Genomic DNA, 288,358 nt, shown 5'->3' with positions numbered 1-288,358 from the left:
ACACTGGCAGTGTGAGCAATGGACTGAAAAGGGATTTATTCAAAAGGAGACATCTAACATTCCAAAGGAGGGTGATTCCTGGGCATACTTGGACTGATGCAAGGCCCAGCTCTGCAGCCCTGCTGCTGGCAATGACTCAGGTGAAGTGATTTGAGTGACTTCTCTGGTGCTGGCTGCTGCTTGGTGTCTGAAAGAGCTGCTGAACCAGGCTGCATGTGCCACTAACTGTCTGTGGTGAGATTTTCTGAGTTCAAGTCATCTCAGAGCTGGAAAATGAAACAGAAGTGTGAGCAGGAGACTTCTCAACCCCCGAGGAGATCACGCAGGTGGTGCTGTCTCCATGCTGCCCCAGTAATCTGGATATGCCTATGAAGTATCTGCTTCAGCTGGTTGGACAGAGGATGTCCACCCCATGCCTACTCCAAATAATAGGATCCCAATGCCTACTCTAAATACTCACCTTTCCCAAGTGGGAAAGGTGTTTGGTGGGGAGCTTTGGGTTGAACTCCCATGTCACACATCCTGTGAAAGATGTGAGCAATGAGCAGTCCAAGTAGCAAAAGCAAAGGGCAAAATTGGGAAATTATTTTTTTCTGGGTGATGTTTACACTCAGAAACAGCATTTATTTTCCATGGCATATGCAATGTTCTTTCCCAAAACACTCTGCTCATTGCTTTAAATTTGAAGCAATTGTAGAAAAGATGTGAGTGCAGTTCAGTATCTCTTTGCATTGCTTTGCTTTTGCAATTAACTTATTGGCGTAAAAGTCATTATCTGATGACATCCAGAAACAAGAACAACAAAAAAGGTTATCTGGGGTAAAGGAATTCTGCTCATCTTTGAAACAGCCATGAAGAAAAACCCTTAACTGGCTTCATGCAAAGAGCCTGATCACTTGTTTGGCAATTTAAATCAGCTGGCATCATCCCACTGCTTCAGACTCCATCCCAGCACTAAAGGTTGATATGTAATAAATGTTCAAGTCAAACCTGACCTAATGCAGCCTCCCAGAGCTTAGAAAAATCTCACAATATTTCAACCACAGCAGGTGCATTCTGTAATCCTTTATTAAAAACTCCTGCCACACACCCCCCCAACATGTGGTGGGGTATTATGCAGATTAAATCTGACATGCTATGAAGTCACTACAACCTTTTCCTTACTCCTAATTAAATGAAAGAAAGCCAAAAAAGAGATGAAGGATGTCTACACTGAAATGTGAGGCAGGTGGACAGAAATTATTTTGTTGTGTTTGGCAATCACTGGGCCTGAAGTTCACAAGATGGGGAAGGTGCTTGACCTCCTGTTCTTCCTGTGTGTGTGCTTAAATTAAATCGTAGGCTTTCTGTGAAAGATAACTGACATTGTTTAATTAAAAAGCCTCTCTTCTGTTCTACCTGGACTTCTAATTCCAGTGCAATGTGTGGGCACACGGTGCTCTGTCTTCTCAGGGTATAATTAGACTTAGTAAGGCAGCTGTCCTGTTTACAGTGTAAATCCCCCTCATGATAAATGGAGTAGATTTATAGAGAAACCCTGACGGTACTTCAGACAGGAAGAGTGGATGGGATCTTTGCAAATAGCTGGTGGGTAGAAAGTAAATCAGCCTCTGTTAATAAGCCTCTGATTGCTGGGTGTTTTATACTAGGGAGGATTAGAAAACTGGATTTTACTTTATATCAGTCCTGGCTGCAGAGCTGGAGCACGAACAGGGAGTAACTGGTTTGTTTATGGACAAGATTCTGACCTTGCTTCTTGAGAATCTCTTTGAGAGTTCAGGCTGGTTTTGTTTGTTTGTTTGTTTGTTTGTTTGTTTTTTTGTTTGGTTTTTTTGTTTTTTTGTTTTTGTTTTTTTTTTGGTGGTGCTGGTGATAAAAAGGCTTTAGAAATGACTTGCCAGCAGCAAGATGGGGAGCAGTTTCAGACATCTGTGTCATGAAAGCACCCAATGAACCTCAGTCAGATGCAAGGCAAGACCTAAGAGCTCTGTAGCCAAATAACTAGGAGACCTCTGTGTCCCAAAAATGCCCATAGAATCAGAAAGTGGAGTAGAATCAAGGTTGCAAATGAGGATGTGCTTCTACTCTCATTCTTGGGTGTGGGTCTGGTTCTGGAGGAGAGCAGAGCATCCCAACTGCAGCCACTGACTTCTGCTGAGACGGATCTGGGGAGCAAGGAGAAGGGGGGTCATCATTTCAGCTGTCAAATTTCAGAGACAAGAGGCTGCTCAGCAGGGAAGAGATAAGGAACATATGGTGTGGTGAGAGGAGGTGACAGTGGCACTGAAGAGCAAGAAATTTAACGAGAAGCAAAATTTTGGTAGGGTATTGGCTTGGGGAAATGCTGGGGCAGAGGGCTGGAGCTGGTGAAGGGATGGCTGGGATTGCAGAGGAGAATCAGAGCCTGTGAGCATGGGGACTCTTGGGAGGGGTCAAATTAGTTTCCACCATGCATAGCCTTCTCCTGGCAGATGTCAGGATGTCAACTAGAGGAATATTTTGAAGGACAGGAGATCTCTGCCCATATGTTGCTCTCTAGAGGAATAAAGCTGGGGGTCTCTGCTGGCTGCTCTCTAGCTCTGATTTTGATTCAGGAGGGGAAAGGAGGTATTTGTCTGGAATGCTTGATTGTGGAAATACAGTCCTGGAAGGAGGGAAAGGCCATGGGAGATGTGCCACCAGCCTTTCCTTTCCCCATCTTGCTTGGGGTGGCTCACAGGGGCCATGGAAGGGAGACAGAAGTGGCTCCAGGAGAAGCCTATAAAAGAATTACTTGCTGAAATTATAAATTTCAGAGGAAGAAAGCAGTTCTCTATTAAATACAGTCTGTTTCAAGTAAAAAGACATATAAAAAACCAAGTAGTTTAGATTACATTTTTTTTTTCCTACTGACAGATTTTTGAACCATCCTTTATTTACAAAATGCTTTGATTTAGGTAAAATGGCATTTTCTGATATGTTTCCTCAAAAAATTCCCATCCTGTTCTCCCAAGGATCTAGCCAACAGCCCTGTTTGCTGACTTTCTGCCAATGTGTTTTTTTAATGTATAGTTACACTGGAATGATGCTAAAAGTTTTTTTCATAGTGAAAACAACCTCAAGAGGGATGAATATAAATATAATGTAATCATTGAAATGCTCTGCAAAAAGTGAAAGTAGCTCTGCAAGTAAATCCTTGCTCCACTTTCTGGTCTGAGAAGGTAATAAATTGAACACAGAGCATTACACAGACAGTGTCAGATATAAAATATATTAATCTTGTCAGTGAGTGTACTAACTCTCCCAGATTTATGATCAGGTGAATTTAAGTGCTGTTGTTCTCATTAATCTTGATTTACAAACAGTAGCCTTCAGAACAAGGGGTCAGAAGAGACAAGGGAATCATAGATGTGTCACTTGGATAACTTACCTTCCCCAGCTCCCCCATACTTTTCCATGACATCTTTCCATCTTTAATTACTGAAAGGTCTTTAGTCTTGTCTGTGTAAGGGCAGAACATGATGAATAGGAGGGGTTTGCCTGTCCAACTCCAGGTGTTTTATAACAACTGATGCTCTGGAAGTTGGTGGGAAGAAGAAGACAACCACATCTACCATGAGCAAGGCTTGATGCTGGGGAAGTTCAGCAGGAGAGGGGTGTTCTGAGATTAGGAGAGGGAATCCAGAGGGGAAAAGTTGAGGCTCATGAAAGCAGCCCTGTGAAAAAACCATGATTCCTGAAAAAACTGCAGTTTGAAGCTGGCTTAACATACATACTGTGTATAAGGTCATTTCTGTCTGCAAAACTGTGCTCCTTTTTAACTCTTGAAAATATTGGGAAATGGGAAATTGTGATGGAAAATTGATCTTCTTTCAATGCAGATAAACCTGGTACTTTCACTGGTCAATACTGGAGACAAATCAGTCTTCCTGCATCCTGCTTCACTAGGTAGGATAACATCAGACTTGACACTTGTCAAGGTGGTTGAGATGGAGGAGGACCAAATAACAAACTTCTCAGATCTCCCTAAAATTCATAAGAGGCATGAACAAAAAAAATTCACGTGAAGAATCTGCAGAACCTCCAGGTGTCAGAGGGTGTGCAACAAATGAAAAGTTTTAAACTTCCTCTCTTAGTAAGAGTGTCATTGAAAAAAAAATTCAAGGATGGATTGAAGCACAGACTAAGTTGTGTTCAGCACACTCTCCTTGCTTTTGCTTTTATGTACATTTCTAGGGATGTTAGACTGCTGCAGCATCTCTATTTTGTGGGTAAATTCAGTGTTGTGTCTAATGGACTTTGCAGAGGCCCTTCCAGCTCTTTACAAAGGGAGTAGAAACCCATGATGCTTTTTATGAGGAGAGTTTTGAGAAGAATTTTGGAATGAAAGAGTTATCTGAGTTGTGCATTCAAGGTAAGCAGTAAATCTACCTTAAAGACATTATGCCTGAAGTGTACCAAGATCTGGCCTTGCCTGATCTCCCACTAGTAAAATATTCCATATCTAGTGATAAAAAGGGTCTGTTTTACTTGCAGCTCTCCTAGATACTTTGTTCTGAGCTCTTCGACCTCTCAAAGGAGAACAGTTGCCGTGGGGGTTTATAGATGAAAATTCAGACTTTGATGTGGTTGGGTCTTGAGACACTAATTGCTTTGAAAAATGGGACTGTGGCCTTCAGTTGGCATCAGATGCTGACTGGGAGCTATGGGAAAGGCTTGAGCACAACCCAGATCTGCCCTTGGCAACATAAACCATAGAAAAAGCAGTTGTTGCCCATTCCCAACCAGCTGGAGCTGGTGTACAGCTCCCTCTTGAGCATCAAAACATCTTGAGTTATTATAATCCAGCCCAGAGGTGACAAATTACTGGATTACTGATGCCACCTAAGCAGTCAGACTTTGCAAGGTGTCAGACCCAAGGCACAACTTTGACAAATGTGGGCAGCATGCTTTTCCACAGAGGGGGAGATGATGCTTCCACGAGCTGCTTGAAGAAATCCTTCTTCTCATCCTGCATTTTGGCTTTGCTGGGATTCATTCACTTCAGCCTTGTTTGGATTCAGTTCAAGCCATCTGCTCCTCTCCAAGAGCTGTTTTCCTGGAGGTGTTCTGGCATGCTGGTAGTGTCAATGGTTGTATCCGTGGAGAATGAGGACTCTGACTGTCATCTGCAGATTGTTGGTAACCAAACTTGCAGCACCTCTTCCTCTCCAGTTCTCCCACTCCTCTGGCTCATCCTGAGGATGAGCTGTCAGCTCCCCTGGTACACATTGTAATTAATAATTTCCTCAGCCTCGGTATCAAGGGCTGCAGAATGATTCAGGAGGGTAAGAATGGTGATGCCCACAAGGACATCTTTGGGTGTCAGCAGAGCTGTCTTTATTTTTTCATGGGCTGTATCCCCCTGAGTGACCCACAGGATGTGGGCCAGTGTGATACTGGTGCAGGGAGGGAGTAAAAAAAGAAAACTTGTAAGAAGCTTCAAGGTCAAGGGAGTGCTTTGACAACTTAAAAAATATTTTTTAGTATTTTAATTATTTAATATTTTTAATTGTCAATATTTATTTTTCATTATTAGATTTTTTTAAAGGTATTGTTTACTTCTGTTTATAATGGGACATTTTTATTCCTCACTGAATCTTACCAGGCAGGAAAATCATCAATCTCTTTCACATACCATGACTAATTTTTATTTTTTTTTTCCAGAACTTGTAATGATCTGGTATGTGTGATGGGCTGAACTTAGCTTAAGCAGAGAACCATCAACATCAGTTTGCTTGTAGGTGAAAGTTTCTCTTCCAGGAAGAACCATATGTACATGATTAATAAGCTGACACTTCTCCCCAGCTATCTTTTTGCTGGCTTACAGATTCACAGAGTGACCTTCTTGGGAGGTATAAAGGGAATAGATGAGGTGAGGCTACTTGAACAGTAGCAGTAATTATGTAATGAATTTCCCTCTGGTTGGTTTCCTTGCCTAGAAAAAGCTGAGGCTTTGCAAGACAATCCAGTTTCAGCTGTTTTCAGCAATGCTGGTGTCTAGTTTAACCTCTGATCTCTGTCTGCATTAGTTGGCAATTATTCCAGTGCTGTGCTGGGTTTGTAGTGCTTCCAGAATACAAGAGTTCTGATTTGGTGTTGAAAATATACCCCAAAACATAAGGAAAAACATAACTGCCTCATAAGGAAATTCAGATAACAGTTTTCAATATAGGAATGTGTTTATGCATTTTCTTACAGCCAAATGTCTCTATATGAAGTTTCCACATGGTAGTAGGCAATTGATCTGTAATTTCTTTGAGAAAGTCAGAATAGTTTCTAATTAGAGGAGAATAGGCTGTTGATATTCTTTTACTAAGATTGCATCTTACTTTTCAGTTCATTTTCTGTTAAGGGCTATTTTGGATTTTTTTTCCCTGTTTTCTCAATATTGAAATACTTTCTGCATCTGAAACCAAAGCCAGCTAACCTCTCCTCTTCGTTTGTCTGGCACATGCTAAAATATATTGCAGAGTGTAAATTAAGCCTTTTTTGATGAGAAGCATCAGAGATGAAAGAGCTTTCTTGTCAAGAGTCAAACCCATCATTGAATCATGTCTCAATGATGCAATCCTTACTAAATACAACAACCAAACAGAAATCCTGGCAAGTCTGACAGGTTCTTTTGGCATCTGATCTTGCAGTCAGCACAAGACTTCTCTTCCCCCCACCCTTTGGTTTGTTTTTGGTTGTTTAATGGCACTGGAGAATGAACAACTGGCTTCAGAGCTGGTTCGACATATGGCATAGTTGGAAGAAATACTTCTTGGGGATTGAGAAGGTTTAGGGCAATGGGGTTTCAGAAACTTCATCCTGATGCTTTCCAGTTCCTGAGCCCTGGAGGGGCTGGCTTGTCTCTTCTCTACTGGACTCCATATGAGGAAATTGGCATTTGTTCCTTACTTGAGTGCAACTGGTTTAATGAATTAAAGTGTACTTCAAAGGATTGGATGTTCTTGGAAGGGGGAAAGAGCTAAATGCCCAAAGACCTTCCCCCCACTGATGCCACTGAGGCCAGAGCCATGGTTGGGAAGGAGATGGCCACCTGTCATAAGGAAATATTCAGCAAAGCCATCCCCTACTCTAAACTAGCAAGTGATGATAGTAATTGCAGATTCATCATGCCTGGTGCTTAGTTCTACAACTGTTTGTCTGTGTAAGGCACGAGTAGGACACGAGTGTAGGACACTAATAGGGAGGTGTTATATCAAGTCCCCAAGTCACAAATTTACTGTCTTTTAAAATATGTAAAGCATAAATTAACACATCTAATGAAAAGCTGGATGATTTGTATCTCAAAGAACCACTGCTCAGAATGTTACTTCATTTTGTCACATTGGAAAGGCATCAAATTGTTTTATTCATTGTCTCTCCCCAGAGGATGTTTTCCAACCTTATGTATGTTGTTTAGTGTATGGTTTGGAATCTTTTCAAACTGGGAAGTGCAAACAAAGAGAGTCCCAATTTCTTTTGATGGTGTCTTATGTATTTTACATACTTCCTTAATCAAACACTACTACCCCCAACACCCTTCAATAATAATACTCTGATTTGATTCACTCCATGGATCTAGAATTTCTACAAAAACCTGTGCAAGGACCAAGCCATGCAGATTATAAAAAAAATCCTGTCTATATACAAGTGCAGCAGGATTCACTCCTGAAAATTCTCAGAATAGTTTAAATAAGGTTTTTCATGAATAATTAGGGATTGGGGTAACAGGCAGGATAAAATTTTCATCATCCTGTGGGTCTGTCCTCTGCAAATCTGTTATTCATTGCTTTAATTTGTTTTCCAAATCTGGAAGGGTTCTTTTTATAAGAAATGCTTTGTAACACTACAGCTTACTTGGTCAGAGAAGCATGAAGAGAGGATAAAAAGAAATATGTCTAGGGCCAGGGGTTTCCCACGAGTTTCAGCAGGATCTGGGTCAGGCTCAATCTGGAGAAGGATCAATGGGACACGAAGACTGAGCTGGATTTATGGGTGCAGTTATCTAACAGCAGCTTCTGTCTCTCAAGGTCAGTCCCCATGAAGTGTGTGCATATTGTGATGCTACAGAGGAATGAGCTATAAAACCATCAAGTGTACAGCAGAGTGAGGAGATGTCAGGTGGATTATTACTTGGACAGGCACATGAGAGCAAAGAACAGGTGCAGCCTAACAGCAGCCCATAAAATCACTGCTGACTGCTAACAAGGGCCCCAAAATGCAGAACTGCTAACACTGCAAGGAGAACATTCCTTGGGTAAGAGCTTCTTGCTACCTTCCAAGGCTGAGGATAGTCTAAGGCACTCCTAAAATGGTGGATAACCCTGCTAATCCAAAAGCTGCCTGTCCTCTCTATCCTTGTTCTTCTCTAATCCTTGCAGGATTTCCCTTGGAGCCACATAATCCCTGGTGTGAGTGAGTATATAATCTGGAATGTTGGAAAGGCTAACATCCCATAGGAGAGCAATCTTGGTGATCTGTGATATCAGTGCTGGAAAAGCCTGGCAGAAAGCAGAGCATGGAGAGGAAAAGGTGCAGTGGGCTCTTGGGTTTTTTTTTTCTGGCTATCAGTAGGGAAAAATGAACGGGTGTGCTGGATGCTCAGCTCCATCCTTTGCATCTGAAGGTGGATGGGGGGAAGTCAAGTGTTGCTCCTGATTTCTGTGCCACTCAGTGTACCCTGAGTGTTACTGGTTGTTCCTCCCACCTTGGAGGAAATGGTTGAGTTTGTCAAAAAGAAAAGGCTTTGCTGTCTGTGGTAGTTCCTAAGCATAGGCTTTACCAGTGGTGAAAGCACTGTCAGCGTCTCTTACTTGATGGAATGAGCTTTGCAAAACCAGATTAGACTATTTTCTCTTTACCTAAGGAAGGGATAATTAGCTGGGAGCAGAACAGACACGAACAAGTCAAAAATACTGTGCTATCAAATGCTGCTTTTGATCCTGTTACTCCAAGGTCTGCAGTCACAAATTAGGATGCTCTGTTTGCAGTGAATGGGACTTTGTGCACCTCCTGTCCAAGTTGTGTTTTTCCTTGGTTTCCCCCTCAAATACCTTTTCTGGTGCAGAGGTTTCCAGGCTACTCTGGTCTCAGAGAAAGGATGCTGTCTCCAAAGAGAGTTCCTAGAGGAAAAGGCAGATTTCCCCACCTCCAGGAATACAAGATTTGCCTTCGTGGAGTTAGAAATAAAAAGCAGTTTCTCTGTTGTGCCTCATGGAACTGCTTACTCAGAGTGAAAATTAATTATTTTATTCTGTTTCTTGTCCTTTTTTCTGTTCTACATATGAGGTGTCCTTTCTCTGTGGCTATGACAAGCCCCATGGCTAGCAAATATCCAAGTAGAAAATGTAATCACACCTAGCAAATACACCCCATTAACATAGCTGTGAATAGTAGGCTACAGCCGGGAGTCCTGGTGGACCTCTGAACCAGATTAATGACCAGTCTTGTGTGGTTTGATCTGTCCTTTTCAATCAGAGAGGTTAGAAAAACCTCCTCTCCTGTCCTGTCCCCTCTTCCTGGAGTGTCTGCAGTAGCCTCTGCTCTTCATGGTGGGGCTGATCTCCAAAGGCTGTTGCTGAAGTGTTTTGGGTTTGTACCCAGAAGGGTTGGATGGTGCCTCCCTCCTGTTACTTGGTAAATAGCAGGGTTTGCTTTTTAGATTTGCTGTGTCTGGTGATGGGGAATTGTTCTCAGAAAAAAAGATGGGTCTGTAGAAATGTCCTCAGAGAAAGTTGCTGATGGCATTGAGTGACAAATACTCAAATTCTTTTTATATGATGAGAGATGGAAAGGAGAAAAGTGAAGGGGAGACTCTGGGGCTGCTTTATCCTATTGTTTTTTGAGCTGAAGGAAATCCCTTTACATGCCAGGATGGAGGAACAACTCCTCTGTTAAGTCTGAGTCTGCCAGGTCTGGGAGACAGTTCCTCTGTTATCAAATCTCTTGCAACTAAATCTGATGTTTTGGCTCTCTGGTGAAGGCCCTGAAGGGAAATGAAGCAGCTGGAAACTCTTTGCAAAATCTTGAAGAAAACATGCTAAGGCTGTCACAGGATGGAAGTCCCCACAGCCCTTGAAAGAATGCTTGAATAAATGATTCAAAAGGAAATTTCAAAGGAACCCGAGGTGGGAGATCGTCAAGTATCAGGAGATGGAGAATGTTTGCAATGCTTCATCAGTGTAGCTTGTGGAAAATTTCCCTCTAGGAGCAGTGTTGAAGCACATCCATCTATAGGACTCAACTCAAACTGTGGGCATTTCTCCTTCAGTGCTGAATGTCCTGTACCAGTGGCAGCCAAGTCAGCCAGGTTGATGCTCATCATGTGTCCTCCAGGAAAACATAAAACCAGTTCACACCTTAGGTATGAAGACTCCCCAAAATGTTTATTTCTTTTGGAATAGGGGATCCTTTCTCTTCCAAAACCTGGGCTCTGCTTTTCTAGAAGCTAAATCCAGGCATTCAGACCTCACCAACATAAAAATATCCTCTCTAGGTAGAAGCGTCATAGAGTTCTTCATGGAATTTGTCATTTCAAATTATTTATAGAAAACAAAGAGACAGATTGCATTGAAACCATGCGGAGATTCTGGCAAAAGCAGTTTGGGCTGCAGAAAAGTGGGCTACATCTGATGGCAACGAGACAGGTAGGTTGGAGCAGCAGGTGTAGGAGGTTTTCTCTTCAGCAGCTGCAGATTTTTTCTTGACTCATCTTACCCGCGAGTTGCTGGAAGGAGCAATGGGGCAGCTGTTGGTTTCTGTTGTCTTTGAGTATCAAACCCAACCCTCAGTGTCTTGGCTCTTTGGCAGATAACACAGAAAGCCTCAGGTAGTCTCTGTGTCCAGGATATTTCCCTTCCCTTGCCTGTCTGTCCTTCCTGAAGACAGCACTTCTATGGGTGGCCAAACCCCTGAAGAGGACTGGGACCTATGGCATCAGGATGACTTTGGATCATTTTCCATTCTTTTTGCCTCATTACAATGACAAAGATTGTATTAGAAGCTGAGCAGCTCATAAATTCTTGGAGTTATAGCTGTAGGCAGTTCACAAAGGGGAAATTGGGTGTTGGAGGGTTTGAAATTTGCATAGATACCACACCCACTGCTATTTAATTTGCATTTGATTTGCATACATCATGGTTAAATGATACCCGTGCAGGACTTTTAAGGGGTAAGGATTGTATCAGTTTGTCTATGATTTATATCATTTTTGCTTTAAGTGAAATTTTACTGAGTATTTTGGAGAGCATGCAGTCTGAGCTTCTATTTAATTTTGTGGAAATGATCAAATAACACTTATCAGCCATAAATATCCAGTTCTCTTTGAAAATAAATGTTGTTTTCATAAAGATGCTAGATTAACAGCACCACAGCCTGAAGTCTGCTGTTTATCACCCAAAAGATCATGGTACAATACAATTACAAACATCCCCACATATTGCAATTGTAATGGCATCTGCCCTGAGCTGAGTGGGTATTCAGGGCACGTGTCTGTACAATAATATGACTTCTACTGCTTTAGGGCCTCCTTTCAATAGTGGTTTAAAGTATGTTCCTTCTTGGCTTACTTTATATTAATAATCTGTCCAGGCTGAAGCAAGAGCAGTGACCATGTCTGTCCATCCTGGGGTGGCAAAGGACTATAAAGTAATGAGTAGATAATTGTGGTTAGTGTCCCATGGGGGAAGAGTGAGGCCAAAGTTATTTCAGGATGATTTTCACATTGCTTGGTCTTTTGAAAAATTTTGTTCAGTGTGAACTCGTCACAAATCCAAATGTAGAAAACAAACCCACCTGTTAATGTTGGGTTTGTGCCTGCCCTGATGGCTCTGAAATTGCAAAGTCCTATTTAATTTTTTTTTGCCCTTTTACTTCCATTCTATGTAACCATTCTTTAGTACAAAGAGCAGTTCTGCAGAGGCATCTGTGCACCTTTATTATGCAGAGAGCACTGAAGCAGAGAGCTGCCATGCTTCTGTTGTTGCATTTCCCTTGGCTGGGAGGGCTTGGAAACCCCACTAAGCCTTACCTAGGCAAAATTTCTTCCTCATGCATCTTGGCCCATTTGCTTCTCTGCATTTTGAGGCACCTAAACATCTTTTAGCTCTGAGAGCATCTTTGGCCATGCATTAAAACCCCTGGGGTACCATGAGGTTCCATCTCCTCTGCAAACACTCAGAAATCTCCCACTGCAACCACCCTCTTCCTAGTGAAAGGGAGCAGAGGCAACTCCTCCCTGGCATCCCAGCAATATATCTGCTTTGAGGTGGTAAAACAGAGATTTTTGTGCTCTTTTGGAGGCAATGACCTACAACTGTGCAGCTCTTTCCTTCCTCGTGCTTGTGTGCAGGAGCTACCCTGCTGCCCACGAGCTGTCTGCAAGCTTGAAGCTGGCCCTGAATGATCTCTCAGCTAACAAATAACAAGGTGTCACTCTGGAATCCTGAGTTGAAATTAGTTTGAGTCAGGAAGAAATGGTCTTGGCTTCTCTCTGACTTCTCTGCCTCAACAATAATTCAGTCCTGAACGTGCAGTCAGTTATTACTGCAAGCCCTTGACACGTGGATGTGAAACCTCCTCTTAACCTGGCTGAGCCTTTGCCAGTGTGATGGGCACTGAGATCTGCTCTGTTTTGATCAGCATCAGGGTTTTTGGGAGCATAGGCATAAGCAGTGTCTTTGTCAGTGTTTGAGTGCTTCAGCAGGATTTCGGGAGCTGGTGCAGGATGTCTCACATGCCCTCTTCTTTGCTCTCCGAACCCTGACACTTGTACAGATGTTATCTGGAGGGGAGACTGGAGATATCTCACAGGCTGCAGATACTGAAAGTAGACAAAGGGGACAGATGTGTGTTTGTCCACTTGTGATCCAAGAACTTTTCTTAGAAGTTTGTTTTTTGTTTTGGTTTGGTTTTTTTGTAGCATTCAAAAGGAATTTGTTCTAAAGTCCTGAGTGTTAGTTTGTCCTGGTGGTGTATTGATGGGAGTCTTCCATCTTTGTTGGTTTCTTTCTGTGTTCATGTGTAACATGAAAACCACCATATTTGCTGCTTTACTGTGTCCAAGTTCCTCAGGTGGCCTCCAGCTCCTCTTTGCAAATTAAAAATGGGTGTCAGTCTTCTCAGCTTGCTTTTTATTGATGGGGAAACAGATACGTCCATGCAAGCCCAGAACAAACCCTTTATATCCTAGTGACCTGGCTTTGCACTTGAATGGCTTTTATATTAAATTCAAGACAAGAATTATCACAAATGTAGAAGAATACAAGTGTGGATGGATTACTGAGCAGTTTTTCTGAATAAAACCATATAGAATTAGGAGCCCAAGAGCATGTTTGGAGGCCTCAGAAACACATATGGAATGGACTAAAAACAAGGGCACATGGCTGCCTGCATCCATCCTGTGCCTTCCAATCCTGCTGTGGATGGTGGTGTTGAGGTGCTGTGCTATGGGAGGGCTGAACTAGGGGGATGAGCTGGTTTGGCATTTCTCATAGCTCTGGTTCAGCAGCCCCACAAAGTATAAAGTATCACTTGCTGGCTTTGGCATTTCTGAGCTTGTTGCTCCAACCTTTAAATCCCCTTGTTTACCTGCAAGTGTTCTTGGTGTCATCAGCTGCTGTCTAGTGCCCTGATGTGCTCAGGAGCCCACAGTGATGGGGTTAAGTTGCTTTCTGCCTCCATCTGTCTTTTCTCCTGGCTCAGGAGGTGGCTGCATATGCATAGGAACATGTGTGAGACCTAGAAAGCAATCTGAAAGCAAGCCTTGAAAGTCACTTGGTGTTTGCAAAGCAACAGAACCGTGCCATAAACATGTGCACGTCCAGAGTCTGAATAAGACAGAGCAAGACACCAGGTCAAGCAGGAGACATGTGCAGCAGAAGGGGAAGTGAGAAAGAAATCTATAAATATTCAGTGATGGAAGTGGGAAAAACACATTGTGATTGCAACTCTGGGTCTAATGTATGCAAATGGAATAGTTTCCTCCCCTACTAAGGAGTCATGTATTACATACATTACATGATGTACTACTGTGTAGCAACATAGTTTATGACTCCTTGGAGAAGAAAATCATAATTCACAGCCATTAACAAAAATAATAGTGCTTTCACCCAGAGGAGCTTTCCTTAGAAAGCCTGTACAGATTCTATCTAACCTAATTTAAGCAATGTCATGAGTTGGAACCGATCGCTATCAAGTCTGTCATGCTTGTCATAACATGGCACTTGAATAGAAGACATCCCTTCCCAGGAGAAATCCTTGTGAAGGAACTGTATTATTTAATGGAGTTTAAGATTCCTTTTAAGTTTCAGAGCTTGTTTATTTGAAAACTATTCCAGTGAAAAGCCACCCTTAGCCAGGTTTCATTTAAAGAGAAATGAGTTTCCATGTATGTGATTACAGGCTGCTCTTCTTCCAAGTTATAATTAACCAGGGGCTGCAAAGGGGAAGCTGCTGCAGAGGAGAGGGAGCACCTATCATGTGTCTTGCATCTGGTATATATTTTCTCAGGGACAAGGTTTTTTGGAGCCCAGGAAAGGATACAGCATTTATGCGAGATGCTCCTCCTTGACAGCCACCTGGCTCTGTCACACCTTCCCTCCTCCTTCCTCTCTTTTGTGCAAGCAGCTAATTAACTTCCAGCTTTTAAAGCCTAACGAGGCAGAAAGCATGAGAAGGAAATGAGAGGCTATGGTTTCAACCCCCCCAAAAAATATGTGGTGTCAAATGGCATCTTAGTGAGTGTGGTTGTTTAAACCCTTCACTGGTCAGAGGTTCAGGCCCGCAACTGCCCATTTAATTGCTGATTTAAAGCAACGTCACTGTTGGGAGATACAGAAACTCAGGTTAACTCTTATTGGAGAAGATGGGGAGCTGCTCCCATTGCCAAGCATTTCCAAGTGCTGTTTGCTCATGGATCCCTGGATATCCTGGCAGGGGTGAGAAGGGAGGCAGATTGTGGGTGCCCTGGGCGGCACCGCGCTCCCTTTGTTAGGAGTATGTGGGGGTTTTCTCCTTTATTGTGCTGCACAGGAACCTCTTGTTGGCAGAAACTTTGGCAGCTTGTCACAGCATGTCAAGATCTGCTCTTCTCCCCCGACAGCAGAATTTATGCATAATGCAATAAATAGAGACAGGGAGAATGGCATTAACTTCGTTCCGCTGATTTCAGGCTACGTGGAAGAGAAGTTAAACCAATATCTTCCTGTCAACAGCCCCAAACATTTAGTCATCTTTTTGCATTTACTTTCTTCACTCCTCTCTTTTTTATTTCTTTATTTGGGCAAGATCTTTTGCTTTTACATCTTTCCAGTAAAAATGAGTTGATACCTCCTTGAGGAGCTGTTAAGGAGGACTTGAAAATGAAATACAATGGATGGGGCAATGAGAAAGGTGTTTGTGGGAGTCTGTGTGTGTGTGTGGGAAATAATGTCTTTCTTTCTATGCCCCTACGTTTTTGCAGACAGATGAAATGGTTGCCTTTGAAAACTTCAGTGTCTGAATCTGAAAACGTGTTCAAAGCCAAGCCTGCCCTGTCCCATGGCAATGTGTAGGGCTGATCAAACCCCACTGAAGGCAACAGAAAGGTTTTAGGAACAGCAGTGGGCTTTGGCTCAGATGCTGAAAGCATTACCACCACTCTCTGGCTGATCCTCCTGATACCAGTTCTCTCTCATCAAACCCTTGACAGAGAAAGAGAGAAAATCCAGTCCCTGCTGGTTAAAACAGCAGCTGAACATGGAGTTTTGACAGATCTAAACCTCTGCTGTGGAGAAATCAGAGTTTTGCAGTGCAGTGGTACGGAACTGCAACTGCTCAAAACTCACCTGATCTGCAAAGTCTCCTGAATTTCCCCAAGTGCAGCTGTTTCATGACCAGGAGAGGTGGTAAAAGATGAAGGGGGTTGCCTTGCCTCTTGGCCAGCCCGTGGCAGAAGCTCTGCCCAGGGGGATGGGGGATGTGAGGATGTGTCAGTCAGGAGCAGAGCTTGAGCTAAGGGGGGGAGGTTGAAAAATGAGGCAATGAAGAGAGGTGCTGGGGTAGCAGCCTGAGTCTTGATGATGGGAGAGGGTAAGAACAAGCCAAGGGTAATCATCTTGCAGTCCATAACCAGAAAAGAGGCAGAGAAACTGAGTAACTCAGTGAGTTGGTCTTATTTCTAGTCCTGACATCTTGAGGAAAATGTAGCAGAGAGAATGTGAATCCCAACTTTTATTCCTATTTTTACTGTGAAGTCTCAATTCACAGGTTCAGTCCCAGGTGATGGAAGGGCAGCAGCTGGGTTCTGGGTGCTGGGTGCATGGCCAGGAACCCCAGCTACAAATTTTACACAGCTTCTAACTTAAACAAGAAGAGAGAACTAAGCAAATCCCTCTTGATTCCATCAAATACCTCCTTCCAGCCAGCAGGAGTAACAAGCTTTGGGTGTTAGATGGCTGGCCTGAGTGGATTAATAACTTGCTTTATATTATCAGCAGAGTTTCATCTAGGAATAAATCCTGTCTGATCTCTGGGAACATGACATGAGATTATTCCAGCAAGTGTGGAGGTTTTGCATTGCAGCCAGGCAGTGAGCAGGGCCCTGGAGGATGGGAGAGGGGCTGTGGTGGGGAAATCCAGGCTGGTTCAGGACTCTGGGGACAGGGAGAGGGCTACAAAGATGCTCCTTGCCCCTGTCCTGAGCTGGAGAAGCCAAGTGCATGATAGACCCCTGGGACAAATTGCCCTGTGGCCTGCTGTCACTCAGTTGTCACCCAAACTGAGCCTTGGTAAAAACAAATTTACTGTGGTGAGGAGTGAATCACATGCAGTTGTCCCATTCTGTGTCCCTAGGTTGCCTTGTCCTGATTTAAGTGCCCTTCACATCCTTACAGCCCAGCTTGGTGAAAATTGGGGTTATGGGGAGGTTTTTCCTTGAATTGTTTGGTTTTTGGCTCTGGGATGGGCAGCAGGGGGATGGGAGGGTGCAGCAAAGCTGAGCCAGGACAGGGGAAAGAAGTGAGTGAGATAATTACATTCCACCCCTCTCTCAGCTTATGCCACAAGGCTCAATTTCCATGATTCCTCTCATGGGAAATTCTGCAGTGTTTTAATTAGCTACAGAAAGACACTTAAAGAAGCTGGAGGTTTCTTACTCCTTACCCAAGCTTTACTCATCCACTACACGCGGCTCGTGCAGCCTTTGTTCTGGGTCTACATTTCCAGTTTCTGTTGTTGGTATTTTTTTCACCCCTCCTACTTCGAAACAAAGACATTTTGAGGGAAAAAAGAAAGTGATTTGGTTAAGGAAACGCATTTGGATTTTCAGCTAATTTTTCATTAACTTTTCCCATGTTTGTCTGGCAGCAGCACCCAGTTCTGTTATGCCCTGAGTGGTCCCCATGCAGAGCTCGTTCAGAGCCTGCAGTGACACCAGGTGAGTCCCTGCTGATGCTGTGACTTTCCCTGAGATTTTGGAGGGCAGGTTTGGGCATTGCTGAGTGCTGGCAGCTCCAGGTGCTGTGTCTGTATGGGACTGAGCTGGATGCAAAGCTTTCCAGGTAGTAACATAACTTGAGGTGAGTGACATCCCTTAGCCTGCAAAAGAGGCTTTTTATTTATTTTTTAATTCTTCATCTCCAAGTCAAATAGAGGCAAAAGCACATTAAATCTGTGTTTCTTTTTGCTGAATCAAAAAAATATGGATTTTTCCTCACTGAAGCATTTTTTCCTCCCACAGCAGCAGGTTCTCTCTCATATGAAAGTGCTTTTGCAGACACTGGTTAAGTTAAAATATCAAAAACTTGGGATCTCATCTGTGTCTTCTGAAGGAAACCTGTGTTTATTTTAACCTATCTCTCACCTCCTTTCCTTTTGCCTTCTTAGAGCTGTCTTTGGAGTTCTGCAGCAGAAACAGGTTGAATAACTCTGTCTTTTGGCCTCTTTCCTGATCTTGCTTGATGGTCTTTTTCACTGTCCTCACCTCTGAACCCACCTGCTCAAAGCTGTCAGTGATTCTGGAGATGCTCTGATCCAGTACCAGCCCTTAGCCCCTTGCAGGAAAAGCCAGGAGGAGGAATATTGCTTAACACAAGGTGGAAGTGGAGGTGGCTATGGAAATGAGAGACTGTGAGGAAGGAGCTGGGAAGGGAGCAAAGATGAGCAAGATAAAAATGGGAATGAAAAATAGGTGGCTGACCCAGCCCAGCATCAGTGGCTTTGGGAGTGGTGAGGATGCAGGTGGACCCGTGCAGGTCACTATAAACACCCAACTGGCCCTGTCCAGGATAAATTTCTACACCAAGTAGGAAAAACAGTGCAATAGTTCAAGAAATAAACCCAGACTGGCAAAATAAATAAACCCAGGTTGGCAAAATGCCAAGCTTTCCTTGATTTGTCCAGCAAACCAGATCAGGATTACACAGCAGGATTTTTTTTTTTTTTTTACTTTCCAGTTGGAAAAAATATCATTTTCTCTCTGTCCAAATAGAAGGGGAGATTTTCTTGTCAGTCTTTAAATTGGCCTCCTTGGGAATGTGCCCTCAGACTCTGATGTCTACATTATATAACAGAGACAACTCTTCACCTTGCCAAAAAGGAGGAGAAAAGAAAAAAATGTTGGTTAATGGAATAAAAAGTCTTTTCAAAAGACATTATAACAAAATCCTACAGACAGGGAGCTTTCAGGTTGTGCCTTTCTTTAGGCTGTTAGCTATGAATTCTTCAGGGACTCTCTAGCCAAATTAAGTCCCTAGGGAGATTTATACACATATTTGTGTGTATATATAAAACACATGAACCTATAAAAAAATCCATAAGAATCTCTCTATTGACTTCAAAAACATTTAAATCCATGGCAGTAATGCAACTTTCTATTTGTGGCTGATGTGAGGATTTAGGGAATCTCTCTTTGAACATCTCATGAAGGCTGCTTGAGATGATAGCACAACTCCAGGTGCCTCTATTAAATGACAAACCCTGCTCTGATTGCACTCCTGTGCTGCAGCCTTTTTTATTTCCATCATGGACTGGAAGTCCTGAGACACAGAGATGCAGGATAAATAATGGATCACTCTGCTCCTGGAGCAAGCCTTGGGTGCTGCCCAGAGGAAGCAGGGGGCTGGGAAGTGACAGGTCATTTAGAGGGGAAGGAGCCAAAAGGTCATGCAGAGTGGTTTGTCACTCACCCAAGGGAGCTGGAAGAGTCTTGAGGAACATTTGGGACAGCAGAGAAATAATGAGAGAGAATGGGGTGGGGGGGGAAGAGCCACGAGATTCAACAGGGATGGGTTTGTAACAGTTCAGCAAAATGAAGGGATTTGCAGTGCTTGTTGCTGTCTTTTAGAGAGTTTATGGTAAATTCACATGTGCCAGGATAGGCAAAAGGCCTTTTTCCTTTTCCTTTTCCTTTTTTCTTTTCTTTCCCTTTTTTTATTCCTTTTCCCTTTTCCATTTCCTTTTCTATTTCTTTTTAGTTTCCTTTTCCTATTCTTTTTCCTTTTCCTTTTTTCTTTTTTTTCCCCCTTTTCTTGTTTTTCTCTTTCTCTTTCCCTCTTCCTATTTCTTTTCATATTTTTTCCTTTTCCTTTTTTCTTTTCTTTTTGTTTCCCTTTTACTTTTTATTTTTCTTTTCCTATTCCTATTCCTTTTCCTTTTCTTTTTTTCTTTTCCTTTTCTTTTTTTTCCCTTTTTCTTGTTTTTCTCTCTTTTCCTTTTCCTTTTCCTTTTCCTTTTCCTTTTCCTTTTCCTTTTCCTTTTCCTTTTTCTTTTCCTTTTCCTATTCTATTCCTTTTCTTTTTGCTTTTCCCTTTCTTTTTCTGTAAATACACCTGAGACTGAGCTTCTGTAAGAAAACAACCATCTTCCCAATATTTGCATTTTCTGTAGTTTCAGTTCAACAAACATAAGTACATTTATGAATAACAGGAAATAAGGCACTAATTGGGCTCTTCTCTTGTGTTATTCAGGCCAAGGTGACTTTTGCCACCACTGTCCCTAGGCAGGGGCAGCAAAACTCTATTGCAGATGTGTCAGGCTTCTGCTTTATGACTGTGCCTTATTTGAAATGAAATGCAGCTTATGAAGCTGAAGCATCCCATATGCATCTGACCCCCAGCACACTGCCTGGAATACATAATAAATTTTCAAGCTGGGGAGAAGGTAATGAAAAAAAAAAAAGATGCATTAACTCCTGTTTTGAGTCTGCTCTGAGTTACACTGTACAGGGGAGAAAGAATTAAGGGGATTAGTGGAACTGCTGTACTTGATGGTACATGTGGGCGAAGATGTGGATGAAGGCTCAGTTCCTGACTCATGAATATTTAATAATTACTTTACTGAGTGCAGGATGGGTGTTATTATTATTATTAGTGGGTAGGAAGGTGCAATGGAAGGAGAGAGAGGATGAATTGTGTATAATGTCTTATGATGCAGTGGAACTTTTGGGTTGTATGACAGTGCTTGTGAAAGCAGCAATGAGGCACTTCCCAGAGAAGGAAAAAAGGCTCTGAGTCTCACAAAGAGCATCTTTGGAGCAGCTGTTATTGGGCACTAACATCACCTTGGGGATTTGAGTCAGAACAGGTAACAGATACAAATCCTGCCTGGCCAAAAGCAAGCCTGAAGGCAAAGTGTGCATTTATAGTGTTATACTAATGTTGTGGTGTAACACTGGTAGAGTTCTTTGCTGTTCAAGGAACACTAAAATGTGATGGTTCAGAAACCAGGAGTTTGAATGGAATGGTCACTCCTACTCAGTATTTTTTTTTTTTTAACTTTTTCCTCACTTATTTCCCCTATGTTTATTTAAAGCTTAGGGATGTTTAGATGTTACTGTGGTGGAGATAACAGGGAACTGAACTGCATCTGAAAAGATGGAGCCAATCTGGTGCTGCCACAAGTCCAGGAAAGGAGGTGCCATCTCACACAGTCCCATTGCTTGGCTGGAGTAGATCCTGATGCTGCAGCACAGAGCTGAACCCTAAGACCTTGCTTGTGTTCTTCTGCTGCAGAACATCAATTATTTTTCAACCCATGAACACATTCATAAGAGGTCTCCAGCACCAATGGTTTCTCCTGAGCCTCTGTAAAATCAGCTCCATGGGATTAAAACCTTGGGGGTCAACCCAGGGGATCACCAGGTTCATAGGGCTTGCACCATCACTGCCCTGCTGTGTGGTTTGGCACAAAGAGGGTTTCCTTGTCTGCCTTTCTCAGGTTAGTTTTAAATGGATTTTCTAAAATAGAGCAAGCTCCTGAGCTTTTTGTAATCTCATCATATTAGATATTGAAGTATTGCTGAATTCTGTTATGCAATTGTGGGTAAAATCCAACAAAACAAAAAAACCCAACCTAAACCAGAAAGAAGAATAAATCCTTTTAGGGATTTCCCCTGTTTCTTCTGCTTATAGTGTGGTACTATGAGACAGAGCTGGTTTTCTGGGGTGCAGTCTTGTGTCTGAATTTCTAGAATATGTGCTAATCATTAACATACAGGTTACAAATTACACCCAGATCACTCCATTGGCTCTTGTTTCCTGTGAGGGATTTTTCAATGCTACTGAGCTCTTAATTTTTTTTTCTCTGTCAGCTGATTTATGCCTTTCAACCTGAGCTATATCGAAGTCAGCATTTAGCATTCTATATTTACTTTGCATGCAATTTTCAAATGATATCCTATATAGATAATTTGTTCATTCCAGTGTATAATGCACCCATGAACTTTCTGAATTTGGAGCTGGACATGTGATAAGTGGGTTATATTATGCAGTGAAGGAGTTGTTATATGAAAACACTTCCATATCATCAATTATGTACTAGCTTAATACAAAATGATATTAATACATGAATCAATGAAGTTGTATAATGAGATTCTCATGAGAACACGAGGCTGGTGTTTATTAAAGATGTAAGTTCCATGTTAAGAAGAAATACTTTGTTTTATTCACTTATTTGATAAGCAGTCCAGCTGCCTTGAATGGAACAACTTCATTGGTATTCACAAGAAGCTCTCACATGTGTTTCTCATGTTTTTCATAGAGTTTGAAATTTGATAAGCAATAGAGACATCATCAAAACCAACTACTGGTTTGTGGTCTATGATGCTGCTTCCTTTGACAGAAAAGAAACTCAGCAGCTTAGGAAATGCCTCCTTGAACTGCTGCACAACTGTGAGTAAACTGGGCTGCCCCAGCGGTGCAAACTGGTAGAACTGGATGGGATCATAGAATCATAGAATTGGCTGGGTTGGAAGGGACCTCAGAGATCATCAAGTCCAACCCTTGATCCACTACCACTGCAGTTACCAGACCATGGCACTGAGTGCCACATCCAGTCTCTTTTTAAATATCTCCAGGGATGGAGAATCCACCCCCTCACTGGGCAGCCCATTACAATGTCTGATCACCCTCTCCATAAAGAAATTCTTCCTAATATCCAACCTAAACTTCCCCTGGCACAACTTGAGACCCTGCCCTCTTGTCTTGTTGAAAGTCATCTGGGAAAAGAGCCCAACCCCCCCCTGGCTACAACCTCAGTTCAGGGAGTTGTAGAGAGTGATGAGGTCTCCCCTGAGCCTCCTCTTCTCCAGCCTGAATACCCCCAGCTCCCTCAGCCTCTCCTCATAGGATCTGTGCTCGAGTCCCTTCACCAGCCCAGTTGCCTCCTTTGGACCTCCTCCAGCACCTCAATCTCCTTCCTGAACTGAGGGGCCCAGAACTGGACACAGGACTCAAGCTGTGGCCTCACCAGGGCTGAGTACAGAGGCAGAATCACTTCCCTGGACCTGCTGGCCACATTGTTCCTGAGCCAGCCCGGGATGCCATTGGCCTTCTTGGCTACCTGGGCACACTGCTGGCTCATGTTCAGCTTCCTGTCAATCCAGACTCCCAGGTCACTTTCTGTCTGGCTGCTCACAGCCACTCTGTCCCCAGCCTGGAGCTCCCCATGGGGTTTTTGTGGCCAAAGTGCAGGACCCGGCACTTGGCTGTGTTGAACCTCATCCCGTTGGAATCAGCCCAACTCTCCAGTCTGTCCAGGTCCCTCTGCAGAGCCCTCCTGCCTTCCAGCTGATCCACACTCCCCCCCCAGCTTAGTGTCATCTGCAAATCTGCTGATGATGGACTCAATCCCCTCATCTAAATCATCAATGAAGATATTAAACAGAACTGGGCCCAACACTGATCCCTGGGGGACACCACTAGTGACCGGCCGCCATTTTGATGCAGCCCCGTTCAGCACCACTCTCTGGGCCCGGCCCTCCAGCCAGTTCCTAACCCAGCACAGGGTGCTCCTGTCCAAGCTGTGGGCTGACAGCTTTTCAGGAGGATGCTGTGGGAGACGGTGTCAAACGCTTTGCTGAAGTCCAGGTAGACAATGCAGGGTGGGATCCCACCCCTCTTGTGCTTCTGCACTGCATGGTCCAAGCAGCCTCAGCATTATTTTGGCCAGGTTGGTCTTCATCTTATTTCACTTGAATCCCAAATTGTAAATGTCCCACCAGCCCTACACCTCTAAAGTGTTATTTCAGGGCAGGCAGCAGACCCAAAGCTGCTATGGATGAAATCTGTAGAGGATGGGAACTGGAGGTAAGGGTTTCCTTGAGGGTGTGTGACATATCTGGGTGTCTGGGGTCAGCTGCAATGTATTTTCTTGAGGTGGATGTATATCCTTGTCTGTTAGCATAGCATAGCATTAGTTCAGTTCAAAAGAACCTACAATGGTCATCTTAGCTGAACTGAAAAACAAAAAAACAAAAAAAACCCCAAACTAAAACAAACCAAAACAACCAACCAAAAAGAAAACAACCCTAAAAAAAAAGAATCAGCACACCTGGAGAGCAAGGGATGAGCCTTGACCTCGGAAAATCTCTTGACCGATGATGATGCTTCCTTAATAGGAAAGTATTATGACATATTGGACAAAAGCACAAATGAGAACAGTATTAAGATTGGAGGAAAATGGAGGTTAAATTCTACATTTTTACACTAAGTTAGTGCCTCTGCTGCACAGGTTCTCCTTTGCAAACACTTGGTGGGTGGGCATTAGAGTAGAAACATCTCTAAAAATGATCAGTAATCAAGAGGTAAGTGTGCCAGTAGTGCCTGTAGTTCCTCTTCATCTGGATTTTAACTTTAGGAACCACAATTTACCTTCCTTGAGATGAATGGGAGCCACTGGGTGCTGCATTTGTTCACATTTGATTCAAATGCAACAGGTTTTTTAGTACTGCCTTTGATGGCAGTGTTACTGTTTTTAACAAATTTTCAGATGTTGTGGTGTTTTACAGCCTGGCAGAACTGCCTTGTCCCTTTCTGGGTCCTGTCCTGGGTCCCTCTCTGCAGCTGACAATGATATTTTTTCCCTCATCATTGCAAGATGCTCTGGGCACCTGAATCCCAAGAAGAACCATGAATATTTCAGGAGGAAACCAACACTGCTGCAGGAGGTAAGAAAAGAAATCCTGTAATGCTGCAGAGCCAGCCAGAGCAAGGAAGCAGAGCTTTGGAAAACACAGCTTTGGAAAAATTAGAGGGAGCTTCAGGTGAGGAGAATGTTGCAAAGATTTTATAGCACAAATTCAATTGAGAAGAATCATTCCAGTGGGAACCAGAACTACCCTTTTCCTGAAGAAACAGAGGCATACATTAAATCTTAATTTGGAACAGTCTCCTCAAGGATTTTCCCTCTGAGGAAAAAGCTTTTTGCAGATATAATTGTTTTGGAGGGAGTAATTATTCCGTGGATATGTCCTAAGGTGAATGATGGCTCTTTTTGTTATTTTTCCCCCCAAAAGTGGAGGAGCCTTAACAGTCTTTTCAAGGAGCAGTGGCATTTCCAGGCTGCTGTTTTACCATCTATACACAGCAGTAGGAAGAATTTTTGTACAGTTTGTACAGTTTTTCTCTATTATCCTTTACCCTGCAGCACAACACAGTCTGCAGCAACTGATTGACTTAGCTGGGCAGTGAGATAAAAAATTACAAATAAGACCAGTTGGAAACTGTTCTTCTGCTGTGATTAGATGTAAAGCAGCCACAGCTAGAACCATGTTTTGCCTGAGGTTGGATCAACAGACCACAGATTCTGAGGTTTTTACATGTTCATTTTTACTCAGTTTCAGGAGGGCTGGAAATCATCCTGAAAAAAACCAAAAACCTTCCAGTGATGGAGTGTGGGTGTCAGTGTGAGCGTCAGTGAGAGCTCCAGAACCATCACTTTTTCCTCCTGATGGGGAAGATGTTGCAGGGAGACGATATGCAAGGGGGAGAGACTGACTAAGATAGAAAAAAAAAAAAAAAAAAAAAAGGGACATAAATCTGCGATGGGACAGAAAGAATGAGGTGAAACAGAGCAGGGAGGAAGATAGATCCCTAAAAAGAAAGCTATCATCTGCAAATTGCTCAGTGGCCAGGTCCTGCCTACTGTTCCAAGCAGCATGTGTGAAATCCTAAAGACCCTTCCCCATCTCTCACTGGGAAAAGCTGCCATGGAGAGATTGCTGGAATTAGGAAGGAGCTGAGGCTGATCAGTCCTTAGCATAACCCAACCTCCTGCAGAAAAGTACCAGAGGTGAAGGACACCTGAAAAGAGACAAAACCATTTTGTAACTCACCTGCAGCAAAGTTTTCTTTCATAATTTGTCTTTTCTCCACCCTGGTCTATTTGTCTTCGAAAATCTTGGCAGAGGTATCTGTGTTGAGCAGGGAGGTGCTGCTGAGAAACTCTGCTTTCAGTGCTGCAATGAATTTTAAGGAGCAGTTTGGCTGCCTTGAGAAATGCTGATTTATGCCTTGAATGCTTCATGGTTTGTTTTTTTTTTTTTTTTTTTTTTTTTTCTTTCGATTAACAAGACACTGTCTTGAAGTTACAGAGGCAGAAACAGACAACTGTCCTATTTTTGCATTATTTTTAGACAATTTTTCCTTTCATTCATCCAGCAAGTTAAATACTCTCCATTAATAAAACAGCTTCTGCTTTCAGGCTAGGAAAATCTTACTAGATTTTTTTTTTTTCCAGAGTTAACATTATTATCAAATATTGCTCCTTGCAGGAAGATAAACTCAGGGGTTGGTTGGTTGATTTGTTTGTATGATCTGTACTACCCCACCAGGCAAATCCATAAGCCTCATCCTGGGATGCAGAGAAATTCAGCTGCATTATTTGCTAATGTAGCAATTGCAAAACCAGGGGTGTCAAATGTGATGTTGCTGTAGCTGTGAGTACCTCTAGAACACAGGGTTGTTTGATAACAGACAAGGAGATGGGCTTGGTTGCCACACAATTCATTACACAAAAATAATTTATATCTCAAGGCATTCCAACCTGTCACATTTCTCAGAATGAAACCCTCATTTTTTAAAATAAAAATGCTTAGCAAAAATAGAATTTCAATAATGGATCTGATAATGTATTCAAGTAGATATCAATTAAAATTTTCATTATAAGGAGCAATTTTTCTTGAATATTACACAAGAGCATCAATTTTTAATCAGCTCTTTCTCTGGAAAAAAAATTGGGGTTTTTTTGGAAAAAAACTTGAAGGTTTAGACAGCAGTTGTGTATAAAAACTGAATCATGATTAAGAAAAAATGATCATGAGATCTTTAGGATCTAAAGGACATTCATAAGGTTACATGTCTGTTAGCATTCTTCAGAGTGGGAAGAACATTTCTTAGTCCCTTTTTTTTTCTTTTTTTTCCTTTTCTTTTTTTCTTTTCTTTTTTTTTTCTTTTTTTTTTTTCTTTTTTTTTTTTTTTCCTTTTTTTCTTTTTTTCTTTTTTTTCCTTTTTTTAAGAGTTGATGGCTTAGAATAAACTGCCAACCTAATGTTTTGCAGCCTATTTTAGCTTAAAGTGGTTTCCAAACACAGGTGAACTGTTTAGAGAACTCCAGATGAAAGAACTGCTTTGGAGGCAGATCACAGGCCTGGAGAACCTTTTTTTCTTTGGGAAAACCCAAAAATACTATCTCACAAAACTCTGGAGCCTGTGTGTCAGGAGAGCCACGTGTCCTCTGGGCAACATGGACATAAATGGCATCCTGGGCTTTGCAGGAGACCTGGAATTCACCACCCATGAGGCAGTGAGGACAGCAGTTGAAACATTAGTGTTTCTTTCTTGAAAAGCAGTTGAAACTTTATGCTAAAAAATTCAGGTTTTCAAGAGGTCTTCCATCCCTTTTGGGGATGGGCAAGAGTGAAAAAGTTTGGTATTTTCCTCAGGAAAAAAAAAATTCTAAATTAAAACCCCATTCCATTGAATGTTATAAAGAGAGAAAATCAAGGCCCCAGCAGCCATGCAATAAATTGAGAGTAAGCTGCACATTTATCACAGATCCATCAGCATCAGCCAGCTTTGAATAAAGCTCTGCTTTTCTTACAGGCAACTCTTCCTGAATTTGCTATGAAAACCCTTTCATTAATATTTGGTGCTTGCATGACCAGGAGACACCACTGGAAGTGGAGAAAGGCAGCGAGAAATAAGCAGTGCAGAGGATGTTTGGCTGAAAATGCAACTTGTGGAAAATGAGGAATATGGGGGGAGCAGGTCAGCTCCACCACAAGCACTGAACTATTTACTGTGCTCCATCCCAGTGTCTATTGTTGCATGTAAATGAAAAAAAACCCTCTTTATGGAGCCTTAAATCTATAGAATGGAAATATTTGCCCATTTGGGCTTTTGAAGTAAACACATTATCCTTTGCTTTCCTATATGGAAATATATAGAAATATATATGAAATAATATATATTAAATATAGGCATTAAATATATATATTATATATTTATATTATATATGAAATATATACTTCTATATACTAAGTATATATAGAAATAAATATCTATTTCTATATATTAAATATATAGAAATATCCATATAATAAGTGGCCATTTATAATAGGAATCATTCATCATTATTACAATAGCATTTCTGCCTTCCACATCCTGGGTGGTTAAGATACCTCTTGGTTTACGGTTCATGCACATTGCCTCAGTGAATAACTTCATAAAACAGGAATAACTGAGAGTTCAGTGTTAAAGCAGGAACCACCTTCAAAAGGATTTGGTTTGTCAGACTCCTGCAGTGTCTGTTTTGTGCAGATTTTGCTGTAGACAAGTGTAGTCATGTAAAATATGGAATGTGCAAGACTTAATGATGGCTCAGGCTCAGTATTTACAGCAGAAAAAAAAAAAAAAAAAAACCCAACCATTTTTGAAAGCAAAATATGACCTCAGGAAAATATAAGGTTTATATTCCTGCCAATTCCTATGGCACTCACCCAGGGAGGTGTTAAACCCATTATCAGTCATCATGGACAAAATCAGCACTTCCACCTTTCAATGCTGTTTGATTGAATGGATGTGGTGAATGACAGGTTTGGAGGAAAAAAATAGGTACTTTGCACTTCTGTCCACATGTACATGGAGCCTGTTGGGATGAAAGGCTCAGCCTAAGCTCCACATATTATTAATCATGCAGGATTGCTCCAGAAAGCTGATTTTCCTTTGCTTCTTTGAAAGCCTCCTGTAATTGCAGCTTCTACTCTTTTCTTCCTAGGTCTGTGGTGCATGTAGGAAAAGACAAATTGTGTTTTGAAAAATGATGACTTTCTAAATTTCCCAACAATTTTGTGTTGGAAATAAAGCATGGAAATGTTAGAATAATTTATGGTGAAATCAGTGAGATATGGAGTGGAATCTTCCAGCATTTCTTGTATATGCAGATTTTATAATTCAGTCATTTTATAATTGCACTGGTTGGAAAACTTGTTTCAGACTACACCATGTTCCTGGTTTTATGCACAGAAGTAGGAGATCATTCAGCAAGCAATGGTCTGCTCACCTCTGTTTTACCTCTAAACTCTCAGATCAGAGATTTATTTGAACTAATCCATTGGAGAGTTTTGATTTGCCACCAGAGGCTACATTTCAAACCTAGGCACCCAGATATAACAGCAGTTTGTTTACCTGAGGAAATAGCCTGAAATATCTCTTTGGGAACCAGTTCCCACTGTTCAAATAATATTTTCTAAAGCAGTGCTTGGCTGCCATGCTCAGTGTTACTCCCACCCACTAGTAAGTTATTCACACATCTGTACCAATCATTAATGGTGGGTGAGCAAAACACCAGCTGAGCTAATAAAATGTTAGAGCTCTAGTGATGTTGGGTGGCCTGCAGCCCCAGACTGCATCTTTGGGACAGGGAAATATGTTTTGGGACTGAAGAAGTAGCTGTCCTACCAGGGATGCTCATGCGTGGGATCTGAGCAGACTTCAAGCAGAGTGTCAATGTTAAAGTTCTGTTTTTGAGAGAGAAACCAAAGCCCAGTGGAAGTGCTGGTTGATAACACCACTCCATTGCTCTTTAAGGTAGGCAAGAAACATCCTGTTACCATCTGACATGTGGGGACATGGAAGTGCACTTACATTTTGTACTTTAAAGCCTGGGAGCCAGAGAGATACAAAGAAGTCCCAGCATCAGAGAATGAAGCCCTGAGGCACAAAGGCCACATCTGTACTTGAAAAGTCTCCTTTGTGTTGCTGTGCTGGCAAAGCCTTCTAGAAGAAATGAAGCTGAGTCATGCCACAAAGAGTAAGGACAGAGTTTTTATCTAGGGATACTCAGCTTCATAGGGCTTCACAAAAGATGTTCAGGTCCCTGAATAACCTCCCTGGGCAGGCAGATGTTTGTGAGAGGCTCAGCAGAGGTGGGTAGGAGCAAAATGAACTCCTGGCAGCTGGGCTGAGACCTCGTTGCTTTTCCTGGAGTTGAACCAAAGTTCAACCTGTGCCACAACACCCTCTGCTCTGCTGAGCCACTTGTTCTCATCCCTCCATCACTTTTTATACCCTCCTCAGGGGTTGTAAATCATCTGTATCCTTTGTCAGAGCAAACATTTGACCTCTGCATCTTCCTCCTCTTGGTTCTTTTGTGTCTCTGGTCCAAATGGCTTCAATCCTTTCCTGCTGGGTAAGATTCAAAGTAATTTTGCTGACTAAGCAGCAGCAATCTTGCTGGGCATCAGCTGGGCATCATCCCACCTGCTGGTGCCTCCTATTTCTCTTTACCCAGCTGTGGTGCCAGACAGCCCTTGAGAGCAGAAGCTGTCTGGAAGGGTGGAGTTCCTAAGGAAGAGGAGGTGAGTAAGGATATTTCCTTTTGAGGAGCTGTGCAAGTTCCTGTCTGCTTTGCAGAACCACAATTCAGCAGAAGCAAAAGAGGAACCAAAGTGGTGATGAGCAAACCAGAGTGTAGGGCTGCTCATATTAAGCAGAGCTTTCTGGGTTCCTGCCTGCAGAGTCACTGTATTTTTAAAATGGTAATTTCTGAGCCCATTCTAAGAAGGCTAATTGTTGCTGTTACTGATCTGCTTTAAAAGGCATGATTAAAACCAAAGAGAACAGGCACAATTCCTGCCAGCTGCAGGAAGCTTTGCAACTGCCTTGTCCCAATTACAGGGTTTTTTGTGGGGAGCACACTGCATTAGCATAGCTGCAGCTCCTTTCTAACAACAAGTCATCACCAGAAACAATTAATGGCAGGCTTTGTACCTTGTCTTTCTTTCTTTCTCTGTACAATGAGGGTTTCTAGTGCCCCTACAACATGTTTTTCCCCCCTAAGTTTAATAATAGGTCTGGAAAAGGAGAGTGAAGGTTCAGGTTTATATATTCATGATATTTATTCCTTCTTCCAAAAACAAGTAGCTGTCCCAGGGTTTAGGTGACCATTTGAGCATCCTAAGTGGCATCACACTCTGCTTTTACAGGGAGGGCTGAGAGGAGACCTTGTTTAGGAAGTGCTCAGAAAACTTTTCAGCTCTCCACTGTCTTGAGGCCCCAGACAGAGACCTTAAGGAAGGGGAAACAACAGTGAGTAAATGTGGTTAGTGACACCCAGGGCTGACTATCTCCCAGCAAAAAGAAGACTGGACTAGACCAGCCTGCCTTGAAAACTCAGCCAACCATTCCCTGAGTTTGCCCAGGCTCTCCATCAGCAAACTGTTCACTTACAACACTGTTGTCATGGGCAAAGGAGTCTTCCAGGAATCTGTTGTAGTGACACGATGTAGTTCAGGCAGGAATTCATCCAAATCCCACTGAGGTCAATCAGAACCTCCCACTGACTTTGTAATGGCTTAAGCTCTCTTTAGTTGGAGCACTAATCCCATTTCCACAGCCAGCATTACTGCCTGGGAAGTCCCAGTGCTGATGCATAAAATCTACCTTGCTGCCAGGGGGGAAACACTGAGGGTTCCTGCTGGTCCTGGGCTCTCTCTGAAGCAAATATCCTCCCCTGTCTCCAGCCACAGAAACTGGGACAGCTGTCTTGCAAGGTAAGCTAATTTGAGCCTTGTCCACGGTAAGTGGAAGACCTCCAAGAGCAGCCTGGGATATGGGTTAAAATCGACTATAATAACTGAATAAAATGGCATTTTTCTGCTCAGTGCAGGTCCAGTGCCTCAGGGCAAGTTCCTCTGCATTGAAGAATACAAATATTGAGGATATATGAAAATAAGTAAGTAGAGACCACTGAACACCTTTTCCAAGGCAGGGGCTATTCAGTTCTTTGAGCAGCAAAAATCTGAAAGGTCTTGTAGTAGTTCAGACTTGACAGTGGATTATTTAGCAGGCTGGGAGAGATGTTGTCCCAACCCCCAGGCAGATGCAGCCTTTTCCCCAGGATCTTACATGACAACCCTTACCTGTGCTGGAGGCCAGGGGTGTATGAAACACTGATGAGTTTTTCAAATTAGCTCCTGGTTTAGACATAATTTTCCTTCTGGTCTGACCGAACGCATTTAAAATTTACTTTCCTTTCTCTTGACCACAATTTCCCTCAGGAAGTGTTCTGCCACATCAGCTGGATACACAGCCCTATGGCTCAATAACTGGTGCTTTCTCACTTCCTTGACAGCTTTTAAGGTGTGAGCTTCATCCTTTCAGTGTTCGTGGAGAGTGAAAACACAGGGGCTCAACAAAACAGCAAATAAATCTAATTAGAGACTCAGGCTAATACTGAAGAAGTGTTTGATTCAGCTAGATGTCCAGCTAGATGGAGTCCATCAGTGTTTATTTCTTGCTCTTCAGAGCCCCTCTGCAGAACCATAGTGATGGGGTTTCTGTAGTAAGCACTTAACATGCTTTAGGGATACTTGGCAGTGAAAAGGGCTTTATGACTGGAAATCAATAGCATTCACAAGAAAAGGCTATCACTTCCACAGCAAAATGGCCATCAAGCTGTGTAGTGTCCTTTAGGTTATTATTGAAGTTACTTGTGTTTCAAGATCTCCTAAGTTCCTTTTTATTTTCCAAGAAACTGGAGATGGTACAGCCACTATAAATCCTGTAAATCCAAAAGTGCCAGGTGTCTAACAGCAAGTAGTTTATCAACTTCTACTTATCTGGAATTTCTTAAAACTTGTCAGATACAATGATGATCAGCACTGACTTCCTACCAAACAGGTCAATAGAGGTTTCAGTCTCTGATTTAGATGCCAGACGAGCTGTCCATGAAACATCCACCAGGACACAGACCTCAGGTGCAGAAAAAGACAACAAACAATTACACAAGATTTTCTGGAGTAAAAGTCATTTAAGCCACCATCACCTGCTTGCTCAGAAGTAACTGGTAAAATCAGTGACATGTTTTCTTGGTTTGTGTCAGGAAGATGCAGCCTTGCAATGGCTGATTAAATGTTTTTAACCCTGTAGCACTGTACTAAGAGAGAAGTGGTTTAGGAAAAGGGTTGAGCCATTCAGGGGAGGAGTGAAATGCTGACCCTGAATGGTGTTGGGGGGCATTTCATTCATGGAAAGGGAATTTCTCTCCAGAGGGGATTTTTCTCCAGGTCACCCAGAGGGCAATGGGTGGACATCAGGAGTAGTTTCATAGAATCATAGAATCATAGAATTGGCTGGGTTGGAAGGCACCTCAGAGATCATCGAGTCCAACCCTTGAACCACCGTTGCGGTTGCTAGACCATGGCACTGAGTGCCACATCCAGTCTCTTTTTAAATATCTCCAGGGATGGAGAATCCACTACTTCCCTGGGCAGCCCATTCCAATGCCTGATCACTCTCTCCGTAAAGAAATTCTTTCTAATATCTAACCTAAATTTCCCCTGGCACAATTTAAGACCATGCCCTCTTGTCTTGTTGAAAGTCGTCTGGCAAAAGAGACCAACATCCACCCGGATGTTGTTCCTATGTGCTGCAGCTCCAGAAGGTTCAGAATAGCAGTGGGATAAGCTATTATCATAGTCTAAACCCAAATTTGTCTGTTTTTTCACCTATTGTGTTGTTAGAAGCCATGCATTACTAAGGGAAAAAGGCAATAATTAAAGTCCAGAAAAAAAGGGGAGGTAATTCTCCCAAACCATTTTGTGCAGAGGTATTTGAGGGTTTCAGCAAAGAAACTCTTTCTGTTTCCTTATGAAAACCTCTGCTCTGCAATGCATCTTTCAAACTCTCTGGAAAATAATCTAATTATAGTTAACACTATTATGTTCTGTGGTGCTTTGAATAGAGCTGTGGGTAATATTAGGATTACTCCAAAGCAAATAGCTATGTGGTTCAATCTGACATTTCATATTGATAAAAACCACAAGCATTTCATTAAAAACAATGGATAAGGGAAATTATTCATTTTCTAGGTAATGTAACAAAAGAGGGAAAAGCACCATTGTTTTCTCAACAACAGGAGAAAAGTGTTTTGCCAGACTGTTCCATAAATACATTTAATTAAAACATTTTATTCCTCTTCTGGTGCAGTCTAGAAGCAAGCAGGTGAAACCTAGCTTTCCCTTTCCTGAAATCTTCCCATATACCTTCCAAAATAAAAGAGTATCTTAAAGAGTAAGGCATTCTGATCACTTGAAGGCTTATAATCACACCCAAAACAGAAATAAAAAAATGTTATAAAATCTGAAAATGGGCTTTTAAATCTTCAAGTTCAATCCCAAACAGACAGACCTTGTTTAAATATTTTTTTGGTCGTTGTTTTGTTTAATAAACCCCAACTTTAAGCCAATTCAGTTGGAAAGGTATTGACACTTGTTTCATTTCTGGTAGAATTACATACTGTTGACTACTGTCATAGATGGCACAGTACCCACCATCAGCTCTCCACAGAAATGAAAATGCAATTGTAATTTGGTTTGGTTGAATTTGCTTTATTTTCCCAGGGATCCTGTTGCTAAAGGATGGCAGCATAACCCATCCTCACAAAGGGTTTTCCTGGCCACAAACCAACATCTTCGGGTAGCTATGGTATGAGGTATGTGTCAAGAGGGTGTTTCAAGGCTGCTGATACAGAAAGCTCTTAGCAATCCCTGTTCTTCCCTGCAGGACAGCGTGGAGATGGCATCAAGGTGGAAAAGAAAACCCTTCAAGGGGCTCCATCCACTGCTGGTCCACAGCTCCACAGTCCCAGCCCAGCAGCCTCAGGTGTGGTTGATGACTGCCCCATCACAGATGTCCCTTTCCCCGGCCACCTCTGCCACCACAGCCCCTTTTCTAATTGCAAATTAAAATCTCTGCTCCCCTGGCTGACCCATCCCACTGGCACCAGGAGGGGATGCAAAAGGCTTTCTTGGAGGCGTTTGCACAGAGTGTGTGCTCACAGACTGTGAATTCAGTAACTGAGTAAATCCAGACTTTGCCCAAACCACACCTGAGTGGAAGCAAGCCTGCCTGCTGTTTGCCTGCCTGACTGACATGTTATCTCTCCCCCCGAGAAAGCAAATATTTTTTGCTGTCAAAATGTCTGTATTACAACCCATTCTCGCTCCTTCCTTGGTGTAGAAGCAAAAGCTTCTATGATTTTAATCAGTGCTGGATTCTGTGCTCCCACTAGTATTAGAAATCCAAGAACACACAAGGCTGCACTCTGGAGACAGCCAGAGATATTCTTTTTTTTTTAAGGTCACAGCAAATGTAATAATGCCAGCAACTCCTAACACTCTTCATTAGGCTGTGTAACTCCGAACACATCACTCACTCTGTGGAGGGTATTTACTTTCTGTCTTTAACAAGGGTGACTTTTTTATTATTATTATTTTTTAAATTGGTGACCTAATTTAAATTCTCTATTAGGGGACACCGTGGTGCTGCTGGGAATTGGGGGATGCAGAGCACAGGAGCAGCACTGGGATTTCACTGCTCTTAGAAGGTAAAGCCAACCAGTTACCCAAAGCATCATGTATCCCCTCTTGTCCCTCCCTTCCACCCCAGGGCTTGGCATCAGGGTGGGTGACAGCCTTATACTGGACCTCAGCTGCACCCCAGGAGCCTCTGAAACTTTGGAAAGAAGGTTTTAGTCTGTTGCAAGCTCTGCTGTGGGGTTGAAGTTACGTAGATATTTGCTGTTGTAACCCTGGAGTAGATAAAGCAGACTGGGTTCAAGTAATGAGCCTGAGTTGCTACTCACAACAGAAAAATCTCTGGAACTGAAAGTGCCAGGCTGCATCTGCTGTTGGCTCTGAGGGATGCAGGTCAGGTCCCAGTTTCGATGGTTTAGAGGTTTAGATGCCCCCAGGTGCCTTACACTCAGTGAACAGAGACTCAGGCTCACCCCATGGACTGGGTAAAACTTCTTGGTGGGGACAATTTGCAGAAAGTCAGTCAAATAGATGAGAAGCAGCCCATTAGCTGCAGGTGAGGATGAGCTTTGGGTATTGCTGCTCCGAGCTCTCTGTCCTTCTGAGTTGTTCCCTGTTTGATTGCCTTCTCTGGCCCCAAACAGCCATTCCTGGGGGACCTCCTGTCCATGTCTCCTGGCTGGAGAGCAGAAGATGCTCTTGCAGCCACACTCCCAGCACAACCCCTCTGCCCCCCTTCCAGCTGCCTTTCCATGCAGCAGTTTACATCAGGCACATTAGCAATTTATTTAATCAGGAATTTGGGCTCAGGGGGTTGTTTTGGGTTGCTTTGCTCTTGTTTTCTTAGTATTAGTAGCTTGCTCCTGGGAGCTGACTGCAGACAGCCACACTGACAGCCCTGGGCTTTGGAGTGGTGCTGGCTGGGGCTCCCTTTCCAGCTCCCTCCTTCCTTCATTGAAGGTTGGGTGAGGATAAAACTTGGTTCACAGCCCTCGTGGGACCTCACGTGCACAGAGCTGTGCATGTTAAGAAGGTAAAAAGAGCAGCCCCTTGCCTGAGGTTTGGCTTTTCACTCCTTGGGAAGCAGGGAAAAGAACTCCACGAGCAGTGGGAGGGGAGACCCAGCTGCTTCCCAGTCTGGGGATTAGATATTAATACATCAGGCTTCAACAGCTTCTGCTTACACAGAAACACACCCAGAACAACAACAAGGCTGGGAAAAACATCAGATCTCGCCAGCTCTGGGGGACTTTTCCAGCACACACACACATATCCCTGCTTGCACGTCCACTTGGAGAAGCAGCTGTGAGGCTGGGGAGAAAAAAGAACACAAACCCCTCACTCAGCTGCCTGTCATGATGGCAAGAGCCACCATATTATGGTGGTGTCATGTTGGCAAGAGCCACCACATCACCACAGCCCATCAAGGAACATCTCTGATGTCACAGATGTGAAAGACAGGGAGGAGCAAAGCAAGTGGAATGGGCTGGAGGAACATGGTGGGAGATGGTCCGGAGCAGACCTATCCCACCAGTTTGTATGGTTAAATAGTTCAAGTTGTACTGTGTGTCTGAGAAATTGCACAAAGCCTGAAAGCTTTCTAACCTCCTCTGTAACCATTCACAAGCTGTTCTCCTCTGCTATCAAATGTGTAAAGTCTCAGCAGATGTGTTAAACTGATTTAGTGCCCAGTGTGAATGCTCTCAGGATACAGAATGATTTAATTTGGTTTGGTTTGGTCACACTGGAAGTGAGACAAGTCATTGCAGGCTAACAGATAGCTGGCAAGTATATGAATGCTCTCAAGCAGAGGAAAAAAAAATTCTTCAGCTTCCACTGGACAGGCTGAGTTTATTTACAGGCTAAAAACAAGCACACAAAGGCTCACACTCTAGGGCCAATTTTAGTGCTTGCTAAGTGTGCTCACACAGAGATTTTAATGTACCTTCACTAGCCCATTTTTCTCCTAACCTCTTATTTTGGGAAGAGTTTCTTGTAGTGGACATTGTGGCTCTAGCACTGGGCCCACATCAACCCCATCCTCCTGATAGCCCCTGGAAGCAGCAGCAGCTCCAGGGAGCCCCAGCCTCCCCCCTAGCTGAGAGGGAGCACCCAAAGGCAGGTGGGAAATGCTTCCATATGGATCAGGGGGAAAGAAGAGACCAAAACCAATGTTAAAAAGAAGTTGAGTGATGTGCTGGGGAAAATCTTGAGTCATGGGTGGAAATTCATCCCTTCTCCTCACAGACCATCTCTTCTGTTTCAGAGGCCCCTTGTGATGCTCACATGCCTGCCCAGAAAACTGTCCATGGAAAAGGTGACCCTGCCTTGTCTGTCTTGTTTGCTACTCCAGGTTATTACCAGTTCTCACCTGGGACATAAAGTTGGTGAAGTTTTCAAAAACCCAAGCATCAGAACTTGGCCACCAACACTTTCATGGGTGAGTAAGCATCCTGCTGATGTATAGAACATATCTGAGCTGGTGCACATGAGAGGACAGCAGGAACTTCTTGTAGTAGATGGATTGCCCTCTGGGTAGACCCTGCAGGTGAAAACTACCAAAAGTTTGGCTCTCTTTGGTCATGCTGGTGTTTTTTTCAAGTTGCCACTTTCCTATTCTGGGATTTGTTTCTCTATTCCAGTATCAGTTCTCTGGTCTTTGAGTTCTGCAATTGCTGATGAGGCTGATAGGCTTTCCAGTTTAAGGAATAAACCAGCTGTAACTCTCTTTCCCTTCCCTTTCAATTTTACCTGTAGGAAAGGTTGTAACAAATGCAGAAGGAGGAAGCAGAAGATGGGGCTGGGGCTGCAAAGGGCTGAGAGGCATCAATTGACCCTGAGAAAGGCTCAATCACAGCAGGCAGTGGGCTCCTATGGCTGAGCACATTCCTCCAGAAATCAGTGAAGGGAATAAAGACGTAGATGTTTAGTTTTATTTAGTTTTATTTTAACAAAGTTGGGCTCAGAATGCATCAAATTATCTGAACTGGAGGGAGAACAGAACAAAGGAGAGAGGTAAAGCAGCTGGACAATGAGATGGTTGTCATGCTTCAAAGAGCATGGTCTTTGGTCATGCTGTGTGCCAGGGGTGCTCTTATCTTGCTGGCAGGAGAGTAATGTGTCCTTCTGGGTCAAGAAAGAGATGGGAAAGGCTTCTCAAGGAGCACAGGCCGGGGTTTTCTTGGGACAGAATAAGATGCTCCTTCATGTGGGCTGCTAACAGAAGGGGCTGCAGGTGTGTGGGGATGGGACTGGGGTGGTGAACTGCTCCAGAACCATTTCTATTGCTCTACAAAGGTGGGAGGCATCTGTGCAGCAGATGGGCAAGCACAGAGAAGAACAATTTTCTGGATGCTTTTCATTGAGTGGATGCAGGGCTACAACACAGCACAAGCACTCCATCTACCTGAAGTGTAGACCCACTGCTGCCAATAGATTAGCTTTAATGCCCTTGGAAGTTTGATTTAGGTAAGTAACCACAGTTTTGGCTGTATGTCTGTGGATGCCAGCAAGGTACTTGGCAATAGGTGGCTTCTGCTTTTGGCTTCCTGCATGGTGTCCCTAAGCCACTCACAGGCTGGAGATAGTCTTTGGTGGCAAAATTCAGATCCCCATCTTAAAACACTTTGCTCTCAATTCCAGAAGTTTAGATTTATCTGCTCAATATCTCTTCACTTTGGGGGTTTGGTTTGGGAATAGCTGTTAATAAATTAAATAGCTTAGCACATTTTTTTTTTCCTTCTTTTTAATGCTTTTGCAGCAAAGGCCCATCAGGGAATATGGAGATAATCAGCTTGAAGAAAATCCCAAGAAACCTGTCTGCACCTCTCCAAATAGGTCACCCACCAGGCAGCATCCCTGAAAATTGTATAGGGTGCCTCTGAGATACCCTCCTGATTATTTATGGTATTATAATTCAATTAAATGGTGGCAGGGGATCAGTGAGGGTGGCTGTGAGATCCTCATGTGCTGGATATTTCTGGAACCTAGAGAGGAAGAAATGAGAGTGTTCAGGACTGAGTAATTACAAGGGTTAGGATTTAATAGAGAATTTGCACTGCAATCTGTGAGTATTAGTCTAGCCCAGTAACCTCATACAGAGGTGTAGTAATGAAAGTGCTCATCAGACAGGTAGCTAGGATGCTGCCCATAAATAATCAGTGAATGATCTATGAGGAAAGAGAGCAGATATGCTTGGACAGAGTCTTTTGGCCATCCCTAAATTATGGAGATAGATGCTCTAAGGTGTGAGTTTGCCTTACAGGCTTGGAGGTCAGTAGAGTCCAAAAAGGTTATGGGTTAAAACCAGGTGGATCCCATTCTGCAACAAACTGAGAGCAGATTTTCCTTGAGTCATTTAAAGGAAATGAGGGAAAAAAAGGAAGTGTAGCTGAGAGAATGAGTGCTTTAATGTAAGGGACTGAAATGCTAGCAAAGCACTTTCCTAGGGTAAAAGCATTTACTCTGGGGATGAGAACTGTCCTGTGGAGGTGCAGATGAAACATGACTGAGCTGAAAAAGTGAGCACTACATTGCTTCAGTTCAGCTACAACAGCAAAACAGGGAAACACATGTAGGATTTGTCCTCTGACATGGTAGCCAAGCTTTAGACACCTTTTTCAGAGGCATTACTAGTCTTTCAAACTTCCAGCTCACTGCAAGGTGCCTTAGGGTAATAGTAACAACTCTTCATTTGCTAAACTCTGGAGTTTCCCTAATCAGGGCTTTCTTGCTGCTTTGTGAGACTGTTGCCTGCATTTCCTCCTAAACAAGCCAAAAATAACAGCTCAAGGAAGAGTTACTGTCTTATCCTCACCTCTACCTGTTCCAAACAAATAGAAACCTTTTCCATCTGTTAATCTGCTTGGTGAGGAGGGAAGGGATAGCACGGATGGCACTTCTGTGCATGGCTGGGACAGGCATTCTCTGTGTGGCAGCAGAGGACACTGTGCCTGACCTTGTCAGATGCTTCCCAATTCAGTCACCACTCGCCACAGACCCTCAGGTAGCTTGCCCAGTTGTACAGAAGAGGGGTTGGTGTTTTTATTCTGAATTATGGATGTACTGGTGAGCAGAGCCCTGTTCCCAGTGCTGCTCAGGAATCCCTGCAGCCTGCTCAGCAGCCAAGGTGTGCAGATCCTCTTTCAGCTAAGCAGTGCCTTCTTTTCCCTTCCCTGGGAAGGTCCTTGCAACATCCATTTCCTACTTAAATTCAAGGGTATTACTTTGGTAAATGGTCAAATGCAATCCTGCAGGTGGGAGAATGTCTCACTGTCCTACCAGGATTCTGCAGTCCTGGTATCTGTTATTGTCTGTGTGAGAAATCCACATTTCTAAGCCCTGTCAGCCATCATGAGTGAACAGCAAAGTTGATTTATCTCTTGGGAAGCTGTGAACAGACAGGCTTGGGATTGGAAAGTAGGATTTAGCAGGTGAGGTGCTGCTCTTGACATGCAGTTAATCTGGGTTCAGTTCCTGCCTCTATCACAGGTGTCCTGCAGCCAGGTCAAGGGGATCCAACCCCCTCCAAAAGGATGGAACTGCAGAAGTATTTAGGACACTTCACCCCACTGCCCCACTCCTTTTGGGGCCATCTTGCTGAAAAGCCCAAGGCTCAGGATGTCTGGTTGCAGAAAAGGGGATGAGAGACAACTACACACTCCCCTGCTGGGACACTGAGGAATTAAACAGCAGAAAAAATAAAAATGAATGGAGTCAGGAAAAGGGAGTAAGCAAAGTGAAGTCTGACTCTCCAGCCTGGAGATAAAGGGAATTTCAAGCTCTTTTCTGAACTACTGGAAAATTTGTATGTTTTTCCTGAAAATATACAGGGAAATGTCAAGGCTTTCTGTTAAAGGCACTGCAGCTCACAAAGTCAGCATCCTGCACACACGTTCTCTGGTCCTTGTTGCATCCCAGCTCATCTTCAGTGGAAGGATGGAAGCCAACAGCAGCACCCTGACCTTCAACCTCTCATGGTGGGACAAGCTCAAGACATGTTTCTAGGGGACACATGACAATGTCAGAGCTTCAATACAAAGCAGGTCCATCTCCTGCTCCTCAAACAGGGCAGGTAAGTACCAGCAGCTCACCCCAAACCACTCCTGATGTGCTGAATCTTGGGCATGGTGCTGCCAACTGGACACTCAGGTTGGGCACTGGCTTGCATTAGACATATTCCAGAAAGGGAAAGGCCCCAAATCTCTGAAAATAACCCTTTTTTTTTTTTTTGATAGAAGCTGTTGTCTCATCAAACAGACTCCTGGAAACCAGAAGGCTGACAGACAGTGACAGAACTGACTGGCAATTTATGAAGAGACCTTGTGAGATAGTGAGGCTCCCTGAAATGGAGAGTTGTGCTGTGCTAGTGGTATAATAAAGCAGCTTTATTAGAAGCTATCCATGAACTAGCTGTTCTCTGGACAATCAAATCATCCCACTGTCTACTCACACTGTGGTTTTCAGGCTGGAATACTTCAGCACACAAGTAAATAAATACAATGAAAAAATAACCCTGACATGCTCATTTGTCTGTCCTGTCACCACTGATCTATATTTCTGAGGATATCCTGAGATGAATGGCTGCAAGAAGGCCCTGATTGTGTAATGAAAAGCACAGGCTGTCCTTTTAAACAAGATGATAGATTTATCTGAAGGCCAAGTGTCCCTCAAGTATTAATTCCTGTCGGGTTTTAGGGCCATAAAGAGCTATTACTGGCATCTTCATAGTGCTTCTGTGATGAAGAAAATATATTCAGATTTAAGATTATGCAGTACAATTATGTATATATATATGTATATATGTATAATGCTGTATATACTGTATTGCAGCCCCTGGTTCACTGCCACAATACAGGCAGCCTGTGACCACCTGTAGGTTGCCTGTAGACCAGCACATTGTATCTCTTCTGCTTTTGAGGACCTGATCTACTCACCATGTGTTGCTCCAAGCCTGCTGTCACTTCAGGCAGGCAGTGCCTGCTTTTTTACAGCCCTGTATTAAAAAGGCAGTGGGCCTAGAGGAGAACTGGGAAGGGGAAAATCTGACTTTATATCATCACAAAGAGAAAGAAAAAACCAAAGGTGTATCAGGACCCAAATCTCCAAAGATCAATCCCCACTTCTGGTTTTCTCCTGATAACTTCAATGGAAGAAACTAGAAGAAAACCAGCAGTTTCCTGCTATAAAATATAAAATTCTGGTTGGTTAATCCTTGCTTTGGCAGGGGCATTTAGCTCTGCAATGCTTAGAATACCACTGAGGAAAGTCACTCCTGTTCCTCATTTCCTCCCTCTGACTGTCTCTGGTCACTATTAATCACGAGGCAATTACATTCGTTTAGATAAATCACCAAAGGTTTCTCTTCTGTAAACAGACAAACAGCTTTTATTTGTAAAGATTGATTTACTTGCCCTGCAATTTCCTGTTTAATTAAACAGGATCAGTCTGACAAATGCAGGTTTTTAAGCACTTTGTTTCTAGCTTTATTTCCTTCTCCTAGGAACATACAAAGAATGTACTTATTTTTTCATGACATTGGGAAGCTGGGTAGGTTAATACCAGTCCCTTTGCCCTTGGGCATTGATTAATATCAGTGATGTGAAATAATCTCATCTAAAGGAACTGCTAGAGTGATTCTTCACCATCCTTTGTAGCCCTCAGCTTACACAAGATCGGTGCTAGAACTTCCCGAGCCAGAAGATGTGTTTTATCCAGATATGGAGCATCTTTACTTTCTTTTCTTCACTAGTGCATTGAGGATGCATCAAGGGATGGAAACTTTGTTGATCTGTGTCACAGACCTGCACGATGGGTAGGTGAAAAAAAAATCTCCTGGGTTCCATATTATTCAGGTAAAAGGTGTCTTGAGATGGGTCAGGAGCTCAGAAATCTGCAGACACAAAGGTGAATATTATTTTAAGATGGATTTGGGGCTAGTGGTTTAAAATAAATATATCTTCAGACACAGAAGCTGATGGAGGATCTGGGCTGGGAGCCTTCAATTTGGAGGGAAAAAAATTACTGGGCCATGGCCATGAGCTACCAAATCCTGAAAGTGGGAGATGCAGCCAATGGGGAGTTGTTCCCCATGTCCTTCAAAATTAGGGCTTGGGGGAACCTATGAATGTGCAGGAGACTGATTTTTAAAGGGAATTTATTTGCAGAGTGGGCAGTGGGGTGCTGAGATGTAGTGAAATGAGGCAATCAGGTGTTGCTAATTACAAGGTGGGAGGCGTGAGCTTGTGTTAAGCCCACCTGTGCCCAATTAGGGTTTGCCTCAGCTGCGCATGAGCAGGATTGGGGGAGCCAATAAAAGGGGAGCTTCCCAACACACCCTCAGCTCACTCTGGAGCAGCCATAGGAGGAGGTTACCTGAGTCTGGAGCAGAAGCACCCAACAAGGCTAAGCCAAGGCTGAAAGCAGCAAAATGGGAGCACTGACTGTGTACCTGGGTGAGAACACCTCTCTGACTTTGGAGCGCCGTACCCCAAGAAAGGTTTGTCGGTTACACCTCTGAGCTGTTGTGACCTGAGATAACCTTACCTTGTGGTGAAAGCTGTTTGTCTTTTGTTATTAGCTCCTCTCCAGAGTAAACAGATTGAAATGTCCTACTGGCTCATATTAATCCTATTTGACATTTGGGCTGTGGTTGTACTTTGGACCAACATTTTTCCATGGAATAGAAGGTGTTTTGGAGGCTTGGCAGCAAACAGGGGTAGAATTCTTGGAAAGGTGTAGGCTACACATTCCCCACTGCCTTTTTCTCCTTTTCTAGGCAAAGACAAAGCCCAAAATGTGTGTGGACATTCTGAAAATGGTCTCCTGTGTACAGCAACAGGATGGGCGTCAGTGCTGAGTGCACATCTATGGCATCACTGCCTTCCAGATGCAGCTCTGATGTTAGAAGAGTCCCCCCAGCCTATAGTGCCCTCTTCTCACTTTTTGTGAGGGCCTGAGCACTCCTTAATCTGTGTCAGACCAATTGTGCCAGAGGAAGAGCAGCACACCAGGAGGGCTGATCAGCTTCAGCAGGGAGGTGGTGGTACCCTCCAGGTCCAGCATCACCATCTCTGAGCACAGCAGGATGGAGAGGATGGCTGACCAGAGAGTAACACTGACAAAAGGGACTTTTATCTTCCCAAGAGTTCAATCTCCCTGCATGAAAGCAAAGGTGAAGAGGTGACACAGCAGGAGCTGTTGGGCCAGGCAGGAATTCAGGAGGCTGTGGAGAGTTGGCCTTCAACTCTGCAGCAGCTGGAGCTGAAAGGGAGCATCACCCGTCTCGTTGAGGCTTTTCTTGCTGCTTACCCTGCTGAAACATCTTCTCCCTCAGGCTAAGTGGTTCATGGCTCTTGGCTCATTGCTATTACAAGACATTTATGTTTCATGGCAGATGGCCTACTGCACAATTTGTTCTTTTCTTTTTTTTTTTTTTTTTTTTTTAACTAAGGTAGATCAGCAGGCAGTGGTTCAGTCTCGGGCAGCTCCAGGTTGAGATTTCAGTATTATCTCACATTTCTTTAAATAAAATGGAAGGAAAAAGTTAAAAAAAAAAAAGCCAGGGTTGTGGGAGGGATATTTTCCTACAAGATTTGTTAGTTTTTATAATGTGTTTGGCACGTATTTTGAGGAGGCCAAAATATCATGTTGCAAGCACCTTTAGAAAGCCAATAAAACAGAAAATAATGAGTGAATACTCTAATGCTTTGTGACTGAATGCATGAGAAATGCACTGACTTGAAGCTTAACTGCATGGAATTTGACCTTGGCACAAATGATGGCATTTCCCCACCTGCACCTTTTCAGATGATTCTTGGATTTAATTTACAATGCATTTCCATATACAAGAGGAAAAGTGCTACAACTTTATCTGTCCATGGAGTCCCAGCAGTCTCAGCTTACCAGATGTTCCTTACTCATTTAAACAGTACATGGAGCTTTGTTCAGGATGATAATATTGAAATGCAAAGAGCATGGGGACACATAATGAAGAGTCAGAGGTAGTGGCTGGAAGGGTAAAATGTTTCAAGGAAAAGATCTATTGCCATGTGTCCAGCTGCATTGCCATAACTGTGGGTATTAATTGCTGTGCAAACACCTACAGGTCACTCTGAGCATAAATTATGTTTGGATTTCTTTTCTTAAGGCCAGAAGCCTGATCAATAACCTTCATTTGTAAAACAGGGCCTCACTGCAGGCAAAGTTTTGATTTTGGCTCAAACCCTTGCTATCAAAGAGTTTTGCTGCAGCAGTGACTTGAGCCATGGTGAGGTTTGCCACAAACTGCTCCAATCTGTGACCTGGCCTGGTGGGAATCACTGCTCTGACCTCTGGGCACAAACCTGCCAGGCTCCTTGGGAACAGGAGCTCCGTAAGGGGCTCTGCTGAGTGCCAACATGTGGAGCGGGGATTCAGGGACCTGTACTACCTCCAGGTTGAGGAGCAATCACTGCTGAGGGCTCACTCACCTCCTTTTCCCATCAGGGTGAAGGTTTTCACAGTTACCCTGCAGAGACCTCCTCCCCTTGGAGGCTTCACCATCAGCTTCTACTCCAAGCCCAAGAAATAAGATGGAGTTTTCCCTCTAGGGGAATAGCTCAAAGTGCACCAGGACCCTTCAAGGGACATGGGGAGTTTGAGGGACATCAGCAAAGGCTGCTGAAGGGTGACACTAACAGGAGACAGGCACAGTGATATTCTACCAAGACTCTATGGGCACAGCCTACAGTGGAGCCACAAATGGAAGGAGAGTTTTAAAAGGTAAGAGCACTGGCAACCCCTTTTTAAAAAGGAACAAGCTCAGTTAATGAAAGACCTTTCATTTCCACCCAGTTCCCAGAAAAAAAAAAATCTTAAAAATCAGGTTTTTTTTTTCCACCAGTTGAAAGGCAAATTCAGGGTCATGACATTGAAATCTAAGACTTCCCATAGCTACATGAGTATTTTCCCCTTAAGGAACGTTGGATAGATCTATCTGGATTCAGATTTCTCTAAGTTTCAGCTGTGTTTGCCTCCCAGTAACTTGCTGAAATAGGAGACATTTCTGAATCTTTCTCAAGTTTACACAAAGTATTTTTGGTTTATATTTACAGCAAGGTCAATTTTTTCTCCCTGAATTTTCCTGCATATAATTCATTTGAAAGGGGTGGCTCCTGTGTAATCTTTCATCTTCTAAATGTGTCTTATATCCAGATTATAAATTATGGAATGCAGTGGCCTATAATGTATTCTAACCACAACTTTATGGCAGAACAAATACACTTCTCTAATATGCAAACTGTTAAATGTTTCCTTATCATCCTAAAAATGTGAATTAAATTACAATATGATGAAAAAGTAGCTGTTTGCAGTAATTCCAAATGTGGCAAATCTTCAGTAGTGCATAAAATTATTCAGTGAACTGTGGAAAACATCAGAGCAATTTTAGCCTTAAAGCTTTTCTTCCAACAACCAAAAAAGTGCCAAAAACAAGCAAGCATAGCTAAGCATTTCATCTTGGAAGCAGCTTATTGAATTAATAAGACAAGTCAATTAATGTAATGCTCTGTTGCTTCAGGATAAAACATGAAAAGGAAAAATATGGAGCTGTTTACTGTAGTGAGATCAAGTAACCATGAAGTCTGTAAAGCTTAATTTGCTCATTTCTCTAAATCCTAGGAAAATGATCAGCACAGCCATTGTACACCCTCTCTTTATATGTAAGGCATCTGTGAGGTGTAGATCTTCTGTGGTCTGGTTTTAATATCAATTTGCCTCTGAACTGCATGAACTGGACACTGAATCTCTGATACCCCTCACACTGGTAGCTGCTGGTTTGGGTTTGAAGGGTTCACCTGTGTCTCAGGGATGCTTCTCAGCTTCCACTGAGGTGTGCAGGGCACAGCTTCTGTTTTCCACCCAGTTCAGCCTCTTTATTGCAGAGCAGTGAGAAAAGTGGAGAGCTGCAGGTAGATACTGTCTCTATCTCAGCAGAGCAACCTGTGTTTAAATCGTGGCAAGGTTCTAATAAATTGCAAGTTAATGGTAATCTCTGCTTTCAGGCCAGTTCTTCAGTTTTCATTTAACTTAGTGTTAGGCTTGTATGTGCTCAGAAATCCTGATCCTGGGTGTCTATGGAAAAAAAAACATCTTTCTGAGAAGGATGGAGTCAATTAGTGATGAGCAACTGCTTTTCCCATGTAATAGACCATAGCTTACCAGAAATCCTCATTATACAAACTTTGGGTTTGTCTGGGGAAAAAAATAATCTTGATCAAGAACTTCACCTGTTGTGAACTCCCATTTTTCAGTCCTTCTACCCCAAACACTACCTTTGATTGCAAGAGAATAATTATCTCAGTTTCAATAGGGCTGCTCTGGGTTAATGAGGGACTACAGAAAGAACCAGACTGTTGGTAGGGATGAGAACCTCAAATATTCAGGCACAAAATAGCCTTCCTGTCTCACATCAGCTGGTGAACAACTTTTCCATCCATTCCATTCTCAGAACCCAGCCACTCTGGTCAAATTCTGTTGGGAATGTAAAGGCAGCAGTGGAAAGGGAAACTGAAGACAGCAACACACTGGCCAGGTCTCCACACACTTCATGGGGCATGGGTGGCTTTTGGGGATGCTTTGCAAGCATCAAGGCTTTAAATAGTATTGCTATAGGAGGTGCTTCAAGGTGGGCTGAGAGTAGAATCCCCCAGGTAGGTGTTTTGGAGGATTAAAGGAGGGACATATGGATTGGAAATCAACACCACCGATGTGCTAAACAGTTCTTAAAGTTTTTGGCTGCTCTTTATTTCTCCCCCAGCTTGTGAACAGCACTGGCTGTAAGGAAGCAGAACATCCTGATGTTCCTGGGCAGGGCTCTGAGCAACCTGATCTAGTTGATGTCCCTGCTCATTGCAGAGGGGCTGAAATAGATGACCTTTAAAGGCTCCTTTCAACACCAACCATTCTATAGTTCTATGATTTTTTTTTTTTTTGAAAGAAGGCACAGAAATCATTGTCTTCAGCCTGTAACATTTCCTGATTTTTTTCTCTGTGAGATACTAGAAAGGTATTGGGCACTTGGTCCCATATTTGAAAAACATCTGGACCACTTTATGCAAGACACCCTGTAGGCTTTACAGGTCTTTCAGATTCTAGAAGATTCTTTCAGAAAGAAAACAGAACTGAAAGAGCATTAGGAAAAACAGAGTCCAGAAAAACCCTGACATTCTCTTCTTGGAACCTATATTGTGCATTTAGCAGCAGCTTGGCCTGTTCTTCAATCTCTGTCTCAAGTCCAAGGAAAATCTGATCAAATCCATAGTGATCAATTTTCCTCTTGCAGAGGAATAAATTAATGGCAAGACCTCAAATGTCAGTCTTCTGAGTTCTCTGTTCTGGTCAAGGAATCTGAGACTGTAGGAGAAGCAGAAGAGGCATCTGCTTTATTCATCAGGACACACCTGAAATGGGCCATGAGGTCCATGAGGGCTGGGGATTGCTGGTGTGGGCAGTGCAAATCTGGACCTGCAGCTGCAGTGAAGGTGGGATCTTACCTTCCAAAATCCACAGGAGAAAGAGAGAAGGTCACATAAATGATTGCTGCTGGGGGGAGCAGCTCCCTGAATTGGGTCTTGCCAGCACAGCTGACTTCCTTTAGTCTGTGGAGCAGTGGTGGTGATGAAGGATTAATAGGGATGGATGGAAATAATGAAGTGATGTGAAAGAGAGAGGATGAGATGAAATGAAATAGGAAATAAAGAGGAATGGCAGATGGGAGAAAGAAATTACATAGTCTCCTGAGCAATATTTTAAGTTATGGCTAGTTTGCTTTAAATCTTTGTCTCTAGCTGAATCAAGGACAGTTGTCTGACAAAGAGGGCAGATGAGAAATAATGGGGAGCAGGTCAGGAACCTCATGCTCAACCATGCATATTTTTTCTGGACATACAAATTTGACTGGGTTGCCTCATGGTGAGTCTTGCATGAAAAGATGTTGAGCCCAAGCCTGTCATGTGGGACAGACCTCTGTCCATGTCTGAGCTGCACTCACAGCTTAGGAGTGCTTGTCAGGGAAGAGCAAAAGGTTTTATCAAAACTCTGAAAAGTGCATCCACAGTTGCATGTTTGTCTAAAAATAGACACCCCAGAGCTCAGTTATTCCTCTGGCAGTGGTGCTCACATTTTTCTATTAAAAACAGGTTATTTGTACTTCTTGTTGGGAGGTTCAGGCACTGACCTGTTGGCTACATTTGTTTCTCAGCCCATCAGGGTTCAGCTCAGCCACTTCTGTACCTTTTCTTATCTCTGCACTGATCTGAAAGGCTTGAGGGAGCTTCTGGTCAGGAACCATGAAAACAAACTAGGGGATGACCTAAAATTCAGGTGTCCTCAGTACTATTACTGTGTCTGCTGAAGTTTTTTTTAACATAACTTTGGACAGGTCCCAAACCTTACAAGTCTTGGTTTCCTCCCTGCCAAGCAGAGGATTCAGTTTCTTTTCCTGGGAGCAGCACAGTTTTATAAAGTATAAATAAAAGCTGAGTGTTTTGACTGTGGGAGCATTTCAGAGAAGGAACCAGAAAGATGTGTCAGGCCTCTGATCTGAATTCAAACTGGTGAAGTAGAAAAACCATTGACAGCCTTAAACCAACTGCCCTGCACACACATCTCTTCTGTCTACCTGAAAGATTATTTGTGGAATGTGTTCCTATTCTTCTCTGACAAAAAAATAGAATACCAAGCAAAGCAGCATGACCCATTTCTTTGTCAGGCAAGCTCTGAACCTTGCTTACTGGGATGTGACTGAGGTATTGATAAAAAAGAAGCTTGTTGTAAGCTACAATATTCATCCTGCCAATGAAGAAGAAACAAAAGCTGCTTCACCACTCTGAATGAAGTGGGTGTGCTGTCCAAGCCAAGGTATGTTTATCCCTACAACTTCTTTATCATCTGTAATTATATTTGGACTAAGCAGGGAGACAGAGAAGTGGCAAGTGAAGAGAAAAATAGAAAAATTCAGAAGCAAAACACCACTGGCAATGTCTGCAAACACTTAATGGTCGACCAAAAGGGATGATAAGATCACCCATCAAACTGTGTCCCCTTCAGTCATTTGTTAGGGGCCTTTTCCTGTGAAATTCCAGCTTTGGGTGCATGTCAGACTCTTCATAATTGGTGGTCATGGACTCTCTCCATAGCTCTGTCTTCTCCAACTATAGCATGTAGCATATTCAAAGCAATATCAAGTTATACCACACTGAGCTTTTTATTACCAGAGATTTTTGGACAGAAGCACATAGTCTAGATTTTCTGAATCAATAGGCAGATGGTAGATAGGTTTTTTTCCCATATTTTTTTTCCCCAACATTTTAGATTTACATAACTTGGTTTCACACATCTGAAGAAGAAACACTGACATAAATCTAAGTTTATCTTCGATGCATTTACAAATATTTTTTCTTTTTCCCTGGCATGGCTCTGTCTAGGTCTGGCAGAAAGCAGGAACTTTAGCCTTTTCTTAGTGTAAATACCTTCTAACATTGTGCAGAGAATACCAGGACTTTCACTCTCTCATGAGGATGTGGCACCCATTCACACCACCACCAAACTTTTCTGGGTTTCCAAGATGAAAAAGCAGCTCTGGCACCTTCCTGCTATGCCCCTAAAATCCAGGATCCTTGTGACATCAGGCAGGTTGAATTCTTTTATTATTGTTTTCAGTTGGGTTCACTGAAACAATGAAGGTTGGCTGCATCTGTCTCTTAATTTAACTTCATTTTTTTTTTAATCATTATTTTTTTTGCAAGGGCCTTAATTCCCCTGTAAAACATTTTAATTAAAACAGCAATTTCTCAGCCCTGCACTTCATGAGCAGATTTTGCAGCAGCTTCAAAGAGACGCAGCTGTTTACTGAATTTGGTGTGGTGATATTTGAGGCTGCCTACTGGCAAAGAAAAAAAAAAACCATAAACATCTCTTCGAAACATTCCTGTGGTAATGACAACATTTCCTTCTCATATTTTAGCAAGTCTACTATTTCCCAAACTCAACAGGCATATTTCATAGACACAGGCATGAGCAATGTTACCTGAGCTCTCTCTGGTACCCAGGTGTGGGGTAAAACCCTTCCAGTGGTGACATCTTGGGCTTTGGCAAAGGGTACAAGAAGCCATGGGTTAGGTTACTGTGTGGGGGTCATCTTACAGAATATCAGTAGACTGGGAATAAGGAAACAGAAATTCATTTATTTGGCTTTTGATCAAGTATCTCCTGGTGGCATTTCTGTCTCTTAGTGCATCAAGAGATTGCTCTCGAGGGTCCTGATGTTTTTGAGGTGCTGTTCTAGAAGCCCAAGAAATCTTAAGGATTTTACAGGATTTTCTCCTTGTGATAGATGATCCTGGAGCTGGTCTGATGATCTCATGTTGGAACCACAGCTGTCTGGGTACCCAGGCAGGCAGTGATTCTCTCTGAATTAAGAGGATGGGACCAGGGACATATGGCCATGGCAGATCCCCTTTAAAATACAGACTAGGGTCCAGGTTTCATCTGTGGTTTAGGCAGGGAGCTATGGCCAGAAAATACAGGACCTTTCCAGCTGGGCCACCAATGAGGCTGCTTTCTGGGTGCTAAAACCCACAAGTGGCAGTGAGGTTCATGCTCCTGTTTAGTCTGCCTGTGCACAGAAGAAAACCAAGCTTAAAAGCTTAAAAAAAGCCTTGATGTTTTTCACTTTCCTGTCTTTTAGAAGGGGAAATAATAGAAGTTCTTGGAAACACCATGACCACCTCCACTGTGAGAAGCAGGCAGGTATCATCACTGAAAGCCTCTGTGGAGGATGGTGACATCTCCTGTGGCTGCTTTAACACCCAGTGACAAATTTCTGCCTCTTGGAGCATCAGGGATTGAAGTGGGTGCCCTGAAGGAGAGAAAAACTTAGGGGGGTTTTGACCCACTCTAAGGCAGCATTTCTTCTGCATGGGATTTGATGTGATCAGCCTGATCAGAGGGGTCTTGTGAGGGGCAGGTGAGCAGCCTGGACAGAAAATGGAAATATTCTAGAAATTAATCTGGATGGGATGAAACAAAAACAAATTTGACAGTTCCCTCTTTGATTTGGCAGCATTGGTTGCAGTGAAAGGTGGATTGTGCAGATTTATACATGGCAGCAAGATCATTTCCACACAAATTAACCCCTTGAAATTAACTGGGCTGCTCCCCAAAGTGCCTGGGAATGTGATCCCAGCTTGGACATTTCAGCCCTCAGATCTGATCTCTCTTCAGCAAAGGAAGGGCAAGGCTGCATGGTGACCAGCAGCAGCTACAGAGAGAGATTTCCAACTGCTGGCAGTGAGCACAGCATCTGGGTGGACACATCCCTGCTGGAAAGCATCTCATCTCAGCTAAATCACTTTAATTAGAAACAAATCAAAACTAAACTGGAAAAAAAAAACCCCAAACCTATTCCTGAAATGAAAGCAGACACAATTTGCTAACCAGAAACTCTTGTGCCTTTGCTGTGCCAGGGGATTGCCCATATGGATGCTTTTAGCTGGTGGCCAATGCTCTCTGTGGGACTTAAGGTGGTCTGCAACCAGGGGAGCTTAAATTTGGGGTCTTCTCCCATGTGTCAGCCCAAAGCCAGGCAGTCCCTTGGGTGCAGGTGTGCCTGAGCATTCTGGCTGTCCACAGAGGTGTTCCTTTAACTGGAATGCTTGGTCACCAATTGCAAACCCTGAAAAAACAAACCAAAAAACCAAAACCAACTGTAGGTAAAAGCCCTCGGCATGTTGGTCTGGAAGGAAACAGCTTTGTCACTGTTGCCAAAAGAACCAGTGAGCCACCAACACAAAGCTTGGGAGTTGGTTACTGGGGTTTTACTGGAGTCTCTATGAGCTATACAAAGTCTGAAGACATTGTATGTACAGTACATCTTTAATAAGAAGGGAGCTCACAGTCTACCAAACTCTGCCAAATAAACTTTTAATACATACTGAACTTTACTCAGAAGTTGTCCATCTCTTCTTCACGGAATATCTAAGAGCTCTAAAAATATTTTCTCGGAAGAGGATTAGAATTATCATTGTTACATATCAATCAAGTATGGTTAATGAAGCAAAGCCAGCATGCTAGTATTGCACAAGGGGAAAAGCCTCCAGAACAAAAAAAGTAGAACAACAAACACCCTCAAAATTCCTCCAGAGGGAACAGGAAGCTCTGGACACCATATCCGTAGGATTCCTGAAGCTCTTAGAGACGTCCTTGGAATGCAGCAGGTTTGCTTGGCCTCTTCACTGCCACATTTCTTTCTGAAACAGGTAGGGATCTTCCAGATCATTAAAAATAAACAAACAAAGAAATAATTACACCAGCTGCAGCAAAGTGTGGTACTATTCAATTTCTTGAAGAGTGAGGCTTTTATTTCAAAATATCATATATTTATATATATATTTATATATATATATATATATACTTTAACTGGTATAAAGTAAATTGTAGATCCAAACTTATACTGCTGTTTGTACTTTGCAATTTCAGAAACATTACCAAAGGAACCATTTTCTTCATTTTGATTTTCGGCTGCCAAAAAAAGCAGGGGCATTATTTCCACTGAATTCTTTTTTTCTTTCCCACAGTAAAGCCACTGTTGTTATCTGGTAAACAGTCAAAGTGCAAATAAGAAATCCATTTGGCTTGTAAATGCTGAGATGGTTTTAAACTTTCAATACTTTGTCCTCATAAATCAGCAGGGCTGTCAGTACCTCCATGCAGATGATGCTCTGTTAGGTCCTTGGGTGGATCTGCAGTAAGAAAGTGGTAAATAATCAGTTATATAAAGTAAGTTTTGAGAGGACAAACCCAGGCTGTGTGGCACCTCACTCTGCTCATGCTATAGCTCAGTTTAAATCACAGTATTTGGGGAGAGTTTTGTTTTTTTTTTTCTTTTGGGGCTGCAGGGATTTAAGTGTGGATGAGGCAGACTCTGAGTGTGTGTCCATCACCTGGGCACAGGTCCATCTCCTGCACCACCAGGATATGTGGGGCATGGGCCATGTTCCCCCCATCTTTCCACCCTCCCCTTTTCAGACTGATGCTGACAGCTTCTGCTAGACAAAGGCATGAAGATGAATCCATCTTTAAGGTTCATTTGGACGCCCACCAACTCACCCACCCAAAGCTGGGCAGGATGGGTGTGAGTGGGGATAGAATTGGCTGCATCCACTCACCTGGAGTGAGATAACAGCCTACAACAGACTGTACAGCTGTACACCCATCACTCCTTACAGCTACCACCACCACCACTGTGGGACCACTAATGGCTTGAAGAGGAACCTGCATCACCCAGAAGGTTTTTTTAGGATGCTGAAATAAGACTGACTGCCCAGGAGCAAACCCAACCCTTTTTGAGCTGAAGCTTTTGTTTCTATCTCACTCCCATACACAGAGGAATGGCAGAAGGGGTCCAACCCTTTCCTAGATGACCAGGTAAGCAGTGAAACTCAAATGGACTTGAATATGAGCAGGCTCAGGTATTAAATCAGGGCTACAAAGTGTTAGCTGAGCACTGGGGGATATGATGGATTGCAGCAGTAAGTCTTGTAGCAAGAGATATTTACTATCTTGTGCTCCATTGCTTTGATCTGACCTCTTAATTACAGAGTCTGTTATCACAGAAACAGAGGGGTTTCTTCACTGCTCCAAAGCAAAAAAAGTGATCTAGGAATCATCTGATATATTAAACTAGTTGGACAGCTTTAAAAAAAGACAGAAAGAAAAGCTCTGGTAAATGGTTTCCTTCCCCCACTTAGCATTTTCCACTCTCCTGCTTTGCCACTGACAAGTGACTCTGTTGGGTTTTCTCTCTTGGGGGTGAATCCATCACTTTCTCACTTGTACACTGCCTCCAGAATTTGTGTTGTTGGTGTAGGAGCAGGGAATGACAAGGGACCACAGTGCCCCAGAGCCATGGGCTCCTCAGGTGCTGTTTGCTGCAGCATGAGATGAGCAGTGGCAGCTGAGAAATGTGACACTCAGGTCCCCTGGGGCCCCCTAAAATGACATTTCTCTGATGGCAAAATATATAGAGAACCAAGTGTTACGCTGGAAAACAGGGGTGAGTGGTAAATGATGCAGGGGGAAGGCTGGGAAGCTGGGGAGATGCTCCCTCCTGAACTGCTCTCCCAGTCCCCAAGTGCTCAGTTTCTGTCTTCCACAATATCAATAGAAAATCAACTTTCAGAAGTATTCAGAGGGTGAGTAGGTGCAGGGCAGGTGGTGTTAGTGTGGATTATACAGTGTGGATGTGAGCTCAGGCAAGAGTCCATGGGAAGAGCTCAGTTCTCCCCAGAGTCCCTGCAAAGCTCTGCACAGGGACATGTGTAGGCACCAACTCAAGAAGCTGAACATGAGCCAGCAGTGTGCCCAGGTGGCCAAGAAGGCCAATGGCATCCTGGCCTGGATCAGGAACAGTGTGGCCAGCAGGTCCAGGGAAGTGATTCTGCCCCTGTACTCAGCCCTGGTGAGGCCACAGCTTGAGTCCTGTGTCCAGTTCTGGGCCCCTCAGTTTAGGAAGGAGATTGAGGTCCTGGAGCAGGTCCAAAGGAGGGCAACCAGGCTGGTGAAGGGACTCGAGCACAGATCCTGTGAGGAGAGGCTGAGGGAGCTGGGGGTGTTCAGCCTGGAGAAGAGGAGGCTCAGGGGAGACCTCATCACTCTCTCCAACTCCCTGAAAGGAGGCTGGAGCCACGGGGGGGGGTTGGGCTCTTTTGCCAGACGACTTTCAACAAGAGGGCACGGTCTTAAGTTGTGCCAGGAGAGGTTTAGGTTGGACATTAGAAAGAATTTCTTTACAGAGAGGGTGATCAGGCATTGGAATGGGCTGCCCAGGGAAGTAGTGGATTCTTCGTGTCTGGAGATATTTAAAAAGAGACTGGATGTGGCACTCAGTGCCATGGGCTGGGAACCACAACAGTGGTTCAAGGGTTGGACTTGATGATCTCTGAGGTCCCTTCCAACCCAGCCAATTCTATGATTCTATGACTCCCTGGTTCAGATGGGAAGTAAAAAAAAAAACCCAGCATGGATGAAGAGCCACTTTTTCCTGGTTTTTGCAGGCATTTATGTGCCCTTGCAGGCACCACCTCCCAGCATCCAGACAGATCCTGTGCTCTTGCATTTCTCCTGATGCCAGCTGCTCGGCTGAAATGTAGTGATGTGATCTCCAGCCAAGTCCTAGAACAGCTCCAAGAGCCTCATGTTTGTAAGGAAATCACTGAAATTTAGGTGCTTTTAGAAGAAAAAGAAAAAAAGGAGTGAAGAAGCAGCTTAAAGAAGCTTTGAAACTGCTCCAAAAATGGAATTAGGAAAATATTTCTTTCCATTGCTTCCATTTCTTTCCATTCTTTCCATTGTCACCTGCTCTGACCATCAGGAGAAAACAAATTGATTTACAGAGGCTGTGAGCTTTTTATCTTTGGCTTTAACAACTCAATTAGTGAGGTGTGCTGAAGGACTGAGCATGGGAGTAAATGCAGAGAAAGGAAGGAATGAAAGATGTGCTGGCAAAACCTGCACTGGGGCTGTTGTGCACCTCCTTCTGACACCAAAAAGTATTCATCACATCTGAGAACCAACCACGAATTACAAATATTGTGTATATACATGAAATCATATATAGATAGATAGATAGATAGATACACATGCACATGTGCTTAGCTGTGATTTACTGCGAGCCTTGAAGAATGAACTTAAAGGTATTTTGACCCCACACATAAGTTATAAATGCAAATTTTTCCTTGTCAGGACAGCAGCTGCCTGACATAAATATATTTAGTGTAAGGAAAAGCCTTCATTAAAACAGTTTGCAGCCTATGGTGACTTGCTGTGGCTTTTTTTGGCTAATCACCACAGATCTATCTAGGACGTTGGCTGATTTGTCTTGTTTCTTCTGCTTTCTGAGCTTCCTTAACTACATAAATTAGACACACATGGCCCAATCTTGCAGCCTGGGCTGGGGTCAGTACAGATTACAGTGTAATCTCTTTCTCTGATGCCATCTGAAATGACAAAACAAACAAAAAAAAATGCCCATTTCAGGATCTGATTGCTTCTATTGTTTTCTATTTCTTTTGCTAGGCTTGGCACAGCAGTAGGGATTCAAGCAAAGTTTCAGGGATTCTGAAGTAGAATTTTTTTGCTCCAAAACTGCAAGAGACAGTTGCTAAGCACATCATGTCACATTGCCTTTGTCAATTGGGTTCTGTAATGGTATTTTTAAAGCAACAAAGTAAAATTCTCCTGGAAGCAGCACCACAAGGTAGTCCCCTCACAAGCTAATTAAAATAACTCCTGTGGGTAAATGAAGAAATTTATTTTTTTTTTTTTATTTTCAGCTATGAGCACTCACTCTGTAAGTATTTAATTTAAGTGAAATACAATAATGCATACCAAATAGATTGGCCCATACATCTGCATATTAATGAAGCTAACTTTCTAGCAGTCACTTCTAGATGTAAGCTATTGCCTGAAAGTAGTTTATATGCTGAGGGTTTGGGGGAGTTAAGAGCAGAACAATTTGACAGGAAAAGGCAAATGCAGTGCCTAAATTATATAATTTGCAGGCAGGCTGCAGAAGTACTAAATCCTTGTAAATTAGCAAAAGTATAGCATTCTTTTTTTTTTTTTTTTTTGGGTTGCTTATTACTTTAACATTTCTTGCTTTCATTGTAAAATGGAAAAACTTTGCTTCACTCAGAAGGACAAGTAGCAGCTTTAATTTGATTTACACTCCAAGAAAAATTTGTGCCAAGGAATCACTGTTCATTCCATGCTTTCTCCTTTGCACTGGGAGATGGCAAAGGGATAAAGTGCATTCTGTTTTTAGGGGCATCTTACTGCTTTCTGTAAAGAAATCCTCCTGTGTGTACATTATGTACCCTGGAAATTTAATGTGGATTATTGGCCATGCCAGAAGGCAGCATTCAAGAAAGTGGAGTTGCAATGCATATCATCATCCTGGGGTCAGTCATATGGAGGGAAAAAAACCATAAATTCAGAAGGCATGGGGATCAGTTGGGGTAAAATCCTTCAACAAAAGGCCTAGAAGATATGAACAATTACTATAGATGAGTAGTGGAAAAAGGAAGAAGGAAGTCATAGCTCAAAGCTTCACATTCATGTGAATTAGTAGCTGGAAAAGTATATGTAGAACTTCTTAATAAACAGGGGAAAATGTCTTAAAAATTTGACTTTTCTTTTTTTTTATTTTTTTTTTTTTAGCAGGTTTCAAAAGTTATTTTCCACTTCACTGAAAAACAAAATGTATCCATTTATAAAAATATTTTGACTTGACAACCATGTAATTTTCTTGGGAAAAAATTCAGTAATTCAGTCAGGGTATGAAAATAATTTAATTAAAATTGTTAAGTACAGGTGTAGATGACAGTTTTAAAGAAAGTGGTAGTGAAACAATTGCACAAAGCAAAAAAGAAAAATGAGAATCTATTTTTAGTAAAATAAATTAAAAAAATCATTGTTCTCTTTGCAGCTGTATCTCTGCATTTTCCTAGCAAGAAATGGTGAAAGCTGTCACCTGTTTTCCTGTGTTACCTAAAGCTTCAGCATCTCAAGAGCAGGACTCTAAAGGTCCCTTCCATCCAATGTTCTTCCCTTCAGCTGTCAGAAGGGGACTCAGTGATTGAAATTGCTTTTTTTTTTAATTGTTTTTTTTCTGAGGTGACAATATCAGTGAGAAAGTGACCTGGTGATGCAGCTGCTCCTGGTTCTGAAGCCTGGACCCAGCCAGAATCCATGCAAATTGTCACTGAATTCTGGCCAGAAGCTCTGGGGCACTGAGAAGGTGAGCAGTGATCTTTAAGACTTTTGCAGCAATTATGGTGATGGAAAAGATTTTTTTTTTTATCAATTCTTAGTGATTCTGTTTCCAATTAAATCCTCCTAGGTATAGACAGAAAGAGGACTTACTCTGGTGGTCTTGATTTTATTGCCAGTTGCACACATCCATCCAGAATTATCAGGCAAAGTCTTACATTCCTCTCCTTCTAGGCAGGGCTCCATCTCACACCACCATTTCCCAATCACTATTGAAGCTAAAAGAGAAAAGATGATTTTCACAACCATGTTACAGTGAAAAAAATAATCCAATCATATCTCAAGGCTCCGAAGCTGCATTTAAGAGGATGAGAGGCCCTTCTAAACCTTTCAATTGAAATTTAGTTGCAAGGATTTTATACTTCATGGCTTGTTTTTCATCCTCTAGGACTTGGCACTGCTTGTCATGGCCACCTTATACACAAGATGGGGTCACCTGTCACGCTGGGGCTGTAGGGACCATGGTGAAGGCATCGATGCTTCTTCAGACCCTCCACCACAGGACCATCCATCAGATTTATGCCAGGTCTTTAGGACTTGTACTCCAGAATAAATGATGCCTGCTTTGCTCTGCAATACCCACAGCTGGCTTTTTCTTCCACAAAGCTATGGAGAATTCTTTGAGCCCACGTAACCTTTAATTTTCACAGTATCCCATGGCAAGGAGCATCCCAACTTGAAATAGAAGGTAAGATAACATGATTATGAATTTTATAGAAACCACGTTATCTCTAGCAGTAACTTCTACTTTCCAAATATTTAACCACATAAATAATGGTGGTGTTTGGATCTTGTTATTTGAATTTAATTGGCATGGATGTTTACAGTCTTGACTGTACCTTAATGAAGTTACTTGCTTGGGAATTGATATCTGTCTATAACCTTAACTGTATCTTAATGACATTTTTTGTCTGGGGATTTTGATAAACTTTAACTAACCTTGCAAACTGTCACTAGTTAGTACATGAGTAGCTCTGTCTGTGATTTGTTTTTCCTGGGCAAGAATTAAATTCATGGCTGCCCTCCTGAAGCCTGACTGGCCAAGCTTCTCACACACATGGCTCCAAGAGAGATGCTTAACCCTTTTTTTATTTCCCCATGGACCTGCTTCAAGCCCACAAAATACCTTTGAAGCACCAGACTACTTTGTATGAAACCATCCAGCTCTGAAAAACTGCATTGAATTAAGGACATTTCAGAGTTAATAATTAAATTCTTGATTTTTTAAAAAATTCTGCTAAAAAAATACTAAGGAAATATTGAAAGATCTATTTGCAGCTGCTACTAATGTCCATCCTCTTAATCCAGATACACAGATGAAGCTACAAGTCCCTTTTTCTCTCTCATTTTTAACATACACCAAACCCACAGATACTCCTAGACCAAAGAGTGTGTATCCCTGCTCTCATTCTTCAGAAGGAGGTTCTGCCTGGCACCCAGAACAAGAGCCTGGAGAAGAAAAAGACTCAAGAAGGCACAAAAGAGGGACCCCAGCCCTTTCATGAGAGATCCTGGGGTGAGTGGAGGTTCCTTGTTTTGGGATGGGTGGGGTCAGCACCCCCTAACCATGGCTTCAAAGTTCTGCATCAATCATCAGCATTATCTCCACAGAGCTGTACCCTTCATTTTATCTTCCCAGAGCTGCTGTTACCCCCCTGAGCAGCTGACTTTATTGCTCCAGTCCTAATTTACTAGGAATGCTTTCCCTTTTGATCTCGTTTCAGAAAGAAAAACTAACTTTTCCTAGGACTGTTCCAATTCAGTGTTTTGTTTTCCCTCGTGGGCCATGAGAAATGAACCAGTTCTAGCAGGGCCCAGACTCAGACACCTCATTCCCTCTCCTTAGTGCTCCCCTGCTTTGCTACTCAAGATTTTTTGGCTGCAGAGTAACACAGAGCACAGGGAAGGATGCAGGTATGGAGGTGTGTTAGACTTGAAATGCAAATTTACAAATGGGAGACTTATGTACTCATGCACTAAGCCAAATATCATTTGGTTTAGGGATGAATTTGACAGAGCAAAATTATTTAGATCAGTTAAATGATCACAAAAAATATGTCATGGGCCCAGAAAGAAAGCTGGGTTTTATGTAAAGCTGGTAGTAAACTCTGAGAAATAAAAATGGTAAATATAGAGTAGGAAATTCTGTAATGAAGGTCAAGTATACATTGATTACATTTCACTTATATTTCCTTTAAAGGACACTTAAGACATCCTTTGGAAAGGTGAGAACCTTGTTTCTAGGATGAGGGGACAAATCAGGCCCATATGGCCAAAGTATCTGGTGTGCATCCAAATATAGCCCATCTTAGTGTAAATAAACAAGAATGAGAAGTAACATTTTGGGGCCAACTAATTAAGTCTAAAGGGAAGCTACTGCAATTCAAGACTCCAGGTGAGCATCTCTGAAGCAGGACTTCACCCAGGATGTGGTTATGCCTGCATCCTTGCTGAATTACTGGACCAACAGGGATATGGTTTTTAACTTCTGAGTTTGAAAAGCAACTTTGGTCTGGAAGAAGAGTTAAGTTACAACAAGGAAGCTAAGCTTAGAAAATGGGACTGTTCAGTTAGAAGGCACCTGTGTTGGTTTTCCCATTTCTTCTCATAGCTACACCTCATTTTTATCATGTAATATATAATTTCTCCAGATGTACAAGACAAAAAAAAACCTCTTTACACCTGCACTTGCAAGGCAGCTCGGTGATGCCATTCACACATGATTTTCAGGAGGATATCATTAATGGTGCTAACAGTGGGAAAAAAGAAATCTCTCTCTTTACCATGCATGAAAAGGCACATGAGGGCTGAATCTGTGCTTTAATAATAGATTGGACAGTGGAAAAACTGACACCCCCCCCCTATATCCTGCTAAATACTGGCTTTCACAGAAATCACTAGAAGAGGGCATCCTTAGAACATGTGAGGAGAATCCTGTGCTATGGAATCAAAAGTGATATTCACAATTATTTACTCGTAGCAGTGCCATAGCATTAAATAGCTGTGGAGAAGGACCCTGTGGTGCTTAGTACAAAAAAGACCCCACAAAACTGAATGCCCTGCCCTAGGGAATTTATAGTGTAAAATAGAGACATGAAATGAATGCAGGCTGAGAGGCAGCGTGGAGATGCAGTGCTGTTCATAGAAATTAAAATGATCTAAATACTTCTTGATGCTGTTAAATACAGCCTAAGTATTCAGTTATTGACCTTGAAAAACAATCAAATGCAAAGTCAGAGCTGAAACCCAGGATCAACTGATTAATGTAACAGTGTGCAGGTTTTAGTATAAATACTAAATACATATAGATGTAATATTATATATTATACAGTGTTCAGTGTTATTTATATAACAGTGTGCAGGTTTTAGTATAAATACTAAATATATATATATTATACATACACTAAATACATAAATAATACACTATATTGTACACTTAATACATATATAATACATACCATTACATACTATATACATTATATATTATAGCTATATTTGTTTGGTGTATATCTGCATCTATATATGTAAATATATATATAAATGTATATATATATATATAAATTTGTGATCAAAGCAAAGGTACAATCACAAGGTAGCCCACCAAAGGGTCCATCACTGAGAACCCTCTCCTGTCCCTACTCAGCAGAGCTGGTCTGGAGACCAGGCTCTTTTTTATAAAGGGGAAACTAAAGGCAATTTTAGATGAAAAGCTCCTCTCTCTCATAGATAAGTAGGCAGAATCCTTTGTAAGTCTGAAGCTCTACAGAGCTCCCTGGGGTCCAGTCCTCAGCACCACGCTGTGGCAGAGGCAACCAGGGCCCAATGAAAATTATTTCCTTTGAGTCTTGTGTTTATAGGTCTTCTCCTCTATTAAGAGCCTTTTAATGTTTAGGACCAGGTGTCCTTCTTGGGCATTTCTGATCCTTTGAGGTCTGCTTGATTTGAAAGTTTTACACCTCCAGCTCTCCTTCAAAGGGGCAGGAAAAAGTCTTGAAATGAATCACGGTTTGTGGCGTTTGAGATTTGGCACACCTGGATAAGGAGGGGGGGGAACAAAGCTTCCCTGAGGAATGCAATTCAGCTTCTCTGGATTTAGGCTGAGCTGCTCTGAGATGTGCTGGAATGATTGGGTGAGAGAGAGAACTCTCCAAGTTAAGATGCTTTCCCTTGGGGTGCTTTGCATTCAAGATCTCCCAGTGTCCTGGTTTGGGCCAGGATAAAGGTGATTTTCTGTCTTGTACTTTTGCTTTTAGCTGAGTCTCTTGTAAGTAGTTGCACTTGCTGAAATTAACAGCAAGTTTCTCAGACAGTGTCTGTTTCTAGGATTGATAACACTCGATGTTTATAGTTACTGCTGGAGACTGGTGTGCAGAGCCAAGGACACTGCTCAGCTCTGAGGAAAAACTTTTACCCTCCAGAAGGAATAAAGAGGTCACACCTGCAGCCCTCCTTTGGGGAGGAACAGACAAGATAGATGCCAGAATTGACCAAACAGAGGATTCCATCCCATACACCTCATACTCAGTATAAATTTGAGGCATCACGAGGGCCAAGCCATGATTTCCTGCTTCCCTTCCTTCCCCCAGCATCCTGGAAGGATTCCTCTGCCTGTGCTCCTGATCCGTGCCAGCCCATATCTGTGTGTTCCTGCCTCCAGCTCCCAACTGCTGCCAACTCCAGGATTCCAGCCTGGACTTTCCCAGGGCTGCCCTGCAGCCTCGGTGGTGACATGAGAGTTATTGGGGGGAAGGGGGGAGGAATGTGGTTTCCATTTTCCTGTATATTTGTATATATTTAGTAATTTTTCCTATTTATCATTACTGTTTCATTAAAGTTGTGTAGTTTAGTTTCCAACCCATAAGTCTCTCTCTCCCATATTCTCTCTCCTTTCTTTATCAAGGAGGAGAGAGAGATTAACAGAGAGTGTCTGTTATTCGGTTTAATTGCCAGGCCAGTGTTAAACCGTGACACCCAGTTCCTGGGGAACCCAAACTTCTCAGTGACCCAAACTATTAATTCTGGCTGAGAATTCCAGGCTCCTGGTAGTCACCAGGCATCACAGGCTGTGGGTGCTCCCATCATGCTGAATCAGATGCCTGGAATGGTTTGGAGGGGTTTTGATTGTGTTCATGAAGCTTGGAGTTTTTTCATGCAATGCAAGGTTGATCTGACTGAGCCAGAAACCTCAGCCATGGGGAAAGAAAAAGGAGATGAGAGAAAAGAAGCTCGACTGCTCCTGCTTTGTTTGTGTTTGGAGTTTTTTGTTCCCCAAGCTCCTGAAAATGTAAATACTGGATTGCTTATATACAAGTTCTTTTCAAGAAAATGCCTCTTTTATAAGGATATTAAACTCTAAGCATGTAGCTAACAGAGCTGGAGAGAAGGTAACTTCCTTCAAAAAATTACTGAGATATTTTTGGAGTCCAGTTCACACTGGAATTTTATATTTTTTACCTTTTGTAGAAGGCTATAGAAAATTTTAGATCAAAATATTTAACTTTTGATGTATTTAGTCTGCAGGAGTTAACAGACAAAAAGGAATTTGGTTGAAATGGCATTTTCTAATCATGTGTACCAAACAGAGAAATAAACTGCAGAGAAGAGATCAGATTGAAGACAGGGAAAGAGAATGGCTTATGCTTGTTACTGTTTACACAATTCTATAGCATTAAAATTAATTTGTTCCCAACCATAATGCCCTAGGTGGCTGCAGGGAATGAGCAGCTTAGACTGGATTCAGTGGCTTTCACATTTAAAGTTCATGAGCACCTTTGTAGGTTGCACAGGGGTAGTGATTGGGGTTTTTTGAATCATTTCTGTGCATCATCTGCAGCACAAAGTTTTGCTGCAGAAAAAGAGCTGGCTGGGGACATTTTCCCCTTGAATTTTGGGAACAAATTACTCTATTACAAGATGGCAGTAAAAATGCACCGAAGCTCTTTAAATATTTACCAAAACTGAGATCAAACCAACTAAACACTAACCACTGCATTGCCTTCCTCTTGAAACAAATAGTATTAGAAAATAAAATGAACACCCAATCCATTTGATGACAACTTCTTCACTTTCTGAAACTCCAAAACTTGTTGAATTTCACATTTCTCAAAGGCATTAAAGGCATTAAACCACTAACAAACCAACTAAACACTAACTACTGCATCGCCTTCCTCTTGAAACAAATAGTATTAGAAAATAAAATGAATACCCAATCCATTTGATGACAACTTCTTTACTTTCTGAAACTCCAAAACTTGTTGAATTTCACATTTCTCAAAGGCATTAAACTGCAGCTACTCAGTCATTCAAACTCACTGCCCCCTAAGGAACAGGACCCAGGCAGAAGGTGGTCTGGGAGAAAACGTCCACACAAAACCTGTAGGCCCTTGTTTGTGTCATGTTTGCTACTCCAATGTGTGTAAAAAAACATGGAAAGACTTTTTTTTGTTGTTGTTGTAGATAGAATGCCCTTTAAACTTTTCTGCATTTGTATTTAGGAAACCACTTTAGCAATATGACAAGCTATATATGACAGTAAATATAAAGACATTTTATTTAGTGATGTAAAAATATGACAATCCTCCCAGAGTCATATATAACTTTAATTCATGTTTATGGAAGACCCTGAAATATGAAAACAGAGCAAAGTACCATCATGCATTTTGCAACAGTTTAGAGGGAACGTGCTGTGTATTAAAATGTTCCAAGATTGCTGCTTCATTTGCCATTACAAAGCCACAGCAGCTCTCTTTTTGCCTGTGATAAAGTGTACATGTTTTGTTCATATAGAAATAGAATACAAAGGAGCAGAGATAGGAGATTTTGCTTCCTCCTGATCATATGGTATCATCTCACACCAAGGAATAAGAAGCAGAGCTCACTTTCAAAATCAGTAGGACACTGGCTGCAGGATGGGAAGGTTTGCACTGTAGGTATAGAGCATTCCATTTCGAGGTAGTTCTCACCAGAGAAGATTGATATAAATAAAATTTAAATAGAGAGCACATTTTACACACACCAGCAGTCTTTGTCAGCTTAATGAAAAGATATCAATTTTATTTTATTCAATAAATTGTGAGTCATTTTTTAAATGGATTAAAGTTCAAACTCATCAGTCTCCACTTGAACTGATGGAGACTTTGGCAGTGGGCAGAGTACAGACGTAGGTAAAATCTTTCAGGTTGTTTTGTTATTTATTTTTTTTTTTAAAGAACCCTGATATAAACTAGAATAGGGAAATATGTAACCCTGTCCTCACCTATTCCTGTAAAATAAAATCTCAGAGAATTGAATGTGATGTGTAGTTTCTTTCACTTTATTGGGATGTCATGAGGTGAGGAATGAATTATGGGGGTTGGAGCAGTTTCTGGAATGATGAGAAAACCAGAATGAAAGAACATGTCATTTGAAGGGTTCTGTTTTTCCTAAACAGGCTGAGATCCCATTTTCTCTGGGAGTTGTAAAGTTGTTTGATAAGTTAAAGAATACAAATCCAAACCAAAAGATTTCAGGCTGAATAATGCTGTCTAGGAGAAATCCTAGATTCTTCCCACAGGGAGCCTATCAAACTGGATGCTTTAATTCAATCTTACTCAATTTTAGAAGTATCAGTCTAGTGCTCACACAGTGTAATACTTTGCAGACTTTGATAACAGAGCTCTCATAACTCTGGGAAAACTGACATCTCTCCAGTCTAAAATACAAGCAGAGAGCAATCAGGCTGACAAGTAATGTCTCATATCTCCTAATTGCCTCAGACCCAGTCTTGCTGAGTTAATTTAATGTTTTTTAATTGCAATAAACATTAAAAAGAGATCATATTTTTTTTTCTTTTTTTTTTTCTTTCTTTTTTTTTTTTTTACAACTTTCTGATCTTTGCAACATTCTCCAGGTTTTTGAACAACTTTGCATTAATCACTGGCAGAAACTGTAGAAAGAACTGCAAGTTTTTATGGGGTTTTTTTGCACCCAGAATTTTTGACTTTTAATTGCAATCCATTCAGCAGCCAGAGTAGGGTATTTTAAAGAGTGCAATATGTCTGAGCAACCTTGTGGGCAGCACGAAGATGTACCCATAAAATATGAAAGGGCAGATTAGAAACAAAAAGAACCCACAAGGAATTTCCATTTTAAGATCTGCATAAACCAGCAAAAAGGGTGCTAATTCAACAGCAGGAGAATACTCACTATTGAAAACTCATTTTTTAACACCTGACATAGTTAGGTAAATGGGAATAAATGACATACCCATGTTGTCTACTTCCCTATCAGAGGTGGTGCTGGGAATCAGAAACTCCTGAAGCTTGTTAAATCCCAGCTCTGCTTCTTCCTCTATTGCTTTGGGTAAATCATCTTCTTGCCACACCTGTTTTCCATTTATAATTTTATTTACTGTGAAGGGTGAGTTATTTTTGCCTTCTTTCCTCATATGTTCCCCCCTGACCTGCTAAGCTTCAACTCAGTATTTCACCAATTTGGGACTGGTCTTTTTTCTGTGTTTTTACAACTCAAAGAATAGAGTCCTGGCCTGAGAGAGGATTTCTTAGCTCCTACAGTAATACAGAATTATATGAAGTCTGTCAGCTGGCAGGACTTTCACCTGAATAGAAGTGGTCTCTTAAAGATCAAATTTCACCCAAAATAGCTTAGATATTTGCAAAGGAGTTGCTGGCCCTCAATGCAGCTCAGCCCAGGACATTCATGCAGTGCAGCTTTGATATTTGATCATGTTCCCTCTCACAGGAAATAAATGTTGCTTAATCTGGCTGAGAGGCATCCAAAACTACAGTTGGAGCCCAGTTTCTCATGGCTGGCACCTTCATGGCCATGAATGTGAATCTTCATTTCCATGAGCACATTAAAAATGACAGTACCCAAGTCCTCTGAGTACTTATAAAGTATGTACAGCTGTTCAGAGCCAAAAAAAAAAAAATCTGTTTTGTGAGCTAAAAACACAGAAAAAAATCCACACTTTAAGGAGAACACCGGAATTTGCATAAGGATCTTCAGAGTCAGGCAGATCACAGAATCACAGAATCCTAGGGGTTGGAAGGGACCTCGAAAGATCATCTAGTCCAACCCCCCCTGCCAGAGCAGGGCCACCTAGAGTACATCACATAGGAACGTGTCCAGATGGGATCTCTGTGATCTCAGCAGTATTGAGTATAGGCTGATGAAAAGCAATCAAAATTTTCCTTGGGCCTTCTAGTTCAACCTGTGAGATCTTTTCAAGGTGTTAGATTTGAAGGTAAACCCAAGATGGAGCTGCCAGGGCTGTAGAACTCCTTCCCAGAGCTGCCAGCAGGTCCAAGGACAAGTTGTTCTCTCAACACCCGTTCAGCTCCCATTTGCTAATACTCGACTCAAAAGGCATTTTGGTTTTTATAAATATTCCACATTTCACTGAGCTCAGACAGAACCAATGCTGGAAATTTTTTCTCTGACAGTTATGGATCATAGTTGATTTTATAACTCAACCTTCACTGCATTATCTATCTGGAAATCTGATTTTTTACCATGAAAGACAGAGCAAGCCTCAACCAAAGAGGTTTGTGCTGATCTCTGTGGCAGAGAGAAGGAACACAGAATGATAAAATAAACCATGGATGATAAACTTATCCCCCCAGAAGTGCATAGTGTATTCTGTGACTGTTCAGAGTGCCAGGGCATGACCTTAGAGTTTTTTCCCTGGAAATTCTCCAATTTATGCCCAGCAACATGCATCTATGGTGAATGCTGAGCCACACATCTTTATTTATAATTTTATTTAATTAGATATATATTTAATTAGATATATATATTTAATTATATATAATTTTATATGCTATAAAATATATATATTATATATTAATATAATGAATACTAATGACACCAATGAAAACATGGAATGTTCCCATGCAGGGAGCTGAAATGAATGCAGGGGACTGAAGATCCCTTCCCAAACTGTATGGGGAAAATCCATCTCTGGTAGGTTAGGGAGCCTCATTGCTGCTCTTTATTATTGAAGTTTGGAACTGAAGCCATCCCTTACTGCAGAACAAAGCTGAGAGCAGGTTGATAAAATATTTGTGCAGTGTAGCAGTGGTAGCTACACCCTATTTGAACTGCCTCGAGATAGCCTGGTGAAAGCTTAATCTTATTGTTATATATTTAATGAAATGCCAATGAACTGTGGCATAATTAAACATTTTTGGAAAGGCAACAGGAAGCTGCTTATAAATATTCACACACATTCTTCAGACCAGGGGTGAGGATGGGTGCACCAACAAAGCAGAAAAATACTTCTGTGCAACGTTATTTTTTCATTAATAATAATAATTCATGAATAAATTCAATGAATGAGTTGAAAGGCAGAGAGAGAAGAGTCAGGTTGTGAGGTGAGGATGAGGGAGGTGTCCAGAGGGTTGTGGGTGGACTTGAAATGTTTTTATATGGTGGCTAAAGAGACCCTAAGTAATATATATATATAAATACATATATATATATATATTTGTGTATATGATGAGCTGCTCTGGTCCTGATGTTGCTGTGGAGATGTTTGCTCACACAACCAGTATTTCTAGGAAGTGACTGTGTTGAACCAAAGATCTAAGTGCTATGACTTGCCCCTTCTGATGCTGGAACTGAGCACCCAAAGAAACCCCTTATTGCCTGCTCCTACATTAGAAACCAATGATCCCTGTTGAGGATCTCATCCAGCTGCTACTGAAAAAACAGAGATAAAAAAAAAAAATCTTAGTTTTTGCAGCCATTGGACCAGATCTGGTGTCTGGAAAAGTTGCTTTTTGCTCCAAATGTGAATCCCCCAGCTGCAGGATGCTGGGCTTAGCCAGGTGGAAGGGAAAAGCTGCGAGATGGGCTCTGAAGGGTGAAAGTTGATTAGGAAATTTTGACTGAATGAGTTGCCAGAAACACAGCTTAGCAGCAGAGCACTCTGTGAAAGAACACCAAAAATGAATAAATTATGGAAGTGTAATGCAGTTATAAGGCATAACAAAGCATGCATAAAATATTGGGGAGTTATCAGTTATGAAATTAAGATCTGGTGTGTTGCTTGGGTATAAACTGTGCAGTATTTGTCTCTTGTTGCCAGTCCACAGACAAGATTCCTGTAAACAAATAAATTAGGAAAATTCTTCCATTGAATGTTTATGAATTAAGCCCCATAAAATGATTATGTGTTGCTGGTTAATGAAATCACCTTCTTTTAAGCTCTGTATCTATTTTTCTGGGGAAAATTATTATTTTTCTCTAAGGTGAAAGCTATAACATTATCACTGTTTTTATTTCTGTGGAAAATAAAGTTTTCTGTGCTTTAAAGGCCTAAAGCTGAATGTCTAAGTTTAGACAGTACATAAATATGTGGCTGGGGTTCCAAGTGTCTCTGTAATAGTGAGGTGGGCACCTCCTGCTGAACAAAGTGTGAGGGGACAGGAGAAGTGGCAAAAGAACTGAGACCACAAAGGTCAGTCAGAGGGGGATGTTTCTCCTAAAATCTGGATAACCAGGAATTTTTGGAAAAAGAGACTGCTAAGAGGTGTAAAGCACATGAAGATGCTGCAAAGTAGGGTCATGTGCCTTAAGGTAAAGATGATTGAATTTGAAATGATAAATTAAGGGAGGTCTTAGTGCCCTAATGATGGTACCATGAGCTCCCCTATTTATCTGCAATTTACACATGGTGGTCCCAAAAGGCAGAGCTTGCAGATTTCTTTAAGAGGTTTATTTTGGTTAACTCACAGTTCTCTCTGCAGTGAAGAGACAAAAAGGTCTCCAAATTCTCTTCCACGAAGTGGGGATTGCTGTGGTATAAACAATACACTTATGGCCCACTTCCATTTCCACAGCTCAGCTCTCAGAATTGATTTTGGGAAGGCAGAGTTTAAAAATCTGTGTGGAGGAAGAAATTCTTTTTCAGAGGTTATGTTAAATGAGCCAACTGCCACTCCTCAAGGTAATTGCTGATTTATTAAACGTGTTGTATTCATTCAAATCTCTTTGTTCTGTGATGTAAGACGAGTCTAATTTTGTTTTAAAGATTAAAGGAATGTTTGTGGGTTTGGGGTTTTTTTTTTTGTAAACGAATCCCTAGCTGCTATCACAAATTACATCATGCATAATCTTGACAGGATAGGTTTGGAGATATTTCAGCACAACAATGCCAGCACAATCGGACCCAAAACTGCAAGACTCAACAAAAATGTATGAATTGAACACATGATGCTTTGTATCTTGCATTGTAGCTTAATTACTGCTTCAATATACATGGAAAAAGAGAAGTAACTCAATTATAAAAGCTTACAAGGCAAGACTTAAAATCCCTGAAATTCATGAGTGGATATTAAAATGACCTTAAGTGACAAGCTTTTCTTTGAAATTGTTTTCCTTCAGTGCTCATTATACTTATTTACTCTGAAACAATTTACAGAGCTGAGAAGTCTGTTAATGGGCACTTGAAATTTCATGGCCATGAATTTCATGGCTATTGGCACAGCTCATGTCTTTTTGCCTCCATTCAATTTAACTCTGGGTTGTATTATTTCAAAAGATGAAAATTTGCTACCATTAGCAGTGGGGGTTTTTTGGTTTTTCTGTTTCTTTTTGGTTTTTGGGGGGGGCAGTTGAGGGTTTTGGGTTTTTTGGTTTGTTTTGTTTTGTTTTTATCTTGCAAGAATCCCTGCATTGCATTTCTAGGTAAGTCCTTGTTACCAATAATTTCTGTGATGACCTTACTCTGTTGTCCTTAGAGTGACTAATCCTGAATTTACACAAGGATCATTATTTCCTATGTTTGTAATGCACAATATCAGCTCTTGAAAAGATAACCAGATGAAAGGAGCTGTGAGTCTTGGATTCCAGATACTCTAGGAGCCCCATGTAAACTCTGGTCAGATGATTCTTATCTATCAAACTGTAAGCTCTGTTCTCATCACTACAAAGAGGAGTTTAACATTTTATTTTTCACAAACATCTGTCCTTGTTCTACTTGATCTCATTAGTGCTCATACAAAATGAATGCAAATGGAGCCTGAGCATGCCCAGCACACATTTTTTTTTTTACAAATCTGAGCATAAATCAAAGTAAAAGGCTTTGTAGAAGATGTTCAGCTCTGCCAGATGCAAAACGTATGCAAGTCCTTCGAAGATGAAGAGCTAAACAAAGATCCTGAGAATTGCTACAGGTACTGGCAAACTGGACAAGAAGATGGTTCAGGTGAAAATTTATAATCCTCTTTGCTCAGCTTTTTAAAGCACTTCACGACAGAACAAGGTTGAGAAATCTGGGGTTTCTTTCTGAACACACAAGTAGATCAAACAGGCAAGAGAATTTCCCAGTGGATCCCCTAAGTGTAGATGTTGCACTCTGATTTTCTGCTTCAGCCCTGGTTACCAACGGAAGAGAAGATGGATGGAGAAGGGAAGCAGGTGAGTGGATAGATGTTGGGAAAACTGTAAAGGCTGGATATGTGGAGATACTGTGAGCTGGCATTCCTCATAGATACGAGTCCATCTTTACAAGTGCTCATTTTATCAACCATCAGGACCCTACAGGCTGAGGCTTTACTGCAGGAGCATCTCCTTGTTTATCAAGCATGACTACTAACTGACTTGACCAAGTTCTCAAGAAATCCTCATGTTCACCTCAAGAGAACCCTTGAACACAGGACTGTTCAGTTCCATTACCCAAATTCTGCAGCAATATTTCTGCCCTGATTGCACCTGCCATTTGTAATGAGTAATCTCCTTGACAGCCAGACATGACCATGTACATGGAGATGGACTCCAAAGATGGGAATATCTAGTAAGTGAGTCTTAACTAAGGACTCTGAAGCTTCCTCCCATCTGGAAAAGAATTTCAACAGTTTATCTGGAGAAGTTCTTGCTATCCTCCTGCTGCCATTTAAAATTAAATTTAATATTTTACCCATCCTGTCAGATAAGAATTTCCCATTGCACTGTGTAGGTTTACCTGCCATACAGTTGTAGGATTGATATTCTGCTCACAATGTCTGACTTCCCATTCAATCAATTGATCTGTGTGAGTTATTGTTTCACTCACTCCAGGCTTCTCCTCAGTACTTTTAATTCCTCTTCTCTTTTTAATTCAGTCTCCACATCTATGATCTCAAAGCCTGAAACCTTGATATCTCCTAAGCCATTGAGATGGGTAATTGAACAGTCACCCACTTGATTGTCTCTCACATTCAGCACAACCACTCAGAGACCCAAAGGTTTAAAGGGAAATAAAAATATTAGGTGCTGATTCTTATTTTTTGTTGTTACCTTGAGATAATGCTCTTGGCCTGGACCTCATGATGACAAGCAGCAGCAATTACAGAAGGCAGTCTCTAGAGTTTTGTAATTTAACTTTCACTGAAGGTATAATGTGATAATTCATTATGAGTGCCTCTTTCATGGGCTTCCTCAAATATTTATAAAGTCATTTAAATAATTAATATAGGAGATTTAATAAACTGTTTATATTCACAAAAAGAATGTAATTTGCAATAAGGATGGTTCAGGTGCTAGGAAACATGGATAGGCCACATGGATTAGAAATAATGGCTTGCATCCAAAGTTTACCTGACCTTTTTACAAGTCATCTAAGGTTGATTTCTCAGGGTGTAAAACTCCCTCTGTTGAGCTGGTTAAGTTACACACTGCACAGATTATTTTAGGAAGAAAAAAGAACATCATTCTATTAGCATGGGGGTTGTCAAGATCAAGGTTTCTCTAAAGAAATAAAATAGGTTTCATTAATTAATTATGTCTATGTAAGGCTAGGGTTTTTAAGCTTTGTGGCTGCATCCTATACTCAGGGAAAAGCATTTTCATTGATTGGGATGAGTTTGCATTTATCACTCCAGCAGCTGATTATTTAATCAAACAGAAGCTATCTAAACCAGCCTATGACCATCCTAATATGGTTAATGACAATAAAATCCTATTAACAGAAGCAATTACTTCACAGGAATCCAGCCAGCTGGGGCTTTCCCAGCCTGCTGGGGCAGCAGTGATTTCCTCCCTCTGCTTTTAGAGCCAAGTTGAGCACATGGCTCTTGTAGGACACCTGCAAAAATGTCAAATGAATGCTACCCTGGCTCCAAGGGGAGTAGCTCCCTCAGTTTTTTCTTGCATGTCCATTTCCATCCTCTCGGGGGGAGATTTGGCTTGTGCCAACACCCTGCCTGGCTGAGCTGAGCACATCCTCTGCCACAGCAGAGCAGGACAGGCTGCAGGGCAAAACTTCCCTGGATAGGATGGCTCTGGGCCTCAGAAACCAGCCTGGACATGATGCTTATCTTATCTTCTGCCCTACATCCACATAGCACTGAAAACATTGTTCCTGCCATCCTTTGGTTAACAAGACATTGCTACCAGCAGCTCAAGGCACGTCTCTTAATACATGTGTGGGAAATGTTGTGTTTTGCCCTGGTATCATTTGTCCTCTTCAAGGCTGACTTTAAAATTGCTATGAACCACTAAGCTCAAGCAGGCACAGAAGGCTTCTTTGGAAAGAGAAGCTATTGCAGGTCCATGAGCTCCTGCAGGAGGACTGGGTCTCCCTGATGCTGCATGCCAGCCCTCTGAGATGTCAGCTCCTTTCCCTGCTCCAGGCAGTGTCACCTCAAAGTCATTTCAAGAAGCCAAACTTCGCACACAGAAATAGCAGATAGAGAGGAGACATTATTTTTTTTTTCTTTTTTTTTCCTCCCCCCTTTTCTCATGTATATAAACACCTCCCCTCATTTAGAAAGGCCAGAACAGATATTTCCAATACCAAACAAACCCAGGCTTATCTTGTAACTTCTGCTGCTGCCTTAACACTCAGGGGCACTGTGTTCTGCAAACACCTCCTCTTGGCTGTGCCTGTGTAAACCACAAGCAATCTCCTGCTCCAAGCCTGGAGAGAGCTTTAGGAGGTAAAGCAAGGTGGATAGCAGGGAGGGAGAGGAAAGTATGCAAATTTCACCAGGCATGCTATAATTACTAATTCATAGCAGAACGGATCACAGTATTTCACGCTTATCCCGTGTAATTCAGTCACAGCAGTATTCATTTTACTATTCATTTTAATGAATAATTACCTTGAGAAAGAAAAAAGAAACTACCATTAGAGGGCCAGATCCTCAGGTGGGGAAGATATGGTGATTTATCCTAGTGTGATGGATTTTGTAATCATTCTTTTGCCTTCCTTTGCAAAGGAAGTCAGTAATTGACTAAGTGCCAGGCTTGCAGAGATGATCTGTGCTCAATGAAGCAAAAGAAGAAATGGGGAAGAAATGCAAACACTCAATGGTAAAATTTACATATCTAAATTTCAGTGTTCATATATGTGTGGAGCTGGCAGACACACGTGCTCAACACCTTGTCCCAGGTCATTCCCAATGCTCTCTGGCAGGAGAAGCAGATCCCACAGTGCTGAATTTCTAATGTTATGTGTCCAGATTCAGCTCTGTGAAAGAAGTTTGGGATTCCAATAAAGTCCTTTTGGAGCATTAGTAGAGACAGGGGTTTAGAATTTGAGTTGTATAAATGACCTATAAAATAAAGAACAGACAGCTATACTCTCATCTCAAGAACCCAGAGATATGCAAAGCATTTTAAGGTTTTTTTTTCTCGGCCACCAGAAACTTCTGATAGAGATACTTCAGAACCTACAGCTGTCACAGCTCATGTATTTTTGAGAACAAGCTTAGACCTTGCCCCCTTCCATCTGCTGCTCTCACATCCATTCTGCCTTTTTTTTTTTTTTTTCCCCTCCTCTTTTCCCTGACATTTTCCTCTCCTTGTCCTTCTTCCTCATTTTCCTGCCTGGGCTCAGAGGAACAGCTCCAGATCTGCCTTTTGCCCAAGCTAGTGTGACAGGGAAGAGGTGGAGGGAGGTCAGAGCTGAGCAGCTTCTAGATCTGTCTCTCATCTTTAACCAGCTTCAGCTGCTGTAATTTTGACTCTTCAAGGAGCTGCATTATATTAAAATGAATTGCACTGAGAATTAATACTGATATTAATTGAATTTAGGGCCCCCTGCAGGAGTATGTGCCCTCTTGTTGTGATTAAGAAAATCCATTGCTTGAAACAGAAGGTAAAATACATGTCAGGTTTGTCAGTCAGCCATCCTGTCATTGAAGTTTTTTACCTCCTCCTAAAAAAAGGATTTCAAGATAATTGTTTCCTTTCTCTCTGCTAAGGTTTCCTATTCAACTATTTTATTTCAGGGTTCTGTTCAATTGAAACTACTACAGCATTATATGCAAAGAGAAATCAATCTCAGAGAGGGGAAAAAAGAAGAACCAAATATAGATTAAAAAGCTGCCTCTCCACAGATTTTGAAATATGAGAAGCCTGGCTCTGCATGTAAGATTAATGACAGCTACATGTCTGATGAATAGTTCAGCTCAAATCAGGAGAAAGTTTTATCCTAAGTATTTGCTGTTCCAAATGTTGAAACCCAACATCACCCAACCCTACAGCAGGGGCACGGGGCCTCTCCTGGACTGCACAAAGAACTGAACAACAAAGAGAAATAACACATATGCTTATAATCCATCCCCATCCCTTTGTGACAAAATGGTAATTTCTTTCTCTGGATAACTGTTTTTTTTTTTCTTCTTCTTCTTCATGATTTTTATACATTGGCTTTGTTCACTTCTTATTAAGAAATGTAGATACAGCACTGGTGGCAGAGGCTTTTCTCACACTGAGCTTATGAATGGAGCTATTCTTGGTCTTTAAGTTGTAAGTAATTTTTTTTTCCTAAGAATGGACAAAATGAATATTCAGGCACTGCACATTCAAGGGCTTAATTCATGGCCAGGGAGTATTCAAGACTTCAATTCTCCTTTGGGAACTCATTCCAGCTCTGCTTCACAGGGACCACCAAAGCTGGCCGGGGAAATGGAGATTGTCTTCTGCAAAGAAGGGTTTCAGTGGCTGCTGTACTTCAAGATTTCATTAATATGAATGGATTATTCAAAGTGTCAGCATTTCTTCATTAAAAAGCAGGTAGAAATAGTCCAACTAGGACAGCTTTTGAGCCCAAAAGGATTTTATAGTAATGGAAAGGCTCGTGATGCATCACACCAAAGCAGCTTCCCAGGGCTTTTTAGCACCTCCATTGCAAGGGATCCCAAAGAATTTTCCAGTTTTCCTGCCTTGACATAGTAAAGCCCTGCCAGGGTGGAAGTGTGCATATATTCCTGTCCTGGGATAGCTGTGGGTTATAGAACCTGCTCTGAAGGACCTGGGTAGAAAGGGCTAAAATATCCACAGTCCTTCGGGGGAAATACTGGAAAAGCCAGTTGCTGGAGAGGGAGGATAGAGGCAACTTCCCTTCCCCTTTCTGTGGATAGTGGGGAAAAAAATGCCCTCGTGAATTCTTCAGGAATGGCTATAGGAAATGTACACTTATAGATCTATATAGGTATAAAAATAAGTTTTTTCTCATATAAAAACAACCCAAAAAAACAACTGACCCAAGAGAGACCTCTTGATGTACACATGCACACCTGTTATTACATTATTGGAAAAAAATTCTTCAAAATCTAACAATATATGTAAACTCTTTTGTTTAGGTCATTGTATTTGCTCTGACTTTCAAATGGAACAAGGATGTGAAAACAAATCATGCAGTTGTTAGTGCTTTTTGTTTGAAACTGTGATTTTTAACTTACAAAAATCACTGAGTGCAACTATCTAGGTGCCTAAACATGGGGTTTAGATGACTCAGTCTTTGAAAGCAAGGTCTTAAATACTAGTTTGTGCTAAAGAGAGGGAGAGGAGCAAGCTGTGTCTGCAGCTTCCTTCATCTAGCATAGGGTGCTCTGTGTTCTGGGTCTTTCTTCAGCAGCTTGCAACATCCCTCCAACTCATCACTCAGCATGATTGCAAACAGCTTCCCTCAATATATACCAAAGGAAACTTTACAGCATGAAAGAAAAAAAAAACTTCTAGACAACCAGGTAGCTGTGAAGTGGATTACATGTGTATAAACAGACACATTTCTGCGCCTTCTTTTCTCTTTTTCAGGGCACTAAGGACACAGCTTTGCAGCATCATCACCCCATGCAGAGGTGCCTGGTTATGTCCCAGGGAAGATAAATCTCAGCAGCTAAACTCCAGTGAAGTGAAGGGGAGCCAGATCAGCTCCACAAAACAAATAAAAGTATCTGTTTAATGTCCCCAAGGGACTGTCTGTGACTGATCTTCCAGCACAGTGCACTGCATTACGTTTTTGTTCTGCAAGGGTAGAGTAGTGAACGGGACTACAAGAAAGAGCCACAAATGCATCTGCTGTCATTTTTAAGAAAACTGGATTTGTAAGAAATCAGCCCCACTGTATGCAAAAGAGGCTCTAAACGTACAGGAATAAGATTGAAGTCTTGAGATATAAATCACAAGGCTGAAATTCTAATGCATTTTTACATGCGTGCTGTTCCGTGGGCAGATGAAGGATGGAAGGAGGAAGTAAAGAAGAATCCACCTGAAGATGGCTTGCAAAGGCAGAGGAATGGTTATTTATAGGAATGTTCAGCTTAGCTTTATAAAATGCATTCGCTTATCATTCAGGACAAAAGTCTCCTGACTTTGCAGAAACTCTGGGAAGGTGTGTGCATGGAAGTGAGGTGGTTTCACACCTGGATTTCCACTCATGCAGAATAAAGAACTGCATCATGCACTTGAGACAGTTTTCCTGATGCCACAGTTTGTTACTTTGGCTGCCCATGCAATTAAAAGCAAAAAGTTTCCCCCAGAAGCTGAAGCTTCCCTCCAGCTGCAGAAGGGCATCTTACATCTGCCAGTAGCAATGACGTGAGACACTCCACCAAGGTGTCACTGGAACTCTTCAGACTGAATGACAAGAAAGAATTGAAAACAACTTCTGTGGAGAGTTGACACATTCAATTTGAACACCTATGTAAAGAATACATATTCTTTACCTGAAACTCCCAGAACCACCTTGTCAGGCTCCCAGTGAGCTGGTTTTCTTTTTCTTTCTCTCTCTTTTTTTTTTTTATTTTTTTTTTCTAATTTTATTTATTTATTTCCCCTTTGTTGCTGCCATGTGGTGGGGTTTTTAGGGTCACAACTAGGGTTAACTCTATTATAATTTCTTACAGACTAGCAGACACCAAATAAACCTGCTTTCTCCTAAGTCTTGTCTGACCATTTCTCAGGAAAGTGAGTTGTAAGCAGTAAATGACTTTCTAGGGATAAAAATGGTGCAAATACGTTTTATGGATCATGAGAAAAACCTCACAGCTCCAAACCTGATCCTTTCCCAAACACAGCCAAGACAGAACAGCAACAATTGCAGTCCCCAGCCTAACAATGTGAATCACATATTACCACAGATGGACTTCTGCCAAGACTCTAAGCTATAAAACATAAAGTACTCTAAGAAAAAAAATAAAACTCTCTGCCCTGATTCAACTAGGAGGTGATGACTGCAAATATGCTTTACAATGTGCATGACAAATAAGGGTAGAATTGGACATTAAATCCACCAGCATTTCATAACACAGGACTTCTTCCTAACCAGAAATGCAATCTGTTATCTCACTAATTTTGATCCTGTCTCTTTCTATCTTCTTTGTTTTAGCAGTGACTAGAGCTGATTGAGAATTAGTTTGCTCCATTTAATCCCAATTCATGTGTGTCTCTGAGACTTCCTACCTTGTTTGCCTTTCCTGGTGTGAATACCTAAACATAATAATCTATAGTTCACAAGGTTATCAGGATGACAGCAAGCCAGAGAAGGAGCTTCAACAGAGCCAAACCATATCCATCATCAGCCTAACATAAATAGTGCCTTATTATCCACATCTCATTCCAGAATAGCTGAGGATTGTTGCAAATGTCTGTCTCATGTATAGGTCTGGACTGGACCCTGCTTGGTGCTGGCAGCTGCTTCCCTTTCATAGAATCATAGAATCATAGAATTAGCCGGGTTGGAAGGGACCTCAGAGATCATCTAGTCCAACCCTTGACCCACCGGAGCAGTTGCTAGACCATGGCACTGAGTGCCACATCCAGTCTTTTTTTAAATGTCTCCAGGGATGGAGAATCTACCACCTCACCGGGCAGTCCATTCCATAGCCTAATCACCCTCTCCGTGAAGAAATTCTTTCTAATATCTAACCTAAACCTCCCCTGGCACAACTTAAGACTGTGTCCTCTTGTCTTGTTGAAGGTCGTAGAAGCAGCCAGGAGAAATTCAAGAGGGGATCAGGCACAGCACCAAAACATCATCTCAGCTGCCTCTTTGCTGCTCCTGCAGGGAGCTGTGTCAGATGCTTAAAGCATCTCTTTCCAGGGCTTCTCAGGAGACAATTTGAGGGTGAAATGTTACCCCAAGGTATTGGTACCTCTCTTCTCCAGCAGAGCTGAATTGATCCCGTTGAGTTTTTCATGGCAGAGCTGCCATGTGAGTTATCTTGTGTTTGTGCCAGTGGCTCAGGAAAGAGGAAAGAGGGAGATGTGCTAGTCTGGAAACAATACCCCAGGGACATCACAGACAGATTAATCTGGTGCCTGGGAGACAGCATAATTCATTTGGATGAAAAGGGGATTCTCCTTAGTGACACAGAGAAAAAGAAAAAATTAAAAATCTCCTTTTATCCTCTTCTTGGCAGAAGTGTGTAACACAAGGAGTAGCTCTTCTCCATGGGAAATGGGCAATGCTGCTGTAATTGTTGACACCACTCTGGCCAGAGTTCCTCAATTAGTCCCATGTCCAATTCCCTTCTGGGCTTCCACAGGCACCTGGGCTTCCAGTTCCCTAAATATACCATAGGCACACACTATATAGGGACCAGAGATGCTGTGGGCTCCAGTGGATAACCAAACCAGGAGAAGTTCAGAAGCAGGGACTGAGAATCCTGCACAATTCATGCTCATCTGGAACACAGACCAGCAAGACTTCCCTCTGCAAAGGTAAAGTTTGATGGTCCCAGTGTACATCACTGTACAAGGCACAGCTTCAGCACTGCCAAACTCTACCCTCCAGCCTTCCCTTGGAAAATATATTCCCCTGAGCACAGCAATATGCTTTTTCTGCTCCCTGGTGATGAATTCCCTATAAACCAAAATAATGTGACAAGGAATAATTGCCAAAGACGTAAATATGTACTCAGCTCTTTTGATGATTTGGTTTTGAATCTACATATAGAGCAAGCTATGTTTTTTTAAAATATACTGGACTTGAATAAAATCAAGTGTGCTCACACTGCAATATCTGTTGTCTGCAATTCATAACTGGGAGAACTGTGAGCAGATGTAGGTCAAGATTTCAGAGCAAGGCTCTCTCCACACGTTTACTCTATTTTGAGGTGAGTAACTTGCTCCTCCCTGCAGATATTTGGTTTTCAGGGAGAGTACAGGCCAGGTCTCTTAGAAAATGAGACTACTATGGAGGTTTTTCCATTTGGTACACCATTATGCACCACTTTGTAAAATCTCAAGTAGACTCTTCCCTCCTCTAACTGCTATTTCTGCTATAAAGATGTGCAAAAGGGGCTATACCCATTTCTCATCAAGAATCTGAACCAACACTCCTGGAAAACTCCCATTAGCTTGAATGTGAATTGCCTTATGCCAGTATAAAGTTATAAATATGGAACAGCATCACTGGCACAGAGCTGACACTACTGTAAAATATGAGCTATGATTACCTTGACCCCTTTTATTCTGTGTGCTGCTCCAGTACTACAGCTTCCAAAACCCACCAAAGTTTCCAATAATCCCCTAATTTACATCAGATGTCCCATCCTCCACTCTTTTTAGTGTCCCTGTGATTCCACAGGGCAGTGACACTGGGCACAGAGTTTTGGCAGGAGGCCACCTGAGAGATGGTGATTTCTTTGCACCATTTTGGGAGCAAGAGTCTGGGTAATGGAAAGAGTGCTCAAAGAGCTGTAAGAATAATAGCACTGAGGTATTGATTTATAAGGAGCTGGTTGTAGATTACAGGGGGATAAAAAATATTTAAATTCAATATTAAATAAAAAAAAATTCAAAATATTACTATAGATGGAAATGTGAGATACAAGGAGTATCAGCCTGAGAAGTTGGCTGGATAACAGCACAAGGTGTATCAGCAGCACAGGGAGTCCTAGAAGTTGAGTACAAACACAACTTGTCTAACTTGACACCAGATCTTGGAGAAGGCAATTGATGATGTTAAGAGTTTTGCAGGCAGGGGAAGGAAGAGAAATGAGCAACTTGCACAAGTAGAAGAACCAAGAAGAAAAGTCAAGAGCAAAGTCTTGATTTCCACTGGCTGTAGCATTACAATTCCTTGGGAAAGGAAATTATATTAAAAGACAGTGGCCTGAGAACATCTCCCTGGAGACACTCTGTGGGCATGATAGAGACAGGAATATTGGGGGGAGAGATCCTGGAGGAAAACAGGGTTGCTGCAAGACCAGAGTACAAAGACCAAAGGAGCAGCTGAATCAAAACAGGCTGTGTCCCTAAATCAGATTTCTTTTTTGGAAGGGATGAAGATTAATCAAGACAGAATTAAAGTGAGTCTTTGATAAAATGCTTAAGTGGCCACACTTGAGGTGCAAATTATTTGATTATTTGCATCACCTAGAGGATGAAACAGTAGTTTCCTATTATGCTGCAGGAAATATCAGCTTGCTAAATAACTCCTTTAACTTTCCTCTGGCCCCTGTTGATTATATCCAATAGAAATTAAGAGTAGAAGGCAATTAAGTTCAAAATTTAATAGTGTTCTGCTCCTGTTAATTTACTGCCTGGCCTGATCAATACATCACACTGGATAACAATCTATTCCAGCAAGGATTGGATTCTTCAGTGCCCCTTCCACTATATTGATAATGATGAAAACCTGAATGTTAAGTAAAAAATAATAAAATAGCATAACAAATAATCAAAAATCAGATTATTCACTGAAGTGGTGAAAAAACCAGATCAAAACCAAGTTGACTTTTACAACCCAGAGCTTGGACCTTGTCAAACTGTTAGGTAAGCTACAACCTCAGCCTCACAGAACCCTCTGGAAATCAAAATCTCAAGCAAGTTTTAAACATCTCACATATGCAGCAATACAAAAACCCCACCCTTAGTCCAGAGGGCAAAACTGAAGTGTGAAACTGAGTATCAATGACAGTGAAAGAAACAATACTGTGTTGTAGTTCTTTTTTATACATAATACTTAAGGTCTCTAGGTGAATAAATCCAGCATAGAATTTATGCATAATAAGCTCTCAAAAACTGGAAGAAGTTTTAGGCTGATTTGCATACAGATGCCTGGTTTAATTGGACATCTCTCCAAAAACTTCTAAGCACTTTTTGAATCATAGAGTTATGTTGGTTGGAAGGGACCCTGAAGATCATCAGGTCCCAAACCCCCTGCCATGTCAAGGACACCTTCCACTACACCAGGTTGCTCAAAGCCCCATCCAGGCACCCACAATCTTCCCAAGCAACTTGGGGAATGTCTCACCATCCTCACACTAAAGAATTTCTTCTTAATATCAAATATCTTCCATCTTAAACCCATTGCCCACTTCCAATCTTTTTTATTTTTTTTCTTTTTTCTTTTTCTTTTTTTCCCCTCTACATAAATCCTATATTCTTCCCCTTGCTCAGTGCCTGCATAGTTCTGCAGCAGAAACCAAGCAGATTGGGGGGCCTTGCCAGAGTGCAAGTCCAGCCCTCTTGGACTCTGCACAAACCCCTGGCAAGAACCTCTCAATACCTACAATGTGGTTTCCTTAGTGGAAAATACAACCCCCCAAATAATACTGCAGTAATTCCAGACACCTGTCAGTGTTAGCTGGAAAATGGAGTAGGAAGCAGCAGCCTGCATATTCTTTGACAAATCATAGTATGAAGTAAGCAAATACAAAAGTATACGTAACCAAAACAGGTTGCAGAAGCCAGACACCATGCTAAGGTTGCTGATTTATATTTTACAGAAAGCTACATTTAGAAAGACCCAATATTTCAGAAAAAGCCAGCAAAACAAGCACAGGAGTCCTACCCCAGGTGCAGGGGTATTGCACTAAAGTCTTGCCCTAAATTCTGCTCAATTCTGCTCAAAATCTGGGGACTGAGGAAAGCCAGGAAGGGCTTTGGTTGACCCTTTTGCTTCTGAGATTTGCCAGCACTGCCAATATCCTAAGCAACACATTTTCTCCAGGTCCCTGACTATTAGTCATATTTAGGAAGGGAATATAAAAAAGCACAATCAGAATTTAAAAAAACCAAAACAAACCATAGTGAAATCCAGCAAAATGCAATTATTTCTTCCAAAATGGCCTCAGTGTCCACCAAAAACCAGAGCTGGGCCCCTCAGCAGTGGGGAAGCTGCAGTGTAAAAGGTCATTAAGGTCCAGTTGCTCCTCATAGGATTTCTGCTAATGATACATTGTGGCAATTAAAAGAGTTTTTTATTTACCTTGCATTTTTAGTAGCAGTCAGTAATAAAGATCAGAGTGTTCTGTTTGCTCCTTATCTCACACAGGGTAAAGCAGAGCCTAGTAAATGCTGCACAGTTAACAATGTATTTGATCTACAAATGTATTTTGTGTCCATGTGTCTGCTCACTGTGGGTGTTGATTACACTCTGGTTATTTTAGAACTATTTGGTGTAAAAAAAAAAATTAAAAGGGGTCAGTTTGTTCACCAGCTACTGTGGTAACACTTCAGGCACACACTGCTGGGGCTTTATTAGCTAGGCTGAAATTCTCCAGACTAAACCACAGCCAATTTATTCCTGTAACACTGCTTCCTCATGGGTCATCATCTGTATGGATTAGACCTGAGAACTGGAGGTTGTTTTAAAAAAGTGAATTTCTATTGCTCTTTCTACTGGTTGAATAGTAAACGAAGAAGAAAATAATCTGTCCCTCTTTTCCTTTTCTAATGCCAGAGTGGTTTTCTTTACAAGCATAGACAAGAAAGGGGGAAAAAAAAAAGGGAAAGGGAAAGGGAAAAAGGGAAGAAAGGGAAAAGGGAGAAAGGGAGAAAGGGAAAGGGAAAGGGAGAAAGGGAGAAAGGGAGAAAGGGAGAAAGGAGAAAGGGAGAAAGGGAGAAAGGGAGAAAGGGAGAAAGGGAGAAAGGGAGAAAGGGAGAAAGGGAGAAAGGGAGAAAGGGAGAAAGGGAGAAAGGGAGAAAGGGAGAAAGGGAGAAAGGGAGAAAGGGAGAAAGGGAGAAAGGGAGAAAGGGAGAAAGGGAAAGGGAGAAGGAGAAAGGGAGAAAGGAGAAAGGAAAAGGAGAAAGGAAAAAGGAGAAAGGAAAAAGGAGAAAGGAGAAAGGAGAAAGGAGAAAGGAAAAAGGAGAAAGGAGAAAGGAAAAAGGAGAAAGGAAAAGGAGAAAGGAAAAAGGAGAAAGGAAAAAGGAGAAAGGAGAAAGGAAAAAGAGAAAGGAAAAGAGAAAGGAAAAAAGGAAAAGGAAAGGGAAAGGGAAAGGGAAAGAGGAAAGGGAAAAGGAAAAGGGAAAAGGAAAAGGGAAAAGGAAAAGGAAAGGAAAAGGAAAAGGAAAGGGAAAGGAAAGGAAAAGGAAAAGGAAAAGGAAGGAAAAGGAAAAGGGAAAAGGGAAAAGGGAAAAGGAAAAAGGGAAAAGGAAAAGGAAAAGGAAAAGGGAAAAGGAAAAGGAAAAGGAAAAGGAAAAGGAAAGGAAAAGGAAAAGGAAAAGGAAAAAGGAAAAGGAAAAGGAAAAAGGAAAAGGAAAAGGAAAAGGAAAAGGAAAAGGGAAAAGGAAAAGGAAAAAGGAAAAGGAAAAGGAAAGGAAAAGGAAAAGGAAAAAGGAAAAGGAAAAAGGAAAAGGAAAAAAGGAAAAGGAAAAAGGGAAAAGGAAAAAGGAAAAAGGAAAAAGGAAAAGGAAAAAGGAAAAGGAAAAGGAAAAAGAAAAGGAAAAAGGAAAAAGGGAAAAAGGAAAAAGGAAAAAGGAAAAAGGAAAAGGAAAAAGGAAAAAGAAAAAGGAAAAAGAAAAAGGAAAAGGAAAAGGAAAAGGAAAAAGGAAAAGGAAAAAGGAAAAGGAAAAGGAAAAGGAAAAAGGAAAAGGAAAAGGAAGGAAAGGAAAGGAAAAGGAAAAGGAAAAAGGAAAAGGAAAAAGGAAAAGGAAAAAGGAAAAGGAAAAAGGAAAAGGAAAAAGGAAAAGGAAAAAGGAAAAAGGAAAAGGAAAAAGGAAGCCATAATTAAAGCAGGTTAAACCATCAGAGCAGAAATCCCATATGGGGTTTAATACATAAAAATATTTTCACCCTGCCTCTACTGACCTTGCTGGGATTGGCTTCTTTCTGAAGATCAGGAAAAGAAATCCCACATCTAGTTCAGGCTTGTCCTTGTAGAAGTGACAGAGCAGCCTCACAATTTGCTTTTTTGTCTCCCCAGGATCTGCTCTGCCAAATGAGCCTGAAAGTGAGAACTGCCCCCAGCTGCTCCCCACCAGCAGCCTCATGGAGATGGTCTCATCCAACCCAAGCTGGAGGTTCCCATTCAGGTCTCATCACAGCCACTGAGTTTGGAAGCAAGTAGAGAGCACCAGGATGCTGCCAACACCAACTTCCTAAAGGTTAATAGTTACAACAGCGTTTTGGCTGATATTTTCAAAGCTGCCTAGAGGGAATTTATGCCCAGTCCCCATTAATTTTAACAGGAGTGGGGCAGGCACAGTCCTTCTGAGACTCTATTTCAGCCTCTTGGTGACATAAGGTTTGATGTTGCAGGAGGCTGAATACCTGCTGGGGGCACTGAAGCTGATGCAGCTCCTGGATTTTGGCTTGAAAATGGAATATGCAAAACGCATGAAAAGTCTGGCAGTGTTTACCATAAATAATGAGTTTCAAATTAAAATAGCTCACATGGAAAAGGTCGAACCCAAAGCTTGTTACAAATGAGTGTTCTTGACTATTTCAGAAATGCACTGAGGCATCACAGTGCTCACTTGCAGGGGTTTTCACTAAAGGCCTTTGCATAAGCTTCTAAGCAGGTTTGTCAATTTATTCCTTTTACTAGGAAACTGCATCAGCTTTGACAAGGTTTTCAGTGTTAGGAAACAGCAAACGTTAAAACACGTTTTTTTGGGTGGCATGGAATGCAATTATTTGAATTTTAGGAATTTCCAAACATCCCCCAATTATTTTATTTATCAAATCTGACTCCACACACCCACGTTCCCTGCAATCACAGAACATCTTTCTGTTCCCTGCCCTGTCCTAATGAGCAAATTCAGCTGGGAATTTTGCGAAGTTGAACTGATACATTTTGCTATAATCCTTCACTTGTGGGCACCAGGGGTCATTTGAAGACTGCAAGCTAAGCAGCAAGGCCATAATTTACTTAATTTGTGTTTGCAGATGATGATTTTTTTTTTTTTTTTTGCAATGACCACACAGAATTTAAAACCACTGTTTCAGGGGGCTGGAAGGAATTTATTCAGCAATATTCCCTCATTACTGTTCATCCAGGGTAGTCCAGCATTGCCATCACTAACAAATGGAATAGACTAAGCAAATCTAAGTCAATTACACAAGAAAATTTATTATATATTTCCATTGATCTGGTTGGTAGTTTTCCCTCTTATTTTATTAATAAATTCACAAGACTGATAATTTTTTTTCTTCAAAAACTGCATTGCAAATACATCATCCACCCCCAGACTTTACCCTTTAGTTGATATGAAATGCAGCTGCCTGAAAACTACCATGATTTGTTTGTTGGTTTTTTGTTGTTTTTTTTTGCCAGATTGAACCAATTCTTGTCTATATTAAAGAAAAGCATATTTGCTGTTGGCTGTGTCTGTCCAACACAAGAACCAATTCTTATGAGTCTTTTTCTTGACTTACATCATCTATGGTGCCTCCCATTGTTCACCAGTATGTTGTGGTATTATTTCATCAAATAATACTCATTTCTTTGTCCTTGTACTTATAAAGGACACTGGAAGTCTGCAAATTTAGCTGGCATCCTTACTGGGAAACTGCTGCCAACCTGCTCTAAGAGTAAGAACTGCTCTTCTAATTTCTAACCTACAATCTAATGATGGGGAGTTTATAGCTCTTAAATCCTCTGCTGTTTTCTTGGTCTTTTTCCATTCCTCCTCCTTACACACTGCTCTGACAGCAGATTCCTACTTCTTCATCCTTCACTTTGCTGCTCCATTCTCCTCTCTGACTAGAGGTTGCCCATTCTCCTGGTCAGCCAAAGTTTCCCTCCCCTCTTGGTTCCCTGCTTTTTAGAAGCTGAGTTGCCAAAAACTGTGCACTCATTCCAGGAATCCTTGGCTACTGAGCTGAATCCCAGAGGAAACACAATCTATCAAAAAGCTACCATTGATTTTTTAGTGTTTCATTCCTGTGCTCTGTGGTTCAAAGCAGTGGTCACCATCCCTTCACCTGTCCTGCTCAGACCAAAAAGTTATTTTGTGTCCCCAGAAATGTCTCACCATAGTCCATTTGGAGTTACAAGAGTTCATTACACTAATGGCTTTTATTATTATTTAATAGGAATTATAGTGTTCTTTTTTAAAAGTGCTGTTCAAATCCTAGTAAGCTATTTTCAAGAGAAGAAATGAAGATCCAAAGGAATGAGTTCATTTGATATTTGCATAACTGTATTACATACAACCAACCATTCTGATGTATTTTTTGGATGGGTCTGCAGAAAAGGAGAGGGCATTTGTAATAATAATAAAACCAGTGCAGAGAACATGTTTTCTGCTCTCATTTGAATTAATGGTAAGATTGCCATTGTCCTCAGTTAGGACAGTGTCATTTGCTTCTCAGTTTCATTCTGAGTGATGGTTTGTGCTGATGTTTCCCTGCTGTTCGTGAGTTCTGGGTGCATTAGGAAAGATAAAAAAAAAAAAATAAATTGACTGACCACTCACATGCATCTTGAAGTCTGCTGTATGCTTGCTGCTAGAATTGTAATCAAAGGAAATGATTACACAGACCCACATATTAAAACAATCCATCTGCCTGCAGAATAGGCTTTTTATACTAATGACATGGGCAGAATGCTTAAATTGTACAGCCCAGCTCCACTCTGCACTGCTGTCTTTGCATGGTAATTTTAAAAGGGAGAGGCAGCTCTTTTAAAAATATTGTATTTTGCCATACTACATTCAGCACTGGTGCTTGCTTAACCTTGAGCAGTTATTGTAGTAAAAACAGAATGGTCCATGGAAACTTTCTAATTCCCAAAGAGGAATAATGCTTTCTTTGAGATACTGGATTAAGTGAATTGCTTTCTGACACCTACATACAGAGACCTGTTCCCAAAATCTGCAGGCTATGCATGTGCTGAATAGCACACTTCCTTGGCACAAAGTCTAAGATTTGAAGTAAATCCCTCCTTGCAATGTACTTACTTGCTTCCTAAATGTAAGGCAATTCTGCACTGTTAATGCATGAAAATCACCCCAGAACTGACAACGGGCTGAGAAACTGCTGAGGGGTTGGGTCCTGCAGCTACCTGGCTGTCTGCTGAAGAGGAGGAACTGGAAACGTGTCTGGGATCAATTTTATGGATAATCAGTTCTCTGAAATCAATTAAACACTTGTTGACTTGTCCGCCCTCTGGTTGCAGCAGCCAGATTAAATCTGTATCATTCAACACAGCAGACATCCCAGTGCAAAATTAGTGACTCTTATTTGAACTCACTGTATCAGTAAAGGATTAAGGAAGTTATTCTTCTTACAAAGCTCTGGTTGTTGTCTCTTTAAAATTTCAGCGTGTGATAAACTCCTTCTCTCATAATTTAAAGAGATTGTGCTACATTGCTGCATTTTCCATTTTGACATTATCCCCCATTTGTGTTTAGATCCTCATCCTACAAACCCCATTCAAGCCTTTGTGAACCAGCTCCATGCTCATAGACACAAGGTGGCTTTGAAAAGAAAAGAAAAAAACTAACTTAAAGCACTGCAACACTCCCATCACGTATTTTTCATTCTGCATCAGAGACACCTGTAGAGAAGCAACCATTTCACTGCCCTGAAAAACCCAGCATCCGATGCAGGAAAGATGTATGATGTGAGCTTATGCTGAATTACTCTTTTCCTGGCAGAAATAGATTGTTATCATCAATTACTGCAAAGATGTGGGTGTAAGGGGACACAGCACAGATCCTAACCTGACCTCAACGTTGCTCTAAGCTCCTCTTGGCCACCGCCATGGTCCCACATATTCCCTACAGACCCCAAGCAAAGATTAATAGCTGGTGGCCATTCTGTTCATTTTCCTAAGAGTCAAACAAACCATGACCTCATTTGGGCAGCAGCTAGCCAAATGAGGTGGATCCAAACCTCTCTGGATTTTCAAAAGCCAGTTTACACCCAGCTGAAAAAAAAAAAATAAATCTGTCTGGGGGTGTCAAACACTTTCTGAATGCTCTTGGAATTCGGCGCTTGGCCCCACGCGTCTGTGCCTGGTTGTACAAGACACAGATAAACCCAGTGTTAGCTTAAAGGCACGGTGTAAAGGTTAAATCTTTTACTCCTGGGACACCACACATCCTGTACCAGCTTGGCAAACATCACTCCCACTCAGATGTAGTAACTTGTAAGGAAGCATTTTTTACCTCTGACTTGCTGGGGGCCACACAGGCAGCTACAAACTGGACTCCAAACCTTGTGGTGGCTGTGATGGACATGAGTTCATCAAACTTCTTACATTTTGCTCAATATCAGGTTTACCTTTCTGATTTTACTTTTGTGCTACCCCCCCCCACAAAGCTTCTTGGCTCTGACACACAGCTGCTCATCCCAGCCCTGTGAACTCTTTTTGGACAGGCTTTTTCCATTCTAGTTCCTGACATTTGGAAATCTCTCCAGCTTGCTGGATGGCTGCTTGTGTTGTGAGGAGCCTCCCTCAGCATCACTGGAAGCTTTTCTCCCTACATCTGCCATCTATAGATTTTCAGATAGATGGCAGAGAGCTGCTGCCCCTCTTTTTGGCTAAACCAGGCTTGATTGGTGAATGGAAAAGCTGAAAAAAACCCTTGTCTTGGTTGTTCTCTGTGCTTGGACAAGCAGCATGCCCTGTCCTTATCTTACCTGAACTCAAGGGGTTTGCCTTGCATGGTCCTACCTGTGGCTTCACCCCTGTGAAAGAATTTTCTATAATTTGGGCTCCCTTTTCCCAAATACCTCATGTCTGGTTTTCCCTGCTGTGCCTGCCACACTGATGTGGCTGCACACCCTCCGTGCCTGCATTCCCTGCATCCAATCCCCCCCACCCCTTCCCAAGCTCTTTCCAGTGCTGTGATTAACACTTAATGCTACCTATAAGAGGAGAAAACTCCTACTGTTTTTCCATTTAGCCTCTAGCAGGCTTATTGCAAGTATTTTAGAGAAAGGTTACTTTCCTCTGTATGGAGGTGAAGCAATTATAGGTTCCTGTGTATCTCCCTGCTGCTCTGTGCCCATGCTGGTCTCTCATTTCACCTTTGGGCTGCTGCTTGTGCTCTGTGCTTGGCTGAGAGGGCTCAGCTCCCTCTGTGTCAGCATTGAAACCCATCAGCTGGAGCCTGGAAAAAATGACCACCCCTCACTAGAGACAGTGCCACGACTTAGTGCTTTTTTTTTGCCCTTCCTTAAGAAAAGTAGATGTAAAAAAGAATGTAGACCCAAGAAAACGTTTTTTTCCAGGAACTGGGATTGAAGTGAGGTCTCTGCACTTCATCAAGAGGGTGGATTAGTACAGATTTTTCCTGAGCTTGATATTAAAAAGGGTGGTTGCTTTGCTAGGCCAGGAAACCACAATGTCAACTGGGGAAAGTAAACAACACAAGACCTGGGCAAGGAGATAAATTATGGCTGGGATGAAGACGTGCACACATAAACCACAGTCAGATGATCTCATTAGCTGCACATCTTCACACCAGAAAAGACATCATCATCTGTCTCTTCTCCCTAATGCCTGGTGGATGTTTGCATGCAGCACAAACAACGCAGCCCTCACGAAGAGCTGGTAATGAGGCCAGGCTTGGCAGCCTCACCCCAGCCTTTGGCTTCAGGTTGCTGTGTTCACCCTTGAAAATCCTCCTTAATCCTGAAAGATGAGTACACACTCTGAACAGCCCTCTTGGATAACTTCAGGAGGCAATCTGGGGAGCAGAGCTGCTGGGTCATTGGGTAAATGAATTACTGGCTCTTCCTCCTCACTGCCACCTTTGCTTTTGCTCCTCCTGAAATCAGGAGCTCTTAGGATCTACCTGCAATTACAAGGTGGCTGCAAGGGCATTTAAAGAAGTCACATTTCTGGACAAAATGGAAGTCTTAAAATATTTCACTACGCAGTTAGGTTTCTCTTCCTCTCTTATTTTTAATAGGGGCAGCTGATATCCTGTGAAATTTTTTTTCGAGCTTCCTAAAATGGGTGTCAGTGGGGAACTGATATATTTTTTTCCTCCTTACAAACAAAGCCATCTGAAATTCACCAAATCAAAGGTACAAGTCTCCTCCTCAGTTCCAGTGGAGCTGCAGAAGGACAGGGCTATAGATTTTCCCAGGAGTGTGGAATAATTCACCAAGCTTGCTCGTTATTCATATAGACAGTGCATTAATAACATGGGACTCTGAGATCTCTTCTTATCTAGGCCGAAGCACAGCTAGAGGGATGAGGAGCTGACTCCTTGGATTTCAAAAAGCATTTTCCCCCTTTTCTTAGGAAGAAATAAGAATTGATTGAAGTATTTTCACAGTGGAAAAAAGAAGGCTTTTTGGTGATACCCACCTAAGAGTACACATTAGATAAATGAAAACTATTGGCTTTGTGATTCGTTGAACTGTTTCACTTGATGTAAGTGCTGATAGATACAGGATTATATCTAACAAAGCATTTACTAAGGACCTGACCCAAAGTCAATAGGAGTCCTTCATTTGATTCTACTGCACTCCATCCAGAGAGAGCCAGGGTTTTCCCCCTGTTCATCCCTTAGTGGGTGTGAGCCCGGGCAACATGGGTGCTGTGGGAGGATCCAGGGGCTGAGCACCAGCTCAGGGACCCACAAGGGCGATAAGAATGCAACCCTCTTGAGTTATGGAAAGCTTGGCTCTACAATAGGTAACCTTAGCTGTACTTTAAAAAAAAATAAAAATTAGCTCATGTCAAAAGTGTGGCTGCACTCCTTGTCTGCCAAGGAGGGATGTACCAGGTGGGACCTTTGCATTTGTAGGTCCAGGGTGAGAGAAAGGAAGGCAAATGCCAGCAAAGGGAACATGAATGCTGTCCTCTGGTCGTGCTCCCACTGTTGCATGTGGAAAATAAGGATGTGAAGCACCAGATCCAGTAGCATGACTGAGGAGTCGTGACATGCTGGCCCAGAGAGGCATTAAAAGTCACAGGGGCTCCAATGGTCATTAAGCTGTGTTTTAATTTGCTAATGCTGTCCTGACAAAGTCTGATGTAGCTCACAGGGCTGCATGGTGGCTCGTGACAAATAATCCTCAGATGAAAAAAAGCTGAAGTACATACATGAACATTAGTATTTCATATGTTACAGAACAATTTTAAACTGGAGGGGGTCCAAAGCCAGTCTGGGAGAAAGGGAAATACTGGTATTAATTTAATTTTTATTGTTCTGTATGGGTGGAGTGATTCCCTTTCCTCTGACACATGACTGGTATAAACACAACAGCAGACCATGGAGAATGAAAACACCAGTCCTGCTGCCTAAGACCTAATGCTTCAAATCCTGTGATGCTTACAGGAATAATTCCAAGGGAGAGATACAGCACAGCATTTTAGCAGCACCTTCCATTTTCCTCATTGGTTTTGACCAATGCTAAAACCACCTCATTTCCTAAAAGCACTGGCTACATGTACAAGCTGCATTACAGTCTGCTAATGACTTATTTCATAAGCCAGTGCAGGTGCTTTTCTGTTAGTCTCTACTCTGTGGTCCAACAGCTTTCACAGGTAATTGTACAAGAAATATTGAGGTTGTTTGTGAAAGAGTTTTAAAAAGACTTGAAGATGATTGAAGAAGAGAGAAGTGAAAAATTCAAGCATTAAGAAAATGTGTCTGAGAGCATTGACTGCAACACAGTGAAATTCAGAATAGGTGAACAAATTATTATTAAAAGGCCTTGAATAACCCATGGACATCATCACCTACTGACTGTACAGAATGGTTCAATACCACTGTAAATGATATGGTACAAAGCACATTATTCACAATATAAAAGTGACAGCAAGAAAATAATAAATATCTTGTATTCCTATTACATTTTTATAGCAAACGTATGAAGTGTTAGGACTGAGAGAGCATATCAGATATTTTCTCTTAGTATTTACTCAGTCACCCCATGGGCTCCTTTGGCCTCTGTTCTCACTTCCTTTACACCAAGTATTTGTAACCAGTCCTGTTTGGCTCTACCCTGGGAGGAGACTGGGAAAGTAGAGTGCAAAGTAAAAGTGTGATTCTTACAGGGAATGAGAAACTTACAAATAGGAGACAGAGGGCTGGGGACCCCCTGAGCATGCTGGACACTGATTTCCTCATCAAAAGGGACCCTCTCAAGCTGCTGGAACATGAATGAAGTAAATCCATTTGGGATTTGCTCTGGAGAAGGAGTTGGGCAAATGGAGAAAATAATAACAGCTGTGACAGAGAGCTGAACAGAGTGATGCCCATGGTGTGAGCTACTGCCAAGGGGCAGGCAGGATAAATTGCAGGGGGGAAGGGAGCATGGAAAGGAAAGGAAAGGAAAGGAAAGGAAAGGAAAGGAAAGGAAAGGAAAGGAAAGGAAAGGAAAGGAAAGGAAAGGAAAGGAAAGGAAAGGAAAGGAAAGGAAAGGAAAGGAAAGGAGAAAGGAAAGGAAAGGAAAGGAAAGGAAAGGAAAGGAAAGGAAAGGAAAGGAAAGGAAAGGAAAGGAAAGGAAAGGAAAGGAAAGGAAAGGAAAGGAAAGGAAAGGAAAGGGAAACAGAGAGGGAAAGGGAAACAGAGAGGGAAAGGGAAACAGAGAGGGAAAGGGAAACAGAGAGGGAAAGGGAAACAGAGAGGGAAATGAAAAGGGGAAAGGAAAGAGAAGGGAAGGGAAAAGGAAAAGGAAAAGGAAAAGGAAAAGGAAAAGGAAAAGGAAAAGGAAAAGGAAAAGGAAAAGGAAAAGGGGGAAGGGGAAAGGAAAAGAAAAGACCTTGAAGTAGTGAAGGGAATCATGAAAGTAAATTGAGACAGAAGCAGCAAAGAAACAGAAACTGGCATTTCTGTTTCATGGCAAGATTTGGCTTTTGTTTTGCTCTCCCTGTTGCTACTAGAGAATTCACTGGTGATTGAGTTGGGTTTCAGAACAGAATGAATGGCAAGGGATAATTTATAACTTCTGAGGCTGTCACAGTATGGCCTCTCCATACTTCAATAAGTTTGCTGGACTTGGCAGGAAGTGATGCTTGGGACTACATGGCAAATTCCCACCTTCATAGCACAAACACCACACACACAGCCTCAACTTCAGCTCATTCGGGAAGAGGAGGAGGAGGATTGCATCCAGAAGTCCTACATATTATGATGCTGTTCTACCCATAATGAAATTTTGCAACAAGAAGACAAAAGGACCATTTATCATCCATGAAACTTATTAAAAAGGTTAAACTGACCCCTAAGTTTAATTGCATTCCCTCTAAAACAGAAAACAAAGGCATCTCTCCACACTGCCTCATCTCCACAGCCCAGTTGCATCTTGGAGCAATGGTTGGTAGGAGTGGAAATCAATACATTCTTTCCTCTGTAACATATGAACTCAAAGTATCAAAGCATCATCCTTAAAGAGGGGTTTTCTGATGAAATTGGAGTAAGAAATACCAAAAGCTTGATTCTGATCCCGTTAAGACATGGGCTGGAATAAACAGGGCAAGACTGAGGCTCAGCTTGTTTTATAAACTCTAAGAAATAGCCATCAGTTGGACATGGCTTGAGGCAATAATCAACCACAGATGGGGTCAAACTGCTGACATGGGATCTCCCAGTCCTCTGAAAGGTGATCAGGCTGTTCAAGTGTGAGTTCACCCATGGATTTTTTTAAGGGATCCAAGCAAGCTTTCTTAGTGACAGATTATGTCTTGAAATCATACATGGAATAAAATCCAGTGTGACATTAAATGATCTTAATCCTCTCTAAGGGTAAGGAAGGTAAAAAGTTGGACATGACCTTTTGAAATGCCTTAGTGTACAAAAGAAACAGCAAATCCCAAATCTTAGGCTGAGCTCCAGCACTGACGTCAATGGGGCTCCCATGGGAAGTTCTAGGAGTTTGCCTGAGCAAGAACACAACCACTAAATAGGCCAAAGTTTGGACTTAAAACAGGTCAGTATGGCAAAAGACACAAAGCAAAGGCTGGGATGAAACAGAGGCCAAAGAAAACGCTCCTTCTATTAATTTTTACGAGCAGCATATTGGGCTTTTGAGCCTTTTACCAACCATCTACAAAAGAACTTATGGGCTGAGTACAACAACTGAACTTGAAAGGGGAAGACATTCCTTTGTAGTTCACATTTGCTGGCTTTGAAGTCACTCTGAGTCTTACCAGTGACTTCAATGGGAGTAGATTTGCACTTTTATATTAGCCATTGTTTTATCCTTCCTCTTTTCAAAATTCCAGGCAATAACATTTCTTTTTATTGTAATCCTGACAGAGCAATTAGGCTCCAGTCCACACCTGCACCCAACTCTTTTTCTGAACAGACCACGCTTTGAGCTCCTTTCCTCTGAACAGAACTTTGAGATCTGAATTAATGGGGTCTCTCTGCTCTACCTGTTGCTTTTGTTCTTCATGACCTGCTGAAGACCATGAAATTCTTCAAGATTGCTACAGCTGATTTTTGGTTAAAACCAGCTGTAGTTTTCACCTAGGGTTTTATGAGTGTGCTTAAAAGAAAGAGAAAAGTTTCTTTTTATCAGTATAATTAATCAAGAATAGAATGTGGATTAGAGTATATTTATTCACAAGTGCCTTCATAGTGTGTTTTTAGTCAGGAGTGCAGAATTCCAGTGTAACAAGCTCTGAAATACTGCCTCACCATTTCAAAATTTGAAAGAATTTCTGAATTAATAAAACATTTTATATCTTTAATATTTGAATTGGACACGTACACACCACAAATACAGGCTGAGAAAAAATAAGGTTCACACCTCTTCAAGGCAACTTATCCTCCCTTTTTTTAATGAGGAATGTGCAAGCCTCAGAACTTTGTCTGCACAATTCCCCAGCCCCCAATCCCAACAATGCTCCTCTCTAACCTTGGGCTACAACTGGACCAGCTCCTTCTCCCTTCCTCGTGCCTTTGCAGCAGCTGATTGAGGAAAAGTACCCAGAAAAAGTCTTTTTCCCAATGCTTGCTTGTACATCTCCCTCCTCTCACCCATTTGGGGGAAACTGAGTCCCAAAGAGGAAACATTGGGTGCTTCCCAAACCTGCAGCCATGCCTCCAGCCATGGGAAGGATGAGAAGAACCCAGGGCAGAACCCACGTGGACTTTAGCCAAAGTGATCCCTGGCTCTTCAGAGCACCTTTGGGCTGGAGGAGAGGGAGGGGGTATAAAACAATGGTACCAGACATTTATCATAAAGAATAGGAAGGAATTTTATACAAGATACTCTGTTTTACAACCTGTTGCACTGAGGGATTCTGTAACACAGAGCAGCTGGCTGGGAAGGGTAACTAATGGGATTAGTAGCACTTACTCCCCAGGTTTTTATGCACTTGATACTTTGCTAAGCACTTCCAAGCCATGGCCTCTCCCTGACTGGGAGAGAGTGACAGAGAGGAATACAGGCTGTGGAAATAGACCTGATGTGAAACTCAGACACAAATAACATGGTGCTTTTCCTTCAGTAAAAAAATCCCCACGAGAAGCAACAGCACCAGTGATTTCAAAAGACAGGGGTTTTTTTCCTAGCTTTCTGTAATGCTTGATACAAGCCAAGACCACAGGATTATTTTATTTCCTTTTTTTTTTGGCATTTTCATATGGCTAATTAAATCAGAGTGAATGGCTGGTTTTGAGACACTTATGAATCAAAACTAACGTGGCACCAGGGGGTCCTGTGATCTGACTCAAGGGAGAACTTTGTCCACTTATTTCTTACAGAATCTGTTATACATCTCTTAAGTGTCTGTAATGAATGCAGTGCTCTCATTTTGGGGAGTAAACATTAATGTGACATGCACAGACCCATGCAATAAAGCAGCAGGCAAAGGGGTCCAAATGTCTCCTTATGCTTATAGATTTTTCTGCTTTGATAAATCAAAACCACAACAAAGTTCCTATGCATCATCTATAGATTTAAAGCTATTTACTGGATGGTACACAAACAGAGACAGATATACAGGAGGAGCTACTTGCCATCAACACAGGAAGGTCTGTTTCTTGTAGTCCCAGCCACTTTCCCAGGTAGACAGGAGCATTTTACTGTTTGTGATCTTTCCTCAATACGATTCTTATTACAACATCTGTGTGCTGCTATAACTTCACACGTTCCTCCTTCTGGCAGGAAAAAAAAAAAAAAAAAAAAAAAAAAAAAGGAAAAGAAAGAAAAAAAAAAAAAGAAAAAGAGAATATTGACACTCTGATTAGGAAGAGCAGCAGTGGCTAATCAAAACACCCAGGAGTGCTCCTGCCTATGTCTCTGCACAGCTTCTCTACAGCTGGGATTACACTGTTATTTTTCCCATTATCCGTGCTCCTGAATAAGCCAGGTGCTGCTGTACTTCAGTTTTAATAGGAAAATGCAGATAAATCTCCTTCCACGCTAGATATAGCTTGCCTGTCTTATATTAGAAGCTTCTCTGCTACCAGCAGAATTTTGCGCCTGAAAATGACTGCATCAAGGGCTGTGCCTGAAGAAACATCAGTAACACACCACAGTAAATGTGCAACCACTGTGTTGCCTGATTTGATGCTTGCAATATCACAGGTGTCTTCCCCCAGATATTCTCTTGTACAAGGATATAGGTTAAGGGAATACGTCTAGAAACAAGCTTTTCCTCCAATATTTGATTTTATGCCAGTCCTCAGCCCTTAGGGAATGCCAATCACAGCCTTTCTAAATTACAGGATGGTCCAACAGCACTTCCCTTTGCTACCCCACTCACTAAATTGGCAGTTTTAAGGCAGAATACATTTCCATTGTGTGCAAGATCAGCAGGCTGAATTTGTCTTCCCCCTAATTGATCTTTATGAATGTTTGCAATGGGTTTATTTGGGGGGAGAACACCATGGAGTGATGGACAGGGGAATGGTGGCTTAGAGTTCATGAATAATTGGTGTTTGAGGAGTATGGGGTGCACAGAAAGGAAGCATAAACTCTTATTTTCCCATTCACCTTAGCAGTGCAGGGCAAGGAGATGAGGCACCACAGTGGGCTAATGCACTGCCCAGGTCATTTCTTGATTCTTCATTTAAGATTGCACTGAGGTTGTTATAATCACCAAGTATTGCATAGTGCCAGTCTGCTCCCCACAGATATTTGGCTGCTTTATGAAACTGCAGCATAAATTTGGCAGGGTTTGCTTAAACATAGTGCAAAACATCACCCACAGCCTGCTAAGGAGTCTTTATAGAAAAAACATTGTAACTTTATGCCACTGAGATACTAACTGTACATTGCTTTTACTGTAGGTTAAAAAAAAATAAATTATTCCTGTCTTTGGATTTCACTCTTCTTGAAACAACTTTGAAAGCTTTCTAACACTACAGTAACCCTCTAGAGTAACCCTGCAGCCAGGTAGCAGAAAAATCAGGCTGGAAATGTTGATCCATGTCTGGCTTTGAACAAAGAAGAGGTCTGGGAGCCCAGTAGCATCTCCCTGCTCAGGACTGAGTCCTGTTGATTCCAAAAATGTGACATTTTTGCAGTGAAGCACGGGGGCAGTTGAGCAGGGAGGGATTTCCCTTGACCAGAAGTTGTTAAAGTCTTACAGTGATGTGTACCTGGTCTACCTGGATGTTGTTTTAAGTGGTACAACAACTGCCAAGTGAACAGGAGCTCCACAAAGTATGGAAATTCCATTTTCAAGCCACTGACCTTCCAGGCTGAGCCTGTGGATATCCTTGAGGATCCATGAGCTGAGGCTGTGTGGTCAGGGGGTTAAGCACCAGTGAATTTGCAAACATGAGCCAAGAGCAGCCTTGCAGTAAATATTTAACTCATCTGCAGAGAAATGCTGCTCCATGTATTAGTTATCAAGTGCATTTGGCCTGCTGACACAAGCTTTTTACAAGCCAATAGGTGCCCCAGAAGAGAGATCCTGACAGTCTGACAGTCCTGTCAGTGGCTCTTAGGTGTAAGAGGAACTGTGACAACCAGCTCAGCCCCAAATGCCTGGGCTGTTCTGTGAAGCATTTTTTCCTACAAACTCCCTGCTTCCCCATCCCAATCACATTGAAAGCAGTGAAAAGGTTCTCATTGGTTTCATTCATCTTGTGGTTATGCCCTAAGAGAAGAAAGATTTGTGATTGTATTGATTGCAACCTTAACAATAAAGATAATGTACAGAGTAATAAGCATTTCTAGTTTTAGATTGTGGAGACTGTGTGGTAAATATCTGTGAATAAGCTAACTGCTTTCTTTTCCTCATTAATTTGCTGTATGAGTACTAATAACCACATGAGCTGGTTTTGCTTATTTGTTTTATCTATTCAAAATAATGGGCTGTGGTGGATGAGCTTTATAGCACTTTTAATTGTTCTATGAAAACCCAACTTACTGCAGCAATAAGGAATTTAACTCAAAGTTGTTTAGGAGTGGAAAACATAATGGAAATGTAAAGGCAAGGAAAAACCAGTTTTTTTAACCACCAGACAGTTAAGTACATTAATTGGAGCTTTTCTCTGCACAGACTATAATGCAAATCATAATAAAAATAACAATAATAAAAAGACCCTTCCCAGTGCTGACACAGAAGAATAACTCTTTTTCACATGGAGAAAGTTCTGCATGTTACACACCTTGTTTCATGGCAAATTTGTTGTGTAGGATCAGATTTTTCTATTAAAGCATGTTTAGGCTATCAATGATTACTGGCCCCATGTACAAAATGGGGATAGAGGTACCCAGACAAATCCAAATGGAGACAGTGAGACTATGAAAGAAAAACTCATTGAAAAATCTTTTTTCTGATTAAGCTATTCACAGATAGAGATAGATATAGATATTGATATAGATATAGATATAGATGTATATATACTGGTGGGGAGAAGTCCAACTTTAATCTCTGTTTCAGCTGTTTGAATGAGAAAGCAAGTCAGAGCAAGGAGAGGAACATGTCTCAGTATTCAATTTCTGCTGAAAATTTTTTTCCTATGTTCATATGTATATGCAAAGTACCTTTTGATCTTGTGATTTTAATTTTTTATTTCCAACTTTTCTTTTTCTTTTTTTTTTTTTTTTTTTTTTTTTTTGAGAGGGTGGGGCACAAAGAAACACTGCTATACCACGACCTTAGGACTTCTGCTTCTGAGCCAGTGATTGTTTTTTTTCTAGGTACTTCTTCTAGATTATGGAAAAACCTGGTGAGACATTACAGTGCTGGGAGTCCTGAAAAAAACTGAATTAAAGTGAATTACTGACCTGATAGTCTGTGAGTGCAGCAGAAGTTTGAATCATTCTCCTAAAGAATAGAAATACCTTCTTTTGGAAGTTCATGGTCTGTTGAGCTAAGGTAGCTTCTGGCTTTGTTTCCACAATAACAGCCTCATCCAACTCATCCAAGTGAACAGAGGATTTGCCATTGATCTTAAAAGGAGAGGAAAGGGCCCTAAAACCCTCTAAGTGAGTATCTTCTGACTTTTTCATTGAGGGTTACATTTCATGAAGTGGCTGCTTTCTCCAACTTTCAAGAAGAAAAGCTTGGGTTTTTTTTTTTAATGCCCTTCTGCCCCAAGAAAATCAGGAAAAGATTAGGAAGGGAAAAGGGTCCTACAAACCAGGAATAGCTTCACTCTTCAAGAAGCTTCAGAGTGGAATGAACATGACCTAACATGGATCTTCTCCACACCAGCAGGACTTGATAGCAAGAAGAGCTGACCCTTCCTGAGGGCTTTTGTGGAGGAAATGTGATGAGTACCAAAGGAAGAGGGGCAGAATTAGCAGCTGGGAAGGATTCTGGGCTGTTGAAAAGAGCAACTATCTGTGGGATTAAAGCTCTTTTCCCAAGCCTTTCAGAAGGCTTTGTTCTGCACAGGCTTAAAATAAGAAACTGTTGAAATTACCTGTCACTGGTACTATAAAACATGGACAACTTTGATATTCCTGCAAATGGCTTAAGTCTAATTGGAGGACACTAAATTCCTGAAAACCTGTTCATTTTTTATTTCTATTACAAAGCCACCTTGAGTTTACACACTACAGAGTGAAATATTTTATCCTAAGAACCTCCTGTAGGTGGCTGTGATTTAGAATATCTAATCATCTATAGGGTCTGAGTGCACGTCTGGCAGAAGCCAAAAAGCCATTTTCTAGTCATCTCTGTTGTTTATATCCCTAGCTGGGAGGTAATAATAAGAGCATATTTTGCACTTCAAAATTATAACTCGTCTCTGTATTCTATCCAAGCCTAAATTTATCAGTAAACAACCATAAAAAAGGCAAACAGCACTACTGATTTGTGTTATACATTGTGGAAGTCATTAACTATGACTCAGGTAGCAAAACTTATACATTCTCCCTTTGACAGTGATGACAATTTAATAGTATTTGACTCCGCTGAGTTACATGGAGCATCCTGCAGCAATGAGAGAGGCTGTTTATCAAAATGATAAATATGTTTTCATTTCCTCCTTGGCTCCATGGATGTGATCAGAAGTCTAAGGCCATCAAGAATTTACTTATTCTGGCCACCAGGCAGACATTAAGCTATTCAGGACCATCTGTGCTTGAAATGAGTTCCACTTAATGGACCTTCCTAGGGCAGGTCAGCCCTAATGAATGCATGTGTGCATGATTGCATGAGCAGAGCACTGCTTAGCTGAGGCTTCTTGGGTTGTTTGGCAGAGGCACAGACTGCTGAGAGATAAGAGATGCCTTGCTTTTTGGGGTCATACATCCAGTGATTTTGGAATTCAGTTCCTCCCTTGCATTGGCTTCTATCTCATCACCAATGCACTACACAACCTGATACAGTTGAAGGTTGTTGTAAGAACTTTTTCATGTTACTGACACAGAAAAAAAATGATACCCAAGGAACTTTATAGGCCTTGCTGGTCAGCTTTTTGCCCTCTGTTACAACCTAAGCAACCTGCCAAGAGAATACGAGCAAAGGAAATCATATGGACCAATTCTATCACCACTTCCAGACAGTTCATCACAACTCTTGCTGGTTTTCCTAGCTCTGTTTATTTACACAGCCTCAGTGTTCCTCTGTTGCCCTCCTGGGTTTGGGGTCCTATACCCCAAGATGTTGTTCTCCCAAATGCTCAGGTCTATTCAGATGTTTACAAGACCTAAGAGATCAGAGAAAACTTTAAGCAGAATTGAAGTTCTTTAGACTTCAAGCAAATATTTAACAACGTGACATGACAAGACAAAATTCTTCAGTCAGCACTTGAAGACTGTCTGGAAAAGTGAAACTAATGGGTAAAAAAATATTGCACTCTTGCCACCTCATGCCTTTGCACAAACAACCTAGAGAAGGCAAAGGCAGCTCTGTGATAGCCATTTTTCCATTTGCTAAAAAGGATTCAGATTTGGAGGCTCCAGTTCGAAGAGTCTGCAGAGTGAATAAGCTTTGGAAACTTCCCAGGTGTAATTAATATATTCAGGAGCTTTAATCAAAATGTTTATGCCAGCTAATGTGCCAGAACTACAGATTATGCTGTGCTTAGGGGAAAATACTATACTTTACTTTAGGAAATAATAAGCCACTACTATGTTACTTACAAAATAACGTTTTGGTATCTGACAGGAATATGTAACAGATGGAAAAACAAAGTCCCATGCTACTCCATGAGTTGCTTCACAAGTGAACAAATAAAAGACTCCTCACAGCCACAGTGCAATTACACTCCAATTTTTGTTTTACACATCATCCACTGACTCTCTGTAGCTGCTCCAGCAGGAAAAGGCTCAAGCTTACAGGATGAATTTCTGCTCTTGGAGGCTGACAAAGGCTGCAGAGTAATCAGACAAAGCTTGGGGCTTCACTTATTTTTATAAGGTCAGGGCTAACTGCATCTCAGCTGCCAGAGAGCCATCAGCTCCAGTGAAGTCACTGAACAGTTAGATTTGGAGCTTTAAGTAGCACAAAGACACCACCAAAAAATGGATCCAAGCATTAAGTCATACCTAATTCTTTCCCTTTACAAAAGCTGATGCAAACAGATTCACAGGCTACTCATAAATGGAATTACAGCAACCATGGGAATTCCTAACTCATTGCACATGCTCCCTGAGCCATCTGGTTATATACTGGATTTTTTTAATTTTTTTTTTTTTTTTTTTTTGCCCAGTGAATCAAAATAAACTGCACTGGTCTGCTCCCTAAATTTATATTTTCATTAATATTCAGTATTTTCATTGTTCATTATGTGGGATATATATTATTTTCAGTTTGGGAAGGCTCCATGCAACTGCAGCAACAGAAGTGATTCCCGCTGCGGGTCATTAAATTTGAGGCTGAGATGTTATTTCCTCAAATGTTATTGCTATGTAAAAGTTCTGAAGACACAAGGTACCTCCTCTAAAGAAAACTCTACTTGTTTATTAAAGACTACAAAAAGTAATTCCATAAGCATGGTGGGAGAAATTTGGTTTCTTGGGGATTTATCCCTTGTAGTTCATTTCAAACTCCTATTGAGCATCTTCTGATGCCTAAGTGACTTTTAGAGTCCTACTGGAGGCCACAGCTCAGCCCATGGGCTAATCTCCTGGTGATGATGCAGTGTTCCCTGATTTCTGCATCACTGATCCAATGACCCCATTTCCAGCAAGACCAGAAATGTATTGTCTTGGTTTGTGTTGACCCATTGCACACATGGTCAGAGTCTGGAGAAGGCCTCCTGGACCAAGCAGGTGACCTAGAGATGGAAATTAATGTCAAAATTCAAAAACCAGCTTTGTTTATTTAGGGTGCTAGGAGCTCATTTTCTAAGTGTAGTTTTGATAGAAAAAGCCATTTCCATGAAACCAAACTTTTCCCCCCAGAAATCCATAACAAATATTTTTTAGAAGAAAATAACACCTTGAAAATATTTTCTTCAGCAGAGTGTTAATATTTCATTTGAATATTAATATTTTTTTTTCTCTCATTTTCATTATATTTCCCATTCAGGATAATAGGGGAAGCAGGGATATGCAAAGCTCTAATTAGCACATGGATTAGTAGTCTTTTACAATTTTCTACTAATGCTTTCTGCCATCAGCCACAGGAGGCTTTTTATCTGAGAGATTTACAGATTCTTATACTTACACCCAGGACAGACTCTGATCCTCAAGAACTGGTTTATTCACAGAAATTAAAAATAAGTATTTTTTTGCAAAGGAGAAATGGCAGGGATTCTACTCTTGAATTCACAAAGAAAACCCAGAGCACACCAGTGTATGAGATGTGGGTGGATCTAGGGCAGGCTTATGGATTTCCATATCAAACCAATATACACACCAGAGAATAGGTCTTTCTACTAAAGAGCCTTGCAAATTGATCTCCTGAGAAATTTGTGCAGGACCTTATTCTTATGCATGTTTTAAAAAGAAAAAAAAATAATGAAAAAAAAAAAATCTCTTAAAGATGAATCAAAGGAAAAATGGTCTCAGGAAAAACAAGAGAGTCTTCTAGCAGCTTCTGCCTCTGGCAAAGTGCAGCTCAGTTGGCAATGCAACAACCACCTTCAGCTGAAGTATTGGAGAAAATTTAGAAAGAAAAAAAATGTAATTTTTGAGAAAAACCTAAGTTCCATCTCAAAAAGTAATGCTGACTTTCAATGAGAGATCACACTCCTAGAGGTCTCTACCACTTACAAATAGGATTTCTTGGCCTACCTGATATAGACCTAGTAAGGCTGAGCATCAAATCTGGAAAGATCTTTTTAAAAGATGTATCTAGTTACTTGGCTGCTTTGGAAAATTTAGTATTTGATTTGCCAAAGAGGATTAAAACCAAGAAAACCAACCAAACAAAAAAAATCTGGCAAAAATATGTCTGCATTGAAGCAGTGCTCCTCCTATGAGTTAAACTGCAGGCAGCAGTATGAAAGTAGAGATTAAAAAGACCTACTATGCTATTCTGCTCATTGCTTTGCAGCTGCACAGTTCTTCCCCAGAATGAGTTTTCTAGGTAACAAAGCTGTGGGGAAATGAACATTTCTTCTGTGGAACAGAAATAAACATTCCCAATGTTGGCATCTCTAGCTCCTTGCCAGAGCACACTGAAAATCTACCATAGAATTAGGCCTGAAAATAAGTTAGCAATAAAATTTGAGTGAACCACAGAATATTGTTTATGGAGCCTCAGAATATTGCTCTTTTGAATATTGCCAGCAAAAGGCAATCCAAAGTATGGCTGCTAAATGAGTCTTAGAAAAAACCAATGAAAGAAAGGCAGGATAACTCTCTTATCAGATGGAATAACTAGGCTGGTAAGAAATATGTGATTTAGGCACAGCTGCTGGTGAGAAATGAATATTAAAATGTGCATGGGAAGTAGTTACTATGAAAAGATTTAGAAATTATTCTATGTCAACCATGCAAGCAGTGCTTGGTCCTGCACCTTGATGTCTCCAGATCTCTAAAAGTCCCTAATCCTTTTATTAAATTCTTTTACTGTTCCTTAAACTGGGAAACTAGATTTCTAGTCCCAACCTCAAAAGAGACCCAAAATTTCTTACTAAACTCATAACACATCCTTATGTGAAAATATGTGCAAATCTGTAGTGGAACAAAGCAATCAGACGCCTCTGATTACCGAGAAGTGGGTGTGAGCCGGTATCAAATCCACCTGTGCCCAATCAGGGCAGGCCCCCTATTGAGCATGTGCAAGACCAGGGGGCCAATAAAAGGTGAAACTCACGCCCACAGACTAGCTCACTCTTGGGTTAGACGAGAGAGACTGGTAGCTCTCAGAGCACTGTATTACCTTCATTGCACCACTAGCGCTCATCACCTCCAAGGTGAGACTCTCGTGGCGCAGCTGGTTAAGACCCAGTACTGCAATGCCAAAGAGCCCCGGGTTTGAGACTCCACAGAGAGCCTCACCTTGGAGGCAATGACCGCTTTTATTGGCCCCCTGGTCTTGCACATGCTCAATAGGGGGCCTGCCCTGATTGGGCACAGGTGGATTTGATACCGGCTCACACCCACTTCTCGGTAATCAGAGGCAGCTGATTGCTTTGTTCCACTACAAAAATCTACTGCTTCTAGGACTTCCATTAAATATTCATAAATAAATCTACTGATTACAAAGAAGACCTGAAATAACCAACTTTAAAATCCAGGCTTTCAGGCAAGACAAATTGATGGCAGGATCTTAAAACTCTTGTGGAAAAGCAGAACAATGCTGCTCTATCCAGTTTGTCTTTTGATATGATTGCTGCAGATAAATTCATCCCCAGATAATTTCATCCAAAAGGTGATTAGCCTATGGAGAGCCCATGATGTGTTTACTGAGGAGAGTAACATAGTTTATGGTAATGCCCTTGTCATGTTTTATAAATGTGGGAGGTGGATTTTATGAAGTAGTTAGATAAGGGGTGGTGAAAGTAATGTGATCCATAAAGAATGCACAGTGATGAAGAGCTAGAACTGCAGAGATGCTACAGACAGCCTGATACAGAGAATTATACCCAGTGCAGAAGCTGCATTAATCTCCCAAAGAATGGCAATAAATAAAATAACAAGGAGGAGCAGGACCAAAAGAACTTGGCCAGTCTATAAAACTGAGATGTGAGGGTGGGATCAAAGTGAAGATGTTCTGAATGGGATCTCTTCCAGAGATGAATTGCCTTGTTATAGTGACAGTAACATTTTTTTTGTCAATGGGGTGGCCCACGTGTTACAAAATTCATGAAAAGGAAAACAAAGAGCAGGAGTTACAGCACATGTAATGGAAATGTCAGTGCAGAGGTACTGGGTACCACAAGCAGCAGCACTAAATTCTCCCTCTGCTGCAGCTAAGCAACGTCTGGCAAGCATCTCTCAGCCATTTCTCTGTGGACAAGTGTCCCCATCATCCCACCCCATGTATTCCTGGAGTCATTCACACCATGACCATCAGCAGCTGGTCCTACATTTGAGCAGAAAACTATTCCTTTGCCAGGAACTGAGTGGGAGAATGGGAGAGAAGGACAGAGGATGGGACCAAAGACACAGCAGCAATCAGGTTTTTTTTGCATGGTGAGCTTTTTACACTGCATACATTACCATAGCAGAAGATCCTAGTAGTTTCCAGCCTAAGGAATTTATAGCACACTTGTTACTGAACCTGATTTAGCTTCAAGCACAGCCAAACACTTCAGTAAATGTTACAGCCTGGATACATGAATTTTCAGACAACTGCACTGTGGTTTTAAATTAACGAGCTAAAAGGAATTCTCTCTTAAAACAATCTATTTCACCCACCCCTAACCATGATTAAACTGGTTTACTACTGGTCAAGACCAAGCTACATCTGAGGAAGAGGGAGGGAAGGAGGGGATAACAAGAGATTCAGACTTTGTTGTTATCCAAATTCATCTCTTCACTACGGCCACCTCTAGGGAAGTCCTTATGGAAGGGTGGTTGCCTCCTCCTCACCAAGTTTTCATCTTTATTTTGCCACAGTGACTTTCATCTTAAACAAAACAAATCTGAATCTGAATTTCTCTTTTTTGCAAACTACTTTAAACATTCCCCAAGTCTCCTTTCCTTTACATTTTTCCCCCCAGTCACTATCCCGAGCTTTTTTTTTATTTTTTGCAGGAGTCTCTATAGTTTGATTCCTCTCTCATCACTTTGATCTGCTCTGTCTTTCCACTCCAGCTCTCAGCACACAATTCCAATGATTTATTCTCATTCCCCTCATTCTCTACACTATTTTTTTTTTTTTTTTTTTTTTTTGGTAACTGCATTGAGCATTTCTTTCTTTGATAATTCCTTTCTCTTGAAGCAACACAACACAGTACTTACTACCTCCTAATAATTGATCATCTGGCTCCTGTTCAGACTGGTGCTGCTTCTTTGAATACCTCTGCAATTCACCTTACAATGTGAATAAAAAGGGCTGCACACTTGAGTGGAAATACATGAAGTCTAGTGAGCGAATAATTTCCTACTTTGAAAGCACCGTGTGATATATTACAGCACTGGCTTGAAAATTAATATTAATTTATTTTTTATTAGTTAAGCAGTAGCAATGTGCAGAGAGCTCTGCAGTTAGCAGAACAAAAGAGGGCAGGCTGAAAATGCATTTATTTTTCTCTCTGCTGTTTACCCTTGGTAACGATCAGTATTCATCCAGAAACTATTTCTGAGAATATGGAGTAGGCTTTTTTAAATTAAAAGTTGCTCTCTAAAAGATGTTTGGTTTGGGGGTTGATTTCTTTTTCCTAACTAAAACCTTTTTGGTGAAAAAAATTAACACTTCATTGGAAACATCCATAAGTTTCAATTTAAGATAAAATACTAATCTCTTGGGGGGGTTATAATTTATATAAATCAGGTACTTCCAGCTAATTAGTTCCAGTTTCTTTTTTACATAATACTGGAGCCAAGAAACCTTATGATGTGCTATTATCCTCAGCAAAACTGGGAAATCAGCTTGGAAGCTGAAGCCTTCTCTGAAGACAAAGATTGAAATCAGAAACTACCTGAACTGTGTCTTTTATGACCGTGAAGAAACCACTCTAGAAATTTCAACTTTTATTCCCAAATAAACCAAACAACATTTCAAGGCAATCAACCCACAGAACAAAAAAAAGAAAAAAAAATAGGTGTTCAGCTGTAGGGGACCCCCACCAAAGAACCTACCCCAGTGCTCCGAACCCCCAGCTTTTCCAGTCTCCAAAGATTTGGATCATGCTTAATATAAACTGGCATCTCATTATATATTAAAAGCTAAATCAATAAAAAAAAAAGGGGGGAAATGCCTGCAACTAGAAATAGGGCACCTCTGCCAACTCTTACTAATGAAGTGTTGGAAATTAGAAGCAGAAGAGGTCATCTTGCCCACTCCTTTCCTGATATCAAAATGGTTCCCCCTGCACACTCCTGAGCATCTTTCTCAATTTAATTTCACATTATTTAAGCAATTGGGTTTCTGCTGGTGCAACAGAGGATCTTCTGAAGGCACCATTCTAGCATTTAATGTGATCAACCATTGGGCTGAACAGCAAAAAAAAATGTTCTGTGTTTCCTTTTGTTCAGTTTTCTCATTAACCCTAATTGTAATGCTGTGACCAACTGCACACAGCTATTCCCTATTCTATGTTTACAGATGTCAGATACATTTTAGATGGTCATCACATCTCCCATCATCATTATCACCACTTAAGCCAAGCTGTGCATTTGCTCCTTCTCTTCATCTTTCTTCACAAGTCTGCCTTCACCACCTTAATTATGTCTGCAACTCCTCTCAGCATCACTGACATCACTCTGATGTTTCTGAGATTCTGCTATATAACAATGAAATTATTATTAACAGTGATAAAAGTTCTATGCTCTTAACTTGATAAGTATTATTATCTCCAGCTAAGAGAGGAAATCTGCCCTATTTTCCCAACCCAGCATTTATCTCTGCTCTCCTTTTCAGTACTGTTAACTAAAACATAGAGAATCAATGGGAGTTAATCAAGTTCCAAAAATATTTGAGCATCAGTGTATAAATTATTAGATACACAGATATCTAATACTCCTTAGCCACAGAGGCACTATGGAGATTGACAACAAATGAAAAACAAAAGCTAGAACCAGAGACAGATGCAATGTAATAGAAAATCTAGCCAGCAGTCTGAGTGGAAGAGGAATGCCAGATCTAATTGAAATGGCACCCTGTGCTTTCCAGCAGTGTTCTCAACAAGGAAAGAGACTATTACCTCCTGTTCTTTGAGAAAATGCCATCACTTTCCTATTTTTTTCAGCCCCACTGCAGCAGCTAATACTTTCCCAGCATTAATACTTGAATACTCCTTTTCCCCAGCTGTACTAGTTCACATTTTCCTCGTTCCACTCACATTATTTCCTGGGCCTTCCAATTTTTCTGAGCCTTTTTATTATGAGTCCTGGCCTTCAGTGACATCCATCATAATACATATTTTAATATCACTGATAAATGGGCAGAGGCTCTATTTTCTATAAGCCACAACCTGGATAGAGCAGCCCCAAATATTTCCTGGAAAACTTGAAAGATGAAAAGGATTTTTTTTGCTTGGGAGAAAATAGAACAAACACTTGCCTTACCTCTATGGCCCAAAATGGAGTAAGAGAAACAGAGTTTTAAGCCCAACTTGCTGAGATATTTCACTCTTTTTCTAGAAGGAGTCTTCTCCTTACTGCTATCAAACTGCACACTAACAGAGAGGAAATTTAAACCTGCAGCCAGGGAAACTACTGGCTTTGCACTGAACAAACAAAAATGTAATATCAGAAATACCTTTAAGGCAGGCTTGGTTGACAAACAGGTGTTCTCTCTGTAAGACAGTTTTCTTATTGATCTGTGCTAACATCTTGCAGAAGTGAACAATCTCATTGCCATGTCAAAGGCTAACCATCTGTGAACAAGTAATGCAGCCAGAAAATCCATGTTGCTACAATAATAGCTTCAGGACGTGGGTCTTATTTCAATCACCACAAAAAGAAATCCACAGCCAATGTCTAAAAAAAAATAAAAATAAAAAATAAATCTTGTTCTGGTATATTAGTGTATCTAGGGAAATAATTCTGCTTACACAAATTTATCAAAATAAATTACAATAATCCACACAGTCTTTGAAGCTGGTAAGCTACTGAAATAATTGGAAAATTCATTTATTCTGTTTCCTCCTTTGATACTGCAGTCACCTTCTCATAGTCTCATGGATCATAGCCCATCCCTTATTTAAGGAAACATAATTCTCTCTGTGGGACAGATCCCCTCTTCAATAGCTGAATATATATGCTAATACTTTCAGGATCAGATACTCTTTTCACATCAATAAACAATATTCATCCATACTGGAACCAGATTTTTAGACTTAAAGACCATTCTGAGGGATTGATATGCCAGCACAGGGACATACTGAGAGGCAGACTAGGAAATTAATGGTGCTGGAGTAGAAATTCAATGGCAGGACTTTCTCAGACCAGGAGATGGTCTTGTGAGAAATTTTCCAGCTCAGTGAGATAGCACCAGACCCTAAATAACTCTCACGTCAGAAGATGTTGAGGATGCTGGGCAGAGGCTTTGAGTGAGGAGTTTAATAATCTGATTGCTGCTTCAAAAACATTAATGAGGATCTTCTTTATATCAAGGTCATGAATTATTATCTGCCTTTGTCAAGTTAGTGGACATTGCCCAGTCTACAACTGTTACATGTATAGTTTTGTCACTGAAAAAAAATCTAAGGTTCTGGCAGGCTGAAACTTTGTCCTTCTCACTGGTTGTGCTCAGGGAACAGCCTCCCAGAGCACCACCAGTGGGACTTCTAGAAACAGCTCTGGTTCCTATCCTCCTGCTGATGACCTGCAAGGAAAAAAATGAGCTTATGGTCTCCTCCAGCCAGGCAAGACTGGAGAGACCACCTGGGAGCTGCTGTTTCACTGACACAGTTGAATACTGAGATGTTTGGCATAACTAGCAACTACTGAACTGAAATTGTCTGTATTTTTCACATTTCTGAAACTTTCCTTTTGCATCTAAGATATCAGTGTCAATGCAGAGGACATAGAGAAGAATACACATTGGCTTCTAACATTTGAGCTCTTGCTCCTGAGCAGGGAGAGAGCCAAGGTGGGAATCCTTTACCCTAAGATTTTTCAGCTCAGGGAACAGCCCAAGAGAAATCTGTGCTGGGAAGAGGGACAACAGGACACAGATGCCCCATATTTCCCATTCTCCCTCCCTGCTTTGTTTGTGTTACAGCAATCAAAAGCCTATCATGTCCAGCCAAGCTGTCTGTGAGGTCTATTCAGTTTGTGTATAAATGTTCCACTGCTGCTTTCCAAACAGCTCAGCTCTCCTGGACATCTGTGTTCTCCTCTCCACTATCACTATTCCCTGGTGACTTGTTTCAGATGAAAGTTTACACCATCTTGAAGCACTGATTCCAATTCTTTTTGAACTAGGATGGATAAAGAAAGTTCTGTAGAGACTGACAACAGAAAAAACTCCAAACTACTACAGAGAGCTACAAGAGAAAATAGAAAATACAGCACTGTCAATAATTCCCCAAACTCATGGTTCTTTCTTCTTAGTCTCTTTCAACCCAAAACCTCAAAACCAACCAATTGGCACTTCTGCTGCAGATTTGCATACTTGTTTACTTTTCAAAGTCATTAGCTGCTAAAGTATTACCAGGGAGCTGAACAAATGTACCATATAGCTCCAAAAACAATACATGAGAAACAGTTCGCATTTGAATGAATTTACTTTGCTGGTCCCATGCATGTATCAGCCAAATGAACACTTAATGTTGAACATTAATTATACAAACAAAAGAAATGGCACAAAGCTGTTGTCTCTGTTAGTTTTCTTCCAAGATTAATCCTTGTTTGTGTTAGGGGGGGGTTGTGTCCTAAATAAATTACTAACCGTGACTGCCTCAAAATGAATGATATTTAAGATGACTAAAAATATGCACTGATTAATGCCCTAAACAAACAAGCTCTTTGCTGTTGATGCTTACTCATTGACCCTCAGCAAGAAATTTTTTTTATTATGCTGTGTATTCCATCAGATGGTCAGCTCTGCTCCCTTCTGGCCAGCTACCTAATGGATGGGCTTTCCAGTCAGCTGCTCTTAAGTTTTATGGCTTTGTTTCTGATCCTCAGGAGGAAAAGAGGGTAAACACTTGGGCATAAAAACAAAACCAAAAAAAGCAAAAAAATAGCACTAAAATTTCTTGAAGAAATACAGATCTAGTTAAAGAGAACGTTTAAGCTAAAATACTCTGATACTTTCAGTTGTTATTTTTGCAAAAGGTGATGGAAACATCTTTGCAAAAGAGAGAAGATTGCAAAAGTCCATGGCAAGAGATGAAACCAAATCAAATCTTTTTCAGTCAAATCCCCCAGGGGGAGAAACAGTGTCCTAAGAAAACTACAGGCACTTTATGAAGTAGCAGACAGCACTTCACCATGATTATTTCCTGAGCAGTGTAATCCACTTCTCTTAGTAGCAGTCCCATACAATAGCACTGGCTTGTTCCTGGCTGTCACCCTGTGGATATCAGAAAGCTCTCCACAGAAACAGGTTTCACTAACCTGGTTGTCAAGCCATGACATCCATCACAGCCAAACTCTTTCTTTATACCAGCTTCTTTGGTGTGGGTGCAACAGGTAATACCAACTCTGCAGAGCTTAATCAGATTTTAAAATTCTTTATCAGATGATTTAGGGACATTTGCAGCCACGAGAGTCAATTTCTCTGACCAGTTTCCCTCCATAAAGCCAAAGCAGATACCATTTGCACTCTTCTGTATACTGTAAGAATTGAAATGAAGAAAAAAAAATATTGGAAAGCAAGTAGTAGTGCTAATGTTCCTTTTGGAACATCATGGAGTGTTTCCTCAGGGAAATATCTCAAATACTACGATGGTGAATGCTAATAAAAGCCATCAGAAAAGGGACAGGTTTCTGACAATCTACAGGTAAGTACATTGCACTTAATTTCATGCTGGAGATGAATATCCTCACCTCTTCACTCCTGGAACTGCACACACATTGTCACCTTCCCCCCCCCCCCCCAGAGATTCTATGTGTTATGTCCCATCCACTGAAGCCCAATTCCCAACACTTTTAAGTGTTTCTTCTTTGTCTGAGGTAGAACACATTTCATGGAGCTTTCCTGGTAAATGGACCTGCTACATCCTGGTGTGATTTCTCTTAAATTAATGCTGATATATAAAGAAAACCTCTCTTTTTCTTAAAGGTCTAAGATTTTAGTCTGAAAAGCTGCCACTGAAGAAGTCAAAATAAAAGCTTACAATTAATTCAAAAGTCACAATACAAAAACCATAAGCTGCAAGAGAGTACATCCAGATCTTCAAGGGAAGGGTCACAATTCTGTGTTTAAAAAGATTTGAACACACTTCTGGTGTCTCAGGAACAGTAAATGACAATTAGAAGGGCAGCTGCCACACATGACAGTTCTCTGAGCAGCTGCCCTGACATAACCACAGCATTTCTGAAGCTCTCAGCCTGCTTGTGATGTTAGCACTTCACTCCTGGGAACAAGAGAGTTCTCCAGTGACCCTGCAAGCTAAAAGAATAACTAATCCACTTTTTCCATAGGAGCTGCTGATTTGGAATGTCTACTTGGAGATGTGCTAATAGTCCCAAGGGCTAGAAAAGGTTAAGACAAATATGCTGAGAACCAGGCATCTTCAGAAACGTTGATTTTGGCCCCAAAATAGAGTCCTCCTAAGTCACTTGCTATTCTGGAAGCTTTAGGCCTTAGGTTGGACTTGCATTTCTATTATTTCAGTTTGTATCCATCATCAATCTCCTTTACATCTCCATCTGATGCATTCTCTTTGTACACAAACTGCCTCAGCTTTGACGTGCTCTCTCTCAAAAAGAATAAAAAAAATTGAGCTATGAAAAGCCATCAGAAGTACACACTCAAAGTTTTATTTATTTCATTCATCATCTGACAGCCTGTCTTGCAGAGCCTTGTCCAGAGTCAGTGCTACAAGACAGAACAAAGAAGGAAATGTCAAAGTTATCATGCACATTGCCCACTTCTTTGATTTCAGCTCCTCTCCCAAACTTCTTTGTGCTGAGGCTTGGAGCTACAGATGAACCCCCCCTGCACCTCAGCTCAGAGCATCCCAAGCTCACTGCTAAATGGCCTTTAAATATATAAAAACCTGGAACTTAATTACTGCCAAACTCTATCAGAGCAATTGTCCATCATCTGCTCTGCACTCGTCCTGACAGATGAAACACAAAGGGCTTCAAAGGAGCATTAGAGCAGCCCATAATGGGACACTCACAACATAGCCTGCTTACACATTTGTATTCTGGGGAATAAAAGCTCCTGTTCCTTTGGAAGCATTTTTAATCCTAGGTAAATTCATGATGTTCAATGACTCAGCAAATATTCATAATTCCTTTATGGATATCCATAATTCCAAAAATATCCATATTCCCTTATGTCCTGACATCAGTTTCATACATTTCTTGAGTGTCTGTACTTATTCATTAAAAGAGCTACAAATATATCTATTATTCTCCTTTTAATTTCATGCCTCTAAATGAGTTTTTCTCTATTGCACGTGGTCATCTACACATCAGTGTCTGCTCATATAAAATTATTTCCTTGTCTCTCAAACCTCCTACTGTTGGTTCCACTTTTAGTTTTCACTGGTGCAATGGATCTGGTGATAGAAGGGGGATGGGAATCCATCAGGAGACACATCTGAAATTCTCAGGATATTCAAGAATTCACCATTCAATCCAGTATTTCCCACTCCATTTTTATTCTAGCAAGCATTTTAGTAGCCACCAGTCTAGGAACACCCTTTCCACTTTGCCACTGGTTGTTTTGGGGTTTTTTTCTCCCAATAACAAATACTTTAGTAATAAATCATCCTTTGCAGGTTCACCAAATGGGTGATTTCAGAGCACAATGGTGCTGACCAGATCACACACTGGATCATCTTACTTATAGTGCACAGTGAACAGATGTTCTGCTCAGGAGATGAATCTGGTCTTTGAACAGAATAGTCAGGATTTAATCAGAGGCCAGTGAGAGATATCCACAGGGAGTACCATGAGCTCAGAGGTGATCATTTAAGGGGCATTTTAAATGCCCATCTCCTTCCAATGAATATAAAGGCAGAATAATGCCATGAGGTTAAAATTAGCTTTTATGCTTTTCCTTCTGTGTACACATTTCTTTATTTTTCCTGCTTTTATCAACACTGAAGATCATCTGCCCTTACACTATTCCCATTCATCTAGCTTTCTTAGTCTCTGTCAAAATCTGTCATGTTTTTCATCACCCAAACCTGTCAACTGTATCAATCTTTTCAAGTCAAGTCTTTCCACGTGCTTCATTAAATATTTTTTTTATGCCATACTTCTCCAGACTTCCTTGATCATAGCTCAAACCTTCCGTAAATCTGATTTATGCTAAATCTCTTAGTGCTGATGAAGTAACATTAAAAAACAAGATTTAACTCTACCAAATATTTCAGTGTACCTCTGGAAATACTTGAAAGTAACTGCATGTCCATACACTGGCATATGAGCATTATTTCACTTTACTTTGTCTTGGCTACCCAAAGATAAGGGAGTCTGCATGTTAAGGCTGGTCTGAATGGAGTGTGGAATAATTCCATATTAGAGCAGAGAACACAATGTGCACACACTTTTTAGCAGTGGTTCTGCACATCAACCTGTGAAACTCTGGATGCTCCAGCATAGAGTGGGTGTTTGTGCACATCAGCATCCACCCAGGTCTGCAAGCATCAGTGCTGAGCATGTCTGACTGTGGGCTCTGTGCAGATATAAAGAATTTTCAGTGTTGTACTCACAGGGCCTATTACAGGAAATCTGCATTCATTAGGGAGGAGCAGTGCATTTTTCTATATCTTTTCAGAGCATTCAAATCCGTTCCATAATATATTTTTAGCTCAGTTCATTAAATACGTGCACAAACATGCTCACATATCTGTAATTCCACTGAGCTACTCTTCCACTATTGCTCAGCAATATTAAACACCCTGTACTGCATATTTTGGGTTTTGCTCTTGCTGCCTTGAGCTTCCCCAACCTGCTTGCCAGAGTGACAATATTTCAGACACAGCTGTGAACTGAGGCCACTGTTGGAAGGCCATGTATTACACCTCAAGTGATGGGGGGCAGGTATTTGACATCAGGAGGGCTGTGTGGAAGTGTTGTTAGCATTTCAGTCCTGGAAAAGCAATTCTGCTGAATACCATCCATGCTGACAAGGTATGGGATGTCACTAAGGGGTATGTCAAGGTCTTTCTAACACACTGCTTGATTCTCCATGTCAATCATCAAAAAGCAATTGGAGAACAGGGAAAACACTCTCACCCTTGTATATGGGTTTTAAAACATGCTTTAGACTGTGGAAAAAAAAAGGTGTTGATTCCTTTTCCCAAACCCTGTAACAGGTTAATGCCCTCATGCTTGGGCCTTTTCACAAAGTAGCTCCTGTCCACTTTGATTTTTCCTTTGGTTGCAGCAGGTCAGACACACATCAGTTTAACTGCAAAGCAACATCAATAAATATTTGTAGCATTCAACTCAGCTTCAACGTCTCAGTCTCAAGCCAGGTGGTGCATATGGAGTGAGGAGTTATTTCTTTCTTCCTGTACCAATTATCAAAATGATTATTAGGTGTCTAAACATAATTCAGTGGGAAACCAGGAGGGAAAAGCTGTCACTTTGATACTACAGTAGAATCAATAGCACTAATTAACTAATCAGATGGTAATAACAAACAGAAAAAGTGTGATGGAGAAAGGAAAAAGCTGAAATTCAGATTGGGCAGCATTTGAAGAAAATAGACATTTCCCTCTCTGGCTTAGCTCTTACACACTTTGAATTTCCCAAGCTCTTCCAAGCATATGCAGCAAAATCCACTAAAATACCTTTCTAAGATGCTTTCAGGAATTAATGTAGCTGAAAAGAAACTTGACTCATCAAGAGAGCTCATAGTGATGGAGGTGACAGGAGATTTGGTCCCTGTTTGCCACACAAAGTCTCAAGATGAAATCCTAGTCCCACTGAAGAAACTGGTAAATGTGGACAGGATTTCACTCTATCTGCTTAATTATTTAAACTGAAAACTGCCTTCTTTATGTAATGTGGGCTCCATGAAATAAATCTCTCTTCTTTTTACCCATGCAGCTTTTTACCAGCCTCTGGTGAAGGATTCCAACCTCTAAATGCAAAAGGGTAAATGGAATTTGAAAGTTCATTTTGTGGAATTGTTCTTTTCTTCCCTGCCTCTGAAGTTTATCCACCACACTCCCAGGAATCCAGGTGTTTCCTTAGTTAATTTTTTGCTGTACAGAAGTATCTTTCCCTATGCTCAGCTCCAAGCTTTATTGTTTTAATTTTCTAGCAAAACAGTTCAAGGAAGAGAAAGGAAGGATGAAATAAAAAATTCAAAGGAACATGCAACACCAGATCAATGTGTCTGGCTCTTGAAACCAAAGGGATGCAGCTCAAACCCCTGCACTAATAAAAGCTGCACTGAATCCCTTTGCTGCTTCTAACCCAACCCCCAAAATGCTGGGAAACGGGGTTTCCAGGAAACTACAAGAAACCCACAGTATTCTTGTGACCTTTGCAGAAGTTTCCTTTTTAATACCAAATGTTAACTGCAATATAAAGTATCAATTGAATGATGCCTTGATGGGGTTTTTTTGAGTAAAATAGGCAATGAGGCCTTAGAATTTATTACATTAATATTTAATCTGGAGTAAATATGATGCCTACTCTAACTGTAAGCAAGGGGAAAAGGAATAAATCATTGCTCTGTTGCCATTAAGGGATGCCTGCCCCTACAACCTGGGGATTCCTTTTACATGATGAATCTCTTCTCTCTATCAGTAAAACATTGCACAGGAACACCAGCACCGTGGTTGATTTATGAACCTCTAATAGTTTGATTTCAAAATTAGAAGGCACTGTCCAAACCTAAGGAACTGGTTACAGAAGTAAATACTTTCTTGCATTCATTGAAGTCTGACACAACTTTTTTCTCTTTAATTATATTGTCAACAGGTAGCTCAGCAGTTTCTTGCTCATAAAAAACTAGGATATCACAGAATTGTCAGATCTGGAAGGCACCTCTAGAGATCATCCAAAGATTTCCACATAAATCAGTCTTTGAAACATCTTTGTGTGATGCCAAACTTTGGATTTAAACAGTTGCATATATTATATTTATTTGTACAGGATGTATTTCATGTGGCTAACTAGAAGAATATAAGTACTACAAATTTAGCAAGTTCTCAAGCCACCAAGTTAACCTTTTTATCACAGGTCAAATCTACCCTGTAACTGATGAAGTTTGCCCTACTTCTTCCATCTGCAGCCCAAGGTACTTATCAGGTGACAATGCAAGTTGGCATCTTGTTATTGAAGGGAGCTTGGAATTAGCCATGACAATAAACCCCCTGAGATCCAATAACTAATGAGTTGTGTCACTTACAGCTGGAACAAAGTGAAAATCAGAAGTTAACCAGGCAGCAATCAGCACAGTCCCTGATGAAGCAAATGTTCCTAGAAAAAGCATTTCACTTCTTCAGGTGACTGCTTAATAAGCTTTGCTGTTTGCTTTCCAGTCCTCCAGCCCCACTATGGAACAGCTTAAACACTACAGACAATTAGGTACAAAATATGGCCAAAGAGGGTCCCAGTTGTGTCCATACAGCATTCAAACTCCCCCCCAGTTTCATTCAGCAGCCCTTACAAAGCTACTCAAAAGCATGGGAGAAAATAAAGAACACCATCCACACATCCTAACTTTGTTTTTTTCAGCTCTGCTGAAAATATTGAAGAAAACTGAAACGCTTCCAAAGAGCACATGGTTTTCCTAAGAAAATTCATAGGCATCGAGTACAAAATGTTGAAACCATTTGGTTGGGTGTGATGTATTTGCATATTTGAACAAAATCACCATAATTCCCAAAGCTTTTTGAGAAACATGTCATGAGATAACAGGAAACTTTCTCATTAGGCCATTAACATCTAATTTTCATTAAAAATAATATTATGCAATCACCCAGCTTTGACACTGTAGACTCATCCTCATCCCTACATGAAGAGCTCCATCACATTTCTGTGATGCTGCCAGGGAAGAGCATTTTTAGGGGTGTGTATCCCACACCAACCCCTTTATGAACAACTGCATCACCTTTTTCTAGTGCTTTACTGTGGCCATCACAGCACTGAGTAACTCCCTGATATATGCTTAAATTTATTGTATTTTTCTTAAAGGAGTGGTAGTTTGGCTGACTGGAGATGGCTTTCTACCTGGATGAGTTAATTAAGTAAGAGAGCATCGATTTGTCTAAGATGGGGTTATTGCCACAGTAAGAATGACTGGAAGTTACTTGGCAGCTTGTTTTAGTTTGGAAAGAAAAAAGAGTTTCAGAAAGGATTTGAATCTTGGATTCTTAGCTTGGATGCCTGAGCTTTTTCCATTTTGTTACAAGAGTTGGGAGGTAATGCAAAATGCTTAAGAAGTGAATGTTCTTTTCAGTTGGCTCCACTGTTTTCCATCTCAAGGAAATTACCATTAAAGCTCATTTAGAACATGCCCAAAAATAGTCTTTATTGTAATAAAGTAAGAGTTATATATTAACTAAAACAAAACAAACAAAACCAAAACCCCAACAACATAAAACTCAATAATGGCTTCTATTGGGCTTGCTTCATTTATGATTTTAACTCCAGCTACAAAAATCCCTGTCTCATTAAAGGTAACTGATGCTCTGCATCTCCTGGAAGCTTTCCTATAAACTTCAAACTTCCCTGCAGGACTTTCTGCTGTCTGGGCCAGGACCCTCTGTAGTTCTCAATTAATTCCCAGCATAGGAGAGGTGATTCCCTGCTGAATGTGTCCACTGCTCTCCTGACCTCATAATTTCTCTATGAAAGTATCTTCTGAAATGGTCCATGAGGGCAAGAACGTTCCCTCTTTCCCAAAATATAAAGGCTTTTAATGGCAACATGAACACTACTAATAAGAGCCCACGCCCAGGGAATTAATGAGATTATTCTGTCATTTCAGTAATCAGATATTTTAGATTCATCAACATAATTTGCATGGTGGCAGTAACTCTAGAGGCCACATAAAACCAGAATGACCCCTTTTGCTCATGGGTTTCTTTTTGCAGATGGACATTTGCTCAGCATTCTGCCCATCACAGGTGGCAATCCTATTTTCTTAGTGACTCTGCCTCTTATTTATCTGCTTCTTTCTTGCTGTTCCTCTAATGCTTTTTTAATCTTTGCTCTGTCCTACAATTGTTCCTGAATACTGATGTCTCCTAGAGTCTTTTTCCCTGGAAAGCCAGATAATGCAGCAAGGAGCTGCTATAAATGCAAAATAAAACACTTAACCACTTCACCATTTGAGAACCATCAGCTCTGCAAAAGCTGAGGAAACCCATTTCAAGTTACCAAACAATAATTATTATTTTGACTTTCATACAACACTGGGCTGCATTATGTTTGTTGAAAAGACCAAGCAACAGAAGCTAAAAGGGGAACTAATTAGTGCTAAATGCCACTATCTGCTTCCACCTATAAAATCAGGGACTGAGTATAACTTCCACAATTTTCTTTTAACAAAGGAAAATGAGAGAAATGTTATGTATTGACTGAAGCAAGGCACAGACTTAAGTGGTGATTATAATGCCATTTATGGATGTATTTGCACCTACTGGGAGTGAATATTTCTAAAATTTCTACACATGTGTATAAAGACACAGTCATTTTTAACCATGGATGTGCACAAAGTTCAGCTTGCTTAAAATTTACAGTTCAAGTGTATTTTCCTCAGGAATCCCTGACTGTCTTGAAAGATACATGCAGTTAGCAGATAGCTCCAGGTACATTTGAACAACTGTTCTGTGTCTACCTGCTCCTGTTATCAGAGAACAAGAGCAAACTGAGTGATGTCTCCTACCCGCTGCCTAAAAACCACCTCAGGAATTAGTGGTTTAAACCCTTTCTGCTTGCACAGCTTTCTTAATGTCATCTGGCATATCCTGACATTTCCTAGCTATTTGCAACTTAGGTAAAAAATTGAATATACAGATCATTTTCTACAAGAAAATGTCACATTTTGGTGGTAATCCTAATTCACTCAATGAATACTAACTTCATATACTTCCAAATAGAAGAAATGATGATTGGTATGTTAATGAACTTAATCAGAGTTAATAACTCATTGTATTATTTTTCAGTTCTCTGCTGTTTGAAAAATGCCACAGTCAGAATCCTGAAATAGGTCCATGATTAATGTGGCTTATCACAGCTGTTATTGCCTGATATGTCTACTTGATACAGCTTCAGTGATTTAAAGTCTGATCCCCAAAACTAACATTCCCATGAACTGGATGCAACATCTCCTGAAAAATTATTCCCTTTTCTACCACAATTTAGTGTTTCTCTTCTGTGTCAGTGTCTTCCAGGTCTTTTTAAAAACTACTTTTAGCGTGTCAATATTTAAAACTTATGCCATTTATTTGGTTCATTTTGTTATTATTTTATTATTCATTTTATTATTACATTATTATTACATTTTATTTATTATTCATTTTATTATCCACATTATTATCAACACTGTCAAGCCCCTGCTGCCTGGCAGCAGCATCCTGCACATCAGATCACACAAAGCTTTTCACTCCAAGGGGATCTTTGAGTTCAGGGGTTACATTTGTATTGTAACCATTAAAACCACCACAAAATGAATCCCCTCTTTCTGTGTCATAACCGAGAGAACTTTTTCTGGCTGTGCAACTGTTTAGCATCTATCCTGAGTGCTTCTCATTTTCCTGGTTTGTACTGCTGTGGAAAAATCAGACTAATCATCAATACACATTAATGCTCTCATTCTTTGGCACAGGTTGTGATTTCTGTGATTTCTCTTCTTTCATTCTGTAGCACTGAGCCACAGTTACTTATTCCTGTTCTTCAGTTCCTTTGTTTCTTTGTTTGATCAAAGCCCAACTGTGTCACCTACAAATTAATTGTGACAGCTCTAAGCAGCAAATAATGCTTTTCAAAGATATTTTGGATACAGAAAGCAACAAGTTTTAGTCATTCAAAGACTTTGCCTACTTCAACGTTTCAGCCTAATCCTTGATCTTGCTGCTCCATGTATTATACAATTATCACCCAAGTGCCTCTAAATTCTCATGTATTTATTCCAGCCCTCACTCTTTCAGTCATGCAAACATTTATTTCCACAAGTTCTTTCTGCAGGTGCAGTAACTGCTTTGTGCAATCTACCCTAATGTCTCATTTAATGTTTAGTAATGATCAATAGTAAAGCAGTTTATCCATCTCCTGCCTGGGTGTCTGGGGTTAATGCACAGGCACACACACACCTCACAGACCTCATTAAACATAATTACAAAGGATATTCCCTTGTTTTACAGCAAATACAGAAAGCAATCCATATTCCCATTGTTGGGATGCCAGGCAGGATGGATAAAATCATGCAGCCCCACTGAGGTAGTAAAGTTGGTGGGATTTCTGCTCAGTAAGAACTGATAGAAATACATCAGGAATTTGTCTGGTATTATTAAGAGATCCTTTCTGTATTACAGGTAAGATGCATTGTATTCAGTCACAGAATATTTTAGTTTGTCCCATTCCCCTGCATGTAGTTCAAAAGTCCTTATTCAGCAGCTCCTACCACTTGCAATTGGACTCAGATTATATGAATACCTTTGAGGTGTTCTTAAGGAGATAAGGACGTTGGAAAAAATGAATTTGATGTCTTCGCTTACCACACTGACAAATGCTTACTTTTATTCCTACTTCCAGAAGCAGAACTTCAAAAATGTATGAACTACTTAGGAGTAAGCTATGACTTATCACAGCCTTTGCATAGATTAGAACAGCAAAATCAGAGCAGAGCCAGAGAACGTCCTTGCACACCCGAGTAGGGAGGTAGAGATGCACATACCCAGAGGCATCCTACTACTTAAACCCTTCAGTTAGCTGAAAAATTCATCCTTCAGCCCCTAAATCACCCCTGAAATCTGGATACATCAGATTTCAGATTAATATTTTATATTACATCTTAAAGGCTCTTCACTACAAGAAGTGAAATAATTGTTATTTAATTCTCAGCAGATTACAAGGCATCACCAGCACAGAGTGTAAAGGAGAGATTGGGTCTTTGTGGTGCACAACTTCTTGAGTGCTGGGGAAGTGGATTTGGCTTCTTGAAGGATATTTGCCTGCAGCATAATACCAATAATGGAAATAATATCAGATCGTATAAAGCTGAAGCTTTTATTCTCTACAGAACTTGGGAACGATGAGAGAAGCACACTGGGAAATTTTTACCCTTTAGATTAAATATTTGAGTCATGAGTGTCTGAGACAATCAGTTTCAATTCTGAAATTACCTTGCTATCTCAAGCAGAGGAAGAATAAAAGACACTTTCTGTATTACAATTAAGACACGGAAAAATCTGATTTTCAACAAGATTTTATGCTTCACATGAGAGAATAATTTTTTAAAATTTTTTTTTTTTAATAGTTTTTAGCCTTGACACCAACTTTTCCAACACCACCTAAACTTCATCCTTCCTGGAGAACGACCTGGTCCCCCCATCACTCTCTGCAGGAAGTTTGATAGAGAACAGCACCATTTTTGTTGGAAGCCATTTGGGAGTCCTGCTCCTGCCTGTGCTGGATCACAAAACCCCATCAGCCTTGGTAATGCAGCTTCAGCTCCTCAGCACAAGCATCACTCCTTGAACTGACCCCACACCTGCTCCCCGTGGCAACCATCCCTGTTTCCAAGATTTGCCATCACAGCAGACAGGTGTTTACAACCTTTGGGATGCATGGCAGGGACAAAACTCTTGCCAAATATGCCCAAAGTGCCACAGTGTAGTGTGGTGTAATAATGTGCCTAGGGTACCTATTTATTTATGGACAAAATAACTTACAGCTTTCAAGGTTTGCAGGCACCTGAGCCTGTAGTGAAATGTTCTTGAGATATTTGATTTATTGAAAATGAAAGTTTTATCAGCAATTTCTACAGAGGTAGGTTCAGGGCCTTAGTTTCCCCCCATGTTTCCTAAGATTCTCCATGCACCACTGATAAATTTTGCATTGTAGCTGATAACTTAAAAAAAAAAAAATAAATCACAATGTATCAATCATTCTGTCTGCATCAGAACTAAATCTCCTTTGCATGCTTTTCTGTAGCATGGTACTGGCCACTGGATGGTCCTGTCTGAGTTTCTACTCTCTTTGTTCACATAAAAAGCATCACACCTAACATCATCCAAACCCCTAATGAAATTCCAGCCACCTCCCTACCAGGGTGGGCTGGGTAGGACCCTACCTGGGGCTCAAAGGATTTCTTTTTCTCTTGGAAAGCATCCATGTGGCCACAAGCCACCTGGGGGGCTCTAGGAGCCAGCAGGCACAAGGTGTGTCCAACCCTGGTACCTGGGGAACCATGGTGGGACTTGAGTTAGCAGCTCTCAGGTCACAGGCTTAGTGATAAGCAGAGCACCTTTGATAAGGGACACTTTTTTTTTTTTCATTTTAATCATATATAATTAGCAACTCATTTCTTTCTCCTTGCATTTTATTGCAATGTTTCAGGGTAGTGGAGAGATGAGGTGCAGATGAACACCTTAGCAAAGCTCTGTTCCAAGAAAATTAAACAAAGCAGCAGATACAGAAGTAATTCTGTTGGAAAAAAGGAAAAAGTGTAAGTTTGAATTTTCTTCACCTTGTAAATTTGATCTCTAAAGCTTTTCATAGAATCATAGAATCATTGAATTGGCTGGGTTGGAAGGGGCCTCAGAGATCATCAAGTCCAACCCTTTTACCACCGTTGCGGTTGCTAGACCATGGCACTCAGTGCCACATCCAGGCTCTTTTTAAATATCTCCAAACAAAGAGAATCCACTACTTCCCTGGGCAGCCCATTCCAATGGCTGATCACTCTCTCCGTAAAGAAATTCTTTCTAATATCCAACCTAAACTTCCCCTGGCACAACTTAAGACCGTGCCCTCTTGTCTTGTTGAAAGTCGTCTGGCAAAAGAGACCAACGTCCACCCGGTTACAACCTCCTTTCAGGGAGTTGTAGAGAGTGATGAGGTCTCCCCTGAGCCGCCTCTTCTCCAGGCTGAACACCCCCAGCTCCCTCAGCCTCTCCTCACAGGGTCTGTGCTCGAGTCCCTTCACCAGCCTGGTTGCCCTCCTTTGGACCTGCTCCAGGACCTCGATATCCTTCCTGAACTGGGGGGCCCTGAACTGGACACAGTACTTGAGGTGTGGCCTCACCTTGAGGCTCACCTTTTATTAATTTTCTAAAGAGTTTCCTGTCTCAAACAAATAGATTACAGATGTAGAGGTGGTCATGACAGAGGGATTCCAAATGTTTGCAGAACTAATGCTATTTATTCTCAGGGACACTTCACCAAGTGAAGGGAGTAGGGTGAGACTGCTGTGTGTCTGCATCTATGTTCAGGAGCATATCAGAGATTTTCTTTACTACTAGGAACACATTAGATGCTAGTTCTATATTATTATCTTCATGTATTTAAATAATAGGGTTTTTTTAACAGAAACATTGGCATTTTGAGTAAAAATAGAATAAGACAGAGGGGATTTGCCAGGTTGAGAGAGAACTCAGTTCATTTCTCCAGTTCATTGACTTCTGCCTCAGTAAATATGCTTATTCAACAGAGTTTACAAGGCTCAGGACTGAAACAGCTGGATGAAATCCTGTGACCTATATTACACAAGAGAACAGAAAACATAATTCTGGTGACTCTTTCTGACCTTAAAAATCTTTGAGTCAGTGGAATAACTGAGAAAAAGAGAAGTTTCATAGATCTTTGAAATGCTGAGGCCATGAAACTTGAAAGGATTAATTCCATGTATTTTCTATCTTAGCTTATCTCATTTCCCCTATTGTTCAGATGTTAAAGATCTTCATGTATATAAGGAGACAGTCTAGAATTTGATGTTATTGTATCTCCATCTAGTTCACTGGGGTTAATACAATGAAAAACTTCAAAATACAGATTACACTATTTAAAATGATAAAGCAGAGGCCATCGATTTTGAGAAAGAGAAAAATGTTATCATATTTTTTGGGACTGATTTGGAAAAACTTCTTTTTCATAGATATGCCTGACTTGAACTTAGGAAATGTTGGTGTTGGTACATTTTGGTACCAAAGGGAGATGGGTTCACAGCTCTTCTCCCAGTAAAATGGGCAGAGCTTCTGAGTTTCTCTTGGCCTAAAACTGGCCAACAAAGATATTCCAGAGGCTTCCAGAGCTAAAAGGGGATGACATGGGTCTGGGGAGGTAGAGGACACACCATACATGTAGCTACCCAAGTTACTTTCTGCAGTCTCACAAGAAAAATTGAAGACTAAGAAGAAACTACAGAAAAATGAACAAGAATGTTATTTGTATAAATTATCCTTCTTCAAAGGAATCATTTGCCTCACACACCAGAGGCATGGGTGGACTTGATGATGAAAGAGAAAATGTTGAAGAATAGCAACAGCAGAGAATTACAGTCAAAGAAGCAAGAAAATATGGATCACTTGGGAATGACTGGGCTACTTCATGCCAAGGCTGAGGATGTGGAACTTTCTCCTAAGGCTGAAAAAGGAGAAAAAAATTCTACCCACACAATGAAGCCAACTCCAAGAAAGAAGACTTCAAATCTAATGGAACCTGAACAAACACTACTGTAGCTTGATAGAAAACTTCTAAGTGATTAGAGGACTAACCAAGTGCTTTTTAGAGGCATAATGACCTCTGCTAGGAAGGCCAGAGACCCTCATGCAGAACTTCTCTTCTACTCCTTCTTTTGGTACTATGTAAATAGAATAATTTGTAAACTTGATTTACATATAAATATCCAATCCCGAATAATTAAACTGTACCAATCCTAGTACAGCTATTGGGAAGAAAAGATTTCTGGATATAAGATGAGCAATTTTAAATAAATGTGTATATATATATACTTATATATATTTAAATAATAATAATAATAATTAAAAAAAAAAACAAGCTGCAGGTAACAATGGTTACAGTATTTTCCAGAACTGGAGTGCAATCTCAAGTTGGATTTTACCAAGGGAGTGTTTGTAACATTTGACCCAGATCTGTACAGTTAGGTGTAGCAGAATGTGTAGAGGGATGGCCTGAGCATGGGTACACAGCCCCATGTTTGGGGCACTCAGGTGCTAATGAGGAGCTGGGAGCTTGTGTTAGGCCCACCTGTGTTAAGCCCCCACCCAATTAGGGTTTGCCTCAAGCTGGGTTGTGCTGAACTGGCTCCCTTCTTCCTGATTCACCTCATCAGGGGCTAGACCAAGATCTATGCCGTATTCTCCACCAGACATGGAGAACCTTTCTTGGGGTATGGTGCTCCAAAGTCAAAGAGGTGTTCTCCACAAAGAGGTGTTCTCACCCAGGCGCACAGCCAGTGCTCCCATTTTGCTGTCTTCAGCCTCAGCTTAGCCTCGTTGGGTGCTTCTGCTCCAGACTCAGGTAACCTCCTCCTATGGCTGCTCCAGAGTGAGCTGAGGGTGTGTTGGGAAGCTCCCCTTTTATTGGCCCCCCCAGTCCTGCTCATGCGCAGCTGAGGCAAACCCTAATTGGGGGTGGGGGCTTAACACAGGTGGGCCTGACACACTTCATAATTAGCACCTGAGTGCCTCAAACTCTAATTGGGGGTGGGGGCTTTAACACAGGTATCCCTGACACACTTCGTAATTAGCACCTGAGTGCCTCAAACATGGGGCTGTGTACGCACCCTCAGGCCATTCCTCTACGCATCCTGCTACAGTTGGGTGCTGCCAGGGCTTTCAAGACATCTTTGATTTGGAGCTCTGCCATTTTGCAGAATTCCCAAGAACTACACAGCGTTGGCTGCCAGCAAGAAAGTCACACACACACACATCAAAAATATCCTAGGAGCAGTAACACCTTTTCTAGAACAGGACAAGTGCTGGTGAGGTGAAGAGGAAATACCCCCCCAAACCAGTTCAGCTTCTTCCTCATTCCTTCTGAGTTTGCTTTCCATGTACATTTATTTCTTATGGATTTATTTGCACAGCTTTGAATGGAAAGCTCTTGGTACATTACAAACCTATCCCCTGTTACCTTGTGTTTTCCTGATTCTTTTAGAGGTGCTGGATGACAGGGGAGGTGTTCAGGACAGTACAAGCTCAGTTTTTTTCTGGATAACTCTCCCCCTATTCACTGCCACGTATGTGCTTCTATAGATGCAATTAAAAGAAAAAGGAGACAAGAATCCTTCCAGACAAGTACAAGTTCATCAAAATTGGAGAGTCAGAACTTTGTTCAAAGGTTTGGGTATCCACATAGCCTCACAGGAGGAAATTCTTGCTTATGAGGGACTAAACATCTATTAGTTCCTTGACAGTGAGAAGTGCTGCATTTAGCAGGGTAATGGAGTATATATGCATAATATATGAAGAGAGTGGAAATTCCACCTCTCATTTTGCACATGGATGGTTTAACTGAAATCTTCAGTATAAATGCCAGAAAAAAAAAAAAGAAAAAAAAAAAAGACAAAAAACCCCATCCCAACCAAACAAAAAAACCCCAAAAATCATAAGCAATGCCTGTCAGATCTGCTCTCCCACCTCCCAGACAAAGTAGACCCCATGGGCAAGCACTGTATAAAGTAGGTTAGTGACAGGTCCTTGTAAAGCCTAAGAAAGGCATCAGCTCTCCATGCACAGGACCTCTGCAACTCTGCTGTAAAGATCCACTTCCTTACAAAAAAACTATGAAGTTTTGGAAGCACAGATCAAACAACCCAAAGACAAGCTTCATAAAATTATGCCAACTCTGTTAGCAGCCCTTGATTTATCTAAATGGGAAAGCTCTGTAAAATGAAGATATACTGTATGTGAAAACATCATGACATATGAGTCTGATAGAGGTCTGATGGCTGTGTGAACAGCTATCTTTTTGTCTGGCTAGAGATAATTGTAGCTTAATGCTCAGCCAATTACTCACAAAGACACCAGGGAACTCACATTAACAGCTAGACTCCAAGTTTCCAAGGAAAAGTGAAAGATGCATTTCAAATGTTTGTCTACAAATATTCAGCAATTATACAGATATGAAGACATTCAATAACACTCAGTAGTCATGGCAACCTGCTTTCCCTTTATTTCAAACTGAAATTTGAAGAGCTATTTGACTGGAGTAAAGTATGATTTTTTTTATTCTTTATTGATTTAGGAAGAAGATTTTAAACTTTTGTCCTATGTTGTGAACACATCATTATGAATATTATATCCCAGCTGTACTGTTCCCTACTTTTCTAGTTCTAATTTTCTATTTATATGTCATTTACATTTTTACTCACTGCCTCAGTTTTACTTCCCATCTGATTGAAATGTACCAATGAACTGGGCCCTTCCACCTCTTAGTCCTTAGCTTTCCCTCCATGTACCCACACTTTTTCTCTCCTTTTTTTTTACATCCACATTCAATGAGTCACATTAAACTTTTAGATGGAAAGCACATAGAGACTGACAGCTCTGTGCTGTTCATTCGAAATTATGTTCTTGTTTTCAGCCACAACAAAATGCAGCTGATTTCAAGCTGCTTTATACTGCTTTTCATTTCAGAGTCACAGAAAAAATGTGGACACAGCTTCCTGGTGCAGATAATGCCTCTTTGCATCAGGGGATGCCAGCAGCCAGGTATGGGGAGATGGGTAAGGTCCCAGCTGCTGCTATCTTGCACACTACACCACAACAGAAATAGTTTAAACCATATAGGTTAACACCTTAAACTCTGGTTAAAAATCTGCACTAACCCACAAAACCTTTCATGTACCCATTTTATACCTTAAGATTTCATCCATATATTTTGGGAATAGGAACCAACCTTTGGGGACAAATGGTTAAGCACACATGAATCTGACAGCAGTCACTAATGATGTGTTATAAGAACAGAGCTTAGTGAAAAACACAACTTACTTTAAACTTGGCTGGAGCAAACATCAGTTCAGATTCATCCTGAACCACGAGAATCCTTGGTCAATATTGCATCAGTATTTCCAGCTTTGAAACCACTTGCCTCAGATAAACCTGGGCATATTTATTTTGCCTTCTTTCTATAAAGCAAACAACTGCTCAGATAAAACTCCTGAGTGGTTTCTTCTCTGTAGCTTGGAAAGGTCAGGGATGGGCCACAGCTGCTGGAGAGGGGCTGCTGAGGACTAATGAAAGAGGTGGCACAGAGCACAAGCACTCAGAGACTCTGCCTGTTGAGCTTTTCTCACCAGGCTGGGAGATGGGAACAGTTTCTTTTTTATTTTCTGTGTCTGCAGGGCTTGCAGGGTGATTGTGCCTTTCTCTTTCCTGAGGTTTTCTTCCTGGGCTCATTCCAATTTTGGGAGGTATCTGGACTCCCATCTCTCCCCTCCACACACCATTGGTGTCCTGGCTTGCCATCTCAGCACAAGATGCTTGGACAAAACTAAAAGCAGAACATTTACGAACAATTAAAGCAGGGCAAAGAGCCACCTTTTGTACCCTGACATTCCCTTGATGTTACCAAGGATAGAGGCCAATAGTGACTTTTCTGCACATGAGAAGAATTGAAACGACTATGAACAAGTAATTGCCTAAACTTGCAAGGCAATAAGCTGAGTAGTTTTGCTAAAATCATTTCCAGGCAATGTTCTGTTCCCAGTGGAGGTTTCTATTGATCAGAAGTTATTTTTGCTTGCAATCAGCTATAGACTTGGAAAAAAAAACCAAACCCATCTCTCTTAACAGAGCATCACCATACAGTGTATTAAAACTAGAGAGGAGCTTTTGATTACAGTGTAGCACTCACTGGTTATTTTATTTTCTCTATTGGCCTTCTGTTTGTTTTGTATTATTTCCTCTTTCTATCACTTAGAATCAATAACAGCTCTGTCATGGTCAGTCCCCTGATTTTTGATGTTTCTGCAGGAGTTGCCACAGGTTTCAGAGCATCGGTCCTGGACCACTGGAGATGAGGGCTTAGAGAACTGGATTTTCACCTGACTTTGTACTGAAACAACACAACCAGAGTCACCCTGTCTTCTACCACACCTGGAGTCTGCTTGTTGTCAGCAAAAACAGAGTTTATTTTGTAGGAAACCCCACTCCTAACTCACATTTCCTCACACAAATCCCTTTTTGCTATTCTATTAGAGCAGTTACTGTCTATATGAAACAAAGTATGTATTTGGATTTAACCACTATTAAATGTAGATCTTTATGAATGCAGGTTACTATAGTTACCCTGGCCTTGTGGGTAATTCTTTCATTATAACTGCTGCATGTTTATATACAAAGAGCTGAGCTGCATTTTTTCACTTTAATCCAAGAAGCCACAGGAAAAGCTTTGATTTAAAATTTGCTGATCAAACCTGAAACATTAAAAATGTGAGATCAGGGTGAAATCAGCATAATTCAGTGCTTTCTTATTTTAAAACCTAAGGAAAAATGGGTTTCAGAAAGCTGAAAAAAACCATTAGAATGACATACATGAATGGGTCCACAATCCATTATGATTAAACATGTGCTTAACCATTTCACAGATTTGGATTTTAATACCAAATGATAGGCTTCTGTTAAGCAGAGCATGAATATAAAGGCTTGCTGGATGATAGTGCTTCTGTCATACACCCAGATCTATTAAAAAGGAAATTTTCACACTGAAACCTCAGGAGGCTGGGGGGGAGGGGGGGGGGGAGTTGGTTTGGGGTTTTTTTAGGTTTTGTTTTGTTTTTATAGTGTGACTGATTACCTAGGTAAAATGCTTCCTATTTTAATACTTTTTTAAAAGAGTCAGTAGCAAATTAGTATTTTTATATTCATTTCAAAGAGAAATGGAAGAGCCAACATAATTCTTCAACTAATTAGAGTCCCTAAATCACTATGCAAATTTGCTACCAGAAATCACCCTGATTTCTTAATGAAGCAGTCCAAGCATTTGAAAAGAAGAAAAACCAAGATAACATCCTGCATTTCTTGCAAATTACTTGGAAACATCTGCTTTATTTGACCACAAACAGGGGTGGAACAGCTTCGAGCTTCCAGGAAAAGTGCAGAGAAAAAGAGATAATAAAGAGCATCACTACCTCCAGCAAGATGCACAGGAGAAGAGGGAGGAAGCAGAGAGGAAACCCCAGCCTGGAAAGGAGATGGTTCCAGGATCAGCTGAGGAAAAGTGTGGGATTGCTGAGCTCCTTTTGGTGCTATTATCTCGAGAATTCCTAACAAACCAGAATGAAGCACTAATAGAAATACCAAGTCATTGACTTTGCCCACCTCCCCCTACACTTGTTCAACCAGCAGAGAAAGGCAATATGGAGCTGCTTATGAAAACCAAGACCAATCCAAGACTTTCCATCTCAGAAAAACATGATTTTATAGCCTTCCCCTTCCAAAATCAGTATGAAGTGCACTAGAGAGCAAAGAAAGTTGAAACCAGCTTTCCCCAGAGATCAAGGTGAGTGTTTCAGGACCCAGCCAGCCCAGCCCAACCACTGCAAATGTGGTTTACAAAGCTCCAGTATTAAAAGCAAGGGAGGATAAGGAGGGTTGTAATCCCTCCTGTAGCATTAGTTATAAATGGAACATACTGAGTCCTGCCAAAGTGAAGGTCATGGGGGGGGACATGGCTCATTCTCCTCATGTTCTTCCTTTTTGGCTTAATTAAAGAATTGAAACACTGGGTTTAGATCTGATTCCAGCACCTCAGGAATTAATATTAAGGAATAAACAGAAAATAAGAGCAATCTGAAGGTCCATCTCCATGCAATCCAGAACAGCTCCTCCTTACCTGCTCTAAGATTTTAATAAAGGAGCAGATCTGCTAATGCCAAGATCCAGAAATAGTTTAAGATACTTTTTGAACTGCAACAGCCAAAGGAAGAGGAGGGACCACATTGTTTATAACCCATGCTTTCTTGTGCTGATTGCATATGAACTAACTTACACTCTCAAAGTTTTTCAAGATTTTTTTTTAAATCAATCAAGTCATCCACTCAAGACCTGAACAGAACCCACGTTGCTTCTCACAGAGCCACAGAACTCAGTGCCAGCAAGTGTGCAAAATCTTACCTGGGCATCCTCAAACAAAGGGCAGGGATAAAAAGCAGAGAAGAACTGGGGAGGGTTTCACCCCTCTCTTCAGCAGCATCTGTTCCTACTCATTCTGTTCCTTACATCCCAAAAGCTCCTTTGTTTTTCTTTTACTTTGGCTGTTTTGCTTGCAGTTCTGTCTTTTGCATTTAATTCCTCTGACTTTATTCTTGCCAGGTAGGATTGCTTATTTAACATAACCCATTTTTAATATATGCATTAGTGCTGTTTTAGGAGCAGAATCTTCTCTACTTGGTCAGATTAGTGTATCTCTCATTTAATTACAACTCCAAAGGTTAGAAAGTTTTATCATGCACACATATTCTCTGGGAATTATCTGACTCTAAAATATAATTAATCATCCTCTGTCATGCTTTTATTATACCCACTGCTCTCTGGAGTCATTCCTTTATTCCTTCTTCATTCATATTCCTCTGACCTTCCTCCTCACTCTGTTACCACAGACCTCAGGTGAATTTTAGCCAACTGCTCAGAAATGAGTGGATATTGTTAAACCCATTTGTCAACCATATTATCAACTCACAAACATGAGATCTCTGCATATGTTTAGCATTTTCCATGTATAGCAGCCCAAGTATCAACATGGATGGCATCTGTCAATGTTGACTAAAATTAAATTTTGGAACTACTGTAAATAATAAAACAGCCATATAAAGATTATTTCTCTGGAGCATAAGCTACCAGTAAACATGATTTGCATATTGTGCTTACAGCTGTTTCAACATGAACTGTTTGCTGTTGTTCATTAAAATAATTTGATTTGTCAGATTCCAGGATACTTGCAAGTCCACATCACCAACCTCGATGGATGTGGTGACAGTTCTGCTTTTCAGAACTATGCACATGTGTACTGGGTGAGGGAGCTGAACTGAACAATAAAGCTTAAAAAGAGATCATTAATCACACGTTTCTGACGAATCAAACAAAAGAGGAGGTACCTCTGAGAGACATTCCTACAAAACAAAGAGCACAAATAGCAAGACAATGTCCCATGTGGAAAGCAAACCTCTTTTATAGGCTGACATCTCACTTGCATCCAGCACATTGCAATCTTCTCTATTGACTCAGTGGAAGTTAAACTGGGAGTTGGGCACAAAATTTAAATGATATTTCCATGTAATACTCTTGAACTAGATAATAACCTTCATACATCTAGGAAATGTTTTACTCTAACTTAGAGTAAATCAGCACAAATCATTTTTCTATCTCATTAACATTTCCTTTATTTCTTTCCCCCATAACACCACAAGAGTATAGATTTTCTCTCCTCTCTTTTCCTCCCTATCCACATAACCACAGCAGAGCAGCAAGGAGCTGGCAGAAATTTGATTCCAGCTGTACAGCCATCTCTTTCCAATCAGAAAAATGCTAAGATGGAGCAAAGGCTGAATCCAAAGGATTCCTGGGCTGTGAAGGCTCATCCAAGAGCCACAGCACTCATCATTATGATCAGGGCTGTATTTGGGAGTTCAGCTATGCTAAAGAAAAGCAACAGAATGAGCAGCATTGACATCACTTGAAAGTCCTAGGGGCTAATTCATCTTTGTGCCAGACCCTCTGGGTGTGAGCCTGAGCCTGGGGGGGCTGGATGGGAGCTCAGGTGACTTCAGCTTCGCTCCATCAGAGGGCACTCAGACCCCAGGTCTCTGGGGAATTTAAAAGGCAAACACCATGAGTAACAAGGACAGCAGAGCTGCCCTCTGTTTGGTTGCCTACCCTTCCTTTCCACCACTTAAGAGGGCTCCTAGATGGGAAATCCTTCCTCCATTTGCAGGGTGTGCAAGTAAGAGAGCAGCAGAGAGGATGGGCACTGCCTGGCATCTTGCTCTCTTGCAGACAAAGCAAAAGTTGGAACAATCACTGTTCACAGGAACAACAACCATTCCATTTTCACCCCCCCGTGCAACTCCTTGCTCTTCAGATTCCTGAAGTATTCTCAATACTATTGAAACAGATAAGAGACTGAGAGATACAGATGCTACCCTGTGGCACTAAACTTTACAGCATCTGGACATCACTGAAAGTGTCAATGTAGCTTTCAGAGCTCTATTTTCCAGCCAGGAATCAGCTTCCAGGAACCAGGTAAATAAAAGGATGGTTTAAAGGGGTTCTGCAGTCATCCTCATCAGCCAGTGCAAACCTGGAAGCTTTGGGAGCTAGCAAAGGCACAATGTTTGACTCCAAAGCTGAAATCCCAATCATGGAATATTACAGGAATTTAACTCCTACCTTTGCCATAATAATAAAAGCTTTAGCAAAAGTATACATGGGATAACAGCTCACTGAGTGGATGTCCACTTGATGGATACTCTCCATGTATTTTGTATTTTAGGGTCTGTCTCAGAAAGAACACACATGCAAAACCTTTCAGCAGGAGAAATCTCTTGCTAGTCACAGACAGAGAGATTTGCTTCCCAGATAGCCTGTCCACTCCTGAAAAGTCTGCTAAGTAAATGTGTGGAAATGTAAAGAATGCTGGAACAAAGAAGAGAAAGATAACAAACTTCAGCTCTGAGACTGAGGAGGATATTGGTTTATGTAAAAATATATATGCTTTTTCAACAACAACAAAACCTCTGCCTCCAGCAGTGGCACGATCTGAAATGCTTCATTTAACCTAAAATAAAATAATTTATTATGAGTTCGGTATCTTTAACTCCTGAACAAAGGTTTGTTCCATTTTTTAGTATGCAGAGTTTTTATTAAACAAAAAAAATGCTGATTTGAAGCGAAAAGCTAAGAAGTTGGATCATTAAAGTGCTGAAATGAAACATTTGGCATTTCCAATGAAATGGTTTTGAATTCTCACTTGTTCCTATATTTTTTTTCAGCAGGAGTTATTTATAGAATTTGACCCAAATTCTTTTCTCCCCAGCTAGCTCCCATTTTTCAACTAATAAATTAGTTGTCCAGTAAAGCAGTGCCCAAGATCTAAAGGTAGCATCAGTTCAGCTACCTAAAGTAAGCAGCAAAAAACCCTCTGAACACCTCAAGAAAGGAGAGCAAAGGGAAGGGAAGCCTTTCCTTCCTGCACTTCTGTTTTTCAAAAGCTTTCCTAGGAAGGGGCCCTCACAATAGACAAACTCTCTCCCAAATACAAGATTTCTTTTTTGACAACATACTCCTCAACCACTGTCAAGCAGGAGAGACAGTTTTTATGCTTTGTGTATAAGCTGAAGTCCAAGTATTTTTTCTGAAGTCTCTTTAATGTTCCTGCTCTGCCACTCTCCAGGCTCTGATGCCAGGATTTGGGGGTTCTCCTTTGCACTGCATCCATTCCCAGGTATTTCTCTGCATTTAAAGGACAACTTGTGCAAGACTTTGATGGAAATGACCTTATTTCTATGGCCAATAAGACAAGGTTTTGGGGTATGAGAGCCACCAAGTTTTCTCCTGGCAGATATGTTCAATGAGCCCAATATTCCAGGTGTAATCTGGATTTTCCTCACTAAGTTTTTTTACTATTTTCTATCCCTGCCATTTTCCATTTATATGCTGTGTTCTGCTTTTCAATTTGAAGCAAATTATTGGAGCCAAATTCTTGCTTCCCAGATGCTGACACCAAACAGAAGTTGCCACAAAGAGGGCACAAAGTGGGTAACTGCTAAACTGGCAGAAACAGAGTCTTTATTTTAGCAAGGTTTTCATGTAGCTCAAATTATACAACCACATTTTCTGCCAAAAGAAGAAAGACCTTTTTGAAGTCAAAAGCAAAACTACTTATAAGGGCCAAAAAGTTTAAAATCAACTTCTCTATCTCAAAAAGGAGAATCATAAGAGAGCCACTTGCCCCATTCATTTTCTGGATCTCTCTGACTAGTCTGCTCTGCAGAGCTTTTAACCCCCAATTTTTATTTTTTTTTAAAGTTTGAAGATAAGAAATTACCTACAAAAAGGAAAAGCAAGTGGATGACTTTTTAAATTCTGTGGTAAAACAAAAACCAAGACAAAAAGCCCCACCCAGACTCACCAAACCTCACACTAAGATTATTTTTAATCAGATGACAGCTATTACCTTGCACCACAGCTGCAGATCTGGTTAAATAAAATCAGCTGCCTCCAGAGCAAAGAGGTCTAGGGAGCATTTGTTTATATACTGAAGTCCTCAGTGATATAGAAAACAGCAACAACTTATAAAATAAAATGAAATAAAATAAGCACTTTCAAATCCATAAACAGACATTTACACTATCAGTCAATACAATTGAGGTGAGTAGATAGAATAAGGAACTCTATAGTACCCTGTTGCAGGACAATATGCATAGGACCTTGATAGAACATTAAAGGCTGTAAATGCACAGGAACAAACCTTAGGTATCTGAAACTCTATCAGAAATCAGGTTGGTAAGAGCAGAGGAGCAGGCTTGGGGTGACCTCAGCACCATCACACACTCTTATCTGCTAAATTGCTTTGCAGTAACCTCAACCCATGTCCTTGACCACACTTTTAAAACTATTTGTCTCTTGCTATCTCAAAAGCTGACAGTCCTTCTCTGGGAAGCTGAATAGCAAAGGGATGTGTTTTTTTAAAAAATATATCCACTCTCCTTCCTGCAGAGGGATTCCATTCTTCCTTCTTACTACCTGTAACACAACTGAAAAGGAAAATAAACTTTAGAATACCCTAATCATTTCTCACATGAACAGCTACAGATTTAATTAGCTACCAGGTAGCTGGCAAACAAAAGAATTACCTATGGCAGTGCATGAAATGGGGAGGCTTCAAAGCATGCCCTAAGAATGCATCCTTTTGAAAAAGAAACAAACAGGTTTTTCAGAAAGGAAGGATTTAAAAAATACAGAAGAAAACCTCAACAGAAATGAGTCTGCTGTGTGTAGGTACTCTCCAGTAGCTGAAGGACAGATGTTGATTTCTTTCTTTTTCTTAAATATACACTAAATATCCCTGCATGACACCACTAGGTCATCCCAGTGAGTTAACTGGGGGACCTAAGGCTGCATCATTTCACCTCCTGGGTTTGGTACCATGGTGGTTGTTATTTGTTAACCTCCTGAATACCTTTTTTTTGCAGCTGGAAGGAAAATGGGCAGATCAGTGTGGCCAGAGTCCCAGTCCAGAGCTTGTTGTGGGGAATCACACTCTCCTGGGGCTCTGGTGTTCCCCTAAAGGATGCTGGGGCTGGTGGGGAGTAACTCATGTTAGAGTCCCAACTGCTCAGCAAAAGGGGAAAGGGAACCTACCAGCTAACTAAAGCTGGTGAAGCATTACTCATGGGATAAATAAGCTTTCCTAAATCTTCTTTAAGGAACATCTTCAAGATTTTCTTAGAAAACCCTGGAGAAATGCACTTCCACATGCATAATATGACTCTGGTTGTCTCCTTTCTACTGCAAGTCTCTTTCCCAACCTCTACAGTTTTCTAGGATGAAAGTAATTGTCTGTTATATTTGTCCCCATTTAGGCTTCTCCCCCTTCTCTTCTTTGCATATTCTACCCCCTCCTGCCTCTTTTATTTATACAACAAACTTTTTGAAGCAGTGACTTTCTCCTGTTCTGTCTGTACTGTGTCTCAAACCACAGTGTCCCAGCAGTGCTTGGTCTGTGGGCACCACAATAATAGACTTGATAATTATTATTGGCCCATGCTATTAAAGTTACATCAGTGAAAAGGATGTGCACAACCATCAAGCTGCTGGGAAGAATATCTGTAAATACATTAGCAGGCATCATGTTTGTGTGAGAAGCTGAGGTAAGGAGGTAAACAAGTTCAAATTTGTTTAAAAATGATGAAAATGCTCCAAAAGGGAAGAATTAGTTGGCCCAAAACACAAAATGGAGGTGTCGTGGTGTTAGATACTTATTTCACCTATCCTTGTTTTACATCAGGGGTCATACTCCATTACCTTTTGCTCCAAGCTCCAAGTCAAATTTGATTAGGGACTAATCTGATTCCACATAATGAGAATACTATTTAGGACGCATGCTTCAAATGTGGCTTTTAGTCCACAGTTTGTTAGGTTAATGAATTTAACAATTGAGATGACTTGTATGTTCCATGGGTGATTTGGCATGCAAAGCGTTTATAAAACGTGCAAAACAGGCCAAAAATGGCATTTCAAGCAAAGCAGGGAAATAATTAGGCTGATGCTACAGCTTGCATTTGTCCTTCACTGATTATATATACCTAATATTTTTTCAGGTGTTTTTAAAAGTAAGAAAGCATGAAATAAGGAAGAATTTCTTGGACAGATAATATGCAGGACTATTTTAATTTTCTGATCTGGTAAAGGACCTTAGTGCCACAACTACACTTACACAGTGCCTCCAAATGAGTATGAAATATCCCATGCTTGGAGCACACAGCATCTGAACCAAGCACTCATGCAGATCTGGGTCAGAAATGGGATTTAACAACCAATCACCAAATGCCCTGCTCATTTCTCTGGTAAGATCTCCCCCAGAACCCTCTCTGGACTCATGCATCATCCACAGCTTTTCTTTCATAACATGGGCTCTGATCAGTCCTTTAGCTTTGAAAATGTAGTTGATGGTGCTGGAGCTTTCCTTCATATTGGACAGAAGTTTTGTAGCTAAAGTATTCAAGCAGTAAAGCAAAGACATAGATGTCCTCATCATCCACCTCTGCTGAGCACCCTGGTCCCTAACTGATGGACGGAGTAACCCCATGCTGCTGGGTAGTGGTGATAACAAGAAAGCTGATAACCACCTCTGGAAAGGCAGAATCCTTAGGGGTTTGGCCCCTGCTTCCAGCACTCAAGACATGCTGTAAAACCAAATCATTCAGGTCCCTCCAGAAGTGGGGAGCTGGATGAGCTTTCAGGTTTGCAATTTCAGACACAGGAACTTGACTTTGGCCTGAGCCTTACAGTGTCACCCAAATCCTTTATTGGATTTGTCTTGCTTTTTGGTACGCAGGGACCTGAGAGCCAATTGTTCATCAGAGCAAAGTGGTAGAAGAGCAAAGAAACTAATAGCACTAAAAATCAATAAGAACTTTTTTTTTATATATTACAAGTTTGTGGCAGCACAAAGCTCTGCAAGCAGATGCTGCACACATCTTTCTTCTATCTTAAAATTTGGAGGTATGGGGACTCCACTGAGTGAACAGAACACTGGGAGATTTGGTGCTAAATCAGCTGTTCTAGAGGAAAATGTTGAATTTCCCAGAAAATTCAACTTGAAAATTCAACTTTCCTTGAAAGCAGCTGCAACAAGACCACCTGAATGATCTCCTAGCCAAGAAAAAAAATAAAAAGAGTTTTTATTTAGTTAAATAAAACTATTTTTATTATAGTTTTTGCCATAGTTATATTGCAATAGTTATATTGCATCCCAGTGCTCACTCTGCTGTGTTTCCTTAGAGCTCTACTACAAAAATCATCTTGTTACTGGCATGTCACAAATTACCATGCTCCCTACAGTAGCTTCAGGGAATAATGAAGCTGACATTCCCTCTCTCACTGAGCTGAAAAAAAAAAAAAACCTACAGGGAAAAGTTCAAAAAACCTGGAGGATGGGGAACTTCTTGGGGAAAAGATGCCAAATGATGCCTGGAAGAACCTTCCAAAGGTGAGGAGACATTTCTCCCTGGTTCTCACTCTAGATGCTCGAGACATGGTGTATGTGGCAACTTGCCTTCAGTGAAACACATTTGTTTTTCCATAGTTTAAATATAAGTTACACTTATGCAAGATGTCAGGTCAGATCTTTGTGGGTTTCTGTGCTGCTCTAAGTGGAAGTTGGTCCCACTTTGCAAAGTGAGGAGGAGCCCATGGCCACCCCTTTCTGGGTGCACCAGGGACATGTTGGATCCATGAGGAAACACAGGTATATGAATTCAAAGGATTTTCTGTTCTGTAACACAAAACCAACAAAAAAAGTCCAAAATTATACTCTTCTGAACCACTGATGTCACCCTCTTTAGGAGGGAAGGATTGTCTCTCCCCTTACTCTCCTGATGAAGAAATAGCTCTGCTAACTGTGCAGGGTGTATCCCAGGATTCACCTTAGGGCAGAGACTTGAGAGAATACACGTCCTGGCTACTGAGCATCTGTGAAAAGGTTGTACAAGGAAGAGAAAAAGAAGTGGCAGCAATGCTTTTAGTTAAATATCAGCCATTTGATCAAGCTTGTGCCAGCTTGATGTGAACAAAAAGCATGAAGGTCCATGCTTCTTGGTCTATGAGTAGCAGACATGGTCTGGAGTGGGTCATGGCTCTCCCACTGAGAGCCCAGGATCAGTGGCTTCTGAACATCCAGCTCAAGCAGCTGACATTTTATAAAAGCAACTTGATAGACATTTTAAAAAGCACATTATTACAGAGTACCTCCTAACTGACAACACATTTACTCAGCTGGTCTTTGGCAGCTGAGGATCTTGCCTTGAAAGGATGAGAGCAGGCCAGGCTGGAAGAACAGAATGAGAAATGAGCAGTTGTTGTAAGTTCTGCTGTTGGCTTGAGGTGTCTCAGTTGAGTTTAATGATGATTCTTTACAGCTTAAAGTGCAAAACCAGCCACTTTATAGTGAGAGAGAAAGAGAGCAGATGAAGGAGCAAGAAAGGGATGTGCATTTCCCTTTCCCCTACAGAAACTACAATATTAATTCTCTGAACTTCTTTCCTTTGAGCTACCTGCTTATGTTGATCTGAAGATACAAGGATACCATATAGTCCAGCATTTATAGGAATAAGACTAATATTAGCATTTAGGAATTCATCTGGCTGAGTTAGCTTTACACACATGTGTATTCTGTTGAAAAAGCACACGAGGGGACCTTCCACAAGAAATCAGTACTACAGGGAACACAGTTTGGAAAGCAAGCCCTGTTGATTGCTGGATGCTGACCAATGCATTAGAGCCCCCAGCTTTGTGTGGATATTAAACTTCTCTATTTCTTAGATCCTCTGCATGGTTTGCTTAACACTGCCCTTCTGATTGCAGCTGCTCATCAGAACCAGAAGTGATTTGCCAAAGGTAGCAATGGTAACAACTGCACTTAGGCTGAGCTCCCATATTGCCACAATGACATAACCACATCAGGATCTGATGGCAGGGAAGATTTCAAGTCCCAGCACAGCCAGATAAATGTTACTAAATGTTAGACTACTGTGAAAGATTCAACAAAACATAATTACGATAATGATAGGCTATAAAAAGTAACATTGCAAAAGAGCTCACTTAATATAAAGAAAAAGAGAAACAAAAAAATAGATTTCTCTCTAGAGGTCCCTTTTACACAATTATAGCACGTTCCAGCAGTTGATACAAATAGCCAGCTTGTTGTAGCCAGAAAAGGAGAGAGAGAATTGGGATTTTTATTAAACCAGTGGTATCTCGCCACTTCTCTCTCTCCATCTGGTTGTACTGGTTTTGTCTGGGTGACAATTATTTTGATGGTCACCCCACGAAGGCATTCAGACAACACACCTTTCACTTAAGGAATTTCATTTGACCCACAGTGGCACACAGAAGGAAAGGGACTTTGAAGGGGTCTCAAACAAACACAGAAGTAATAATAAAATGTGAATATAAGCTTTCTAGAAAGACTTTCATTGTGGTTTTGGTGGACTGCTCTCATTGCATGCACTGCACAGAACAGTAATGTGTCTCTTATTCAGTGGCACTTTTGGATAACGTTCCTCCCAAAAAACAGACATTCAAGCCTGTTACTTGAGCAAGCATCCATCCCCTCCACATCTACACCAGCTCTTTATTTCAGCTTTTGATTAATTCATAAACAAATGTAGGAGACTTTTTGCTGCTTGGTGTGAGGGAATGTTCAACAAAACCTGAAAGACTTCCAGCCATTTTTCTGTTACATTTGGGCTGATATCTATTTTCTCTCTCTTTCCAGTGGAAAAGTAAGAACAAGAAAACTGGGAAGGGTCTTTTTATAAAGGTATGCAGTGATAAAGCAAGAGGTAATGGCTTTAAGCCTCTCTTTAGGGAGAGGTTTAGTTTAGACAAGAAGAAGAAATTCTTCCTATGAGGTGGTGAGACACTGGCCCAGGTTGCCCAGAGAATCTTTGGATGGCCAATTCCTAGAAGTGTTCCCTTTCAACCCAAAACATTCCATGATTCATACACAGGTATTCCTTGCTAGCAATGAAGCTTGTTAAAAATATTTGAATGACAGATGATATGAACAGATACAATCCTAATTGTTTGGGGGTTTTTTTTGGTCTTGTCAGGTGTTCTGAACAATTACATTTTTCCTTACTGCTGTAGACCTGGCTTTGCAGCCAGCTCAGACTCTGCTTTGGACACAATTAAAAGCATGACCAGAAATTTCCTTAAAAAGCAAAGTGATTGCCAAAATAGTTTAATGTTTCAACTAATGATCTGCTCAAATAACATATACAGCTCACAATATTTTTGTTCTGTGTAACCTGTTATTTTTGTGCTATGGGGAAGCTTTGCTCAGCTAGATTGACAGTTCTGCCCTGCCATTTTGAGGAACTGAAGCATGAAAAAAAAGAAAAAAAGTTCTGAAAAACATTTTGAGCCCTTTTTTTTGTGCTTCAGAGAACTCAAATCTCTATGTGCACTGTAAGAGCACAGATCTGTTGTGCCATTCACTGGCTGAATGCAAGCAGTTTGAATTCAGTGGTGATGCATTAAAAGAATGCACTCAAAGGATACGGTATTGTTAAGGGAGAGGATTCATACAAACAACTGAGTCTGTTTTCTGTATCATGAAAGGCAGAGGACAAGGATAGAGTGGTTTTTAAGTCAGTCAACCTAAGGTACTGCTAGGACATGAGTTCATTTGAATGTCTGCTCTTGCTTGAGCCTTGATGAGAGCAAGGCCCAGTGATGCTCTTAGAAGAGCTTGCCTGCATCTTCAGCTACCTAAATAATGTAGGTAATTTTAGCCATAATCATCAAAAAATCACTTTGTATTTACATGCACAGAAGGCACCATTTCTATTAAACTCATGCCAGGGACTGAACAGAAGAGAAAAACAGAAATGAAACAAGCATTTACTACCTTTGCGTATTGGACATTCTCTGAGGGGTATTTACACAGCATGAGGAATGTCCCAAAAAGCAGCCTCATTAGTGGTCCCCTTACCTCCTCTGGCTGCAATCTAAGGAAAGACTTCAGTCACGACAGGATCACAAAGTGCTGAAGAACACAAAGCCAGAAGTTGTTCAGAAACCCACAGCATATTCATGAATAGTCTTGGGAGAGATGTGCATTTCTCCAGCAGTTTTTCAGGCAGCCACGTGTATTGATCTCTGCAAGCTGCCTCCTTCAGAGAGGCTGCACAGCAGTCCCAGTCACATCTTCTGCATGTCCTTGTCTCTTCTGGAAATAACTACATTCCTAAGAGCAGGACATCCTGTTTTTCTCACTCTTCCACTTTCAAAACCTTCCAGAATTCCTTTTTTTCTGTCGCCGCCAAAAATCAAGTTACAGCAGCTTCCATACCACCTTCCCACTCTTCTTACAAACTGGCAAGACACCAGAAAATTCTTTTTTTCCCTAAATTCTAGGCACCAAGATGAAAAGCAGAGAAATTGGGGTAGGTCATCTGCTTGTTTGGGGTTTTTTTTGAGGGGAGGGAGTGTAACTGGAGTATCTGAGCCTAGCAGTGTCATCTCCTACTCCTTGGTGTGAGGAGCAAAATGCCAAAAAGCTGCCAGAAAAGTCGTGCTGGGCTTGTGGACTAGAAACTGGGCACTGAAGTGAGGCTGAACTTTATTCTGCTGATGCTGTCCAGGTGACAGGCTTGACAACCATTGTGGGTCTGCAGCCTTTTAGGTTTAATTCTTTATTATTTTGCAACTGGACCACGAGCCCTGGGATGTGGCACAGTGGGAATCTTTCACAGGTAGAAAGCATTGGAACTTCAGCTTTGCTGAGAATGACTTTTCATGATTTGCTGATCACTCAACATAACTTATGATCAAATAGGAGGTAAAAGTGATAAAAAACAATAAAAGGAGCCTTTCAGTCATTCCAATTATTTTCCAAATTCAGTTCACAGGTGACAAATTAATGTTTAAGCATACTGGGGGAGTATGTGCCCTTTATTTAAACAGCAATATAGATATCAATTAAAGGACAAATTAGCTATACCTTTTGACTTATGTGTAAAGAAGAGAATTGGCAAAGTATTGAAGAGTTTTAACTAGTGGGTAGTCTGGTAATTAGGGAGCTGTCAGAGATTATTATGTTATCTTGCAGCACTTGGTGTTCAAAATACTTCTTGCCACTCATAATCTGAGTGGGATGTTGTTAATATGCAGCTACAGTCTACAAGAGTTCAAAGGGTAGAATTTAATTACTATACTGTAAATTCTTTATTTTCAATTACTATGACACAAGGGAACTGCCCTTGAGAGAGGGCAGATAAAAGACATTTTGGCATTTACAAATGTATGAATATATAGGAAGGCAAAGGAAAATAATATTTGGAGGACTGTTGTATTTGCAAGTTCTGCGGCTGCTTTTCTCATTTATTTTTGCTGTACTAGATTGTGAAGCAGCTTCTCTTGTGTCAACAGTAACACTGCATGCTTTGCAGATATTATCTCACTCCAGGCAGCAGTTTCAAGGCCATCAAAAATAATACTTTGATCTGTAGTGTATGCTAAGCACAGCCAATGGTCACCAGAATTATATACAGAGAGTAACTATCTATTCTAGAAAAAAAATCCTTATTTGGAGTCAACCACCCAGTTACCCTGCTTAGTTCTCCTCATTTTCTGAATTAGGAGACCACCTTGGTCAGTGATATGCAACTATTTGGGAGCAGCCATTTCACTGCCCTCCAGTTTCATCACTGGTCACCACCAAGCTCACCAGTATAGAAATGAGCTGTCTTTACCACCAGCCAAATTCCCACCTGGAGGCTGCGGACCACATTGGAAAGGATGGATCAGATTATTCCCCTTTCTTGTTGATGCTCTGGAGCTAACTGCACCTGACTGACTATATTCAGCCCCAGCAACCAGGAAGAATTTTGTATGAAAGACCATATATTCACTAGAAAGGGTACAAGGATTAGCCTGAGGTCAGAATTAATAAGAAAAGCAGTGAAGCAGAGAAATAAAGATTGCCCAGATAAAATGGTTAAGTTAAAAAGGCAAGGAGAACACTGAATATTTGCCCCATGTAACCCCTCTCACAGGAGAGCATCACCCTCATGCTACCCTTAGTGGCACAACCTGCTATATAGCACCTCCAAGGACACAAAAATTCTGTCAGCCTGCTCTTCTCTCTGCCATTTCCAGAAATTCCAACAGGAATGGTGACTCCAGGGCAGTGCATCTCAGTACAGAAAGTTACAAGGGAGCTGAGGAACCGTGCAGGGCCATGCATGGAGAAGTGCTCACACACCAGCTGTGCCTGGAGCTGGGAGGTTTGCAGCTTCTCTTGTCCTAGGAGTTACCAGAAACAGTTCTGGAACAATCCTCAGCAGAAGGATAACAGGCAAATCCCTCAGATAAAAGGCAAATAGGAAACACTCCATGTCTTTTATCATTGAGGAGCACCAGTCTCTTGCATTTCAGACTCACAGCCAAGTTCCAAGAGCTGCACAAACCAGCCAGGCATGTGCTCTTTGCCTGCAAGCTGATGCAGCTTCTCTTACACCTCAGGGAAACAGATTTTAGAAGTTCTACTTTGTGCTCACCACAAAGACTGCAAACAGGGGCTCACTCCAGCTTGCTCATTTACAAGGCAGCTTTCAGCAAATGCATCAGCTACTGGGTTTGGGTTTCAGTGGAAGAACCACTCATCTCCCCCAGGACCTGACCCTCTAGACCCTTTCCAGGTCTGCAGTCCTGGAATCCCTGCAGTGCTGAATACCAGAGCTCCAAGTTTCACAGCTCCCAGTAAAACTCAGTCAGATCAAACTCATGGAAAACTCTGTGTTCCTCTCTGAAACTGCAGGTGATTCTGTTTTATGATGGTCTTTATGTCAAGTTTCACAACCAACAGCTAGCTGGGGGACTGCAGCAGCAATCTTATTTGGGGGTGTGTCCTACCAAGCCTAGAAAATAAAAACGAGCATTCCGAGGCCCAATATCTAAGGAAATCTTTTATTCAAGCTGAATAAATAGCTATAATTGAACCCTGGGACACAGACTGTCTTTGGTGGGGGAAGGGATAAAAAGCTGTAATCGAAAGTTTACGTAGCGTGAGGCTCCACAGCAGGACACTGCTATTAAAGCATTTTTTCTGATGTATTTTTAAAACATTTATAATTTATATAAAAGCACCAGGTGGCACCTTTAAAGTTATTTAGTATGAAAGTCCAAGAAAAAGCTCCTTAGGTTTTAACAGCTTGCCACAATAGCTCTCACAGTGGGTGTAGTTAGCCACTCTTCTATTCAGTAGCAGAGGGAACAAAAGCAAAATGCTCAGTGCTCTCTGTCAATCCCAGAAAAAGTCATTTCACCACTTACAGTCATTTACATGCATGACAAGCCAGCCCAAAATGCAGGTGACTTATCCAAGGATAGAAGCACTGTCAGGAGCACTAAATACAAACCATTAGGTTTTCACTGCTTGGAGAGGCTGAAGGAAATCCCAACTGGAGCATGTACTTCAGGTAAAACACACGTAGCACTACCCTAATTTGCTCAGATATTCAGCAGTGGAGAACTGGCAGCTTGTTTTAAGGTGATTAGCATGTGAGACACCAACACAAAGAAGCAAGAAAACAACTTGCTTTAAAATTTTAGGTGCACAGAAATAATTTATTTGGAGTCTTCAGCCTCCAGTTCTGAGCTCTCTGACCAGTTATGTTTTATTTTCAGAATAAAAAGCAAAACGAAGGCAAAACCTCTAGCCTCAGGTCCCACTGATAAATCTCTCAGTACAAGTCAGTGGGAGTCTATAGATATGGCCAAAGGCAGATTTTGTCTCTGTGCCTTTGATTAGAGATTCAAGGAGGTAAGGAGAGCAAAGAAAAATAGAAGCAAAACTAATTCTATGTAGGACAGCTGCTTTTTCATGCTCTTGGCCACCTGGTATCATGGCTCTAAATTTGATATGGCCCAGCTTTGAAAAGCCATGCAGCAAAAAGAAATCACAATTCCACTGGCATCCATGGCAGGGAGCTACTTTTCACTGTTTGTTCTGTTACCAGTGAAGATTGGTGGCAACAACACCAACAAAATATCTCATTTTCCCCCTTCCACAATTTCTAGCAGCAGCTTGTGGTGCACGGGACAGCATCAAGGAGGGGATGTGCTGGAACATTTGGCATTACCAAACCTGCAGGCTTGGGGAAAACAGGGAGAAGAACAACATCATAGCAAAGGGAAAGGGATGCAGCAGAAACCAAGTTTCTGGACAGCAGTCTAGAGAAGATGGTTCACAGCTCACCCATGTGAATAATAAAGTACAGGTAAGTATAGAGATAGAAGATAGATACTCTGGTGAGAGATGAGAGGTTTGCCAGGACTGCATTTCTGAGGTTTGTGCACTTGTGCTGACTCAAACACTGGAAAAGGCAACTAATAACTTAGTAAGCAAATGCATTCAGAGAACAAACCTTTTAATTTCAGTTTTCAGTCCCAACATTGCACCCCTATGTCACTGTAGAGGCAATACCAGAGGAGATAAGTGCGTTATCCTGTAAATACACTAAAATGGAAATATTTCTCTGTAAGGGACTGGGTGATCACCAAGCCAATTTCTCCATTGATTTACATTCCATGCATCCTCAGCAACACTTTCAGAGCTGTAAATCAGGGAAGAATAGCATCCTTTGAGGCTAAATCACCCCGGCCATTCAGAAGTCATGTTATTATGTTGCTACAGCTGTAACATCCACAAAGCAGCTATCAGCTGGAGCTGCTGCAATCAATGCTATTGAAAGAGAGAGCTGCAGTTAGCTACTGCATCGATCAGGGTAAGGACTGATAAACAATTCCAATCATCAGCAGAGGATCACTGCATAGGACACCACGGGAAAGATTCCTGCCTTCTTACACTTGCCTTTTCTCGAGTTGATTATAGCTTTAAATTATCAAATTTTAGTAAATCTCTTTTTTGATTCTCCCGAAATAAGAACAAAAGCACCAGGAGCTGGAGGACAAACATCTATTGGACCAATAAGGTGAAGCTGTAGCCAGAGAAGAGGCTGTAAAGAAAAAAAATAACACAAAACCTTCTTGTCAAGTTACAAATTTTCTCCTTCTCAGTAACTTTCCTCACTTTTGAGCTGGATGCCAAATTGTGATTTTCCTTAACCTACAGTACTGTAGGCTCAAGACTCCTGCAAGCCCAGTAATGGAGGGGCAGAAACACAGCTCCAAGGATTTAGGAAACCACAGCCTGAGTTAATTTGACAAAGCAGGACTGTAAATTAATTAATGTAAAATAATGTGTGAGAGAAGCAAACCAAGGACTTGTAGAAGCACTCAGGGGGATAAATGTAAAAATAAAAATGGGTGGTCCTGCCCCAGAAAACAGCTCTCCCATTATCAGCAGCCATTTTTGGATGCTCAAATCCTGTCCCTGCTTTATTTTCACGTGCAAGGTGATGCTAAAAAAGACTTTAAATTCATGGGATCTCTTCCCTTTTTGAGCCAAGCACAGGTCAACTGAGATCCTGACCCTTTTAATAGTTGGCTTCATGAATGAAGTCAACCACCAGCATATCATCTCACCTCAAATCTCCCATCAGAGCAAGAGCAAAATAAGAAAACTCTGACCTGCAATGGCTGCCTGTTACTTTAGGGATCTTTGTAGGGACTCCTGTGTAAAAGCATCTCTGTGAGCAGTTACTTTAGGGATCTTTGTAGGGACTCCTGTGTAAAAGCATCTCTGTGAGCAGTTACTTTAGGGATCTTTGTAGGGACTCCTGTGTAAAAGCATCTCTGTGAGCAGTTTCCTGAGAAGTTTTAAAGCAGGCACTTCTCCATCTGTAATTCCTCACATGTGATCCATTGGTGCTACCACTGCCAGGGTAGGGCTGTGGGGGGAAGGAAGATTGGGGCTTTTCAAAATGTAAGATCCCTTTTTTTTTTTTTTCCAGAGTAATAATGGCAATGCTGACTGCATAAAGAAATAGGAATTAGGCCTCTAAGATGCCTGTGTTTAAAAGCAGCCATGCAGCATGTATATTTGCCCATCAGGGGGTAAGGACTGTGTGGGACCCTCGTGCACAAATCCTATTAAATAACCCGTGGGGTGCACATCAAATCCCATGTACCTTTTTAAATAAACTAGCATGAACCTTTATTCACCAGTTTCATTGTGTGTGAAAATGAAAATGTGCCAATCAGCTTTGAGAGAGAAAAAAGAAAAAAAGAAAGAAAAGGAAAAAAAAAATTTAAAAAAGTAAATTGATGGTCTCTACAATGCCTCAGAATACAGAAACATTGAACTACTAGACTGTTGGCTTGAACATATTTCTATGCAGTTTTTTATAGAATCTGCCAGCCAATCTCTTCATGCAGTGTTAGAAGTCTATCTGCATATGAACTGAATATAAAGGTTGGGAAAACAAGAAAAAAAAAAGTCCCAAATCCCTCTGCACTGCAGTGTAGAAACCAACAAACAGGAGGTGGCACTAACCCAAACAAAAACAACTCCTGAGACATTTTGGAAGGCAGAATGATTTTCATAAACTCATTAAAACAATTCCCAATTAGGCATAAAATAGAAAATTCATATTGTAAAGAAGGAATGGGCATCTCCATCCTCTTGGCTGATTGATGTTGTGATTTGCAGAGTTTTAAAAATAAACCTCTACACCACCCTCCCTCCCTTGCCCCCACTTTAAAATATTGCTTTCAAAGCAATCAAGAATGCCCCTGGAAGGGCCAAATCAAAATATATCTTGTCCTTGAGGATATTAGCTGAGAAATGATTTTTTGCAAGCTAAACTAGAAGGCATACATTGATCTGATGACAGCTTTTGCATCCTTGGATAGAGTTGAAATTTGCCCCCTCCCCCCCCTTTTTTTTTCTTTTCCATAATACCAGCATGTGAAAGCCCTCAGAGTTAATTTTTTTTTCCAAAGACAGAGAAATAAATTTATGAATAATTCTTTTGCCATTTCATCTCACTATTCCCATTTCTCATGCAAATTTGTGAGCCTGCTCCTGATTTTTCTCCTGCCACGCTATAAGCTAGCACATGATTTTAAACAAAGAGATAACAGCAATTAAACTTATTGGGTTTTTCAAGTTGTTACATTTTTTTTTTCAATGAAATTAAAATCTTTTTTCTTTTATTTTATCTTAGGACAGTTGCTAGCAATTTCCTCATCCTCCAGTGCAAGCTGGAGGCTGATTCAGAGCTGCATGAAGAAATGAAGAAATTGAGAGTATATTGTCTATTAAAATTCTTGTTTAAACTTACAGTATAGTGGGATACTTAGGGAAAAGAAAATATAAGCCATGTAAGGCTTGAACAAAGAGACTTCATGTCCTTTAACCCCATGTAAGAAAAAAAGTCTGCTTTGAGCAACCCTGCTTTCCACTTTTTCCAGAGTTTGTCCTGAAAATGAGAACTTCTCCACAGCTCCTTTACAAAGCCTAAAAGGAGCTTAAAATTAATAATTCACTATTGAGGAATCAATTTGAGGCCAGAAAGAAAGGCAAGAGAAAATAATTCCAATATGTGGGTAATTCCTAAAGAACAGAAAGGTTCAGTGCTCCATCCAAGCCTGCTGAAGACAATTGGAAGACTTCACTTTAGCTGAGGTCTGTAACTTAGCATGAGGTGAGGGCTCAAAGAAAAGTTAGCCAACAAACCCAATTATTGTTCTTTATCTCCATTACTTCTATAGTCAGGTCCTAAAAACCAAAGAGATCTCTGCTAAGACAATAAAAATGCGTCCCCAAGGAAGATATTTCCTCAATCTTGCACCTCTCAGGCAGATTCCATAGGACTTTACCAGTGAAATCCAGGAGAACATTCCTGGAAACCATAAGTTGTTTAGCAAGCTAAGTAAAAAGAATATCTATGGCACAATTTCTCTTACATACATCTCACATCTGTCAGATGCAGACTGCAATCAATACTTTTATGACTGTAGCTGCAAGTTGCTGAAGAAACTCAGCAGCTCTCTCTTAAATTGATACCAGCCAGATATAATGGGATATCAGAATCAATGTTAGCTCACCCAAGTGTGACAGCATGGTGTAATGACTAAGTGTCAGCTACTTAGAAAGTTTACATCTCTTTTAATTACCACAATTACCCAACTGACTGGTTTTCTGCTGGCATGCTCCTAGAGGCTAGGAAGGAGCAACAAACTGAGACATCCATACATCAGCAAAGTTTCCCTCTGAAATGGAAAGATCAGACACTGATCCTTATCGAGCAGCTGGCCCCTGCTGAGAAGCCCATTTCAGAAAAACCTCACCACTGATTGGGATGGGGAAATATATCCCATTTTGGTGCTCTTACTCAATATAATGACTTTTCTAGGCTGTGGTAGTTGTGGAAACTTGGTTTATCGAGGAGTTTTCTTACTGCAAGGCCTCTTCTTCACCAAGTTGAGAATGGTTTAAAGATTGTTTTTTATTTCTAATTAAGGCTTTCTTCTTTTGCCTCCAGACTAATACAGCTCTTGAATCCAACTCTTGTGGGTTACATCTTGCTCACAAGAAATACTTCTTTCCCTGGACGCATGGAGAGATGATCTTTCGAGGTCCCTTCCAACCCCTAGGATTCTGTGATTCTGTGAAATACAAACCTAACTTATAATGAGGTCTGTTTTCTGCTGAAAACCCCTTTCCTTTTGTCACCTCAAAACCACCAAAACCAGAAATTCCATGTGAGGGGGTACTGGGTAAGCACCACATGACACAAACCTCATTAATTGGTCAATCCTATAGCTGACCTGCATATCACAGAGGGACCAATGGGACTCATTGAGTCCAGGATGAGAATGGGAAACAATGTCTGATAATGCTGAATTAAACTTTTTCTGAGAGGCAGCAGTTTGCAGTCAGGGAGGGTCATCTCTTCACCACCTCACCTGTCCATAAATGTCCTTTTGCTCTCCTAGCATTCACCCACCATTTCTGTAGACTGCATCCCCATTTTTTCAAGCAAGACTGCATTTTTTCAAGCAAGTATTGCATGAGCTATGGAGAGATATTTTCATAATGAGGGTAATTATCATTGCATTTTAATGTAGTATAAGACAGAGTCATGGTTCACTAGGTTTCCTTTAGAGCAAGTATTAAAATTAGAGCTTTAGATCTATCATGAAATATATCTGTAACTAACCTTTGGTGCTGCCTGCCAGGATTTTCTCATACTAAACACTAATGAGGTGTTGAGGTGTGTTCTGGCCTGCCTGCCACAAGTGGATGAGGTTTTTCTAATGAGTGTACAGCTACAAAAAAAAAAAAGTCACTTTGGCCTCTTTTTATAATGTTTTATATACAGTGCTATCTAATAACTAATTATGACTGAAGATTGCCTCCTAGAGACTGACATCACTGAATTAAAAATATAATCACATCAGAGTGCAGCAAAGGACAGGGGAGTTCAAAAATATGGTTAGCCATAGATATGGCCAACTACCAGAACCATAATAGCATTATAAATCCCATTACTTACAGTGCAGCTGACATAGTATACATGGACAGAAAGTAGTGGAGAAATACCACACAGAGGTTCATTATTTTCCTTGGCATACACAAGGAAATTTTCTCTGTTGTTAGAAGGGGAGGAAAGGGAAGATGTTTAGGGGATGGTGAAAGAGTGCTCACCCATCTTCTTTTTATGACAAAAAAAACCCCTTTTGGACACACATAAGGAGATTTTCACAGGAGAGGTGAAGCTGCTGCCAGCAACCCTCAGGTACCACTGGCAGCTGGTCCAAGGGCTCTGGGCTCAGCCAAGCTCTGAGCATCCCTCTCCAGGCTGTCGAGGTCCAGAAAAGGCAGCTGAGCCTTGCTAGCACATTGGCCAGGCAGGTACAGTTCAGTTATCCCCCAAAAAAAACAATTAAGAGGATTTAGAAGGCAAAAGAGTAACAGAAGAGAGATTGGCAGCTTGGGCTTGGGTGGGAGAAGCCAAGGTAGCCAGGACATTAACAAAGGTTGTATGAGCACATCATGATCCTTGGGTCTCAGTTAAGAGCAGGCAAGAAAGCAAGACGCAAGACACAAGACAACAGGAGACCTGAGATGTTGTTAATGACATGTTGTTAATTGGATACTGCAAATAAGCCCACCAAGCCTGAGCAGAGCTCTTTTCTGCATTTCCCAGTTCCTGTGTGAAGCATCTTGCTGCTGCTATGCTGGCTGGATCCCTCCAGCATTCCTGCTATTAGATTGTAGGAACATTGGACATGCCACTGTGCCTCCTGTTTTTATGTCTGTGCTTTTGCTGGGAAGAAGTTTTTTGTGCCTAAATAAATAAGTGCAGGGAATCTAGAAGCCTCCACAAGTGACAGGAAACTTCAAAGCAAAGTCTGTAAAAAAACCCAAGTGGTATCAGAGTTGGTGGGGGAAGCTGATGGAGAGAGGCAGAGAAAAGAGCACAATGCATAAATTGTGAGGCCTGGGGTCAGTCAGAGGAGAATGGGTAAGAAATCTCCTTTATTCCCTCTCTCACCAATTGGGATTTCCCCTGCAGAAAGAGCAAGCTTTCCGAGTGAAGAAGCCATCAATGCAAGCAGAATTTTATGCTGGCTACAGAACAAGTCTCCTATTAACCCTTCCTCACCACAAAGCTCTTTCTGCACAATCCAACTTCTCTCTCTCTCTTCCCAGAAAGTCTTGTCCTTTATGAAAACTCCACTGCTGCTCAGTGACATTTTCCAAGGCACAAACCTGGCAGCTTCCATCATTTCCTGCAGGAACCCCAATCTCAACCCAATCAATCACTTCCCAAGGAAATCCTTCCTATTTTTCCACCTCTCAAGGTAGCTAGAGCTGACTGCAAGGAGGGCAGCCTGGGTACAAGAAACCTGTAAAGAAATAGGCTATACAGTGAGTTACTATTAAGGTATTAGAGAGGTAACACAGGAGCTGTTCTTACAGTTAAATGCCTTAGTAATACACTAACCTCACCATCCACATCATTCTCAGCATCTCCCCAGAGAAGCTGAGATTACTGCACCAGCCATATAGATGAAAATGTTGCTTTTCCATTATGATTCTACCCACAACTTCCAGCACTGCCTTATTAAAACAACTTGCTCCTGACTTTCACAGTATTCTGAAGGTGACAAGATTCTGAGACATGACATCCTTTTCCAGCAGTGAGTGCAGTTACAGGCACCTTCTAATGACTTTTGAAAAGCAATAACTCTGCAACTCGAGGAAAAAAAAATAAGAAAAAGCTGCTTTTATTAAGAATCTTTTTTTTCATTAGTATTTGTATGTTAGACCTGAATATCATCCTGTGGATATTGATGGTAGAGGACTGGGTACTATGACACCGAAAGCATCATCTTCTGGTAATTTATTTTACTGTAAATACCCTTCTTTTACTTTATCAAAGAATGCTAAAAAAAAAGAAAGAGTGAAAAAAGAACATTTTGATGTATGATTTTTTCCCAAGCTCAGGTGTAAGGTGTCTCTGGCAAGGATAATCTGTCAGCATTTAGAGACAGAATAAACTCCATCAGAAACATAGATCTTTCTGTTTCAATGTTTTGGGTAATTCTACCCAAAGACACTTATCCAAAATAATATTTCTGGAGATCAGAAAGAGATGTTTGTTTGGAAGTTTCAGTGCTAGCAAAGCTGCTCTTTGTTCAGACTGTGTAGGGACACTCCAGCAGCCCCACTGCTGCTGCCAAAATTCCCCAGTGGCCTCCCTGCACCTTCCTCAAGTGTTCTCATTCTGCTTTTATTTTCTTTTATTTTGTTAAACTAGATCAAAGATTCGAAGCTCCTCACAAGTCATAAAAATATAAACACATTCACAGTAAAAAATCTCACCAGCTATCTTGGAAATGGTAGATAGCAAGCTCAAGGAGTTGTGGTTTTTTTCTCACATCCATAAAAGTTTCTTAAATAGCCTGGGAATTTAATTTACAAAAATTTTCTGATTCAACTCCCCTTAACTTTATGTTTGTCCTTGACTTTTTCAGTAGTATTTTTTTAGTAAAGTAATTTTACAGTTTTAAGTCACCAGAACCAGTTTCAGAACTGTTGGAATACAACCCCTCTTTTAGGCACAGTCCATTGCAGGTGAGGTTAAATGTCTCACCTGTCAGCACACGAGCTACTAAAAGGCATCCTACCAGCCACTGAATTTCACTAAAGCAAGGAAAACAGATTTTTAATTTTTTTTAACTTAATGATATTTACAAATATCGAGTTTATTTAAAACCACTCCATGGATAATTTTTGTGAGCATTTGTTCAATAAGTGCACATTCACCCAGTCCCAAGATTGGCTTCTGCCTCTCCAGCACTGCAGCTCAACAATTTTCCAGCAGAAACAGCAACAGGTGAACTTAGGTTTTTTGGCACAAACACACCAAGAATATCAAAGGTCTCCATCTGAATTCAGTGAAGCTATCCCTTTTTTTCTCTGCTTTTGGTGAAAGGATTCCTTTAGAAACATAACCTAAAGGAACTTCTGTGGTATTGAAACAAATTTTTCATACAATTTGTAAATCATTGTAAGCATGGAAGTCAAGGGGAAAGCAGCAAACACTCATCTCAGAAAGTCCATCAGATATTGTTGAGAGAAGACAGCTATAAAGGTGAAGTATGTTTGTATGAAAGGGGCCACATCTTGTTCCCCCTCATCCCAAAGCACATCCTGAGCATGGTCCCAGCTGGGAAACACTCAGTTGTTGCAAAATCTAAGAAGGGGAGAAATCTCCATGTTCTCAGCTCACTGAGAGTCTCTGAGGCCACAAAACAACTGGAGCCTCCCCTTCAGATGCTCTAATTGAAAACAAGGCTGAAGCAGATGGGGTTTGGGAGTCTGAGACCCATAATAGGCTCCCTGGTCCCCCACCTTTGCACTGAGCAGATCTTGAGTCTGGGCCAACACACACTGCTGGTACAAGGGTGCTTGAAGTAGCTTAATTAGGGAGATGCATTACAAAAGCTGCTCTCATCCAAAATAAATAATTTACTAGCATAAAGTGTAAAAACAATTCAGTCCATTCCTACATTTCCATGTCCAATGCACTCTGCAGAGCTAGGGATCACCCTGATAGCTGCTTAAGAGTGTAACAACAATGGGAATTATTAAAAAGGAGGCTGAGACATCAAAAACTCAGCAATTAAAAGTGCTGAAGATCGTGTTCATGTTTCATGTCTCAGATGTTCCCAAACTGTTCTTGCCACATGCCTGCATTCATTACAATGTGTACAACTGTGAGTGACAGTCATGGCCTTGAATTAAATTATCCCATACCAGTCCCTGCTCTTTTACTTCAACCTTGTCTCACTGCTTGGATCCAAAGTTGGCCAATTCCCTTCATAGAAGCCTTATCTCCCTTCCCCCTCCCTCCACTTAAAAAAAAATGTTTCATACTGCAAAATATTGTGTCCAGGAAATTTAGGAAGAAAGGGAAAACCTCACTGCAGTCATCTCTCCTCGGATCCAAGTGCCAATTTAGAAACTCAAGCTGTCAAAAGAAAGAAAAAAAGCCCAGTAGCATTTTCATCCCATATGTTTTTAAACATTCCCTCCCCAAAGTTGACCCTTCTGAGATGCCACATCCCTGGTATAAGCAAACCAGTGCCAACCCAACTCCTCTGACTCCTCACTTAATTAGCAGGGAGGTGAGGAAGAGCCCAGAGCAGCGAAGGCTGTGAGCAGGGCTGGTTACACAGTGGGTATGATGCCAAGGGCTGTGTTCAGGGGTGACCCAGGACCTTTTTTCATTTCAACTGAGGCAAACAGAAAGCACCAGGATTCCCCTCCGAGGCTCTGGGGATGCCAACTGGCAGGGAGAGAGCTCATCTGGGCTAATTACTGAAAGAGTAGGACAAGTAAATGAGTCAGAGCAATGGAAATCTCAGCAAACGAGGGTTGTCCTTTCACCACATTAAAACCTGCTATTTCCTTTGGGAAAAAATTAAAACTATTTCCCTTCCTTTAACACTAATAAAAGTCATGTCAGAAACACCAGGACTGGCTTACAGAACTGTGACTTCATTTTAGGTATGGGGCTTTTTGGGGAAGCTATTCAAACACGCTAAATAATCTTTAATCAATGGAACATTTTGCACTTGATTTTTTGTGTGAATTGTTTAAAGATGAGAGAGGCTTTTAAAGAACCTTTTAACTTCTTCCTAGTCCTATGATATCTCTTCAAAGTTCAGAGAAATGGCTAAGCATTCAAGTGCTGTATTACTGAGAAATGTACATCAGCTGGAAAATGAAAATATTACCATATAGACATAGGGACATTGTCTGGAAATGAAAATCAAGGAAAGATTTTCAACATGTACAATAAATATTAGAGGAGGATATTACTGTAAATGAAGTGGAGAGCTAAATAGCACTACCACAGTGAATGAAAAGCTTGTTATTACAGTTCCAAGAAAGAACAGGTAGAATTTCAAGGCAGAAGAAGGTGTGGGTTGAGATCCTTCCCATTGAATTCAGCAACAGACTTCAAGGGGGGCAAACTCTGACCACCAAAATGATGGCTTTGAAAAGCTGCAGGTTTTCTGCTTTGAGAGCTTGAAGTTCAGAAGCTCTGAGGGATCATTTTTTTTGTGGAAATCCTTGAAAATGCAATTGAAGGATTTTTGCTGCACACACTAGGAATCTGCATCCCTAAAAAGAGGAGTTTGTTTTCTGTGCTGAGAGATTTACCAATGTGCAAATGTCTGTTGCTGGGGGAAAGATGGGCTGTGAAGTTTTAAAGAACATTTCAGTCACTTTCCTCAGGCACTCAGATGACTCCTGAGTTTCCCCTCAAAGTGGGAAGAAATGGGGTCCTCTTGCAGGTTGTTCTGCTCATCAGAAATCAGGCTCAGCTCAAGTCCTCAATCAGGGCATTCAGAGGGGGTGCCTAAAGTTTTGCAGTGAGGTTTCTCATCCATAGGTTATTTCCCTGTGCTAACAGGATGTGCTGAACTCTATATTATAAACTATAAATCTTATATATAAAAAACCCCAGGGTTTTCACCATGAGTAATTAGTGCCCCAACAAGTATTTTGATACACTTACAACTGCAGGAAAAGAACAAGCTAAGAATCTAACAGACATCCCATAATCATATGGATCAGACCAAGAGACATTGTTTTCTACTGACTAATTGTTTCTCTGTGCATGACACATTTCTACCCAGATTAAAAAAAAAAAAAGTGAAGTTTTCCAATAGAACTGTAGTGAGGCATTAAACCCCTTGGCATGTGAAGGTTTGAAATGCACCTAAAACACAATATCCAGGGTATTTCAGTCTCACTTCATGTCATATCACATAATTTTTATTTTTTTTTATTGATGCATTAGATTCCTGGGATTGGGATGGCAGAAGTTAGAGGGAGGTCTCCAAGGTGCAGGTCTGGGTATAACAGAGCACCATGTCATGAGATATTTATCAAGTGATAATGAGAATGACCAAAAAAGTGATGAAGCTGGGACAGAGTTTTCTCCATCTGGGAAGTTATTGAACAGTGGGAGCCTAGGAGCAGATAGCTCAGTGGCAGCTGACTGTCCCTTACTCCCTAAAAGATTAATCACTGCAGATAAATGCATAAAAATACAATGTCTCGATCTGTTCCCAATGGGGTTGGTGGCAAAATTCCCACATCTTGTTTCCACCCATCACCCAATCTGTGCCATGGGCAGCTCAGAGAATCACAGAATCACCCAGGTTGGAAAGGACCTCCGAGATCATTAAGTCCAACCCTTGAAGGAATTCACCTGGAGGAATTTGCTTCTGTAGTTTCAGATACAGAACCTGATTTATGGGATATACTCCAAAGATGATGGATTTGTGACTCTACTCAGATCCTTACCATCAGCCTTTCCCAGCATTCAGCAAATGACATTTGCAGCCCTAAAACTCTGTTAACACTGGAGCAAAATTACTTGACTAAGCTTCCTTTGTTTTCAGTAGGCATTTTAAAAAAGAGAATTTCTTACAGCCAAGACAAGGGCACTCCATGCTTTCAGAAAAGGGTTGTGCATGAGCACCAGTAGTAGCCCTTGAAAATGTACTTTGGTTTAAAAAGAGTCTTTCCATGAATATTTGTACTGATTAAATTGTGTTGTAGAAATGTTCATATAAAATTAACACAAGTGGAACACAGAACAGCCAAAGGAAATTAATTTACAAGTGTGATGGTATAAATATCCTGAGAGACACTGAAAGATTGAGCTAACCCTAGCTGGAATAACTGTTTTCTCAACATCAGTATTACACTTAAAAGAAAAATTCTGCTACCTCCAGCAGAACAGCAGATGCATAAAGGGGTGATAATGAAGCACAGTAAGTTATCCTACACTAGGAAAAGTGTGTCTTGCAATTGCAGCATAAATACCAGTCCTATGTGAAACAGCAGCAAATCCCCACTCTAGGATGTATGTTCACACCACAAATAGAAGTACCTCTACAGAATAAGTAGGACAATGCTATTTATTTTATGAAAAAGAACATTTAGCAACATGCAGCCACATAATTAGGAGCTGCCAGCAGCTGATGTACCCATGCACTGGCATTTCTATGGTGCAGACTTCCCATTTGCCACCTTTTTGGTTTTAAAGATGGTTGTAAAGCCAGCACCTGAGAGCAGGATAGGCAATCACCAAAAAAACCTCTGGGGAAAAGCAGGATGGGATGACACAGTTGACAGGGCTACGCTGGAGCTTTCCCCACCTCTTGGTCTGATCTCTCCATAAATTACCACTTCTCAGTGCCACCACCTCTCTTCTGCTCAAATGCATTGAATTAAAAAAACCAACCAAACAAACAAAAAAACCACAAAAACAAACAAACAAAAAGCAACTAAACCCCAAATATCCATTAGCAAGAACATTTTGTGGATGTGCAGCTGCAGTGAAAGGAGGGAGCTGCCCACAGCAGCAAAATGCCATTTGGAGACATGGGTGATGGGGATTCTTTTTCTCAAGGAAGAGGATTGTTAAGGAGATGAATGTGATTTTTCAGGCAAATAGGAGTGAAATGGGTTGATAAGTAATTTTTAAAAATAGCCATTCTATTTTTTTATCAGATAAAAATCTGATTTCTGTAGGGACAGTTTTTCCTTGCACATGTAGCAGGAATACCCAGCACCTGGAGAACTCTTAGAGGCTTTGTCATTGACTCAGTAAGCCAGGGTTTCCTTCCCCATTTGTGTACAGAAAATCATAAACATTTCATAAATTACTGCAATCAAATCCAAATAAATATACTTAAAAGACCAATCTTCTCAAGATTGATTATAAGAAGTTCTATAAAATGATACATGCTTGCACGTATAAAATAAAGTGGTCTTTTTTCCTTCATGTTTTAAATTACCAAATTCTCTAGACTAGTTCCTTTGATTTTAATCTAAGAGGCTGAATTTGCAGATAGCCTAAAGATAGAAGAATATTCATCGTCTGTCCCACTAACATTTTTCTAATATATTGCTTCTCCTTTTGGCAAAGCTTCTAAGACTTCCATATAGTTTTTATCCCCTGTTGTAAAACCAAATTTGCTTTGAATGACAAATAATTCATTACAGAATTCATTTTTTTATCTTTCCATGCCCGAGCCATCTTTTCAGTGGTTTCAGGGCATTGTTTTAGCCAACGTATCAACTCTACTCTTCCATTTATTCGACCATTCAGTTTTGTGTTTTGTTCTGACAAGCTTCCAGCTGAATTAATTTGACATTCACTGATCAATCAAACTGTCTCATTACTCCCTTCTGCCTGCCTTGTCACCATGGTCCACTGTTGACAAGAGTAAGAGATGAACATCCACAAGGTCACCTTCAGAAAATCTTTCCTTTAATTGTAGTAGACCTACTGCTAAGCCCTGGGGTTATCTGCAATTTTCCTGTATAGCTCTCCCTTTCTTTTTCCATGAGTAGTGAATTATTTTATGTAGGTTCATGCAGTTCACGGGTGGAGTGACTCCAGCAGACTTGTTTAAGCAGTAGCCTTAGTAATGACCCAGTGTTTGCATAAGGATTGGTTTATTTCAAAAACCCCATGAACAACAGACCAAGGAGATAATTTAGAGAAAAGTATTCAGAAAAGGGTACTGAGGAAAACTGAGAAAACTTGCAGTGTGATATTATTTATATTCATTATGCAAGCATTCCCAAGAAATCCACTCTCCTTCTTATATAGCAAATTATTCTCATGAATAACTATTTATGAGTTTCAACAGATGTGGTGGAATATGCCAAAAAAGACAGGATCATTCCTTACCAGCATTCTGTTACAGGTTCCCAACTTCTGTTCATGTTTGTTGTAGCTGATACCTGTAGCTATACTTATGAAATTCTTATGGACTTAAAACCTACGTGCCCTGTGCAGATGTTAGAACATTTAGGGGATACCAGCTCTTGGGAATTTTTGAAAGCAGGTTTAAGTTTTCATAAGAAGGATGCAAGTCCTTTTTAAACACTCTACAATTTCATCATCCTTCATATTCTCCTGACACAAATACAACATAGTTTTTGCTTATCTGTAGCTACACATATTCATAGATTCTCACACAGGAACATTTTAACATTTATTGCCATCTAGGATCACATTTGACACCGACCCTTAGAACACCACCAGGCTTTAGAGGCAACACAATAAAACCAGAATATGGATCTGATATTTCAGACTGATTTTGACTGAAAAACATCCTCTTCCTCAGGCTTACTGTAGGATTTGGGCTGCTGTAGTGGAAAAGTAAGTAGGATCTAATAGATAGAAAGGATTTTTTTTCAATACATTGCCTTTTACACTGAATAATTTATCTTAATTTCTCCCATTTCTTAGAATTTTTGATGAGAAAAATCTAACAAATAAGGCAATAAGTAATTTCTATGTTGCATTTCATTTCCTTCCCATTAATAAACTTCTGTGTTAGGTCTGCACATTGATTGGAGCTCTGTACATGTACACCTAGCAGCAAACATGTCTCAGTGTTGGAGATGAGGAGATCATTAATCAATAATGACCCAGTCACAAGGGTTAACCCAGGATCTCCATCACTGCCACAAACACAGTCAAGACACTTCTCTAAGAGAGATGTTGCATTAGGAATGGGGTGGATGTTTCAACAAGTCAAAGTCATAAGACACCTTGGGACCAATTTACTAGGTACTTAGAAACCAAAGGATATCATTATCTTTAAGAGGAAAGCTCACTTTGCAGTAAAACCCCTGCCATCAAACTGGAGATGGGAGAGTTAAAGGAGTTATTAAAAGGATAGGAAGTAGCTTGGCAGAAAGGCTTTTGGTGTACTACCTGAATGCAAAGGGGGATTCAGGGATTGCCACTCCAGCTCCAGAGGAGAAGGTGCTGACTTACTAAACCTCTGGAAACAGATGGTTGGGTTTACACAAGGTGTGTCTGAAACAGAATTAAAACTCTGAACAACTATGAGACAGGCAGAGACAAAGCTGAAAGAACAGGAAAAACTGAGACCAAAAAAACAAAGATAAATTTATTAAGATTTATAATGCTGATGAGCACATTATTAAGTTTTGAATAAATGCATTGTGGTAGATATCTCTCTTGCTACATGCAAATATTTTTTCCTTGGTATTCAGGCTAATGTCTGATGCAACGTATATTTTCTGAGTTCCTAGATCTAAAAAAATATCTTAAAAGAGTATTTTGGGTAAAAAAAATATTTTGTCTTACATAAAATAAGCACCAACTAAACACATTTCATTTTTCACCTGGTCACAATCAATGCAAGTTGTCCTTCCTGCCCCTATATCTGTAAATTTGTGACAATTTCATAAGAACTGTGCCAAAATAAGCTGCTGAATTCATCATTCTGCAGTGGGTCCATAGAGTACTCCTATCAAAACCAATGTCAATGCCCCAGCCCAAGTCAGAACCACCTTTTGAGCCTTTCCCATCACAACATAGACCACCAGTGTCCAGTGACTGTGTGCCACTGCCAGACAACAGGGACATTTCTGGGAAACACAGCGAACATACTGAGAAAGAAAACCAACTCCCCTGACCCTGTTTTTAATAGCATTTAGTGCAGTTTTAATCACAGTTTATGGTTCATGCAAATTTGGAGGCTTGCAGCTTTCCTGCACACAGATGCCTTGTGGCCAGCTCATCAGCTTGATGCCAGAACACCAAAACCTTGGGAACATCAGTCCCATAGGACATGGAAATAAACTTTATGAATCACTTGCTAAAAATCAAAGGAAAAGGGTCACGAAACACTTAAAATAGGTTTACACATGAAAGAAAGGAGGACTTGAGGATCTTAAAAAAAATTCCTTGCACAATTTGCAATCCCCCCCCTTCCACAGTTTTTGCTCTGTGCTCTCAGAGTTGCTGCCACTTCCCTTGGGTGTTCAGGTGGGGTCTGCCCAAGGTATTTCAAAAGTCTCTTTGCCCTCAGTGAGAAGTCTCTCCTGCCCTGGACTACAGGTTCCAAGCCTCTGGCTCCCAGCCCTGAACCCTGAGCACTAAGCTCAAACTCATTAATTTAAGCAGAAGTGCAAGGGTACAACCATGTTTTCACTGGGTGCCAACAGAAATATTTGTTGACATCAAGGGAATGCTTGAATTTTGTTTCCTACAGTAAAAGCTACAATAAACTGAGGATCCTTTTCTTCTCCTTCTTATTTACAGTACAGAGTTGCAAGACAGATGGTAAGAGCCCATATAGCATAAAGAAAAGTGTAGCTTTAATTGGCATTTTGGTTAAGAGGATTACTGTTTGATAAAGGCTCATATTTTCCTCTTCTAAAGGGAGTAAATTAGATCTCTGATGGAGGCTTACGATTACAACTGAAGAAAGTATATTCTTCATACTTGGAATGGGTTGTTCAGATACACCTGGTTGAACAGCCTTAGTTTATCAGTTACCTCTTAAATCTGATTTGCCTACCTGAATTAAAAAAAAAAAAAAAAAAAAAAAAAAAAAGCATTGTTTTTATTGCCTCTACTGATTAGTTCTCACAGTTCTTGTAATTCCCATCTGCAGTAAGAAGTGAAGTTTCAATGACAGAAGTTTCAATGTATTCTGCAAAGTTTAACTGCTGCCAGCATGGAGTCACCACACCTCTCTCCATTTTACATTTTTGTAGACGGGTGCCTAATGACAGTCCCATTTTTTCCTTCAATGAGTCAATGATAGAGTGAAGGTAGAGATCCTTCTTACCTGACTCGGGCCTTCCCGGCTCCACTTCCCGGCTCTATCCCAGCTCTTCAGCCATTTTGTTGGTGCTGCGTCACGCCGAACTGGCTCCCTTCTTCCTGATTCACCTCATCAGGGACTAGACCATGGTCTATGCCCCCATTCTCCACCAGAGGTGGAGAACCTTTCTTGGGGTACGGCGCTCCAAAGTCAAAGAGGTGTTTTCCACAAAGAGGTGTTCTCACCCAGGCGCACAGCCAGTGCTCCCATTTTGCTGTCTTCAGCCTCGGCTTAGCCTCATTGGGTGCTTCTGCTCCAGACTCAGGTAACCTCCTCCTCGGGCTGCTCCAGAGTGAGCTGAGGGTGTGTTGGGAAGCTCCCCTTTTATTGGCCCCCCAATCCTGCTCATGCACAGCTGAGGCAAACCCTAATTGGGGGTGGGGGCTTAACACAGGTGGGCCTGACACAAGCTCATGCCTCCCACCTCCTAATTAGCACCTGAGTGCCTCAATGTCACTGTTTAACACTGTCCCGGCAATTAAACCGAGTGGCAGACGCTCTATTAATCTCTCTCTCCTCCCTGATAAAGAAATGAGAGAGAATAAGGGAGACTTATGGGTTGGAAACTGAACTACACAACTTTAATGAAACAGTAATGATAAATAGGAAAAATTACTGAATATATACAAATATACAGGAAAAAGGATACCACTTTCCTTCCCCCCTTTTCCCCAGTAACTCTCACGTCACCACTGAGGCTGCAGGGCAGCCCTGGGAAAGTCCAGGCTGGACTCCTGGAGTCAGCAGCAGTTGGGAGCTGGAGGCAGGAACACACAGATATGGGCTGGGATGGATCAGAACCACAGGCAGATGAACGGACAGAATCCTCCCAGGATTGCTGAAGGAAACAGGGAATGGGTGAAGGAAGGGAAGCAGGAAAGGCAGGAAGGGCAGGCAGTCGGAAGCTGGAAGCATGGCTTGGCCCTCGTGATGCCTCAAATTTATACTGAGTATGACGTGTATGGGATGGAATACTCTGTTTGGTCAATTCTGGCATCTATCTTGTCCGTTCCTCCCCAAAGGAGGGCTGCAGGTGTGACCTCTTTATTCCTTCTGGTAAAAGGGTAAAGTGTTCCTCAGAGCTGAGCAGTGTCCTTGGCTCTGCACACCAGTCTCTAGCAGTAACTATAAACATCAAGTGTTATCAATCCTAGAAGCAGACACTGTCTGAGAAACTTGCTGTTAATTTCAGCAAGTGCAACTACTTACAAGAGACTTAGCTAAAAGCAAAAGTACAAGACAGAAAATCACCTTTATCCTGGCCCAAACCAGGACACTCAAACACGGGGCTGTGTACGCATGCTCAGGCCATTCTCTACACATTCTGCTACACATTTTTATCTCAGCAGATTAATCTAAGTATCTTTAAAAAGGTACACATTCATATTTAAAAGGAAACAAGAAAGGAACTGTCTTGACCACTGAATTTCTCCTTCTGAAATTGAAGACAATCTTTCATCCAAAGCCAGGATAGGAAAATCTACAACACTCCCATTGCACATACAGCAGGAGGCAAATCATCTCCCAAACTGTTTCTATCACTGAAATCTCGCAGCAGCAACTGGTTGGAGACAAATCTCACACATTGCCTGAAATCTTTCCATCGTGGGATTCTGTGAGGATCAAATCTCAGCCTGAGTCACCACATTGCCTTCAATTTGCTCACCAAAGCCCTTACACTCAACACACCACAGTTTTAACACCAGCTCTATAAGCAATCACACTTATTGAAGTACATATTTTTCTCACTTTCCTATGATAAATCAAAAGATATTTGGGGGAATTTCCAGCATTCCTCTTGACTGCTGACAACCCTATTCCCAGGAAGGCAAAGGCTCCCAGTTCCCACTGTGCTGGCAGGAGGTTGCATTTTGATTTTGTTTGTGGAGCTACAGGGAAACAGCTGGGATGGGACTTTTCTCAATGAGCTCAAGAATATCAGGAGCCAATGCCACGAGAGCAACTGCTTGGTTTAAAGAGAGGATTGAGCAATATCTTGTTTTTACCAATACTTATGACAAAGCCAAATGGAACTAAATTTTCCACCAAATGGTCTCTGGATGGAAGGTGTGAGCTTTTGCTTTTCTCTAGTTCACTTGTGGTTTTGTTTTATTTTGTTGTGCTGGAAATAACATCCTGGCATGCCAATAAGATGTGAATAAGTCAAGTGTCAGTAAAATTTCTGAAAGTGTGACCATTTTAGTAGCCTTTGAAGTGCAGTGCTGGAAATGGTTTCTTACTGACTTCCCTATTTTCTCCTCCTTTGGTTGGGAATCCTTCAAGTGTTGGTAAATTAAGTCCTTGACATGGCAAAGGTTGTAAGCATGTGATTAGCATTAAAATGGCCTGTCAGCAGCCTCAAAGTGGATTTCATCATGGGACTACTGAGATGCTTAATGTTCAGCATGAATTAAGTGCTCTGCCAGTTAGAAGGTCTGTTTCCCATGTTGTGCCTATATTACTGCCATAAGTTAAATTACCAGAGTCTATAAAACACCTTGTATTCCATTTCTTCTGGATGAAAGGAGCTATGCAGAATAAATTGCAGTTTCTGAAACATAAACACCCACCTGAAATGATTATGTAAAAAATACAGGGAAACAGTTGAGAGGTATTTCTGTTCCACTTCAATATCGCAGGATTAAATGCATTCTCTTTGGAACAGATAATTCCATTTTGCTAATTTTCAAGTTCTACAATCACCAATTACAAGCAAAACATCCAAAGTACAAGCAAAAAAAAGCATCAGGAGCATCATTTGCCTATTGGTAAGCTGTACCTACTCAGATATTTCATGTCAGAAGCCAAGGTAAGATATCTTTCAAAGCAGCATAACTCTGCTCTGCAAGAAACCTGGTTCTGACTAATTTTAGAACACATTAACTGTACATTAGAAGAAAGAGACAGAGCAAATATGTGTATGCTAATATGGTCTTCAATACCACATTTCAAGGGGCATAAATGCATGTCTAACTCTTCCATCTTTTTTGGCTGGCCTGCAGGGAAAAAGCATTAGTAAGTGGCATAAAATCATTCCGTTTTGAGCAGTAACCTGACCCCTTGTTTTCAGTTGTGTCAGAACTGAGAGCTCAGAGGGACAATGGGAAAAGATTGCACCCCAGAGACAGAGAGATCACACATTTTTTCTATCAATCAAATACTCTTTGTGCTCAGGTGGACTGAACTCAAGAACGTGGCTTGAATTTGAATTGCTGTCATAAGTTTCTCTTCTACATTTGATACCCCAACTACACTTCCATACAAGAATTAAGAATTTCACACTTTAGAATCATAGAATCATAGAATTAGCCGGGTTGGAAGGGACCTCAGAGATCATCTAGTCCAACCCTTGACCCACCGGAGCAGTTGCTAGACCATGGCACTGAGTGCCACATCCAGTCTTTTTTTAAATGTCTCCAGGGACGGAGAATCTACCACCTCACTGGGCAGCCCATTCCATAGCCTAATCACCCTCTCCGTGAAGAAATTCTTTCTAATATCTAACCTAAACCTCCCCTGGCACAACTTAAGACTGTGTCCTCTTGTCTTGTTGAAGGTCGTCTGTGAAAAGAGTCCAGTTCCCACCTCGCTACAGCCTCCTTTCAGGTAGTTGTAGACAGCAATGAGGTCTCCCCTGAGCCTCCTCTTCTTCAGGCTGAACACCCCCAGCTCTCTCAGCCTCTCCTCATAGGGCCTGTGCTCGAGTCCCTTCACCAGCCTGGTTGCCCTCCTTTGGACCTGTTCCAGGACCTCTACATCCTTCTTAAACTGAGGGGCCCAGAACTGGACACAGTACTCGAGGTGTGGCCTAACCAGCACTGAGTACAGGGGCAGAATCACCTCCCTGGACCTGCTGGTGACACTGTTTCTGATACAGGCCAGGGTGCCATTGGCCTTCTTGGCCACCTGGGCACACTGCTGGCTCATGTTCAGTTTCTTGTCAATGCAGACTCCCAGGTCCCTTTCTGTCTGGCTGCTCTCTGCCACTCTGTCCCCAGCCTGGAGCTCCCCATGGGGTTGTTGTGGCCAAAGTGCAGGACCCGGCACTTGGCCTTGTTGAACCTCATCCCGTTGGAATCGGCCCAGCTCTCCAGTCTGTCCAGGTCCCTCTGCAGAGCCCTCCTGCCTTCGAGTTGGTCCACACTTCCTCCCAGCTTGGTGTCATCTGCGAATTTGCTGATGAGAAGTTTAAGTTTGCTTTAAGTTTGCTGATGGGGTGAATTTTATGCCTTGTCCTATGGATCACCCAAAACACCTTTGAATTGAACAGAAAAACTCAACTCTGACCTTGAAGATTGGTTATTGATGTGTGCTCTAAGGTATTCTGACCACCATATAACATCCTATTATGCTTTTAACCTTGCTAAGAAATATATGCAGGTGGAATCACATAGATGTATTAAGATCCTGGGCTGTCCAGAATGACATACCAGCTGGCAACACCCATACAGTTCTCTGAAGAAGTAAAAGGTAAGTTATCTAGTGGCCAAAGGCACTCTTTTTGCATATGAAAAAAAATTAGGAAAAGTTTTGGGCTGATGCCATGCTATTATAATACTAGAATGACATCATCATTTATGAGAAAATTCAGAAATACTTGAAAATTTGGGGTGAAAAACAAATGTTACAATGATTTGGTCACTATACATCAAGAGAACAAAGAGAATTTTTTCCAGAAAATGTACTTAAAAGAAGCACCTGAATAATCTGCAAAAGGCAGCTGTGACACAAATCTTCCAGGGATACTGAAAGGACCTGCAGTGCTGAGCTGCCCAGCAGACAGCACTTGAGGTTATGAGGACCATGAGCTGGTCCAAGGGACTCTTCCCCTGGTGTCTGGTGTCCTTACCTTGGGTGCTGCCCAGGCAGGCACCCAGACCTGTTCCCCCAAGCCTGGGATGGCAACTTGTATCTCAAAGCACAATCCACAATTAAATAGTTTTATTGCCAAATCAACACCTAAAATGTGGCTTCAGATGGGCTGAGGAACTAAGGGAGGTGGACAAGGGGAAGAAGAGGTTTATAGCTGATATTTGTAAGAATCCAGTAGGGATGCACACACAGGGTCTTCCAAATGGCCAAGGCTGCAAAGAGCAGGAAACTCAAACACCAGCAGCTGTGGGTTTGTGTTGGAATTAAGATGAAGCTTCTGCTAAAATAAACCTTAAGCTGCTGGAAAGTTTCATAGATATTTACATGTTACTCAGTCTTTTAGGCTGTATTGTCTGATGCATTTCCCTGAGCATTTAACTGAGTTGAGATAAAATGAGATATTTGTGCAGTAACACTGCTGATGGGTAGGTGGGAATTTGTCATTAATTTCTCTAATTTCTTTCTTTTATTGTGCATAAATGGGAAAATATACATGTGTGTAATATTTAGATGGAGGGATACATAAAAATCTTTGCACCTGGTCTGTGGGAGCATTACAAACTTGTAAATATCATTTTGTGACATTTAACAAACCAGCCAGATTTTGACAAAAATAAACAGATCCAGTGTGAAAGTAAACAAGCACTTTCATCAAACAACATCTTCTGAAACGAGTTAAATATAACTTCCTTAAAACAGCAAAAAACTCCAGTATCTTGACACACAAACTGTGGTGTTTTTCTTGGCACACCAGATAGGTTGTATCACGTGCAAGGAAGAAAACTTTGGTTCTCCAGTTAAGAAATATTAAATCCTTAGCATTAATTGATTTTTTTCCTCTATAACTATATATACAACACACACACAAATATTTATTTGTGATTATATAAATAAATATTTTAAAGCTTCAAAATACACAGATATGCATTTCAAATACACACATACATGAATAAACTCAACTTTCAAACCTGTTCCCTAGCTACCAATGAAAAGGAATCCTGCTACATTTTCAAAGCCAGGCCTCTCATCACAGTTTTTTTTTTTTTTTTTCTTTGGAGCCTTGTAAGAAGTCAGAAAAGCAATTTCAAAGCACTGGGACTAGGTTTTTTAGTGTTTAGTTGTGAAAAATCAGCATTGCTCTGTACTCACAGCTAAATAGAAAGTCACAAATAGTTTGGTCAATGAATTTAAGGCCTTAAGATAGCAAATCTTTCCCTCACACCAGTTCACACATGCTGAAATTCAGGGGTCACTAAGACTGAAGACTACATGGCTATTGAATTGGACTGGACTTGTTTTCACTGCCTTAGTGCTGATGACTTAGCTAGTGACAAAAAAATAAAATAAAAATTATGTAGCACACATGCTGTAGTATCAATATTGAAAAATCCTGATAATACTAACTGAACCATACAAATACATTAAAAATGCTGAGCCAAGGAAAGCCTCCCCAGCAAACTTCCCAAGAATAAAGTAAAACAGAGACAGAAGTCATAATCAAGGGAGTAAGAAGGGGAAGTGCCCACATGCATCTCCCAGTGCCTCTCAGATTCAAACAGCAGAGATCAGACACATGGAGAAAACACTTCTCTATGTTAAATATGTCAATGAAGTCCACTTAGGTTGTGTGAATATATATTTTTTTCATAAAACAGATATCAAAGAAGTAAATTTCAGCAGTTGAGTAACACACAGGGCATTTCCACTTATAGGAATTTCTGCTTTTTACTCAGGCACCAAAAAAACCTACTGCAAATGCTGATGTTTGTGAAAAGGTCTTCTGAAGCCAAAGCCTAGCAAACAATTATTTTTGCCATTTCACTTGCTTTCCCATAGTTTCCCCATACAAGTTAAAATTAGTGAGGAAGAGCTGTTCTGATCTGAAATGGATGTAAAGAAAATCTGATAGAAGTACAGAGAACTGATTTCTGATTTTCTTGAGCCAAATCCTCATGCTAAGCAATCATGATCAGATTTCTATGTACAAACTCCATGTTCTTGTGCCTCTTTCTTGAAATATTTAATGAGCTTGGACATAGCCCTATAAATACCTGGCAAGAATCAGCATTTCCCTAGCAAATCACTTCACAGTGGTGAACAATTTGCCATTAAAAAAGCATCAGTTTTTTTTTTCTTTGTGAATTATCCCCAAGCAGATTATCATTTAAGAAAGCATATTTATTGTGCACAGTTGCTTACCATATAAATAGTGTTCTTTAGTTTATTCAGAAGTGATCAGGTAACAAGTTTACAGCATCAGAAGTTGAAGTGGGGAATGGACAGCACACACTCAGCAGGGGCCAGATAATCTTTGTGTCAGGGTTATGTCAATTCTCCTCGTTCTGTTTGGCAAATTAAATATCTTTTCTTTTCCCAGAGTCCTAACATAGTCCAACAAAGTCATTTCAAGAGACGTGCTCTCTCTGGGGACATATTGCAGCTTTTGGTCACATTCCTTATCTGTCATCTTGGCTGAGTCCATCAGGACATCATTTGCCAATTTAGGTTCCTAAATACATTTAAAGACTTGAGTCTTAGGGCAAATCTTCATTATATAAATTATATAAAGAATGCCCAATGCATGGATCCCTGAGCTGAAGCCAAGCAGCAGAAAGACCCAACTTTGCTCCTGGTTCTTGCTGACCCAGCCATGCAGAGCCATCTCCCCAAAAGGCAGAGAGGCACCAGGACTGTGGCACTGAGGTGTTCAGACTGCAGTCTCATGGAAATCAGGGCATCACAAATGCCACTTGTTTCTATTTTTTATTAAATCCTGCTATGAAGTTGTTATAGTTTCTGTTATTAATTTAATTGACTCTAAATAACAGATGCCAAGTGTATAAATCTGTAAACCAAAGCACCATTTCATTACAAAAGAGACTGTGTAAACAAACAAACAAACAAACCCCAACCAAACCTCAATTAACACTTCCAAACATTCATCTCGATTTCATCTTTCCTTAAATCAGGATCTGAACTGACCAAAGCACATAACACTACCATGGGCAGTGCAGGAATGCTGATTTACTCTGGTTCAACTTCTTCCTAATGATTTGGAGCTGTCAAACATGACACTTGCTACTTGTCAAAACCTCTGATCCAGAAAACATTTTGAGGACAGAAAGCAGAGAGAGGAATCCCTTCTGTGCTGGGGAGCTGCCAAAACAAGGACAAGTGTTGTGCAGCTGGGAAGATGATGCTGAAAAGGTTTAGCATTTGTTAGCTGCATCTCAGACTTTCTAAGAAATGAAGGGTGTAAAGTTTCTTTAAGCAAAGATATCCTAATGATGTTACATAAAGTTGATACCATAGTCTCAGACATAAAATTTTAAATAAACGACAAGAAAACCACAACATTACTTATTTTTTTTCACACTGAAAATAACAAGATGAGTTGTCACTTCTGGTTTTTTCAAGGCCTGTCTTTTCTGCTGGATCATAAGAGAACAGCTAACAAAGTAAACATGCTAAAACACCTTTTTTGCATTTCCTACTTAACAAATCCTTCCACAGCAATCCAGCCATAGGAAGTCATCCAAACTCCCTCCTTTCTCTGTTCTTGAGAAAGATGCCAAGGTCATTAGGTGCCAAAAGATACATTTACAAAACGTCTTACAGAGGTTGTGCACCTAGGGAATTGGATGCCTGGCTTAATTACTGATCTTTAAAATTGCTCTCTCTATCTTAAGATGTTTTTATAACCTTGAAAATTTGGCCTTAAACTATTCCTGAAAATGAGATTTAGAGACATAACATACTGTTGGCATTTTATCTGGGATCTCAATACCAAAGAATAGGCACCTATTATTGAATCATTAAGGAAAAAAAAAACCAGTTATTCAGGAGAACTGTTTTCCATCCCAAAGGAAGCTTTTGTGTCCCAAATCTGAGCCTGCAGACAAACAAACCTGCATCCTGCTGAGTTAAAGCCACCCCAAGCTGTGTGAAAGCAATTTCTGCAACTGCTCCACCTCCCTCTTGGCATCTATTGACATCTTCCAAGAGGCTGCAGCTCCCAGGAGTGCAGCTCAGGGATTTGTTGTGGGCAAGATCCAGGTTTGTGCACAGTTGGACCCATCTGAACTGCCCACTTGTCAAAGATTAACCCTGGGCCAACAATTAAATGACTGGCAGATGCTCCCTACTAATTCCCCTCCCTACTAATTCCCCTCCCTTCCCAGAGAAGGAAAGCAGAGAACAAGGGAGTGGGACTTAAGGGTTGGAAACTAAACAACACATTTTTAGTGAAAAAAATAATAGTGAAAAAGAAATTAATGAAATATATACCATCATATAAAAATCCCAATATTGCATAGCCCAAAACAACACTCACATCATCACTGAAACAACACTCACATCCTCACTGAGGCTGCAGGGCAGTCCCTGGGAAAATCCTGGACTCCTGGATGCAGCAGGAGATGGAAAAATGAATTCAGGAACTCATAGGATCAAGGTCAAAGAAGAAAGAGAGTCCTCCCAGGATGATGGCTGTGAAAGAAAAGAGCTTAACCCTCCTGAACTCCCAGCTTTATACCAAGTGTGATGTGCAGGGGGTGGAACACTTCATTTGGTCAAATTGAGTCACTTGTCTGGTCCATTCCTCCCCACTGGAGGGTCACAGGTGTGTCCCCTTTTCCTCTCTTTCATTTCCAGCACATAAGAAGTTTGGCAAAACCAAGCAGTGACCTTGGTTCTGCACACCCTTCTCCAGCAATAACCATAAACATTAAGTGTTACCTGTCCTAGAAGCAGACACTGACTGAAAAACATGCCATTAATTTCAGCAACTGCAGTTCTCTAGAACTTCCTTAACTGGAAATTAAAGTTACTAGAAAGAAAATCAATTCCCTCCTGACTCAAACCACGACACCACTGAATGAAACTTGTTCTCTTCACTGTCCAGAGATCCACAGTCCAGCACCTGTGGTTAAGTCTGCTCTGTAAGAACCCAGCCTCTGATGGACAGGGTACCACTAACCCCTGAATGAGACAGAACCTAAAATCCACTCCAGCTGCAGCCTTTCTGCCTTGATGTGAGTTTAACTTCTAAAGAACCAATTCAGCTGCTCAGCAGATAAGCTTGGGCAAGGACATCATCTTCCCAGAGGTGACAGGAGCACCCCAACTCCTGTATGATGCCAGATCTTGTTTTGACACCTTTCCCTCTACCCTCCTCCAGCAAAGGCAAACAAGAAGGTCCTAGAGCAGTCCTCAAAACAGAACTTTTTTCCTCTCCTCATCTGCAGGCTCGTAGAATTCCCATGGTATCTAATGAATTAATTTAGGGTGGTTGAGGTGGGGGCCTGGAACCTGAGCAATTAAACTGTTTGCTCCCCTGGTAAAACAAACCCCATGCATGAGGTGAGCTGACAAATTTGGGATTTGTAAAATTTGACTTGTAAAAGGAGGTGTCACCCACCTGCCCCAGACTGAGTGTGGCCAAAAGGTGGGTTTGGAGGTGGGGCTGCACAGAGAGAGGGTCAGGAATGGCATGGAAAGGGAAAAAGAAGTCCTGGTAACTTGTGTTTTAAGGGTGACTTTTCCTGTCCTTATTGTGAACTTGAATATCTGGTATTTTAATTTTAAAGCCCAACTCTTGCAAACGAGTGATGAGATGCAATATCTCACCTTTGACAAGAGAGCCTTTTGTGGGTTCAAAGATGAGCTTGAAAAATGAAAGCTGATTAAAGCCTCAAGGGTCAAAGCCAAGGATGGAAATAAAAGTTACCTGACACAGACTTCCTATTAAATATCAGAGGCATTTAATCCTATTGCATGATTCTTTGACTTGCATAATTTAGCAGAGCAGAAGCAGAACATGTAGGTCCTGGAGGGACAAAAGGTGACATGGATGAGAGGAGCACGAGGTCCTCTGCACCGGTAGTGCCTGTGGAGGCAGCTGCCCCCTCAGCTCCCCAGACTGTTATAAATATATAAACACATATTATTGTTTGGACTTTCTCTCATTCTCTGTATTTTGTTCTCATTAATTAATCCAAACTTGTTAATTGATCCAGAAAGTTTTTTAGAAGTCAAAAAGGAAAACATCTCAGAAAGCCCTGACCTCCCCCCACCTCCCAGAGCACTGGAGAATTGCTGCTGGTAATTCTGTAAATGTCTAGAAAGGTTGTCCAGACAGGATTTAATTCCCATTGTTGCATTTTAGACTTCCTAAAATATAATAGAGGCCATTGAAATAATTATAGTTGATATGAGATTAAAATAGCCTTAAAATATTAAATAATGAATTTAATATAAAGTAAAATTAGATTAAATAGATTAAGATAGTCATTATGTCCCCTGACACAATACTTTAAACAAACTTTTTAAAAAAAAAAAAAAAAAAGGAGTTATTTCCTCTAAAATATTTATGTGACCTGCTGACCTCTGCAGTATCATGCATTTTAATCAATTACCTCAATGTCAGTCAGCCTGCTGGATAGGCAGCTTATTTACCAATAAATGCTCTTTATTAAACAGAAAAATAAAAAAAACCCTCACCCAAAAAGCTGAAAAAAAACTACTGCAGGATTTTTTAGAAATAAAGCAATTATTTAGAAAATAGTTGTGATGAGTTTACAAGAACATGAGTGAACCTAGAAGAGCAGAAATAGTTTGCCAGAGACACAGCCTCTTTTTCATACCCTGTCAGAGCCAGAAGGAAGGAAGTGTATTTCTTTCTTGCTTCATTTCCCAAACGGTGAAAGGAATCTAAAGGAATCTGGTCATCATTTTTTGGAAGTAAATCTGCTTTCACCTGGATCCCAGCCCTTTCATCTCTGAAGAGATATCAGGTTATCTCACTTTCTTCTGCAAGGTAATATTTCCTCAGGCCTTTTTCCTTCCTGATGTGACTCTCCTTTCCCAGCTGTCCCTATACTGGGTGTCTGATGGGGACATAACAAGGACATGGACAGGGAACTCCATAAATATGGGTCTGCAGGAAGCTGCCACAGTAAAACCTGCTCATCCTTCCCCTAGGTGGGATGATTATGACAAATCTGAGTCAATATAAAGAAGTCTGTATAGAAAAGCTATTAAATAAAGTCATATATACAGTTTTCTTTTGTATTTAAGCCCATCCATATTTATATCCCTTGAGTACTGCATGATCTGAATGTCCAGGGATAAATTCAGGGGAGTGCTTTTTACACTTTGGTGCCTCCTGCATTTAGCAGAGCAGGGAGTAATGTTCCTAATTCCTTCTTTACTCATAGCATAAGACAAGAAGAGGGCCCATGATGCAGGAAAACAGCTGAGAGCCTGTCTGATTTACCTAGGTACATGTTGGTAATGAGTGAATGTATTTAAGTATGGGACCAGAAGGAGGAAGAATGCAGATTACAGCAAAAGATGAAGTATTTAAAACCTACATGGCAGATACATGTTAGCAAAATAGTAAACCAGAAGGGTCAAGGTGTTATCTATACAGACAGTTTTCCTCAGCCAGAAATTTGCTTTATTCTGACACATAAAAAAATAAAAACACCTTGCTAAAAAATCCTCTGGTTTACAAGACAAGTCATTCTGGGGAATATAAATGTGTTAGCTGCTTCATTGACAGCCTATGCTTCAGATTTATTTTTTTAAGATATAATGTCTGAAGCCATATTTCCCGAGTGATAAAAATCCCATTAGTGATCCTAACAGAATCCTAAAGGGCTAAAAAGCAATGAAGAGGATTTCTAATGGTGAGTTATAAATCCTTTCAGAGAATAACTTGGTTTCAAATAATTCAAGGAAGGAAAAAAAGAACCTTAGGAGTGTGGTAGTTCTGCTTAAAAATCCTTTGGTGGGATCAAGGTGACTTAGGAGAACTGCCACTTGCTTGGGCAAGGAGGTGACACTGAGCAGCAGCTTTTGCTGGTCACCAGGCCAGTGAGACACCTGGTACCAGGATAAGAGAAGGAGAGATCATTTGTTCAGTGCTGTCTGTGATCCCATCTCCCAGAAAATATATTGCATCCCCCCCATTAGGTCAGTAAGAAGCTAAGTCAAGATCATGAGAAAAAGTGATGTGTGGAGCTGCAGTAAATGGGGTGTTCAGAGCAGTGATGCTGAAATGGAAGCAAAGAGCAGAGCACAGTGCATGTGGCTGATCTCTCCTGTAACACAGGCAAGGTGTCCTTAAACTCCTTTTTCTAGTGCCACAGATTACTTCCACCTACAACCCCATACAATGCTCAAGGAAAGATTTTCAGGCTGGGTTTCTTTATTTTTTTTTTTTTTTTTCCCAAAGCTATGTGTGCCATATAAATATCTGATTTATAATTGTTGAATGTTTTAGAATACCTGTCATTTTTATCCATAATTTGAAGGTGAAAGGATGCCCATCTTCACACACCCAATGGTAGAATGAAACTCACACTTGCAGAATACAAGTTTCTGCTGCAAAACAAGATAAATCTATTTTTAAAAAAACCCTGGAATAACTTCAGTAAGTCCCAAACACTGTAGTTCATTCTACAAACTAAATGGACCAACAGCATATCCAGCATTCTTCCTCTGCTAGATTTACCAGAGATCTGAACTCACAACATGAGAACTGCCCACTGAATGAAATGGGGTTGGGGGGGTTATTAATTGGGGTCTTTGCACCTTGTATCCTCGAAGCCAGAACACTAACCATAATTAATAATTCATTACATTCAATTATTAATTTATCAAAGAGGCTACACCCTTCAGTCACCTGGGTTTTAACAGGGATGAAATCAATTGGATTCCACCGGAATCGATACACTCGACACATTTAAATAAATAACTGTACAACCTTCTAGAGATTTTCAAGCCCATTTATAGCTTTCTAGAGCAGAAGTACAACACTCCTTAAATCCTGCAGGCTGCAAAGAGGTGATTACCATGCTTTATCAGCAGAGACTGTACAGCTTTTCATATGGTGAGTAATTAGAAGAGAGACCACTGCTGAAACACGACCTGACAAGAGGCTGGGAGAGGCTGGGAAGTCTCCTAGGGACAGGCTTAGAGAAAATAAAAAAAAAGAAAAAAAAAAAAAGATTTTGGTAATTGGAGAACTGGAAGAAACAGACTGAAATGGAGAAAATGAAATTCACTGAAAAGTACAACAGTGGGGAAGGCAAAATCTAATGTGCCAACACAAACTGGGACACAGCTGGCTCTGGAGGTAGAGTGCAAAGTAAACTGGGAAGGAGGTGGCAGATTTGTGGTCAGATGTCACCCAGCAGCCCATGCAGAGCAGCACTGGGTGCACCATGGTGTGAGGTCAGAATGATGCCACCTGGGCAGCCTCCTGCCCTCCTCCTCCTCATCCTGCCTTCTGCTCTCTTTGAAATGCAGGATTTTTCCTTGTGTGCTGCTAGCACAAGCCCCCAGTTTGACTTACTTTGAAATATTTTATCCAGCACATTTGATTTTAACTCCTCAGCGAGGAGTTTGGGGATAGGTCTGACTTCTGAGTGCGAACAACTTAACCTCTGAAAAACATCTCTCTGACCCTAAATCTTAGCTTGAAACACCCAGTGCAGAAGCTTTAGAGCTCTTCTGAGGTGGAAAGGCACAGGTAAGGTGTGTTACAGGCAGTGGGACAAAACTACAAGTTTTATGGGAAAGCTGAGGGTAGGAGGGGACCTCTGAGTGACCTTGCTATGGGACAGCCTGAGAAAAATTAAATGAAATGTCCAAAGGGCTACTGCAGGGCTTCTGGGGACCACCTGGCCAGTATCTAAACCCCATGGCCACACTCTGCTCTGCAGAGTCACAGATGGAGAAAGATACAGAAAGAAAGGATTTTCATCTAAAAGTAAACTTCCATTTATCCTCTTTGTAAGTGCAGCAACTCCTTGGCAGGACATTCCTCCTCCAGCAATATGTGGAACAATGTTTTTCAGAAATGGCTCTCAGTCACCCCATTACTAATTCAAAATGAGAAGGTAATGGTATGGGAAATTAATACTGTTTCTCTGCTGTGTCACATAAAACTTGTTCCATATTCATGTAATAGCTTATTACAGAGATGATAAAATAATATGGAGACTGAAAAGCCATTTGTTTCAGGAGTGCTGTGAACATTAAACCTTACAATAACTGTACTAACTACTAAAACATACAGCAACACTTAGAAAAATCTTGTATGGGGCATTGCAATCAGTTGCTGAATGGCTTGCATATTAACCAAAAATAAAGTCTGGCAAAAGCTAAGTGCTTTGTGGTGAAATAAAAAGGCTTCCTAACTGCTTCTGAATAACACTTATTGCACAAAACTAATCAATTAAGCCACCTACTTAAAAAGTGATTCCAGAGTCATGTATCTCAGAAGACATCTTAAACAGGTAAAATCACTTATGTGTGAAAGTCTTTTTCACCTTATCTGGAGAAGCTGGTCCTGCCAGAAGCCCCAACCCTCTGCCTAGAAGAAAACAATGACTTCCAAGGGCCTTCACAGCTCATGGGGCACCTCTGTCCCTTTATTTGGCTTTGGATTAAGGCAGACTTTGGATTTTGGCCAAGTCTGATCCACACACAGCCTTTGTCTTAACTTTTAATTTCCTATTATCTACAGATAAAGCTGAGGACTGGCTAATACATGAGGATAACTTCATAGTCATTGATTTGAACACACATCAGTGGGGGGAAATTGGCACATTTAGAATCAATTGGTTTCAGGAAATCAGAACCTGGTACATGCAGAATTGCCAATGGTCTCCATGCCTCTGAAAGAGCTTTCAAACTGAGGCTATTGAGATCATACTTATAATGCAGTGGGAAGAGATACATATTTATAACACAGACATGTACTTATAACCCAGCCAGACCTAGCACACTCATACAGCTATTAGAGGTAATAATAAAAAAAAAGGATTGCTCCAACCTGTACTTGAAATCTGACCTTAACTCACAGAGCTTTTTAGACAGCCAGAATTTTACTACAAGGTCTGTCTGTAAAGCACAGCTTCTTGTAGCATATGAAAATAGTACACAGGCAACAAGAAAAAAAAATAATATATATATATATATACTTCTTATAGGGTTATATATTGGAAGATGAGGGACACTTGTGGTTGTTAGTTAATAAAGACTCAGGGGAAAATCATTCATAAGTCCACAGCCTATTTCAAAACATCAGAAAATGAAGAGCCTGAGACATAGCCCTCGTGAGGCCACACCTTGAGTACTGTGTCCAGTTCTGGGCCCCCCAGTTCAGGAAGGATATTGAGGTCCTGGAGCAGGTCCAAAGGAGGGCAACCAGGCTGGTGAAGGGACTCGAGCATAGACCCTACGAGGAGAGGCTGAGAGAGCTGGGGATGTTCAGCCTAAAGAAGAGGCGGCTCAGGGGAGACCTCATCGCTCTCTACAACTACCTGAAAGGAGGCTGTAGCGAGGTGGGGGTTGGGCTCTTTTACCAAACGACTTTCAACAAGACAAGAGGGCATGGACTTAAGTTGTGCCAGGGGAAGTTTAGGTTAGATATTAGAAAGAATTTCTTTACAGAGAGGGTGATCAGACATTGGAATGGGCTGCCCAGGGAAGTAGTGGATTCTCCGTCCCTGGAGATATTTAAAAAAAGACTGGATGTGGCACTCAGTGCCATGGTCTAGCAACCGCAACGGTGGTTCAAGGGTTGGACTCAATGATCTCTGAGGTCCCTTCCAACCCAGCCAATTCTATGATTCTATGATTCTATGATTTTAGCAAATCTCCAAACTATGTTTAAAACTCTCAAGTTATGAAAAATATTGGTCCACACTGAGTCACTACTGAGAGGAATCTACCTTTAATGCTAGCAGACAGAGAAGTGTCTTGCAGAAATTCCTCCCATCTGCAAAGTACCTTACTTAAATGATAATTATCTCCTATAAAGTGCTTTTACTCTTAGTTACTATTTGCTTTATCTGTTCTGAGTCATATTAAGCTCAGTGTCTCGGATGAAGAAAGAGTATTTCATTATACATTTGTTAAAGCATCTTTAATAGGCCAATTTCAGCATCTGTCTACTGTATCTTACTAAATGGCTTTCATTTGCAAAACTATACAGTTTAGATGAAACACACTTCAACAAGAAATGTGGTTGTACTGCTACAGATGCCACACTAACAGCCTGAAGATTTTCTCTGAGATCACTGTGCCTACCAGAGAAGTGACAGTCTGCAATCAAGGGAGCTCAATTTTGAGTACTTACTCTGCTAAAACTTCTACTAAATTGCTTGGAGCTAAAATTTGACATTAAAACACAGTTTGGTGCTTTATTCAGAAGAAACAAAAATATTTCTTTGATGTTTTAATTTATAAATGCTAATCTACACACATAAAAGCTCAAACAAATACTTCAAGAACTTTCCTGGCTATTCATTTTCAGCCATGGTGTTTGCAGTAATAATTTGCACGGGAGTGAGACATTCACTGAAAACAAATATACCTTGAATTGTAGATAAAACAAAGTGCAGCAAGTCTTGCTTCTGCTGTTACCTGCCCTAATTTTCAATAAGTCTCTCCATCTACTTTTCTGTAATCGAGCCATCTATATTTCCAAATTATATACCTTAAGTGTCCTTGCACAAAACCAATCAAACCCAGTTCAGAGTAGAACATTTTTTAGTCATGTGTATCTGTAGGTAAGCTGGGCAAATATTTAAGTTAAAGCCCAAGCTTAAGCCTTGGTTTGTTACCAGGATTTCTTCAAACTTGTCTCCTGGTTTAGCCTGGCCTAGAGGGGTCTGCTACAGGTGGGCTTCAACCCTGCATGAACAGATTTGTAGTTTACACTTTGTTGATGTTGTAGTGGTTTTGGTTCCTACATCTATCTTCCTTTTCCTTCCTGAACACCTGATAGTTTCACACTATCCAGGAATTCAGGGCCCTTTCAATCTCCATTAGGTGAAGGAAAGAGAAATATCACTTCAGCAAACACCACTCAAGTGATGCTCTCTGTTACTTTCACACCTAGAAAGAGCAAATCCACCCCCAACAACCAAATATGCCTTGAATTCAACAGCACCTTTCAGGCAGCACCTATAGATAATTGGGCCAATGTGGTTACTCACAATTTCATCTCCTAATTTGACAGCACCCATCCCCTTCTATCAGATCAAACATCTCTTCACTGGCAGGAGTCTTTGCACAGAACCAAAGCAGGGAATTTGTTTGTCCATGAGCTGCTGACTGCTGCTTCCTTACTTGTTTGACTTTGTGGATCTCTTAGACATCCCATGCAGACACCTGTGTCCTGATCATCACTACACATGGCACAAGTTTCCAACCATCAGTTGTTAAATAGAGAGTCGAGTTTGGGTTAAAAAAATCCTTAGATCTTGCCTGATAACTGGAATAAAAAAACAATGTACATTTATGTGTCCTAGCAGCTTATTGAATGACATGTTTGGTCAAGATGAAAAACTACAGGAGCAGAAGACACTGATTGCAGATGAAGTCAAGAAGGATGCTCTGCTGCTGCAGTTGTTTCCAGCTACCACCTGACAAGACCTGATAAGCAAAAGTTGAGATTAAAACCAGAGTGTCCCTCCTTCAGCTCAAGCCTCACCATCTCTCTAAGGAAAAGCAAGGAATTCCCAAAGATGTGTTTAGAGAGGACTAAGGTGCAATCAATGAAAGCAGCAGCCAGAGGGGATGATGAAACCCTGCAGCAGAGAAATCCTTTGCTGAAGATGGAAACTCTGTAGGTTTGCAGCTCAGGTGAAAAGCAAGGTGACTGCTCCTTGATCACTACCTGTGCTGGATTAATCATGGGAAAGCCACCCCAGGCAAAATCCATGCAGGGTTACAGCACCTGGAATTTTCTGTAAGTCTACAAATGTCTCACAGGGTGAGGTCAAGAGCAGCTAATGATGGAAGTCCTGGGTAGAAGCAGCCAAAGCAGCAGGTGCTCTGGAAAGCAGAAACCTGCAATTAACTTCCCAGTGGACTTTGGTTTGATGTTGTTTTTTCCCCTCATTAATTAATACCCCTAAGTAGTTCAAAAGAATATGAACTGTGTGCTCATTTTTAAGAACTCAGGAAAATTTTTAATTTTTTTTAATGTTTCAGTGCATCACAACCTGATTGTAGGTATCAGCCAAGGACTGACAGTTACTTTTCATGAAGCCTACTGATTTACTGACTTTTGATGCTGAACTAAATTATCTGCCCTAGTCATGACTTTGTATTATTTTCTTCTGTATGCATTTCCTCTTTAATTAAAGTTGTTGGAGGTCATTGCACACTGTTGAAATCTCTGCAGAGAAAACAGTCTTCCTCCCTTTTGGTGCAATTTGGATCTATGAATCCTTTCTTATTCTCAGCAAATTAATGTTTTCTTAAAGGAAAGAACTATGAAATGGGAGTTAAGTTGCAAATTAATGCAGTTTCTTGGTCAGGTACCTTTGTGAAAATAACATATCCAGCCAAGCACTTAGCTCTGCTGAAATCAATGCAACAACTCACATGACAGCAAGATCCTGATAAGGGTTTTTACTCCAACAGATGCTTTATGTTTTATGACTAAATATAATTCCTACTCGAGAGCTGGGAAGCTGTTTGGTGAAGCCTGCTGTTTACTGGTTTCTTCCATCAATGTCCTCTTGATTAGACCAGCAGAAACACCACAATCTCCATATGAAATATTTGTAAGATACGTATTTTTTATGTATCCAAGCAGTGCTTTTCTTTTAAATTGGATGTGAATGCCAAGCCCAATTTATGCATCCTTTACACTGAAATGCTCAGCTGCCACATGTCTATAGTGTCCTCTGGTAGTTCTCAGGAGTGCCAGCAGGATAAAACACACCTGCTGTGGCCACCTTCATGTCTTTTTTTCAGTTTTGTTGTGGTTGGAATACATTTTTCTGATTACTGACTAACATCTTTCAATGAATTTCAACTTACTGAGCTGATCTGCTGGGTTTTGACTGCACCTAGCTCCAACAGGATAGCTTCAACAACTTTATTGTTCCCTTTATTTAGCTTCTTGCTCCATCTCTTTGTCACATGTGCTCCTTCCATTGCTACACCCTTTTTTCAGGAAGCTGCCAAAAAAATACTGCAGCTAGGTTTTGGGTGTAGATACAAAGGAAAAGGTCTCTGATTCCAGTCTGCTCAAGACTGCCCATTTTCCACCATAATTTCTGCTGGCTCTGTTATCACGAGCAGGAGGGCTCTGCCCTTCCCTGGCCCTCCTGGGACCAAGCCCACTGGGTTTAACTAAAGCACCAGGTCAAGCTCCAACTGCTCCAGCCCTTCAGCAGAACTCCTCAGGGCCAAAATGAATGATAGATGAGGTTGTCACAAACTTTTCTGAGTGTCTCCTCCAAGGTCTGCAGTGCAGAACTGACTGATTTTAACTAGATATTTTTGTAATTCCAGCTACTTTTCCAGAATACTGTTATGACACATTTGTCACTGAATTTCCCAGACAAGTTTTTAAGCCATTCCCAGGCTGAAAATCTGAACAATAGGTTGTATTTAGAAAATTACAACAATAATACCCACATAGGACTGACTTCATAAAAAGACTTTTTCGTGTTATTTTGCTGCTGAGTGAGACAATCTACCAAAATTCCTCCAATAACCAAAGCGAGGTTTGCTGCCTGAGAAGAGGAAAGGCAAATCCTGATTCTGTTCTCTGGTGGTGCTGAGAGCAGGAGCCCAGCTTGCATTTGGTTTGAATTCACTTAGTCTTTTATGACATTGTAATATGCAACTCAAAAGAACTCATCAACTTGATCTAATCTAAGCTTCTCTACAAAACTCAAATAGGCTTGAATTCTTGGATTAGTCTATGTTTGCAGCCACTTGAATTACATTTCATATATACATAAAGTGAGCATGTGAAACTCAGCAGTTAAATACTCTGCTGTCAATTTCCATTTTTCCTTAAGAAAAGAGTAAAGCATATTTAAACTCATCACTCTGAGAAGTAGTATCTGGCTGTGATCAGATCAAATCAACCAAAAGAAAAGAAATAGCCATATTTGCATCCATAATCTTTTTTATCTTGCCTCTGAAAGCTAATTGTCATATCAGTAAATGTAGAATGAAATATAGTATATGTGCCTGAAGGTATCATATTTGCAAAATTGCTTAACAGCAGCTACTACTTGCTGTTTTGACAAAGATACAGTCCTGCTGTCTGATAGCACATTTCTGTAGGAGATAATTTTGAGTAGTCCCTGTCAAATAAAGTTAGATTTAGTGCAGCTGCAATGTTAGCAATAAAGGGAAAGCGTTGACATTTCCCTCTCTATAATTAGATGTTGCCACTGATATCCAGAGTGAAGATACTGTTATCCTGAATTGTGATTGTTGTTGGGACACTCAGAGCATTCCCAGAAATCTGGGTTGTCCCTGTGGGTAGGGAGTACATGAACCGGAGTGTTGTCCTTCTGAGTGAACTCTCATAAATCCATCAGAATGGGCAGAATTCCACAGGATGAACCCTACCTGAGAATACAGCAAACATATCCCTCACTACCACTGATATTTGCATTATGTTTCACATTTTAGGGAAAACAGTAGGTTTTTATGCTCTAGGAATTTGTTTTGTAACAGCCGAAGAATGAACAGGGGAATGAGTTCTGTTTTCATTCACCACACATGACCGAGGGGGTTTGGTTTGGTTTTTTTCATGTAATAACTTATCTGAATCAATTTATCAACTGATGCAATGAAAAATAGGCACATCATTACAAAAGTGCTGTGACAGCCCCACCAGGACCACAGTCCCAGTCTCTGATGGGCAAAGAACACAGCAAAAGGAAGACGTGGTACCCAGCCATGTTTGCTGATGGATTAAATTCAGAACATACCCTGGCAAGAAGAAAAGCAGACACAGACCTAAGCATCTGACTGGGGCAAATCCTGCAAATACCAAAAGGTGCTCATGGCACCTCCAGAGTGGTGAGGATAACTCTGTTATTGCTGCATCCAAAGTTTCTCCCTCGTGGTCATTTAGCCCCAGGCGCTCTTCTTACAAACTGAAAATAAGAAATAAACATAGATACACCACTGGATTTCAGTGAAACCACTGGATCCTTTCCTAAGGCCCTGCAGGTCAGATTCTTGAACCAATCTGTGTTGTTCCATTCAGCTTATGTGGATCCTACGTAAAGAAAGCAACAGCCAGAGATGGAAACAAAGTTAGGCAGCAACAGAGAACATAAAGTGCAGCTATAAATATTACAAATCCTGCAGCAACAAGGCAGCCTCGTTTTATCCCAAATGCTAGAGAGATAGAACTGATTAGTTCTCTCCAAGGGAAGGATATTGATGTTTAACAACCTTTTGAGACTGTTGAACTCTTATTGGATTCAAAGCAGGATACCTGATGGGACACACAAAAGTGTAAAACGAGGTTTCCTCCTTTTAACAGCTGAAAGTCCCCAAGAAAATGATCACTTTTAGCCCAGAAATAAAGGGGCTCTTTTGCTGACTCAAAATCATGTATCAAACCATTTAAAATTAGCTGCCATTTGCAATATCAGGGAAAATCAGCACATCTTAAGCCAAGCTAAACTTCTCTCTCCCTGCAGTGGTATTTTGAGTGGCCCTACTGGTTGTCATCTTTTGGCTGGTTTTGGTTTGTTGGGGGTTTTTTTGGCAAATGACAACATGTACTGGTAAGCAAGATTTAGCCCAAAGAGGTTATGTTAAGAGTGAAGATGGTCAGGTTTTTCCTTGGAAAAAAAATACCAAAAAACCCTTTTGGAGATGAAAAGAAAAAAAGCATGGAAAATCTTAGCATCAAAGCTGATAATGAACAACATCAGAGTCATGAGCAAAGTTACAAGCACTGGGCTTGCATTGCAGAATAATTCAACCAATCAAAAATTCCTTAAAAATCTGTTTTAAGTACTCTTCAGAACTGGAATTTGCCTGTGTTAGGATGCACCAAGCTTTAGACCTCACTGGAGACAATGCAGGGAACCCTAACAAGACATCAAGTGCTGCAGTGCGTGGCAATGCATGGCTTCTGGTTCATTACATCCTTACATTATGACATTGCTCCTCAGTCCCAGGGCATAATTAGACACTCGAGGTGCTGTATTACCACATAATGAAACCCAATTAAGATTCATTAACCTCTGACATCTTTTATATACTGGATATACAGTGAGCATCTCTGGAAAAAAGGTAAAAAGTGAACTTGAATGAGCTCAGTTTAGTAAATGACATTTTAAGGAGTTAAAGATAACATAGATGTTAATTTACATCTGATGCATCAAGGCTTCTTGACACACTGATTGATAAATGGAAACATTACATGAGCTGGTCATGCTGGCTGAACATTTAGAGTGATTTATGCTGAAACATTTGCTTTTTATGTGTACCATTATTTTATGTTAACAATAAAGTGCTGTAAATGTTACATTAGTAATAAAATATGCACTAGGTATGTGCTTTATTGGCTTTCTTTGTGTTATGAATAAATAGCCCCACATCCACACCAAAATGACATGGAAATAATACACCTTGACAAACCAGTGACAAGCTGTAACTATCTTAAGGTAAAACCAATGTTGAAATCCAAGTATAGAAGGCTGTAAAAATCAAGATTCATGGAGAAAGGAGCATCTTACTGCTAGGCTTATGAAGAAAAGTATCAACAAAAAAAAAAAAAAAAAAAAAAAAGGAAAAGGATGTGTCAGAGTTATTAAGAAAGCAGGAGAGAGGACTATGCTGAAGGGACAACACACAACTGATATATGCCAGTGCTTAGACACAGTTTAGGCTTTTGCTGTTCCTTTAAGCCTAATAAAACCCATCCTTCTGTATTATGTGCACCTCCACATGCAGAATGACTCCACTGCAATATAAGACACAGTGGCACAGCAATTACAGAAATGTTAGAAAACTGCCAAGTATAACGATGCATTTACAGAACTCTCCAGAGCAGAGCTAATTTTCCTTTGGGATTCTACTTCCCTCCTCTACCCCTCTCCCCCTACCCAAATGAGCCTCTTTATCACCTCCTGGCCATCAGTCCATTTTCAGGTGTGGCATTTCTTCCTTCAGGAAAGACCACCCTGAAAGAGGGGGCAGCATGGGGGTTCCCCACACTTTGGAGCCCTGAGGTACATGTTCCAAGCAAGGATTCCTGGAGGAGCAAAGCACTTTGTGCCCATGACCCTGTGCATGCTTTGCATATGAACAGAAACTCCTGGAAAACATCACAACTCATGTGTGTGCACAGCAAGGATGCTCAGGACAGACACACAGCTGGCTTTGAGGGCATATATAAAATAAATACAAAGATCCCATGGAGTCCAGGACTTCCTTTACAGGTTAGGGATAAATATACAGTACATATCCCATAGTGTCAACTTTTAAAGGCTTACTTTGACTTGCTGCATACCTGCAGTGCCCTTGATTTTGGCACATGCCACTAAGAAGCATGGGAGTTCTGTGTATAAAGACCACTATGTAGCTACAGAAACATTTAGTGTACTAGCCAAAAATGACAGGACTGAAAAGGAAAACAAGTAGGCAAAACTTCAGACAAGTGGAAACTTGAAAACTGACTCATGATATAGATAGGAGATGGTGTAGAATTTGACAATTCATAATATCAGCAGTTCTGAGTTAGCAGCAAGGTGCTGCTTGTGTTGAGCAACTTCGCCTCATACAAATGAGCTGGCTATATAATGAGCTGCTAATAATTTTTTCTGAGCTTGCTGAGGACTCAGGGCCCGTGAAAAAAAATAAAAGCAGTGCAAGGGTGGAATTACTGCAGCACATTTGTCTCTTTGTATACAGAGTGCAAAACTTCAGCTTGAATTCAGGCTGTCAGTGGAGTGTATATTATCACAGCATCAAACATCTGGGAAGACACTGCTGTCCTGAAATTCAGCTGACTTTCTCTGGGATAATAAAACCCTAACACTGTTGGGAAGCTCTATTTTGTTGACAGAAATAACCACCTTTGAGGGGCCAGAAGAGGCACAGATCTCCATTGGGTACAAAGCAGAGCAGCACTTTCATGCCAGGGGGGTTTCTAAGGCTTGGGCCACCCCTTCAGTGCAACCTTCACCATTACATCCCTGTGCAAATTAAAGTTACAGAAGGCAGTGGAAGCAGCATGTACCCTTTTATAATCAAAGATCTCAACAGCCACAGAACATTGTGTAAAAATCCCATTTTTTTCAGTTCAGCCAGGACTAAATGGCAACAAGGGAGAGGCTGAAGCAGGGACCGGAGTAATTAAAAGCAAAAAGGCTTAAAGATATTCCCAAATGCCTCAAGAGTAGCAGGAAGAGAAGACCACCTAATTCTTAGCTAGCATTAGCCTCTTTATGTGGAAACCAGGTCTGGGTATAGAAATGGCAGTACTCAGTATTTCTTTGTTATTTGCAGCATACAGTGGTGCTGTACATTTGAGGAGGGAGCAGATAACTCCACTTAGCAGATAACAGTTAGCCCAGGTACACACAGGCACACACACATTTATCTCAGACACACACAAACAAGCTTCCTGGCACACGTCAAGTACTCCACAAACCCAATTTGTTTTCACTTCATTATTTTTGAATGCACAGGGAGAGTTCTGGGAATGCAGGATGTTGCTATGCCAAATCCTGAAGAAATACAAGTTCTTTTGATACTAACAGGAGCCTTTAGACCATTTGCATTCTAATTTCCTACAATAGCACTGCCAAACACCTCTTAGCTTTGCTCAGAAAGTCAAAGCTGTGGTAGGCAAAGCCCCAGAATCACTTTTCTTCTCTTTTATTTATTTACTCCTGTGAGCAGCCACATAAATCCCAAACGTTCTCCATTCTGCATGAAGTAAATATTGAAACTGTGCTAGGAGATATTCAAATCGAGTTGACAAAGACATGAGTCTGAGATTCAGACTCTACTAAACCTGAAACAGTTCTGTCAGCAATTGCCCACTCTGACAGTGCTGCATATCTGCTGCCTGCAATCAGTCTGGAGAGCCATACATCTTCCTAATCACCTTTCTTCCCAGTGACAAATATGAGGAAGTTAAAGCTAAGGTCAAATGAAAGTACTGAACACCTTCAATACATCAGGAAAGTTGCCCTCATTCAAAATAGGAAGCTCAGTATTTGGCAAGCTGTCAGAGTGGCTCCAAAAATGTTTATCAATATGGTGATGGGGCTTTATATATATAAATATAATTTTTTATACATATATATATATATACACAGCCTATTTTGGGTGGGAGGTCTGTCAAAAATCCCAGCATGCAAATAACCAGGTGTCAAATGCCTTGAAAGCTGGAAAAGCTGGAAAAGCTGGAACCTGGAGAAGATGTTTCCATCCACTGCAGCATCACCAGCGAGTGAAGCTATCAGCACATCAGACTCAGCCACAGAACAAAAGGTGTTTGTTGCCATTGCCATCTAGAATCGACCTTTCAAAGGGAAACAGAGGTGCAGTCCCATGTGTGTGTGTTTTACACAAGTCCCTTCACCATGGGGGTGGCCCAAAGGGACCCTTCTGCCAGCTCAGCCCCATAGAGGCTGGGCCACAGCAGCCTCTGCAAGCATGATGTGAAGGGCAATATCAGCATCAGGGCTGTACCAGGACTCAGAACTGAGAGAGCAGTAAATGTTCACCACCTTCACCTGCTCATTCCCACCTCCACCTTACCTGAGTAAGATGAGGGAATTCCCTAATTCCTGATGACAGCTGTGGAAGGAATTGCAGGACACACCTCAGCCTTTGTGGTTCAGAATGGAGCAGAATAAAGGTAAACACTTATTTGCCAGCAACAGAGGGTTATGGGACTAACACCTTTCTTTCAGGAAGAATGTGGTTTAGAGTCTGTCCTAAGAAAAGAAAAAAAAAAAGAAAAAAAAAAAAACAGAAAAAAAGAAAAAAACCCAAACCCATCACCAAGAAAACTCCCAGTTTAATTCCCTGTCTGAGGCATTTCAACCAGATGACAAAGTCACTTTGCTTGGACTGAACGTGGTAGAGGTAGAAAATACAACTTTTACCACACACAGCAAGCACGATCAGGCACAGAGGCATCTGAATGAAAGTTCAAATCTGAACTTTGTGCTAGGCAGTGTGAGCAGTCAGTAATTATTTATAGCTAGAGGCCAGTGCCTTCTGAGCACAGGAGAAGCACTGAGCAAGCTACCTTTCACCATGAAAGAGGCTCTGGGAATATTTCAGGAGGTTATGGGAAGAATATCTGTTGAGGGGTCAGGACTCAGGGCAAGAGGCTGCCTGGTATAGTATGAATTATTTTATTTTACAGGCCCAGAATGTTCTATTTTGTCTGTCACAGAGGCTGTCAGTGAGTTCTTAAGTGCAGCCTGTATCTAAGTGCATTTGCATCATTATAAAAAGGGGAGATGCATTTTCCTTCCCTCAAATGAACCCCCTAAACCTACTGAATCCACAACACAGGTTCTAAATTCTCACAGGCACAAGGAAACTTCATCCAAAAGAGGGGGAAGGGCAGACCCAAACCCAGCACAGTCTTAAAAATATTGGAGTCACTTTCCTGTTCCTAGAAGCTCCTGTGAGCTCTTGGGTTGGGGTCTTTGCTGTGGGTTCTGCCACTCCTCTCCTCATCCTCCTCAAGCTCCATTGCCCCTTCAAGGGCTTTTCAAAGCATTTTTCAGATTTTTAGACAGGCAGACTAAAGTTTTGCTCCTTCAAACCACAAATCCATCTGAACTGCCATCTCAACTAATATATTTTGTGGCTTCAATTTGTATCAGTAGAACCTTTTTCCATACACCTTCCCCAGGGATCTTATCCAAGAACAAGTTATTCCCTTTCTAATCCTATTCCCTGCAGCTGAGGGGAAAAAAAAAACAAACTAAAAAACTCCAAAAACCATGCAGGCAAAAAACCTAGGGGTTTTGTCTTTAAATTTATAAGTTGTTCATTTGCTGATTGCCAAACAAATCTTCCCATGGGAGTCCCACACACATCATCCAAGAGAAACTCCACTAACTCTGAATGCCACCTCATCCCAGACTTGGAGCATTCACTGGGATATTCTTGACTGCTCAGAAATCTGGTTTGATCCCCCCCTATGTGAGGTTTGTCATATGAATTTGGTATCTGGGTCTGAGGACCACATCCTTGGGGTGGTGCTGGGCTACCCCAGCCTTCCAGCAGGACATTCCCCAGGGTCCAAGTGGCCATCCAGCCCTGGCACATCCCAAGCAGAGCTGTCCCATGGAACTGCTGCAAAGATGGAACTCTACGGAGGAGATGAAATCAAAATTATTTCAATCAAGAGTTATATTTTCATGATATTTCCAGCTTAGACCTGCTTCTAAATGCTTTCTAGCAAAGAGCTGGTGACACATCTGTGTCCTGTGCTGCCACTGAGACCAAAAAAATTGTCACTCACTGCTGGAATTGCCAGGAAAGCTGAGTTTTCTCTGTCTGACCATGGTAGGAGTGACTCTCCCCATGACTCTGCTGGGCATCCCCATCAGCACACAGCAGGGCAGCCAGAGAGGAGGTTTTGTCAAGGAATTATCCTTGTTCCCAGATGCAAAGAAGGCCAAAAACACCCTGCTGTGTTACACAGTAATATAAATGTTGGTTTTGGACTTTGGTGCTGCAGTGCTCATTTGCCAATTATAGAAGGCTCAATTGTTCATATGAGAATTCCTTGTTGACTAATTGGCAAAAACATATATGCAGCTAAGGAGCACACTGTGTCCTACTTTGATTAAATGTGCTGCCATTCCATCCTAATTAGAAATACTCATTTGCTCTTTTAATTGCATACCTTTGCAGAGTTCCAGCAATTAATACATTGTAAAAGTAGAACATACTAAGTTGCTCTAATATTTGCATTTCTGCTAGTTAAGGCTGTTAAAGCATCACTTCTCCATTAGGCTTTAATGATGTGAGGAATGCAAAACACCTGATACCATGCTGGAACCCAGCATCGTTTTCTTTGGACTCCTCTACCTGGTCATAGACCAGAGCAGTGTTTTCCCCATAAATATTGGCTTAAGATCTACTTCCCAAGGAATTAATGCTATAATTGCATGCATTTTTCTAACTGGGTATTATGCCCTTGAAATACTGATACAATCTTAATTACAGAAGTATGAACAATAATATTATCATGAACTGCTTTCTATTTTATGCCAATTATGCAAGTAATAACCATATTCAGTAAAAACAACACCTTTCAGCAGTGCTTGAATCTTTTCTATATTTTTTAGCAAGTTGGGGAGCTGCTTTTTTTTTGCTTCCTGAAAAAATCCTGCCACAATAAATATTCTAACAGGAAAATGGATAAATGATTTTTCTCTGAAACTTGCTTGCTAAACAGGCTGAATTCTCAGTGAAGTCTGTTCTGAACTACTCTCTTGCTTTCCCTGAGACTACCCCAGTTTACACCAGCTGGGATCTGGCTCACCTTACAGGAACTGATTGTGTTTCAGCTGGAAATTCTGAAGGTTCCTTGCTGCCTTAAGAGTTTATTAACCACCAAATGGAGGTTATTCATATAGTTTAAAGTGCTCACTATACACACACATATGTAGATGTAAAGCATACACCCTATTTTTAACTGTGATTTGTGTAGCAAACCAGATAGGAGCAGGGAGGTTTTACATTCAGCAAGCTCAGCTCCAGAAATAATAATATATTCTCTACACCTCCATCCATGCCCAGTGCCTTTCAAAAACTCACTTCATCCACTCACAGCTTTTTCATGAGAGGGTAACCTCAAGGTTACTCATAGTCCTCATTTAAGAAAACAAAAAGGCTGCTGACACCCTGGTCTAAACCATCTGACTTGAGACCTTTCTCTGGATTAGGGTTTTAGCTGGTATTTCTGTGACTGCACCAGTGCCTGGAGAGCTCACCTGCCTGAGCTGAAAGCCCTTTCCTTGCTACAGCTTTGGTTCTTTCTGGACTCACAAAACAAATGATGCTCACAGAGCAGGACCCACTCATGGGATTTTTAGATGCTCTTTGTAGCCTTAGGAAAATACAGAGCATGACAGGAGAAGAGAGCAAATCATGGAATCATAGAAATATGGCCCTAATGGCAGCAAATAACTGAAATATAAACTTTTTTTGTATGGTTTTTTCATGTATTCATAAATTGTTTCATACAGCCTATCCCAACCTGCAGATAACTGATGCTCCATAGCAGTGATGGGCAAGAGGGGACACAGCAAAGGGCAGTCTAACTGCTTCCAGGATTTCTAGGCATTTTTTACAAGAAAATCATGCTGGAGAAGTCTCTGGAAAAGGCACTGGCCAAGCTGACACCAGACTAAATGCCAAGAGTGAGCTGGGGCACCCAGGAAGTGTTGGGAACAGCCAGGAATGACAGCTCCATCCCATGGTAGTGTCCAGAGTCAACTTTTTCCAAACTTCAGTCCATAGATGTTGCTGTTTGTGGCTTCAGAGGTTGCATTTAAGTCAATTTTCTATTTATGTCATGGTAGGAAGGCAAGTTTGGGTTTCCTATGTCTTCAAACAAAATGACTGTCATTCTCTAAAAGCTATTTCTCAGCCACTTCTCTGCATTTCACAGAGCCATAAATATTTTATCCATAGTAAAAGTAGGAAAGTCTTCAGCTGTTCTATTTTGCAGATAACATTCCAAATATCAGGCTTAATTGAGCAGCAGAAAATCTTGCACCATTCCCTTCACCCAGAGCACCAGCTCCAATATTCTGGCTTTTCAGGTGCTTTTGTGGCATCATATTTAGGTATGCAGTTATATTTTCAGGTATTCATTTGTCCTGGTTTGGGCCAGGATAAAGGTGATTTTCTGTCTTGTACTTTTGCTTTTAGCTAAGTCTCTTGTAAGTAGTTGCACTTGCTGAAATTAACAGCAAGTTTCTCAGACAGCGTGTGCTTCTAGGATTGATAACACTTGATGTTTATAGTTACTGCTAGAGACTGGTGTGCAGAGCCAAGGACACTGCTCAGCTCTGAGGAAAACATTTTACTGTCCAGGAGGATAAAGAGATCCCACCTGAGCCCTCCTCTGGGGAGGAACAGACAAGATAGATGCCAGAATTGACCAAACAGAGTATTCCATCCCATACACGTCACACTCAGTATAAATTTGAAGCATCATGAGGGCCAAGCCAGATTTCCGGATTCCTGGATTTCCTGCTTCCCTTCCTTCACTCGGCATCCTGGAAGGATCCCGTCCATTCGTCTGCCTGTGCTCCTGATCCATCCCAGCCCATATCTGTGTGTTCCTGCCTCCGGTTCCCGACTGCTGCCGACTCCAGGATTCCAGCCTGGACTTTCCCAGGGCTGCCCTGCAGCCTCAGTGGTGACGTGAGAGTTATTGGGGGAAGGGGGGAGGAATGTGGTTTCCATTTTCCTGTATATTTGTATATATTTAGTAATTTTTCCTATTTATCATTACTGTTCATTAAAGTTGTGTAGTTTAGTTTCCAATCCATAAGTCTCTCTCCCTTATTCTCTCTCCTTTCTTTATCAAGGAGAGAGAGTTTAATAGAGAGTGTCTGTTATTCGGTTTAATTGCCGGGTCAGTGTTAAACCGTGACATCATTCATTCAAAACTAAGCCTGACATTTGTAAAAACACAGCTGGTGAAGGAAAGAGCTGTCTTGTTCTTGCTAAGTAGAAAGCCCAGTTTTTAATGTCACAAGATAAAACCAACCAAACAAAAAAATCCAGCCAACCAACCAAAACTAAACTAAAAACCCACAAAAAAACAAACAACACTCCAAAAACCAAACAGTTGGGGGGGGGTTGTGTATTTTGTTTCTTTTTTTCTTCCACTGTAAGGAAAATTTTTTTCAAAAGTGGATTTACAATTTCAAACTAAACAAGCAAATTCTGTTGGCACTGCAACTTTCTTTCTTACCAATTTCAGATGTTTTCAGAGAAAAAGGGGGAGGAGAAGTCTGCAGGAAGATGAAAGGGAAATTTACTCCAACAATGAGCTTTCAAAAGCTGAGAATACTGTCCTGGTTTGGGAAACCTAACAAAAAACTTGTTCCCAGAAACTGGAATGACTCTGTGTGTCTGGGGAGGGGGAGAATTGAAATATTCTCAAGCCAAGAGATTTCAAGTGCAATAGCAAATGGTTCTTGATGTCCAGGGGGAGATGAAATGACTTCCTCCAAGCCCATGGGAAATCACTATATGGATATCTGAATGATGGGTCAGATCTTGCACTGGAACCATACAGACATTTACAGAGTTATATTCAGGTATGGGTAGGATTTGGGTTTGTAAATAAATATCAGCAAAACAAATGACAGACTTCCTGCTAGAGACCTGCTCCTAAATCAGAAACAAACCCCACCAACACAGCTATGAAGGGGTTTTTTTGTTTGTTTTATTGGGTTTTTGTAATGTGAAATAGTTTGGAAGAGTAAGGGCCATTCAAAAGCAAAATTTAATTTTAAAGTATGCCCTACATTAAGCACTTGATTGTCTTGATGTCTCATAAATTACTAAGTGTTTTTAAAAATTAGTATTTTTGTTTTCCAATGGTGACACCAAATGGATTTATGCTGTCAGGTCCCAGCATTTTGAAGTGAGCCCATTAAGACCAGAAGTGCATGGCCAGATGGGCAGGGTCAGGAATGGTCTCACAGGTTACTGAGGGACAGCCTAGAACAAGCTTGAATGTTTTACGTGGTTCACAAAAAACCAAGTTGGTTTCTGAGCATACACACTCCCAGCCATACTCATGGGATGGGCAAATGGCTCCTTAGATAATCCCTAATTAATTAATTAGGGAGGTGGTGGTGATGTAGAAGGAAAGCAAGCAGGGTAGGGTGCATATATTCATTTAAATAAAAATGCTCCCCTCCTCCTTCAGGAAAATGTTTAGTTTTCCTCTGACAGTTCTTCAATCTTTTGGGAACCACTCAGGGGTGACATCAAACAAACCTTGTGAGCATTTCTGCACCCAAAAATGCCCGGGACTGAAGACATCACAGGTGGGCAAATGGTGGTGGTAAACTTCCTGCAGATGAGATCTGTTCTTTCATGGGACTGGTAAAATCTCAGTCATGATGACAGGTAAGAAAACATAATCAGAAAATTCCTCTCTTTAGGATTATGCAACAAGTGCAGAACACCACAGACACAATTTTAAAAATTTGGTGGAAGTTGCTCTCTCATAATGTGTGATTTTCTGTGGATGAAGCATCCCTCACCTAACTGGAAAATCCTCTCACACATGGAACAAGAAGGCTGTGATTGACTGCCCCACAGAAATGTGTTATAATGGGATAGGGCAGCTCTGAGCTGGGAGGACACCTGGAGGCCAGGAATTGTTTGTGTTTCTGGAGGGGTTATCCCACTTCAGAAGTGTTCAGCAGGGTGTTTCAATTGGCAGCAGGAAAGTTCAGCTATCTCTGCTCTGAAGAAGTTTAATCTATGGCTAGGATCCAAAAAGACCAAGTGTCCTCTGAATTCAAAGGCAGACAATCTTCATAGGCTTGAGAAGAGATTATCTAGAGATTATGTTGGTAATTAACTGAGGAAATGAAAAGTTGGTCTAAACCCTGTAGATCTGTCTCAAAGTGACATTGCTCTTTCCTTTCCATAGACAGGATGGGGGTTGGAGGCTGTGGACATTAAAGAGGAGCACGGTGCAATATGGGTAAAGCAACCAAGGGAATCTGAATCCAGGTGTCTGTCCTAGCTAACTATCTTGGCATTGTACTGGTCAAGTGGGTGGTTGACAATAGATAATTTCTTTTGTGAAGTTAAAATGAAACCTAGCAATTATCCACCAATACCCACCAATCATTGTATCCCTTTTAACACGAGTTACTGTCATTAGTAGCTTTTACTCCAACTAGTCTTTGTTTTACCACTAGTCTACCGCAATTACTCCCAATTAGACAGAGAACTTCAGCTTTTATAACCTGTAAAGTTACTTTTATAACTTGTAAAGCCCCTGTCATATCCCAGATAAGCTGAAGCACCCCTCTGCTGCAGCCTTGCTAACAGACAGACTTCACTTTACGTTCCTCTAGGGAGTTTCTCTAAACAAACACTTCATTTTTATAATTTTCTATTTTTTTGCTCTTATTTGCATGGCAGCACTGCACAGTGCTCCTAAAGTTTCAGTTACTTAGTAACTATTTTTCTTTCTGGTCTGACAGCAGCATGGAACATAACATAAGGGTGCTGGGTGGTTACAGATTCCTATTTAGCATTTAGATGGTACAATGGGAAGAGGGTTGATGTACCAGAGAGGGAAATGGATGTGAGCAGTGACAGTTGGCTGGACAGAATGCCCCCTTCTCATTTCTTTCACTGTGGTCCTTGCCAAAACCCAGGATGCCATTTCAGGCAGGCAGAAGAAAGGTGCCTGCGTTCCGCAGCTCAGCTCCAATCCCCGCATCCTACTCCACAGCCATTTCCCAGGCTTCAAGCCACAGGTGTTCTGCAGAGTGAGGAACAGCTTGAGACAGCTCCAACAGGGCAACAGATCCCCCTGCACCAGGAAAATCTCCCGTTGGGAGTCTGGGTGTGGAAAATAGATGTGAATATTAACACCCCCCAATCCATCTTCACATAACGATGACCAAACTCCCAAGTCCCTCAACATCAGCCTCTTAACCCAGGATATTCATGGATGTCTGGGAAGTTTTGGAATCAATGCTCCATTTTAAATGATCTTGTCACTCTTTCCCACATGAATTATTATTTGCATTAGCCCTGCCAGATTTCCCACAGGCCTCTTTTCAAATTAGCCATCTGCAGCCATGTGAAGCTTTACACGTGCATAAAGTATATGAAAGGATACCCAAAGTACTATCAAATCACACAGGTACTTATCTATCTCTTAAGATATTATATAAGTACATTGGCCAATTCAGGTAGAAGCAGTGTGATTATGAACAGTGGAATAAAATCCAAGCAATCCCATGGATGATCACACATTCCCAGACATCATCCTCCAGTTGTCAGTCAACGCAGCTATAGCCATGTAAACAGAAAGCTCCCAAATTCAGGCATCCTTCTTTCTTTATCAAAAAGGAGGTGTTTTTCCATTATTTCCTCCTTAACAATGAAACATTTAAGGTTCTTACTGCCTACTGCAGAGTGTTAATTTTTAATGGGAGAAGCTACACACTGCTTGATTTCTTTAGTGCACGAAGCAGCCAAGCAATTGTGCACCAACTATAACTCCAGAGCAGCAGTTCCAGCAAGGAGCCTTTACAGCTCAGAGCATCCTTGAGGGCTAAAGATGTCAAGCAGTTTAAATGCCAGTGAAATCAAGACAACACCAGGCTCAGATGTGTTAGGTACAAAGGACAGGAAAATGGAGACCTCTGTTGAGAACAAGAAACTTTTCTCTGCATTAAGAAATAAAGACCCACTATATAACTATAAGATAACTATAAAGCACTTGCCTGGTGAAATGGGAAGAGGAATAAGGAGGCCCATTGACAAAGAATATAGGGAATTTTATGATGAAAAATGAGTGAGAAACAGGATGAAGGCTCACTCTGCTCTAAAGCACAATTAACTGTGCCTGAGATTTTACACACACCCAGCCTAGCCTGTCCAGTCTGGGCTCTGATGATGACCTTGCAATGACCCTTAAGCAATTTATTCCAAGATTTAACAATTAGGAAGGTTTTTTTTTCCCCAGTAACTCTCCAGAGCATTCAGACTCATTGTCTGTCTTACAGAACTTCCAGGCATTGATGTAATACAGGAGTTCCCACCTCTCAAAGCTGAAGCTCTCTTGTTAAAAATCATTCATTCCCATTGCTTTCAGGACTGCCCATGCTTGGGCATCTTCTCTGTCTACCCAGTTCCTTCCTTCATGTAGAGCATCTGGCTCCAGCCCTTGCAAGAGATAAGAGCAGAGGTGGCTGCATCTCAGCATTTCTCTCTGAAACTCGGCAACAAACTTCAAAATGTACCAGATCACATTCAGGTCATCAGGATGTCAGTGGACATTCCCAGCTCTGTTGCTGTAAATGTTTGTATTTTTTTGTGTTGCTTTTGGTTTGGTTTTGTGTGGTTTGTTTTTGTGTGTGTGTGTGTGGTTTTTTGTTGGTTTTTTTGGGTTTGTTTGTGTGCTTTTTAGAGCAGTTTTTGCAACTGCTGTGGAGCAGGATTGTACATTAATATCTATTGAAGCCATTGCCAGAATAAGGATATTTCTGGTTTTGTATCTTTAAAAATATCTTCTGGAATGAAATCATGGATGCCAAGTTTCAAAGTTGAGTGAATTTTTATAGCAAAATTATAAATCCTTGAAAATGGAGGATAAAATGGAAAGTGTTTAATAAGCCTTAACCGAAACACTGCTATCAGATGCCCCTTGAATAATTTGGATAGAAATGCATCTTCCTTGAGGTTATCCTATCTGAAAGTACAATATTCAGCACTAGCTGGTGGTCAGTATTTAAAGACAGAGTATCTGAAATACACTGGAGTGTGCAGAAGCCCTGGCAGCAGCACTGTGGCTCTCCTGCAGGTGGGAATATAATAAAACACAAGCAGGGTTTGCAATTTTTCCCCCATCCCACTTCTGTGTCACTGTGGTTGCTGTGATTTTAGCACTGCTTTGGGGAGAAACCTTTTCATGCCATTAATTGTGTTAATCATTAACAGATTGAGCTCCCACAGTCCTGAGGAGCACTGATGAAGATGTCCCCACCCAGGTAACATCTCTCTAGTCCTACCAGGGTGAGCTCAGGGTCTAACCAAGCTGACATTGGAGGGAGCAAAGAGGGTATTTCCACTGGTGTTAAACAGGTAAGCTGTGAGCAGTGCCCTGAAAGAAGAAGAGGAGTTTATCCTTGTCACATGCACTTTAAATCTCTTTTAAATCCCACTCTTGCCTAGAGGGAATGGTTAGTGTCAGCTGAGATGTGCCACTCCAAAACCAAGACAGCTGCATTTTGTAATTTCCCATGCTGACTTCAGGGGTATTTCTGGCTGGCTGCAGACCACTTTCTCCCCAGAATTTGCAGTGATGTAATTTCATTTTTGTGATGACATCATCACACCAAGCAACAACACAACATGTCCCAGGGAGCAGAAGCAATGAAATAGATGGCAGTGTGGGTACCAAAAAGGGGCTGTGGCTTGACTCTGCCCTTGGGGAAGCCAAAACTTGATGACTAAATGATGGCAGCAACACATTTGCTCCCAAACTGGTTTGTGGCTTTTTTCACTGCTACTTCACCTACAGTTATTTCATGAACAGAGGGATCAGTCTGCTACCCCTGTAATATACTAAGAACTCTGCCCTGCACAGAGATCTTCCTTTTGGGCTTTTTTGGCAACTTGTTCACTTCTTCTGCATTGGTTTAAACTATGTTTTAGTTTGTTTTAGCTGAGCCTGTGTAAGTACATCCTTTTATAACATTTACTCACACTAATTTTTCTGCATTCCCTCTTTTTTCAAGACACCCTCAGATCAGTCCTTCCCAGTTCTGGGGAGAGGATATCCTGACCTGAGAAAACAATTCTACCTTTTTATTTTTTTTTTTTTGGCCTGTCCCCATTCTTAGCTCCAGGCCCCAAGCAAATGGAAGTGCCTGCTGACAGCAGAGTAATATGCAAGCCAGAACAATTTCAGCCAAGGCTCCTTAATGGAAATGGCAACTGCTATTGATTTCCTAAACACAAAGGTTGTGCCCTTCACCTCTGTGACAAATCAGTTAGTAAAGACTCAGGACTCCAGGGAACTCCCTGGGTGTGTACACATGAACTTGGGGTTTGCTGTGAACACAATATACTCTGTAACTCCTATGGTGAAGAATGGGAAAGTACAGAGGTTTGCAGGTAGCAAACAAATGTACTGAAGGTAAAAATAAATCACTAATATACCTGGAATTGAATTCAACAGGTAAAAGAAAGACCAGGCATGAAAGAATTCCAAGAAGCTGTGGATGGCCTTTGAATGGACATTAAATTTATAATCAAAATCTTCAAAAATATAATAATCAGATTACTTCTTAATTGTAATATAAGCAATACAGTGATAAAGAAAAATAACTGGTTTGTTGTTGGGTTTTTTCTTATAACAGTAAATTGAGTAATTAAAATTAGTGTAAGAACTCAGTTTAACAAGGACAAATATCTTTATCATTAATGGTTTCCATGATAGAAGAGACAAATAATATTTTCCCAAATGATAAAATGAGGTTAAGAAGGTCTTTGCTATTTGATGATATATTCTGTTTTGAATATGAGAAATATCCCATTTAGTAGCAGAGGGGCTTCCCCCTGAAGGAACATTTTCACAAACATTACTAAGGATGGAGAACACAGACATCACTAGAGATGTTTGCAGCCCCTTTTCTCTCACTACTAACAGTAAAACAGCATAAATAAAACCACTCAGTGACCTGCTTGTAGCAGCAGAGAGATCAGACAGGCAGTTTAGATGAATAACACTGAGAACAGAATAACTTATTCTGTCCTTGAAACAAAAGCAACTTCCTTACACCCCTTAAGTTAATAATGCTTTATTTTGTCCCCAGCTGTTAAGTTTATAGAAATTAAAAGTCATGACTATTTGTCTTTTGCCAGCATGAATTTAAAAGTGCCTTTTAAAAATCTCATTATCATTGTGAGTTTTTTCCAAGCAGACTCAATACAAAACAGATTACATCCTGCCTGCACTAGTAAAGTGCACATAAATTTTTCACAAACCAATTTATCTTAAAAATTTGTTTCTCCTCATTTTGATTCCGGACACAGTGCACAGCAGAAAGGCACTTCAAGTATTTCTTTAGATAACAGAATTCTAGAAAGAGTGATGCATCAGTGTTTCTGGGATCTTTCTGTTTGATAACATTATTTCCAGACCAGCAGCAGGCACCTTTTATGAAGTGGAATGATCTCATATGAAAAAATTAAATTACCAACAAATTCTAACACTCAACCTGAATTCTGAGACTGTAACTATAGGATTCATTCACAGGTATCAGAAGAAGAGGGCAAAATTAATTTCTTAGGGTAAAAAGAGTTGGAAGCATCCAAAAAATTATCTGCAAGGGAATTGCATGGATTCATTTGAGAAATCAAGTCCTGCAACAACAGAGGAATCACCACCAGTTGCCCACATAGGTGAGAGCACAGTCACTCCATCAATGACCAGATAATTTCAGAGGTGCAAGACACCTTTTTTGGGACACCAGGAGATAAAGGTGAGCATCACTCTCACCATGAGTCTACCAGTGTGGTGGAGAGAGACACTGGGTTTCCAGATCTGTGTGCAAATGTTTTGCTGGAGAACAGTCCTGTTCCTGCAGAGATGTCACCCAACAGTGATTTGGATGGTCAGGAGATGCTGGTTGAATAAATACTTCCAGGGAAAAACTGCACTATATTCAGAGTTGGCAGTGATATTTATAGTCAGTTTTGTTTGAATGACTGTAATAGCTGAGGTTCTGCTTTTATTCCACTAGAAGGCTCCTAAAAAAAGGAAGGCAAGGACACTTGCAGAGCAGGAAACTTCTACTGCCACTTTTCATGCAGTGTTTCTCTCTCCTTGGCACTGATGACAGCCCCTTCACAAGTACCACAGCCACTTTGCAGAGAGAACAAGACATGAGTGAAAAAAAAAGAATGGAATAAAAGATAACTTACATGAGTCTGAGGCACTTACTGTAAAGATTTATCAAAATCATGAATCTCTCATTTGCTTTCACTCCTGCCTGAGGAAGGCTTTTCAGTACACATTTATTTTAGATAATAAGGTGTTCTCTACTAATATATTTACCAGAAACAGTATTATTGTCTGCTTTGAGTCAGGCTGGCACTGACTATCTACAGCTAATGAGTAACTGGACCTAATAAAGGAGAAAGAGGAAACTTTGATATTTGGGTAACTCTAAATGTGTCACCTTATTCCCACATTTGCAGGTCTCAGAGGAGAAGTGGCCAGAAACCCCAGTGTGTCATTACCTATTTAATAATCTCAGAAATAGATTGTGCCAACAAACAACCCTAATCAGAAAACCACATGCAGAGGAAAAGGTTCTTCACCCACAGCAGCTCCTGCCTCACTACTTGAACCACGACATTTCTGCTCCCACTGGAACATTTGCTCCTATACTGGGAAAAAGACTTCAGAAGCACCAGGGCAAGAGAATAAACCCATGATCCATGATACATTCAAAACAAAGCTGTTGACCAGACTTTTGTTTTGGCCAGGGAGTGAAACTGGCCAGAGAGTAGAGATTCTTTCACTTTTTTTTTTTTTTTTTTTTTTTTTTTTTTTAATACAAAAAAAAGTTAATTTAAAAAAATCACCATAAACTATAAAGAAACATGATTCCCTGTGCTCTCCAGGAAGAGCTTCCAGGAAAAGATAAGAACTCTGTCAAAGCCTGGCTGAAATTGTGAGATTGCTGCCCTGGGGAACAATTTATGCACATTCCCTTCTCTGTAGCAGACTGGCAGTGACAGTAACATGATGTGGCCCTTCAGGAAAACCTTCAGAGATACACCAGAGAAAACTTCCAGTTTTCTTTTCTACATTAATTTGTATTAAGTTGACATTTTTCATGATGGGCATCTGCAGATTTGTGAAGGAAGATACTCTCCAAAGGAAAATTCCTGCTACCTACAGAGAATTCCTACTACCTCAACTATTTCAGGTTATTCCTTCATCTTTGGTGGTGCTGCCTTTGGAAATGCAGGCATGAGAAGACACTTAGGACACGTCTGCAGCCACACAGCCTTTCCTGGGTTACATTCCTATGTAACCTGTTGTAATACCAATACAAACAGTTGGAAAGAGTGGGTGCAAATTTCCACTTGAGGCTGCTGAGCCTTTCTTTATCTTCAGAGGACAGATGGGACCCTGGTGTGAAGGAACCAAAAGGCAACATTTTTTATACCTTCCCCAACTGGCTGCCATTAACCTCCTCCTGCAAGGTTTTGGCAAGCATCACTTGTGCACTGCTTCATGCTAAACCAGGCACAAACATCCCACGAGGAGCCCCAGGAGGCCACCTGACTCAGAGATGCTGCTCTGAATCATGATCACCTACTCCCCTTTGGAGGAAAAGGGTAAGGATTTACTGCTGGCCTATAAATTATTCCCTCCCCACAAGCAGTTGTTTGCTCAGCTATTCTGACCCAGTGAGAGGGAGGGTTGAGCCAAGATGCTACCCAGCCTTGGAGCTACCCACCATCTCCTGGTCTGCTCACTCTGAGTGGAGGTTTGAGCAAGCTGCAGAATAGAGGATGGTTTGTATACTCTCTTCCTACCTTCTCTAGGCAGATGAAGCCTTAAACCAATTAAACTACAAACTATCCCACGCTTATTTTCAAATGAAAGCTGTGTTTAGTACACAGCCATGGTCTGTTTAATACTGAGAGTTCTGCTCTGAGAGTCTTTCAGGAGTTATCAACGGAGAGCAGGAAGCTGAAAGGTAGGGAAGGACATGTCTTGTAGCATCCTGAAATTGCAGTATTGTTAAAAAAGAAAAAAAAAATACTCTATTTTTGTACCCCTTGGCCTTCTATTCATGTCAAAATAATCATATTTCTGTCCTTACTCCAGACAACTTGAGTTCAGGCTAATTGTTCTTGGTATGGATTGAAGGAAACCAAACAGTGAATTCCACATACTATGCATCAAGCAGTTCTGTGCTCTGAATAAAACACTTCACTGAAGGGTTTGAGGGAAGTTGAGTAATAAAAAGCTGAGATACAAGAGTAAATATTCAATGCAGCAAGAACCAATTATACAACCAAGCATTAAGCTTATAAGCTAAAGTTCATTAGTTCAATGCACTTAGAGACTGAGAGCAAAAAGCAAACGTCAGTGCTCTGCAGCAATGGAAACCATGAACATAAACAAAAATGTTTTAAATGGTAGCAAAATTCACAAACTGGTACCTTTTTTCTGAGCCAAGAAAACTCAATTTCCACTTGGCACCAAAGAATCAATTAGGTATGGCACTTATTGGCCAGCTGAGAGTTGGATACATCTCTCTCCTCTTCTAACGTTTCAGACAATGCAAATCCATGTTCAAAGAAATCTAATCATACCAGTTTGTGAGTTTGTCAGAAAACCATTCATTTCTGAAGTTTGTTTGTGTCTATTGAATGCTCTCACAAAAACAGAGGTAGGTGCTGTCATGACTGGTGTCCATTGGCTGCCAGAGGGGAAAGGAGCTGAAAATCAATAGTCTGCCAACTTAAAATTAATTGAGTCATTTTCACACACTGAATGATCTGTAGCACATTCAGGAACTTGTCTTGCCCTTTAAAATGACTGAGATATTTTAGCTCTTCTCCAGGTACCTATGTTCAACTTCAGACGATGTGTACAGGCAGAGATAAGGGCTGAATCTTGTTCCCTCACACAGGGAAGTGGATAAAATGTCACTAATGCAAAGAACTTCTCCTAAACCCAGATAAAGCCAAGATTTGGAGCAGATTTTATCGAAGACTAAGAAAATTGCCCTAACTGGAACTGGCTCAAGTGCAAGACCTGGAAGATGAACCAACCTGTGGGATTTGGGCACCTCATTATCCTTGCAAATCCTGTTATTATGGAGAAAGAGGATTTTCAAATGACTCAACTGACACATTAATTGAATGCAACTGTGCTTCATCTATTCCATCCTTCCTTGGAAAGAAGAGCTGGAATAAAGTGATTTCAAAACGTAGCCTACTGTAAACATTTTTCTGCATTTCAATTGTTCTTTAATACCTCATTTCAATACAACCAGTAGAACAGAATCATAAAGCAGCCAAGTTGCCACATCCTATCTCTGATCTCTGAGCAGTATTCCCCTAGTGAATAAAACCATCCCTCATCTGATGTACAATAAATTCTCATCCACCTTTCCCCATCTGCCAAGCTCTCTCCCCAAGAATGGCAGTTTCTTTCTATTTTTTTCTTTACTTTCTCCTTCAGTTGTCTGCAGTCTTCTTAATGAGCATAACAAAGAAACAGGAGAAATAAACAACTATTTCATCTGTTTTTAGACTCTAGCAGTAGAAGAACATGAGTACTTTGATTGTTCCTGTGCAAATGTTCCCACCATTGGAAACTCCAACACTTGCACAGATGTCAGGGCAGACTTAACCAGATTATTTGTTCCAGCAGCTTGTGAGTTTTTTGGAAGTTATTTACAACATTCATCCTTAATTCCTTCTAATTGAAGGCATCTGGCCTGATATCTGCCTCTTCCATCTGAGGAGCCTGTTTCACCTTATGGAAGTCTTGCTATTTAGATTCTAGTTCATCATCTTGCTTGACATTTTCCTAGCTGGAAGCTGTACCTGCAGAACACCTCCAGAACTGGATGCTTGGTAGTTCTTCATATCCCAGATAGCCTGAAGAATATTTAGCTTGCTCTTACAATAACCATCACCGTGCAGTTTAGTGGTACCAAGCTACAAAGTACAGCATCTGAATGATAGGATTAGTGCATTTTGTGACAAATGCTGCAATTCCAAAAGCATTTATCACAGAATCTCATGAGACCAGAAAACATCTCTTAGCTTAATATCATTAGACTCAGAAACTTCTGAAATAGTGAATTAACATCCCTTCCCCAACAGGTGGCAAAAGTTTTACATATCCTTGAAAATGTCAGAATATATGGAAAGGATTCACTCACATTTTGTCCCAAAATATACATTAGAGGACAGAGGATCAACTTGATGTGAGGCAGAAAGTATATTCTAATAGTTAGAACTGGGAAAAATTTCCTGACAAAAATATTTCACTAAAAATGGAATATACACCAAGTTAATGTTGTTTCTATGAAAGATCCCCAACCAACCACATCTCCTGAAAAGAAAATGTGTTGGGTTTTTTTTTTTTAAGGAATATAAACTCTTTGATTCAGAGATGAGAACTCCAGCATTTTTAACCCGTGGTAAGCAACAATACATCATTCTCAGACTCAGCAATTTTATTCTGTTGAGCTACCAGGCTGTTTAATCTCAGTGGTGGGACTTTGCTGTGTATAACTGTGACTGACTGCAGAAAACACTTTGAGATAGGGCAGAGGGGAAAAAGGAGAACTGAAACTCTGTTCAAAAAGTCCCATCATGAAGAGAGCATCTGATTGTCAGACTTATTCAGAGACAAGAGGCAGCTAACACAGGCAGAGCCCAGCACTGAGAGGAGCTCAGAGTCTGTCTCCTGTGCTGATGGAAAGGGTTGAGTTTCCCCTAAGCAGCTTGCAGGTAATGGGCTCATCACTCTTCCCCATGTTCTCCTACACAGACATCTCCTACACGTGATGTTCCCAGGGATGCAGACTAAAGCCCTCTGTGTCACCTTCTTTTCCATCTTCATCCTCTGCAGCAAAGTTACATTTCCTCTGGAGCCAGCACATTACCACAGACCTGCTGAAGCCATAGGCTTCTGCCATAATACCATCTTTTCTCCCCCATAATAATAGGCAAAACGGGACATAGAAAAAGAAGAGAAAGAAGAGAAAGAAAGAAATTGAGGGTATGAAATGTGTGACCCAATTCTCAGTGCACTGCCTGGACCTTCTGCTAAAGGCACAGAACTGAGGGCTGATTCTCTGGCTAATAAAACCACTTGATTTTTGTTTGAATCCAAATAACAGGAATATCTAGAAGGAGAAGAGGAGGAACAGGCTGTGCATTTTTAACACATATTTGTGCAAAATGTAATGCCTATTTTAAAGCTGTGTTCCCAAATCTGAAAATAACTCCTCCAAGAGATGGAACTGGAAGATGAAAGGCAAAGGTACTGAATTTGGGCAGAGCTGAACAACATCCATCACCACTCAAGCATGGAAATACAAAGTAAGGCCTTCAGCAGCTATCATTGCTGGAATCAGTTACCTAATGTTTCATCCTTGCCAAAATAACTATTGCAAAAATCAATTCTACAGCTTTCCCCAAGTCTCAGGCTTTGCATGGAAAAGCAATTATTTAAATTAATTATTTAGCAAGTACTTTCAGGAAGTTAAAATGCATCAGCTTGCTGTGCTGTCTGTTTATTTCACAATCATTTAACTTTTTTAATATCAGCATCTCAGATACACAGATATGTGATTAAAAACAGTCATAAGAAATGTCAATGAAATGAACTACAGCTTTTCAGTTCATTAATATCTGTGTCTTAGGTGACTGCAGGTGCACCTTAATGAATTACATGACTAGTAAAATACAATTAAATGCAGCTGCATATGTTTACAAAACTGCAGAACCAAATTACAGGTATCAGTAGCGCCCATAATTCATCCATAATTGACAGTTTTCATATTACTGGAATAAGGAATCAAGTCATGCAGATGATTACTGCATTTGCCTTTGAGCACTGGAGACCTGGGTTCATTTCCTATGCAGCACCACAAATGAAACAAATTACATTCTTTTAGGTTAAGACAAACCTGAAAGCAAAAGCACCCCTGAATGACAGCCAAAGCCCCAAATCATTCAGCTTCTATATAACTGTCAATAAAAGTTCATGAATGGCTGAGAGTTGACATAACTTAAACATATTGTTAATAAATTATTCTTTACAGACCCGACTCATTCAGTGGGCTGATTTTCTGGTTTCAAGGACATAACAGAGCAGAATTTGTGCCAAAGATTTTGGTCTTCTCTGTCTTCCCCTTCACATGCAGCATACTGATGATCCTTTTTTTTTTTTTTTTCTTTTTTTTTTTTTGGCAGGACTTTTCCATTGCAGCAATTCCCATCTACATTTAATTTTAATTTCACCCACAGACCTTGTTAAGACTTCACACAGCATGCATTATTCAGACTTAACTGGAGAAGCTCCAGAGAATCGCTCTACCTGCCCTGCAATGATGCTCAGAGGCATCACCTAGACTGGATGAGGCCTTCCAGTGGACAAGAGCCCATGATTCAACCCTCTGTTTCCCTAATTCTTTGTAGCACACCCTATAGCAATGTAATTCCAGGGCTCCATGTTGTCCAGTCAATAGGACATGGGATATGGGGACCAGGAACAGATGGAGTCCAGAGTTACAGGGGGGGATTGATGTTCATGTGCAAGCTGGAAGGTTGAGTGCTCAGTTTGGCACAGTTTTCAGTTTTGGAGACCTCCTGCAAACACAGACACCAGGGAACCTCTGCCAAGGCACAATTCTGGATGTCATCAAGGAAGTGCTCAGGGACTCAAGGTCCTCAGAGAAAGGCTCCCTAAGACAGCACGGACAGGGAAGTCACAGTTGGGTGTTTCCAGGGTTCCTGGGGATTGGGAAGACACCACGAAGTTCTCTCATTTCCCATGAGGGCAGCAGAGCAGAGAACTAGCAAGCAACAAGTTAATTATACTGAAGAATTAAAAAAAACCCTCTATAAATGAGCAAAACTTAAAATGTCTCAGCTTAGTCCCACCATGTGTATACACATGACAAACCCTCCTGACAAATGGCTGATAAAGAAAAAAGACTTGTTAAAGGGACACCACTGATCCTGAAGTAAAACCAATCAAAATTTCTTTTCTTCTTTAATAATATACATCCATTGTTGGTAATACTTTTTGATACATAAAAATTAATTAAATGCAGCAATCTTTGCTGCTGGTTTCATTTTAAAATGAGTGATAGCCAGTGCACATTTTTAAAAGCAAAAATATGTTCTGAGAATCAAAAAGGGAAAAGAATTAATTTCAAATATTTCTCAGTGACACACTGCCTGATCTTATCTTTTCATTATACTAAGCAGTTTTATTTAAGTCCTCCAAAGGATTTCAGCAGCAAGTCCCAACATATTTCAATGAGAAGCAGGTGCCTAAAATAGACCAGAGGCTGGTGATGGAAGCTGATGCTTCCAGGTCTGTCTTTTTCCAGTGTTATTCAGAGACGGTTTTCAGGCTGCTGGGTTAAGGGCAAGGTTGTTTCCTGCTCTGTCAGAGTGACAACTGTGTTCCCTGAAAAAAGTCCCAGAGGTAGGGACTGGGGAGCATTGGTAGAGCTCATGGAAGGGCAGAGTGATGCCTGCAAACCTTCACACCCAGCCCCTTCTCTGCAGAATTGATCTCATGAAAGCTGGGGAAGCCAGAGTACAACCCAAGCCTTGAGTGCCCTTTGTGTTACCAGGCCTAAAAGATGGTGTTTGCAGTGTCCTCTGAGCTAAAGTAGTGTCTGGGGACTTTTTGGAGGAGGAGGAAGAGCACTTGTGTGGACATTTTGCTCAGAGGTTGCACAGCAACCAGAGCTGCTCAGAGTAACCTCTGCAATCAATACAGCATTTCTGGGGGCACTACTTTAAGTCTTTATAAAGCTTGGGTCCAAATGCTCAGAGGGATGAAAGAAGGATGAAGGAAAGAATAAAAGAGATAAATTAAGAAAAGGGGCAGAAGGACCCAAGATGCCAATAAGCCATTGCTTGTAAGTTGTGTCTTCCAACTAGGGACTGAACTGACTACTGATTTATCCTTCAGGAAATGCTTGACTTCACAAAAAGAGGAGTGTTTCAGTATTTATCTTACCAACTGGAAAATTCTGGCTGGCTGCACTGTGTTCAGGAACAGTACCCAGAAAACCTCTGCTATCATTTCCCTCTGCAAAATGATTATGGGTGAGATGTAGAAAGCCCAGATTTCCAAAGACAAAGATAAAACCCAATTTCCTGAGATCATCTGTTTATAAAGTCTCCTTGCTTTAACTGTATGTTTAAACTACAAGTTACCAGTAGGATTTTAAAAGAACGGAAGGACAATTTTGCAAATTTATACCGACAAGTAGGTGTTTGTTATCACTTAGATTTTGTAAAATGCCATAGGTTTATTTTTGGTTGGTTTAGGGGTTCTATTCCTGAAAGAAATCATGGCTACTTCTCTACATAAACGAATGGATAATCTCTTCTGGTTTGTAGGTGGGGAACTTGAGATCACGAAATGCCAAGTCCCATGAAGGTGCTCAACTCCTTTACTTCTGTTGTTACTTGTTAGAAATTGAGATGAGGAGTGAGTGGGTAACACCATGGGCTGAGGCACCTGCAGTTGCCAGCACAAGATACTTGGAGAGCTTTCTAAATCCTATTGTGCTTATTTGACATCCGAGGATGCCCCAATGATTCTGAATCTAGGACAAGGATATTGCAACATCCTTGGCAGAAAAAAAAATTGCTTCTCAGCCTAAAACCACCTTTCTTTTGATGCTAATGGAGACATTCAAAGAATGTCCAGTAGAATGTATTTCCAGATAATTTCAAATGGACAGTCACAGGTTTGAAGACTGAAGGTTTCCATTCTTGGCCCAACAAAGCTTTCTGCAAAGTTTTTTGCCACTTCTCCCTGCACAGAAATGCTGTGTGACACCACCTGCCATCAACACTCCTTTCTTGCATACTCGTGGTTGAAAAAAACTGGTGGCCAGCTTTTCTTGTGTGCTGTAATGGTTTCAGTCCTAGCAGTGCAAACTTAGTACATGGGACTATGACCTCACTGTAAATAATACAAAACCCCCTAATTTTTGTAACTTCCTATAATATGGATTTCTGAACCAGTTAATACCTACATTTGAATTCCAGTAACCTATTAAATGATACTGGATGCTGCATAGATTTTATGCACATATATTTTAACTTCATATTTATTCCTTCCTGATCTAATTTAAAGAAAAATAATCCAACTAGAACAGTAAAATCTCTCTAAACTCCCACTGTTAAGCATCTATACAAGTTTTAAAATGCGAGCATTCTTCGTGGTCACTCATAACAGCAACATTCATTCTCTGGGATATCCCAGAACACCAATTAAGACCATTCTGAAGATTAGGAGAAGTGAAAAAAAAAAAAAAAAAATCACAGCTGGGCTGTGGAAGAAGCCCATCATGACCTAAAATGGGCTTAAAGAGAATGAAACCTTGAGGAGAAATTGCCTTTTCTGCAGTCACTCCTCTGGAGCCCATCTGAGCCACCCAAGAGCCTGGTACTTATCCCCTCCACAGACTTCCCATGAGGTTAAAATTAGTGCCCCCCCTTGACCCCTACAGATCAGTCAGCTTTGCTAGTGACCAACAAGAGTCTGGATAGATGCCCTGCGAGGACACAGAGAAAGAAGCATCATCTGGACATTGCCCCAGAAAATCCACCCTGGCATTTCAAGAGTAGGTGAGGCCAAGATTGGAAGCTATTGTGAGCCTCTCTCCACACCAGCCTCCCACTCCTCTGCCCCCTGAAGAAAGACAGAATTGTACTACATCCCAGCCTTAGCAGGAGCTACTTATATCCTGTAGTAGGAGGCTTTACCAGCTTCACTTAGTTTCTAAGTGATATAACACAAATCTGTCACCACAGATGGTCTAGCTGATAGCATCTGTGGCTGAAGTGCTGAGAAAGGAAGCCATACCTCTTACCACTGTGTATAAAAAGAAAATTCTCCTGCAGTAATATTTCACCACTGACAGCATAGCATCTTGGTTAAAAAAAGAAACACTCATGTATCCTAATATTCTGCCTTCCTAAATAATAAAATCAATCTCTATGTTAGCAGCTTGTCTAGTCAATATTTCCCCTATAAAGCTAATTTATATTCCATTTTTATGTCCAGAATAATGTTTAATGGGAGGATAATCAACACATTAGAGAGTCCTGATTTTCTATATGTTACAAAGATTCCTCTGTCTTCATTAACTAAAAGGGAGACAGCTTGCAGGACTATTTTTCAACTCTGACTTCACAGCCATAGCCTATTCTTTTTGATATTATTTTGCAAAGGCTTAACTTCCCCATGCAAATACATATGGAATTCACCTCATTGATTTCTCCTTCCTGTCCATGATCACATCCATGTCCTTTAGCCCACATTCACAACCCTGTTGCTGTCTTTCAGATTTATTTCAACATAGCAATGGAATGGTACACATTCCTCAGCATGCTCAAATGGTCATTTTTAGGAAGGAAGGAAGTCCCAGAAGTTATCAAAACATTATTTTTCTTCATTTTTCCTAAATGTGCAATGCCTCTTCACCAATTAATTTTATCTCAGCCACGGGAGTGCCTGGGTATTGCTCTTGGTCAGTAAAAGCTTTTCTGGAAGCACAAATGCCTCAGTGTAGAAGTCCATTACCTCACATCCCTTCAAAGATATAAGCAAAGGCTTTTTCCCTCAGAAAGGATTGCACAAGTGTGAATGCAGAATGACCTGAAACTCCAGCCCAGCAAGTACCATTTCTTTGCAGGATATTACATATACATTTATCTCTCAAAAACATGAATCTTCAAGATATACCTTGTGACTCTTTTTGCATTCTAAGACACCTGAAAATTAGTTTTAACTGCTTCCTAAGTGACAGACTTCACTTATGTGCTACCTAAATCTGAGCATAGGACACAGATAAAATATTCATAGACAGCAAACCTTGCAGTTATGTTGTGATGGAGATTAAACAAAAATACCTTGACAAAAACACTAAGCTGTAATCTACTCATATACATTCCATAGACAGAAATGTAACTAGTCAGGAACATGCATTCACTTTTTCTTTTCTTTTTTTCCCCCTTAAAGACTCAAAACTCTAAGTTGAACTCCTGGTAAATCAGTTTTTCCCATCTAGGCTGGTGCCCTGGTATCATTAATTTGTAACCAGAGCTGGAACACTTTGATCTGAGGAGACACCTCACACTTAGATGTTAATTCTGATGGCAAGATGAGATGGTATGGGACAAAAATGGTTCTAGCCACTTTGTTTATGGTAATGCTTGCTAGCTGGACAACTGACAGAGATGCATGTGCCATATTATGCTAAATATTACTGCCTTTCAACTAATGGTATCTTTCACATATGAACATCCTTAAGAGCAAACAAAGGAAAACTTAACCTACAGAAACCTACAGAACAAGTAGTGCATGTTATTATCTGAGAGTAAGGTTGATGTGACAACCTTTCCTCCTTTGGCCAGCAAAGATGGAAATGAAACCTTGTTCTCCTTCTGCCTTGTGCCCTGGCTCTTGATTTGACACAATCAATTCTTCATTATTTGGACAGCCCCATCCTGGGATCTGCTGAAATAAGAAATATAATTCCTGTAGTATAGTGGAACACAGGATCTGGTTCCATCTAGTTTAGGTGGAAAAGGTTTTGACTAGAACAACTTAGTGCTAGTAAAGTTGCTGGGATGTATCTAAAGATAGTCTTCCATAAGCAGGGATGACACAAAATGACTGAGAAAAATGCTAAAGTTGCAAAATCAAGTCCTTAGAAAACAGGAACCAATCTGCTCTCAGGTCTAATCCTATAGCATTGACCCTGTGCAGGAATTGTACATAAAACCAGAGTCTCTGCTCCTCAGGACCCTGCCCAAGCCTGTAGGTGATGCAGACCATGCAATATTTATTTATCCCTTCAACATTCCATGTGCAGTCACCTCTGCTTCATTCTTTGCACAAAATCCAAATCCAGCAATAAATGAAACAATAAACTTGCTGAATTTCCCACCAAAGAATACTTCATTCACTATCCTACTTACCCAAGCAAAGAGATGGGTGTCCTGAGGAAAATACAAGCACTGCAGGAGCCCTGCCTGAGGGGGAAGAAAGCAGCAAGCTCAGGAGACTCATGGAGAAGATGTCACTTTGTCTAAAATCTGCATGGGATGGATGGATGGGATAACTGCAATGTTTTAAGACCTATCTGCAATAAAAAGCAGCAGAAGAAATAATTTTATTGCTGCTGTAAAAGTTTTTTCTCTTTGCCACGTGGGGAAAGGGGACCTGGCTGAAATAGAAATGTGGTTCTCTCAGCAGAACCTTTCAGGGGCTGCAAGGATCTCAGCTGCTCTCCCAGCTTTCTGTAGAGATCCATGGGACACCAGCAGGCATTTCACATTGGTCCATGGGAAACATTCGACCATGAAATGGAGAGATTAAGTATGGGGTTTTCAGTATTCTTTAAAAAGGCCAATATTGCAAGAAACCACCTATAATTTTGGGTTTGTTGGCACTGGTATGGTACCAAATCACACCTATTTTTACCCATTAAGTACATATATGAATCCACTAATCAGAGAGTACTTTGAGAATCTTGATAGTTGGCAAATAAATAAGAAAAGTCCAAATTTTGGAGATAAATATAAACTATTGTTTATTTTAGATTCTCCCTGTATAGTAATAGTTATCATGTACAGCAGGAAGCCAAGGATTTTTTTTCCTGGTGTTAAACTAAGTGACAAAAACCAGGTAGGGCAGAACCAAAGGTAAGAAAAGATTTTGTCACACAGCTTTTTTAGAGTTAAATTATTCTCACAGTATGCCATTGAATCATGATTAAACCACCTTCACAAAAAAAAAAAACCAACAAACCAACCTTTTTCACTGCTACTTATATTTACTTCATTTTTTAATTGCTAGCTTCATTTATAATGCCAACAAGAGACAATCAAATTGGTGTTGTCACTGTTGAAGGCAAATATATAGAATGAAAACTTAACTAGGTGAGATCTAACAGGTGCATCCTTTTTAAGATTCAGAGGGAGTTTCTTCCATCTGATGGCCCTGTATCAAACATGACAGCTGCTCTGCAGTGCCTGATGTCCAGCCCACCTGAGGTACCTTTGCTACATCTTCTGAGCTTGGATGTTGGTTTGGTGATAGCCAGAAGTGGCAGAGAGTTAAGATCTTCATTGTAATGTTAATTATTAAGCTGTTTTCCCAAGATGTCAGAGCTAAGGTGGAAACGGCTGTCAACATTTTGACTGAAAAATACAGGTTTTGCTTTTTAACTACTTTCTCTGCTGTGCTTGCTGGGCAATAAGCAATAGGCAATGCTTTATAGAATACCCACAAACATGTGGATGCTGCCTGATGAGCCCACTTTTTGATGAGCCCATTTTTGGGCACTTAGAGGTGTGAAGAGAGGAGGAAAAATGAGCAGTGCCTGGTGCCATGCACGAGCACTGCAGCTCAGGGTACAGTGATAAATCAGGTGAAATGAGAACGTTGGTTTATGATGTTCTCATCCTTCAGCAAACCCTTCCCACCTTCTGCCATGGTTTGTTGCCATCTTATTTCTGCAGCTAAAACTCTACTGGGTCATAATACAGACTGGATCTCTACAAGCAATGCGTGGCACAGGGAGGATGAGAGCAGCACGAAACCAGACAGGTGAGCAGGTACAGGAGCCAAAATTCAGGACCAGTGTCAGCTATCCTGGATTGGCTAAAAACCACCTCAAAAGCAGCAGAATTTGCTGATCTTCACAAGAAAGAGCAGTGATTTTTATAGTTAGACATAACCTGCAAAAACTATCAGGTGTAACCTTAAAATTATGAAATAGCTCTCACATGGGAGGGAGTCCTGCTGGAATCAATGAGATAACATCTTGTGTATGCCACATGAACTGGGCTTTCAGCTGAAACAAATCTAACATGGCCTTATATATCAGTTTTAAAAAGCCACATATGAAAACCTGCCAGCAAAACTGTCAGTCAGGAGTGTCCCAAAAATCACATCACCAGGACAAGTAAAATTACCTGCTAGAGTTTCCACATTTGTGTCTTCAGCAGAAAGGGGAGGGCTCCATTTTACCCTATTAGCCTTTAAGTTGTGGTAGAGTGTAACTGAACACAAAATACCTTACTCAGCAGGCAAGAATAACCCACCTTTTTGGACATGAGTCAAGGAGAAAGACCTTCCAAAATGATGTATTATTCCAGAAGATAGTGACCTCCAGCAACAGAAAACTTACAGAAGATGATTTCTTATGAGACCTTTGCCCTTAGAGTTTTGTTAGAAAGCACAGTTGCCATACTAAAACAAAAATAGAAAATTAAGTCTGAAATAATGAGTTGTTTTTCCTGACTATTATATTGCTAACAATAGATGTGTCTTCTGGGAAAAAAAAAAAAAGAAAATAATAGAAAAATCCTTTTTTTTTAGGCATCAGACTGATGTGGAGGCATCACCAATGATCTGTGAGATGAGTACAATATAAAAGGGAATATCCATCCACAGAATATTTATCCAGCCAGAGAATATTTTGCTGCCTTTTTAGTAAGGGGGTACAAAACAAAACCAGAAGCTTACAGGCTCTGCCCTTCAGCTGAGCCATCTGACAAGAATGAAGCTGTGAGGACAGGAGGAGCAGGACACTTAATTGCCAGATTGAAAGCAGACTGTGGCTGAAAAAAAAGAAGGAAGAAAAAAGTTTGTGTTAAGGAACTGTCGGGGTGGATGTGGGATGATTGATCAAGTCAGCACCATAATGTCTCAGAGGCTCAGGAAGGAGACATGGGAAGACAAGGTAGTGAATGTATTTTTAACTGTATATGGGTTTTTTTTTTCTTTTTCCACTCCTAGGACAGAGAAAAGGTGGGGATGTGAGTGGAAGAAAGTGGAAGTCTTTGGCCAAATCCTCTGTACTTCTTCTTGTGTCTATTTTCCTGTCTCTCTTTTTAGGGTGAAAAAAAATTTTAAACATACACCCTAATAAGTCCTTTTTAAAAATAGGTGAAGATACAAGACTTATTTGAAGCAGTTGCCATGGTGAAGCTGTTCAACTGAAGAATAATTACTAGGGCAAAATGACATACAATATGGGGATTGCTCCTTCAGCTTTTACCCATGCAAAACTCCTACTGAAGTCAACTTGTTATCACACATTTTTAGCAAGCCTGGAGAAGAAAAAGAACTCATCCTTCACTCCTACTGAAAGAAAAAAAAAACGTTGTTTGCGTAACACAGCAGAGAGGAGAGGCTTTTTCAGCAAAAGTCTTTCTTAAAAGGACTCTGCAAGCCTCCTTGTAAGCACAGGTGGGATGCTTTCATTCTTAGGATCAAAGCAGCTAATTAATGATCAGTAATTTTTTAATGCATAGTATGCTTTTTCCCAAACTATTCGAAATATTCCAGAATGTGTAGTTAAAACAAAATGAGGCCCCTCTTTTATTTAATAAAAAATAATTGCACATCCAAAGAGAAACATTTCCAGGCAGGTGCCAGCTGGCTATTGGTGCTGACTTGCAGAAAGAAGCAGTGTTTCTTTGTCCTGAACACACATAATGTAAAACTAGAGTTTTATTCTCACAAAAAAAAGTGGAAGTCACACAAAGATTCTTAATGCTTTTAACTGCACATTGCACAGATAATCCAGCAAATTAATTCACCCCTCAGCTGCTTTCCCTCCTCTACCCTTAACTTGGCTGGTCTCAAAGCAAAGCCCTGAGCCCAGGAATCTTCTCCTTCCAGCCCTGAGCCCAGGAATCTTCTCCTCCCAGCCCTGAAGGCAAATACTCACTGCACCCACTGCTTTTACATCTTTTGAAAGGTTTTTGAACGGTTTCTGTACCCCAATTCTTTGATAAAATGCTGTAACATCCCCATGTTGAAAGCCCACGTCACTCCATCCTTTCTCTGTGGTACCAAAAGAGATGCATCCCTGCTAGACAGCTCCTTTCTCTTAATGTGCAGAATAGTGGGGGAACAGCTACCACTCAGCTGGCTAAAACACAGGCAAGGGACCAAATAATCCATGTGGCTGTGGGTATGGCAGGTGGGATGTCCCTTTTTGGGTGGCTTGCTGGGACCAGGCACAACCTAAACTCCAGCACACTGGTAAGAGTGAACATGCCAGCCAAAGTTGGCTCCCTTTCACCAAAGCACATCATGGTGGAAGCATGAAAAACAACAAGAAAGTACTTGACATCTTGGAAAACATGAGGTGTTTATGCTGGTACAATGATTACATTGGTGTAGTTACACCATTAAATTTCCCCATGTGGAAAAGCCTTAAGTCCCCTGCCTCAAGTTGCTGCCAAATATCCACAAACTCTCAGTGGCCTTCCCTCAAAGCAGCAATTATCATTTATGAAATGTCTCCAGAAAATCAGGACAATCCTTAGAGAGATGATGATCTTAAAAAAAAAAAATTCAAATGGATCTTTCTGCTGTGTTTTCTTTTATTAAACAGAATACAAGAAGATTGGGTTGTGTTATACACTCTCCAACCATAACACACCCAATAGGCCTATTTCTCATTCCCAGTATCCATTCCAAAGGAACACTGAAGCCATTACAAATTCAGATCTGACTTAAATGATTGGTGGTACTCAGCCTGCAATCTAATCCCAAAAGGAGTGTGAGCTGTTTGGGATCCCAGCAGTGGCATGAAATCCAACATTACCAAGTATAAAGCTGTTGGGAAGTCAGGCCTGACCCAGCAGCCTCATCACAGAGGACTCCCAGCATTTTTCCTGAGCAATGTAATGTTACAGGTATTATATTCAGAGAAACCTGAAATAAGCAAACAAAACCTAGTGACAAGAACAAGATGGTTTTGTCTTGAATTACTCCAATTAAAGCACCACTTATTACCTTGTTCAGCAGTAAAGGGAAAGCACAGTTAGAAAATTTAATTAATTAAGCTGAAGGCAAAGATACTTATTTTAAAGCCCCTCAGTAGACCATGTCAGTGAAACTGAACACTTCGTGCTTAAGGAGGCACCAAACCCATTTGTTGGGTGGCTGCCTGGGGTAATCCATCCCTCTGCAAATGAGCAAACATCCTATAGGTGTTCTATATTCTCCTCACAACCAGAATTACAGACCAAACAACAGTCCCCCTCTCCATCAAACTGGGTGACATGAGCAATAACCAACCTTGGCTCCAGCTAGACAAGGCAGAGCAGAAGTTTGGGGGTGCAAATATCCATTTTATCATTACAAGTGAAGACACTGCATTCCACTGACAGCAATAAAAATCAGGTAAATTAGACTGGTTTATGTAAATGCAGAGAGCTAAAGGTCTGGCTGCTGTCAGAGATGAGCCCTCAGCAGTACCTAGAAACTCAGTAAGATGCTATTAGAGCTGCAGTGGGCCACTGAGGTTATAGAAAAGCAGCAGTAGGATGGTATCTAAGCTGGAAATTAAAAGATAAAAGAGAAAGAAAGGAACTACAGTCTTAATGAGCTACACTTAAAATAAGGAAATCAAACCAAAGTGAAGAGGAACTGACTACTATTTTTATAAAATGTAAAGTTTGCAGAGAAACTGAGGAAGCCATCCCAGATCAAGCACCCAAATCAAAGTGGAAAAGATGTGACAGGGCAGGACCTGAGGAGGGTGACTCAGGTAACAGCCAAGAGGTGACTGCTCTGCCAGTTCCACACCTTTGCTAATAGAAGGAAATAATGAGGAAAGCAACCAGAAAACCCACCACAATATTTACAGATTCTGCCCACTAAGAGGAGTGAGGTGAAGGTGATGAACAGTTCATTTAGGCACAGAAAAGACATGGGGTGACCAAGGCAGATGAATTGGAAGGGAAATGCCTTGCAATTGAAAGTAAAATGGTGGAAGGAGCTGCAGATGTCAAAGGGGTGGTGAACTGGAGCATGGTCCAGTGAGCCTGTTCACATGTTCCTACATCTGGTTACCCAAGAACTACCAGGAATCAGCCAGAAAAACACCTTAGGTGGCTTCTTCAGCATTACAAAAATCTTTTCTGTGCTGCCTTCACCAGGGCAGACTGTAAGAGCTGTTTTGATGAAATAAGCTACTGGAAACAGAAATAGTTAAACATCCATTTGATCTAGTTTGGGTAAAGTGGTGTAAACCCAATTGCCAGCTATGACCCTGGAAAGAAACCAGAATGCCAGGAAAATGCAGGGGAGGAAGAGGGTGAGGATGGTTGATGGTTATTCACCAGAGGAGCAGCCATCAAAGGAGTAGGTGAAACATGAGGGTTTCCTTTCGAGGGATGGGAAGATGGGAAAGAAAAGGAACAAGATGATCAGGAAAGAGAAACAGCAGCAATATGTCTAGAAAAGAAAGGGAAAAAAAATTAGTGAGAAAGAATAATTAGTGAGCAAAGGATGAATGAAAAGAAAATCAGAAGGAAAGCCTGAGCATGGAGCCTACTGGGGAGTGACTTTGGAGGTATCATGGGAGAGGAGAATTTGATTCATGTGGCACTTTTGAGCACTGGTAGAGATGGATGGGATTAAAAACTGAAGCTCTCACAGGAGATCTGGGGGAAAAAAGCCCAGTGCAGGAGTTAGGCAGAGAGCAGCCTACTTGTTGGAACTGGCAGTAGAAAATCTCTTGTTGGCATAACTGTGAGTGCCATGACATTCTAATGCTAGGAAGATGGTATTTAGGAAAGGGCTTTTCTATTTAGAACATAGCTTTTCAATGAATAAACACAATGAAAATAAAATGCAAGCATGGATGCATTTAGTGTTGTGCAAATAAGATTATTGAGAAACATGCATGGAAATGAGCTGATAAGTTACACACAATTGAAGATTTCTTGATTTGCATTCCCCCATGACTTTCTGCTGACAGGTCTATAAAACTGATAGACAAACAAACTTGAAATACTGCTGACAAATTCCCAGAAGCCCAAATAGTACATTTCTCAGAGCTGGTATACAGCTAAGAGAGACAGAGAGAAAAGCAATTAAATAAAAATATAAAAGCAAACTCATCCCTCAAATGACTCATTTCTCACTTAAAAGCAGCATCATTCCTCTGCCTCCACTGCCCTTTAATAGCTCCTTCATCTTGACATCACTTCAGGCCACTAAAGGATAATGGGCTCTAGGTTTTTTCAAGATCAGTTCTTGCCCATTAGCCCATGCAGAGAGCTTGGCATTGCCTCTGCAGTACAAAGCTGACTCCACCTCCAACTCGAGCTTTTGATTTATCTCCCTTTTCCAGGGAGTAATTCTGACATCTTTTATCAAGGATTTCTTTTGTCCAAGAGCACTTGTTGGTCCTCTTACATATCAGCTATCCCATTAGAGCTCCAAGCCTTCTCACCTTCATTTGCAGACAGCCACTTGTTTTTTTGGGAAAGCCAAGGTGCCCAAGGCTAGCTATCCACTTCAGGATTATCTGTGCTGAAAAAGTTGCTGTCATACTTTCTGTGTGGAATGCACTCAGATGCAGTTGGTGTTGTGCTTATGACTACCCAAGGAACTTTAATACTCAGAGATAATTAACCTGTAGACCTTCTGATATTATTTGCAGAAGAAATATATTTTACATGTCCCCATGGGCTCTACAAGCATAGCAGTAGACAGATAGCTCATACTTGTTGCTGATGAAGACATGAAAATAACTTTCCATGACTGCTGCCATGTAAGAGCCCTTTCCACCTACAGTCTCCTGTGTTAGTGTTTAAGGTCTTTGCTTCAGCTCCTATTTGGAAACATTGGTCAAAGTCCCTGTTATTGGACAAAGAAACATTATGACACTGCTCCAGCACACTCTTTTTCTTTGGAAATCTGGAATAGAGGGAGCTGGGTACCAAGAATGCTGTTCCTGGAAGGTTAAAAAAAATTCATGAGAACAGACAGTGAAGTATTCCCATTTAGATGAGACATTTCTTAACTACTAAGGATGTCTTGTATTCCAATTAGAGGGCAGAGAGAGGAAAAGGTTGTAAAATGCTGATTTTACTGTTCTGCTAGATAATGCAATAAGAAAACTAACAATTTGGCTGTCAATCTTTGCTCTTTCGCTTTTTATTTCAGGATAATGAATTACAAAGAACTGGCACAAGCAAGCAATTTAGTGCATTAAGAGAATTAGGATTCTAATGACTACAACTGAAATACTCAAAACTCCCTAAAAATCAGTACAGGATGGGAAACAACCTCAAAGAGAAACTGAATTATGTGCTTCAAAGCTCTTCTCCCCTTTTTCCTCCTGTATCAGGTTTAAAAGCTTGCTGTGTTACCTACTTGTATACCCAGGCTTCTCAAAATCTAACTGGACTGTGCCCTGGGCTTTCTGCCAAGCATGGAGTTTTGGCTATTAGGTTTTGGGTTTTTTTAATTGCTGTTTTGGGGTACTTTTTTAACTTTCCAGTATTGAGTAACTGTGCCCCAACTACTTCCTTTTCTATGCATCAGAATGGCACAGTGGGGGCTACAGCCCAGGCCATGTATCAATCTCTGTATTTCTCAGACTGCATTAAGATTTGTCAATAGCAGCAGACAGTATCTTTCTTAAAAGGTTTATCAAATAGTGAAGCATTAATATTTTTAATATATATGTCACCAAGACAATTGGAATTATCTTTTTTTTTTTTTCAGAAACTCCCTCCCCTATCCCACCCCCCAGCATATAATAATGTATGCAAGGAGTCACAGAGACATAATCCTCAATAGTCTTTCAAAACACAGTATTATAGCCCACAGCACTGTGAAGAAAATTAGGTATATTTATAGTCATTTAATACATGGTCTCCATGTCAATCAAGTGCTGCCAAAATATACAAATATGACTAACACGGATAACAATGTTTTTATACCCTGTTTTTTCTTGAAAAACAATATCCTGGAACTCACACATGTGTAAATTTGTTTCAGCAATATTTTGTCCTCAATTTATGAAGATGCTTTTGAATCAAGTTGTACTGACAATCAAGGAGAATTCTTAAGTTTTCACAAGATATACAGCAAGGTCCAGCTTCAGCTACTGGATCCATGACTGAAAAACCCAAAGCTACGTGGAGCTACAATCTGCTGCAAATCCATCCTGTTAATGTGACAAGATTGATCTAATGGAAGACACAAAAGCACATGGCATTCTTCTAGGTCAGAATATAAAACCAGATTAATTACTTAGTAAATAAGTAATCATTACATGAAATGCAAATGAGACCAGAGTAAGGCTTCCCAGAGCTCTGTTACCTCTGATTCCATCCCAGGGAATTTTGAGGAGTAGGACCAAAGGGGCAATAATCTGCTGGACTCCAAACCCTTAAGGGGTCTTTGCTGTGCCAGGCACAAAAATCCAGCATGCTGCACACTGAGAAGTATTTTAAATGGTACTAAGAACAAATGTATGAGAAAACCCATGGGTGGATGAGATTAAAGGATTGTAAGAGTGGTCACAGAGGCAGAGTCCAGTCCTCACTGCTTATAGCAGTGCTTTTGAAATAATGTGGGAATTACTCGAGGCAGAGATGTGATAATGCTCATTTTTGTCAGGAAGAAAAATAGAAAGGTAAAAAAGGTTCCATACCTTCCCCAAAGTACCCGACAGGACTCAAAGACAGGAGTTTCTAGAACTTGCTTCCTTGGTTTTTGATGTCAAAAGGCAAATAGTTGCTTGGCTTTTGTGTGCCTCCCAAAATAAAGAAGCAAGCAATGTAAAACTTTCAGCCTAAGCAAGTGGACAGTCTTACACCTTAAGGAAAAAATGCAAAATGCTTCTTTCATTTTCAAAAAAAAAAAAAAAGAAAATGGAACAAATTTTCTGAGTTCTAAAGGCCACCCCACAACAGAGAAGTATCAAGAAGGCTGAAGTCCTGTGCTCCAAAGACCCAAGCAGTAAGTGCTGCTTAAATTAAATATACAACCAGAGTCTTGCAGCTATCAAAAGCTGCTTATTAAATTAAATAAACAAAAGCTGATTAATAAGACACTTGGTGTTAAATGGTTAGCCTCCTGCTTGGTCTGCAATGTTCATTCTACAACAATAAATGAAAAATCATCATGCCTGAGCATGGCTAAATCTGAGCTTTAAGGAGTCTTAATATATTCCTGCAGTGAGGCAGACTGACAGAGAATTACTGACATGAAAGAATGATACAGCATATATTAATGGAAAATCTGAAGCACTTGTAATTAATATGAGGTCTATTCAACTCTCAGTGAGGAAATAATGAGATTTGTTAGAAGTTTTTCTTTGTGGCCAAGATGAGATGGGATTCAAGGGTCCTACTGTCTAGAGAACTTTCACAGACTGAAGACACCCAAGGCTACAAGAATCTGCACACACAAAGGTTGCTTCCTCTTCAATGGTTCAGATGAAGACTCTGATCCCAGCCCCATCCTACCCAGTCAGGTGTGCAGCTGCTGCAAATGTCCTGAAGGTCTGGCCAGAGAAATCCCAGCCAGTACAGAAAAAGCTGCATTGATCCCTTCAGCTTCCATCAGAAGTGAATCAAGTTTAGCCTTCTGTTTTCTAAACCAATATCCTCAAAAAGTTTCAAAGTCAGCCAGACAACCCTGCATAGGGTGGGATGCCATGGCACCCAGTGCCCAGCAGAATAATTAGACTAGTATTAAAATACCTGCACCAGCATGGTACTGTAACCAGGTTCTCCACAGCACCAGGAGAAGCTTCTCTCTCCTGGCTATGATGCTTTGGAGAGCCCATGCAGGAGGCACTGGATGCAGGAGGAACTGGATGCACAGTGCTGCTCTCTCCTGACACAACTGAATTTCACTTCTCTTGCAGGGCAGGGTGTGTACAGATGGAAACTCATGTTTCAGGACTTCATTGGGTAGAAAAAAATGCTCCCCAGGAATGTGGGATGCTGAACTTTGCTGGCTTGAAACAAGAATTTCAAGGCCTTCAACATCTCTTCAAGAACATTCACTGGAGTAGAACACAAATAACCAAACCAAACCACACAGGTATAACTGCAGCTCACACTTCCCTTCCCAAGGAGCAAGGGACAAAAAAAAAAACCCCAAAACCCCATCCAGATATTAACCATATTGCATGATGCACACTGCAAGGTGTGCAGGTGCTGTTGTGGATCTGTGGCTACAAAAACTTGTAGAGAACATAAAGAATTCAACACTGAGATCAGGGGTTTGCTTGCTGGCTATTCAAGTAAAGTTTCCAAGACCTTTAGCTCAAAAATAATTTTTTAGGGCTTGTCATCACAGGAAAATTACTGAAAAACAAATTATAAATGTAGTCAGCCCTAGCAACTCGATAAGAACTCTGAGGACATCCAGGGCACAGAAAGCATAGGGCAGATTATTAAACTCACTTAAACTGTAAAAACAAAGACAGAAAATAAACTAGCATGAGGGTTCCCAGAAAAAGGACTAGTAATGGGTGGAAAAAAGCATTGAGATTTTGCAAAGCAAACCACTTCTGTTAATGTTATATAATGAGGCTGTGGTAGATAAATAACTGAGTTATTAGAATGAAAGGTTATTTAAATAGCCAGGCAGTTGTTTGCTGATTATTTCTGAATAAAGGAAAAAGTACAAGGCAGAGGCCAAGTGTTATTTTTTTTCCTTTCAAAAGCAGTTCTCTGCAATTCAAATTGAGGCTTGTCACAGCCAATGAAAAATGGAGGTTTTAAAATGTTGTTTTTGAGTAAGTCATGATTCTGTTGATTAATAAGAAAAAAAAAAAGAAAAAAAAAGCAGTGCAACTTGATTTCTAAGAGAGTAACAATTACCCAGAGACATTTGACAAATTTTATTTGTTGTTCAGAAATGGTGGATGGAAAGACTGCTCTGCCTGGACTCTAATGCAGCAGAGATGTGAAGGGTCTCTCCTGAGAACTTTGCACCTTGGAACTGAAGAAAGCTAAACCAAAATATCCTAGAGTCAGAAGCACTAAGTAGAGGAGCTACACAGGAGTAAGTCACAAACACATGAACCATTCCCCAGTGGGATGCTGCCAAGTCCTCCACACCATGGAGTTCATCCATTCTTCACATGCACTGAGCAGGGGAAATTCAAGGGAGTCAGAGGATAAACAAGGAAAAACACTGCTGTCCTGAAGTGGAATGAAACTGTTGGTATGAAATATCATGGAAAGAGGACTGAACCTTGTGTGAGATGTGAGATGTAGCCTATGTACTCTATATGCTATACTTTGGCTGTGAATCCAGCAGTCAGGAAATACTTCTACTTGATTACAACTGCATGCCCTGGAGTGTGCTACTGCTCACATAATTTTTTTTCATTTTTCCCAGAAATATAACACCAAAAGAGGTATCCTTCCATCATTAAAAGTTGTTCACATACAATTAAAACTGCTCCTCCAAGGGAGCTTCAAATTAGGGCTTAGACTTGGTTTGATATCCCAGGCACTATATCAAGAGGCTGATGAACAATTCCTTCTCATTCTGCACGAGTCACATCCTCTCAGCATCCATGTGCTCAGGCATTCTTCTAAAGAGGAAAAAAACCTTATGCTAATTCCTCAGCATATCATCCTCCTCTGGGGTTTTTTTCGCTCTGTTTAAGATTAAGCTTTTAGAATTATAATGGATCTTGCATCATCAGACTAGCCTTAATATGTAAAAGAAAGGCTAATTATATGCTGCTCAGTGGTGGTATCAAAACTATAAAAATGAAAGCTGTTTTCCTCATCTTCTTCTCATCTTCATCTTATTTTTCCTTTGAATCCTCATGGCTCAGGGGCTACAAGGAAATGCAGGGTTAAATTTGCCCCCATGCACAACTTTAAGAGGTTTGATACTCTACTGCAAGTTTAATTTTCATCTCCTAGAAGCCAACAGGATGCAGAGACAACCCAGCCCAGCTCTCCCCAGCACGGACACCAGTTTAGCCCATCCAATACTGTGTTCCCTGGAAGTGTCTTTAAAACACAGTCAGACCTTGCTGTCAGACCTTGGAAAAGGTCTGAAAAGGTCTTGGAAAAGTTGCAGATGCTACTGGCCTTGGGGAGGGGTCTGAAGCAGAGGGCTGTGCCCTGGCCACCACTTTCCTGTGGTTGGGAAGAAAACACAGACAATATGAGGCCTGTCATCTGCTCAGCAAGAGGAGGCACCTCACCCATCCTCAAAGCCTGGTTCTGGTTGAGCCATGGACTGGAAGAGTTCTCACAAACCAAGAGGCTTTGTCAGACAGTTTGGAAAGGGAAGGATTTGGTTTGGAAGGGTTTGTGCCAATTTAATTGAGGTTAATGCTGATTATTCCCCTATTTTTTCCTAGTTTCCCAAATAAATTTCAAGACTCTGCCAGCGTCCTGGGGGTTTTATTTAGAGTGCTAAGGAATCAAACTGGGCACTGTGGGAGCTCAGTACTGTGGGGGAAATTCCTCCCTTCTCAATGCCAATGTTTTCTAAACCAGAGCCAAAGGCAGAGCACTTAGCTGTGCATCCACCAAACATCCTGGTTTTCCTGAACTGCAACTTTTATACCCCAGTTATTCACTAGCAAAACAGACTCAGAGATCCCTATTTTCTGATGTAATAGTTGTAACTAGGTAAATCATCCTGGCTGGACTTTGGGATTTTACCTCCATCCAGAGCTGTGTCCAACCAGAAAATAATTCACCTCTCCAAAGTATTCCCTGTACTTCCTAAATATCCATACAAATGTACCACAGAGTCTGTATCTTACACACTGGGGTATATGTTAAAGAAATAGCTGGATAGACAAAATAACATGAATGGATCTATCACATACCTAAATACATTGAGGAGCTTCAGCACTTTTTACTATGTCTAATATAATGGATAAAGGAATAGAAAAAGCAAAGTGAACAATGGAAAAAGTAATTCTTTCTTAAATAAGGAACATAAATATGTTTGGGGTTTTTTTTTTGGCAGAGGTCTCTCTGAATTTATCTTAGGTTTGTTTTGTAAATTGATTTTGTAATTCCTTTACAATTCCTTATCCTAAGGCAGACAGCAAAAGTTACTTTTTAAGAGAGATTTAAATGTATTAAGAGAGTTGCTGGGGAACCAGAGGTATCAGGCAGCTCAGCACCAAGTCCCTGAGAGCAAAGAGAGCCACACGTAGATCAGGAGCTTTCACTGGGCCATAAAACAAAGAGCTCAGACAAACCTCCTCAGAGCTGAACTAAAATATCCCCACAAAAAATGGCTCCAGCCTCCCAGGGGAACAAGACATAACCACACCAAACGTCTTAAGTGCCTATTCCTGCAGAAGGATGACAAACCAGTGCTGTGTAAATCCAGCTCAGCTGCTTGCTTCTCATTTACTGCCTGATTTACTGGAGCAAATTGTAGTGTGACTACCTGAGCTCCCTGCAAGGATGGGTGTTTAATACCCCTAAGCCAGGATGGGGTCAGCTTTATCACTCCTGTCAGGTACCCAAGCTAATTCAGGTGCATCCCACATCCTCCCTGAGGCACTCCTTTGCCTCCTTTTGCCATGGGAATGTTTCATGCACTGCAAAAAACTAATTATTCTGCAGTCTAGCTGCATCTCCCTAGCCCTCTAAAACACTCAGAAATGCAAGGAGGTGACAAACAAACTCATTTCCAAGCTCTGATGAATGGAAGTTAATTTTTGGCTTCCACATCACCAGTTAGCAACTCCCAGGCATGAGCAGGCTGAGCAACCTCCCAGAGTCAAACCCCACAGACAGCTCTGAGCTGAAAGGCATCCTGAGTGCTTGACTCCTCTCAGAGCTCCAGTATTAAACTGATTGCCCTTCCTAACATCCCTGTAATCCTCTCTGCTCCAGGCATGCTTACTTGGAGTGATTACACTGCAAGAAGCATTTCTGCCTGGTTCCTGATGGCTGCACAGGAAAGGACACATCAGATTTGGAGCTGCACATACATCTTTTCTGACCATCTCCCAGGAGAAGGGATCCAGAATACATGCTGAAGAAAATGTCACTTTCCACAACTATTTTTCTAAAAATTTACTCCTTTAGAAACAAAACTTCCAGAAGCTTGTATTCCAAACGTTTGCTGCTCATGGTTTTTAAACTAAATATTCGGAAACTCTGCAAGCAGCAGATTTAACTACTACTTTTTAAGTAACAGATTAAAAAGCTGTATTATTAATACACATACACAGTCAGAAGGTGTTTGTGTGGTGCTGGCTGGGTATAGGGAGGAAAGGTTAACTTATGCTGCCAGATAGTAGGAAAAAGATTTTATCTCAACTCATCATTTGATTAGAAGCAAATTAGGAGGAGGTTAAGATGCCAACATTTAATATTGTATTCTAGCAAGAGAAAAACTCAGAAAAGGCAGGTTTCCCAACCAAAGGCTTCAAACCTTGGTTTCAGAAGCTGACAGATTTCTAAACAGCACTGTCAGGAGGAGGGTTTTGTATGCAAGTGCACAGAATTTGTATTGTGCTGAGAGAGCTGAGTGATGAATTGCACCGGAGTGAAGTTCATTCAGCTTTAGGGTGTCTGGCTCTAACAGAGAGCCCTGTTCTGCCAAGGTTCCTCTCCAGACCCAGAGCAGAACCCAGCTCTCACCCTGGCAGCCCAGTAAAACAGGTCAGCAATAAATATTCACAACCAGGAGCAAACAGAGCAGAGCTGGGATTGATGCTGCACCTTCCCAGCATCAGCTAGGCTGAACCTGGCAAATGCACAGCTCCCAGGACTGCAGCTTTCCTGGGGCCTGTGACATCCTCCTGCAACACAGATAACATTTCTTCACACTGATATTTTTGTCTGTCCCTGAGGAGAGATACTCCTGGGAAAGGAAATGTGTGTGGCTTTCACGTGCTGTGTGATCAGCCTTGCTTGGGAAGCAGAGGAGGGAAAGGCTGAGAAGGGATCTGAAAACTGACCTGGAGTCCCTTTAGAAAGACTTTATTATTTTATTGTAATTTCATCTATCATGCACAAAGCATCAATTTGGAAGGAATCCTGCCCCTGTGCCAGGTCTCCACGTGCCCTCTCTATAGGCTGGGGGGTCCATGAAGGAATCTGCTCCCAGCAGCCTTAGGAAGCAAGTCTGGGATTGAGGGTGACAAACACAGCAGGTGAGGGAACAGAAAATAGCAGCTAGAGGTGAGCATGCTAAGTGAGAACTTCTTCATTTAAAGAGCACACAAGCATCATTTGTGAAAAATGAGCAGTTATCCAGAAATATTGGAATGAGTTCATTTTACAACCAGTCCCTCTGTTTGGAGTGCAGTTAGGACACAGATACCTTGCTGATTTGCAAAAAACAAGATCTGCAAGAAAAACAGAATTAAAAAAAATAGTTCCTTTGCAGAACTAGGGAAATTTTCACTCCCATGAAGTGAATTGGGATTTATCAGGCACCAAAAAAAAAAAAAAACCAAACAAAAAACCAAACACCAAACTGCAGTACTGCAGTGCATCCCTGCCTGATGTACAGTGGCCAGGCCAATGCAGCCTCCACACTTGGTATCTCTGCCGTGCAGAAAAGCACCAACAGCCACCAAGATGAACCACCAAGTTTCTTTTCCTATTCCTGATGTATGGTCTAAGGCAAATCTGATTGCTCTCCAGTCAAAGGCTTTTTAACCAGTGGACAGGGCTACCCTCTTTGCAGAAAGATACTGCACAGCCTGGCTTGTACCCTTGTAAAAAAACCCCAAACCAAAACTCAACACTTGTCAGATTTTTCTGGGAGTTGACCTGCCCCACCAGGCATGAACACAAACTTATTTTAAATCTGAGTTGGAGCAGCAAACAAGAGACAGTACAAACTATTTTGCTTTTCAGTACACAGCTCTGATTTTATTGCTGCACTGCTCCCAGGTATTTCCCATCCCCTCTAAGAAAAAAAAAAAACCTGAATTATATTTTGAAGAGACTGATTGTCTCACTCCTGAGAGACAACAGGGGAAATATTTAAAAGTGTCTCCTTTTCAGGAGACAAGGGGTTTCTTTCTGCTTTTGTTTCTCATTTTCATGATCACTACTGGCTTTCCTGGAAGCTCTGTTTTTTAGTTTGTTCAGGTAGTAAAGATATTCCAGGTGTAACACTTTACAGCAATTTAATTTAATTTCAGTTCTTATGTCCCACCTTCTAAGGTGCTATGACTTCTTTTCCCTTCTTCATACATTTGTTTGATTTATTTTGCTTGTCTTTCTGCTGTGATTATTTTAGCCCTTTCTCTACCCCCATCCCATCTCCCTTTACCAGTTTTGACACCTCCCATGCCCACTTTAGGGCAAGCCTGTCTGGGTGGTGTAGATAAACCTCAGCTCTTCCACTGGGACACAGCCCCAGCTTGGGAGTCTTACAGTCAGAGGAAAGAGCAGCTACTTAAATATATGAATTATTAAACCAAAGGCAATTTAGTCTTAACACTGAGCTGGCATATATATATATGGCCAGGAGATACACAGTGTCTTTTTCCCATAGTGGGAAAGGACCTCAAAAAGTTTCAGGGATCTACCTTTACAGCATCTCCAGTACCAGATGGAGACAGTCCCATAAAAAAGGAGAAACTCAAGAGGAGAAACTGGGAGCTGCACCATGTTCCTCTTGTTGAGAAATCTGGGGGGAGGACTAAAACAATCAAAATAGATGGGACCTGTCTACCAACAACTCACCCACCTCTAGGTTATGATCTCTCCATTGGCCAGAATAAGTGAAAGGAAAAAAAAAAAAAAATCAGACAAGATTTCAGCAAAATAAGCACAAATTGAGTTAATCCAAGTTTCAATAGTACTGCTATGAATGCACACTTACTAGCACATTTTTATTTTTGCCACTAGGCTTTTTCATCCATCACTTATTTTTCTTGCTGCTACACACCTCCAACGTGTAGAATAACCCAGTAACTTGAAAAGAACATAGAGTGAAACAAACCCTAACAGAGTAACAATTTATATTCAACACACTAGTGCCAATTACAGCAAGTCCATCTGATCTTTGTTCAAAAGTTTCCAAAATGCTTGGGTTTTGTCAAAAGTGCTTTCAAAGAGAAGTTGTGTTTTATTAACTTGTACCCTTTAAGGACAGGAATCCCTGCAACTTAAAAGCAGCAGCATCCCCACTACAAGCACTGGGTTGTAAATTGCATTTAAATGAATCCAAAGTAATGTAAGGACACCTCATTTACTAACTTTAAAGCCATTTCTTCCACCTTGCATTTCTTTTGTTTGAACATGAGTGGAGAAGCCTTTCAATTTGCCTTTAATTAGCAGATAACTTCATTAAACCAACAGTCTTCAAAGGTCTTCTGCATGGCTGCTCCCTTCTGCAATGACACTTGGCCAGATTCCTATACAAGTTTCTACACTGGATGGCTGTTCTCAGCTGGGACTTTTGGGCCCAATTATTTAAGAATAAAAGTACACACCACATGTATACACAGAGCTCACAATTAAAAATTTAGCATTTCCTCCACCAGTTAAAGAGTTATTTGAGATACCATTTGTTTGTGCATGTGCCTGAATTAGCAAGTAACTGCGGGGAGAATGCAGCATCTGTAAACAAATTCTGAAATGTTAATGGTGACCACTGTGTCTGGGCAATATTATGTTGTGGTATAAATATTTAATTGGCACTCACTGGGGATGCCTCCATAGCAGACAGTAAACTCCCAAGGAATTTCAGAAGGTCACCCTAAAGAAATGTCTGCAAACACCTTAGAGCACCTTAAACCATACTATCACAAGCAATATATCTAAACACAAAGAAAATTTAGAATGTTTAAAAGATACCTGTAGTAATTTTCTCTTTTTCTTCAAATAAATACCTGGTCTGATTTAGTAGCAGAGGTACAGGGACACCCAGTTGAAAGACTTCAGGAAATTAATTTGCACTGAGATTTCCATACCCAATGGTTCATTTCAAGGTAGGTAAAAATGGTAATTTGGGGCCTGATGATTTTCATCCTGGAAAAGAGGGAGCCTACTTCCATCTGCTAATCCAGCAGGGACCCTGGAGACTGCACTAGATGCAAGATTCCACTCACTATTCCACCCATGACCTTTTCCAGGGTACCTTGATTCAAAGATGGCAACTCAGGTAAAAGAGGCTTAGACTTCCCAAAATTATCATAGAATCATAGAATCATAGAATTAGCCGGGTTGGAAGAGACCTCAGAGATCATCAAGTCCAACCCTTGACCCACCGGAGCAGTTGCTAGACCATGGCACTGAGTGCCACATCCAGTCTTTTTTTAAATGTCTCCAGGGACGGAGAATCTACCACCTCACCGGGCAGTCCATTCCATAGCCTAATCACCCTCTCCGTGAAGAAATTCTTTCTAATATCTAACCTAAACCTCCCCTGGCACAACTTAAGACTGTGTCCTCTTGTCTTGTTGAAAGTCGTCTGTGAAAAGAGTCCAGTTCCCACCTCGCTACAGCCTCCTTTCAGGGAGTTGTAGGCAGCAATGAGGTCTCCCCTGAGCCTCCTCTTCTTCAGGCTGAACAGCCCCAGCTCTCTCAGCCTCTCCTCATAGGGCCTGTGCTCGAGTCCCTTCACCAGCCTGGTTGCCCTCCTTTGACCTGTTCCAGGACCTCTACATCCTTCTTAAACTGAGGGGCCCAGAACTGGACACAGGACTCAAGGTGTGGCCTAACCAGCGCTGAGTACAGGGGCAGAATCACCTCCCTGGACCTGCTGGTGACGCTGTTTCTGAGACAGGCCAGGATGCCATTGGCCTTCTTTCAACATCAAACAAATTTGTTAACAGACTGTGAAAGAAGGTGACCAAAAATGAGCATTGTACCACTACACATTAATTGGTTTTGCAAATTATGCAGGAATATTCCCTTGCATACACAATGAATACCCACAGAAATATTTCTGCATCAGATAAAGAGGTAGATTGAGCTATTAAATTTCCATATACATAAATTTTGGGTTATATTCCTACTCAGGTATGATATTATAAACATGTTACTGTAATTGAAACAAAGATTGGAATCACCAAGTAATATAGAAAAAAATAAATCTTGAAGAAATTACTTAGGAGAGCTCAAGCAATCTTTACAGTTTCATTCTGACTAATGACTTAGGGCAGACAACAGTGATTCTGTACCTAACAGGCACAAGGGGGAGAGCTGCTAAATTTTAGCAAATAAAAATACAAAGGCACTAAACAACCACACGCAACAACTTTCATGAGTTTTTAAATTCCAAACAGTAGACATTAAAAGCTCCTATTATTAACCATTTATCTTTATTATCATTAAAGGTCTCTTCATCCCTGAATGTGCAAGTAGCACTGACAGTTGTACATATATATATCAAATAACAAGCTCATCAGTCTTGTAGGACTCCAAAGTGAAAAACATCTGAACGTTGGCAGGAAATAATTCACCAGATAAATAAAGAAAGAAAGAAACAAAGAAACCACCTCCAGAAGAGAAAACACAGCTCTGAAATTCAACTCAAAATAACTACCACAAAAACAAATTATTTTAGGGAGGGCTTGTAAAGTTTTTATGAAAGAACCACAGCTCAATAGCCAGAAAAGGAAAACTTTATCTAACAGGGAAACACATTCCATGAGATTTTTTGTTAGCATCCTTCTGCATCTTGAGGTACCTAAATAGAAGTCTGTAGCTCTGGCTCTGTCTGCACTCTCCACAGAAGACCAAGAAATGAAGCAGGTATTACAGGACAGCAGCAGTGTTGAGACTATCATCTTAGTGTCATGATTTTTGGCTAATCTTCAATTTACTCCTCAAATTAACCCTGATATAACTTTAGAGCCCACATTGTAAAGCCCTGAACATAACGTGAGGTGCTCGGCACTTTCAGCTCCCAGGGGAAACTGAGGGTAATCACCCCACCAGAAATAAATATTTGGCATCCTGCAGTGTGGTTCTTCATCAGTTAACTGATAACCACATGCTGAGAGACTCAGCTAAAAGCCATCAGGATGGTCCTTTCGACCTGCTCTTCCCTGTGGAGTAGATCTAAGAATATTTAATAGGGCAGCCAAGAAGTGTTTTGCCTGTTCTCACAAACCATGTTGCCAAGTGTTCAGCTCTCTCCTGATACAGCAAATCCAGACAAAAGCACAGTCCCTTTGGGAAAGAACAGAATTAAGATTTTTTTTTTTTTTTTTTCCTGCAGCCTTAAACTAGAGGATTGGCTTCTTTGAACAAAACGGGGTTGTTTTCAGGGGTTCATTTTGCAGCTTGTAATTCAGACATCATGTAATTCTGATTCAAGCCTTGTACCACAATAGGTATCCAATAGTAACTAAGCAGCACCATTTGCACAATGCATAAATATTTCATAAGGTTCTTAAAGCCACAAGTGCCAAACTGAAAAATGTGTGCAAACATCAGAGATTTCCACCTCTAAGACAGTCAAAGTAGCCTTGGGCTTCAGGGGGTATCTTGTCAAGGAGACCCTTCTCATTCTGAAGGCTGCATTAAATTGATGACAACTTTACAAGTGGGTACTGTTCAGCCACATGAAATTTTAATTTCCACCTTTCTGATCAGAGTTGAAGCTGTTGTTGCTATAAAAATATTCCTTAAAATAAAGAGATCTAAAAGGCAGCAGAGGTGTCTGCTCTACCAACTGTTAATAACTCCATTGTACACTCCTCTCCTTTTGGAGTTGTCTTTTTTTGGAGTTGATCCAAGAGATGAAAATGATAATGGGAATATCAGTCACACTCTTGAAGATTCCTGGGAACTTGAAATGAATGAAAGCTTTCACTGCCACCACCAGCTCTCCAAAGAACAACCTAACAGCATCATTTTGGTAATTTGTCCTCCAAAGGACAAAATAAAGGTCAATGGTTCAAAAAAAGAAAAACCTAATGGGAAAGGTGGAAATCAGGCTGAAAGATCAATAGAAATAGAGTTGAAAAGACTGGCTTGGATGCAAAGCAAATTTGGGAAAATATCATGAAGTATCTCTTTATGAACAGGTTTAATGCCTTATCCAGGCATCTGCCATGAGAGTGTTGCACCCTAAACAAACTGCACACCTTTCAGAAAGCTTGAACATAGGATTCCAAGAGGAAGAGAAATCTAAACAGAAGATTAATCTTTTCTATTGGCTAATCTTATATTAATGGACTCTGGGAACAAGCTAAGCACTTTGCAAAATAATCTCAAAAGTATTTCTTCGTGTCACTGAGAGTTCCTTTAAAACCTTTCTTCTGGTGACAACCAGAGCTGAGCCTCTGTGTGGTTGTTAGCAAGAAAATAGATGAGAAGAGCTGGAAAATTGGGATTGGATTTTTTTCCCATTATGTGGAGTACCACAAGGGCACTTCCTTGGGACTTCAGAAAAGAGTCCAAGCACCCTCCCTCCCTCACCTGAAGTTCCCCTCTCTCCCTTCACAGAGTGTATGGAAAAGGAATAAAATAAGGAAAGATTAGGAAGGTTTTTGAGATTATATATTAGCATAGGAGCATTGCTCTGTGGGTCAAGACACCCTATCCCAAAGCAGCAATAAGCTGCTGTTTGGGGGAGCATGGAAGCCACCACCACTTTGCACCATCACATCCCATTGACCCTTTCCCACACTTGGAGACATTCAGTGGGACAAACATCCTTTTAAAACCAGTTTTCTACTCACTGGGTGCTCAGAGCTCTACTTTTGAAGGACGTGATGAACAGTTCTACACTAGTTGTTTCTCTTGCCCTTATGATTTGGGAAGATCCCTGTGTCCTCCTTCAATTCTCTCTCCAACCTGAGGGTCCCCACCCCAGCCCTTCCATCTGGTGCTCTGCCTGGAGCCACACACCTTACCAAAATACACTTCAGCTGATTATTGTCAATCTCAAAAATATGCACATTAATAATTCATCTCATCTATTTGGTTGACATCTACCACCTACAACTCCAGTCTGTAAAGATCTGATTGTGTCTTGGATTTCCCACCATCATGGAAGGGGCTTTAGGAAAAAATAGTTCTTCCTTTCCTCTCTCCCACAGCTGAGGCTGATTGAGAAAGACTTAGCAAGAATAAAAAGTGTATTTAGCACCAATCTTCTGGAATTTCTGGTAAGGATCTGGGTATCCTGAAGGACCTTTCTACTTTCATGTTATTTGTTTGTAGGGTCTTAGATCTAAGTTCTGGTCTTTGTCAAAAATATAAAAAGAATTTTCTCTAAAAATTCAATTGATTTCAATACAAAGTTCAACAAAGATATTGTGGAATATAATGTTTTCCAATTACGTATTTTAAAATTAAATTTAGGAATTTTTTTAAGTACCAAAATAATTTGTACTGGTTTACAATTTACATGATTATTGTTATTATTCTCACTTCCCAACATGAGAGCAGTAATATCCTGCACTAGTTTATTATTAACAGGCCTTAACATATGAATTTTGTACAAGTGTCAAACTTACCTTCATTTCATCTCAAAGCAGATACCTTGCCCTAGATAAAGGGTACTGAGATTTGGTCAGTTAAGGCAATAATGATTCTTAGAACAAGATGAAAGAAGATACAAAATGAAAGATGAGTTGAAATATTGAACCATTACTCACTTGTAAAAACATACTGAAAAAATAATAAATAGAATATTAAAAATAAAATAAATAAAAAAAACCAAAACAGGCAAACAGAACCATTTCATGTCATCATTTTCACCATCCCAAGTCCTGATGTCCTATTGGAAGAGAGTATCTTTGAACACTCACATCACCCATGAAGGGGAGGAATAAGACTCAGCTGGGATTCTGGGTCATCCCACCTGGCTGCTTCTCCCAGGACATTCCTGGAAGCAAATTCCACTTCTCAGAGCTAAAACACCAACCAGCCAAAGCCTTCCCCATCTCAGCTGTCGACAGCAGTCAGTGCAACTGAGAGCAATTGCCCAAGGAAAGAGAAAAGCAAACCACCAGTGCAGCCTATTCCAGAGGCACTGGCAGTTCTGAAATGAAGCAGGCAGCAGTAGAGGAAATTTTGCCCATTCCCTCTTTTGCTGTAATAATGCAGCACTTGTGAGGATCACTGAGAGCATAGCAGGAGGTCATCAGACTGGAACTTGTTACAATGCTGCTAATGGAACAACACCAAACACTTTATAGAGCAGGAGAGGAGGGGGAATGAGCAAGAATGTTTTATTTGGGGGGGAAAAAAAAAACCCAAGCCATTTATCTAGAGCTTGCAGTGCAACCTGCACTTTGCTTGCAGGAATGAAAAGGTTCCTGAACTGGAAAATAAAACTGAATGCTCATTTTGATTCTCTCCCCTCTAGCTAGATACTCTGTAAAATGGAGGAAAACTGCAAGGAGGAAGAATAAATTTTAAAAGACGTTTCTTGCACTGTAGGAAATGTAATATCAATAACTATTGAGCTATTGACAAGCAGAAGGCACCCCAATGATGAAAAATTAGATGAAGCTTTGCATGTTGCACACATTTTTCTCAAACACAAATACTCCAACTCTGATGATATTAAGGGGATAATAAGAGTCAGAATAAATGACCTTCCTGCCCATGGTGCCTGGGATCCACCAAGCTCCTTAGGGATGTAAGCAGCAGCACTCCATATGCTCTGGAGAAAATACAGGTGATGTCTGCTCCTTCTATCCTGGCAAGGAGCAGGGAAACAGAGGTAAAGTCATTTAGCAAGCCCTGGTAGGGTACTTGGTAATAAAATGCTTCCAGGAAATAGCATTGGGGTTGATTATACATTTATAGGGCTCAGGCCTGTCTGAAGCAATTTAATACTACACCAACTAGCTAATCAGAATTTATGGTTTAAAATAAATTTCAAATCTTTTGCTAGCTCCAAACCATCATATTGGTTAAAAAACATTAAAACGTGTCTACTGTCAGCAAAACAATAATCTGCCTTCTGAAGGATTACACAACAGTAAAATGCCAGTAAAGCACACACACACACTCCCTTAACCTCCTCCCCCTCCACAAAAAAAAAAAAAAACAAAAAACAAAAAAAAAAAACAAACAAAAAAAAAAAACAAAAAAAAAAAAAAGAAAGAAAAACCAACCAAACAACAACAACAACAAAAAAACAACTTCCAGGAGCAGGATGTGAGACAGACTCTCTTGTTACCATAAGGATGACCTTCTGGTTAGAAGGTTGCCCAATGCATTTAGTATAGCATCTGAAACATTAAAGTCTACTTAAAATTCCTGTTTGCAGCCCACAATACTACAGCATTGTTCTTCCTTCCACGTGGCCCCTGAATGGCATTGTAAAATTATGGTCATCCCTTCCTTCTGCTAGCAAAATTAATTATCTGATAAATAGAGTTAATACACATGGCTGCTCTGCAACAATCTGCTTGATGGAATATGTGTTTGGGGCACTGCAGACAGCCCTGCTGAGGCACAGACTCTATAAACATTTTGATTCTATTATGGGATGACTCATTGCAAAGCAATCCTTTCATGGTGGGGAGGAGCTGAAGGGCTTTCCAGCACTCACAGTGGGTCTGTACACAGACAGCATCACATCCCCACACCTAGCAGCAAACTGACAGCTCAGCTCTGAATGTAAATACCAGATCCAGCAGCCAAAATATTGCCTCCCAACATCACTAGAGCTCCACACATCAAAAAGAAGTGTACATGTTCATCAGTGCCCAGCCTCCTTCGCTTCTTGACAGTGGCTTGGCATGCAGTCAGCTTTTTCCATGAGCTCCAGATGCTTTGGATGGGAGAAGACAGAGGGAAGTCAGCCTAATGTCAAGCTGGAAAAGAGGGAGGTTTTCTTTTTTTCCCCCACTAAATTGTTATGTGAAGAAAAAGCAACATCAATCAATGAGAGAGGCATCAGCCCAAAATAAAGTGTCTGAATTATCAGGAGTTTCTTCAGCATCTCAAATTATGCCAAGTAATTAATGCTGCAAACACCCTCTGGTGGGCTCTTCCCATTCAAAAGGGAAATGAGAAGAAAAAAGGTAAAAATGACTTTAGAATAATAGTGTTCAACGTTAAAGACACACTACATTCAAGCAGTAGAGCCTCTATTCTCAGCTAGAAAAGCTTCTCCCATGATGGATTCACTCCTAACTCAACAAAGATTACTTTTTTTTTTATTTTCCCCACCAGTTTAACCTTTGCTGTGACTGCCGTGGTCTGTGGAAATGGAGACATGGAGAACAAAGCACAGGTCTGAGTGGAGAAAACAAAATAACCTTAGGTCTGCCAGTTGGTAAGATAAAACCACAACTTCTTCCTCACCACTGCCAGGGAACTGAGCTCTACCCCATTGCACAAAATATCCCAACCAACTCCTTAACCCATTTAAAACACTGCTCCCACTCTGCTCTGAGCAGGCATCCCCACCCGTTACATCCTGAAGTCACTCTTTGGGAAGCTAAAATACAAAGAAAGACCCAAAGTGGCAATCCAAGCCAAAGAATCAGGAAAAATGCCATCCAAGCACTCATCATGTTGCAGGCTCTGCAAACCCAGGCACAGAGCAGCTTTGCCTGACATCTGACATCAGGGACAGATGCCTTATCTGCAAGGAGGAAATGAACAGTGCCCTCAATAACTTCTGAGGGCTCTTTCAGGAAGATGACAGTGACAATTTAGCAGTTTGTTGTGGCAAACCTAGCAGTGTTTAATTGCATTTGGACAGCCAGACTGGAAGAGCTGCTCCTTTCTTCCTGCCCTGCCCAGCGTTTCTTAAAGAACATAGTTAATGATTTATTTATTTGCAAATCAGCTGGAAAGAAGTAAGCCTTTTCCCAAAGCCAGGTTTGGGCTGTGGTTTACCTGAAGATCTAATGGAGCTAGAATAAAACAAACTGGAAAACAGGAGATTTGTTGCTCATTATGTCAAAGAAACAAAATTGCTTAGAGATTCACAATCCTCAATTAAAAAAAAGAACATCAAACTGAACTACCAGTCTGCTTGATTTAAAATAACCATAGAAGTCAAGAGTAATAATTAAGATTTAATTTCAACCAGTAGGCCAAGCTGCAGTTACCCTTTGGAAGTTCAAAGTAAAGAACAGAAGGATACAAGTGTGAGAGCTTTATATCTGGAGGATTCAGGACCACAGGGACATGAATTTGCTCTTACTGGCAAAATAGTCAGGAGGCTGAATGACATTTCTGCTATCCCCAAAATCCATGGGTGATGTGTGATGTCTCCTGCAAGTCAAACTTTTGACCTTTTTGCATATATTAAAGACATTTGAGAAGTTTTTCCTATGAATTCAAGGAAAATTAAAAAAGTGAGCTACTGGTTTTCAGTGTCAGTCTGTTGCATGAATGAGACTGCTTTGATTACATGATGGATTTGATCTGAATTTTAACATCTGAACAGGGAACTACTATGGGCCTTTGGAACATTATCTTGTGGGAAACTCAAAACCTCAGAACTGCTAATATTAAAGCCCCAAACATCTTTAACCTTTCTGGGTTGAACTAAAAACACCAAGAGTAATTTATAACTGGATGAGTCTCCCAAATTATGATAAAACAATAGGCATAAAGCTCAAAACCTAGACATTGACTTTACAACATTGGAGACAAGTTGTCTGACAACCTATAAAATAGATTTTTCAGACCTGGGTTTCTGTACTGCACCAATGTAGTGAAATGAGGCAACCAGGTGCCACTAATTACCAGGTAGTGGGCGTGAGCTTGTGTTAAGCCCACCTGTGCCCTGATTAGGGCAGGCCCCCAACTGGCGCATGAGCAGGATTAGGGGGCCAGTAAAAGGTGAGACTTGAAGCACAGGCTCAGCTCAGTCCTGAGCTAGCGCTCATCGCCCTTAGGGTGAGGCTTGAGTGGCGACATATCCCGAGCAATGCTGGAGGCCGTGGGTTCGAGACTCCTCAGAGCCTCACCCTAAGGGCGATGAGTGCTAGTGGTGCAATGAAGGTAGTGCAGTGCTGAGAGAAGCAACTGACCTCTCTGCTGGCTTGCTCAGGACTGAGCTGAGCCTGTGCTTCAAGTCTCACCTTTTACTGGCCCCCTAATCCTGCTCATGCGCAGTTGGGGCCTGCCCTAATCAGGCACAGGTGGGCTTGACACAAGCTCATGCCCACTGCCTGGTAATTAGTGGCACCTGGTTGCCTCATTTCACTACACACCAATGTCTGAGAACAGTGTCAAGCAGTCATGTGCAACAAACTGGAATTCCAAGCTCTTTCCAAGAAAACCCTGCAACTGGAGCAACCAAATCAATAAATACAAAACATCAGAGTCCAACTGGTGCTCAAGAAATACCAGGCTTTGATCCCAAACAAGATATTTGCAGTATTCCCTCCCCTTTTTGGAAGATGATAGGAAAATATCATATATGCCAAGCAGGATTTATTACATACTCTCTACGTATGATTGAGCTCTTCCTCAGCTCCAGGCAAAGCAAAATTAATTTGACTTTAAAACAAAAGCAAAATTAGTTAGTCTAATATGTGCTTGTTTTTCTGCTCTTCCCTTGGAGAGCAGGTCCTGTATTTGCAAGCAGTTGAGATTCCTTTTGGAACCAACAGGCATTTTCACTGATTAGTCACTAAGGATTTATTGCTTAGTGAACAAATGATGATATATATATCCAAAAGAAAATGGAGCAAGTGGTGTCTGCACGAGATGTGTCTGATGACCAAACAAAGATAAGACTTGCATGCCTGCAAAAGGATAGCTGTTGCTTAAAAGAGTGAATTTGTACAGAATATAAGCAGAAGGGAAAGAAGTGTTTTCATTTGATATTTGTAATTTCTGTTTTGATTTTTTTTGTAAGGAAACCAAACTTACTGTTTCAGTACAAGGAGACACATTTGTATCTAAATTTTTGGTAAGAAGTGGTCAGAAATAAAAATTCTTGGGAAAAACCATGGCAAGAATGGCCAGTACTTAAATACTTTGAACCCAAGGAACTGCTCTATTGGATTTTTGTGCTGCGTTGATCATGCAACCTTAATTACAACCTTGAGTTAAAACTTCAGCTTCCTGGGTATACAAGTTAGCAGCTAATTATTATTTAAGTGTTAATTATCCTTAGCCTATACACAGATGTTGAAGTCTTCAGGCTTTTTTCCTGTGGATCTAGAGGAAGTACTTTTCCTGGAGAGTAAGCTCTCTGCTTTAGTACTAATATCTTCTTTGCCAGCCACTTAAAATGAAAAATGCTAAATGGGTACTCAAGACTTCCATGTCTAGCAAAGGGTGTCCCACATCCCCAGAAAAGGTGGAGACAAGGAGCTGGGTCCCCCTGCAGCAGCAATCAGCACAAGGATGTTTTGGAGCATTAAAAAAAAAAAGGAAAAATATGAAACACAAATCAAATGAGGCAACAGCAGGTAAGGACCCAAGGTGCTATCTCTGCAAAGCACTGACCTGCTTGGAGGCAACCTGTAGAGCTGCCCATAACACTGCATTGCACAGGATGCACCAAATCGCCCTTTGGTTCTGCCACATCACAAATAAAGAAGAGAAGGGGAAGAGGAGAAGGGGAAGAGGAGAAGGGGAAGAGGAGAAGGGGAAGGGAAGGGGAAGAGGGAAGGGGAGAGGAGAAGGGGAAGAGGAGAAGGGAGAGAGAAGAGGAGGGAGAGGAGAAAGGGAGAAGAGGAGAAGAAGAGAGAAGAGGAGAAGACGGGAGAAGAGGGGAAGGGAGAAGGGAGAGGGAAATAGGAAGGAGAGGGAAGAAGGGAGGAGGGAGAGGGGGGGAGAGAGGGGAAGAGGAGAAGGGGAAGAGGAGAAGAAGAGGAGAAGGGAAGAGGGAGGGGAAGGGGAGGGGGAGGAAGAGGGAGAGAGGGGGGAGAAGAAGGAGAAGAGAGAAGAGAAGAGAGAGAGAGAGAAGAGAGAAGAGGAGAGAGAAGAGAGAAGAGAAAGAGAGAGAGAGAAGAGAGAGAAGAGAAAGAGAGAGAGAGAGAAGAGAGAAAGAGAGAAGAGAGAAGAGAGAAGAGAGAAGAGAAAAGAGAGAAGAGAGAGAGAGAAGAGAGAAGAGAGAGAGAGAAGAGAGAAGAGAGAGAGAAGAGAAGAGAGAAAGAGAGAAAGAAGAAGAGAAGAGAGAGAAGAGAAGAGAAAGAAGAGAAGAGAAGAGAAGAGAAGAGGAGCACACGTGTTCTGCTCGTTTTTCAAGCCATTTAAAGCTGACTGAAGTCAGAAGGTGCTATGGAAAAATGACAACCACCCCAACCACCAATTAGCCCATCTGATCATGTCAGGACACAGAATAATTTATTTTTAAGTAGAGCTGAGAAATTTCAAACATCAGCAGTCATCCATATCACAGTAATTTTTCTAATAACAAATAAAAATTGTATAATAGCCTTAACTGTAATGGAACACTTTTCAGGTATAAAAGCTGTAAGGGAATGAAATGTTCTTTAGAGCGTTAATGGGCTTTCTTGGACAAGTTATGTTTCAATGAAATATTAATTCTTGATAATTTGTCATGTTTTAATTAACAGAATAAGCTGTAGGAAGTCTGGATTACCATGCAAATGTTAATTAGGTCATAATTTATGTTAAGCATTTCTAAGTATAGGAGCACCAGAATCTCATTTAGTAGCAGCTGAACTTTAGAGAAAAAATTTGCATTTGCAGCAGCTATTTTTCTATTTAAATTTGAGTTACTATGTTTAAATAAATACCAAAGAATCTGTATTTAATTGTTCCAACTCTTTTCCCCTTTCTACCCAGAGTCACACCTCAGCTAAAAGTTTATCACTGGCCAAGCACAAAGAGGAGGTGGGAGCAGATGGTGAGGTTGTTTTCCAGTGGAACAACTCACAGGTGCCATAGGAGGGCTGGGGAAGAGATAATGGCTTTAATTTATATCAGAGCCAAAATACACAGCCCTGCAGAGGCAGGGATGCTGGCTCAGTGGGGTAGGGTTGGAGCTCACCCCACATACACTCAATAACACTCCAAGGGTCACCCTCTTGTTTTTAGAAGTGGCTACACCTTGGAACCTTCTCAGTGGGAGGGAAAAGACAACTGAAAAAACATGGGAATTCTTGTCTGCTTTTGTCCCTCTTCTCCCTTAAGAATGGGGACATAGGGAGGAAAAAAAAAATAATTATAGGATGTTGGTTTCCAAATGTGAGGCAAGAGCATCTTCCATCCTCAGGATGCTCCTTGGAGGCCCTCGCATTTTTGCTGTTTACAGGCATGGTTCCTGGCAGTGGGTTTTTTTGTCAGGAAAGAAGCAGGATCTGTATCCAGCCCTGTACAGAATTCAAGCCTGTTGTTGCTCACTGGCTTACCTGAAAATACCCATATTCTGCAGGCAGGTTTTAGGCAGCAGAGAAGCAGGCTCTGCTTCAGTATTTTATGTGGAACAACTACTGAAATAAACAGCTGCAATGACACACTGTAGTGGGATGAAGATAAATTTATTTTGCTATTTCCACACTCCCACAATTTTTACAACCTCCCCACACAGTCAAAAATCGCCCAAGCTGCTTCCACTTGTGGTATTATCAAAGAAAGAAAGAAAAAGCACTGGGGCTCTGGAGGGATACCAGCACAAACTCCCCCTGCTTCACTTTGAAGGCTAACATTAATTTTTATTTTCTTTCTTGAAGTGCATTTGAATTGGCTTTTTTTTTTCAAGTTGTTTATGCATTATGTTTTTAAGGGAAAAAAAATCGATGAATTATACAAAGGTTAATGAAACAGATGCAATTCTACTTGAAACCAGAACAGTCATACCTTCTCCAAGATATTTCTAAAGTAAACAATGTCAGGTTAGGGAAAAAAAACCTGTAATTCAGACATAATGTCAGACAATTGGGGAGCTAGAAAAATAATAGCTTAGAAAAAAAAAAAAAAAAAAAACAAGAAAACAAATATAGTTAAAGTTACACTAAAAAAAAAGTTAAGAACCTCCCCAACAAAAGACACAGTGAGAAAAACAGGAGAGAGATATCAAAAGAATCAAAGGAAATTAGGGGCACTAAACAACTTTAAGTACCTAATTTCCAGCAGGACCAAATAAAGAGGAGGGACAGAGGAAAGCACACAAACCAGGAGATGACACAGAAAGCCAAAACAGCAACTATAGTGCATAAAAAGTATTAAAAGACATTGCAGATCAGATTGATTGAGACAGGTAATTTTTAAAGTGTTCTAATTACTATACAGCACACTTCGTAGCATTTTACTCAAATAAATCTACATAAATTCATGCCCAGTAATTATTTAGTTCTAGGTCACTGCAGAAGCTTGAGCTAAGCTACCAAGAAGTCTGGAAAAGCTGGAGAGGGGAAATCAGGACCTCACATCCCAGTGCTGCAAAGAAACATCTGCTGGGTGGGCTCTGAATCCATCCCCAGGTCACTGCCTCAAGGAGCTGTGTTGAGCAGGTATTATGTGTACTCCTGACTAAAGGAATGTAAACCTCTCAACTCTGAAAGAATTCCCTGTTCCACATTCATTTCCTTAAAAACAGAGCACAGTTCTTTAATAACTGTTTTTCAGCAGAGATGAGCTGCAGCATCTTGCCCTCCTTTTGGGGTATCACATTCAGATCTCTGTGTATCCTGTGACACTGTTGATCCTGCAGCACCCCAAGCCAAAATAGCTTTCTTTCCCGCTGCCAATACACTTTTCAGGACAGAGATGCAATCAATATTAAGCAAATGAGGCTGAGGAACCCAAGAGGAAAAGGAATAGTTTTTGTGGAGCTGATGTTGCCACTCATCCATTATCCCCGCTCAGTCATCAGGAAATCAAGTGTCTGATTGCACCCCTCCACTGAAGGTCATCCTTGAGGTGTAAGATCAGGTTTAGAATTCTTTTTTTTTTTTTTTTAGATTTGTTTGCTGACTGCTGCCAGAGCACTGGCTTCAAACACCAGCAGAAATCCTGCCCTAAGCCTCTGACTTATTACAAAACAAGTGCATGCACTTCTCCATAGGGGATATTTTCAAGAGTACCTAAGCCTGAGGTTTATCACCACCGTTTGGGAGGCAATAGCCTGGCTATACACATATACTTCACTTTAATAACATCTTCCTTCTTTCAGAGCAGCATTGTTGGTTCAAAATTAATAATTCAGGGATACTCCATATCATGCATAAGTGATCAAGTCACTGTTAAATTTTAGCTACACCTTTCAATAATTGTTGTAACTAGTTTATAAACAAAATCTGAGAAATATTTAGTACAAGCATTTATGTTAATTAAGATATTTGATAACCTGTAAAATATTGAATGTTGGTGCACCTAAGCTGGTAGGGCTTACACAGAAGAGAGGTTTGCAATCAACAGATGCATGAAGCTGGAGTAACAGAGAAATTAGACCAGTTAGGGAAGGAAGGTACCAAAGGACTTTAGTAATCAATTCAAGCTAAGATGTCCTGATGTAGCTGATGGCTCTGGAGCTAGTACAGGCTTCACCTAGGATGTGTGTTTTCCTTTGCGTTTGTGGATAGGTCCAGAATCTTCTTTTTACAATACATGGATATTCAGAGGACTTAAGACCCATTGAAATTAAATCCTTATGCAACTGATCTTTTAAACTAGATGCCTGAAAACATGGCTGAAAAATCACAGTAGATACAAAGCTTTATTTGGGTACCTAAACCAATATATCCCTGGAGCCTCTACAGATCAGCCACGGTCACCTGAGTTTAAGAATATTTTATCTGTTATCCTAAGTACAGCTCTTTGAAGGTAGATAAGCTGAGGAAAGCCTTTCTTTCTGCAGTTGTGGAGAAGTTATTCTATAACAACAGACCAATGGTTCCAGCTAATCCAGTATCCCAACAGCAGCTAACTCTGTAATGGTTTGGTACTTCAAAAGAGTACACAAAGTACCAGGTGAATGAAGGACATGAAAGGCTGCACAGTGTGAGATACACATGAAAGCACACACAGCAAAGCAGGAAAAAATCTGCTGGGAATAGACCAAAACCCCAAACAAAACAAACAAAAACGCCCACACATCAAACCAAGGAGTTTACAATTGATTCAATAGCAAAGAGGATCCCAGGACAGAGGAAGATGAGGTAAAGGCTGAGGACAGCCTTTGCCTCATCATTTCAGTGAGTAACAAAACTTAGGAAGAACAGACACATCAAACTAGAAATAAGCAGGGCATGAGACAAGAGACTTAATGAGACTTCTGGCCACACATATAAACTGGATGATTACATCTTAGAGGGTTCATACAACAGGATACAGAGGTGTCAGAAGCTGAGGAGCTGAAGTTGATATATTACAGGCAGGATGGAATTATTTTGAGTAGACATTACAGAAAAGTGAGATTTGATGCAAAGATGAGTCCTGCTTTAGCCATGATAAGAAATTTGTTCTATTATGTTTGTAACAAACCTAAAAGCCAGGTGTAATGGGCATCAGGAGAGAGGTGCTGACTTTAGTGCAGACATAGCAAGAATTTACATTCTAGACATGAAAGGGTGAACAGCAAGATTTTACTACTAAAAGGAGACATAAAATAAATAATAAAAAATAGATATATAATCCAAACATATCTGCAGATGTTTTCATTAATGGTATATGATCATTTGTTTTTTGAAGTCCAGCCTACACTGCAAGATGGTTTTGTAATTTTGGCCTCATTTAAGAGTGGCTGCCTCTTCTTCCCTCTTGACCATCCAAAACTTTGTCACCTGCAGACCTAGCTCACTCCTGTGGACCTGAACAAGAGTTGTCATGACAAATTTTCTACCTCAGTGGAAGAGATTAATTTTGCACTGGTTAAGATAAAAATGTTTGATTAACAATTTACTCCTTTCTGTGACTGATCGCTTAGCTCATCCACAATCTTTCTGTGATTGATCACTGAGCTCATCAAAAATCCCTCACATGAGCCATCAATTAATCTTACCTAGTAAAAGGGTATAAATATATTTAACCTATAAAACAGTTGTCTATTGCCCCAGGTTTTTTTGGCAATGCTTGTAAAATGCCCCTGAATCCCTGTGGTCTCACTTGGTGCTTACTTACTGCTGATGGAGTAACACTAAGATGAAAACTCAACTGAGAGCCAAGTGCCTGTTTTGGAAAAATTTCCTCCTTCTTTACAAGAGTAGCAACTTCTTCCATCACTTTTTTTCTTGCCAGTTGAAGTCTGAGTTCCAATGTTTGCACCACCTCATCCTTCAAGGAGCTTTTGGAGATGCTGCCAGCCTCACTGTTTCATTTTTCTCCCTCCCATTTCCCTGCAGCCACCCTCAGCTGGGTGCATCTGCCTTGCTCTGGGTGGCCAAGCTCCAAGAGCCTGGGCTGCTGTGACATCAGGTATAGAGAGAACCCTCAGCAAACCTCTCCTGCTGTCTGGTGTTGCAGTTTCATATTGAATGTAAAGGCTCTGAGCCATACAGCATCAAAAAAAAAAAAAAATCTCCAAGGAAAACTAATAACTCTATGCTGAAACAATAGGGAAAAAAATAATTATCCCAAGGATAATCAAACCCACTCTTCCGGTGTCAAACTGTCAAGGAATTTAGAGGAGAAAATGTTTCACTTCAGAAATTCCAGGTAAACTAAACTATCTCAGTAACTGGATTTTAATGTGAATTTTCTGTGTTTTTAGATACACCTTTTTTCCTGAAATGGAAGTCTGACAAGAACAATCATAATCACAAGCAAGCCTGTACTGATTCAAAGAGATTTAGTCATCAGCAGGTGTGATAGAGCAGAATTACAGCAGAGTGTGTTAGAGCCAGCAGTAAAAGCAAATTAATTGAACCAAACATCTTTCAGGAAGAACCAATCTGAGTTATCAGGTTTTAATAATCAAAAGATGACTACAGTGATATACATGACCTCTATTCATAAATAACCATCAAGAAAACTTCTCTCTTCTGAAAGTGAAGAATTCATGAGTCTCGGAAATTGTAATTAGTATTAATTGAGTTGATTGTACTCTTAGATAAGATGTACATAAAATACTTTCAGGCTTCAGGGGAAACAGACAGCTGCATACACCAATTACCAAATTTTTAAAAGGCCTGGAGATAAGTAATTAATTAGAGGAATCCAGACAATAAAGGGGTTCCAACTAAGGAAGTTGGTGGCTCTGCAGACAGGAGCCAAACAATCATTTCAAGGAGGATGTGGGACAGTCAGAGAGGAGCAAACTCTCATTTGCTACACTGTTCTTGCCAGCTCCAGGAACAGCAGAGATCAGCTCAGTTTAAATGAATTAAGCACAGTGACCACAGATAATTGGGACTTTTTCTTAGGAAATCATTTCATCATCTGGTAGCACGTATTTTGTACAGCTAAAACTTCTTGAAGACCAGAGCCACCCGGCCGTGATTTTTGTTGGGAAAGAGTTTTTACAAAACAAGGCAGCTTTTAGCCAAATCCACTGATAAGAAAAGTCTTTCTGGACAGTTTACTCCACCATGAGTAGCAACAACAACTCTGAGCCCTCATAATTCAGGATGTAACTGTGCATTTGCCATTTAAACTTCACTGAACCACCACGCCGACCACCTCAACACCTCCCCGAGACCCTTCAACGGTGGACAGAGATTTATTCTGTTTCATTCTCCATCAAAACCTCTGAAGATTTGTTTCATCTTGCTTTGAAGCAGACATTTTAATGAACTGTTTACCAGCCATGTCTAATTGTGAAGCATAACTACTGCAGCTTGAAAAAAGAAAAAAAAATCAACCAGAACTGCTCTATAGATGGGAAATGACTGTAAGCTAAAAGTTGCAAGGGTGAGCAAATGAGAAAGCTCTTTTAAAAAGACTCCTGATGTCAGGAAATCTCTAACTCCTCATTCCTTATAATGTTCTCATTTCTGATGAGATTAGTTTGTATTTACCAGTCAAAACCAGTTTTTTTTTGTTTTCTATTCAAAGCCCTTTTGGGCTGCAATTATGAGCCAGTGTCATAATGACAGAAAAATGTAACTTTGCAGCTGTAACAAAAGCAAATCTAAGGGATTGCAGGATTTTAATATTTCAATAAGGTTAAAGCAGGAGCATTAAATTATTTAAGTCCTGGAATAAGATATAAGGACTGGAGCAATATTACATCCATACTCATGTATCTTTTCATGTGTAGAGGTGATATCTATGTGATAAATTGTAGGAGGGTGAGGTAAATTAATTTACTATGCACTTTGATCACAATACCCTCTCCTGGCCTACTAATCCATTTCCCAGCAGACGTGCTTTAACATCTCAAATCATGGAACTCTTTTCATTGCTGCCATTAAGAGCAATGTTTCATAGTCTACATCTTTTTCTTCTCATAGGTGGGAAAGTTTCCCTCCTTGAAAATGTAATAAATAGAAGTTGAGTTACAGAAAAGCATACTGATGAAACCTTTATATCCTCCACTCCTCCCATTATATAGCCATATAAAGAGATTTGAAAAGAGAAAACATCTCCAAATACTGACAGCTGGGTGAGATGTTCTCCTGTCTGGATGTTTCTGGTGGCAGGGGAAAATGAATAAAGAACAGATGTATAGCTCTCCAACTATGATGATTTAATATTGCCAATAAAGAAATAATGCATCTCTATATATAATTCCTGGAAAATCACTAATAGTTAAACTTAATTTACAAATGCACTCACAATTTGACATTTTAAGGCTATAGACTATTATGCCATAAAAATGCTAATTAATGTATCTATCACTGCCAGAGCTGTGATGAAACCAAAATGTTTGGCAAGCTTATTGTAAAGAAAACCTGTTCCTACCCCAAATCCCACTCACTGCTAACTAACAGATTTTATGCCCCATCTCTGAATGCAGCTCAAGCCCAGGGAGGCACCAGAGTCCTCTCCCAGGAGTGTCACAACAGTCCCTGGGCTCAGGGTTAGCACAGGCTGGAGGCTCCCTGATCACTGGGTTTTTACCCCCTCTGCCTAGCCACAGGTTTTTGGAAGCTGATAGATTGATAGCTGATAGCTGAAGCTGATAGCTGATAGACCTTCCTCCATCCTCCTCAAAGATTAATGAGAGGAAATATATAAAATAGCAGCAGTCATAAATAAGGAGGCTTTGCAGCAGAACAAAATTAGGCCTCCTTTACTTACAGCATTTTTCCAAACCTTCCCATTAAACAGGAGGGAGATGCTTCAGACAAAAGTGCCCAGCAGTGGGTGAAGTATTTACTAAGAAATAACTATATTGCAGATGTCAGGAGTGTTCAGAACAGCAGAGCAAGATGGAAAATCTTCACCCTTTCCTTGTTACAGGAGCTGGATTTTTGTTCTTTTGACATTTAGAAGACATGGTAAAAGCAATGAGAAGAGAGACAGGCAGAGAGTGATATAAACCTGCATAAACCCCCATGGGTTTATGTTAAAAATGCTAAAAAGCAAAAAAATATTACCATGTTGTCTCATGGTAATTGTTAGGCAGCTTTTTTAATATGATGGCACCATTGCTTTCTGCAGATACAGTTTTTAGGGTGTTTCTGAAACCTACACCACGAATAAAAAGCTTGTTTGGTCACAGTATCCTGTAGCTGCCTCCAGAATTTCTGGGTACCATCCTATGTAAATCACTGCAAAAAAAAAAAAAAAATGACAGATCTCAGGGGGTGTTTGTTGTTTAATCTCAGTTTGTCATGATTCAAAGAGAACGAAGTGGAAATACAGGGAAAATAATGTATAATGGTAAAAAAAAGAAATCTTAGACATTCTAAGAAACATAAAATAAAAAAAAAACATAAATAATCAGCTCTTTGTCAGCTATGAAATGAATCTAGATTTTTTTTTATTATTCCACATGAAGGGCCATCAAAACCAACCCAAAGTGTTTTACATCCTATTCTATTTCTGTTGACAGAAAGTTGGGGCTCTGAAAGATTTGACAGCAACAGATTGTCCAGAGATGGGAAACAACACAGGAAGACATGATGCAGAAATAGGCTGGTACCTTTACAAGAACCATAAGGCTTTGGAAAGAGGTTTGTGCTTTGTGTTGCTGAAAAACAATCCTTGGTCCTTATATTGTGGTGCTGCCAAGCCAGACCATCAGCTCCCTCTGCTCTGAAACAGCAGCTCCTTGGTTGGATCAGACATTTTCCCCCAAAAAGGGAAAATGCAGACAAACCCAACAGCCCAGTGAAAGGCTGAGATTCAAACCCTTCACCTGAACCATCTGCCAGGCAAATGCCCAAACCACCACACAACTGAGCATATTTTTATAAGATCTCAGCCACTCTGTGGTTCTGTTTTACCAAAACTTAAATCCTGCTGAAAATGGTTCATTCCTACCAGAAGACAGCAAATCTATACCTTTTAACAAAGGTTTCCCTGGCCCATGATCCCTGATCCATTTACTGTTATTTTTCTTACCTGCAATATGGCCACTTATGGATCCCACCACACTCCCTCCCAACCCCACAAGAGCTTGTCATGGAAAAGTAATACAGTTGAGATAACTGCTGGATTCAATGATTAATATTAGAGCACACAGTCAGAGCTTCACTGCTGATAGATGACCACATTTCCTCCAGAAAAGCAGTGATGCTTTGCAAAGCAGAGCTGAGTTTACATAAAAATGACAAAAGCAGATGCTATCACTTAGAGAAACACATTTCTAATACTAAGTCTCAGTGAAAAAAAACAACCTAGAAGCATCTCTCAAAATAGTGATATTCCAGTCTGTATTTCTTCAAGGACAGCAAAATAACTTCTACAGATGTATTATTAAAGAGCACTGCTCTCTGACATGAATAACTATTATCTTGATGAGCGACACTGGCTTGTGAAATTAGCAAAGATCCTGAGATGACTGAATAGTCAGCAAAACACCTCCATAGCACTGCAGAAAAACATCAGTTTGTCAAAACTTCACTTTCCCTCCCTGTGCATTCCTGCTCCTTCCTGAAGAGATGAGCAGAGGCCAGGAGCAGTGCTCTGCTGTGCCTGGGGTGCAGCCCTGGCCTCCTGGAAAATGCAAGCAGAGAGAGAATCCACAGGTCAAGATTTATGCTCAAATACAGCAGAAGAATGGCAGAAAACCTGTGCCTACCACACCTTAACAGTTCAGCTTCCTTCTTCTGAAAGAGAAGTACAACCACCCAAGTATGCCCTTCCAGGAGGCAACAAGGTATTTTTAAAATACTCATCCTTTGACTGTGAAAACTTCCTTTTCCCCTATTTTTAATTTTTTCATTTAATTTTCAATGAGCAGCCATGAGTTTAGCACCACCTCTTCCATCTCCTCACCCCCTGGTAAGGGCAGGATCTGTCTCAAAGCCCATTCAGCCTTCCATGAAACATTCCACCAGCTCTGCAGAGTGAAAGCAGCAGATTGCCTTTCTGTTCCCTTTCATAGCAAGTGAGAGAAAAATCCTCATGTTCCATCTCTGCTGCTCCAATTACCTAATTATTGATTTGAAATGGAAAACTCAACAGGTGCCAGAAATATCTTAACATCACAGCTCTGCTTTGAGGAGAAAGATGATGAAGGGTCAACCCTTACAGCAGAACAGTTTCTGATTAGAGATGTTCTGATACAAATCAGTTTAAGGAAAGAAGCAGTACTTTCTCTGAACTTTTTTTTTCTTTTCTTTTTTTTTTCTTTTCCTTTTTCTTTTTTTTTAGCTGATTTAATCTGGCCTTCTCCCTGCTTTTCTTTCCGTGTTTAGAAATATGACAAATTGTTTCAGGTCTTATTTTCTTCTTTCTTTTTCCAGTTAGCAAGAAAAGCAATCCAATTGTTTTAAACTAATTTCAAGTTGTGAGTACTGCACCAAACCAACAGTTGATTTCTTGCTTTGGCTGTCAAACAAACAAACAAAAAATTCAATTATTTACACTGCCTTAGTCGCACAACAAAAGAAACATTGCTTTGCAAGATGCAAAGTGTTACCCTGTGTCCCATCAGCCTACAAAAATAAACAATTGTCACAACAGAAAAGAAAATTTGCTGCCATCCCTCAAGCACCTAAAAGCTTATAACCACAAGAGGTTAAATGAGCAATTTTTCCATTAATTCAGCAGCACAGATAGAATCAAGCCCCAGTTTGATGCTCAAGACCTAAGAGGAGTCTCTATGTACCCTCTGCAAGGGGACATCAGCTGAACCTCAGTCACCTTTTCATGGCACAGGATGAAAAGGATCACTTGCCAGGACTCCTCAGTCTAATCAGGTGGCCCCAGTATGAACTGGGACACAAAGCTCCTGCTGTGCTTCTGGGACAGGATGAAATCCTGCCAGGACACATAACACTGATAAATAGCTAGCTAACCCCTGAGCTTCTGCTGCCAAAAAAGAGGTAAGTAAGAGAGCAGAGGTTTCTCAAGCTTGGAGGCTTTCAAAGCCCCCAGCAAGTGAGAAGCAAAATCTCTGGAACTGGCCTGAATATCAACAGCAGCAACCAAGAAAGCTCCTTTAGAGGGGAGGGACATTCAGGCCCTACCATGTCCCAGGACACCTCTGGCTGAATGAAACAACTCCATTCCCAGGTGATTTTCCATCCAAGAGACACCAGAGCACAGTCCCCTTTCAGGAATGGTCTTCTAGTTCTTTCCCTGGAGTAATCTGTGTCTTTAGAAGCAATCAGAAGATTAAGATTTTTCCAATTGTAGCAAATGAAAGAGTCTGACTTTTTTTTTTTTTTTCCCTACTAAAAAAGGACACGATTTATCTTGCCACAAGTTTTTATGTTGCTAGAGCTGGCCTGCAAGCATATTGAGATAACAGCACCCTGTTAACAAGATTTGCAAGTCAGACACATTACAAGAAATGTGCTCTTTAAGTTATGTAGCACCAGTGGTACCCTGCCGGGGAGAGATTGGAAGCATTGCCCAGAACTCTGGTGGGAAATGTTGCCTCCAAGAGAAAAACACACAAACAGGAGCTTCTCTGTCCCAAGACAAGCCCAACTTTCTCATCCTCTTAAGGAAGCAATTAAGGAAAAAGTGGGAAGTTCCACATTTGAAGCCAACACTTCACTGCCTCTCTGTGTGCACTGAGCCTTTGGTTCAGCATGGACACACAGGGGAAAAAAATTCCTACAGCAATACAACTTGTTTGTCAATTGAGTAACAGTAAGTGAACCTGAAGGCTCTTTACACCTCACAGCTGGAGCAGTCTGATAGATTATAACTTAAACCACCATGAAGTTTAAGCCAGTGTGAAGTTGGCTTATACTAAATCACTTGATGTGATGAAAAGAGAGAGCTGAGAGCCTTCACAATCCACCTCCCAACTCACAGTAATGCTTGTACTTGCACACCCAGCCATGCCAGGGATGGAGAACTAGGGACAGGATGCCAGCTCTGGGTGCCAGCTGGGACAGAAGTCTGTCTGGCAGCCACCAGGCTTGCTTTAAGATGCTTTGCAAGGAACACAGTAAAAAAACCTCCCTTGTTTGCATCCCAAATGCCCTAAAGGTGCCCAGGAAGGAGCCCTCTGTTTCCTCAGGTGATCTATTATAAGGACATATAGAAATAGGAGAGGGGGTAATGGTTTTAAGATGGAAGAGGGAAGAATTAGGTTAGATATTAGGAAGAAATTCTTAACTGTGAGGGTGATGAGATCCTGGCACAAGTCACCCAAGGAAGCTGTGGATGCCTCAGCCCTGGAAGTGTTCACGGCAAAGTTGGATTTGGCTTGGAGGAACACTTGATATAGAAGAGGTAAATGCTCCTTCTAGAAGGCAGATCAGCATAAAACATCATGCAGCTATGGGCAGCTCAGAGCCAATTCACACACCATCTAAAAAGCCAAGGAATTGTTTCAGTAGGCAAAACTATTCACACTGAAAGCTGAAATCCCTTTCCCTTAAATCTGAACCTGGTTTTAGACACCAGCATTTATTCATTTTTAGGACTGGTTCTGCTCAGTCAAAAGAGCCTCCATCACCCAGCCCAACCAACATGCCCATATCTGTGATGACATCAGGATCTCAGCAAGGTGTCCTGTCTACACTATGACATGAAAACAGGGGAAGCCTTGGGATAAATGTCTGGTTCTGGTGTAAATACACAGAATCAAAGCATTAACAAGAGTTGCAGGCAGATGACACAAAAAGCAGAATCTACTATGGAAATGTTTTGCCTTGCATACATTCTGCTGCAGGGACAGGCATGAAGTATCTCTGAAATTTGTCCAACTGGAAGATTCTGATTAACAGAAAGATTTTTCCTATGGGTGGAAAGGGTTATAAATTATATTTTCTGCAGTTGTTGGAAAAGGCTTAAAATCTGGCTTCAGAATCAGAACGTGGAAAATGTATTTTAGCATTTTAAATTTTTTTATCAAACAGCTCCATTTACATTTTTTCCAAATATCAATTTGGAATATTTATCTCATTAAAATGTCAGTGGTGTTCCAATTTGGACCAAATCAAGTAGCATTTTGCTGCTCAAACAGCACATCAAGGTGCATTGAACCTAAGAGGAGCAGGCTCAGGGAACCCTTTCTAAAAACGAGAGTCGTAAGAGCTCTCTGGTTTTTTTACTTAAAAAAAGAAAATAAAGGAATCTGATTTAAAAGAAAGATGAGAGATTTAGAAATAGAACTAGCAGTGGCCAAAATAAAATAAAATAAAATTGAAATGGAGTTAAAACCTAGAGAAGACAGCAGGCAATCTGGCTACGTTGTGGACCTTCCACTAAATGAAAGCCTCGAAGTGCAGTTCAGGAGGAACAGAAATACAACACAAACATCTTCAGCAGAACTCCCACTTACATTCTAGAATCCAACCAGGCTCATAAAGCTTCAATAAGAAACACGAGTGTGAGATAAATATCTAATAACTGCTGTCAACTTGCTGCATTCAGTGTGTTATCAACACAAGAAGATCAGCATCAGACAATTATCAATTCTGTCCTCCACGAAAAGGGAAATGCAAAACATTCCCAACAAAGATGCTGAGGAAGATTTATTCCACCTCAATGGGGCCCTGGCAGCTCTTCTAAATGCCAGTGAGTTGTGACAAACCAGGGCACGTGCCCATCAGAGTGCCACCCATGGTTTCCCTACTTTTCCCTCTCCTCTGTTGTGGATACAGATGGTTAAGATTTCAGTAAGAGAAAAAATGCCAAAGACAGAAGAGTGACTCCTTGCTCTTAAGCATTGAATTAACTCATTTAGGGACTGCTACCACTGGTGTTTTCACCTTCCCTTCCAAAGGTAGCATGTAGACACTCATTTACTTCTGTCTATTGCTGTCAAGAGGCATTTGCATGGACTAATCCATGGCAAATGGTTTCATTTGATGCACAGCTGATTTCCTTGCCTGCCAACAAGAAAGAGATAACAGAAATACCAAGAGAAACTAAATTAGGACTAAAGAAGTAATCTATTTGTTGGAGAAACTCAAAACTAGGTTAAGATAACCACCCAGCCAGCTGACATAGAGAGAGCTCTGAGGTTTTAGCCATGGAAAGACTATTTCTAAATATTGGGTGGAAAAAAAAAAAAATCAATCTGCACTTTAATGCCTCATAAAAACATGATACTACTACAGAAATAATTATACTACAGATGTGGGAGGTGCCTTAGACACAATCATTTTCTGTCAGATGCTGCCCTGGTACACTGAAACCAATTACAAACTCAAAACCCTCTGTTATCTTCAACTCATCTCTGGAGATTCTGGTTTAACACACAACAATAACTTCTGGCTGAATAATCACCCAAAGTTTAAACCATACTACTCAAGTAACTGAGGGATTTCATGAGTTACTGATACAGCAAACAGTGCTGGTGTAACCCTGATAGCTTAGACATTTAAGAAAGATTTTTAAATAAGGAAAATACCTTGTATTAAACAGCAGAGATTTGGGGAAAGAAGGCAACTTATGGGACCACCAGACCTCCTGTAAGTTCAGGGATGCTGCAAACCAAACCCAGAGCTGATCTCAGACAGAAGAACAGAAAAACCTTCCTTGTATTTGCATTGGTATTGGATTGGGCAGCACTGGAATATCTGAATATGTTCTTGTAGACAGGAGTTATTCATTGAACAGGATGATGGTTTGGGTTAGGCAGTTGCAGGTAATTTTCTTGTTTGTCTGAAACAAGGGATATCAAGGCAGAAACAAGGAATGTAAAAATATCAAACTGATTTCAACTACAATTTCAGCTTAGGAAACCAGTTCCTCAAAAACCCCAAACTTAAGAGTCCTCAGGATTCTCTGTTCTGATTTTAGAATAAAACATGAAATATGCTGCTATTCAAAAGTTTCTGAGCAGTAAAATTAGCTGATTTTGAAACACATGAAATGATAGAGATATAAAAGATATTTCTGTATCACAGAAATACAATCAATATTTTAGAAGAAATTAGAGAAAACATTTATCTAGTCATATTTTAGAGTTTTTTTACCACATCTTCATTATCTGAAGCACGTTTAGCAAATCCAAAATAAGGATAAGCTTTTCTCTCAAAATTTTCCAAGCTACTCTTAGTGTCAATGTTACTTGATCTCAGTTCTGTTTGGTTTTACATTTCACTTAAATTTAAAATGATGTAGAATTTGAATATTATTTTTAATAGGTTTTAATAGGCTTATATATAAAATACAGGTACTTCTCCATCATTGACTCTGTTCAAAGTAACAGCTGTGTTATGGGTGATCCCTGGGCAGCACACAGGAAAGCAGGTGCTAAAGAATAGGTTCCTTTCATTTATTCATGTCCTTTTAAAAAACAAATATATAAATCAATGAAGCTGATTTTCCAAATAAACTATCCTTGCTTGCTCCCAACCCCTTAATTAAACACAATTAACTCTAGTTTATTTTGGCAACCAATTAATGCCATGATCAAATATAAATGGACTCTGCAAGCAAAGATTATAATTAATAAATCCTTAACAATATAGTAAAATTATGCTGAAGCTTTGCTTGCCAGACATACTTACAGCATTAATCAGGACACAAAAAAAAAAAAATAAAAAAAAAGTTTTATCAGAGTATGTGTAGTTAATATCCTTAGGCTCTTGCCTGCACTCAGGTTGATCCACAGAGCCTGTTGGCTGCTCACATCATTTATAGCACAGGAACCTGCAGTTCCACATTCCCCACTTCCCAATAAGCTTACATAGAATCATAGAATTGGCTGGGTTGGAAGGGACCTCTGAGATCATCAAGTCCAACCCTTGAACCACCGTTGCGGTTGCTAGACCATGGCACTGAGTGCCACATCCAGTCTTTTGAAATAGCTCCAGGGATGGAGAATCCACTACTTCCCTGGGCAGCCCATTCCAATGTCTGATCACCCTCTCCATAAAGAAATTCTTTCTAATATCCAACCTAAACCTCCCCTGGCACAACTTGAGACCTGCCCTCTTGTCTTGTTGAAAGTCTGGCAAAAGAGACCAACCCCCCCCTGGCTCCAACCTCCTTTCAGGGAGTTGTAGAGAGTGATGAGGTCTCCCCTGAGCCTCCTCTTCTCCAGCCTGAACAGCCCCAGCTCCCTCAGCCTCTCCTCACAGGGTCTGTGCTCAAGTCCCTTCACCAGCCTGGTTGCCCTCCTTTGGACCTGCTCCAGCACCTCAATCTCCATCCTGAACTGAGGGGCCCAGAACTGGACACAGGACTCAAGCTGTGGCCTCACCAGGGCTGAGTACAGGGGCAGAATCCCTTCCTTGGACCTGCTGGCGACACTGTTCCTGATCCAGGCCAGGATGCCATTGGCCTTGTTGGCCACCTGGGCACACTGCTGGCTCATGTTCAGCTTCCTGGCAATCCAGACTCCCAGGTCCCTTTCTGCCTGGCTGCTCTCAAGCCACTCTGTCCCCAGCCTGTACATTCATAGCTGTTTCCTGATTAAATTCTCTATGAATATTACTTCCACTTGCATGTAAGTTACCTACAGAAGAGGTTTTTTCCTCCTTGTGTTGAGTAGGTTCACAGTGAAGGCCCTCGAGTCGACTTTGTCATCTACAGAAAAAAAAATTAATCCAATAGCAATATTGGATCATGCACGAGGATGGATTAAAGGGATATTTTGATCTGAACTAGCAGCTCTCCTAACAACCAGGAGACAAAATTACCATTTAAGCTGTTTTTTTAATTGCAAGTTGGGTTGGGTTGGTGTGGAGGGGCTGTGATGGGGGAAGGTGTGCAGGGATGGATCCAAAGCCACCTCTGGACAAGGCCAAACCCCTCAGTGATGGTGGCAACACCTCTGCAATTGGCCTGTTTAAGAAAGGGGAGAGAAAAATGCTAAAACAGCTCAGGGGAGAGAAGAGGGGGTGGGTGCTTAAAGCAATACCTGGGAAGGTGTGATTTAGGGCTCTGGTTTTGTTTGTCATTGTCCTACCCTGGTTTGATTGGTGACAAATTATTTTTTTTTCCCCAGCTGTATCTGTTTTGCCCCTGACCATAACCAAGTCAATCCTCCCTGTCCTTGTCTCAAACCACAGGCTTTTCAAGAGATGTTCTCCTCCCCATCCCAACAAAGGGTTAGGAGTGAGCCTAAAAAATGAGACCTGTTAATTTAGTGAGAAGGTGCAAGATACAAATAAAACTTCACAGCTTATAGAAGAAGCATTGATGCCCAGCTTTAAAAAGCAGGAGTGACTGTGGGTGAGAGCTGCTAGTGGTAAAGACTACCCCTAAGTTTGCTTAGCTCAAGGATGAAGCACCAGAAGGAGAGCACCCTGGCAGGAGGAAATTCAGTCATTTCAGATAAGGCTGTCAAGGAATTGCCCTTCACTTGCTAATTCTCAAGGAATCACTCAAAAACTAGTAAAGTCCTCAGTTCCAGCCATCAGTTGAATTCCCCAAGTAAAATAAGGGTTACAGTGGAATGCTACAAGACAATTATTGATTAACTTATGAGAGCAACAGTGATCCTTGTCACTGAAGTGACCTTTCAAGAATCACAGGAGTGGTTTCTTCATTCACTACAAAGGAAAAGAGGAAAACAGTTGTTCTGAAAGCAATACAGAAGGCAAGAAGGAGATGTCAGATAACAATCTTCTAAATAGAGCATAGAAATATGAGTCACATATACATACACAGGGCTTTGTAACTTCATTCAGCTTAATTTACACCCCAATTCCCCATTGAGCATCACTGACTGAATCTCATAAATTTAGAGTCCAACTGTGCTGCAGTCCTCGTGGTTCCTGCCTAGAGCACAATGAAAAGAAATCTCCAGTGCTGTTCCCATGCAAAAAAATAAGTTTAGCTGGAGAGAACTATTCTGTACAGAGCACTTGGAAACAGCAAAAAAAAGCTGAATCCCATCAGGAAAACAAATCTTGTTCACAGCAAAGGCTGCTTTCACCGCAGAGTGGAAAAGAAAACATTCAAAAGGAAATACAAAAATTACAGATGGGATAGGATAAAACAATCTGAAAATTAATGGGAGAAAACATATCTATCTTATGTGGAAATGCAACGTGGATATTGCTCTGTAAAATATAAATGAGCCTTGGACTAAAGTAGGCTAATCATTAAAGGCAGATTTCTGATGTTATCAGCAGAAATACTTCAGCACAAAGCCCAGTTTGCCTTTGGGGTTTATATTTGTAGGTGCCAAATTTTCCTTGGGATTTAACCACCTTAAGTATGAATTCTCACAGTCTTTAATACTGTGACAGGGAGCTACAAATAGTGCAGCTCACTGAAAGCTCTCTCTGTGACTCACCAAGGCCCAAGGCTGCACTTGGAGATGGAGGCCCAGGCACATGGGTGTGGGAGGAGAAGATGCCTGCCAGGACCATGGATCAGCAGGAGGCCCCTGGTGGTACCCATCTCCCCAGAGCATCTTCTGCCACACAAGGAGGGACAGGCTTCATTCCTGCCTTAGGAAGAGCTGAAGCAATATAAGAGGAAAAAGAGAGCCAGAGGACTGAAACAGAGCACAAATCACAAGTGCAAGAGGCATGTCTTGAAATATCCCTGTTAACACCTTGCTCTTTGGCACAAAGTGTATTGTGAGGGTGATCCCTGGGAATGCAGCTGTGCTGGGCACAGCAGTCTGCTCAGTGTCCCAGCACACACCCCAGCCATGCTGCTCTTCACAGCCCATCGAGCTGCAACACCTGCTCCCCCTCACGCTGCTTTGTCCCCCTGGATCAGAAGGAAGAAGGCAGCAGACTCAGCAGCAGGGCTGGTGACAGCTTTCCACCTGCAGCCAAGCTGTGAGCATCACAGCTACACACCCTTCTCCAGGCAAGAAAAGTGCCCCTCTTGCTTCTGACCTTCCACTGAGGGCTGATTTTTCTTCAGCAACACCTCCCTACCCTTTGCCAGAGAGAGAGGAGCCCATTAAAGTAACAGCTTACAGACCCCAGCAAAAAAAAGAAACCAACACAAAAAACCCCCAACCCAAGATAGCTAACACTCTGGCTGCAAACACACCCTGTGGTTTTTAGCCTTTGGAGGTTCAGATTTTCAGAAAAAAATTTAGTTAAAAGGTAAAATACTTCTGATGAAGTCTGTTGCTATGAGCAAGTTCATCAGAAGTACTGTAAGCCATGAATTGCTATCATCCTTTCAGTCATCCTGCCTCATCTTTAAGTGTTGGTTTCATTACATCAACACTCTCTCTGTACCTACAGAGAGTGGATCTACAGAGTATATGGACAAAATCCCTTTGTCCACATACATCCAAACCCATTTTTTATGTGACCAAGAACAGAGTAAGTACCTCCAACCTGATTTCTTCAGTTTAGTGACACATTGCCATTGTATGATTAATGGCATTGAATTCTTCCTAATCACAGAAACTCTATGCATTTATATATTTATATATACCTAGATATTAGCTACTTAGTTCTACACTCTGCTATCTATACCAAGAGCAGAAATCCTGTTGAATTCTTCTTCCTCAATTGCTCTGCAAAGAAAGATAAAAATCTGCACTTCCCTGAGGAATTTGATTCAGACCAAGTCTGTTTTGAACTGAATAGCCATGTCTATGGGACAAGTGAAAACAGCAGACCTTTTAAAATGTGAAAATATGTTCTCTCCCCAAGGCTATAAAAATCAGAAAGCCAAGATTAGTGCTAGGAATTTTTTTTGCTCACAGTCACAGGCTCAAGTTTCTGTAAAATGCTTTCTACTTAGAAACATGTTCAGAGCATTTTTAGGTTGATCTTGGTTGGATGTGTAGAGTTGCTCTGAGATGGATTTTCCTCCTTGTGATATGAGATACAGTGAATCAGTTCTTAAGATGATTTTTATTGTGCACATCATTAACTACTGTCACAATAAAAGGTACTTCATGCTTAGGAGAATTATGACTCCAGTCTTGATTCAGTCCATGATTTCTTCCCCTGAATAAGCCTATTTTTAATTAACATATTTGCAAATGTCAGCATTGCTGCTGTAGGTACATGTTTGTGCTTGTGTCTGCCTAACATTTTCACACAGTATGCAAGGCTAATCCAGCATCCTTAATGTGTACTTCATCATTTTGCACAAACTGACAGGTGAATCCAATGTGTTTTCTTACATTTGTAAGCAACATGTGGCCAGTGTTGCCACTGTGATTCACAGCCACCTCACCAGGAGCAAAATATCCCTCATTTGTGGGAATATTTGTGGGGATATCACCAGAAAACTTGCTAAGAAATTTTTGATTCAAAGGCTGGTGGTTTTTTATTTCTTACACTTGAACCCTTTGCTTTCTAGGTATTTTGCTGTCTTCCCAAATGCCAGCAACTACTTCCTACCTCCTGTCAGTCTGATGAGCACGGACTAGCACAGGCACTCAGCTAACTGCAAATCACAGCCCTGCCCATTCCAGTCCTCAGGCCAATTCAACAAGTCTACAACTGTGTGTATCTCAGAGCCTAAAATGGCCAATACAGAATTCTTCTCATTACTGCCCTTCCTTATTAAATCACAGAGAAATTACATACTTGAAAAAAAAAAATGGAGATTTGTTTCCACATAAAGTTGTGAATGCTTTCATATATTCTTTGCCTAACATAATTTTCATGGAAATTAAATATAGGCATAAAAACCCTGCATAAAGCCTTATGTATTACCCAAGTGTTGAGCTTGCTCACCCCAGAGTTCTCCTCTGGATCCCTTCACTGCCTCCTCTATCCAAGTCAGAAGGAACAGCCATTGATATTTTAGTTAAAAGTGACATTCAAACTTTTCATGGTGTTCAAAGGAAGAATTCATGAATAAATACAAATAATACAGTATCATACATCTTGCATTCAGGAAGTATTTACTATGTCCTTGTGATCTGTGCCCACCTGCCAGCATTTCAGACATTAAAAGCTTCAATTACAAAACCTGTCAGGTAAAGCACTTTGTCACATTTGTTTTCAGGTTTGCAGCTTCTGCTAAGTCATCTAACTGAACAAAGAAGTACTGAATTTTAAACCTGAGAAATTAATTACTACACTGAAAAGAAGCTTTAAACTTCAGTGATTGCATGTAGTTGTGTAGAAATCTATTTAAGCCCATTCAGATGCTTGCTGAAGTTTTAGGGGAAAAAAAAAAACCCTAAAATAAGGCTCAGAAATCTCTGAATGGGAAACCTAACTTTTTCACATATTGCTCTTGGTTTCCAGTGTTTCAAACCTGGATTAACTGTAGTACAGATGGGTATATTCACTGTGCTAATCCACTGAGTTCAGTTCAAGTTTATTATGCTAAATACACTCCATGAGGATTTTATCTTTTACCTGCACCTTCCACAGTGCTCAGTGAGACTCTTCTGTTCATCAAGTATGAGAAGCACAAGACAGGGTAGAATCTGGCTTTTTAATTATGTTTTACCAAAGTAACCCACGATAGAGCTGAAAAGCTCAAAATCTCTTCTTTCAGAGCATCTTATATCTATGGAAAATCACAAATTGAAAGAAAAGGTACTGCTGAGCCTGCTATTGATGACAACTATATTTGCCATGATTCAATAAGTTGAAATTCCAATGTACCAAATATTAAATTACTGAAATTAGGCCCTGCCTCATCTGCACCCATTTTTTTTTTTATTCACTTTTATTTGGCTGAACATTTTAATCTACTTACACAGTGACTAACTAAAGTAAATGACGCATTCCTAGTATTATAAATATGAAAAATAGGGGTGTGCTCAGGGACTGCAGTTGAATACATTAAAATCTTTCAGTTTGCTAGTTAACACAGTTCCATCCCTTTTATGTGCAACCTTTCACATCCAGTTGGCAGACTGCAAATTCGACGGCCTTATAAAAACACTGCCTTGATTTTCTGTTGTGACAGTAGAAATTGGCCAAAATCTTTAAGAGTTTTCCCTAAAGGCTCCCTCACTAGCTGGTACTTCCCAGGTGCAGCACAAGCTGAAGCTGAGGTGAACATCATGTCAAATTCCACTCATCTGTCAATGTAGTGGATTATTTCTTGAGAGACTGAAATTGGGCTGCCTGGGATCAGAGCACCATCAATTCTTATTCGTGTAGGGTGAGGAGAAGCTTCCTGAGAAAAGCTCACAGGAGGGAAAGCTTGCTTGTTTCTAAGTAGGTGATGAGGCAGCTGTAAAACCTTCACTCTCTCTGTATCACATATCCAAGTGAAAGATTTGTCATTTTTCACATCTCCCCAATACTTGGTATGCACTCAGTGTCTTGCTCTTCTCAATTCATAAAAAAGGTGATTTTTCAAGCTTAGGCAAATGTTGCAGAGCTCTGAATCTGCCCAGCTCTCATTTTTTCTCATAATGTCACTTGTTTCAACTGATTTTATGAAACAAGATTACATTTTCCTTTTACCTTCAGTTTGGCTGGGCTGTTTTCCCTCATTTCCTTCACTGGGGGACAGACTAAAATAACCAGCAGCATTACTTACAATTGCATTGTAGTAAGTATTGTGTTGATTCTTCTGAAAGCCTCAAATAAGAGCCTTACCACTGAAACTTTAAATACTCTCAAACTTCCAGTGCCAGCTAGGAAACAATGCACAGAGTTCATCTGATTCTCTGGAACAGCTAGCAAGAGCTTGTCTAGCAGATTTAGTTTGTCCCTTCACACTATGCATATTTTATTACAAGAAAGCAAGACAATGCCAATGACTACAACTTTTTGGAGAGGGAAAGTGGTGGGAAAAGTTTTGAGTCATTAATGTTGCTGAAGACCTGAGGTTCAAGACAGTCCATCTCTGAGGGTATGCCATTAGAGTAGAAAACATTAAAAAGTATTACTTGCTTCATGATTAAATGATTCATTACTGAGTTAACATTTTCAATCTTTCATTTCTAAAATCCTTAAAACCTCTCCCATTGTATTTCAGATCCAAATCTGTGAAGCAACATTCTTGGCCAATCTAATTTTAAAGAGATGATAGCACTGTGCTGGAATCTGCCCATCCTCAGGTTTTAACCCAGCACACGGTCTTCAAAGAGCGAATTAACACTTGAAAAAGTTACAAAAATCAATTTCTATTAATAAAAAGACAATGGAAGTACTAATGTGCAGTCTCTGTGGATCACAACAACCACAGTGAGAAGCATTCTTTACTGCTAATCTGTGGGATTTATTCAGAACACTACAGGCATCCAACTCCATTGAAGGAGTCCCAAAAATCCCCTCTGGGCTGCACTTTCACAACCCCATCATATTTTCTGAGCTAAACCTGAGGACCTTAGAACAAACTGTGTCTCATTTTTGCTCAAGCAAACACCCAACCTCCAGTAAACTAGAAGTGAGATTTGATGCCAGATTTTTCAGTAGCAAACCTGCAGTCAGATAACTGCAAAGTTATCCAAACCTTTGCTGTCATTATGGCTTTTGGAGTTGTACATCCACTCCAGAACTGCACAAAATAAGGAGAAGGGGAGATAGAAATAAGGACAGGAAAAGAGGCAGAGAAACTAAGTGGTTGTTCAAAAATGGTATTCCTGCATCGAGAAGTTGTTAGAAGATGTTAAAGGATAAATATTCCAACACACTGGCAAAGCACAAACACATTAGACTGACCCAAAAAGATGCTGTGCAATATAAAGACAAGCAACTCATAAAAGTTAAATTTATCAAATGGATTTTATTGATTATTTCAATCATTTATCAGACAGACAGAAGCACTGGCAGAAAGTCTGCAACCTTATTGGCATCCACAGCTGATCTCAGTCCTACCTGGTCTGTGCAGGTGATGCTGCTGGAAAGTGTGATGGAGGGACCCCTGACAGAGCAGCATTGCACAGGCACTTATCCACAAATACAGACCCAGGACATTGCAGAGACACTGCCATTCTCTAAACAAAATATTAGACAGACATTATTATCCATTGCCTTACAGCACACAGAGTAGTCAGCTTCCATTACAATAGCATTTTCATTTCTTTAAAATAAGATTTTTTTTACTCCTTGAGCTAAATGTCTTTTGTCTCTAGGTTATTATTCCCCCTGCAGGATGGAATTGTCACACACCAAAGGGTTTGTCCAGAAAGGACAGTTGGGGTAACAAGATGTCAACACAGGAGCCTGGACAACTTTAATAATTTAGTGGTGAAAATGAAACTCTAATGATTGGAGGACTGGAAAAAACTCCATGTAAATAGAATCCTTGAAAATATTCCCACACTGGTCCATAGCTGAATTTACAAAAAGAGTTAAAAAATAATAATTTTTTAAAAATCCCATAGCCAGTTAAAAAAAAAACAAAACAAAACTGGATGTTTCAAACAGTATCAAAACACTTTAAATAAGATTACAGATAAGCATAAAACATCCTCAGATATCTGAGATGCATTTCAAAAAATCTTCCAGCCCCAAGACTGGGAAGGCTAATACTGACCCAGAAGGGTAACAGTTTATTGTTTTTGACTTTTGTGAGCATTAATTTTTAAATCATGATGCTGTCTGCTAACCCAAGTAATTGTTTCTCAGAATAATGTTCTAATTCCCAGACTAAAGCAGCATCCTTCCATTCAACCTGTGCATGCAAAGTGTCTGGCACACAGCCAGACTCAGTGCCAGATGTATTCTGTAGAAGATTTGATCTTTTCACAAAGCAGATTGTCAAGATTTTAAGAAGATCCTTCTTGCAAAAGGCAAGAGCAATTTCTTTGTCTCCCAATGCTGGAATTTTTGGCCATCCAATACAGAGAGCTGTGGGGTTTTCATAACTGGATTCATTCCTGTATGAAGTGACTGAATTTCTCTCTGACTTCTTAACTTCCACAGTTCTCTCTCAATGCCTGCAAGGATCAGGAGGTTTGCAAGGCTCAGCTACGCTACACATCGTCCCAGTTCCCTTAACAACACCTTCTGCTGCATTTCATATTGCCCAATTAATCAAACTTCAGGCACTCTCCTTGCTCAGCCAATGACATGATGCCTTTTCCCATCTAATAATCCAATCAGATGAACATCATTTTCACAGAGCAAGAAAGACTCGGGGAGATTAAATCTCTGGTGGAGAAAAATCACCTCCTTAAACAAAAAATTTCCCAAAGTCTCTGTGTGATGTAGCAGGGAGGTGGACTGCAGCAGGAAAACTACAGTGTTAAAAGTGAGATATCGTGGTAATGTATGCACACCAAATAATTTTTGTCCCCGATTTTAAAGAAGGAGTCTTTGGTAAGCTATTTAAGACTAACTGGCTGAAAAGAGCCACAGAAACTGACAAGTAGAATTAATAGAAAATACCAAAGCATTATTTTGATCAGCATGAGGCTCTTTCTTTCTCTGTAAGGAGTGATTGATGCACTGCTTAGCACACAATTTCATTTCTGGCTTTTTACTTTGCAGCATACAGTGTACTTTTTCTCTTCTCTTTTAGACCCATTTATCTTCCCAAACAGACTCAAGCCCAGATTCAGTTCAGCTCAGGGAGCTCCCAATAGGCTTCCCATGTCATTAGGAATTAATGCATTGTCATATTTAGTGCTCCCACGATTTTTATACAAAAAGGTAAGAGGGAGAGGTGACACTTTGAAAGGGATATTTCAGGGATTCAGGTTATTTAAATTGAACTTTAAGTATCCTAACCAAAACAGAGGAGCAAAGGCAAACTTCTAGAGCCTGCTAAATGCTCCTGTGTCTTCCTCAGGCATCATATTCTTAACCACATGGACAGCAGACTGACTTAACCCACTCAGGTTTTATTATAGCTCTCTGCTTTTGTTCCCCCCAAGCTTTTTTTTTTTTTTTTTTTTTTTTTTTTAATACCTGTTCCAACTACAATGTTCAAAACCCAGCATTTCTTACAAACATTCTTTCATGCACCTGTCAGCAAAACTGCTGTCACATGCACACTTTTACACACGGATCATCTTTCAGCTAGTAAAAAAACCAACAGCAAGTGAGTATTCCTCCACTTATAATCTGATGAATTCCAGATCTGCTTTCTGAATCTTAAATCCTAAAGAAGCTCCTTACCTGAGTAATCCAGCCAAGAGCAGAGCACTCTATTAGTGTTCATTGGAAAGATCTAACACTTTTTTAAATCCATCTGTATCACAATAAGGGATTTTAATAGCTTCCCAATAATCTTCTTTATCAGGATTAAAAGAAAAAAAAAAAAAATCTCTTTCGTTACAAATCCTGTTCCCAGAGTAAAGAAGACATCTGAGCTCTCAGACTCTGCCGTCAGAAAAGTGGCCAAGGTTTGAGGGGTGGAAACCTTCTCATTTTCACCTTTAAATCATCTCCTAGCATCACCTTCTGCCGGACGAGCCCTTCGAAGTGATCTTGAGATAATCTGCAGCTTCCAGGATACTTAAAGGCTGAGGAACACTTTGTGTTTCGGGGCAGATCGGGCTGGTTCCAGCACGGAGCCCGCTGCTGTCCCCACCCCGCTATAGGCTTCTGGATGTACCGGAGCCTATTTCAATCCATCCCTGCTCGGGCAAGTATCACATGCCTTAAAGCGACACAGCCCCTCGTTGCCAGCCCCAGCCAAGCTCTCTCCGAGGCTCAGAGACCGGAGCTGCATTTAAATACCGGGAGCCCGCACCCCGCAGGAGCGCGGCTGAGCCGTGCGGGAGCGGAGGAGCCCCGGGCTGGGCAGCACCCAATGAGCAACCTGGGAGAATCCCGATTTCTGCCACCAGAGGTTTTTTTTTATTATTATTATTCCCAGGGCGTTGTTCCTTGCACTTCTTGGCAAAAGGAGAGAGAGAGAGAGAGACTTAAAGGCAGTCGCTCCCGGATCGCTGGGAAGCTGCTGAATGGGGGGGGAGAAGAGGGGGTGCAGGGAAAGCGCAGGAAAAAGGGACGGAAAGGGAGAGGGGAGGGCAGGGCACTGACACCTCCCCTGGGCTTTCCAACACCTTGCCATAACTCTGAGGGGAAATCTTTCCTCCCAGCTCCATTTCCGACGCGTTTCAGCAGACAATAGAGAAAAAGCTCTGATTTACCCCTCCCCTAAATGCTAAAGCTCAGGTTATTTATTACAGTTTCTTATTTACTGTCCACATCTTAAGTGGCCATTTCCAGGAACGCAGTGGTTTCCTCTCCCTCTTGTACCATATGCAATTATTTTTTTTAAAGAGCCATAGTATATACTTAAAACATACCATTCACTTAGCATTACAGTTCTCACTTCTGCCTACAAAGGGAAGAAGGCTTGGAGACAAAACTTCCATTTTAAGAGCCCAGGGTGCAGGCTATAATGCAACGTGAGGTGGCTTTTTTTTTTCCCCCTTAATAACCTGTGGTAGGAAAGTGTATTAACTTCACTGCTTACCAGCTCCAAACACCAGTAAATAATAACAGTAATAAGTACCCACAGTGTTAAGTACCTCCTCCTCAGCACCAAAGGACATATGGAGACTCTCACTGAGAGATGCAATGAGTTTATTTGACAGACCACACACTCCTTCAGAGCTGCTGTATTTTATTGGGTAAAAAATATTAAGAAATTGGCCCTGCAGACCAACAGGAACATTGTGCTGGTTCCTGCCACAGAGCACTTCTGTGTTATAGCCTTGAAACAATAAAGCAACTGGGGGGGTGGGACAAAGTGACACAGAAGAGCACTGGCACACAGCCCCTCTGGCACATCACAGGCAGCATGGTTCTCATGTCCCTGAGCAGCCCCGGGGAGGATAGGACAAACTTTATGGTGATCAGAGATGCTCTCAAGAGGTCAACATTTTGTTCCCAGGTGTTTTATATGAAAACACCAAATATACTCATGTGATACAATGCACTAATAATAAATGTTTTCTTGGCTTTCTTCAAGCGTCTAAGGAAATTCTTGAGGACAAAAAATAATGGGCAAGTTGCTGCTACATTCTGGTCTCAGAAGAGTCTAGAAGTATCCAAGAAAGCTGATGAGAGGACCAAGGCACAGCAACTGTCACTAAGCACTGATGAGCAAGGAACCAGGACTGGGATAAGGTGCAACCCACAGTAGAAGGTGGTGGGTGCAGGGCTGCTGGGATTTGCTGTAAAAGCCACAGGGAGGTTGGAGACCTTCCCTCTTTCCATAGGAGTGTGAGGAGCTTTCTGCAGCACCTGAGAGGGACAGGTGATAGGAATTTATTCTAAAATAATACCATCTTAACAAGATACATTATCTCTAGGACTCATGGGGAAACTATGAGAGAAAGGGTACAGAGTGAGGAGTTGTGAAGAAAGAGGAGGGACCTCAAGAACCAAACACAGTCTTCTAGGAAACTGAAAGGCCTTGCAGACTGCTGCAGGAAGGAACCAGACAAATTGTGACCATACACCTTGGCAGAGCAGGCAGAGACAGATTTATGCAAGATACCGATTTATGTAAGGTACAGCAGAAGTGTCACTCTGCCAAGCACTGCTAACTCCCAGCTCCATGAGGCTAATGCCACCGTAACCCCTGACAGATGCTGCTATTGCTCAGGACAAGCTCCACAGAAGCATGGGACATGTTGCTTCTGCAGGGTAGGGGGGAGATCAGAGCTACAGAGGAGAATACTAAACAGGCTGCACTTGGAGTCTCTTCACTGCCCTGGTTCCCAGCAACAGACAGAAACACAGGAGTCCTTGGCAAACCTTGCAGAAGCATCCTCACATCTGCTTTGATGCCTGCTGCCAATTTTACCTTTTTAACTTGCAGTGGACCACCAAGACATAAACCAGCTCATCCTGCCCTGCACTGAGCTAGGCACAGTGTTATTTTCACTTGGTGCTTTGGTTAACCTCCTCACTTCAGAAGTTACTGGGTTTGACAGGAAGTGGATGAAGTTCTACCTGTGAAGTTCTACCTGCATCAAATGTGAGGCAACTAAAATGGACACATTGGGAAAAAAATAGTAACAAAAAATAAGACCCTACTGAACAGTTTTCACATTTCAAAATCTTTTTTCATTAAAAGAGAAGGCTGAAAGAGTAGTTTGTCTCTACAAAACAACTTTTGATTGGGCAAAAAAGCTGTGCCAGCCATCCTGTGCAATAGCATTTCTCTCTAGTCCTGGGGCAGGATGGATCCTGCAGAGTGGCAGAGCAGTCTGAGTTACATGGTCCCAGCCTGACTGCTGGGAGGGGAAGTGTCAAAAGACAGTCCTACCAGCACCATTCCTACCTGATGGCAAACAGAGGAAAGGACAGAGACCAAGACCTGAGCTGTCCTAGTTAGAGTACACGGAAAACTGCTCTGATTGAAAGCCTCCATGGGATTGCTGGCAGGGTTGCCAAAAGTAGACCATTACACTGGTGTGATATTTCCAGGGTGAAGGTAGGTTACGAGGGATCAGCAGGCATCAAACCTGCCTTTGAGACAGTCTGCCTCAGGCTTGTATTCACGAGGAGAATAGCCTTTTCCTCCTGGTTCCACCATTCATCTCAAGATGCCAAGGGAATGACAAAAATAGGCAAATAAAAATAAATGCTCCTCACTGCCTGAACCTCTATTTATCACAATTTTCTGTGCTCACAGAAAAGGAGAGCATATGCAACTCGGGCAGACTCATGCAGACAGCAGATTGGTGCCCACACCCAAATCACGGCCTCTGCCCTCTCCTTTCTGCTGCTGCCTCCTCAGCATCTCTCTCCTCCTCCCCCTCACAGGCCTTTTCCTCACGTAGAGATTTAACATGACAAATCCCAGGAATGTATTTTACAGGGTCTGAGGAGGTTTGCCACCTTTGAAATGCAAAGCTCATTAGCTCTAGTGCTCAGGGGACAAAGCAGCTTTGCATTTCCACAGATTGTGTTCTCCATCCCTCCCAGCTGCTTCCACCTACCCTACAAAGCTCTTTCCTACAAACCCAAACTCAGTCTTAGTTGCTGCCTGGGCAACAATTGCAGCTCCTCAGTTCCTACCTCAGGTGAACCAAGTGCAGTTTTAGGATCAAGTCTCACCTTGCCTCCCCAGAAAGCCAAATTACTCTTGTTTAACATCCATAGCATTTATAGAAGCTTTTTTTTCTTTAAACGTGGCAGAGCTGAATTTTTGCTTGGCCCATACCCTCTCCACAAAGTTTGCCCTCCACTGAAAACCAGCCCACGTGGAAAAACAGCAGCTGAGAGTGTGAAGATTGATCTGTCCTACATGCAACAACCTGAACAACAACCTCAAAGCCCAAGGTAAAATCGTGCAAGCAGCAGTGCTCCTCCAGGGCCCTAAGCTTCCCTGGGTGTTTCTAGCTCTTGGATTTTTTCCCCAGTGGAACAGGGACTCCCCTGGCACAGGGAGAACTATGATCTTCCCAGAAACCAGCTGTGGCCACAGGTTTGCCCAGACAAATGCTTCTAACACCATGTCCAAGGCATCCAAGTGTTGCCACGTTTAACATTTTACATGCACATCCCCTGTGCTCAGCCAGATGGTCACAGTGGTGCTCATGTTCCTTCCAGGACCCAGAAAACCTTCCCTGCCACAAGAATTCCCTTTCTCAGTCTCCATCACTTTTTTCCTCTCTTGAAGGAATTGATTGAGCTGAACCTATTTTCTTTACTTCCTATGTCTTTTACAGCATCATTAGTCCTTCAGCCTATAGTGTCAGGCTTCTGTCTCCTTTAGATTTTCCAGTGGCAAGACAAGATGCACTGATTTTCCTAGAGGTAACTATGCTGACCATGAAAAGTCCAGCCAGAAAGCTGTCAGATTTTTCATGAGGGAAAAACACAAAAGAGATTTGGTGATTTGTCTGGCTGGGATGATTTTCTCTGCTGGCCAAACAGAAAGACTATAAACACCAAAATAAACATCCCTGAGTACGCAGGGCTGAACAACAAACACAGACAGGGAAATCATTTCCCACAGAGCCCAGGGGCTGGTTTAGACAGATATTTTCCTACCTTAAGTACACAGTGCTGGGAAATTTGCTCTGGTTCCAGCATGGGTGCAGGGGACTGAGGATACAGCAAGACCAGGGAAGAGCACAACATAATCAATGGAGAAAATCCACTTGGCACCCAGAAACCTGGTGGCTCCTTCCTGCCCTCTTATCTCATGCTAATCACAGCAAAACCTTCTCATTGCTACCTCAGCCACCCAACCTTGCTTGGCTGAAGCAGTGGATCTGTCATCCAGCCCCTCTCCCCACCCCCAGACATCCAGAGAAGGGCCAGCAGGATGGGACAGGCAAGGGCACTGGGGGGAAAAAAAATGAAACAAAAAACCAAGCAAACCAGAATAGCACTGAAGTAGCTTGTACTGGAAAACAATGAAGAACTAAACAAGTCTTAATGTTGACAAGAGAAGTGGCAGCAGAGCACAAAACACAAGACTTTAACAATTGTTTTCCTACCTTACCATGAAGGTGTTGCTGTTCCTTGTTAAAGGGTTGTCCAGTCTTCACAGTTGCTGTGTTTGGAAAGAAAAGATTCTGGTTCTTACAGTTTTTCCATGCCTATGAGAAGAGAGAAAGAAAAAAAAAAAAAGAACCCATCTATATTTGTCAAGGAAGTTTATTTCAAAAAGTTTGTGTCCTAGTTATTTTTAAAGTATGTAGGGCAATGCACCAAAAAAATCTCAGCCCTTATCTATAACTTGCCATTACCCAATGAGATCATTACTTGTTAAGGATTAACAACACAAGTTATCTGTACAGCTCATTATTATAACACAACAAAAATTTAGTAGCACTCAATATATTAAAAATATAAGGATAAAATCATGAGAGTGCTGAGGAAATCATGGTAGGTGAACACAACCCTTATAGAAAGGAAAAGAGTTGCTTATTTTGCAGCAGTTCAGAGATACCAAACAAGCAAAGAAATTAAGTTAAAACAGTCCTAGAGTGGTGCCAATCATGGTGTTCTTGTCAAGCAGTGATACTGTTCTGCTTTACACATTAGTTGGAGAAAACTGAAAACCCAGCATCTCTCCTCATTGATTCTCAACTTCTGCATACTGCAAACTCAAGAGACTTCAGCCCAGACTTTCTTATATTGGCCTGGTTAAACCCATTAGATGAAATATTTTTATATGGAGTGAATGAACTGCAAATTCTATAGTTAGAGAGGATGGTTGGCAATTTTCAGTCCTGGTATGTCAAATACCAATCCCCGAACACTGGTTTAGTGTTTACTTTTGCTACTGAAAAGTCATTTCTTTGTGAAGGTACAAGTGTTTTAATGACCACATTAATAAATCTCACAGAAGCAAAGCTACTGAGATTCTCTGACAGAGAAGTTCACTATGGTGAGTCCAGACACAGCCACTGGGCTGCCTTCCCCCTCCCCAGCCTTGCTACATTCCTACCTTTTAGATAAACTAAGCAATTAGTCTCTATTATCACCAGTTAATAAAAGAAAAAAAAATATTGCACCAACTCCTCCCCAGTTTTTCCTGGCCCAGCCAGCCAGTCCTCCACCTTCTCCTGGCAGAAGGGTTTTCCTACTAGTTTAAAGGTAGTAAGAAAAAGGAGCCATAGCAAAAAGGTTCCCACAGAGACCAAAGCTCGAAAATACATCAACTCTTTCAGCCCTCTCCCACACATCACTAGGAAGTAAAAGATCTCCCCCAACACCCCATGAAAGCCCAAACCACCAGGAACCTACTCCACCAGTCCCAAAAATCTAGTTCCCAAGCACCAACCTTAAAAAAAAACCCCACCTCTGAGCTGACAGGCATGTTCAGTTGCTTTTTCTGTCTCCTCATAACTCAAAACATTTTCCCCATAAATTCCTGGCTGCTTCTCCCACTCCTAGAACAAACAACTCCATAACCCCACTCTACTCTTCTCACCTCCTCCCACAGCCTGAAGGACTCAGAGCTTTTAGAAACCCAAACCACCTGAGCCTTTAAAGGCTGCCACAACCTGGCACAGGGATGAGTGGGTTTGAAGGCTCAAAAAAACTCATCAGGTGCAAACTATTTTTTTGGTTAGGGTAAATCCCAATGCCAAGGCACAACCCATCTGATTTGGGAAATAAACCAGGATGGTGGTGGTGTGTGCTAAGGAGTTCTGCTGGATGCTGCTTCTGGCTGTGAAATGGCTCCGGGTATGCCTGGCTGCTCCAGCACAGATCCAGTGCCCACCCTGCCAGGACCCAGAATCAGGATGGACAAGGCACCAGACCCAGCCAGCACAGGGTTAGGAAGGGCAGGTCCTGTCTGACCAACCTGAGCTCCTTTGATGCTGGATGAGGGGAAGGCTGTGGATGGAGCCTCCCTGGACTTCAGCAAGGCCTTTGACACCATCTCCCAGAGCATTCTCCTGGAAAAGCTGTCAGCCTAGAGCTCAGACAGGAGTTCCTGGGTTAGGAACTGCCTGGAGACCACCAGAGAGTGGTGCTGAATGGTGATGAATCCAATTTGTGTCCTCCAGGGATCAGTGCTGGGCCCAGTTCTTTTTAATATCTTCACTGGTGATGTAGATGGGGGGATTGAGTCCACAATTAGCAAATTCTCAGATGACACTAAGCAGGGGGGGAGTGTGGATCAGCTGGAAGGCAGGAGGGCTCTGCAGAGGGACCTAGAGAGCCTGGAGAGTTGGGCTGATTCCAACGGGATGAGGTTCAACACAACAACCCCATGGGGAGCTCCAGGCTGGGCACAGAGGGGCAGAAATGGACCTGGGATTGTGGATGGAGAGGAAGCTGAATATGAGCCAGCAGTGTGCCCAGGTAGCCAATGGCATCCTGGCCAGGCCAATGGCCAGGCCAATGGCATCCTGGCCTGGATCAGGAAGGGAAGGGATTCTTCCCCTGTACTCACCCTGAGTCCTCTGTCCAGTTCTGGGCCCCTCAGCTCAGGAAGGAGATTGAAGTGCTGGAGCAGGTCCAAAGAAGAGCAAGGAGGCTGTGAAGGGATCCAGCACAAGTCCTGTGAGGAAGGGCTGAGGGAGCTGGGGGTGTTGAGGCTGGAGAAGAGGAGGCTCAGAGGAGACCTCATCACTCTCTACAACTCCCTGAAAGGAGGTTGGAGCCAGGAGGGGTTTGGGCTCTGCTCCCAGTCAGATAAGAGGCCATGGGCTTAAGCTCTGCCAGGTGAGGGTTAGGTTGGATATTGAGAAAAAATTCTTTCCAGAGAGTGTGATCAGGCATTGGAATGGGCTGCCCAGGGAGGTGGTGGATTCTCTGTCCCTGAATTCTCCATCCCTCTTCTTTTTAAGAAGAGACTGAACATGCCATGGTCTGGGAACCACAGTGGCAGTGGATCAAGGATTGGACTTGATGATCTCAGAGGTCCCTTCTAACTTAGATGATTCTATGATTCTGTTCTCAGAAACATCTTATTTTGAAATGAAAGCCTTGGCTGGCACCTCTGCAAAAAAAGAAAGTTCTGGTCTTTGTAACTCCAGGTGCTACTCTGAAAATAGCACTTGAAAGTCTTCTAATTCTGCATCAGCCCCAGCTGCAAAGCAAATCTCAGCTCTTGTATTACACTGGGGAATTGACCAAATAGCTTATTTGCTTCCACTTTATCACAAAGAAAGCCAGGGGTGGAAAAACATGAGAGGTTTCTTTGCTACTTGCGCCCTGCAGTGTGAATTCTTGTAATGGATGCACTATGTGATCTTAAATTATATTTCAGTTTATTATTTCTATAATGTCCTGGATTCTGCAGGGGCACAGTGCAGCTTACACACACCTATTTTAGCATGTTCAGAAATACTCAGATTATAGGTGCTACATAAGGCAATTATGATTATGGGCAATGCCATAGCCTGGAGTTTGTAGGAAAAATTCTTGAAAAGATAAAGCAGGCAGACAGGGACAATTTCTGACTTCAGTTCTGTTCATGAAAAAAAACCAAACCAAACAACCTACCAACCAAAAAAATTAGAAAATAACAGAAAAGACTCCCTTAAAGAGGTGGATATGAGAGACTGAGAAAAGTTCTTCCACTGGAAAAAAGAAAAGAAAAACTGAGAATCAGCATGAATATGTGATATCAGGCAATGCTTGCCTGATGCCATTACTTCAATGAGCACAGTACCTTAAGCTTTAAATCTTTGTCAGAGCTATGGGCTTTGTCCTTATTTAAGAAAAACTCTCTAAGCATCCTCTTCTATACTTCATCTACTTGTTTGCAGGGCTGGGCAGAGAGCTGCAGCCAGAGCCCCATGTGCTGCACTACAGCTGGAACTGGTTGGTTTCTGAGTAAGGAATTAGTGCATGAAATGAGCATGGGGAAAAAAAAATATCATTTACTGTTCTGTTTTTGCTCCAAAACAGGTTGGTTGATTGACAGCAAACCCTATATAATAATTCCTTCCAAGCAGATGGCAAGATCACAATTTGCTCTTCACTTGCAATTTTCTGCTGCCTCTCACAAGCAACTTAGCTCCATGATCTACCAATAAGAAGGGTCTGGGCTGGCTGATATGTGTTTTCCAACACTCTCATCAAAATATAAGGATTAATATTGTGACTAGCTCTGCTATTCCATTTTGTAAAAATTTGCCTTGAATTTGCCTCCAACATCTCCCAGCTGATGGTGTGGAGATAATAGCTTCAGAAATCCACACAGAAGCAACTTGTAAATTCTCCACCACCCCTGACAGACAATACTCTTTTGAACGCTTGCGTAGGTGTTGAAAATCTTGCCATACATCTCGAGCTCTCTCAGCTCATATTGTTTTTAGGCTGCCATCTGCTAATGCACAGTTCCACCCTAAGAGAGATGCAAGAGTGCTCCAATCTCCTGTCTGTTCTCTCCTCGGGTTTATGCTTTTATTCCTTCCAATTCCCCACACTCCGGATCTGTCATTCTCAACCCTGAGAGGAGTCACAAAATTTCAAGAGGCCCCTTCACACCGCTGCTGATGCTCAGTGATGAGGAACATTTGTTGAACGTGTTTCCAGGCCTTTGTTTTGATGAAGCCAAGCAATGCTTTGCAGGGTGGTGGCCCTGGGAGCTGATTTCTTTGTCTCTGTGTCATCTGAGAGGTGCTGGGCCGAGGGGGAACTTTTGAAGCACTCGTTTTCAGCCTAGGAACACTCCAAGTGTGGGCATGAAGCTGATGAAAAAGGGAAGGAGACAACTCCCAAAGAAACAACGTGGGTAACATCTTGAACAGAACAAGTCATGCACATCCCAGTGCAGAATGCTGGGATCTAATTAGCATAGTAAATAAAGAATGATGAACATTATACTTGACTGATTTTTGTTCCTCACTGAAACCGTCAGCAGCGCTCTCTGTCTCGTGCCTGATTTTGCTTCACTACCGAGCACATTAGCAAAATTTATAAGATTATATTTGATTCTCTTTTTTTGCTCAGGAAACTATTTTATAAGGGATAATTTAGCTTAGGTTTGCTCTGCATCACTAAGCTATTTCGGAAGCTACAAATTTACCTAGGAAGCTGAGGAGTGCATTATCACATGCCAGCTGAAATTTATCTGCTTTAATCCTCTTTTTTTATATTCCTCTTCTCCCACACATCCTTTTTTACTACCCCACCTTTTTCTCAGGTTTTCAAAGATTTTTTTGTCATTTGCTTCTGAATAACATACTAGATTCTTTTGGCATTGTAGGCTCTGTACATCAAATTATTGTTCACATCACACCCTGACTTTGGTGCACCAAGCAGGGAAGTCAGAATAAGTGAGCATACACAATGGCACTGAAATCCTTCCCATACTGCTTGCAAAGCATGAAAGTGAATAAAAGAGGACCAAGAAAAGAAAATGGAAATTGGAAAATGAAAATATAAAGGGGTATATGTTTAAAGGAGGCATAACCAGTAGTTATGCTTTTTTCCCAGTTTGAATAGCAATCCCCTCTCTCATTCCCTCAGCTGCACAAAAAATGGTTTGTTAAGACTTACATTATATGTTTTCCTTGATTTAAGTATTCAAGGTGAGCTAGAACAAACTTTGCCATTGAAAAATATTTCTTTTTACATCTAAACAATAGTAGTAGTTTTCAATTCTTATACCTATACTTCAACAAAAGATTGCAACTGCCTTTTTACAAGCTTTTAGCTGTGAGAGGTACAAACTCTCTCACTAAATTATGACAGATGAATTCTCATGCAATGAAATATGATACTTTTCAGACAGCCTGGAAGCAACTGATAGATTTTCAAGAAAATGCTGAAAACTGGCTTAACGTTGCAGAAATAAAGGTATTTATGCAACCTGGAATGAAATTGTACCACAAGAAGAGCCCAGGCCCCTATTTATGATGTCAAAGCCTTTTTTGAGACTTTGTGTGGGCCTTTAATGGACAGGGGGTCATTTGCTGCCCTTCTGAGTCATACCTGATAAAGTCACCACAGCTAAATTTTAAATATGAATAATTTTCCAGGCAACATAATATGAAGTTGGCTCCTCCTTCCATTTCCCCACAGAGGGCTGCAAAATGTTAAAGTATTCTCTTCACAATTAAACACTTAAATTCTATGGCAGCCAGATAGCAAGGAACAGGAAAATAGTTTAATCTCATCATATTTTAAAGCCCCTAGGCAAATGTAAACAGTGTATGCTGTGATACAGACAGGATTTATGGCTGCTGCTGAACAGAGAATACGCTGATTTATTTTTAATTCCAGTAGATTTTGGGGAGGTAATTTACCCCTCATAAAAATTTGGTGGAGTTTTTATTTAAAAAGCTTGAACTCATCAGATCCATTTGTGTAGAAATGCATTTTAAGCAAAAAGATACCCAACCCAAATCAAGCTGCACTGAACCAACACTCATCACTCACCCTCCCAAAGCATGGAAGAGGCTTTGAGCTCTCTCAGCTTCCAGGAGCCCAGGCAGCATGGACCTGGCTACCATTGGAGGTGCTGCTGAAGAAAGCTCAAGCTTAGGCAGAGAAATGTCTAAGTGACTTTTACATTCTTGCAAAAATTTAAATTTTTACACCTATTTTACATTGTTCTGCACCCAAGTGCTGTTTTAACCATTCCTTTACATACCACTCAGGGTGAGTAAGGTTACCACAAGGCTGTGCATCTCTGTCAGTACATCAGAAGCAGAGAAGCATTAGGAACAATGTGACTTTATGTCATGCCACCTCCTTTCACAGTGAGCACTTCACTTTACTGGAGTGCACTCCTCTGCTTCAGCTGTACTCAGTGTCCTTGGGAGCTGCTTGGAAACCAAAAGGAGGATAAATTCATTTTCAGGGCAGAGGATGAGCCACAGGTCTTCAGCAGCAATCAGCAGTAGATGTGTGCACGTAGGGACATCCATCCACACATCACATCTCTGTCTCTGAGGCTATCTGAGCTCTAGCCATGGTTTGCCACCTTGTGTCCTCCTATCTTTTTGTCCTGTCCAACCCACTGACTCCTCTCTGGGGGAGCATTTTGGGCACAAGTCACCTCCTTTAAATCTGCATGTATGGCAACTAAAACCAGTAAGCAGGCTGGGCTGGGACTGGAGCCACTGGCCATGCCACAGCACAGCTAATGAAAATCACATGGAGCTGTAATTCAGTCCTCACCATATTTGAGAGTTCATCACCTGCGTTTCCACTAAAAGTTGCCTGCATGTTACACAAGTCCTTCAAAACCCACTTGGCTCTCTTCTTACCCTCCTTGCTTATTTAGTAAAGCTAAGAGTAAGCAGGAGACTTGTTATAAAAAATGCATAATTTCAGAATTTGTCCTCAAATATGCCACAGAAACTACTCCAGAATATCTGCCAAGCTGGCATTACCCTGCAGCTGCTGCACTTCTTTGCTCTGGCTAAACTGAAGCAAGAACTTGAACCATACCTCAGATAACTGGTGTAGAGAATCAGTTTTCAATTTCCTGCTGAGTTTCAGATATATATTTAAATACTCAGTACTTCTGGCACCTGGAAAGAAAGGAACAATAAAATGAAATGGTCAAACTACTCCCCTGGTAAGAGAAAAATCTGCAATGAATCAGGCAAATGGAGACTCAGACATGGGTCTGAAGGGTCAATTTTCTTAGCACCAGTATAAAATCAGTGCCATGATCTTCCTGTCCTTTGGACAAATGGCACCTAGCTGCCCAATGGCAATTTTATCTAAACCAAAACATTTCTGAAGAATTCATGGTCCATTTTAAGACCTCAAATTTTTTTGATGGAAGGACAAAAAAATTGATGAAATTCACACTTAGGCTGAAATCAGAGAAAGTGGTGAGAGTTCAGCCAAAGAAGGAGAACCCCAGTTCTTACCAGAGGGACACTGGAGAAATGCTGATCTGCCTCAAGGCAGTGAGAGTTTTCTCATTGCTCTTGGCCAGATTTTACCCTAACAACAGGCTCAACACCTCACTGGATGCTGTTATTAGAGTATGAGGCTCAGCTCAGCAGTCTGCAGGTTTTTCTGTTTGCCTTTATTTTTCTCAATCTGCAATGTCCTTAGCAATAAACAAAAAAGTAAAAAGAAAAAAGTGAAAAGCAAGAGCCCCTAAAGAAAACTCATGTTTGAAGGAAGGCCATTCAAAAGATTCATGTGAAGAGAATTACAGCAGTTTTGGTTGAGGTATTATTTGAACAAAATTTTAACAAATAGATCAGTGTTCTTCAAGAACATTAAAATGTTACCAAGTGAGAAACAATGCTTGCTGGCTCAGACTCTGAACAGACCAGCAAATGCATCTTACTGCATTCAGAAGGCAAAATATTAATTATGCCCCCATAAAATCCCAGCTGCAAGGGGCTATTAAACTGGAATACACAAGCTAGGAAGGCTGATAGGGAAAAAAAATCATGGCACCTAGGGAATCAGAACTATAAAATGCCTCCTCCCCTTCACCAACAGTTGTTAAGCTCTTCCTGGGAGTAGCTGGAGGAAAGAATGAGCAAATACCTTTGTTTGCAGTGCTCTGAATGTAGGAACTTGTAAAACACCTTTTTGAAGTCAGATTGCAAACCGAGGAGGGAAAGCCATGCAAACAGTATTAAAACTCTGTCTTTGGGAGGTTTTATTCCCAGCTAAGCTGCTCCTGCAGTTTGTTCAGACAGCTGACATGCTGGGAGCCTTCTCCAATTTGCAAGGAACGTCTTGGAAACAGAAAACAAAG

The 288,358-nt window shown here is 41.1% G+C and overlaps 1 protein-coding gene across 1 annotated transcript; it reads right to left on the bottom strand.

Annotated features, from left to right (window-relative positions):
- Positions 1-52,982: 52,982 nt before the first annotated feature.
- On the bottom strand, positions 52,983-274,419 carry TAFA1 (TAFA chemokine like family member 1). The gene is made up of 5 exons (XM_008499633.2): positions 274,408-274,419; positions 272,161-272,279; positions 98,273-98,413; positions 59,042-59,166; positions 52,983-53,859 (listed from the first exon to the last, which is right to left on the bottom strand). The coding sequence occupies exons 2-5, from the start codon at positions 272,219-272,221 to the stop codon at positions 53,842-53,844; spliced, it is 345 nt and encodes a 114-aa protein (XP_008497855.2). The 5' UTR covers positions 272,222-272,279; positions 274,408-274,419; the 3' UTR covers positions 52,983-53,841.
- Between the last annotated feature and the right edge of the window lie 13,939 nt (positions 274,420-288,358).

Source organism: Calypte anna, chromosome 12 (assembly GCF_003957555.1).
Source record: "Calypte anna isolate BGI_N300 chromosome 12, bCalAnn1_v1.p, whole genome shotgun sequence".
NCBI lineage: Eukaryota > Metazoa > Chordata > Aves > Apodiformes > Trochilidae > Calypte > Calypte anna.
Note: the sequence above shows the minus strand (reverse complement) of the source record. Positions and strands in the feature narration are given on the sequence as shown.

Bases quoted from the DNA above. Each gene is read 5' to 3' on its own strand.
- TAFA1 (XM_008499633.2), bottom strand. From the start codon at position 272,221: ATGCTGCTCTGTCAGGGGTCCCTCCATCACACTTTCCAGCAGCATCAC. The intron at 98,414-272,160 runs GTAGGACTGAGA...TTTTCCTGCCAG, and splicing joins GCATCACCTGCACAGACCAG to AAGGAGGAACGTGTGAAGTT. The intron at 59,167-98,272 runs GCAAGTAGCTCC...TTTCTCTTTTAG, and splicing joins CAGACCTTCCTGTGTTGATG to CTTCAATAGTGATTGGGAAA.